This window comes from Microtus pennsylvanicus, chromosome 2, assembly GCF_037038515.1.
Source record: "Microtus pennsylvanicus isolate mMicPen1 chromosome 2, mMicPen1.hap1, whole genome shotgun sequence".
NCBI lineage: Eukaryota > Metazoa > Chordata > Mammalia > Rodentia > Cricetidae > Microtus > Microtus pennsylvanicus.
Genome location: NC_134580.1, coordinates 127,009,036 through 127,281,992, shown reverse-complemented (window position 1 = coordinate 127,281,992; position 272,957 = coordinate 127,009,036). Strand labels below are relative to the sequence as shown.

The following is a 272,957-nucleotide window of genomic DNA, read 5'->3' as shown; positions in this document are numbered from 1 at the left end:
GCCGGTCTCAGAGATTTCAGGGACTTATGGTCATACTACCAAGTAGGCTGTGGGAGTCGCTTCCATCAAACTGGCCTGTGAGCAAGTCTGTGGAGGATTTTCTTGGCTAATGATTGATATGGGGGGTCCAGTTTACTGTGGGTGGTGACAGCCCTGGGCAGGGTCCTTGGGAAGTGTAAGAAAGTGAACCGAAGCCGGGCAGTGGTGGCGCACGCCTTTAATCCCAGCACTCGGGAGGCAGAGGCAGGCGGATCTCTGTGAGTTCGAGGCCAGCCTGGTCTACAAGAGCTAGTTCTGGGACAGGAACCAAAAAAAGCTACAGAGAAACCCTATCTCCAAAGTCCAAAAAAAAAAAAAAAAGAAAAGAAAAAGAAAAAATAAAAGAAAGAAAGCAAGAAAGCGAACTGAGCAACCAATGGAGAGAAAGGTAGTAGTCAGTTTTCCTCCGCGGTTCCTGTCTCTGCTCCTGCTTGAGTTCCTGCTTTGGTTTTCACCAGTGATGGACCATGATTGTGCCGTATAAGCCCAATCACCCTTTGCTCCCTAAGTTGCTTTTGGTTACTGTGTTTATCACTAAAAAAGAGAAGTGAATGCAACGGGCATCTAGGCTGATTCTTAGCTTGGTTGTAGTGACGAGTCCCACAGTGCACATGGGTTGCAGCAGGTACCTCTGTGTTATACTTCGTTTCCTTCAGATATGGACATGGGAGTGATGTAGCGAGGTCAGGCAATGCCTTTGTGTTAGATTTTGAGGACCCTCCATACTAATTTTCATTGGTGGCTGTACGATCACACTATCAAAGACTAAGGAGGCTGCCCCAACATTCTCACAAGATTTTGTTATCATTCGGCGTCTTTCATTCATTGTTCACAAACAGTATGCATGTGTGCATGTAGGTATATATACATATATGAATTGTTGAGTGTACATATTGAGTGTATATGTGTGTCTGTGCCCGTCCTACAGCACACATGTGGAGATCAGAGAGCAACTAGTGGGGTCAGTTCTCGCCTCCTATCATATGGGTTCTGGGGATTGAACTCAGATCGTCAAGCTTGGCAGCAAGCCCCTTTACCCACAGAGGCATCTCATTGGCCTTTTTTTTTTTTTTTTTTTTTTTTTTTTTTTTTTTTGGTTTTTCGAGACAGGGTTTCTCTGTGGTTTTGGAGCCTGTCCTGGAACTAGCTCTTGTAGACCAGGCTGGTCTCGAACTCACAGAGATCCGCCTGCCTCTGCCTCCCGAGTGCTGGGATTAAAGGCGTGTGCCACCACCGCCCGGCTTCATTGGCCTTTATTTGTTTTCTTAATGATAGACACCTGGCTGAAGTGAGCCGGCATCTCAAAGTAGTTTAAATTTCCAACTCGCTGACTCCTAAGGATGTTGAACATTTTCCACACTGGTTGGCTATTTGTGCTTCTTCCTTTGAGAACCTTCCATCCTATCCACTCTCCATTTTTGGATTGGGTGTGGGTTTTTTTGTTTTGTTTTGTTTTCACTTTTAACGGTTTGAGTTCTCTGTATGTTCTGGTTAGAAATGCCCCCATCAGACCGGTAGCTACGGTGGGGTCCTGCCGTACTGTAGGCGGTTTCTCCACTCTGCTGCTTTCTTTGCCTACAGAAGCTTTTCAGTTTCACACAAACCCCAACCAATTCTTGCCCTTACTTCCTGGAGTCCTTTCCAGAAAGTCCTTGCCTGAGCCATGCTTGAGGTGTTTCCTAGCAGCTCCAGAATTTACATTGAGTCCTTTTGGTACTTTTGGTTTTGGGTACGCAGTTTGACTTGATTTTTGGTACAGCTGTAAGGATCTAGTCTCATCCTGACACGTGTGGAGAATCCAGTTTTCCACAAGCGTTTGTTAAAGAGGTGGTCTCCTCTATGGAAAAGCAGGCGTTTGTTAAAGAGGTGGTCTCCTCTGTGGAAAAGCAGGGGCTGACACTGCATAGGTTTCCATGTGGTTCTCTCGGTCCACACATTTGACCTTCCTCTCTTTGGGGTGGCGTGCCTCTTTGTTACCCCAATACTTCTCCATAGAGTCACTTACGGCAGTTTCTGCTCCTCACCTCACCCCGATATGCGTCTGGAAATGTCCTTATTTCAGATGTCATATGCAGGCTTCCTTCTGGAACTAGGAGGGGATTTTAGCTTAGTTGTAGCTGCTCTACCTCCCAGGTTTCCTCAGGTAATGGATGTTGATTGTTTTTCCTGCTGTAGATTTTTGTTAATCTTGTCTCCGGTGTCTTTACTCTCATAATTGTAGATGCTGCTTCTTGCCCTGTCAGCTCATTTGTAACAACGATCTCTCAAACTCTTGGGCCTTTCCCCGTCCATTACAATGGCCCTTTAAAAATAATTGTTTTCTTTGTACACTTGACCCGAGCCTCTGTTCTCCCTGAAAACAGTTCTGTGATATGCCGTCTTGTGTGATTTCCTTACAGACAAACATGTCTAATAGTTTAATAAGGGTGCTATTTCTGCTCTGAGTTCTGACTTTAGTATCTATTGAGTTTTGGGCAGAGAGTCAAGAAGCCCATGTCTTCTGCTGTGCTAAACACAGTCTCCTGCCTTTCAGGTTGCCCTGGAAGAGTCAAAATAAAGACCAAGAGATTCTTGACTTCCGCACAAGCCCCAGTCTTCTTCTCCCGTCACGCAGACTTTGACCAACAGGATAACTGCAGACATCACAGTGAGAAGCAGGGAAATGACTTCTACCTTTGGGTCTTTGCTTCCTTCAGCTCAGGGAAGCCTGGTGCCCACCCAAGGCTGGCAATGAGCCCAGGCTGGATTCCTGAAGGATAAGGCCCTGTGATAAGATCATCTCTGTTGCCTCAGTTGACATCAGCCAAGCGGGCCACTGTAGAGCCACTGTAGAGCATTTGAGGGAGGCCAAACAGAGCCATATGAAGTTAAGCTACATGTCTTAGGGTTTTATTGCTGTGAAGAGACACCATGACCTTGGCGATTCTTATAAAGAAAAATGTTGAACTGGAGTGGATGGCTTACATTTTGAAAAGTTTAGACCATTACCATCATGGAGACATGGTGGCCAGCAGGCCGACATGGGGCCAGAAAAATAGCTGAGGGTCCTAAATCTTGACTCCTGACGGCAACAGGATGTATTCTGAGATACTGGGCAGTATCTTGAGCATATACAAAACCTCAATGCCCACCTCCACAGTGACACACTTCTCCAGCAAAGCCACACCCACCCCAACAAAGCCACACCTCCTAATAGTGCCTCTCCCTTTGGGGGCCAATTTCTTTCAAACTACCACACTCTACTACAAACCAATCCATGGCGGTTTTGAGTCACTAAGTTTTAAGGCAACCCCTCTCTCTGGAAATTCTGAATTCAGTCCCTTTCTTATTCCTCCCCCTCTCCTTCCCTACTCCTTTTCTTCCTTTCCTATTCGCAGTCTAATGGCGTAGCCATTTAAAAACATTCCCACAGTTCTTTAGACACTCATCACCTTAGTGGGTGGAACTTCTGAGAGTGAGGTCAAATCCACCTTTCCTCCCTTAGGTTGCATCTGTACTGTGGTCACAGAAACGGGAGGGAGGGCAGAGGTATCCCTCACATTTTAGAACAAGATAGGCAGAGGGTCGGAGGCCTTCCCTATCCCTGGGCCTAGGGTACCTCCCTTGGGAGCCTCATTGGTCTCCCTTCCAGTGAGCTTCTCTTGCTGGTGGACTCAGAGTGGAGCCCTGGGTAGGCTGGGCAGGAGGGTTGGAGATCCAGGGCTCCCAAGTTCAGCCTTCCCCCACCCCAGCCTTTCCAGCACCTCCTCTGGTATCTGGCGCCTTTGGTCCTTGAGCCTTTCAGAAAAAGCGCCCAGTCCTCTTTGCAGCACCCAAGTAGCCAGCGCCAGGCCCACTAAGTGTCGTTCTCATACTCTCTCTCCCTTTACCTGTCTGCAGTTCAGTGCTCCAGACCTCTCCGTTCCCGAGTGTCTTTCTACTTCTTCTTATGTGCGTGTGTGTATGTGGGGATGGGGGGTTATAGCTATATTCTTATATAATTTATATAAGTTTGAGGCGGGGCCTCACTGTGTAGCCTTGACAGGCCTGGAACTCACTACATAAACCATGCTAGCCTCAAACTCACAGCGATCACCTGCCTCTGCCTCCTGGATGCTGGGATACCAGGCGTGCACCAGGGGTGGTTATTTTTTTTTAACAAGAGGAACAGCAATGTCTTTAGCCGACTACCATCCCAGGCCCTTCCGCCAGGGATCCAAGTGGAAAAATACCCTAGTACTGGGCAGAGCCTCAGCAAACCGGTTCATTAGTGTTTTAAATGGAAAAACACCGTTTTGAGGGGTAGAAGTGTGCCAATAATATGGGTTCTGAGCCCGTCACTGGACACTCCATGTCTCCCACGAAAGGGCTTGGCATTCTGGTTTTACAGATGCACTGGGCACGGTTAACAAAGCAACAAAGGATGTACTGAAGGAAGCATGGATAAGCCGCTGCAGACTGGGCAGTATGAAACCTTGGCCAGGAAATCTAGACTAAAAGATCAGGTGAGGGTGGGGTTCAGCCTGCTCCTTCCAAGGCGGAAATCTCACTGTCAAATACTTGGTCCCCTTTCTCTGTAGGCCTCTGCCCAGAGTCACTTCTCAGAGGGTCCCCTGCTCTCCTACGACTGCTCAGCCATGACCTGCCTATGTGCTTGTCTGTCAGCCTGGCAAGGAATGACAGACACACTGGTTGACACATTTTGGGGTACCTGCTGACCCCTGTATTCTATGGACCGTGGAGGGGCCTGGGTGCTTTTTTCCCCATTCTCTTGCCTAACACGGTGCCTGGAGCACAGTAAAAAGATGTGATGTAAACCAACATGTAAAGGGGTGGTTGCATGGATCCCCAGTTTTCTATGCCAGACACAGGTGGAGGCTGTGGGGGACTGATGGGGCCCCACTGCCCACAGAGCAAATACTCTGTAGATGCCTTCCATGATGGCTCTTGCTCTCCAGGAACCTCTTCAGTGTCTAGAATAATAACCCCCTCCTGGGAGGGAGGTCAGGGGGCGATAGGAACGGGAAGAACAACATAGTCCCCTTCATGGGAGTGGATTCTGTCTCAAGAAGGATTGTTAAATCCAAGGCCACCAGCTGACTTCCCACCATATATCCTCATGGTCTGTCTACCGGCCTAGCCTGGCCAGAAAGTGCCCTGGAAAGTAGTCTCCCCCTTAATTAACAGGGAGCATAAGCAGGCTAGGGAGTGGGGTGGGGTCAGGCTCATAAAGTCCCTGAAGGATCACAGCCTCATGTTTATTTTCCCCAACAATGTTCCCCTTTCCCCAGAACAGGGTGGGGGCCCAGCAGGCCGCAGGCAGGGAAAAAGCCTTAACCTCCACCGCCTGCTTCACTCAGCCTGTTGCAAATGACTTGCACTTTTCAATAATTACAAACTTAATGAAAAAATAATCTAACCCCCAAATAGGCCAGGGACTCATGGCTGGCACTGGCGGGGAACCCAAGCAGCTGCCAGGGCGAGGTGCAAGGAACAGAGGAGTGCCTGGAAGACAGTGGACACTTTTGGCCTGGAGATACCACCCCAGAACTCGTACTCCCCACTGCTGGATCTGGCTTAATTGTCGCAGTCTGTGTCTTAGAGCTGATTTTGTTCTGCCTTCCATGGAGCAATCCTCCCGTGCCTCCCCCAACACAAAGAGGCAAGGGAATCGTTCTGGTTGTGTGGAGCGGAAAGCTAGGTGAAGGTGAAGCTCAGAGGCAGAGCTGGGGAGGAGGGCAGGCGGCCTCAGTCTCTTCAGAGTCTCCCTGAGGATACTCAGCACACTCTCCGCAGCCCACTCAGGGAAGCAGGCGCACGTGCATCCGTCCTCCAGGCAGAGGATGGGACCCCAGTCCCGCCTCTCTTTCACTCTGCATGGAGGGCTCCAAAGGGAGCTGGGGGCAGGAAAGTAGATGGACCCTCCCGACAGCACAGATGTGCACTGCATACCCGTAGCACGCAGGCTGTGCCGAGTTGGTCCCCATTGCCATCTCTTTTCGTCCTCATCCTAGCTCTGAGTGGTAGATGGTGGTATTGGTCCACTTTTCAAAGTGAGCCCAAGGAGATAGAGTCCAAAGGTCTGGAGACTATAGCCGCAGGACAAATGCTGGGTCTTGAGAGGGGTCTGGAAGGAGCCGGGTCAGACTCCAGGGACCCAGCCTTCCATATTTACTTTTGCATCCTCAGAGCCCAGAACAACTGGTCACACAGACGTTTAATAAAATAGTTTGGATATGATTAAGAATGAACAAAGATACATAGTCCCAGGAGCAGCTTCCAAGGCTGAGTCCCCGTCTCCATTTCATAAACCCTCAACTTTAAAGTGGACGAGAGCTAAAGGGGTTTCAGAAGCCAGACTGAGAAGTAGCACGGGTTTGAAAAGCAAGTAGGAAGCCTCCGCAGGTTCTTAATCAAAGGAGTTCCACGCTCTGAGAGGGATGGTCTGCCTTTGTCTTCACGGATTGTAGGAGTTGGGGAAGGCCAATGAACCTTTGGCCAGAAGGTCAAGCTATCTCTAGATGTTTCTCAAGCTCCTTGTGTTTATTTGGTTGGTGGCTGAGAGTGCCAGGGTCGGGCTAGCCAGCCAGGCTCCTAGCTTGTGTGAGGCAAATACACAAGGTTATGGATCAAGGATCCCAGAACATGGTGTCTCCACTAGCGGCTTACAGAGTTGGAATGTCACAGAATCTCAAACAATAGGTCCTTTGATACTTGCAACTCTAGAGTCTTGGAACTATCCATCTTAAAGTGAGAATGGAGGAACATTCTTAGACTGGGGGTGTGTGTGTGACTGTGCTCCAGGCCCCATGTACAAATGTCAGCTCATCTAACCCCACAAAACGCTCTGAGTTAGTAGCTACTAGTATCCCTACGGATGGGAAACTGAGGCACCAGAAGGACATGCAGCTACCAAGGTCACCTAGCCAGTGGGGTAAGGGCTCATAGTGGACAAAGAGTGTTTTTTTATTTACATTTTTTTTTGCCATTGTCTTTTGAGATAATAGCTCATGCAGCCCAAGCAGGCCTCCAACTAGCTATCTAACCCATGATGACCTTGAACTTGTGACCCTCCTGCCTCTATCTTCCCACTCTTGCCATGGACCCAACTCAGGCCATGCACACCAGTGCTCTGGTCTGCTCTCTGCTGCTATGAGAAAACCCCCGCTGAAATCAGCTTGGAGAAGGGAGGATTTATTTGGCTTATACTTCCATGACGTTGTCCATCACTGAACTGAAGGCAAGGCAAGGGTTCAAGGCAGAAATCTGGAGGCAGGAAGCATGGAGGAAGGCTACTCACTGACATGTTATCTGACTTGTTCTCTGGGCTTGCTCTCTGGCCCAGCTTCTTACATAGGTCAGACCCACTTGCCTAGGGAGGGTGACACCCACAATGGGCTGGGCCCTCCTGCATCAGCCATCAATCTAGACAGTCTCTCATAGACATGGCCACGGGCCAAGCTGATAGGAAGTAATGCTTCCATCAAAGTCCCCCTTCCTAGCAGGCATCTCACCAGCTGAGCTACCTCTCCAGCTTACCAGGGTTTTAAAGCCCGAGATGTTTAGATTCTTGGCAGCAGTCCCAAGCCCTGTCTTCTATATGGTGGACGTGGGAACTGGGGTCTGTGGAGGTGAAGAGAGATTTCCCCAAATACTGACTTTAGGACTCAGTGTCAGTGTTTGGAGAGAGAAAATTAGAATGAACAAAGAAAGGGCCAGGTTGGCAGGTACCCGTCTGTGGTCTGTGGCAGAGAATGTGCCCTGGTTACCGGTTCCACCACCACCACGAGCTCTTACCTCTCCCTTTCCCTTCTTGTACCATCTTCCCAGGCTGTTCCCACCAGGTTAGAGGTCCTATTTATTCTGCCCACAAATTTTTAGAGTTTGGCTCAGAAAGCTGGCTTCCTGCGCTGCAAGCTTTCCTCTTAGATGTGAGATTTCTCTGTGGATGTATACTCCGCAGGAGCTCAACATAGCTACTCTTCTCTGCTCACTGGGATCTTAGGCCAAGAAGGAAGAGGGACAGGAACTGAGAGACAGGCAGCTGGGGCATGGGTAGGCAAGATCAGGGAAGTGGTGTTCATCATGCTCCATGCCTGGAGCTGAGCATCTGATACGGGGCTCTCAATCCTTCAACGGCATCATCACACGGTGCTTATCTTAGGGGGTGCTAGGTGGAGACCTGTAACCTGGGAAGGCTTAAGCCTGAGGCCCATGCATGACCTCTGCATTTTGGCCTTAGTTCATGAACCCTAAAGCCAGTGGTAGATGGAGTCCTAAGGGGCTAGCCGCAGACTGAAGGCAGAAGCATGAGGAAAAGTTTCCCGAATTCCAAACACAGCAGGTGATGCATCATCATGCTGAGAGAGGTTCAAAATACTGATGCCAAAAATTCCCTCACAAATAAAAATACCCAAGCCTCAATTAATTACATTAATTCAATCTACCTTGCACTCGTTCCCTTTTGTCTTATGGTTCAATGTGGATCATATTTTTAAGTATTGAAATATTTATCATAAAGACTGGAAATGTTTAAAGATTTATTTTTTATTTTTAATTATATCTCTACCCTTCCCCTGTGTGTGTGTGTGCATGTGTGTTTGCGTTGTATGTGTGGTGTATGTGTGCTATATGTGTTGTGAGTGTGTATGTGTTTGTGCTGTGTGTGTGTGTGTGTGTGCAGTGCCCAAGAAAACCAGAGGTGTTGGATCCCCTGGAGCTAAGGTTACAGTGGTTGTGAGCTGCTTGATACTGGTGCTGGGAATTGAACTCCTGTCCTCTACAAGATCAGTACACGCTCTTAACCACTGAGCCATCTCTCTAGCCCATGGCTGGGATTTCTGCTGCACTTAAATTTGACACTGTATTGAGAGCCTCTATCATTAGCCTTGCTCTACTCCTGTACCAGGATGAACTGAGCACAAGTAGAAGTAGACTCCAAGGGTCCTAACTGACTGAAGGGCAGGAAAGGGGTCACCAGATCAAAATGACAGAGGATTAACAAAAAAGTGGAGGGGCCTAGACTCCAAGGCTATAAGCCCTATCACAAGGGGTATAGCCAGGCTGAAGGAAAGAAGAGCTAAGTACCCAGACCTTCTACCCTTGGTATCTAAGTCAATGGGAAATTTTCCAACAGCTCTTTGTTTCACTCCAAGTAAAAGCCAAGCCTTCTCCTCACCTGCATGTCTTGTGGACCCTGATCTATCCCCATACCCTTGCCTCTGACTGGCATCCTTTCTTGTCACAGCAGCCTCTCCCAGTTTCTCTTCCTCACTTCATGCTTCTTGCACATGCTGGTCCCTCTGCCTGGGATTTCTTTTCTCCTACTGGCTATTCCCTTCCACCAACCTTCTATTTTTAAATCATTTTAAATATAATTTTAGCCAGGCATTGATGGCACATACCTTTAATCCCAGAACTCAGGAAGCAGAGGCAGGCGATCTCTGTGAGTTTGAGGCAAGCCTGGTCTACAAGAGCTAGTTCCAGGTCACTCATCAAAGCTACAGAGAAACCCTGTCTCAAAATCACTATGTAGACCAGGCTGGCCTAGAACTCAGAGAGGTACCTGATGTGGGATTCCCCTCTGCATGCCCTGAATATGTTTTATTACCATTGGTTAATAAAGAAGCTGCTTTAGCCTATGGCAGGGCAGAATAGAGCTAGGTGGGAAAGCAGGAAAACTAAACTGAGTACAGGGAGAAAGAAGGCATAGTCAGGAAGACACCATGTAGCTGCTGAAGGAGAAAGATGCTGGAACCTTACCAGTAAGCTGTAGACTCGTGGTATGACATAGATTAATACAAATGGGTTGATTTAAGATGTAAGAGCTACCTAGGAATATGCCTGAACCATTAGCCAAACAGTGTTGTAATTAATATCGCATCTGCGTGATTATTTGGGTCTGGGTGGCTGGGAAATGAACACGCAGTCCCCATTTACATGTGCCTGCCTCTGCCTCCCCAGTGCTGGGATTGCAGGTGTGCACTACTATACTCAGCTGACAATTTCTTAGTGGTGGAAACATCGAAAACCTCTCCTTGTAGTGTTTTGATCATGTAGTGCATCCGTCACCTTCCTGTGCAGCAGGGTCCCAGAGCTTCTTGCTTCTATCTAGCTGTAACTTAGCATCCATTGCTCTGCACTTCCTGAACCCCCTCCTCTCCTGTCCTCAGCCTTAGATGCCATCATTCTGCCCTCCACACCTAAGAAATCAACTTTCTCATGAATGACCTTTGAGAGGGAGAAAGAGAACCCTACCCAGGCAGCCAGATCAGCCTAATTAAGCTTGGCCACCAGCAGGGTAACAGGGGTCACAGCCAGATTGCCCTTACAGCCCTCAGTTCCTTTGTATAGATAGTACTCAGAGGTGAAGGGACTATCAGAGGCCTACAGTAGGCCAGGGAATGCACCAAGGTCAGCAACTGATAGCCCTGTGACAGTTCATGGGTACAGCTACAGAGGAAGGCTGGAACTAGAGCAGAGTGGCCAACACTGGCCTTGGCTGGCACCCTACCATTCTTCTGTTATGTCACCACCTCCTCCCCAAGTCCTCCTCTCCCATCTTCTCTGTGTGTATCTGTCTTAGTTAAGGTTTCTATTGCTGTGAAGAGACACCATGACCTCTGCAGCAACTCATATAACATTTAATGGGGTGGCTTACAGTTTCAGAGGTTTAGTCCATTATCATCATGGTGGGACATGGTGGTATGCAGGCAGACATGGTGCTGGAGAAGAAGCTGAGAGTTTTATATCTTGCGAGTAACTTGCAAGTGAGCTGAGACATTGGGTGTGGACTGAGAAATATGAGACCTCAAAGCCCGCCTCCACAGTGACACACTTCCTCCAACAAGACCACAGCCACTTCAACAAGGCCACACCTCCACTAGTGTTACTCCCGTTGAGGTACATTTTCTTTCAAACCATTGTGGTATCTCTCTGTCCCTTCTATCTTCCGTCAATGCAGGAATAAGAATCTGAGAGGTAAAAACAGGTTGCAAAGCTGGCTGGGCCAAGTGCCTTGTGATGACTTGGTGAGGAGTAAGGATGACATGCTGGGAATGGGGACACTGGGGCATGCCTCCAAAAATCACAGCAGGAGCTAAGGTGGCCTTCAGAGTTGTCATGGCTTCGATGTGAATGGCATCCATGGGCCATGTGCACAAGGTTTGGTTCCCATCTGGTGGTGCATGGGCCATGCCAGTCTTTGAGAGCATGTGTTTGAAGGTATACCCATGGCCTCCCTGCTGCTCTCTTCTCCCTGGTTGCCAGAGGTGAGAGCCTTTGCTTTGGCATGCCTTCTGTACCTTGATGGTCTTCCTCACTGCTGGCACAGAGTAGGGACAAGTGACCATGGACTGGATCCTCAGAAACTGTGAGCTTCTCTTAAGTTGTTTCTTTCAGGTATTTTGTAATAGTGGCAGAATGAAGGGACCTGTATATAACCTAGCCAGTGGCCATGGACCATCCCTGGTAGGGACTGTGTCTTTCTGCAAGGCCAGGGCAATTCCCAGCCAGGACTCACCTGCAACCATGGGTCCAGTGCTGTGGGACAAGGGTCTACACTCTGTCACTTGTATTTTAAATGAACACTGATTGACCAGTAGCCAGTCAAGAAGTAGAGGTGGGGCAATGAGAACAGGAGAATTCTGGGAAGAGGAAAGCTCAGTCTGCAGTTGTCATCCAGACGCAGAGGAAGCAAGATGAGACTGCCTCATCGAAAAAGATACCAAGCCTAAGAATTATGGGCTAATTTAAGTTATAAGAGTTAATAAGAAGCCTGAGCTAATAGGCCAGCCAGTTTATGATTAACATGTGTTTCTTTGGGACTGAACAGCTGCGAGACCAGGAGGGACAGAAATCTTGGTCAACAGTGAGGGGCAGTGAATGTGGCTGTGAGAGGTGACTTGAAGTGCTGGCAGGCCACCAGGCAAGGCACAGATGTGGAGTTCAGCCTCAGTGGATGGCAGCTGAGGAGAACGTTCTGGAAGGGATAGAGTAGGTGTGATTCTAAAGTGAAGACACAGGTGTGAAGACAGTTTGAAAGAGCAAGCCCCATTAGGGATGGAAAGTGGTTTGCTGGGACAGGACAAGGTGGGGTGGGGAGATAGAAAGGTCCCAGCTCCATTGCTCTGTCCCCATTGGTATTTTCTGAATGAATGAATGAATGAAAGAATACATGGAATTTTATAAATGGGGGTGGATAGGAAAGCTAGAAGAAGGTCAGAGTGACTGTCCAGGTGAGAAAGTAGTGACCTTACCACTTGGGAACCATAGAGATGGAGAAGGAAAGAAGAGGGGGAGAGGGAGATAAAAGGGAGGAACGGAGGGAGGGAGGGAGGGAGGGAGGGAGGGAGGGAGGGAGGGAGGGAGAGAGGGAGGGAGGGAGAGAGGGAGGGAAGAGAGAGAGAGAGAGAGCATAGTGCATATACACCCCCATGGGATTCAAGCACATCTCAAAATCTACATTGTGCCCTACATGGTACCACACCTTGGGTACTGTATCCCCTGCCCAGCACTTCTTCTCCCTTGGCTTCTCCAAGACTTGGTTAAACTCTGTGTCATTGGGCAGTTTGCTCCTCTCCCTTCCCCTCCTGTCTCAGATGAACCTGAGATTTCCATCCAGAGCATCAGTGTTCAAAGCGCAGCACTCCACAGCTCTTGAGCGTGTGTCTGGGGAGGCAGCCTGCTGGATGTACTGGGGTTGGCTATGATAGGCCACACAAGGCTGCATTCTCAGCAGAAGTAGGATCTCTCCCCAGCCCAGCCACTGCCCACTCCCTCACCCTTTCCAGGCAGCATCTGGTTGGAACTGGGGCTTAACGTTTGGATAATTGGAAACAGAATGACATCTCTGAGGACAGTCCCTAAATTCTCACAGAGCAGACAGCACAATTCTTCACAGAGGGGCTTGAAAGCCCTTAATTAAAGTTGCCATCGAACAAAGACTCTGATGTAAGCGTTTGGACCCCACTGAAGCTCTGGATCCAGGGAACCAAGCTGCCCCCAATGTGCTGCACAAAAGCCCAGACGTCCCTGGGGAAGAAGAGGCTCTGGCCCTCATGAAGGATGAGCAGGCACTCATCAGCTTTGTATCTGATGACTTCTTGAAGAGAGGACTGGCCCTCATACAGGGGGCTTAGGATGGGAAGGCTCTTATTGGAACTCCAGGGACACTAGCCTTCAGGAGGCTCCAGTGTGTTGTTGGAGTGGACTCTGCCTCCATTTCTCTTCTCAGCATCCTTCAGAGTAAGCTCTGTTCTGAGTCTCTAAGGAAGCCGGATTGGCGGCATCACGAAGTAGCCACCACAATCAAGTAATGTTACAGCCTGAACAGCTACCCTTAGGTTATTCTATCCAAGAGCAGAAGGGGTTCCACAAACAGAAGAGTTGAGGGGGGCTGGAGTCAAGGGCAGGATGCCATCAAGTTTCCCATGAAGGCACATCTGCTTGGCAGCCCTTGTCTTAGTCATTACCGATGAGGCATGAGCCACTCTCACCATCAGGAAGAGGCCGAGGCAAGCAAGCACAGAGCCCAAGGCATGCCTGGCATCCCAGTTCACTCTCCAAGTGCTCTGCCATCCTGTCTGCCAGGCCACATCTGTTTGAACTTGGGGCATGGCACTGGGTAATTAGAAGGATGACATTGCCAAGAGGCCTTCCCTGACACCCTGTCTGATGGCCTGACACCCAGTGACAGTGATGTGAATTACAGCCACACTCTGAGGAGACAGAGGAGCTGGGGGAGGGGCAGCCACAGTGGATGTGGAGGACCTCCAAGCAAACAGGGCCTGCAGGAGGAAAATGCTCCATCTTCCCTGGGCTTCGGGGAGCTATTCTGAAATCATGATAAGTAACTTTTCCTCATGATGTGACATAGTGGGGTATAGTCTATGTCTTTTGTGCACCTTAGCCTTAGTCTTTTCAATAGCATCAGGACGATGGTGTTATTATTGATCCCTGCTGTCACGCGGTACCAGATAGCCTCCTCTTAGTTCAGAGTTCAAATAAACTCTGTGTTATTCAACTTTCCAATGCTGTGACAAAATACCGAGAAAATCAGCTTAAAATGCAGATATTCTTAGTTTGAATTCTAATTCCCTCTTGTTAGTTTGAGCTTATTATGGACAGTGTAGCTGATGGATGCACAGAGAGAAGGGTGGACATTGAAGTAGTAAGATGATGGTTCAGTAGGTGGAAGGACAGATGAAGATGCAGAAGGATGGATGAAGAGGTGGAAGGCTGGCTAGGCACATTTTATCTACGTTTACTGGCCTGTTGGATGGTAACTTGGCAAATGGTTAGGAGGAAGGATGGACGTGTGGATAGGTGGTAGATAGGTTGGGGAGGCGGTACGTGAACAGCCAGGTGGGAGGCCAGGAAGAAGGCTGAGCTGATACACAGCTAGAGGATGGACAGAATGGTGCTGAGAGAAACACAGATGATTGTCTCTGGCCTCTTGGCCACCTTTTCCCAGCAGCCTTTTCCAGTGGAAAAATTGAAAATCATGGGCCCTGGGAAGACATTCCCCTGTGTGGTCTGTTAATAGAGGCCCAGAAAGGCCAGCCGAGGTTGTCAGCTCACCCTATACCAGGACCCTGTCATTAGCCACATTCCCCCTACCCTGCCCTGGAGTATAAGTATGAGCTGGTGGCCACTCAGGGGCTAGGCCCCTCATTAAGCCTTATTAAGACCACAGAGGGAGAGCAGACCAGGAGGGAAACTTTCTCCAAAGGTCAGCAGTTGGAAAAAGAAGGCACTGCCATGCTCTGGGGAGGCCATCTACCCTTGGCACACTGTGAAGAATGTGGAGTGTTGCCTGGCCTATTCTGAACTACCCTCATCTTGCAGGCTGGGAAACCAAGGCCAACAGAAGACAAAAGAGGGATCCACACAGAAGCCAGAGCAGAGCCAACCCCGTCCCCAGGATTCTTATTCAGACACTAGGCTTACCTTTCTGAGACTTACAGCCTCTTGATCAGCAATGAGAAAGGAGTCTGCATGTGTAGGTTTCATATTCTAAAGCAATTTTTGATCATGAAGCCACTGGGCCCCCTGTGGGCTGTTGTAGTCTGGGTTGGCAGTCAGAAGCATATCAACTTCACAAGATGAACTGGAACATATTTTTTCCTCCTCTAGTACCTGGATAATAGTAACTTAAAAAATACCCATTACACAGAAGCAATTGGCAGAACCCTGATCTAGATGCTAGGAATGTGGCATAGAGTGGCCAAATTCTCCACCCTCACACAGTTTACCTTCCAGAAGGGTTACAGACAGACACATAGATGAAAAATGGTGGAGAAAATTAAGTAATGGCAGGAGAAGTGTAGTGACATAAGGTCCTTTCTTTCTCTCTTCCTTTCTTCCTTTCTCTTTTTTCCTTCCTTCCTTCATTCCTTTCTTTCTTTCCTTCCTTCTTTTCTCCCTTCCTTCCTTCCTTCCATCCATCTTTCTTTCCTTTCTTTCTTTCTTTCTTTCTTTCTTTCTTTCTTTCTTTCTTTCTTTCTTTCTTTCTTTCTTTTGAGAAGGTCTAAGAAAGGTATGTCTGAGAAGGTGACCATGGCCTGGGTAGTTAACTGTGCTCCCCGTCACTATACTTGATCATGGACTCTCTATAACCAGGTGTGACTCCATGACCTGTTCTTGCTATCTTGATGGCAGCAGACTTGGATTTTGCAAACTGGGCAAACTTCCTCCATGTTCTCTTGTATTTCCCTTGACTGAATGTAAAGACGTGGCCCTGGGATGGAATAGCCACAGCGGAAGGGAGCCTGGGTCCCTGCATTACCCCCAAGAGGAGGGCCGCTCATTGCGCTAGCTCGTCTAGTACATGGCTCACAAATGCGCTCCACGGCTGGGTGAGCCTGTGAACATTCCAGGACTTTCTATCACGATGCTTGAAAGACATGTGGTAAACTGAGTCAGAACAGAACTGAGCTCAGCATGTTATAGAGATAGAGAATATGAAGGGAACAGGGAGCATGGCAAAAAATAACCACACACATACAAACAAAACAACAACAACAAAAGAACCAACCAAACAAACAAACAAGAACGAAACAGAACAAAATGAGAAAAAAAAAGCCCAACAACAACAATAACCCCACCAGACATAATGGCATAAGTAGGAAGGTATGGTAGGAGTGACCCCAGTCAAAAGTCTTGCTTTTGGAGAAATGTCAAGGGGGAGGAGGACACAGGCAGAGTGGAAATGGAAGAATATCTTGCAGTTTATATTTTGAAAAGGTCCTCTGGCTGCTGGGGAGCTGAGCTGGAGAGATGCGGTCGCATGCAAGCATGGCTGACACAGCACACAGCAGCATGGGGATGGGAACACCAGAGGTGAAGGAATGCATTCTGGATCAGCATCAGAGGCGGGGCTGGTGGGTAGCCTGCAGGGGGCAAGGGGAACTACATACCCCACAAACCAAACTAATGCACAAGCCACTATATGCTAATGGACACTTGCGACATATCCTTCTAGTTACTAGCTTCTCTTCCCAAAGAACCCCACAACCATGCTTGCCTAACAACTTATGGTTATCCGAGGACCTAGCCCATCCCTGTCCTAGCTGACTGGACCAGCGTAGGGTCCTTTGCTGACATCCTAGCTGTCAGAGGACAGAGTTTGCTTCACTCCTGTGGGAAGAGAACTGAGTCTCAAGTTCTTTCTCCTCAGTGAAAACCCAAGGAGAATGGGCAAGCCTAGAAACTGAGGAAGAATGTGCTCCCGGTGGCTGTCCATTCATCCCACAGGAGCATGTAGATGGGGTCAACACACAGATGGGGCCATCCTCCCTTGTCCATAGCAAGTATTCATTAAATACAAATCTTCTCCCTGCTTTCCCAACCAACCTCTTCATCCTGCAAGCTCCAGGAAGCCCTTCCATACTTGACGGTGTGGATCTGCTGAGGGTCTCAGCCACCCCAGCGTAAGTTCCTGTTTAGTGTATGACTTTTCCTGAGAAGATGTAAATATATCTCTTCACCTCAGATATGGCACCGACAGTGAACTGAACAAGCAATTCCACTCAAAGTCAGGGTGTTTGTTGGGGTCACTTACAGAGTAAGGATGAGGGAGTTAATTTATAGAATCACGGAGACGTCCGGCAACTGCCACTGAAAAGCACATCCAAGCGTGGATGAGAACTACATCCCTGGAACTCCATCAGGCTGTGGCACTGTTCAGACTCCTCTCAGCAGCAATTACTGCTGCCTATATAACCCTGGGGAGACCTGGTGTGAATCCTGTTAAGTTTCAGGAGCTTCCTAAGACTTGTGAGTTTATTGACTGCCTGAGTCTTAGCATCCCTCCAGGAAGGTATATTTCAGCTAGAATAACTAGACAGCATCAGAGAAAAACCACTATATAACAAGCAACAGCCGCATTCCCCACCTCTTATTCTGTCCTTCATGTGAAGCAAGGCTCACTTTGTTCCAAGTGTCCATCCTGGAAATGGCCCTGCTTCAAGTTAGAGAGCAGAACCAGTCCAGAGAAGCCCTGCTTCTGTGCCCACAATGCCATATGCGCACTTGCCCCTAGAGGCTACAGACATTTTCCAGTTGCCAGAGTCCCACTGCTGATGCCTGGAGATGCTCCCCTCAACCCCAAAGGGGTCAGGGCCTGCCTTTCTTTGTGAGTCTAACATCTGTAACACTTTCTCCGCATCCCAGGGCCCTCCCCTCCAAATTCCTCCTGCTTCGTTACTAGTGTACACACAACATGAAAAAATTCAGCTGTCTTCATCATTTTCCGTATTAGCTGACAGCCGGCTCCCACATGCCTGGGGGACACCATACTTCCTATGTGCCCCCTGCCATTCCAAAGTAACTACCTCAAATGAAGTCCAGTTGTTGAAAACCTTTGGTTTTGGGGACTCCACAGCCCTGTCCCCTTGGCCCTGCCTGACTTACTGGAGGTTGACTCATGCCTTAGCAGACACGGGGCTCAGGGCAGGACCCTACTAAATCTGGACCCAATCTTAGCACTATCACACATGCGTGGGAGGCCTCCATTTCCCCATGCACTGTCCAGAAAAGGAAAGAATGCCCATCCTAGAGGAGATGGATCCAATCCAAACGCCAGCTCTGCAGCTCTGAGTGAGTCACCTAACCTGTCTGAGCCTCAGCTTCTCTTTTGTGACGAGGCAGAAACGATGCAACCAACAGCTCAGCACTGTGACCAGGAGTCAAGAACACCATGACAATGAGGACAACTGACCCCCAACAATCCTGCTTGTGTCTGCACACCCTGCCCATTTCATATCTCCACTTGCTCTTAAATGTGGGTATCAGAGACTTGCAATTTTGCAGTGTCCCAGCCCCAGTGTTCAAGTGATGGGCATCAAGAGGGTAGGGAAGGCACCACCAGCCATATCTAAAGCAGATCCCAAATAAGAAGTTCCAAGCTGGAGAGAGATACACTGTTTCTTGAAAGCTGGTTTTTGTTTGTTTGTTTATTTGTTTGGTTTGGTTTGGTTTTTTGTTGTTGCTTTTTACTCAACTGCAAACCAAACTGGCTTTTTTTTTTTGAGACAGTGTTTCTCTGTGTAGCCCTGGTTATCCTGGAACTCACTCTGTAGATGAAGCTGGCCCCAAACTCATAGAGATCTATCTGCTGAGTGCTGGGATTAAAGGCATGCATCATCACCACCTGGCCTCCAAATTGACTTTCTGCTCAAAGGAAAGGCAGGACAAACCAGTTTCTAATAGAAAATTCCAATGCGTTTGCACAATTTACTGTAGTTAGTAGGTTGTTTTTACTCTTTACTCTTTGGGGTCCCACTGCCCAGCTCCCAAATAAATACACAGGGACTTATTCTTTCTTATGAATAAGGCTTTAGATTGGCTTGTTTCTACCCAGCTTTTCTAACTTAAATTAATACATTTCCCTTCTACATTTTGCCCCTGGGCTTTTTGCCTTTCTCTATTCTATATACCTTTCTTTACTTCTTGCTCTATAGCTGGTTGTGTGCCTGGGTGGCTGACCACTGATGTCCTCCTCTCCTTCTCCTTTTCTAACTTCTGTCTCTTTGCACTTCTATGTATTCTCTGTGCTTGGCAGCCCCACCTATTTCTCTCTCCTGCTTTGCTATTGGCTGTTCAGCTCTTTACTAGACCAACCAGTTTTATATATTTTTTTCTATTTCTTTTTTTCTTTTATTTATTTATTTATTAAAGATTTCTGTCTCTTCCCCGCCACCGCCTCCCATTTCCCTCCCCCTCCCCCAATCAAGTCCCCCTCCCTCATCAGCCCAAAGAGCAATCAGGATTCCCTGCCCTGTGGGAAGTCCGAGGACCATCCACCTCCATCCAGGTCTAGTAAGGTGAGCATCCAAACTGCCTAGGCTCCCACAAAGCCCCGTGCAGTAGGATCAAAAACCCATTGCCATTGTTCTTGAGTTCTCAGTAGTCCTCATTGTCCGCTATGACCAACCAGTTTTAGATAGGCAAACCAACATAGCTTCACAGAGTTGAGCAAATGCAACATAAAAGAATGCAACACATCTTTGCATCATTAAACAAATATTCCACAGCCTAAACGAGTGCAACACATCTTCAATTAATATTCCACAACAATTTAGCCCAAATAGAACTTGATCAAACTAGCCATAGTGCCTTGAAATATTTATATTTATAAATATTTATGTTTGTAAAAACCTCTAGTATTTAGATCAACCTTAATATTTGATCCAAATCCCTGTTGGTTATATTGATGCATTCATTCTGGGCCTTATGCTTTGAGTGGTAAAATTTTATCCTTTGCATGGCCATTTGAGGGGCATATCATTTATTTCCATCTTACAGATGAGGAGGTTGACACAGGAGGTTAGATGACCTGTAAGAATAGGAAGTGAGGATTGAACCCAGACCCCTGCTCTCGTTTGGTTCTGTAGATGTGCCTTCACGTGACTCTAGGCGACTGCTGGCCTGTAGTGGAACAGCCATGAACCTCCCCTTCTGGCCAGAGTGGCTTCCATCCTAGAGGCTACCATCACAGGCTGGTGCTTGGCATAGGCACAGCTGAGCCATTCAATTACCATGACAACTCTGGAAAGTCCGTTGCCTCCTGTACACTAAGACAGAATACACAGCATCTTCTGGGATTCTTCTGGGGACGAAAGCATGATGAGCCTGAAGAAGAGATGGCCAGGGGCTAGAATTCTTTTACTCCTATGAAAACACCTCCAACACAGTGTGAAGTGAGGAGGACATAGCAGGAGCTCACAGATTGTTCACTGGTGTCAAAGGAAAGCCTAAACAATATGAAAGCAATGGGGAAGTGCAATAATATCAAAGAGTTCCACAATAGCCCGGAATGGAGTATAACAAAGGTTTGTTTATTTGGGGATAAACTCACAGTAAGGGTAGCGATCCACAGTCCTCTGCATGTGCAGGGGACTAGAACCAAATCCAGCAGAGAAAAGGGGCCGCACAGGCTTTTTGTCTGCACTTATAGTACATAAGACCATGTCCAAAGTGGGCTGGTATCTTAAAGGCCATTGGCTGAATGAGCTCCCACAACAGGAAAGGATTCTGGCAACACACTGCTGATGAATGACTATGGGAGTGGGATGTTGGTGAAATTTGTGGTGCTGTGTTTTCTGGCTGTATGAAGCCCTGATCTGGGAGCAGAACCACTGAAGCGTATCTGGGAGAGAGGCAAACCTACCCACACTGCTTTTAGAAAGTTAAACTCTGTATGAGCAGAGAAAGGAGGGTTCTTAGAGCTGAGGAGCTCGATCTCCAGTTGCACCGTCAAGATCATGGTCTAGAAGGCTGTAGTGGTGGATGCCTGTAATCCCAGCACTTAGATTTTGGAGACTGAAGCAGGAGGTAGGAGTTCAAGATCATCCTTAGCTACATATATTATTATTATTATTATTATTAGGATCGTGACTACCCTGGGCTATAGCAACAGTCTCAAGAGAGAGAGAGAGAGAGAGAGAGAGAGAGAGAGAGAGAGAGAGAGAGAGAGAGAGAGAGAGAGAACAGGAGAATGAGGAGGAAGGAGGAAGCAAAGGAGAAAATCAAATCAAAAAAGATAAGGTAGAGGTCAAGTAGATAGGAAGCTAGTAACATTTTTGTGTGCTTCTTTGAAGTATTGGGAATGAACACTGTGCTTACTAGGTCAATGCTCTACCACTGAGCCACACCACCAACTTCCAACTGTATTTCTCGAGAGGACAAGGATACGAACACCCTTCATTGTCCTAAGAATCCAGGACATCGTCTGAATCCTGCCTGCTCACCTGTCCCACCTGGAATACTTTAAAATAATTATAGATGTTCAGGCCTGTGTGAGGAGTCTTTGTCTCTGGCTTGGGACTCGGGAGTCTGCTGAAGGTAGAGATCTCCATTCTGATTCCTGTCCCTCTCCATTTCCTGTCCTTTCTGGCCCTATATTACAAATGAGAAATAGGAGAGGCTAGAGGGTGAGGTCATCAGGACCTTCCTGCCAGATAGGGGTGGGAAAGCCATCTCCTTCTCTGCTCCCCAGCATACTTTCAGCCTGCCTACCTTATCCCAGCCCTCTCCCCCTCCCTGCTGGCCAGATTTCTTTCTATGCTTTCTCCCTAAGTTCTGAGTGCCCTGTTCCTCATTAACAAGACTTTGGGTAGTTTTGTCTCTCTGAGTACTGTATTCTAGTGCCAGCAAATAACTTTAAATAGAAAAAATATGCCCAAAATTAGACTGGAAAACAAAAAATAAATAGAAAGGGGTTGGGCTGAATGGCAACCTGCTCCCTGGACAGAGAGGGGAATGCAATTAAACCACCTCAGAGCACCTGGCTTCCAATCAGGGGAAACAGGGAGTGGACATGCAATTCAGGGACCACGGGGCAGGCCCACGTGGCTGGCAGACATGGTGGGAGGAAGGCAAAGGAAGACGGAATTTGGAGGGCTTCGTGGAGCCTGTCCTGGAGGGCTATCCAGCTAAAGGTATTAGGGCTGGGGAGTCAGGGAAGGTCACACTTCAGCTGTGACAATCATTGTTGTGCCCACCTCCTGGAGTGCCGCAGGATTCTGTAGAGATGGCAATGCCCTGCTTAGATGATCTAAGTGCTCATTGCTGAGTGAATCACAGGCCACCCACTCAGACCTGGAGATACTGTACAGGGAGTGGAGGCTCTCTGAGTCCCCAGCTGACCATTCTCATTCAAGATTCATTTAATAACCTGTATTCGTGCCATTTTCTGTGAGCACGGTTTTAAGAGATTCTGTCTATCTTTCCTTCTACTCTGGATCCAGCTGTTCACAGCTCCAGTGTGACTTTGATGAAGGCCTAACTTAGACCACAGGATTCCCAGCTCCAAAGCTTCCCCACAATCCCTTGCCTGAGTCCTGGGCTAGGCTCTCCTGGACAGCATCTATGAAGGCTCCCAAATTCCATCATCCATCTTCCTGTGGTAGTTCTTCTTGGATGTCAGCTTGACTAGGTCTGGAATCAACTAAGAGATTTGCCTCTGGGTGAGTCTGCCAAGGTGTTTTCTAAAAGCATTAACTAAGGATGAAGACCCTCTCCTGAATGGGCATCCATCTCTGGCCTAGATATAAAGAGATTCCATGGAAAAGCTCTTGCATTTGCCCGCCTACATCTACTTTCTGCTGGCGAGTGTATACACTCTGTTGCTGCCACTGATACTGCCCTCCTTTGTGACGTCAGAACCTAGCTTCTGCTTTCCAGCATGCACTGAAGACCATTGGCTTTCCAAGAATCCTTCAAGCCTTCAACACCAGACTGGAACTGCTAAGGCTTCCAGCCTTGTAGACGAAGCACCTGCCAGGCTTTTAGCCTTTCCTGTGAGAAAACAATCATTATTGTACTACCCACTCCATACTATATAAACCAAATGAATAAGTCCCCTTTAATATAGCTTGCTTCTATTGGCTCTTTTCCTGTAGCGTACTAGTCAACTTCCTTTCATCCCTGATTACCAGCTACATACTCCTTCTCCCTTGGTCCCTAAATGGCACCATCCTCTTTCAGGCTACCCATCACTGGCAGCCAGTGAGAGGAAGTGGCTCGTCTTACTGTTCTATAATAATTTGCCTCCTATATATCTCCCTAGATCACCCCTTGGCTACTTTCATCCTGCCCAACCCAGCACCCACCCAACACATGCACAGCTCCTTGGAGAACATGCGCAGGTGTTTTCTGTGTGTATAATTTAAATTTGCAGACATGCTTCTTGGTGAAGATCCTGGGATTACCCTTGTCGTGCTTAGCTGATAAATTGTAGTAGTTTTTTGCTTTTTTTTGACTCTAAAAGTCAAAATCTAAACCAGAGAAGGCAGACTAAGTGTGGAGGCTTTTGTTGAATGTGAAACAGATGATGAAATCAGATAGCCTTGGAGAGAAACAACGGGGCACAGATAATGTGAAAGTATTCAGGTCAAACACCATTGAAGCAGATTGGGTGTTGAAGCACACAGCTCCAAATAGTCATGATATGACCAATGACCCTTTGCACAGCTTAGAGGACTCCCCTCTGGATGTAGCAAGCAAGAAATTGTTCAGTCCTTCTCAGGGCTGGAAATTGTGCCAAACAGAATAACTTTGCAGGTAGACTTCCAGAGGGTGAGTGTAGGGGAGCCTTCCTGCCATTTGTTTCCCTGAAAAGGCTCTAAAGATACACGAGGAAAGAATATGGCATTGGCATATTGAAATATTTAAGAGCAGTGAAGTTAGAGCTCACTATGATTCACTATGAGAAGGCATGACCATGCTGCAGTCAGGCCCCCTGTGACAGACCAGAGGGTACAACAGAACTGGCAGAGGAGCTGTGTTGAAATAAGAGCTGCGGGCTGCGTCCCCGGCACCCGGCCGCCCCCACGGCTAACTTTATCTGAAATAATTACAAGGAAACTGTATTCTTTTAAACACCGCTTGGTCCATTTCTATTTAGCCTCTTCTAGGCTAGCTCTCGCACCTGGACTAGCCCATTTCTTATAATCTATGTAGCCCACGAGCTGGCTTACCAGGAATGATCTTAACCTGTATCTGCCTGGAGTAGCAGAATCATGGCGACTCCTTCACTCAGTTTCTTTTTCCCAGAATTCTGTTCTGTTTGCTCCTCCCACCTATGTTTTCACCTATCAGGGCCAAAGCAGTTTCTTTATTGCTTAACCAATGAAATCAACAGATTGATATATGACACTCCCACATCAGAGCTGGCTTTGAGAAATGAGGTGTTGTGTTTGTGGTGGAGGTTATAGAGGCTATGTTGAGTATAATAACTATAATGATAGCTATGGGTTTGTTTCAGACAGATTTGGAAGGGACCTCAATTATTGTTTGTCATGAATGTTGGACCACAGATATGGGGATGGAGGCTCTGTTTTCCAGAGCACAACACTAGACACTGTGTACACATACATACCTTGCAAAGAGCCACTGAAAATGACATTTGTCTTTGTCCACCACTCAAGCCTGGGATAGAACACACTGAGATTGGACCTGATAGCCGATTCACCAGTGAAGCTGCTGTCGAGTTTGCAAGTGATGAAGATGCCGTGCGGCTGTGTAAAGACAAAGCAAATACACAGCGCAGATATGTAGACCTCTTCTTGAGTTCTACAGCAGGATCAAGCAGTGGTGCTTACAGTAGCCAAACGCTAGGAGGCAAGGGTTCATCAAACAGTCCAGTTACAGTGGCCCAGCCAGCCAGCGGCAGAATAGTATGGAGGTGGCTAAGGCAGTGAATACGACCAAGTTTACAGGAAAACGCCAGTGACTTTCATTAAAACTTTGCATAAGTAACCAAGGAGCAGTGCACAGCACTACTACACTAGGAAGCTGTGCATCTATGTTCAGGGATGGAATGAGAGGGGTGTCTAGCATGTCAGTGTGAGTGGTAGGGAGGTGGGGAATGTAATTGCTTTTGATCATTGACTCTCAGTAGATTTTTTTTTTAAAGAAAAGAAATGCTTGACTTACTTTAACAATTTCTGCAATCCAGCCCTGTGATTTGTGTCTACTCTCTTAAATGAACATTAGGGTCACTTGAAGGACTAAGGTTCAATATTGTCAAGCATAGCTGACACCTAGGATGATGAAGCAGTGAAGTTGAGTGAGCTATAAATGTTAAACAACTCCTCCAAAGAAGACAGATGGGCACAGAACAACATCCATCCACAGTTTGCTTCAGGTAAAAGTACTAACCACTGGACAGAACTGTCTTTTATCCAAACTACTAACGACGAAGGAGAAGAGGAATCAATCGCTTAGCTGCTCAGGGTAAGGCAGGCCTGTCTTCCTACAGCTTCCCAGCCCTCAGGATCTTCGGAAGCCTGGTAGGTCCTACATCAACAGCAAAAGGCAATTACAGTCCTGAAGCCCCTTGTTGCGGGAGATCCTCCCGCTCCTCCAACCTATAGCTGCTGAGATACCAGCCCATTGGGGCGTGGTCTCTCTTCCTTTAAAAAAGCGGCCACTTCCCTCTCCTCTCTCTCTTCACTTCCTGCTCCGCCGGCGACTAGACTCCCTTCCTGGTTGCGTAGAGGGCTGTTGCCTGGGACAGTGATCTGTAAGTTTTTTCCCCTTTAAATAAATACCACCCTATTAATCATAATTCCAAACTGGTGTGGCATTGTTTGTGACTTACGCCTTCAGCCCCTGCCTTCAATGACCATGGAGGACCCTGAGGAGTGGCTCTAGGTAGCCAATCAAGTAGATTTTTTTTATTGAAAAAAAAATTTCCGCCTCCTCCCAGCCTCCCATTTCCCTCCCCCTCCTCCCACTCCTCTCCCTCTCCCCCCACTCCTCTCCCCCTCCCTCTCCAGTCTGAAGAGCAGTCAGGGTTCCCTTCCCTGTGGAAAGTCCAAAGTCCTCACCCCTCCATCCTGGTCTAGGAAGGTGAACATCCAAACTGGCTAGGCTCCCACAAAGCCAGAACATGAAGTAGGATCAAAACCTAGTGCCATTGTCCTTGGCTTCTCAGCAGCCCTCATTGTCCGCCATATTCAGAGAGTTCAGTTTTATCCCATGCTTTTTCGGTAACAGTCCAGCTGGCCTTGGTGAGCTCCCAATAGATCAGCCCCACTGTCTCCGTAGGTGGATGCACCCCTTGTGGTCCTGACTTCTTTGCTCATGTTCTCCCTCCTTCTGCTCCTCATTGGGACATTGGGAGCTCAGTCCGGTGCTCCAGTGTGGGTCTCTGTCTCTATCTCCATCCATCACCAGATGAAGGTTCTATGGTGATATGCAAGATATTCATCAGTATGGCTATAGGATAGGGTCATTTCAGGTTCCCTATCCTCAGCTGCCCCAGGAACTAACTGGGGACATCGCCCTGGGCACCTGGGAGCCCCTCTAGGTCCAAATCTCTTGCCAACCCTAAGATGGCTCCCTTAATTAAGATATGTGCTTCCCTGCTCCCCTATCCAACCTTCCTTTATCCCAATCATCCCGTTTCCTCAAGTTCCCCCCATCCTCCCCTTCTCACTTTTCTCTCCCCATCTCCCCTTACCCCCCTCCCACCTCACCCCCAAGATCCCAATTTTTTGCCCGGCAATCTTGTCTACTTCCTATAACCAGGAGGATAACTATATGGTTTTCTTTGGGTTCACCTTCTTATTTAGCTTCTTTAGGATATCAAATTATAGACTCAATGACCTTTATTTATGGCTAGAAACCAATTATGAGTGAGTACATCCCATGTTCATCTTTTTGGGTCTGGGTTATCTCACTCAGGATAGTGTTTTCTATTTCCATCCATTTGCATGCAAAATTCGAGAAGTCATTGTTTTTGTTTTTTTTTTAACTACAAAAATGAAGTCATTGTTTTTTATCACTGAGTAGTACTCTAATGTGTATATATTCCACACTTTCTTCATCCATTCTTCCATTGAAGGACATCTAGATTGTTTTCCAGGTTCTGGCTATTACAAATAATGCTGTAGATTTTTGACATTTCCTAAAATCATTAACTCAAATAAAATTTTATCCTTCTCAGAGGTCTTTGATACAGTTTGATGGCTGAGAGGTTTTGTCAGTTTAAAAAGGACCACCTCACAAAACAGATTTCAGCATAACCTCTTACCATGTTTAAATAAAAGGCATTTTAAGATGCAAAGCTCAAACCAAGAAGGTGTTTTAAGGTATACAAATGCAAGTTATAAAGGTCCGAGATCAAATGCAAATTATCTTTTTCTCTCCCATCATACTACCATTCATAGTCTTAACATTATCAATAAAATGCTGATAAGCAGTTAATCTAACTCTGGTGGAGTGCTACCACTACTATATTACAAGATCAAGATTTTAAATTCTCCTCGGTCATTTTCTAAGGATACTTTTCATTGTGCAAAAACATCTGTTACAATTATTCTGGTATGGATATGCTGCTATTTATACAATGCATGTGTCTAAAACTTTGTGTTTACAAACTCAAAAAAACTTCTTGTGAGTTCCAGAGAGCCAAATTGAAGGATTCACCTTAAACAGGTCAGATACTCTCTTCTCTCAATTCTCTGGTCTGACACCCTCCTCCTCAATTACCAGGACTTAAAGAATTTTTCTTTCTTCCTAAAGTTAACCTTGTCCTCTGCTCTACCAACACCTTGCCAGGTTTGAGAGACACCAGACAGTTCCACACCACAAATCCTGGACAGGAGTGAAGCAACCAGCTACCGCAGGATGTGGCTAACATCCCAACTTTCTCAGGTCCCCCAAGAATTTGACACCCACAAATCATCAGGAAGTAGTCTTGAGAATGTGGTGCCTTCATCCCCTTAATCTGCCATACCGAACTCCTCACCTTGTTATTATAAAAAGAAGATGGGAATGTTATAATTATAATTATCCTGGCCTGCCCTGTCACCTGGGTAGCCTGTCCGTTTAGGAGACAAGCTCCGACACTCCCAATCTCCCCTTTCCCTTCCTGTGGAGGCAAGCTGATCTCATGCCTTCACTCTTCCTTTCTCTCTCCCTGTCTGTTTTTCTTCTGAAGCCGTAGCCTCTGCTTCCCTCCCCCCCTCCTCCTCCTCCTCATCTTCTTCTTCTTCTTCCTCTCTCTCTCTCTCTCTCTCTCTCTCTCTCTCTCTCTCTCTCTCTCTGTCTTTCCCCCACACCCCTTTACTCTTATATCCTCCCAATAGTCACTAAATAAACTCTCCATATCCAAGCTTTCTCAGCATGTCTGTCTCCCGCCTACCATGGGACCTGCCAGGGTCACTCGCATCATAAATCATAACACTGTTGCCTTTGGATCAAAATGTATAATTCCCAACTCCTTCTCCAGCACTATATCTGCCTGCATGCTTCCATACTCCCAGCCACCATGCTCCCTGCCATGATAATAATGGACTAAACCTCTGAAACTGTAAGCTGCCACCTCAATTCATAAGAGTTGCTATGGTTATGGTGTGTCTTCACAGCAATAGAAACTCTAACTGAGACAGAAGTTGGTACCAAATATGGGTATATTGCTGTGATAGGCCTGTCCATGTTTTTATTTGGAGAGATTTGGACTTTGGTACTTTGGGTTAGGAGAGTAGGAGATTGCTAATGGACCATAGTAGTAGGTAAATGAAAGACAATGGTGCTGAGAATGATTAGAAATGGGGGGCGGGTGGCTTAAGAGGTTTCACAGGAGAAGAATTTTAGTATGTTGCCTAGAGATCATTCTTTTGATATTTTGGTGAAGAATGTGGCTGTTTCTTGCCCTTGTCCGAAGAGTCTGTCTGAGGTTGAAGTGAAGAGATTTGAATTGATTATGATGGCAGAGTGAATTTCAAAACAGTCTCATATGGACTCTCTGCTATGTGGTTATTAGTGGCAACACTAATGAAGATTTATAATGAAAGGGGGCAAACTGAACAAGGAAAAATACAAAATGTACAATTTGAGGAAAAAGGAACATCAGAAAGTGGGATGGAGCTGAAGTGTGTGTTCAAGGAGATAAACAGATTAAGAAATGGAAGAAAGGGAACGGTAACCTTAGGGCAAGATCCTACCCAGCTAAAATTTCAATTTGTGAAAAGAAATTAAATAAAAGCTTAAAGCAAAGTGTGATGGTGCACGTCTTTAATCTCAGCACCCCCAGCACTTGGACGCAGAGGCTGGTGAATCTCTGAATTTGAGGCCAGCCTGGTCTACAGATCAAGTTCAAGGACAGCTAATCTTAGGCCATGATGGAAAACAGAAAGCTTTTGAAGATGTAATTGAATGAGGGGGCCTTGTTTCATGGACACATTCCCCAGCAAGCAACAGAACTTGGCAACTTTGGCCAAGTGGTTCTGGAGTCAAGGATAGAAGAAAGGGTTTGTGGAATTTGCCTCCTCGACTAAGAAAAGCCTCTGATGCCAGGCCTGTGTCTGGAGTGTCCCTGAATGAAGCCCTGGACAGTCTGCTGTGTGGAACTGTGAAGTTGAAGGAAGCCTTGATTGCCTTGGAGACCCTAAGATATTGAAGATGCTAGAGCCATGGGATAGCTGCTTTGAGAACTGCTAAGAGGAAGCGGAATCAGCCCAAGAGAGAGAAGTCATTTGCAGTCAACAAAGTTGAAAGGAGTTGGAGATCTGAAGGGAATTTTGACATGGAGATATAGACTTTAGAGTTTGCCAGGCTGATTTTCCATCTTGCTTTGGGCCAGTATTTCCTCACTCTGCTCCCTCCCTACAGTTTGGAATGGTGATGTATATCCTGTGCCATTATATATTGAAAGTACGTGATCTGTTTTTAATTTTGATTTTATAGGGGATTACAGTTAAGAGATTGCATGAATCTCAGAAGACACTTTGAACTTTTGACTTTTAAACATTGTTGAGACTGTCATAGACTATGGGGACTTATGAAGTTGGACTAAATGCATTTTGTACTATGATACTGTTACAAGCCTATGGGGGCCAGGGAGTAGAATGTGGCAGTTTGAATGAATTGGCCCCCCATAATCTCATAGGGAGTGGCACTATTAGGAGGTATGACTTTGTTGGAGTGGGTATGACCTTGTTGAAGGAAATGTGTCACTGTGGGGGTGGGCTCTGAAATCTCATATGCACTCAGTCACTCCCAGTGTCTCAGTTCATTTCCTGTTGCCTTTGGATCAAGATGTAGACTTCTCAGCTCCTTCAACACTATGTCTGCCTGCATGCTGCCATACTCCCAGCCACCATGCCCATGCCGTAATGATAAGGGACTAACCTCTGAAACTGCAAGCTGCCAATTCAATTAAATACTTTCCTTTCTAAGAGTGAGAGATCAGCTCCTGGTCCCATTGGCCACAGATACCCTCCCTCACTCTGCCATGCCTATGAACAGGGGACATGCTGTGTCTGAAAGTATGTACGCATCCCTTAGACACTTCATTCTATCATAGAGATGGTGCTGCCACAGCCTCCAAGTCCTCCTTTGTCTCTTGTGAAGGACACAGGCCTAGAAGTCCCCGGAGTGAAGAGTGGAGAGAGCCGTGTGTGGCAAACCTGCATTGATCTTGGAGTCTAGCCTAGGTCAACGGAGCCCTGGCTTACTGAGCCTCATGAGGGACTATGGGGAATGGACAAAGTCCTGTATATGGGGAATGGATGCAGTAGATGTGTAGGGTTGGCATGAGCACGGCCATGTCAAGGATTCCAATGCCTCTGACCTATGGGAATAGCTAGCGTGCTGCTTCATGGTTGCAAGGTAACTGTCACAGCCCTGAGCATTACATCCGTCCTCAAAGATACAAAGAAGGGGAAGCCAGTACCAACTTGTGAACACATAGGTTGGCTGCATCTTGTCTACGCAGCGTCTAATTCTGTAGGTGTCAAGTGAAACCTAATAAACTCCAGGTGCTGGTCATGCTATTGATCTGGGGACCCAGCCCTCAGACATCTGGATATCAACCTACCTTGAGCAGTGTTCAGAGACTGCCAATAATGTTTTACTCACAATGCTGGTGCTTGGATCCACCCGAGCCCACTGCTAAGCATTCTGTGTTACATCCTGTGCACACAGAACCTGGTGATCCTCACAGGTCACCACAACCAAGAATTACTGGGTCCTCATTTACTTCCCCTCCCCACATTTGTCCTCTGAGTTCAAGCTGGACAGCTGTCAATCATCCAGTATCTTCACTTGCCTGTTCATATGTGTTTAACGCACAGTGTTCCTGTCGATATGTGCAAAAGCGTGTGCTAAAGCCTGCATGTGTGTGTGCTAGTGCATTTGTGTGTGGATGCATGTACACTGTGCATATGGATATCTGTGCAGGTATGTGAGTATGTGTGCAGGTGTGTACAAGTGTGTTTGCATGTGCACGATGCACAAATGGAGACCAGAGATTGATATCAGGGGTCTTCCTCCCTTGATCTCCACCTTACTCTTTTTAACTATTAGTTTATGTGTATGGATGTTTTGGCTGCACGTGTGTCTGTGCACCATGTGTGCGCCCACAAACGGCCAGAAGAGGGCGTGGGAGTCTCTGGAACTGGAGTGGTGGACGGTTGTTAGCTACTCTGCCAGTGCTGGGAATCAAGCCTCGGTCTTCAAAAAGAGCAGCCAGTGCCTCAGCCACTTCTACGTTAGTTTTTGAGTGAGGGTCTGTCACTGAACCTGGAGCTCCCTGAATGATCTCTAGGGATCTGCCTGTCCCAGTTCCTGGGGGCTGGGGTTACAGACACCCCTGGGGCCTCATTCTTAGGCAGTGACTCTTTACAGATGGAGCCATCCCTCAGTTCCACATCTGGCCCTTTATTTCCAAACACACCACGTCTGTCTTCTTCATCTCAGACAACAGCAGCTTGGCCCTCGGGTATCTCTGATAACACCCTTGCATTTGGCCATGGTGCCCTTGTCCCTCCACTGCTCCAGATTCTTAGGTGTATTCTGCCCACACTGCCTCCAGCACATCCTCCAGTCTCCTCTTTTTCCCACGGTCACTGCTACACCTGGGTCGCAACTCTGTGCGCTCTTCCCTGTCACTCAAAGAGTCCTACCCCTTCCTTGACTCTCCCACTCAACCCTTGCCAAGAAATCCTTCACACAGCCAGACCAGACCTCTACAAAGTCCTACAAACCTTCTCCATGTCCAGTATGCAGGTCCCGGTGTGACCCACAGCCGGGGATCCCTTCTCAACCATCTCTAACTCCCTCCTTCCCTGGCTCAGGAGAGCCACCATGCTGACTTGCCCTCTCCTGACACAGGGATGGCTACTTCCCCTTCCAGCTTCCCAGTGGTCTGGTTCTTCTTCTCCAGGCTCTGCTGGCCAGCCGCTACTTATCACATCACTTCTAGCAAGCATGTCCCTGAGCTACCTATTATTCCTTGTCATATATCTGTGCCCTTTTAGCTCCTCCCAGGGTCTGCCACTGTCTGCTTTTCTCTCTAGACTGCGAGCTTCATGAGACAAGTTGGAAAATACTCAAGTGAGGGACAAGGGGAAGGAAAAGACCAGAAAACGGAAGTGAAGAAGAGAAAGAACCAGAAGAAGAGAGGAGGGGAAGAGAAGGAAGAAATAAAATAAAGATGGAAGGGAGTGGGAGGGAGGGGAAACGGAGAGGGGGAGGAGGGACGGGGGAAGAAGAAAGGCCCAACAATGCTCAGGGCCATCCTCACTCCCAGAACTTGCTTCTGCCCTTGAAGTGGTTCAGGTTTGAAGTTGATTTCAAGTGTCCAGACTGGGTGTCCTGAATTGCTGATTGGAGACAGAACATTTGGGCAGTGATGCCCCAGTGGGAAATGCCTCCAAGTCCCCTGAGCTTAGCAATCTTAGCTCTTTGGCTCTTTAACCTGGGCCTTTGCACAACTCCTGGCTTAAACTGGTTCAGTGTTTAGTGAGTTATTTGAATAGCCCGAAACTTAAATGACAATTCCTTTTGCCTTACTGACATCCAAGTAACCCTTGCCTCTGTTTCTGCATTAAGGGGGGTGAGGAGTACTGGCCTCCCTTTCCACGGATCTGCTGCCATCATCCTGAGAGAAGGACTGGCACCCCAGTGTCCCTGCGGGGAGTCTCCAGGAAGCTGCATACTCCACACATCAGAGCCCTGACCCCCGCGAGATGCCAGTGGCCCAGCCTACCCCGCTTTGCTTTTCGGGAGGATGTCTAGCCGCCCTGGCCAGCTCACAGCTAGCGGCGCAGGGGGCTTCCTCTAATCAAAAGCCAAACTGCAATTATAGCTGGGCCGAAGCTAGGCACATGGTGCCACTTAAAGGGGCAGATTTATAGGACATTAACAACTTCAGCGGCAAAGCACCAGGTGCTACAAATCACTAAAATTAGAACCAAACGAGTCTCTGAAGCTCCAGATACTGCACGCAGTGGGGCCTGATGGGTAATTCCCAGACCTGTATAAGGATCTCTTGAAATTCATAGCTATGCTTCTGCCATAGGGCCTCTGCACGAGCTGCTCCTTCTTCATGGTCCCTGATTCGGCATGGAATCTGCTCTTCACAGCTGGCTTCCCTGACCGGATCAACATCCTGGCTTCCTTTTCATCACGGCACTTACTGCTGTTAGTATTGAGACGGGACTCCGGGTCTCCTATAACCCAGGGTGCCCACAAAATCACTACGGAGCTGTTGATGCCATATAAATGCTGGCCTTTTTGCTCCCACCCACTGATGCTGGGACTCTAAACACACCCCACTACACCCAGTTTCTGCGATCTTAGGGATCAAAGCCAGAACTTCCTGAATGGTAGGCAACCCCTCTACTGGCTGAGCTACATCCACAGCCCCAAGCATCTTTTATCACCATCTGATAGTGTATACTTGTGTTCAGATTGACAGCCCTACTTGCACGAAAGTAAAACACATATCCAAACTTTAAAATAATTAATTCTCAGATATGTTTTCCCGTGCTGTATGCTCCCCACCCCACAGTCCCACGCTGCCTGTGACACTGTCATGTTCTCGAGGTCAGGCCACACTTCTGCTCTCTGGCAACCAGCCCGCATCTGTAGCTTCCTCAAATCTTAGACCTCTTTCCTCTTGTGCCTCATTGAGCAAAGGAAGGCTGGTGGGCTAACAGTCAGTCTTTAGAAACCTTTCATCACCACTTTGCCCTCATCTTTCTCTTTTCTTCCCTTCTCCTCATGTGTCCTGGACCCCTGCCATCTTTCCTCTCAACAAGAACTTCACTCCTACAACTCCCCCACCACACACACACACAGCAGGCCACTCAGATGACTCTGTCCCCTCAGTAAGTAGCACACCTCTGTGTCCCAGCTTAAAGCAGAGAGCAAACCTCTTCATTCAGTGTTCTCTGTCTTCACGTCTTTTCCTTCAACACCAGTCAGGTTTTCTTCCTCCAGTCCACCAAAGCCACTCCCATCGTGGTCAACAATGACTTCCCTATTGCCAAACCTGGGAAACACTCCGCAATCCTGATCCCTCCTGCGGGCTCATAAGCATTGGACATGATTCTTTTTGTAATTCCTTCCCCTTGTTTCACACTTCCAGGTGTTGGTGGCCCCAGAGTTCAGCCCCAAGAACCTTCCACTTCCTTTTCTCTACCCATGACTCTAAAGAACATGTCTGCTTTGGCAAATTTTGAATAGTTCTAGCTATTGAATAGTTTGAATATTTGATAGCTCTAACCTGATGGCCGTCTGCTTCCAGTCACCACACCACAAATGAAACGAAGATACATTCCATCGTCTTCACCCAGCAAAGGAAATGATTGGTTCTGGTGATACAGGCTCAGAAACCTCACCCAAGATGACATGGGGGGCACACAGTAAGCCTCAGAGAGAAGCCTAAGCCTTTGTAAATGCCCTTCCTTTCAGCAATAATGGTTCCTATTCACTGTGATTTCCCAGCATGCTGGGAAGTTCTCTAACGCATCTCCCAATTTCCTCCCCAACCTGTTAGAAGGTTGGAAAGTCTGCCTTGGCTGTGCCATGGAAATACACACTTCACTGGGTTAGGCTAAGCCAAACTGTTTCCCAGTGTGGCTCCTCCCCTCTGCAGTCCTCCCTGCTGGGGCCAGGGGCTCTTGCTGCCACATCCCCAACAACAATCAGCACTGCCAGCCTCCTAACGTTTGTCAGGTCAATAGACGCACAGCGGTGACTCGCTGGTGGCTTATTTACTCAAGTGTTCATGAACTGGAGCATCCCTTATTTATTATGCTGTTTTTCTTCATAAATCTTTAACCATTTGTCCTTGCCAGTTGTGTGTGTGGGCACACGAAGAGCACACACGCTCAATGCAGGTGCCACAGAGTCCAGGAGAGGGAGCAGGGTCCCCTGGAGCTGGAGTTACAGCCAGTTGTGAGCGGTCTGATGTGGGGGCTGGGAACCGTACTCTGGCCCCTGAAAGAGCAGTGTGCACTCAACTGCTGAGCCATCTCATCGGCCCCACGAGTGCATTCTTCAGTGCCAATTAAAGGACTCTTTTGGAATCACTCGTGCTTTGTCTGGTTTCAAAATTCTAGATCCTTCTCCTAATCTGCTGTCACCCAGTTATCTTTGTTTGTATGTCGTTTAAGAGAAACCCTTGACTTATGGGTTTTAAAACTTGTTAAATAAAAAGAGAAACAGAAAATCACACAGATTAGTAAATTTTTAGACACTGCTCCTTTGTAACTATCACACAGGTCAACATATATCTTTTCAAAATTAATGTTTTAGGTTAACAGATGTTTGTCCCCTCCCCCACTGCCTGTCCCCACCCTCCTCCAATGGTCCCCTTCCTTTCTTCAGTCACCCTTCTGATTTCTTATCCTGAGTACTGCGTTACCCTCTGGCCCTTTAAGATCTCTTCCCCTGCTCTCGTGATTCCCTTTCTACTTTCATGACCTACACACACAAACACAGGCACACTTACTTTTCCATCTGGCCATTTTGCTTACCATGATGATTTCCTCTTTCATCCATTTTTCTGCAAATGTGATGACTTTGTTTTGGGTTTTTTTTTCCAAGGATACATAAAATTCCATTGCACATCTGTCCCACTAGCTTAATCCTTTCGTCAGCTGGTGGACGTCTAGGCCGGCCCTGGTTCCTGTTGGTGAGTAATCAGCAATGCGCATGAATTGGTGAGTTTCTCTACAGTAAGGTGAAAGTCCTTTTGGCATACACCCAAGAGTGATACAGTTGGGTCCTATGGTAATTCTACTTTTAATTTTTTGAGGAAGCTCCGCAGTAGTTTTCATAGTGATTGTATATGTTTACAATCCCATCAACAGAGGATAAGCATTTTTCTTTCCCCACATCCTCGACAGTGTTTGCCACCATTTTTTTTTTGATGGCACCCATTCTGACAGAATGAGTTCTCAATGTGCTTTCAGTTTGCATTTTCCTGATGACTAGGGATATTCCAAGAAATTATTGGCTATGTGCAGTCTTTCTTTTGAAAACTGTCTGTCCAGTTCATGTGCCCATTCATTGATTGGAAGATTTCTTTTTCTATTTTTGTATTTAATTTTTGTAGTTCTTTATAGGTTCTATATATTGGCTCCTGTCTGAGCTATGGCTGGCAAGGGTTTTCTCCCCTTCTGTAGCCAGTCTGCCAACTGTACAGATAGTTTCCCTCATTGAGCAGAAGCGTTTAACTCTCATGTAATCGCATTTGTGTTCTTGGTGTGATTTCCAGTGCATTGGAGCCCTGTTTAGAAGCCTTTGCCTGTGTCTACATCTCCAGTGTTTTACCTGTTTCCCTCTACCCATTCCAAACTTTTAGGCCTTACATTAAGGTCTTCGATGGGTTTTGAACTGGATTTTGTGCAGGGTGAGAGACGTGGATCTTTCAGTCTTCCATGCATGGCAATACGGTTTACCCAGCACCCTTTTGTGTCTTAAATGTTCTGGTGGAGTCTCTAGGGTTCATTAAATGGAGATTACACTGTCTGCAGATAGGGCTAGATTTCTTTTGTTTTATTGTTCTGGCAAAGCCTTGCACACAGTATTGAATAAGAATAAAGAAAATAGGCACTCGTGTCTCATTTCAGAGTTTAGAGGAAATGTTCTCAGTTCCCCCATTCAGGATGGTGTTGGCTGCAGGTCTGCCATATGTAGCCTTTATTTTGTCAAGGCATGCCCCTTCTATTTCCCTTTTATTTGGGGGTTTTTATCATGAAAGAATGTTAAATTTTTCTCAAAGGCTTTTTCCTGCATTGATTAAGCTGACCATGTGATTTCTGTCAAGTCTATTTATGTACTATATTATACTCATTGATTGCATATGCTGCGCCAACTGGACCATCCTATAATAAGCCAACTTAGTAATGGTGTATTGTCTTCTTTATGTGATTTTTAGTATTTTTATAAGAATTTTATTCAGAAATTTTATGTCTATGTTCATCAGAGAAGTCAGGGTACAGTTTTCTTTTACTGAGGCACCCTTATCCTTTTTAGTATCAGGATAATGCCGGCTTCAAAGAATGAGTGTAGTAATGTGTCTTCCTTTCTATTCTGTGGAGCAGAAAGTATTTCCTTAAAGATTAGACAGACTCCATCAGTGAGTCCACCTACTCCTGGGCTTTTCTGTGAGGGGATATTTTTTTTTATATAACTGCTTCAGTCTTATTGATTTTTATGGGTCTGTTTAAGTTTTTCCATTATTTTAATTTAAATTTGATAGGTTTTATGTGTCTAGGAAGTTATTATCTTCCAGACTTTTCCATTTGGGGAGTATTTAGAGTTTCAAAACACCCTGGATTTATTAGATACTAGCAATCTCCTGTTTACCACTCTACTTGGTTTCATGGACCTGGGAGAGCGGGGCCTAAAAACGAGGCAGACTAAAGTCTCATGCAATAGCCAACTTTATTCAGAACAGCCAACAACTTATGCTCTGAGGGTTGAGAGTCACCTGAGGAAACTCTGCAATCACAGGACAAGCCACACGTGGAAAAACACGTTTTTCCATAGAGGCACATGAATAACACCAGCTGAAGAAAAGTCACTCCTATCTGCTATACCGAGGAGAAGCAAGAAAACACATTGCAAGAACTATTCTATGCTTTGAAGAAACTGAGGTCACAAGACTCTTGTTTTCTTGGAGTTTTCTCACAAGCACTCAGAATTCTCACACGACTCCATTCCAGGACTGTATTATGAAAACCTGTCCCTCTCCTCTCTAACTTTATTCATTAAGACCTTCTTTCTCATTCTTTTGGTTAGGGCTAGCTAGGAGTTTGTCAATCTTGTTCATTTTTCAAGGAATCAATCCTTTGTTTGACCAATCTATGCATTGCTGTTTCCGTCTCCAGTTTATTAATTTCTGCCCTGATCTTCATTGCTCCTCCTGCTTTGGAGTTTGGATGGTTCTTGTTTGCTTGGAGCTGCAGCTGCATCATTAGGTTATTCGTTTGCGATCTTTCTGGTTTCTTAACATTAGCACTCGGAGTAAATTGTGTTTTCATTTTCATTTGATTCTAGAAACTTTACATTTAACTCCTGGCTTTTAAGCAACCTACAGTCATTCAAGAGCGTGTTATTCAGTCTCCACGTATTTGGGTACTGCCATTTTCCCTGCTATAATTTCTCATTTTATCCCACTGTGCTCTTATAAGATACAAGAGATCATTTTAATTCTTTTGTATGTGTAAGACTTGATTTGTGGATTTGTGACTTATGATGTTGTCTGTCTTAGAGAAGATTTCATGGCTGCTGAGAATATATATAGTATATATTCGTTGGGTGAAATATACATGCACATATATGTATATATACACATACATATATATCTATTTTATTTATAATGTGGTTGAATACTGAAGTTTCTCTGTTTTTCATATTTATTTTAATTTTTAATTCTCTCTATACGGGACATATTTGCACGTGAGTGCAGGTGCTCATAGAGGCCAGAAACATCTCATCTCCTTGGAGCTTGAATTACAGGTGATTGTGAGTCACTTGGCATAGGTGCTGAGAACCAAATCCAGGTCCTTTTCAAGGGAAGTACATATCCTTAACTACTGAGCCATCTCAAATGGCTTTATTTCTTCTGGCTAATTTTGGCTTAAAGCTACTTTGCTACTTTATCAGATATCAAAACAGCTGCACCAGCTTATTTTTTTGTTATTCTTCACTTAATAGACTGTTTCGTATCAGTGCATATGTTTCTTGGAGATAACAAAAAGTTGAATCTAGTTTTTTAATCCATTCAACAGTCTGTAACTCTTTATTAGTGAGTTGAGGCCATGTACAGCTAAGGTTTTTATTTAAGATGTGTAAGCTGAATTTTCTGTCCCCTCAGTCAGCTCTCAAATAACCATACAGAAATTTATTATCAATTAGAAATGATCAGCCAATAGCTTAGGCTTGTTACTAACTAGCACTTACAACTCAAATTATCCCGTATTTCTTATCTAAGTTCTAGCATGTGGCTTGGTACCTTTCTTTAATACAGCATGTTCATCCTGCTTCTCTCTGCATCTCCTGGCAACTCCATCGTCCTTCCTCCCAAAGAGCTCTCTCTCTGTCCATAAGTGTCACCTAACCTCTTCCTGCCTAGCTATTAGCCATTTACCTCTTTATTAAATTGATGGGAGCAACACATCTTCACAGTGTATAAAAAAAAAGTTGTTTCAAAACATTTCCTCCTTTTTGTCTAATTAAAAAGGAAGGGTTTAACTTTAACATAGTAAAACTATATACAACAAAAAACAGTCACCGAATAAGAATTATATTTACAATATCCAGTTTATTTGTATTTGACAAATTTAGAAAAAAATACTCTATTATCTATGTTATCATTGTGAGTCTAAAGTTTTACACCTAATTTACTTTTTATCATAACTAAGGAAAACTTTTAAGTTTAACTATTTAATCTTTAATTCCATCAAAAACGCCAGAGAGATGTAATATTCCCTAATGACAGGGTCATCTGGCTACCAAAACAGCTACCCAAAGCTCCTCTGAAATGTTGGAGCATCCATCTTCAGCCTACAGGCCCAGAATATTTGACAGGCATTTCTGAGAAACAGAGAATTTTTGGGGACTGTCCTACCTTGTCTTGGCAAATTCAGCAGTTGCTTTATTTTGTGTTCTATTGCCACCACACTGTAAGCAACTGAGGCAAAAGCAGTTTCTTACCCAAATGGCTAGCTTTTGCCACAAGAAAGCAAACTCCATACAGAGGTTCTTTGATGTTCATCATCTCATCTGAAGTAGTTAGATTGGTGCTGCCAGGAGCAGATGTGTCTCACTGTCATGAAAAGCCCCAGGTTATTAATTAAATGTCATATGCTGTAAGTCTTTTAGGTGCTGGAAGACCATCTATCTATCTAAATCTATCTGTTTAACCTTGAATATATACCTAATATGATTACAAGTTTAATTCTTATAGATGACTACTAACCTGTATTTAACTATACATTGCATTTTTAAAGGAGCTGCTAAGCACAAATACCCCAAACAAGAGTAAAACCATACATACAGTATAACAAAAATAAATTTAAATTTGTACCAATAAACCAAAATCCATACCAATGTAAAATATTTTGAGATTAATGTTCTTTATTAAAGTAGATTCAACAATCTACACTTTTATCTCATCATTCCTATACTATAGCCCCCTTTTTTCTTTCAGAAAGATATCCTTGAATCCAACTCCTTTGTTTATCTTTTTACTGACCATGATTAAAAACAACTTGTAACCAACCCTTCCGAAATGATGACAAACATTCATAACCCATCTCAAGGGAATGTGGGCGTTGTTTTCTCTAGACAGCTACCTGTTATCTAGGGACACTGGCATCTTTGGGGAACCCTGAGAAAATCAGGACAATGGTCAAATCCTGACTGGAGCAGTCTGTTAAGCTGAACCATCTCAACCAGCAGCCTCAAAAGCTGTTCTGGATGCAGAAATCAACAACAGCAGATGTAATCTGAGATGTTGGATCACCTGGGCCGTCTATTTTCATTGGTGTTTGATCCCTTGCTCTGAAAACACGTAAACTTTTAAAGATAACGTGCATATCTGTGTTAGCACAAGTACGGGGTGTGAGGTGCACAAGTCAATTAAAGATGATTTTTTGTTTTAGACTTGAACAGGTAAAATATACATCACCTGTCCCATAGTGTTTTTTTTTAAGTTTATTTTCTTTATATCTGTAGCCAGAATTTTCAGGGGTTCTCCCCTGATCAAACCTGGTCTTCTTTAACCCCGAATGAATCCACAGCCTTTTGTTTTCTGTGGAAACAAAAGCATAACCTATTTCCCAAAGCAACACACCTTTTGACTTTTATTTTGAAGTCAAGACGCTTTTAAAATATATAGGTTGGCTTAATCCAGAAGCTTCCAATGTCATTTGTTCATCAGCAATCAAAATATTTAAAGTCAATACAATACCATACAGCTCTGGTCTGCAAGCAATCTCTGTATGCTGAGCCTATCCAAGAGACCTCAGTCACCAGGAAGCCACATTTGACTCTGTGTTCTGAACTTTTAAAAAAAATTTCTCAGGCTTTATGTGAATGTATGTGGTCCCACATAAGGTGCCACTTGTAGGCTGAATTTTTTGTCTTTCCAGCCAGCTCTCAAATAACCATACATAAACTTATTATTAATTACAAATGCTGGGCTGATAGCTTAGGCTTGTTACTAACTAGCTCTTACAACTTAAATTAACCCATATTTCTTATCTAAGTTCTAGCACGTGGCTCAGTACCTTTCTTTAATAGAGCATGTTCATCTTGCTTCTCCCTGTATCTCCTGACAACTCTGCCCTCCTCTGTGAATTCTCTCCCTGTCCACAAGTGCCACTGAACCTATTCCTGCCTAGCTGTTGGCCATTTAACTCTTTGTTAAACCAATGAGAGCAACATATCTTCACAGTATGCAAAAGGATTGTTCCACAACAAAGATGTTTATGAATGGCTATAATTCTGCTGGTTGTTTTCTGGCTTGTGAGCTTGTTGTTCTTTATTTTATCCCTGTATAAATTCTCTAGGGGAGTTTTCTAGGAGAACAGAAATGATCGCATATGAGACTTACTGGATTGGTTTACACAATTTGGTCTGGGTAGGTCAACAATAGCTGACTTCACCCTGCGGAGGCTGAAACCCAGCAGCTGTTCAGGCTCTGGTGCTAGATACCTCAACAGTTCCAGTCAGGCATGGATGGCCTGGAGGATTCCTGGAGAACCATGTTGGAGGGCAAATGAAGCTGAGTCCTGATGCCATCAAAGATGGTGTCGGCGGCAGCAACAGAGTAGATAAACTCACAGAAATGTGAAGACAAGCATGCAAAAGAGAAAATGTTTTCCCTTGGACCCCCTTATTTCTGAGCTGCCATTGTAACGTGCCACCCGCATTTAGGGTAGATTGTCTCCCTTTAGTTAACTTAATCAAGAAAACAGCTCATGGTGTGCCCAGAGGCTTGTCTCGGAGTCAAGCTGAAAACTAAGATCACCCATTGTCCTTGCCTATTGGTATCAGGGTTTTGCTGGTTACTGTGTGGGACATGATGGACTCTTGGCTCTCCTGGGTTTCCCTATTCCTCTCATGAAATTGTGACTGACATGGTCTTCCTTCCTCTTCTACCTGTAGTGTCCCTCTAGTAACTCTACAGGGTGAGCTTGGTCACAATCTGCCTTAGTTAGTACTTGTCTTGTCTTTTAAAATGAGACAGTTTTAAAAGACAGTCTCTATGGATTTAGCAGCCTTGGTTAGCCATTATCTATCTATTGTCAGAGCTTGAAATGTATCCTTCAGCACTCCCGGCATTCAGGGTTGCAGACAAGAGGTCTTACCTTGGTCTCTGTTTCTGCCTCTGGGGGTGGGTCAGCATCTTCCCTTGACAATATTGTTCCTTTGCTTTGTAGGATTTTCCCCCCTTCTTGACAGTAGTTTGTCGTATCTGTTTGGGGTTCTAAGCGCTTCTTACGTTTGGTTGCCCATGTCTTTCTCTGGATTTGGGGACACTTCTTCCACATTTTCATTGAGTAGATCCTCTGGGTCTCTAGTGTTTGTCTCTGTTCTTTCTTTTGTCCCATGAATGCATAGACTGGGTCTCTTGATGGGACCCCAGAATTCATCAACATGGTGGTCATGCTTGTTCATTTATATTTTCCTTATTGATGCTTGAATATTTATGTTGTCAAGATCATCCTCTATTCCTGATGTTCTTGCTGCTTCTGCTTCCCATTGTGTTTTTTTCTAAAATTTCTTCAGAATACAGACTTTCTTACTGAATTTTTTATGCATTTATTTTTCACCCATACTTCTGGTTTTCTCATCTGTTTTACTGACATTTTCCTCTGTGTTGCTGACTTTCCTCCTCAGACTCTGACTGAATCCATCTACTTGTTGATATCCTCTTTCAAATCTTTGATTATTTTTCCAGAAAAATGTGAAATGAAGGTGACACCAGAAATTTTTTCTGATTGTCCAGAAAACCTTCCTCTCCACATTCACACAAGGGCATGTGAGAACACAGAGAAAAGGTGGTCGATTTCAAGTCAGTAAGAAATTTCACAGAGACCTAATTCTAAACACCATGATCTTGTGTTTCCAGGATCCTGAACCATGAGGAATGTATTTCTGCTGGTTAAGCCATCCAGCCTGTGGTATTTTGTTATGGCATCTTGAGCAAACTAAGTTACCAGCGGTAAAACTTATACACACAGGGGATGAAGGTTACTGTTTGATCCGCTCTCTTTATTTACCAAATTCCGGGACAATTAATTTGTTGCTATCATCCTCCAAAGGTCATCCCATTGTGTAGATTCTTTCCTCATTGTTGAATCACAGGTTTAAGGATAGTTTATAAATTTTAATCCATCACATTCCTATTCTAACACTCCAACTATTTCATCTTCGGCCAGCAGGGAGCCACTTCATGTTGGCACCAGCGTCCTTTGCCTTGTCAGTCTTTGAAACCTCCGTATGGGGTATGGTTGAACATTCCAGGTTTTTCTGGCCCTAGTATCTTGCCTCAGATGGAAGATAAGCTATATCTCCGAGAAGCCAGGGTTCCCACAAATGAGAAGAGGTATTTCAAGGAAACGAACTAAAGGCTAAGGAGAATTGTTGCTTGCTCCTGGGATGGTTGTTATTTCTAGGCCAAGGTTGATATAAACACACATAACACAGCTCACAAGTTCAGGAATACTTGCCTGCCATGTGCACAGCCCCAGGTTTAGTCCCCAGTGCTAGAAAAACAAAAATTCTAGATACTTCCCTCCCTCTCTCTTGTGTATGTGTGTGTGTGTGTGTTTATGTATGTATACATGCATGTCTGTCTCTGTGTGCATGTGTGTTTATATATGTGTGTATCTGTGTGTATGTATGCATCTCTCTCTCTCTCTCTCTCTCTCTCTCTCTCTCTCTCTCTCTCTCTCTCGGTTTCTCTCTCTGTGAGTGTGATAGATTCTGACAATCCTGGATTCCAGTGTCACAGAGATGATAGAACTAGACTAGTCCATTGCTAGTCATCTGCTTTATTCTGGTGACACACAACAGTTTCAGAATATTACGAATATTCCCAATCGTACTTATAATCACTGAGAATCACTCTAAAGGTTTGTACATGGACTGGGAGGTTGGTTCCATAGCTTAGAGTGCTTACTATGAAATGATGCAAATCTGAGTTTGAATCTCTAGAACGTTCATGAGAAAGCCAGGCACAGTGCGCACACACGCACACACACACACACACACACACACACACACACACATACACACACACACGTTTGCATGCTCAAGTCCATGCCTGGTCCCAGTCAATCTTGTCCTGTTTCTTTCTCCCCTTGTTAAGTGGTATTTTTTCTAGGGACACAAATGTTTATTCACCCCAAATAAAGAAACAATGACAGACCACAGTAATTACACCACCCGAGTCCAATTTGGAGAACCAATGAGTTTATTAGGGCTTACTTACAGGAATATGAGCGAGAGGTTAGTTACAAAATCAGGAGCCACTCACAGGCAGCCAGATGCTGAAAGCCCACCCAGTATGGGTGAGAGCTTGTGAAAGCCAGAAGCCTGAACCTCATGGCAACACTTGCGGGCAGCTCAGCAGGCCGGCTTGGCTGACCTCTGTCTCCTCAGTTGGCCTTATTGTTTATATAAACTTGGGGAGGGAGGGGATTTGGGCGTTTGGTCCATTTTAGAGACTTCCTGAGACTTCTGAGTTGGTTGCTTCCTGAGTCTTAAGGAGCTTTTCTCCCCGATGGAATGTTTTAACTCAGGGAAAGCTGCTACACAAACCCCTCAGCCAATCTTGTTCTACAAGTAAGTATGCATTACAGCCTTACCTTCAATCTTCTCTTAATGTTTTATTATTTTATGTGAATGAGTGTTTTGCCTGCAAGTATGAGTGTGTACCATATACATGCCTGGTGCCCATAGACATCAGAAGATGGCATCAGATCCCTGGAACTGCAGTTAAAGACAGTTGGGAGCCACTGTGTGGGTAATGGGAATTCAACCCGGCTCCTCTCAAGAGCAACCAGTGTTCTTAATGGCTACACCAACTCTCCAGTCTTTCTCCTTCAGTCTTTATGCTGACATTGCCCATTGGTTCCATTGTCTGTAGTTCAGTTTCTAGGCAATCCCTTAAGAAAGACTCACTGGATTCTCATGGATTCTAATAGTATATATACTTTCTATATATTTAATTTTTGTATAAATGAGGTCTATCCATGTGTGCACATGTGTGTAAAAACCATGTTTTGTGCACATACGTGCATGTGTGTGTGGAAGTCAGAAGCTGATACTGAGCATCTTCTATTTCTTGCCACCTTGTTCTTCTGAGACGGGGTCTCTCACTGAACCCAGGGCTCACCAATTGACTAGACTGACTGGCAGTGAGCTCCAGGGATCTGTATGGCTCCATAACATGCCCACGGAACTAGAATTATAGGTGTGTACCATTATACACAATTATAATCGTGCACGCTGGGGATCTGAACTCAGGTCTTCATACTCAGGCAGCAGGGACTCTACAGACTGAGCCATCTCCTCAGCCCTCTGATATTTGAAAGTCAGCACTGATTAATTAAAACTCATTTCTTATCTTCAATATGTTACTCATTTTTTGGAGACAGGATCTCTTTATGTAACCCTGGCTGTCCTGGAACTCACTATGTAGACTAGGCTGACCTCAAATTTACAAGATCCGCCTGCCTCTGCTTCTCAGGTGCTGGAATTAAAGGTGCGATGTTCCACTATGCCTAAGCTTGTCGCTCCATTTTCTTTTTTCTTTTTTTTTTCTGTTGATTTTATTGAGCTCTACATTTTTCTCTGCTCCCTTCCCTATCACTCCCCTCCCCTCCAACTCTCTTCCATGGTCCGCATGCTCCCGATTTACTCAGGAGATCTTGTCTTTTTCTACTTCCCATGTAGATTAGATACACTTTTGTCTCTCTTAGGGTCCTCATTGTTGTCTAGGTTCTCTGGGATTGTGATTTGTAGGTTGCTTTTCTTTGCTTTGTGTTTAAAAACCACTTATGAGTGAGTACATATGATAATTGTCTTTCTGGGTCTGAGTTACCTCACTCAATATAATGTTTTATTTGCCTGAAAATTTCAAGATGTTTTTTCTTCTGCTGTATAGTACTCCATTGTGTGAATGTACCACATTTTCCTTATCCATCTTTGGTCAGGGAGCATTTAGGTTGTTTCCAGGTTCTGGCTACGACAAACAAAGATGCTATGAACATAGATGACCACATGTCCTTGTGGCACGATTGAGCATCCTTTGGATATATACCCAAAAGTGGTATTACTGGGTCTTGAGAAAGGTTGTTTCCTAATTTTTCTGAGAAATCACCATACCCATTTCCAAAGCAGGTTTACCAGCTTACACTCCCACCAGCAATTCAGAAGTGTTCCCTTTACCCCACAACCTCTCCAGCATAAGTTGTCATCAGTGTTTTTGATCTTGGCCATTCTTACAGGTGTAAGATGGAATCACAGAGTTGTTTTGATTTGCATTTCTCTGATGACTAAGGATGTTGAGCATTTCCTTAAGTGTCTTTCAGCCATTTTAGATTCCTCTGTTGACAGTTCTCTGTTTAGGTTTGTACTCCATTGGATTATGTGTTCTATTGATGACAAATTTCTTGAGTTCTTTGTATATTTTGGAGATCAGACCTCTGTCTGATGTGGGATTAGTGAAGATCTTTTCTCATTCTGTAGGCTGTCATTTTGACTTGTTGACCATGTCCTTTGTTTTACAGAAGCTTTTCAGTTTCAGGAGGTACCATTTATTGATTGTTTCTCTCAGTGTCTATGTTGCTGGGGTTCTATTTAGGAAGTGGTCTCCTGTGCCAATGCGTTCAAGTATACTTCCCACTTTCTCTTCTATAAGGTTCAGTGTGGCTGGCTTTATGTTGAGGTCTTTGATCCATTTGGACTTGAGTTTTGTGCATGGTGATAGATATGGATCTATTGTCATTCTTCTACTGTTGATATCCAATTATGCCAGCACCATTTGTTAAATATGCTTTCCTTTTTTCATTTTATATTTTTTGCTTCTTTGTCAAAAATCAGGTGTTTGAAGGGGTGTGGATTAATATCTGGGTCTTCGATTCAGTTCCATTGGTCCTCTTATTTGTTTTTATGCCAATACCAGGCTATTTTCAGAAATGCACATATAACAAAATTGACCTTTAATTTGTATCAATAAACCAGTAAATCTCTATAGCATATCCCCCTTTAAACATAAACAAACTTTTATAAACAATATTTGGGAATTTGGGCGTAGTTCTCCCCAAACTGCTTTCTGCTTTTTTTTTTTTGCAAAGTAGATTTTGGGGGTGTTCATGGTGACCTTTCTGCAGGTCTTGATTCATCAAACAAAATTGTCTGGAAGGATTCCACAGGTTCTCATCCTCTGTGGAAACATTAGAAGAACCTCTTTTCCAAAGCAACATAGCCTTTGACTCAAATTCGGAAGTCAGGATACCTTTATGTTAGTTTAACTTAGCAGTCGATACAATGAAATGTCTCTCTGTACTTAGCTCCTTCACAGTCAAAAAATTCAAAGAAAACACAATAATATACATAATCCAGAGTATCTGTGTATATTATATCTTTACATTGCTTATTTGCTTTTAATCTATTACTTCTTAATATTTATTATATTATCTTTACTCTTTTAATCTATGACTGTATGTGCTCTGTCTCTTTAAAGACTTTGTTTCATTTTTTTAATAAACCATTTACTTCTTTTTATAACTCTCAATACTCTTTTTCTTCTCTCTCTAAAGCCTACATAAATTTTTAAACACACTGTATTATGTGTATATTTCTGCTCTTGATTAAGGTATTGTGTTTGTGCAACTCATTTAAAAATGTAATGTATAACTAAGATATACAGGTTAACAGAGTTATCTATAATAGTCAAGTTTATAGTCATACTAGTTAGGTTTTCTAGATATATAAAAATATATTTTAGTTAGATAGTTATTCTTCAAATCTTTCAGAGACCTTTAGAATATGGCATTTAAAATGTTTTAAGAACTTAGAACTTTTCATGACAATGAGACAAATCTGCTCCTGGCAGCACCAATTACTTCAAGAGGATGATGGGCATTGAAGAGGCTCCTTATGGAGTTGGTTAGCCATCGGGCAAAAAGACTGCTCTTGTCTAGACTGCTTGATGGTATGTTGTATGAACTAGACTTGCAGGGCCCACAGAAAAATGACTGCTGAAGCTGTCTAAAGGTCAGATGGTCCTTCAGGGTTCCTGCTTCATGAAAGAGCCTGCCAGACAATCTGCAGGACACAGAAGAAAGTGACTGACAAACTGTCAGTATAGGCAGAACTGTTTTTGAAATTTCTTGCTTCATGGAAAAGTCTGCCAGATACTATGGGCCAGTAGGCTGAAGATGGATGCTTCAATGTTACAGAACTTTGGGTGACTGTCCAGGCAGTGAAAGGTCTCCGTCAGTTCTAGATTTTTTGAAGTTGCTTACAATGCACTCCCCATTTACTCAGGTAATATTATATCTATCTGGAATCTTGGATGGAGTTGAAAAATAGATTGTTATAGTTATAGTTTTCCTTAGTTATGATAAAAGATAAAGTAGATATAAATATTGTAACTGTAATTCTTGCTTGATAGCTGTTTTATTACATATAATTTTTCTATGTTAAAGTTAAAACCTTCCTTTTTATTTAAACAGAAAAGGTGAGGTGATGTAGGATTCCCCTCTGTATGCTGTGAATACCATTGGTTAATAAAGAAATTGTCTTGGCCTCTGATAGGGCAAAAGAGAAGAGCTAGACAGGGAAAACTAAACTGAATGCTGGGAAAAGGAAGGCAGAGTTTAGAAAAGCCATGTAGCCCCGCCAGAGACAGATGCTGGAACTTTACCCCGTGGCAATACACAGACTAATGGAGATGAGTTAATTTAAGTTATGAGTTAGCCAGAAATACACTTAAAGTATTGGCCAAACATTATTGCAAATAATATGGTTTCTGTGTGATTATTTCGGGGCTGAGCAACCAGGAACAAACAAACGACCTCCTCCAACACCATCCCTCTTTTTAGTCTTGATTTTGAGATAGAGATAGTCATCCAGCCTGGCCTTGAACTCATGCTATAGCCCAGGTACAACTTGGACTTCACTGCTTCAGATTCCCCAGTAGGTGAGATTATATCTAGTCTACTTTACCAAGCCCAACTGAGATATGTTGGCTTTTCAGCTCCACTCTCTGTGAGCACCTACAATTTATCTTAGGTAATTCTAAGTCCCCATAACACTGCCATGTATGCCAAAGATGGGGGAGTTGCTGGTCTTGGGGCTCTGCACTAATCATTCTGACAGATCTAGTCAAACCATAAGGACTCTGACATGCACAGGCTGAGCCTGAGCACTCGGAATCACTTCACAGTGCAGCTCAGCTTTGGGGGATAATTAGAAAGATGATTACCAGGAAATTGTTTGCAGAGCAAGCACGATCCAGGCACAGCCATCACTACCCCCAAACCCTACCTGATCCTTATTTCTCATGAGCAATTATCAAAGCACAGAAGGGTGATCCTAGACACTTCTAGGCTAAGTGCCACTAGGGTGTGAAGGGGAACACCCGCAGAGATCAGGGATGCCAAAGTGAGCAAGAATACATGGTTCTGAGAACTTGATGCCCACTGAGGAAACTGGATGACTCTGGCCTATGTTCATATAGCCACATACTCTTGGGGACCAGGCAAGTGACTTAACAGCTAGACAGGAGTCAGACAGACAGTTTCGCTATCTCCCTCTTTAAGGAGATTGCTTTGAGCAGATCTTGCCAAAAAGGAATACAGGCTCAATATGACCAGGTTTTCTGGTTTCTCACTGAAAACCAGAAATCCAAATGTGTCTATGAAGTCTCCCAATTTTAAACTTTGTCAACAGAATGAAAAGTTTTAGAAACGCTGTTTTCCAGCTAACATTTCCATGTAACAAACCACCCTGGATCTGGTGACGTGAAGCAACTGTTCTGTTTTGCCCACAAACTCTCTGTGACAGTAGTTTGGACAGCATGAGTGGAGATGGTTTGACTCAGCTCCATGGCGTCTGGGGGCTTCAGCTGGGAAGACTCAGGCACTGGCGCTGAAACCATCTGGAGGCTTCTCTACTCACATAGCTGGTGCTCGTGCTGGAATGACTCAGGCCGTGACGCGGCTAGGACAGTCCACTAAAGCCCCTACACATGGCTTCCCATGTGGCCTGAGCCTCTCATGCATGGCTCTGGGTTCTGAGGCTGTGTGCCCCCGGAGTGGGCTCTGCAGGAGAACCAAGCGGAAGCTGCCTGGCCTTTTACCATCTGGCTTCCAGCCTCACGGGATCACTTCCACTGTGTTCTACCAGCCAAGGCAGCCAGCCCTCCCCCTGAACTCAAGAGAAGAGGAACCCAGCTGCCATGCATGGAAGGGCATCAACAATTTTGCAAGCTCCACATGCTGGGTGGGCCAGGCCTGAAGGGTGTGCAGGCCAGACTGGCAAGAGCATTGCTGACAGTATGCCTGCATGGCATGAAGGGATGCGGATCCAACCAGACCACTGATGATCGGCGGGGACAGTCCCAGAGCACAGACCTGGAAGTGGGGCCGCAAGGAGACCCGGATAGTGCCTGCACACAGTCATCCACTGGCACCACACACTCAGGCCAGTCCCAGCCACAGCACAACCCCAGAAGACATCCTCAAATATTATGCTTTGGGTCTGAAATATCCCTCAAAGGCTATGTGGTATGGTTTATAGAAGACAGGGGGGTGTAGTTGGAGAAAGTGCACCTCTGGACACCCGTGCTTGAGGGGTGGACGTGTTCCCAGGCCCTTCCCCTTCCCAGTATCTCCTGCCTCTCCTGCTCTCCCCTGCTTCCTGGCCGTCATGTGGGAGCAGCTTTGCTCATGCATCTCACCACGGTGCCTCACCACAGGCCCAGAAACAATGGAGCCAAATGACTAGGGTCTGGACCTCCGTGACAAAGTGAACCTTTCCACTATAAACTGATCTCCCCACGTGTTTTGTCACAGTGATAGAAAGGTGACGAACACATCAGCTACCACCAAGGCGTCCTCTTCCATACAGACCTAGAGCCCCAGCCATGTCCCTTCATCTTCTTCTCCCCAGAGACTTTGTTTTTCAACCCTTAGCCCAAAAGGGTCAAGCCCATACTTATTCCAGGTGCCACAGACTGAACAAGGTCCCTGCAAATCAGCATGTTGAAATCTAACCCTGAATGCGGTGATGTTCAGGGTTTGGAAAGGGGATTGGGGCCCTTACAAAATGGGCCCCACAGCTTCCCTTGCCCTTTGCACCACGTGGGGACATATCAGAAACCCTTTTGGCTAGGAAGAGGGCCCTCACCAGGGCCAGCCTGGGAAACTTCTAGTGCAAATGGGGCAGTCAGGGCCCCAGCGCTCCTGGCATGTAGCTCCCTCCCCTCTCACCACAAACCGGCCTCATGCGAACTCCAGGGACACAGCCTGACCTGTCAGGTTTGGATCTGAAGTGTTCCTCCTAGGCCAGGCTCCCCGCGTCCAGGATGGTAAGAATCCTTATTTCTAAGCCACTCAGTCTACGACTGTGTTAGAACAGACCAAGACTCTGGACCCCATCCGAAAGAAGTGCTTCTGGAGGGCAGAGCTGTCCTCTAGTGCCAAATATCTTCCTCACGATCTCTGAAGAAGTGTAAAAGTAAGGGCACATGGGGAAGCAGCCATGGCTTAGACAAAGTGTGGGTGCAGGGCCAGGCCATGCGTTGCTTTGCTTCTATTTTGGGGGGGACTACAGTGACCCTGTGGAGCAATATTTTCCCACTTAAGAGATAAACAAACCAAGTTTCACAGCAACTGTGTAGGCTCCTGCTAGGTGGACTCACAACGTTACCTAGGGGGGAAGAGTAAGGGAGACCTGAGATTGACAGGTGGGGTGGACAAACTGTGAAGAGCCTGGCAGGCTCTGCAGTCATGAACTTGAGGAATCAGGTTCCAGGGAGCCATCCAAGGCTTTGCAGCTGAGGGTGACTCCACTAATTAAAACCAGTGAAGATAAAGTGATTACTTCCAACGCTTTTGTTTACACGTCCTCCTTTCCATGGGCTTCTCATTTACAGTTGCCATGCAAGCGGAGTAGAGTTCCAGGAGACACAGTGTCCAAAGTACCGATAGCAAAACCACGACAGAAGGTGATCCTCCTGAGTCCACACCCTGGTCGGCGAGGGTCAGTTTGACCCCCATAACATAGTGTACACCTTCTCCTCATTGGAGCCACCTAACATACTCTCTCACCCCATCTTTCTGTCATCTCTTACTCCCAGCGATTCTAACGGACCTGTTAATCACTGGTCCTATATGGGCAGCATGAGGTCCAGCTGGCTAAGCTGAGGGATTGTCTGGGACTTTAAGAATGCTGAAGGAGAGGCAGCCTTGGGCTTTCTTGGGGTTGCTCGTGATCCTCAGGCCCTGGCTACCACATCTACTGTCATGTGGAGAATCTCTTCCTGAGGGTGAGCCCCAGAGGTGATACCTCAGGCTTCTCCAGAAGGAAACCAAGAGCCCCAGATTCATTAGTCCCTGGACTGCATTTGCAGGCCACTCTTACACTTGCCACTTGTTCCGGAAGCAGCCTAGCAACTCCGTCTTGATTAGCTGTAACAATGCAGGTTTCCCCTCAAGTCTCAATATCTTCATCTGTGTAAGGAGAATAATCAAAATGACAAACTTAGGGAGTTTTTAGAGTTTTGAAGGCGTGTCAGGACTGCAAGGTGGCAAGACAAGGAAAGGGGAGGAAAACATAAAGGAAAGTATCATGGGAAGGAATAAAAATTACATGCAATTATATGCAAATGTTTACAATGTGTACTATATGTTTATATTTATAATTGCATTCACATGTCACAATCATTTTCAAATTACAGACTGTCCAAGTTTGCTTCTTATTGCTGTGATAAACAGCATGACCAAAAACAACTTGAAGAAGAAAGGGTTGGTTTCATCTTCAGCGTATAGTCCATCATGAAATGGAATCAGGGCAGGAACCTGGAGGCAGAAACTGAAATAAAGGTCATGGAGGTGTGCTGCTTACTGCCTTGCTCAGCTTGATATTTTATACAACCCAAGACCACTCGCCTAGGGATGGCACCACCTGCAGTGGGCTGGTGCTGGGCCCTCCCATATCAACCATTAGTTTTTTCAAAGCCTTATAGACTTGCCTACAGGCCAGTCTGATGGAAGTAATTCCAGCGCTGCTATTCCCACTTCCCGGACTCCAGTTCAGGTCAGTAAAGTTGACCAAAGAAAACCTAACCAGCACACAGACATGGTATTAGAATTCTGAAGAGTTCAGTAGTTACTGAATAGATAACCAATAATCAAATATCAATTATGTTCCTATATACCAATGACAAATCAGAATAAAGAATTCTTTGAAAAAGGAACCTTGCTGGACAGTGGTGGCACATGCTTTTAATCCCAGAATGCAGGAGACAAAAGCAGGTGGATCTCTGAGTTTGAGGTCAACCTGGTCTACAGAGCGAGTTTCAGAACAGCCAAGGCTACACAGAGAAACCCTGTCTTGAAGAAGACCCCTCAAAAAAAGGTAAAAAAGAAAAAAAAGAAACCTCATTTACTCTAGACACAAAATCTAACAGTCCCAGAAACAACCTTGTGTGTGATACATGTGTCTACATGCATGTGTGGATCTATGAGATGTGTATTGTGTGATAGTTGTCTGTACATGTATGTGAGGATATACAAGATGTGTATTGTGTGGTACTTGTGTGTACATGTATGTGTGGATATACAAGATGTGTATTGTGTGATAGTTGTCTGTACATGTATGTGAGGATATACAAGATGTGTATTGTGTGGTACTTGTGTGTACATGTATGTGTGGATATACAAGATGTGTATTGTGTGGTACTTGTGTGTACATGTATGTGTGGATATATGAGATGTGTATTGTGTGGTACTTGTGTGTACATGTATGTGTGGATCTATGAGATGTGTATTGTGTGATAGTTGTCTTACATGTATGTGTGGATCTATGAGATGTGTATTGTGTGGTACTTGTGTGTACATGTATGTGTGGATCTATGAGATGTGTATTGTGTGATAGTTGTCTGTACATGTATATGTGGATCTATGAGATGTGTATTGTGTGATAGTTGTCTGTACATGTATGTGAGGATATACAAGATGTGTATTGTGTGATAGTTGTCTGTACATGTATGTGAGGATATACAAGATGTGTATTGTGTGGTACTTGTGTGTACATGTATGTGTGGATATACAAGATGTGTATTGTGTGATAGTTGTCTGTACATGTATGTGAGGATATACAAGATGTGTATTGTGTGGTACTTGTGTGTACATGTATGTGTGGATATACAAGATGTGTATTGTGTGGTACTTGTGTGTACATGTATGTGTGGATATACAAGATGTGTATTGTGTGGTACTTGTGTGTACATGTATGTGTGGATATACAAGATGTGTATTGTGTGGTACTTGTGTGTACATGTATGTGTGGATCTATGAGATGTGTATTGTGTGATAGTTGTCTTACATGTATGTGAGGATATATGAGATGTGTATTGTGTGGTACTTGTGTGTACATGTATGTGTGGATCTATGAGATGTGTATTGTGTGATAGTTGTCTGTACATGTATATGTGGATCTATGAGATGTGTATTGTGTGATAGTTGTCTGTACATGTATGTGAGGATATACAAGATGTGTATTGTGTGGTACTTGTGTGTACATGTATGTGTGGATATATGAGATGTGTATTGTGTGGTACTTGTGTGTACATGTATGTGTGGATCTATGAAATGTGTATTGTGTGGTACTTGTGTGTACATGTATGTGTGGATCTATGAGATGTGTATTGTGTGATAGTTGTCTTACATGTATGTGAGGATATATGAGATGTGTATTGTGTGGTACTTGTGTGTACATGTATGTGTGGATCTACGAGATGTGTATTGTGTGATAGTTGTCTGTACATGTATGTGAGGATATACAAGATGTGTATTGTGTGGTACTTGTGTGTACATGTATGTGAGGATATACAAGATGTGTATTGTGTGGTACTTGTGTGTACATGTATGTGAGGATATACAAGATGTGTATTGTGTGGTACTTGTGTGTACATGTATGTGTGGATATACAAGATGTGTATTGTGTGGTACTTGTGTGTACATGTATGTGTGGATCTATGAGATGTGTATTGTGTGATAGTTGTCTTACATGTATGTGAGGATATACAAGATGTGTATTGTGTGGTACTTGTGTGTACATGTATGTGTGGATATACAAGATGTGTATTGTGTGGTACTTGTGTGTACATGTATGTGTGGATATACAAGATGTGTATTGTGTGGTACTTGTGTGTACATGCATGTGTGGATCTATGAGATGTGTATTGTGTGATAGTTGTCTGTACATGTATGTGAGGATATACAAGATGTGTATTGTGTGGTACTTGTGTGTACATGTATGTGTGGATATACAAGATGTGTATTGTGTGGTACTTGTGTGTACATGTATGTGTGGATCTATGAGATGTGTATTGTGTGATAGTTGTACATGTATGTGAGGATATACAAGATGTGTATTGTGTGGTACTTGTGTGTACATGTATGTGTGGATATATGAGATGTGTGTATAGGAAGAAGACAACTCACAGGGGTCTGTTCTGTCCTTCCACCACGGGTTCTGGGGGTCAAAGCCAGCTCGTAGAGCATACACGACAAGCTCTTTTACCTGATGAGCCATTTGTTACTTCTCAAACCTGGCACAAATGACCAGGGTGACAATTTAACATATCAGAGAGGACCTGGCCTCCAGGTTCTTCCAGTATCTCTCAGTTCCTACTTGTTACAGGGTCCTCCTGGCTGGCATACCCCACTCCCTGCCCTAAACTTCTCCAGTCCAGAGACTGGGCTGCGCTGCCCTTCCCCCAGCTCCTCTTCCCTATATAACCCAATCATTTTGGCTACTCTGGCCCTTTTTACCCCTTTGGCCTCTTGTCCTCTTGGCCACTGTTCTTAGTTCCCCTCTCTCGCTCTCCCCCTCCTCCTCACTTGGCCTGGCTCAATCAGCCAATCACGTTCACTATGGACTCTTCCAGATGTCTCTGCCTCTGCCTGTGTTCTCCCTTATATCTATAAGAGAAACCTAAAGCTCAACCGCTTGGGAGCATTATGTCCTCCTTTCCTCTCTCCCTCCGTCCCTAGCTCCCTCTCTTCCTCCCTACCTTCCTTCCTGCCTTCCTTTTTTCTTCTATTCACTATCTTGATTTCCCCAGAGTTTTTATTTTATTATTTTTATCTTTTGTCTTTTGGTGGTTTTGAGACAGGGTCTCTCTATGCAACCCTGGCTGTCCTGGTACTCAATATATAGAGTAAACTGGCCTTGAACTCATAGAGATCTGCCTGCCTCCGCCTCCCAAGTGCTAGGATTCCAGGCATGTGCCACTACTTCCAGCCAAGGTTCTTATTTTAATAAGAGGAAGGAAGGTAATTTATTGTGTTTTTCAAATATTTGTATCATATTTGAGTATGCATGTGTATGTGTGTCTGTGTATGGGATGTGCAGATGGCCGTAGGTCCTTGGAAGGTCAGAGGCCTTGGATGCCCTGGAGCTGCAGTTACAGGCAGTTGTTTAGGTGCTGGGGCCTGAACTTGACTCCTCTGAAGAAGCAGTACATGCTCTTAACCACTGAGACACCACTCCAGCCTGAAGCTAGTGTTTCCAAGCCCTCTCTCCTTGGAGGAGGATTGTACTTCGTGAGCCATGGACATCAGTCCTGGCTTTGGGACTGACTTTGACCAGTGATCACAAACGTGAGTAAAGTAATGGTGCCGTGAGCAGAACCAGCAGCTATGCCCGGTCCCCACCTTCTCCCCACCTCCCATCAGAGTATCATAGCGAGTCGCCCCTCGCTGGTGCCAGAAGGAAGCCGGTTAAGCCAGAGCCCCAGCCAACCGGGAATGTAGGGTGAGCAGGAAAGACACATGTGGCATCAGTCAGTGAGAGCTGAGGATTTGTCTGCTGTGTTGGCATAGCTCGGGGAATCTGATTAACAGAAGTATTACCTACTGAACTGATAAGATGCTGGCATTTGGATTCATTTAGGCAAGCAATGGCATTTTATAACACTACATTGATGTCCCCAACTGGCTCTCCACTCCTCAGCTAAGCATGAGCCTCCCCAAGATATTTGCAGTGATTTCTGTTTGTTTTTTGCAATAGTGTCTCACTCTGTAGCCCACTCTGCGCTTGAACTCACCGCAATCCTCCTGCCACTGTCTCCAAAGTGTTGGGATTACAGGCATGCGCCAGTGCACACAAGACTTTTATTTACAAGAAATCTTTTGAGAAATGAGTTTGGGGGAATGCAGGCCTTTTGCAAGCGATCCAGCCTCCACATTAGTATTGTAAAGACTGCCAAGCCCCGCAAAGAAGGGACCTTTATTAGATCAGCATTTCCTGACACCACTTGAAGACAGGCCCCATAGCCTGCTTGAGAATGTCTAATGAAAGTTTGCTTCACAGGTTTTTCTCAAACGATTTTTTTCCTTGAAATGACAGACCATGAAGAATTAGTGGGCTGGTTTCAAAAGCAAAACTGAATTCTCTTGTTAGCACACCAGTCATTCCTGCATCCACAAGCATGGTCCTCGGGTCCTCAGTCTGAAAGAAGAGCCTTGGAGAACAAGACGCTCCCCAAGTCCCTTATCAGGAGAATAAAAGCAGCTCGGGTAGAAAAGGCCACGACTGACCCCCACCCCAGGATGGAGGTGGTCAGCACCCCTAGCTGCCCTCCATGCTTCCTGACATTGTGCTTTAATCAAGTCCCACTCATCCCTCCCAGTTTCAAAGCCCAGTGAGGAACCACAAACTCCCACAGCCTCTGGCGGGAAAGCCAAGGGAACTCTTTGAAAGGTAATTAGCGTCCTTTGAATCCTAGACCCTTTGATTCTGCTTCCTGGGCTTAAACAGTCACAGGAGATTTTGCAAAGAAAAAAAATGGGAGGAAAACAAGGCATGAAGCAGAGCCCCTTCCAATGGTGCTTTTCAAGTTGAGCCGAGCCTGAGAGAGGACACTTGTCACTGTGGGGGTGGGGGTAGCAGCAGAAGTTGTAGTGATGTTCCCCCAAACCACTCATTCATTCCGTTAGTCAGTCTGTCAGCCAGTCAGTCAGTCAGTGTGCCAGGCACAATGCCAAGCGTCGAGCACACAGTTTTAGTTACCATTCCTTCATTCGTTCACTCAGCCCGACGTCTCTGCGCAGACACAGAGCTGGACTCCAGGGCTGTAAGCGTACACTAGAGGGCTAGGCAGACAGTAAACAAGCGACTGAATAAAGTTGTGACTGTTAAGAATGGCTCCGTCAGTGAAGGGTTTGCCACAAAAGCCTGAAGGACTGAGTTCAGATCCCCTCGGACGTGTGAAAGACCTAGAGGTGGCTCTCAGACATGTGACCACAATGCTGGGAGGAGCACTCCCAGACTGGTGGATCCCTGGAGCTACTATCTAACCTATCTATTAGCTCTAGGTTCAGAAAGGGACTCTGCATCAAATGATGAGGTAGGGTATGGCCTGGTGTCACATGCCTTTCTTCTCAGCACTCAGGAGGCAGAAGTAGATGGATCTCCATGAGTTCTAGACCAGCCTGATCTGATCTAAACTCTCATGAAAGTCTCCTGACATTGACCTCCGACACACACACACACACACAATTAAGTCCCAGGGACTACTGTTGTTGCTGTTTTGGAAGGCCAGGGCATTGACCCTTTAATGAGTTCATCTGCACAAGGTATCTTGGGGGACATCTACAGGAAGGTCATATCTTATCCTCGTCTTCTTCTTCCTTCTCCTCCTCCTCCTCTTCCTCCTGCTCCTTCCTTCCTCCCTCTGCTTCTTGGCTGTCATGAGGAAATTTTGCACAAGGACACTGGGTGATCTGAAGTCCGAATTAGAAGCTACTGGAAGATGAGCATTGACGAGCAATGGTTCCAAGCAAAGATGGGACAAGACTTAAGAATGGAGATGTTTGAGTCCACATGATAACCAAGAGGCTTTTTATGCTCCCTGTGGGTTAACACAAGGATGATGTCCAGGCCATGATGGACATCTTTTTTTTTTTTACCTCTCCCTTGAACCATGTACATCCGCTCTTCAACAGTCCTATAATGAGCAGGTGGAAAAGAGAAAAAAGGCTTTCCCATGGTGGGGTTGCAAACTGCATGCAGAGCTGACATTGGCCAGTTCCTAAGGTGGTGTGACAAGGCCACTGATGTCACTGCATGCAGAGCTGACATTGGTCAGCTCCTAAGGTGGTGTGACAAGGCTCAACTAAGTCAAGAGCTCAGACAGCACTACGCCGTGGGAAGGGTTCTGGGAGCACTGCCTCCTACCTGGTCCCTCCACCTCTCCACACACTGTTTGCTTCCTGTTCTTCCTGCTTCTGCCAGGCCAGTGCACAGCCTGGAAAAGAGCTGAGTTAAGAGACATGGTCCACCATGGACAGAGTACACACAGCTCATCTCTGCCAGGAGGTGGGAGGAGAGGGGGAAGGAACAGGAAAGAGGAGGAAGAGCACACGATGGCTCCAGTCTCGCTCCTCAGCCTGGACAACTGTTCTCCAAGGACCTGGTGCCTCCAGCCTCTGAATCCGAAAGTTACAGCAATCAGGGAGAATCTTCTGATCACCTCAGCAGCAGTTTTGGGAGTTCCTTAGTGGTTTTCAGTCCCTGTGCCCGGAGAAGGATGGTCCAGAGTCTGTAATTCTAATTGCTTTATGCCCTGTGCTCCCCCTTTTCCCAGATGGAAAGAAAGATGGTAAGGGCTGGAGTTACCTGGTTTTACTTCAGTGATTAAGAGCACTGGCTGCTCTTCCAGAGGACCTGGGTTCGATTCCCAGTTCCCATGCAGCAATTCACAACCGTGTGTAACTATAGTCCCAGAGGGCTCAACGCCCTTTTCTGACTTCCTCAGGCACCAGACATGCACATGGTAAACAGACATACATGTAGGCACTCACCTGTACTCATAAAATAAAAAATAAATAAATTTATTTAAAAAGAAAGAAGGACTGGGTGGTGGTGGCACACACCTTTAATCCCCATTTAGGGAATTAAATCCTGCACTCAGGAGACAGAGGCAGGTGGATCTCTGTGAGTTCAAGTTCGAGGTCAGCCTGATCTACAAGAGATAGTTCCAGGACAGGCACCAAAAGCTACACATAGAAACCCTGTCTCGAAAAACAAAAACAAAAAAAAAAAGGAAAAAGAAAAGAAGGAAAGAAGGAAGGAACATGAATCATGAATACTCCCCCTAAAGTCAGGGCTTTGTAAGAAGGAAAGGAAATGTATGCTGAACAAGCAGACATTGCAAGCCATAAATAATCCCTTAAAGGGCTTCCTGGGCCTGGACCAGCCCCAGATAGGTCAAACAATCGCAAGTGGTCAGCCCCAAACACATACATTAGTGCAACACTAAATATTGGCTCAGTAGGGTGTGTGTGTGTGTGTGTGTGTGTAACAGTAATGATTATAGACGAGATCATGGACTTGAGAAGGAGTGGCAGGGGTCATGGGAGGATATGGGGGAGGAAGAGGGGTGGAAATGATGTAAATACAGTAATCATGTATGAAATCCCCAAAGTGAATTTTTTTAATCTCTGGGAAGATGATTGGCAAGCAAGCATCTTCCGTCTGACTCAAGCCCAGGAGGCTGCAAGTGATTATTTGACACCCACATTGAGAGCTGGGGAGGCCTGATGAAATGGATGAAAATTCCCTCTTCTCTCCCTTCCTCTGAACAGTCCAGGGAGGGAGGCTGCACCCACCCACCCGCATCTAGCCTCAGGCTTCTAAGCCTGCTGCTCTCTGGCAATGTCTCTGGGGCAAGACCGTAGTAACCAGACCCAAATGGAGTCGATATGGGCTCTGAAATCCCCAGGGAAGGTTGCTAGTGAGTGTGGGAGAAGGAAGAGGAGCTGATCTCTGAGCAACAGTCTGAGGGTGACAGTATGTCCGTCTGGAGGAAGACAGGCTTCCCCTGTGTCACATTTGCCGATCTGTAAGGGAATGAGGCCGAGGGGGATGAGCGTAACCTGGGTGCTGCAGAGAAAAATAGGTTCTGCACACAGACTTTCGACCAGTCATGGAGGCTGTCTGGTAGTGGTGATGTCTGAGTTGGAATTTAAAGCATAAATACAGGTAGAAATAGTGGAAAGTCTTCGCTATGATGGAGATGGAGCATACACAAACTCCCGATAAGCTGTTAGAAAAGCACATGGCTCACCATGAGTGGACGTGCCAGTGGTAAGGGTCAAATATTATGCTTTCAGTGTTCCCACCAAAATCATATTGAAATTCAATCTTTGGGGCCTGGGAAGAGCCATAAGAAAGTGCTTGCCTTGTAAACATGTGGACCAGGTATGAGCCTATGAAACTATGTCCAAAAAAGAAAGGAAGGAAGAAAAAAGGAAGGGAGAGAGAAAGGAACGAAGGAAGGAAGGAGGGAGGGAGGGAGGGAGGGAGGGAGGAAGGAAGGAAGGAAGGAAGGAAGGAAGGAAGGAAGGAAGGAAGGAAGGAACCAAACATGGTGGAACATTCTTGTAATCTAGCATGGGACAGGTGCTGACCTAGGCTACTTAGATGTTTCTAGGCTAATGGGAGAATCTGTCTCAAAAAAAAAAGTGGATGCTCCCGAGGAAGGACATCTAGGGTTGTCTCCTGGCCTCTACACATGTATACACATGCACATACACAAAAGAAATTTAATATTCTTTATGTATTAAGAGGTGGGACCAGATAGGACCTTGAAGAGTGATTAGGTGGCCAGGGCTTTGTCCTCCTAATGGACTATTTCATTCGTAAATTAAGGAAGTGATGGGTTCTCTTAGAATTGGGTGTCTTTTAAAAAGCAACTTAGTTCTAGCTTTGCTACATACCCCTCACTTCCCTTTCTAAGCATGGACATGTGATGACCTGAGCCGCTAGCAAAAGGTCTTCATCAGGTCTGACTCTTCGGTGTGGGGTCTCCCATGCTCCGGAACTATGAGTTGGTTCAACCTCTATTGCTTACAGCCTATTCAGTCTTTGGCACTTGGTTATAGCAATAGCAAGTGGACCAACACGACCATGACGCTTTGGTTGTCTGTAGGCCTCGTGCCCCTGTCCTGCTGCTGAGTGACGGTTATCTCAGCACTGGAGGATTCCAGGATGGGCGACACCATATGCAAATATGCAGTGACCCTAGTCTTGCCACAGCTGGAGAGGGTGTTAGATGTACGGATCAGCATCCCCCGCTGGGAAGGGATGGAAGGCAACCAGCTCTAGGGATGATGGCCCAAAGCACAGTCCAGACAGGATCCTGTGGTAACTTGTCATCACTGCAAGCTGTGTGAAACATCTGGAAAGAGGTGACAGCGTGACTTGGTATTTTCTTTCTGGGAGGCAATGGGCCAGATGAGTAAATGTTTGAATAATCTTCTACCTGGAAAGTTCTCTTTGAGGAATTTACCCAAAGGAAATCATTAAAGATGAGGAAAAGACTTTACCTCAGCGATGCTTCCTACTTAGGGAATAACAGGAAACAGTGTGAATGACCAATCTGCCCCCCACCTCAGGTCTCCTAATGACTAGCAGCCTGCTGTTGGGTGCTCTCTAGCGACTGCAGTCACTGCTAGAGTAAAAATGGAAAATTCCCACAGATGTTGTTTGTCCATGGGCAAAGTTGCTGTTTGAAACATTTTGCTAGCTCATGGAAGACTCGGAGAAACAACAACAGAAGATGCTCATCATGTCTCTGCTCCAGTTCTTTGGCTTCTCGGTGATAAGGGATGTATATTATTTCTTCTAGAAAGGAAAAGACCCAGTTTAATTGTGGCCTAAACACAAAACTAAAGCTGGAGGCAGCAAGGACTTGGGGAGAGCCAGTGTTCACCAAGGGCGAGCCTGGGAGGTTCTGTCAGTCTTTTACCATTTCCCTCAAGGTTCTAAGGCATGGAGCTGCTCTTATCACAGTTCTCTCATTTAAAGCAGGAAGACGGGCATGAGAAGATGCCAGTGACATTTCCTCACTACTAGAAAGCAACAGCTGACACCCTAGTCTCCAGCAGATTGCTTATATTTCACAGCTTCAGTGAATTCACAGGGACATAGCAGCAAGGGAGGCAGCAAGGGAGTCAGTCCCGGAAATGCAGACTCCAGCAAAGGCTATGGGATTAGCATAGCAGGTTTTCTGATGATGACTCAGGACAAGGTACACCAGTCCTTTGAACAAAATCCAGAAATGGAACGACAGAGCAGTAAAAAATGACTATTCAGAGAGCAGCCAAGCCTGCCACACCTTAGGGAAAGAAGGGGGCAATCCCAGATCAGTGCCCCTGATTTTTGAAAAGCCTATGGAGGACTGAAGACTTGGAGCTATTAGAATAACTGATTTAAACCCAGATTTCTGCGTCATCCTGCTATTTTAGGGACTGCTACTGGAGTGAGAGGGAAGGAGGAAAGGGTGTGGGTCCAGGGTCTCAGTCTTCAACACAAACACCTTCCTTTTGTCTGAACATTAACCTGAGTGTACACATAAAATTCTGCTAAATTTTATATGTGTGTATTTATCTGCATATATGTGTTTTACATGTATATATTTATTTAATATATATATATACATATATGAAAATTATCTAGACGTCTACCTAATAGGGATTTTAAAGTGGTGGTTTCTGAAACTTAAGTCTATACTTAAAATATTTTTAAGGGGCTGAGTATGGTGACACTCGCCTTTAATCCCAGCACCGGGGAAGCAGAGGCAGGTGGATTTCTATGAGTTCCAGCCCAGCTTGGTCTACACAGCATATTCATGCTAGCTTCTATACATAAGACTCTGTCTCAAAAGGAAATTCTTTTTCTCTTGCCAGGTATGGTGACACACACCTTCAATTCTAACACAGGAAGCAGAGGCAGAGGCAGGCCAGCAGGTTCAAGGCTAGTCAGGGTTTCATAGTAAGACCCTATTTAAAAATAAAGCAAAACACCACCTACATAATCTATATTACAGACTACCCTAGTAACTTGCAGTAGTCATGAGTGGACTCACGATGATAATAGTACAGTCGCCAGAATATATCTGTCAACAGCCCTCCCTGGTCAGAGCAAACATGTGTGATAGTTCTAATGTCACAGTTCACTCATTTATCATAATTTTCACGTGAACTAATTCACTCTATGTATATATACATGCTAATAAATGGGTTCCTGTTCAGGTAAACGCGCATAAGCATATGAGTATGTGTACATGCATGTGCTGTGGAAGCTAAGGCGACAGCCTCAGTTCTATCCTTTGGGGCCATCTACTTTATATTTTGAGGGAGACTCTCTCACTGCTCTGGAGATCACCAATTGGGCTAGATTGACTGGCCAGTAAGCCCAGGATTGCACCTGTCTCTGACTCCCCAGTGCTGGGATCCCAAGTAAGTTACCACCATGCCTGAGTTTTTTGCATGGGTCCCAGGGCTTGAACTCAGTGTCTCATGCTTGCATGCAAGCACTGTACTGACTGCACTTCCCCAGTTCCCTGGTATTAAGTTTAACACCCATTGCACATTTACATTAACAGTCTGGCCCCACGGGCATTCAGTTCATGACTCCCGGATGTACGTGGGTGTTAACAGCTCTCTGTGGGTCATGGGTCGTTTTTAATTTTTCTTTTTCCTGGTCTGTCTTTTCTAATTTTGATAAAATAAACAGACATGGCTTTTGTAATAAGGGGGAAAGACGCCGTTTTAATTAAAAAGTAATAACCATGTGGCCTGTGACCTTGTGGGCTCCCACAGTCCCCACTGAGCCTGGCTCTTCTGGGCCTCTGCTCTTCCTGCCTCCCCAGCGTGCCTCAAATGTGCAGCCAAGTGAGTAGCGGGGTCCCTGCCCTGCCTCATCCTGTCCTATGAGTGGAGCCAGGGCTAGACACTTCTGAGGAGCAGGGCCCTCCTGGAAAGGCTCTGAAGCCCAGCTGGGGTCTGAGGGTTTCCAAACGCCAAGATCAAATGTGGGGATGCTGTGCCTGGCAGCGCAATGGCTGCGCTCTGTCCGGAGCTGTTGATAGATATACGGCTTCACACTAATGCGCTGTTATCACGGTGCATCCACCCTCGGCTACTGCAACTCAGCAGCACATCTGGCTTAAATCTTTCCTTATTATGACCTAAAAAAAAAAGTAAGAACTGAAGTCCCAGTCACCCCTTAACACCTCGTGTCCCTCCCTCCTTCTTCTCCCTTCCCTTCCTTTCTTGCCTCTGCCCCCACCCTGCCTTTTCTCTAGCACGCCAGAAACTTCAAGAAACTTTGAGGGAGGACTTTAGAAACTACCCAGAGTCCTCTTGTCCCCACTTTACAGATGATGGCACCGAGGTCCAGGAAGAGCCAGCCCTGGCTTGTCATATCCATTCTTACTGAGCAGCTAGGTGACGTGGAGTAAGCAGCCAGACCCCTTAGGTTCCTGATCTAAGGACAGAAAGGTGCTGCCAGGCTGTATTAGTCGCTTTTCTATTGTGTGATAAACACCGTGATAGGGCGCACAACTTACAGAAGGAAGAGTTTACCTGGGCCTTACGGTTGTAGGGGATAAGAGTACATCACCATCATGGTGGGGAGGGGATGAGGATGGGGGCAGCAGCAGGTGGACAGGATGATGCTGGAGCAACAGCTGAGAGCTCACATCCCAGCTCACAAACAGGAAGCAGAATGTACACTAGGGATGGTGGCAGAATTTTGAAGCCTCAGAGTCTGCCCCCATGCCATCCAACAGGCCACACCTGATCCTTCCCAAACAATTCCATCAACTGGGGACCAAGCAGTCAAACATGGGGGGCATTCTCATCCAAACCACACCATGTGTGTCTTGGATTAGCATCTTCCTAAAAGTCCCTGTGTTGAAGGCTTGGTCCCCAGAATGGTACTGCTGCTGCCAGTGTGGGGTGGGCTAGTGAGGGGTCTTTAGATCCCTGGGGTGTGTACCGCTCTCTTAGTCTTTCTTCTGCTTCCTGGCTCAAAGCCTATGCAGTTTGCTTTGACATGGCTGCCCCCATGATGTCCCATCGCTTGATCAGGGGCCCTAAGCAACAGGACCATAAAGCTAGGCTGCAATCCCCAAAACCATGAGCAGGAAGGCATCTTTCTTTTTATAAATTCATTAGCACCAGATACTTCATTTCAGTAGCAAAAGCTGACTAACCCAGGTTCCCTACAACCAGCATCACAGCCCTCAAGACGGCCAGGAAAAACTAGGCGGAGAGTGATGGAGGAAGGTCATTGGTTAAATAAAAAGAAACTACTTGGCTCTCATTGGTTAGGAGATAGGTGGGAGGAGTAAACAGAACAAAACGCTGGGAGGAAGAGGAAGTGAGGTCAGACTCTCCTCTAGGGAGCAGACACCTCAGCAGAGATGCCATGCTTCGCTCCCCGGGCAGATGCAAGCAATGAAGCTCCGACCTAGAATCTTCCCGGTAAGACCGGTGCTCACAGATTATTAGAGATGGGTTGATCGGGATATCAGAATTAGCCAGTAAGGGCTAGAGCAGAATGGCCAAGCAGTGATTAAATGAATACAGTTTGTGTGTTGTTATTTCGGGGCAAAAGCTAGCCGAGCAGGCGGCTGGGGTGTTGGGGGTGCAGCCCCGCCGCTCATATTACTACAGGAGAGAGACCAGGGAGGCAGACGTTAGGATCTGGAGTTATTGCACAAGGGTTCCTAGCTCACTGGAAGATCTGTTAAATCTTCCCAGAATCAAGTCCTCTTACTTCTAATCATGGTTTATTATGCATTTGGGAAGAAGCTCTGGGGACACAATAGTGGCTTTTAACAGCCTTTGTGCTGCACTGGATGCTTTATGAATACCTCATGAGGCTTTCCTCGGGGGACATCCCATGGCTCTGGCCTCTCCAACATCCTGGGTCTCCTCTGCACCCGAAGGTTTCACCTGCCCAGCTTCATACTAGGGTCTCTCAGGGCCTCCTTCAGAGACACACATTGGCTAGCCATGCAGTGATGCTCTGAAGCTATGGAGGGAGACACAGTGATCCTCCCAGCCTTGCATCTTTCATGCCTGTGAAACCATCGCCATGTGGACAATGCTGTCCAGTTCTGCTGTCAGCCTGGCCACCCCTGAACCACAGTGCAGCGGTCCCTGTGTGTCGACCCTAGGGAAACACCTCCCAGGCACTCGCTTTCCAGGAGCAGGGACCCTTTAGGCATTCTGAGCTTAGACTCCTTTCAAACTATTTTGGTTTTTCACATGTTGGAGCCTTTGATGGGCAGGGTCTTGCCCTGGGCTCCTTTCTTACTGCCCCAGTGCAGAACACTCTAACAGTTATTATGCGCCTTGGCTGTTTTTTTTTTTTTTGGAACAACTACACTTTTAAAATGTGTTTCTGCCCTGCTTTCTGCTCTTCTTCGTCACTGTAGGCCTGGATATGTGCAGTAATAGTAGCCATGCCTCAGCCTGAACCTTCTATTATCTTGAAATTACCCCCACCTATTAGCCTGTTGCTTCTCACTTCATTCAGGCCCAGTTAAGCTCTCAAGCCGTAGATCAAATGCAGTCAGGTTCTTTGTCAGAATATAATTTGAATAGACTCCAGCCCTGTTTGTGATAGAGTCCTTCCTGTTCCCCATCTGAAACCTCGTGAACTGCACCACCCACTAGCTTTCCAAACTCCCACCAGAATGACCTTTTAAACTCTGCTTACAACATTCAAAAGTTTTTTTTTTCTTTCCCTATCCGAGAATTTCAGATTCTTCTACATTCCTCTTGCAAACCAGATCTAAAGGCCTAAGAACCACATGGTCAGGGTTACCATAGCAACAGCCTCACTTCTCAGCACCAATTTTCTGTATTAATTACGTTTCCTATTGTAATAAAACACTCTGACTAAAGAGACTTAAGGGAGAACGGGCTTATTCTGGCCCACAGTTCTGAGAATCGTTCAGTCATTGTGGGGAATACATCTGTCTTTGTTGTTGTTGTTGTTTTGAGACAGGATTTCTCTATGTGACAGTCTTGGCTGACTTGGAACCCACTTTGAAGACCAATCTGGCCTCGAACTCAGAGATCTGCCTGTCTCTGCCTCCCAAGAGCTGGGATTAAAGGTGTGCACCACTATCACCCAGAGACATCGTTATTTTTTTTTTTTTGGAATTTTTGAGACAGGGTTTCTCCGTAGCTTTTTTTGGTTCCTGTCCTGGAACTAGCTCTTGTAGACCAGGCTGGCCTCGAACTCACAGAGATCCGCCTGCCTCTGCCTCCCGAGTGCTGGGATTAAAGGCGTGTATCACCACCGCCTGGCTGACATCATTATTCTTTTTCCTCACTTTTTAATATATCCATCCTAGTATGTGTGAAGTGACACCTGACTGTGGTTCTGATTAATATTACCTTACTTATTAATGATGCTAAACATTTTCAAGTGTATATTAGACACTTCTGTATTTTCTTTGAAATATTATGTACTAAAATTCTATTCCCGTTTTGAATTGGTTTACCTATTTTTTGTCATTGGTGTTGAGCTGTAAAAGTTCTGTATATATTCTAGGCATTATACCGTTATCAAATACAATGGTAAAATATTTTCTCTTTGTGTGTTTTCTTTTTATTTACTTTGTGGTATACTTTGAATTTAAAATGTTTACAGTTTTCTTCAATTGGTTGGATGTATTTGGTGTTGTATTTATTGCATAGTGATAAGACATACTCCCCAGCATTATTTTGAGAGTTTTATTGTGTTAGTTTTCAGAGTGAAGATCTGCATCCTGTGTGTGCATGTGTGCATATGTGTGTGAGCATACATGCATCTGTGTATGTATATGTGTGTGTTGAGCTAAAGAGAGACCCACCTTCAATCCTTCCCACCTGGTTTTTCCAGCACTATTTACCTAAAAGACTGTCCTTTCTCCACTGAATTATGTTGATGTCTTCATCAAAATTCAATTGCTCATAAAAGTACAAGCTGTCTATTGTATTTCAATGATTTCTGTCCTTAAGCCAGCGACATACAGTCTCTGAAAACTTTGTAACAGATTTTGAAATACAGAATAAAGAATCTTCCAATGCTATCTCTTAAAGATTATGTTGGCCATTCTAGGTCTTGTGCATTTTCATATAAATTTTAGAATTGGCTTATCAGTATGTAAAATTTTTCAGCTGGGATTTCGACAGAAGTTGTATTGAAACTGTAGTCTGAGAATACAAATACCTTCACATGTACTCAGAATTCCTTTAGATGATATTTTGTATTTTTCAGTGTGCATGTCCTATTTCCTTAACTTTATTCCTAGGCATTTCATTCTAATTGTGTTCTTTTTAAATTTTTGGATCGCTCATTATTGGTACAAAGAAATATAATTGATTTTCGGGGCTGGAGAGATGGCTCAGTGGTTGGGAGAACTGATTGTTTTCCTAGAGAACCTGAGTTCAATTCCCAGCACCCACATGGGAGCTCGCGACTGTTTATTACTCCAAGATCTGACACCCTCATATAGACATACATCCACACCAATGCACATAAAATAAAAATAAATAAATAAATATAATTATTTTCATACTGATTTTGTATATTATACCTTGCCGAACTCTTACTTCTTTCATTTGTAAAGAGATTAATTTTTTCATATATATGAGTGTTCTGTCTGCATATCTGTCTGTGTACCATGTGCATATCTGGTGCCCGTGTAGACCAGAAGAAGGCTTCAAATCCCCTAGAACTGGAGTTACAGATCATTATAAGTCACGTGTAGGTTCTGAAAACTGAATGAGCAACAAGTGCTCTTAACCACTGAGCCAACTCTCCAGTCTCTAAACTCCTCTCTCTCTCTCTCTCTCTCTCTCTCTCTCTCTCTCTCTCTCTCTCTCTCTCTCTCTCTCTCCCTCCCTCCCTCTTTCTCTCTTCTCTATGTGTGTATTTATCTTTATCTCTCTGTCTGTCTGTCTGTCTGTCTCTATGTCTCTTTCTCCTGTAGGGTGTCTGTGTGTGTGTGTGATCCTTGGAATTGTCTACAAGATCATGACGATGTTATCTACAAATAGAAATACTTTTATTTATTCCTTTCCAATCTGGGTGCTTTTTATTTCTTTTATGCTGCTATTGTTGTACAAGTTGTTTCTTTATAGATTATATGCTGCCAGCAGAGACTTACAATCAGTTCTTTACATAATAATCTAGGATATATATATATATATAAGATAAAGGTACACAGGATATATATATACATATATATATGTATATATATATCCTGTGTACCTAATATGTATATATATATGTATATATATATATCCTGTGTACCTTTATCTTTGAAATGGAGTTAAGATAGTTTTGTGTCCTTTCATTTAATCAAAGAATTCTCTAGGTTTTTGTTTTGTTTGTCTGTTTGTTTTTGTTTTGTTTTTGCTTGGTTTCCGCCTGCTTGTTTGTACTGGGACCGGGGAATGAAACCATAGTCCTCCACATGCTACATAAGTTCTCTCCCATGGAACCACACCCCAGCCCTGTTTGATTGGTTTGGTTTGGTTTGGTTTGGCTTGTGACATGGTCTCACCATGTAGCTCAGGCTGGCCTTGAACTTGTGATCCTGATGCTTCAGCACCTCAAGTGTTGGGATTATAGCCACAAACTTAACACACCACACACGTGAAATAGGTATTTGTTTGTTTGTTTTGGTGTTCAGCATTGAACCAGGGTGATGGACCAACCTGTACAAGCCGTCTATTACTGAGTTACGACTCCAGCTCTTTGATGCTAACCACATTTTCTCTCCATGCTTTTGTTCCTCTAGAAATTTCTTCATTTTTCTTGCTTTCTAAATATACCATGTTTTTTACATTTTATTTATTTATTTTGTATCCATGTATAAGAGGCAGTATGTGCATGCCATGGCACCCGTGTGGAGGACAGATAGTGAGGGTGATTTTTCTCGTCGTGTGAGTCCCAGAGAAGGAGCTCAGGTCATCAGCCTTGGTGACAAGTGCCTTTACCTGTTGAGCCATCTTTCTGGCCCTGGATACATAATTCTTGATTGGCAATCTTTGTCTTTCAGTGCTTTGGGAATGTCACCGCTGACTTCTAGCCTGCTTGATTTCAGGAGGGAACTCAGCTGTTGAGCTTGTTAGACCCGTACTACTAGATGAACCACATCTTACTTTTTATTTTCAACAATTTCACTGTGATGTGTCCAGATAGGGAGCTCGGAATGTACTATTTAGACCCATTTATTTTTATTTTTCTTCAAATATTCTTTCTCTCCTAGGAAGGCCATGGTGTGTGTGATTATGTCCCGCAGATCTTCACAGTTCTGTTCATTTTGTCGTTGTTGTTTTCTCTCTGATGCTCAGACATGGAAATCTCATTTGGCCTACTCAAGCTCCCCAATTTCCCCTTTTGCCAGTTTCAGTTTGCTGTTGCCCCCTTTTAGTGAACTTTTTATTAAATTACATTTTTCAAGTCCCAAATTATCACCTACTCCTTTTTAAAGCACCTTGCAACCCTTTATTATTATTGCCTCTTTAATGAGACATCATTCTACTTTACCTTGGCTCTTCATAAGTAATTTCTTTGGTTCTCTGACTGTATTTTAAATATATTACTTTAAGTATTTGTCTGGGAAAGTCTGACACCTATGCTTCCCCAGAGACGCTTTCTGTTGATTGCTTCCCCCACTGCGAGTCTTCTGCAGTTTGTTGTTTCTTCTTATGCTTGCTCATTTTTTTGTTGTTGTTGTTGAAACCTGGAGTTTTTATATAACATAGTGTAGATACCCTAGGTGCTAGCTGGGTTCCCCTCCCCTGCATGTGTTGCTTGCCGCAGTGACTTCTTGGGACATATTCGGAAAGGGTTGCATCCTTCTGTGAGTATGGTACTGAGATTTCTACTCAGCTACTTTAGTGGTCAACCAATGACTGGGCAGAGATTTCCTAAAATACTCGAAACTTGTAAATCATCCTATCTATGAAGAGAGGTTCTTTGTGGATGCAGATTTGCTCTCAAAACTCAGCCAGGGACTTGGTTACCTGTTGGGCTATCATTTCAATGCTTGTTTAGAGAGGAAATGAGCCCTTTGCTGGGCCTATGCATGATTGTGGGTACTGCACAGTCCTGCAAGCATATAGTCTTGTAGATTCCCAGTAACTGGTCTGAGCTTTCTGAAGCCCCCATGAAGTTTCTCATTCTCTAGTTATTCAATTTAAGTTTTTTGGTTAGTCTATTGTTCTCCCCAAATTTTATCTTCTACCAAAGTCATTCAAAAGTTGCACAATTGCTTACAAATGCTTTAGCAAACATTGCCCAGAGAAAAAGACATGAAAAAAGCCTTCTGTGCTGGGTAAGTTGGAAGTCAGGTAAAAAAAAAAAAAAAAAAAAAAAAAAACCAGTCTTGCAAAGTGGGGTCTTCCAGAGACTCACCAGGAAAAAATGCCTAATTACAATTCTTAGGCCCTGAAGGAACTTTTGCCCCCATCTGTCCGCCCCTTCTGGTGGCTGTCGGGATGATGTTTCATCATGGATGTGGTGTCGTTATCCAGAGCTATCACAACACTGGAAATGAGTTAAGGTCCACCAAGGCCACTGCCTCAGCTCACACTTAGCCTTCTTTCCTCGTGTATGTGTGTTCATATGTGTGTATGTATGTAGGTATATGAGTGTGCACATGTGGAGGCCAGAGGTCAACATCAGCTATCTTTTTCCATCACTCTTACTTTTTGGGACAGGGTCTCTCGCTGAACCTAGAGCTCATCTATAGACTGGCTGGTCCCAAAAGCCAAGGGATCTTTCTGACTCTGCCTTTCCATTTCTGGAGTTAGAGGCATCTGCCCTGTGCCCAACTTCTCACACGGGCGCTGGAGAGTCAAACTTAGGTCTTCAGTCTTACAAAACGAGCATTTTTTTAAACCAACTGAGCCATCTCCCTAGCCCCTTCACCTTCTTCTAGAAGTCCATCCCACCTGGGCAAATTCTGCTCTTCTCAGCTTTTCTGGGTCTTGGTTTCCTCCTCTGTAGAATGGGGCTACTAACTGATTTTCCTCCAGAGTTGCAAACCAAGACCCAGACAAGCTGAAAAGAGCAGAATTTGCCCAGGATAAGAAGCTGGAATCTCCAAGCCTGTAAGCCTGTCCCTAATGCTTGATGCCCAGCCCCCTACTCCTGTAAATTATAGATAACTATAGCTGTATAAGCTTTGTCTTGTCTGGTAGAATCTTTTTATTTCCCTGTGTGGAAAAACAGACGTGGCTTTTATAATTCAATCCCTTTAACAAGTTGTAACATCTGTGTGGGTCCCCCCGAGGTTTAACAGTGAGCTAAAATCTTACGATGTGGTTGTTTTCATAGCTCTGCAAGAGTTATGATCTTAGTTCCTTTTCCTGACAACTGTCTTTTAACAGGGCCGTAGAAACCAATGGCTGATTCTTACTAAAGTGGCCAAGGAAAGCGGCACCTCTATGCCTCCGGTTCCCCTTCACTGACGGGATTCTGGGAAGGGTGTACTTCCAGGATCAGAACATCAGAATTCCCTGAGGACTGCCTCTCCTGAAGTCAAATGAAGTGCAGAGCTGAAGGTCGTGGTGTGGACACAGCTTCGTGGGGTCTTGGGCCGAGGGCTCCCTGGAAAACTGAAAAAAACAAAGTAGTGTAATGATGTATGCCCCGCCCCCTCCCTGGGCATTTGGATGGATACTGGTGCCCTCTAGTGGCCTCCCTCACCTCTGCATGGGCCATTCTAAATCCCTGCAGGTGGAGGGGCTTTTCTTGCTTTTATTATTCCTCTGTTCCAGGTTGGTCTCTCTTCCCGATTCCTAGCCCTTCCTGGCCCCAACTGACGCCTTTAAAATAGCACTTTTTAAAGTGCTCCTTCTCGTTTTTCCTGCGTTGACCTCAGAATTCAGGCATGGGTTCCCGCAGGACGGGAGAGGCACTGGTAGAGGGACAGGCTTGCAGTGTGTGGTAGTTATTAACGCTGCTCTTTTTTGCCATGAGATAGCAACCCAACAGAAAGCCGCTTGAGGAGGTGAGTTTACTTTGTTTCGCTGTTTCCTTGAGAAGGCATGGTGGTGGGGCTGGCTTCTGTCTCTGGCCACAGGAGAGGATAGCACAATTAGCTCACAACACGGTTGATAAGGAGGCAGAGAAACTGGGCTAGCTTTGGGATGGGCCTCCCAGAAGCCTCTCCTTCCAAAGACTCCAAAGGTCTCCCACAAAGCACCACTAGCTGCGGACTAATTTAAACAGACGAACCTCAGGGTGAGGTGGGAAAGGGGAGACTTTTATATCTAAGCCATAATAGCGTTCTTTTTTAAAAAATCTTTTTATTATTTTAAATTTTATATTATATATATATGGGAGGTACGTGTGCGGGTGATGAAAACCAGAGTGTAGATACCCCTGGAACTGGAGTGACGGATGGTTGTGAACCACCTGATGTGGGCGCTGGGAATTGAACTCAGGTCCTCTGGAAGAGCAGTTTGTGCTCTTAACCACAGAGCCATCTCTCCAGTCTAATAACAGAATTCTTTAATTGTTTATGGTCTCTTAAATAAGCTAAGGCATTGGAGGATGGGTTCATTTGACTCCTAGTTCGTGCTGTTGTTGTAACTGTCAACTCGACACGCTCTAGAATCACCTGGAAGAGTCTTAGTGGGGAATTAACTGGGTAAGTTAGCCTGTGGGCGTGTCCATGGCACTTGACTTGATTGTTAATTGACGCAAGAAGACCCAGAGCACACTCAGTGGCACCTTCCTCTGGTTTTGAACCCTGGGATATACAAGAGCAGAGAAAGCCAGCTGAGTACTAAGCAAGCAAAAGTCCCTGTGCTTATCGTATCTCTCCTCTTAGCTGGACATGACGCTTTACGTGTCCATCTTGACTTCCCCACGATAATGCCAATCCTGGAAGCCGTTCCTATCCAGGAGTGAGGTGCTGCCACAAACACAGTCCTCCATCCGCATTAAAGACTGGCATGGTTGGTGCAAATGCCTTTGCTGTCCCACTCCTAGTTTCGGCTATATAAGCAAGGGTTAGGCTCTCTTCTCCAGCCAGCTGGGAGACACCCGCCTGTGCTGCAACGTTAGGCCCGTTTAAAGGAGCCTCTTGAATACTTTGCTTTTGTTTTGTTTTGTTTTGTTTTGTTTTTATTTTTATGAGACAGGGTTTCTTTGTAGCTTTAGAGCCTGCCCTGGAACTAGCTCTTGTAGACCAGGCTGGCCTCAAACTCACAGAGATCCACCTGCCTCTGCCTCCTGAGTGCTGGGATTAAAGGCATGTGCCACCACCGCCCGGCTATTTTTAAAAACAGGTATCTTAGTTACTTTTCTATTGCTGTGAAGAAACACAGGCTACTTAATGGCCAAAATCTCTTTTAAAAAGAAAACGTTTAATTAAGCTCTTGCTTACAGTTTCAGACAGTGAGTTCATGACCGTCATGGTAGGGACCACAGTGACAGGCAGGCCGGCATGACACTGGAGAAGGAGCTAGAGTTAACATGTTGAGACAACAACTATGTGTGTGTGTGGAAAGAGAGAGAGAGAGAGAGAGAGAGAGAGAGAGAGAGAGAGACTGACTGAAAATAGATGGCTTGGGATTCTGAAACTTCCAAGCTTGTCCATCCCCAGTGACACTCCTCTTCCAATAAGGCCATGCCTTCTAATCCTTCCCAACTGGGAATCAAGCATTCAAATCTATGAGCCTATGGGGGGGGCATTCTAATTCAAACTGCCACACAGGGTCTCCCTGTGTAGACCAGGCTGGACTCTGAGAAAGCCCCCCACCCCCGCTGCTTTCCATGTGCTGGGATTGAAGGTACGCCACCACACTCCTGCCTACTTTTAATCTTTAGCATTAATAGAGCAGGATGAACTGATAACATGAAGGGGTGGGCACAGATGCAGAAATGGCAAGAGATGTGCTGGAGAGCTCCAGAGAGTGGCCGATGGTGGGGAGCAGGGGGAAGTGACATTGGCCATGAAACACGACTGTAAAATTCTGCCCTCCGTGGCATGGTCATCATACCTCAAAATCAGAGCAGCTCTAATACCCACATGACTCTTACTGCGGCAGGAGAGCACAAGAGGAATTGTGGAAGCAAGAGAGGGGACCACAGCCCCTCCTGCACGCCAGAGTCTCATGAAAGCCTCTCGCTAGCTGGGACGCCAGAATTCCAGCACAGGTGAACATTGTTATTAAGGTGGCCACAGAGAAATCACAGTCCTTTCATATGTAGATTAAAGTAACAAAGGTCCAGGCTTGTAGCCAGAATGTATATGTCCTTGATCTGGGACTGCTAACTTTGCTTACTTACAATAAAGGTAGCCCGTCTCCTGCCTCCTGGAAATCTCATCAAGGGCAATCCTCTCAGGCGTCCATCAGGAGCCACCCTTAAAGATAGTGTCTTATTAAGGTTTCTTTTGCTGTGATGGAACAGCACAGCCAACAGCAGCTGGTTGCGGAAAAGGTTTGCTTCCATTGTGCGTCCACATCACAGTGCACCATGAAAGGAAGCCCAGGCAGGAACCTGGAGGCAAGGACTGATACAGAAACCGTGAAACAGTGCTGCTTACTTCATGGCTTTCTCCTCACGGCTTGCTCAGCCTACTTTCTTATAACACCCAGGACCACCAGTCCGGAGTCATCACTGCCCACAGAAAGCTGGGCCCTCCCACATCAATCATCAATCGAAATGCCCTGCAGCCTTGCCCGTAGGCCAATCTGTGGAAACATCTTCTCCACTGAGGTGTTCTCTTCCCAAGTGACTCCACCAGAATCCAATATATACTTCTTTTAGAGAGGTGGGGCGAGCTCTTCAACTCATCTTGGAGAAGCCTACATCCATGCTCTTGCGTGTGCCTTACTGTCTTCTGAGAATCCCTTTAACCCTAGGGCTTAAGCGTATGCTAAAATATCTTTATTAAATCCTAACCCTGACTTGTAAACTGTCTAGTCCTGAAATTCTTTTCTGTTTGGGCCCACGATGAGATCCCTAGAGGTCTAGAGGAACTGCTCAGGCTGCCGAGGGTGACAGTGGGGAGCCGTGCTCCTGTGGCCATACCTCATGCTCTGACACCCCATTGGCATTCTGAACTGGAAGAGGGTTAGCAATCACTTGAGAATCCAGCACTCCCCCACACGTGCCTCCTCTCTCTCTCTTCTCTCTCTCTCTCTCTCTTCTCTCTCTCTCTCTCTCTCTCTCTCTCTCTCTCTCTCTCTCTCTCTCTCTCCTCTCTCTTTCCACATACTCTACCCCCCCCCCATGTACACTGAGCCCTACTCCAGCTGGACATGGCCTCAGAAGGTGTTGTAGCATGCAGGAAGTAGAAGGCTAACTGAAGAAAGATTTCATCTATGCAGTTTTGGGGAAGTCATCACCCATGCTAACACGGGACTTTTCAGTAAAACAGCTGGTTCTATCCTGTAAGTAACCTTAATAGACCCACTGATTCCCCCAACATGGGTTTGGGTGGAATCATGTCTTTGGTATGTTTGTTGCTGGTACTGTACCAGGGATGAATAGAAAGAGACTCCTCGGGAAGTGTTACACTATCCAGCTGTTTCATAAGCACATTCTTTATTAAATCCCTTCCTGCTGGATGTGAAGCAACAAGGACGCTCATTCAGTGCTGGGGGTGAGGGGATGGAGTGGCATAACCATTTCATAAATCCATTTGGCAGTGTCTGATAAACATGGGCCAGTATAACACAAAGCAATCTCACTCCAAGGAGTTCTCTCAAGACTAAAGGAAGCATATGCCCACACCAAGACTGGTACATGAATGTTCACAGCAGCGCGATCCATTTGGCCTATGGAAACAGTCCAGATGTCTATTAATAAAGAAATGGGTACATTGGGCTACATCAGTACAACAATGTTATTAATCAGAAATAAAAACAAAAATGAGATTAGCACCTCCATCAGCATGGGCAAATCTCAGACATGCTGATGAAGATAGGCACAAAGAACTATGTATTTCATTCAGCCATAGCATAAGGGCTTCAAGCGAAAACTTAAAAATATTTGTCAAAAGATGCTATCAACAGATATTGGGGATGTAGCTAGGTTGGTAAAGTGCCGCTGCACAAACTCGAGGACCCAGGTTTGATCCTTGGTGTCTGCATAAGAAATCAGGCATGGTGGTGTGTAGTTATAATCACAGCATGAGAAAGAGAGACAGGCAGATGCCTGGGAGTCGCTGGCCAGTCAGCCTACTGATTCAGCAAGGCCCAGCTCCCATTGAGAGGCCCTGTCTCAAAAAACAAGGCAAATAATAGCTCTTAAGATAAACATTAGAAGCTATCCTCTGACCCCCAACACACACACACACACACACACACACACACACACACTCACAGAGAGAGAGAGAGAGAGAATAAAAAAAGCAACCTAAAGAAGGGGAGGGAGTATTTGTAAATCACACAGCTGATAGGGAAATAACACTCAAAACATATGGGGAAAATCCTGAAAAGTAATTCGAAAACAAGCCAGGGCATTTCTCCAAATAAGGGCCACACCAGAGGCTGTTCAGCCAGAGGGAAATGGAAATCAAAACCACAACGAATGCCATAATGAAACTAACACTGTGTCTCCTGAGAAAAGAATATCACCTCATTCCCATTAGGGTGGCTCCTGTTGGCAAAAATGTTGGCCAGATGTGAGCAGAGTGGAACCTTTATGTGCTGCATATGGGAATAAGAAGTAGTATAGACGCTGGGTAAACAGTGTGTGGGGCCTCAGAAGCTTAAAAATGGGGCATAGGGATGTAGCTTCCTTGGTAGAACGTTTGTCTAGAATGCAGCAAGCCCTGGACCCCAGCATCACATCAGCTGGGGACGGTGGCACACACTTGTAATTTCAGCACTCAGGAGGTGAAGGCAGGAGGAGCAGAAGTTCAAGGTCATTCATAATGACTTTGGGGCCAGCCTGGGATACACAAAACCCTGTTTCAAAGTAATTAAAAATAGAAATGTGATACGATGCAGCAATTCCATTTCTAGGCTTGAACCCCTCAGGGATGAAAAGCAGACTTGAAGTCATATAAGTGTGTCCACCCTGGTTCGTAGCTGTGTTGTCCATAAGAGTCAAATTTATAGAGATAGAAAGTAGAACAGTGGCTGCCACCCACGGAAAGAAGGAGATGTGGGAAGTGACTGTTTAATGAGCACAGGGTTTCAGTCTGGCAAAATGAAAAGCTTGGAGTTGAAGGGTGGTGAGTCTTACACAATCCGACTGCCCTTAGTGTCACTAAATTGTGTGATTACAAATGATTAAGATGGCAAATGAGTTCTGTTCTGTGTGTTTGGAAACAATACAAAGTCTTTGAAAGACTAATAGTATTACATTAAAATTATATTTCAAAAGAAAGTTGTCTGCTCTTGGTGTCAATTATATTGTAACCCCAGTGGCAATGGGGATGGGAAGTCTTGGCTTCTGGTCAGCCATTTGGTGGAAGGACAATATCTATGACATAGATGCCTCTGGAGAAGGTGGGTGGCTGAGCTGAAGCTGAGGGAGAAGGATGCTGCTCGGATTCCTCATTGCTCCCATTGCATGCCCTGTAGCTCATCTCTTAATAGTTTCCAAGGGAGCACAAAGCTTGGAATGTACACATTGCTCTCACTTGGCAACCAGGAACTGGTGGCTGCAGCCACCACCAAGTCCTTCCTGTCACCTTGTGCCCTTATCTGGCATGGGTCCTTTTCCACCAAGATAAACAGGGCATACCTGGTGAGGAGGCATCTCCCACCTGCTCCCTGTCACACAGGCAGACTGGGGCTCTTGCTGATGTAGGTAAGTTCACAGGAAGATCTGGATGGACCAGGGAGGTGCAGAGAACTTCTAGTCTAGAGAATCTTCTCACTTGTTCTCCATGGGTGGAAGATGCAGGGGACGGGGTGAGTGGAACACAGTCAGGCCCTTGCAGGTTGGTGCGGGGAAACAGAGCTCAGCTCCATTCTTTCAATGCACTAATGCGTTTCCCAAATTGACTGCTAAGACACAGACTTTCTAAGGCACAGATCACCATTAGCTGGGGATAGGAGGACCACAATAGACACCGTGCCCTGACCATCTCAGCAGTCACCTGTAAGCACCAAAGCCACTTCCTTGGAATTCTGTAACTCTCACCTGAGGGTTCTCCGTAATGCTAGAAGTAGCTCTTTCTTGAATGAAACATTCCCAGTACCCCAGTCTTGAGTTGGGACATCTCTGAGATCTTTCATACTCTCTCCTCACTGGTCCCCAGCAAGTGTGAGCCCCAACTGCCCACAGAGGCTTGCTCAGGCACCTCCTTTAGCCCACCCCTCCTGAGAGGTACTGGAAACTGCTCCCAAATAAGCCATTCAGAACGTCTTTCCCCAACAGGATCTCCTGAAGCCCAGGATGGCCTTGAACTCTTTACCCTCTGCCCCTTCCTCCCAAATACTGGGATTACAGACACAGGCCCCCATACCTTCAGCATCGACTTTGGGAGAAGTCCTGCTAAGATAGCCCCTGGTGTATAAAAGAAAGGGGAGGTGTGTGGCTGCAACTCACAATGACTTGCAGTGCGGAACCAAAGGATAGGAGAGAACTGACTGCTCGTGAATTAAGAGGCTGCGTTAAAAACAAAAACAAAGACAAAAAACAAACCAAGACAACAGGGAAGAAAAAAACTTAAACGCATTAATAAAGCTGACCAAAAGTCTAGCCTGCCCTTTATTATCATCATGAGGCAGCAATTCTAACCTACCTCAGTGATAAAATTCTCCCCTTACTGGTGCCGATAGCTTTCTCTGCTGCATGCTACCCCCTTGGCATGCCGCCAACTTCTGGAGCAGAATGTAGTTAAGATGAGAAGGAGATGAGAGGGGCGGTGCTGATTCTCCGGTCTCACAGGAGGAGCTTCACTTCACATCGCTGCCTTTGCACATTCTGGTCCCTTTCACAAGGAATTTTTTCTTTATTCTCCCATGAGAGCTCTGTGCAGTCAGTCATCGCTTTCTCCAAGAAACCCATCCTGACCCTCACATGCATGGACCACATGATTCCTGGGGCCTTGTGTAGGCCTCTGAGCACTTCCAAAATGGCAGTTTCACACTGGATTGCTTTTGTCTGTTTTGTTTTTTAAAAACCACTAGACAGCTCTATTAGGACCTGACAATGGCTTGTTCACCTAGGCACAAGAGCTGAGGGAAGTCAAGCTCTTATAGGCAGGAGAGCAGGGGGTGAAAGGACACTTGGAGGTGACATCAGAAAGGCGTAGGGTCTGTGGAGTAAGAGGGTGGCAGACCTAGAGTGGACTTTTCTTCTCCTTTGTGGTGGGAGTTCCGGTGGTTTGGACTTAAGGAACGTGATCTTCCCTGTGTGTTAACAGAATTTCTTTGGTTGCAGGCTGAAAACAGAGTAGCAGAAAAGGCTGGTGCCAGGTACCCAAGTGAAAAACAGTAATGGCTTGGGTCATGGTACCAACCAAGATGGGGAAAGTGACTTTATTTGACTACCAAAAGGTACTGAACTTGAAGAAACTTGGAGAAATAATAGGTGGTAAAAATCTTGACGGAGACAGACTAACAAGTGACTGACATTTGACTATTGGCTCACGGGCTCCGACAATGCTCTGATCTGGTTTGTCACTTGCAAAGGGAAGGTGGGTAATAGAATAGACCCCATGAATTTGTTAAAAAGGGGTGTAAAGGTTTTGGCACAGGATTTGGCATGCGATCTGCAAGTACAAAAGCTATCCTAGAAGCCAACTTACCAGCTCCCAGGAGCATCTAAACCACTTACTGGCTGACTGTGACACGGCCTCCAAATCTACAAAGTGCTAGAGTGCTGTCGTTAATACCAATTGCATACGAGATAATCTGGGGAGTTCAATAAATGCATCCAAGTTTAGCATATAGAATAAGGTGCTACGAGGCAAGCACTACAGGCACGCTAATAAATTACTATAAAAAAACAAACAAAAAAAAAACACCTAAACCAGATGGTCTCAGTTCTTCCCCAGCCTAGTACACACTCCACTTCACAGATGAGACGGCTGCTGTAGTTGGCAGCAAGGTGGCCTCTCTCCAGGCATGAACTGCCTAACACTTTGCGGTTGGCCTGCTGTAGGCGGAAGCAGAATCTGGCTTTGAGAAACCGAGTCCCCGCCGGCGTGCTCCCTGGCGGAACCTTCCAGCGAGGCGCCGACAGTTCCAGCCCGGAGCGTATACAAAGCTAGGAGCTATTTCCGGCGCAGGTTTCTGTGTTTCTGCGCAGGTGCGTACGGAGCACGGAGCCGAAAGCGAAGGGAGTTTCTACCCCAGGCGTCGCCACTGCGCGCAGTCCGGCTCCTCCGAGGCGGAGCGGCTTGCCGCACTGCCAGCTCCTTTCCTTTCTTCCCCACAGAAGCCGCGAGCGTCCATGGCGGGCTTGGAGGTTCTCTTCGCTTCGGCCGCGCCTGCCATCAGCTGCCCGCAGGACGCCCTCGTCTGCTTCCTGCACTGGGAAGTGGTGACAAACGGCTACTATGGCTTGGGCACTGGCGACCAGGTACGCTGCGGAGCCGGCCTGGGTGGAGGGGAGTCCGAAATCAGAGGCCCAGAGGCCTCGCCTGACCCTGCCAAGCCAGGGCCCCGGGCTTCTGACGCCGCACTTTAGCGCGCCTGGAGCTGGTGCCAACAGCTGGCACAGTGTGTGTGTAAACCCGAGAACGGAAAGGCTTCCCGGCACAGCCCAGCCGTCGCTCAGGCCATGTTGTGTGGATCTGACACCGAGACAAGCTAATAGCTTCCTGAAAGTCCCCATCCATCTAATATCCACAAAGCATCATTATCATACAGTCCTGGCGTGGAATACTCAATGCTACACACCTCACTCAAGACACACACCGCCCCCCCCCCAAATCTGGTTCCAAGCACAGGTGTAGTGGTGAACTTTGACCTACTCAGCCATATTCTAGAACCCCCACTCAGCAGTGGGGATGGATGGACCAACCACCATCTACTCACTACTCTTCTTCCCGTTCTTCCCTTAGCTGTCTCCACCAGAATCCCATCTACTCTCCTATCTCCAGATTCTGCCACTTAACTGATGGGGCCTTGTTGACATCCGCATACAGGCCCAGTATACATGATGGATTCTCTGTCCTAGCCGCCTCCTTTTCTCTGCCCCTTCTTCATGACCGCTATGTCTACCTGTATGGCAGGTTTTTGGGTGAACTGGCCCTAGTCCCTTTACTGCTCCCTCAATACTCATCTGCTCCGTCAGAGGAAGTATCCTCCCGGCCACAGTCCCATGTACACATCCTTGGGGACTCAGGGACTCCAGGCCCCTCTGTCTCTATCTTGACAATCAAAATTCAGACCAGTTCTGGGAAGAAGGTCCTCTCACCCTCTGGATCTTACAGAGAGACTTCATCTTCGTCTCATTTCTAACTGCATCAGTTCCCAAGCCCCTACTTATTTTTAACTTCTTTGATATATATGTTAGTACGCTTTCCCTCCTAACACAACTTTATGAACTCCTCCTTTGACACACTTTGACCTGGCTGAACACTTAACCCCTGCTGGAGTTCCATCCTTGTCTGAACTAAGACCACTCTACTTTACCACCCATCAGAAGGAAGCAATACACAAAGATTTTTATTGATTTCTTTACTCTCTCTGTTCCTTACCAAACCTCAAGTAGTACCCAGAACTAGAAGATGCAGGATCCAGACATCTCCCAGAAGGACAAGGAGCCTGGAGGCTAGGGGTTTTGGAAAGCATTGCCTGCTGGCCCTTTGTCTACCTGCATGCCCTTAGAGGACATGTGGTGTGTTTGTTTCCTGCTGTCCCATCTCCGAGTCCTTGCGGGGCTCAGGTTGCACTTGTCCACTCGCTGCAGATGGGTGTACTCGTGTTCAGAGTAGAAGTCAAAAGGATTTGGGAGGCATCTTTGCTGTTAATTTATCTAGTTGAGAATTTTATTTTCCAGCTGGGGCCAGCAAACCAATAATGCTTGCCTGACTGGGAAGGCATTTGTATTGTCTCTCTAGCCGCCTCCTGCCACCCACCCTCCCTGGAGTGATAACAGGGGAACAAAGTCCTCAGAGTACACACTGGACTGTGTGACACCATCTGGGCGGCTAAACGGAAAGCTATCTTATCCACTTTCTCTTGGGCTTTGTGTCTAGCACTGTAGAGCTGTGCGTGTAATATTTGATTTGAAGACCAACAGATCCCTTGACTTGGAACAAAAATCTGACATTGGTTTGGCTTCCCTTTTGAGGTCAGGGCAAACAGCTCAGTAGCTGTGTGGATGACTTAAGTGGCGGGGGCATGGAGATGGCCATAGACATAGAATTTGGCTTTCTGTTGTGGGAGTCTGAAGATTATGAAGAAAGAGAAAATGACCTGTTTGTGTGGTTTTGGTGGTTGGTTGGTTGCACTCTAGTCTGTTGGCACTGGGAGAGCTCAGCGGCCATTAAAGGATGTTTCTAAAGTTCCCCTTAGCTTCTCAGGACCAGTCCGCTGGGGAAGCTCTCCAGCCTGCCCTGCACTGCCCGGTACTGCCCTGTACTGCACTGCCCTGCCCTTAAACAGGTCTCAGCTCCTCTCAGGCCGTTGAGTTCTCAAGTGAGAGAGTTAAATTATCCAAACACACATTGGTCACTTGCCAACCATCGCCTTCTGGGACACTTGATATTTATATCTAGGTGCCGAGGGCGGCCACATGAAGTGTTGGGCCTGTGCCACTGCTGTTTTCTGAGGAACACCAGTCTTATCACAGTGAGGCGTCAGCTTTACCTGACCCCAGCAGTTCTCTCTGGCTCTGGAATGAAGGTGTTGAGGTGGGGAGCAGAACAGGTTGTCTGTATGCCGAGAGCACATGCTGGTGGCACACACGTAGGAGGCAGGAGAAAGCCAAAGGCCTTGACAGAACATAGATAAGGTATGTCACCCTGGCTTCCAAAGTAACCCTTAAATCTACAGCACTGTGGGAGTCATCCAGTTTAGGCAAGAGAGTGGTTTCTCAGGGCCGTGGTTAGTTTCGCTTTCGTTTCCCCACGCTCTCCTCTTTGAGGCTTGTATGATTGTCACCTAGCCAAGTTTGACTGGGCCTCCTCTGCCAATGGATTTCCAAGCACCAGGGGTGGCTTCCCTTGTCCTTGTGTGTAAAATCCTTCACATCTGGACCTTTTCTTTATCAGTGTTCTCCATCTCTAGCCTCCTTCCCTTCCACATGTTCTCATGAACACAGCTTCTAGTCATGTTCTATGTTGGCAATGTAAATGTGTGGTTTTTAAGTTTTTTTTCATAAATGATATTGGACCTTAAACCATTTTCCAATTCCTTCCACTCCCCCTGTAAATCCCCACTTCAGATAGCGCCCCCCCCCCCCACATAGCCCTCCTTGTAAACCCCAATCCAGTTAATGCTTCCTGCTGGAATATTGCTGATCTTGTTGACTTGATCTTATGTAGGTAACTATGTCAGTGTGAGCTCATAAGTGCAGTGGCCATGTGCCCCGGAGGACAGTGATCCCTGGAGTTCCCCCTCGTCCTCTGGCTTCTACATTGTCTTTGCCAGCACACATACACACACATACAGAGTTTTCTCTAGAATGCTATGGTTAGATCTAGTGTGTCCTTTCTAATAGCCGTGTTATATCTGCTGTCAGTGCATTTTGCATTTTACCTCTGCTTTGGCTGCTCAAGCCCAGGCTGAGGTGAAGATCCCAGTTGCTTATCAGGTCCCATGTGTCTCCACAGGTTTCTTCTAGGAGGACATTTGAGTGTTGGCTTATAGGCTAGCCTAATAGTACTAAATACAGCTAGATGGTATCCCAAAGGGCCTGTGTAAGTTTAAATCCCCATAAGTAGTGTCTGAAAGTCACTCATGCCCAGTCAAATTCATAGTCATAGGCTGATGGATGGGTATAGCCTAGATCTCCTTATTTCAGCCGTGCTTCTCCAATAGCTAGTAAATTTGAGTAAAAGAAACTTTTATACTGTTAGCTGCTTTTTCTGTTGTTTGCTTTCCAAGTACCCCCTTATGTACTGGTTATTGATAATTGCCATTTGTGGATCATTTTGGCTGCAGTATCTATGACTGAAGAAAAGTTTTATGTTATGGTTGTCTCACAAGTGACATTGTGTTTCTATAGGGGTCCAGCTTAAGCCCTTTCTTCCCATCTGGAAATAATTGTGCTTATTTTTACTATAACTTGGGAACTAGTCTCATACTTCAATGTATAAAAGGGAATGTCCTAGTTGGTTGGGTTTTTGTTTTGTTAACTTAACACAAGCTAGAGTTATATGGGAAGGGGAATCTCAGTTGAGAAAATGCCTCCATAATATAGGTAAGTCTGTAGGTAGGCCATTTTCTTAACTAGTGATTGACATAGGAGAGGCAGCCCAGCTCACTTTTTAGTTGGTTCTAGGGTACATAAGAAAGCAACCTGAGCAAGCCAGTAGGCAGTGTTCCTCCATAGCTTCTGCTTCGGTTCCTGCCCTGTCTTCCTTCTATGATAGACTGTGATGTAGAAAACTAAAGAAAATAATAAAGTAAATAAAAATAAACCCCGGTTGCTTTTTTATTTATTTATTTATTTATTAAGGATTTATGCCTCCTCCCTGCCACCGCCTCCCATTTCCCTCCCCCACCCCCGATCAACTCCCTCTCCCTCATCAGCTCGAAGAGCAAACAGGATTCTCTGACCTGTGGGAAGTCCAAGGACCACCCACCTCCATCCAGGTTTAGTAAGGTGAGCATCCAAACTGCCTAGGCTCCCCCAAAGCCAGTACGTGCAGTAGGATCAAAAACCCATTGCCATTGTTCTTGAGTTCTCAGTAGTCCTCATTGTCCACTATGTTCAGCAAGTCCGGTTTTATCCCATGCTTATTCAGACCCAGGCCAGCTGGCCTTGGTGAATTCCCGATAGAACATCCCCATTGTCTCAGTGTGTGGGTGTACCCCTCGCGGTCCTGAGTTCCTTGCTCGTGCTCCCTCTCCTTCTGCTCCTGATTTGGACCTTGAGATTTCTGTGCGGTGCTCCAATGTGGGTCTCTGTCTCTGTCTCCTTTCATCGCCTGATGAAGGTTAATATTCAGGAGGATGCCTATATGTTTGTCTTTGGATTCACCTTCTTATTTAGCTTCTCTAGGATCGCGAATTATAAGCTCAATGTCCTTTATTTATGGCTAGAAACCAAATATGAATGAGTACATCCCATGTTCCTCTTTTTGGGTCTGGCTTACCTCACTCAGGATAGTGTTTTCTATTTCCATCCATTTGTACGCAGAATTCAAGAAGTCCTTGTTTTTTACTGCTGAGTAATACTCTAATATGTATATATTCCATACTTTCTTCATCCATTCTTCCATTGAAGGGCATCTAGGTTGTTTCCAGGTTCTGGCTATTACAAACAATGCTGCTATGAACATAGTTGAGCATATACTTTTGTTGTATGATAGGGCCTCTCTTGGGTATATTCCCAAGAGTGGTATTGCTGGGTCCGGGGTAGGTTGATCCCGAATTTCCTGAGAAACCACCACACTGCTTTCCAGAGTGGTTGCACAAGTTTGCATTCCCACCAGCAATGGGTGAGTGTACCCCTTTCTCCACAACCTCTCTAGCAAAGGCTATCATTGGTGTTTTTTATTTTAGCCATTCTGACAGGTATAAGGTGGTATCTTAAAGTTGTCTTGATTTGCATTTCCCTGATTGCTAAGGAAGTTGAGCATGACCTTAAGTGTCTTTTGGCCATTTGAAGTTCTTCTGTTGAGAATTCTCTGTTCAGCTCAGTGCCCCATTTTATAATTGGGTTGATTAGCCTTTTGCGGTCTAGTTTCTTGAGTTCTTTATATATTTTGGAGATCAGACCTTTGTCAGTTGCGGGGTTGGTGAAGATCTTCTCCCAGTCAGTGGGTTGCCTTTTTGTCTTAGTGACAGTGTCCTTTGCTTTACAGAAGCTTCTCAGTCTCAGGAGGTCCCATTTATTCAATGAGGCCATTAATGTCTGTGCTGCTGGGGTTATACATAGGAAGTGGTCTCCTGTGCCCATGTGCTGTAGAGTACTTCCCACTTTCTCTTCTATCAGGTTCAGTGTGTTCGGGCTGATATTGAGGTCTTTAATCCATTTGGACTTGAGTTTTGTGCATGGTGATAGATATGGATCTATTTTCATTCTTCTACAGATTGACATTCAGTTTTGCCAGCACAATTTGTTGAAGATGCTCTCTTTTTTCCATTGTATACTTTTAGCTCCTTTATCGAAAATCAGGTGTTCATAGGTTTGTGGGTTAAAGTCAGGGTCTTCTATTCGATTCCATTGGTCGACTTCTCTGTTTTTATGCCAATACCAAGCTGTTTTCAATACTGTAGCTCTGTAATAGAGTTTGAAGTCAGGGATGGTATTGCCTCCAGACAATCCTTTATTGTATAAGATTGTTTTGGCTATCCTAGGTTTTTTGTTTTTCCATATAAAGTTGATTATTGTCTTCTCCAGATCTGTGAAGAATTTTGATGGGGATTGCATTGAATTTATAGATTGCTTTTGGTAGAATTGCCATTTTTACTATGTTGATCCTCCCAATCCAAGAGCAAGGGAGGTCCTTCCATTTTCTGGTGTCCTCTTCAATTTCTTTCTTCAAAGACTTAAAGTTCTTGTCAAATAGATCTTTCCCTTCCTTGGTCAGAATTACCCCAAGATATTTTATGTTATTTGTGGCTATCGTGAAAGGTGATGTTTCTCTGATTTCCCTCTCTGCTTCCTTATCCTTAGTGTATAGGAAGGCAACTGATTTTTTGGAGTTGATCTTGTATCCTGCCACATTACTAAAGGTGTTTATCAGCTGTAGGAGTTCTTTGGTAGAGTTTTTGGGGTCGCTTATGTATACTATCATATCATCTGCAAATAACGAAAGCTTAACTTCTTCCTTTCCAATACGAATCCCCTTGATCCCCTTATGTTGTTTTATTGCTATTGCTAGAACTTCAAGCACTATATTGAAGAGGTATGGAGAGAGTGGACATCCTTGTCGTGTTCCTGATTTTAGTGGAATGGCTTTGAGTTTTTCTCCGTTTAATTTAATGTTAGCTGTCGGCTTGCTGTAAATAGCTTTTATTATATTTAGATATGACCCTTGTATCCCTAATCTCTCCAAGACCTTTATCATAAAGGGAAGGGGTGTTGAATTTTGTCGAATGCTTTTTCAGCATCTAATGAAATGATCATATGGTTTTTTTCTTTCAGTTTATTTATATGGTGGATTACATTGATAGATTTGCGTATGTTGAACCAGCCCTGCATCTCTGGGATGAAGCCTACTTGATCATATGGATAATTTTTCTAATGTGTTCTTGGATTCAGTTTGCCAGTATTTTATTGAGAATTTTTGCTTCGATATTCATGAGTGAGATAGGCCTGTAATTCTCTTTCTTGGTTGGGTCTTTGTGTGGTTTTGGTATCAGGGTAACTGTAGCTTCATAAAAGGAATTTGGCAATGACTCTTCTGTTTCTATATTGTGAAATACATTAAGGAGTATAGGTATTAGTTCTTCTTGGAAGTTCTGGTAGAATTCTGCATTGAAACCATCTGGTCCTGGGCTTTTTTTCCAAGGGAGATTATTGATAGCCATTTCTAATTCTTCGCGACTAACAGGTCTATTTAGATCATTCACCTGGTCTTGGTTTAGCTTTGGTATATGGTACTTATTTTAAAAAATGTCTGTTTCTTTTGTATTTTCCAGTTTGTGGCATACAGGCTTTTGTAGTAAGATCTAATGATTCTCTGAATTTCCTCTGTGTCTGTGGTTATGTCCCCCTTTTCATTTCTGATCTTATTTATTTGCACATTCTCTCTTCTGTCGTTTAATTAGTTTGGATAGGGGTTTGTCGATCTTGTTGATTTTCTCCAAGAACCAACTTTTTGTTTCATTGATTCTTTGGACTGTTTTCTGTGTTTCTATTTTGTTGATTTCCGCCCTCAGTTTTATTATTTCCAGTCTTCTACTTCTCCTGAGCGTGTCTGCTTCTTTTTTTTTCTAGAGCTTTCAGGTGTGTTGTTAAGTCCCCAATGTATGCATTCCCCGTTTTCTTTAAGTGGGCACTTAGTGCTATGAACTTTCCTCTTAGCACTGCTTTCATCGTGTCCCATAGGTTTGAGTATGTTGTCTCTTTATTTTCATTAAATTCAAGGAAGACTTTAATTTCTTTCTTAATTTCTTCCTTGACCCAGGTGTGGTTCAGTAGTTGACTATTCAGTTTCCATGAGTTTGTCGGCTTTCTGTGGGTAGTATTGTTGTTGTCTTCTAATTTTAGTCCGTGGTGATCAGATAAGACACAGGTGGACACTGATATTTTTTTGTATCTGTGGAGGTTTCGTTTGTTTCTGAGTATGTGGTCAATTTTCGAGAAGGTTCCATGAGCTGCAGAGAAGAAAGTATATTCTTTCCTATTTGGGTGGAATGTTCTATAGATGTCTGTTAAGTCCATTTGCTTCATTACCTCCAATAATTCTCTTAATTCTCTATTAAGTTTCTGTCTGATTGACCTGTCCCTTGGAGAGAGAGGTGTGTTGAAGTCTCCTACTACTAGTGTGTGTGGTTTGATGTCTGCCTTGAGTTCTAGTAATATTTCTTTTACATAAGTGGGTGCTTTTATATTAGGGGCGTAGATATTCAGGATTGAGACGTCATCCTGATGAATTGTTCCTGTTATGAGTATAAAGTGTCCATCTCGATCTCTTCTGATTGATTTTAGTTTGAAGTCAGTTTTGTTAGAAATTAGTATGGCCACACCTGCTTTTTTCTTAGGACCGTTTGCTTGAAACACCTTTTCCCAACCCTTTACCCTGAGTAGATGTCTGTCTTTGTGGTTGAGATGTGTTTCTTGCAAACAGCAGACTGTTGGATCCTGTTTTCGTATCCATTCTTTTAGCCTGTACCTTTTTATAGGTGAATTGAGCCCATTAATATTAAGTGATAATAATGACCAGTGGTTGTTGACTGAGTTTGTGTGTCTCCCTTCTTTGAGATGTGCTGGGGAAGGGTCACTAGATGCCTGAGTTATTGTAGGCAGTGTTGGCAATGTTGGACTCCTTGGGTTGCGATTTTCCTTCTATTACTTTCTGTAGGGCTGGGTTTGTGGCTACATATTGTTTAAATTTGTTCTTATCCTGGAATGTCTTATTTTCTCCATTGATAGTGAACGATAGCTTGGCTGGGTATAGTAGTTTGGGTTTGCATCCATGGTCTCTTAGCTTCTGCAGTACATCTATCCAGGACCTTCTGGCTTTCATGGTTTCCATAGAGAAGTCAGGTGTGAGTCTAACCTTTATAAGTTACTTGCCCTTTTTCCTTTGCAGCTCTTAATATTCTTTCTTTAACCTGTATATTTTGTGTTTTGATTATTATATGGCGAGGAGATGTTTTTCTTTGATCCAGTCTGTTTGGTGTTCTGTATGCTTCTTGAATATTTAAATGAATATCTTTCTTTATGTTGGGAAAGTTTTCTTCCATAATTTTGTTAAAAATATTTTTCTGGGCCTTTGAGCTGTGCCTCTTCTCCTTCTTCTATTCCTATTATTCTTAGGTTTGGTCTTTTTATAGTGTCCCATATTTCCTGAATGTTTTGTGTTGAGAATTTGTTGGCTTTGCCGTTTTCTTTGATCTGTGCGTTTATTTTCTCTATGGTGTCCTCAGAATCTGAGATTCTTTCTTCTATCTCTTGTATTCTATTGATTATGCTTGTTTCTGTAGACTCTGCTCGTTGACCTAGATTTTCCATAACCAGCTGGTCCTCAGTTTGTGTTTTCTTCCTTGCCTTCATTTCAGTTTTTAATTCTTGAACTGTTTCCATTACCTGTTTGATCGTTTTTTCTTGGTTTTCCAGGGTATCATGTACGTATTTACTCATTTCTTCAAACTTTTTGTTATACTTCTCATCCATTTCTATAAGGGCGTTTTTTACATGTTGTTTAAGGGACTCTATTGCTTTCATAAAGTCATTTTTTCCACTTCTTCTGTGTTAGGGTGTTCAAATACTTCTGTTGTAAGATCATTGGGTTCTGGTGTTTTCATGTTGTTTTTCAGATTATCGGGTGAATTCTTGCCTTGGCACCTTCCCATCTCTTCCTATTGATCCTATCTAATGTGTCTTTTAAAACCCGATCAGGTTTCCCTGCTGGCCAAGGGTTCCGCTTACCAAATGCCCTCGCTGTGTTTCCTGGTTCCTGCCGCAGGCCAAGAACCCTCTCACCCCTCCGAAGGGTCTTCAGGATGAGGACCAGGCTCCCCGTTTGCCAGTGACCTCGCCAACAAAAGGCCTACCTCTTTGATTTAATTGTAGTGGGGCGATCTGCTCTCGTTATTGTGCGCCCGTACCCACCTCGTGCGTCTGCTGGTCCCCCCTTGGGGTTTCTCTTTGATTTACTTGTAGTGGGGCGATCTGCTCTTGTTATTGGGAGCCCGTCCCCGCCGCTTGCGTCCGCCCTGCCGGTCCTCCAAAGCCTATTCCTGATTGCAGTGCCTCTCCGCAGGGACTGCGCGCGCCTCTCCGCCGCTACTGCCCTCCAGTTGCTTTTGATCATGGTGTTTAATTGTAGCAATAAAAGTCATAACTTAGCTTAGACAGGGAAATCTTAGAATTATTTTTTTAATTTATTTATTTATTAAAGATTTCTGTCTCTTCCCCACCGCCGCCTCCCATTTCCCTCCCCCTCCCCCAATCAAGTCCCCCTCCCTCGTCAGCCCAAAGAGTGATCAGGGTCCCCTGCCCTGTGAGAAGTCCAAGGACCACCCACCTCCATCCAGGTTTAGTAAGGTGAGCATCCAAACTGCCTAGGCTCCCCCAAAGCCAGTACGTGCAGTAGGATCAAAAACCCATTGCCATTGTTCTTGAGTTCTCAGTAGTCCTCATTGTCCGCTATGTTCAGCGAATCCGGTTTTATCCTAGGCTTTTTCAGACCCAGGCCAGCTGGCCTTGGTGAGTTCCCAAAATCTTGGAATTATTAAAAAGGGAAAGCAAGGAGACCATCACAACGAATACACAGAAAGATACATTTTACAATCCACGAGACTGGCAAAAACAAGCAAGTAGATAATAGCAATGCTGCAAACTGTGTGTAGCACCAGAAGCTCACTTATTGCAAATTGAGCACATTAGTACACAGTTTGCACTTATCTTATAAAAGTTCATCCCCTGGGCAAATCACATGTGTGCCAGATATGTACAACAGTGTATTCATAGCATCATTGTTTATAATGGAAAACGAAGTCAACTAGAAGCACTTCTAATGTCCATCAGACAGTGAATTTGTGGATCACAGCATATTCATTTAATGGAACACTGTATAATTGTATATGTAGACCAACTATAGAATACATCTACATGGATATCCTTCTTAAAACAACATTAAACAAACTGTGCAAGTGTTGGGTCAAGAAGATGACCCAGTCTGTGAAGTGCCTACCTTGTAAGCATGAGTTCCTGAGTTCTCATTCCTAGTACCCATATAAAAGCCAGGCACAGAGCTTAGCAGAGGAAGAGGCACATCCCTGGATCTCATTGACCAGCCTTCCTGAACCATTGAGTTCCAGGTTCAATGAGAGACTATACAGGTCTCAGAAAATAAAGGGGGAAAGCATTGAATTCCACAGCTTTTGAACACACACAAATTAGTGTATTTAGTGTATATGGGTGTCTTGTCTGCATGTGTGTTTTTCACCTTGTGCATGCCTGGTACCCACTAAGACAGAAGAAGATGCCAGATCCTTTGGGTCTGGAGTTACAGGTGTTTGAAAGCTTCTGTGTAGGTGCTGGGAATCAAACCAATTCTTCTGGAAGAACAGCCAGGCTGAACATCTCCAGCCCCTGACACAGTATGTTTTTATAACTGCACATGTAGTGATGCAACGTGAAGGAAAAGTGAAAAAATAATAATAATAAAAGTGCAGAGTGTTGGTTACTCTTGAGGACAGGGACACCCCTGAGATACACAGGCTTTAGTGATAATGTTTAGTGGCTGATGACACTGAATTTCCTGTGCTGGTGGTGACTACATAGGTTCTGTTTTATAACTTTTAAATCTAGTTTGTGTGCTACGTGTGGAGTATATGTTTATGGTTTTTATCAGACGACTACAGTTGGTTGGCGAGTCTCTGTTAGGACCTTGCTTTTGTGACCCTATTATAGATAACTCAACGTCTGAACCGTGGGAAGCACTACTTTGAATTTCACACTGGTATTATTTTTGTCATGATGATAAATGATTATTAAGCCAAGACTGTAGTTATTTTAATTCTAATTTTTGGTGATTCTGGGAATTAGCACGTGGTCCTCATACTTGCTAGGCAAGCGCTCTACTAATCTGTATCCTAGTCCAAGGCTGTTCCTCCTGAGCTGTGTTGCCAAGGCCACCAGGTAGCTGAGTGAGAGTGCTGGTTCCCAGACCTCTGATTTTCTGTGTATCCTTGAGCACATATCTGTGATGTGAGGGACAGGATTAGGTTATGGGTAAGGTGGTCCTTTATAGTTCTGTGTTCTGAGGCCAAGATCTTTCTTTTCTCAACCCTTCTGTCTTCTCAGCCAGGTCCCAGTGATAAGAAGTCAGAACTCCTGCCAGCTACCTGGAACAGCAATAAAGAACTGTATGTCCTCCGGTATGAGTCTAAGGACGGGGCCAAAAAACTCCTCCTGAAAGCTGTCCCTGTGGAAAACAGTATGATCATCAATGTGCTGGTGAGTCCGAGCCCAGGCCTGCCGACAGTGAGGGGCTGAGATGCCTGTCTAGAAACTTACTTCAGCAATGCGTTCGGAAATGTCCCCAAAGTTTAATCTAGTAATTCCCCTGAGGAGAGAAACCTTAGTAGATGTAGACGTGTATTTATTGCCTGTATTATACAGAAAAGGGATGTCCTGCTCACAGCAATGCTCACTCACTGACAGCACAAGAGATGAAGGCTAGTGTAGTCTCCGCAGCTCTTTAAGTTTCTAAAGGAAGTTTTTATGCCTTGGGCCCTTTGCATTTCATGTTTCTTGCTCTGCAGACTCTCTCCCACATCACATCATACACATATATACCCTCCACCATTCCATCATTTCTTTAGTGCCTCTCTCTCCTTCTCCCTCCCTCTCCTTCCCTCTCTGTCTCTGTGCCTCTGTGTGTGTGTGTTCATGTTCATCTATTCAAAAAGTTCAGTCCTGACTATCCACCTCCATCTGCCAGACAAGTCTAAATGATAGGTCTCAAGCCTGTTTATTTTCCAGTTGATACACATAACATCTTGTATTTCTGTACTTATATATACTCTTTTTTAATGCTGGTATTTTGCCCCTGAACTGTGAGCACCCTGAGGCAGATGACTTTCTTTCTGTTCCATTTTATGGTGGTGGTTTGTATGTGCTCTTGAAAGTATCTGGCTGTATTATTCGTATGTGGCTTTTTCCACTCAGTATGTTTTGGAGATCTTTACATAACACAGATAGATAGACAACATCCTCTTTCAGTATTATATATTATTGATGAACTGGGTTCTTAGTTGCAAACAATTCCTTCAGATTAATTTAAGTGGCTTAACAGAACTGAGATAGCTAACTGAAGTAGGTTCTAAGCTAAGCTTCCAAAAGTAGTATCCCAACCCCTAGAAACCACTGTTGATTGCCCCCTTCCAGGTTTGGGTATTGATTGGTACTGTCAGTGTGGAGTGCCCCGTACTGTGACTCCTGCAGCCTGGTTGCTCCCCTCATGAGCAAGATGTCTGCCCATAGCTGGGGCTGCTTTCCAGTGTTGCCCTAGGTTATGATTATGTATCCATTGGGTACCTCAATTCCTTGCTCACTTTCCCATGTATACCAATGAACTGAGAACTGTACCCCCATCTCTCATTTTCTGTTTTCACTTTTCTAGGAACATGGCACACAGCAGGTGGCAGACTTGACTCTGAACTTAGATGATTATATTGATGCAGAAGACCTGAGTGATTTCCACAGGTACTTCTAAAGGATGTCTTTTCTGTGAGAAAAGGCAGAGGGAGTCAGGAGCAAGAAATAAGGAATGGTATGGAAGTGCCCAGAGAACCAAGTCCTAGGCACAGTCAGTTCTCCATTCTCTTATTGTGTGTGTGTGTGCGTTTGCTTGTTTGTTTGTTTGTATGAAGATAAGACTCACATAGAAAATATCCCATGAAGTAAGGTGATGCATTCAAGAGTCCACAGATGCTACAGTTGCTACAGACTTGGGTCTAGGCCAACTCCAGCAAGTGCATCCATGGGTAGAAACACTTTGTGATAGAGGCTCTTGTGCACAGGCATGACAGCCTGAGTTCTGACCCTGAATCCCACAGGTGGCAGGAGAGAGCTATGAGAAAGTTGTTCTCTGATTGCTACACACGTGCCATGGTACACGCGCGCGCATGCACACACACACACACACACACATGCACAAATACATTCTAAAAAGGAGGAGCTTCCTTAGAGAAAGTATGCTTAATCAAGTCCACTCCACTCCCACCTTTTTTTTTTTTTAATAATTTTAGAGCCCAAAGTTAGTTCCCACCTGCCCACTGTTCCCATCATCATCTGGTACCAGAGTATCTGTTATAAGCCCTGTACCTACCTGACACCTCACCCCCATGTTGGGGTTCACTCTCAGTGTTGTGCCTTATGGAGTTTGGGCATACTCGGTGTTGTAGTGTCATGGGGCACTGTTTGACACTGGAAACGTCCTTTGTGTTCTACCTGTTCGTCCCCCCTCCCACACTGTCCCTGGGAAATGGTGATCCTGATACTGTCTCCGTAGTTTTACCTCTTGCAGGATGTTGTGGCTGGAAAAGGAGCCCACGTGAACTGTCTTCTGGTGTGGCTGTGCTGCTTGCAATCCTGCTGACAGCGACTAAAGAGAGTTTCCGCCGTCCCACACCCTTGTCAGCCTTTGGCAGTGCAATAGTGGTGTTTGCTTGTTTCAAGTGTAGCTCTTTGGAGATAGTATGTGGATCTTCTTTCTTAGGCTTATTTTTCCATGTAGTTCTTCTTTGATGAGTCTGTTCAGATCAGTTTTTCTCAGTTTTGACTTAGTTGTTCATTCTCTTACTGAGTTTTAAGAGTTTTATTTAATTTGGGTGATGGTGCTTTATCTGGTAAATGTTCTCCACATATTTTCTCCCAGCTTATGGTTTCTCATTCTGCTGACATCCTAAACTTTTAATGTTAAAAACTGTAAGCTACAGAAGAGAGACGGTTTACAAAAACACAGTGGATACCCACTTACCATTACCCAGATTAACCAGCTTTTAACATTTTGCTGCTTTTGCTCAATAAGACATTATGGCATTTTTTATTCTTGAACCATCTGAGAATTATTTGTAGGCTTTATGTAGTTTGATCCCTAAATACTGTAGCATGGAACAACAGAGAGAGTCTGGTGTGTGTGTGTGCGTGCATGTGTGTGTATGTGTGTTTGTGTGTGTATGGTGTATGTTCATGTGAGCATGCAGGTGTGCATGTTCTATACTATATGTTTGCAAGTCAGTGCAAGCCAGAGGACAGTCTCAGGTTTAAGCCATCACTTGTGACAGGGTCTCTGTTGTTTTGCAGCTATGTGCGCCAAGCTAGCTGGCCCACAGCTTCAGGGGCTCTTCTGCCTCTGCTTCGCCACAGGATCACTAGGATTGCAGGTGTATGCTACTGTGTATGGGTTCTGGGGATGTGAATTTGGGTCCTCACACTTGAGTGCTTTACCTGTCCTTTCCTTAAGACCCCAACTCAAGCCATCTCCTTAGACTAGCAATCTCATAAGGATGTCATCTTCCTTAACTTTAAAACAATTATCACACTTAGGAATGTAGCATTAGTATAATGTTTAATATGCACTCCGCATTCTGACTTCTACACCTATCCCAGCAGTGTTCTTCAGAGCTGTTCTTTTAGTTTTTTAAACCACCTAAAAAGTGCCTGTTGCATTAATTTTTATGTCTTTTTAATTCATTTTAATTAGCATAGTTCCTAGACTTTCATTTTTTTTATTTTCTTGTTTTATTAAGACTTGAAATGTGTAGTGTGTGTGTGTCTATGTGTATATTCCCCCTTGTTTTTGTGGTGCTGGGATCAAAGTCTTACTCATGTGCCGTGTTCCTGGTATTGCACAAAGGAAGAAATCATCTCATGAAAGCATAGGCTCTGAGAGCTGATTGTGATCACCTCTTCAACACTCGCCCTTCTCTCCCGCTGCTTCCACCTGCATTGTGGTGCTCCTAGCTACCTCCTTCCATCTGACTCTCCTTTAACAGGCATGAACACCACCTCTTCTAGGTAGGAGTTTGTGCCCCTTAGTAAGCTTGCTGGCTAGCTAAGAAGTGGAACCCTGGTTTATCCCTCTTTGCCTTGGCCTTTCTGTGTCAGACAGCGTAGTAGGCTGTCTTTTGCCACTACCAAAATGAAATGGCATTTGTTCTTCCAAAGAATACTCTTCTGGGAAATTCTTTAAGAAGTTCTGCGTTAGGAGTTAGTAGTTCTTGAAATCAGGACTCCTTTCTACAAGTGAAGCCTTAAAGGATAGATGCCTTCTCATATCACATCTGCGTAGGCGGAGAAACAAGAGTCTGTTGTGTTCTGTGTACTAAGTAGGAACATAATAGGTGTAAAGTTTAGTAGGCAATGGGCTCTCAGATCTTCTGACCTGTGGCAGCTGCTATGCCATTTGACTTTTTGTTTTGTTTTGTAGTATTTTGGTTTGGTTTTTATGAGACAGGGTCTCATTCTGTAGTCCTGACCGGCCTGGGACTCACTTTGTAAACCAGGATGGCTTTAAACTCACAGAGATCCACTTGCCTTTGCCTTCTGAGTGCTGTGATTAAAGCTAGAATGCTTGGCCCTTTGTTATCTTGGTGTGTGTGTGTGTGTGTGTGTGTGTGTGTGTGTGCGTGCGCGCGCGCGCATTTCATGCATGTGCGTGTGTGGGTGTGTCAGGATCTTGCTAAGTGGGCCAGGATGCCTCAGCCTTCCTGGCAATTTGTTCTCCATTTCTAGAATTTTATCATTTCAAACGTTTTATATAGATAGAATTCATATGTAATCTTGAGTTTGCCTTTTCCATTCAGCATAATCTTGTGATCCATCTAAACTATAGTGCACAGTAACTGTTTGTTACTCTTGTTTACTGGATATACTTTATGCTGTGCATACAACAATTGGTTTAACAACTCACTGACTAAAGGACAAATTAAATGACTAGACTCTGTCCAGTTGGTGCAGTTATGGATAAGGACACCATAGCATTTAAATACAGACTTGTGTGCAGTTAGTTGTGATTTTCATTTCTCTGTGGAAAATGCCCCAGAGTGCAATGATAAATTCATATTTGGTTTAGTTTTGCCGTGTCTACCGTTTTACATCCACTACCGTTACAAGTGAGCCCACTTCTGTTCATGTGTCCTAGCATTTGATTTTGTATTCTTTATGCAGTGTGCAGTCATGTGCAGGGATCTCTCATTGGGATCATTAATTTCCATTTCTCTAATACTGAATGACATTTTGAGGTGTTTCATTTTGTTGGAGGCAGACTTTCTTTGGAAATTTGTCATAGGAAAGTAGTTTCATTGTTCACTTTTTAATCTTTATGATTTTCTTCTTTTCCCTTATTATAATGCCCATAACTTCCAGTGTTATGTTAAATGAGGGTTGCCAGAAAGCACTTCTTTGCCTTATTCGCACAGTTAGGGGATAAAGGATTCTGCTTCCACTGTTAATTGTAGGGAATATAGCAGATGCTTTTTACTAAACTGAGGATGGGTTCCTTTGTTCTTCGTTCTTTGTTAGTGCTGAGTTTTTATCTTGAGTGGATTTCTCATATTGTTTTGGGAAATAGTTTTTCTTTATCAGTTGGTTTGATTTTCCGATTTTTTTTTCTTATTTGTTGGACTGGTGGGCCACACTGATTTGTGTCTACTAAGCCTTGCTTACCTAGAATAAATCCTGTTTGGTCAAATTGTATGGGTCTAATATATTTCGAGCTCAATTTTAATATTTTGTTGAGTTTTTTTTAATTGGTAAAGAAATTATTGAGTTTGTGCTTTCCCTAGTTTTGATATAGACTAGTGCCAGGGCCGGGCGGTGGTGGCGCACGCCTTTAATCCCAGCACTCGGGAGGCAGAGGCAGGCGGATCTCTGTGAGTTCGAGACCAGCCTGGTCTACAAGAGCTAGACTAGTGCCAGCTTCCTGAACTAACTGTGAAGCGTCCCCACCTGTGTTTCTGAAAGTGACTGTAAAGTTTTGTAACTAGACTTCACTGTGTTTCTGTCTGGAGTCTCTGGAGGAGGCTTGGGTTTCAGTCCCTTTTCTGTTGCTATGATAAACTGCCATGACCTGTAGAAGGGTTGATTTGGGCTTTTGATTCCAGAGGGACAGGTGTCCATCATGGAGAGAGAGCATGGCAGCAAGCAGGAATCAGGATAAATTGAGAATGATGCATGGCTTTTGAAACCCACCCAAGTGACACACTTCCTCCTGCAGGGCCACACCTCCTCAGTCTACCCAAACAGGGCTCCAACTGGGACCAAGTATTCAAACACCTGAGACTATGGAGGACATACACCTTCTAAGCCACTACAGTATGGGTCCCTACACTGTCTGGAAATGCTTGAGTTCCACAAGTTCAAAAACTTCTATTGTGGGTTCTAATGTGGTTCTATGTGACCAGGAACACTGCAGGCTCTCTGGTGTGCAGTTTGCTTTTTGAACCAGGGTGTGGCTCGTTTTTAAAATGCCAGTTTTAAGAAACACTAGAGTCCTGCCCACTTGCTGCTGCCTCATCTGACCACCGCACCCTCAGCCATAGCTCAAGTTGCTTATTTCTCACAGGCAAGGGGGGGACGGACACCTACCTGGTAGGGGCAGCCTTCCCAGGATCTGCCTGAACTGAGCCCAGGACCAGGAACCTGGTTCATCCTCCCACAGGGCCTTTGCCTTCCATGACCCTTGCCGTGACACGTGATGAACACACAATGAAGCTGAGGGAGGGGTGGCATGAGGATAAGGAGCAGCCAGTCCAAGCCCTGTGCCCCTACCTTCACCTCTTTCTAATGGGGTGGTAAATGAGGAGGGGCAACTCAGATGCCTAAGAAACTTAGGCCCAAATCTCGGAGACAGCGCCAGGCTGTTGCCCCCCTCACCCAGGTCCGCCGGACGGCCCGTTCCCACCGTAGAAAACAAACCAAGCGCAAGGCCAAAAGTTCTCAGGGCCGCCGCCCCCGCCACCAGAATACTGTACACAAGAATCGCAGCCAGCTGCAGGAACCTGACTCCTCGTCTCCTTCCTGTAGGACCTACAAGAACAGTGAGGAGCTTCGGTCTCGGATCAGATCTGGAATCATCACACCTATCCATGAGCAGTGGGAGAAGGCTCGCGCAAGCAGTCCCCACCGGGAGTTCCCACCTGCCATTGCCAGAGAGGTGGACCCACTCCGGATTCCTTCACACCACCCTCATTCTAGCCGCCAGCCTCTTTGGTGAGTATGGAGCCCCCAGTGGCCAGCCCAGGAGCCTATGGTAGGATCCCACTGTCCATCCCATCCTGCTGTTTGACCCCTCCCTGGCCTCCAAGTGTCTTCAGCAGAATTGTTGGAAGTCTTGCTGTGTGGAGGTAGATAACAAGCATTACTAGATCCGTGCATTCTGGTGCTGCTGCTGCCCAGGTGAATCAGTTACTCTTTGGGTGGGGCTGAGTGAGACTTTTGGGGAGAATGCATAGGGACAGAAGTGCCATCCTGGAGGCGAGGCAGCCTCTCATTGTGTACCTTCACACTGACAGCTTCAGAAGATGGCCAAAAGGCTGCTACGTGAATGAATCATCTTCAAGATCTTTGCAGAGTAGTTTAGCAGCAATAGTCCTAGAGACTATTATTCTGGTGAAGGGGACAAAGACAGGGGACTGTAGTCTATCTGAGACCACATGTCCTACAGTATAGTTGTATGCTTTTGGTTAGTTGACAACAGCTAATCAATTAAAATCTTATAATTAATAGTTAGCGAGTCAGTTTGGAGAACTCTGAGAGAATGGAGAACAAGAAGTACTTGGAAAGTCTAGGGACTGCTTATTCTGCAGCCTCCTTATTTCATGGAAGGGACTGGCAGCTGCCCTTCCTAAGGTCCCCAGCCACTAGTAAAGAGGCAGAGGAAAGGTTGGGGTCCAGGTGTGTTCCACTCCCACCCCAGTGCTCCAGCTATGGTCTCAGTGAATATGTTTGCAAGATCTAAGAACAAGTGCTGGGCAGTTTTCAAAGTGAGTGCTTTTTAGACCTGAAGCAGTGATGCCCATCACTGAAGAGCTTTACACAGAGCTAGGAGCCCTTCACACATGACACAGACCCATGTTTCACTTCTCACTCCTGGGTTTATTTTCCTAAGTGTGGAGTGGCATGTCTGGAGCTTGTGGGGGATACTGGGTGCGTCCACCCAAGAGCATAGCTGGAGAGTCAGTCTTGTATGGGGATGCCAGGTGGATAGGGCATGACTCCTGAACTCTCCAAATTACATGTGATACTCAGACTAGGGAACAGACTGGAGAATAGAAGTACCTCCAAATTTCCAAGCAGTGAATTAATTCACCACCATTTGCCTGAGGTTGTACAGTCTGAAATCAAGGAAGTCTGGGAGGACACTGGCCTGGACAGAGTGCTCCAGTTTAGCCCTGTGCTTCCAGCCTTTTCTCTACCTATTTGTACACCAGACTTCAGTCTCTAGACACCTACAACTGAGAAAGAAGAACCTTCTTTACAGTGGGAAGATTCAATGTCTCTAAAAGTGTAAGGCTGAGCCAGGTGTGGCCTGTAATTCCAGCACTTGGGAAACTGAGACAGAATTCAAATTCAACTCCAGCTGGTGCTACATAGTGACTGTCTCAAAATGCCACCTCCACCAAAGTGTGGTGTTTGCTCCCTTTGTCTTAGTGGCACTTGAGATGGACATTGACACAGTATGGGAAAATATATAGCAGAGCACTGTAACTAAAACCCAGTTTTCCAGCAAAGGACAAAAGTAGGGGCTTTCCCCACATGGAAATGGAATGTGCCAAAAAGACCATAGAGAGACGAGAACTCAAAGGCCCCCATAAGCAGTTGATGGGTTTCTGGCTTCAGCTGCAGACTACACAGATATATTCAACTTTAAAGAGTATTTCCAACATTCAAGAGCAGAACAGGAGAGCCTACCATCCAGGTAGACAGGCTGCTGGAGACCACACGTGTAGTATGGAGCTTAGTGGTATTGGAAAAGCTCTAGGAACAAATGGACCTGGTTTGTTGGGTTTGTTTTAAGGTGGTGTCTCCCTGTACAATCGAGGCTGGTCTCAGACAGCTCAAGATTTTTCTGCCTCTGCTTCCTGAATGTTGGGATTCTAGGAGTGTACCACCATGTCCAGCTCCGCACCGATACTGGAGCCAGAATTTAAACCAACTGCATTGGTTGCCCTTTAAAATACAAATAAGACAATTTTCCCTCAAGACTTAGAACAAAATATTCAAACTGTCTGAGGTAAAGTCCAAAGTTATTGTACCTTAAAGAACCAAAAACCCTTAGCTCTCAGAAAGATAGTCAACAGATGTCCGTACCAAGAGGTAGTACAGATACTGGGATTATCTGACTAAGACTTTAAAAGAGCCCTTGTAAAAATGCTATGGGGAGTGAGGGAAGCCATCTTGAATGCAATGATAGGAAGTCTTAGCAAATAAAACAGAAGATACCAAGAAGGACTAAATGGAAATTTTAGAAGTGAAAAATTGAACAAAGTTTACTAACAAGGTTTGCCTCATTGGATAGATTAGTAGTAGAATTAAATCGATTAAAGAGTTTGTTAACTTATAATCAAAGGAAATTACCCACCTAAAAAAAAAAAAAACAGAGGAAAAGATGTTTTCTTTTACATATCTGAGCATTTTGGCTGAGTGTGTGGGTGTGCACTACATGGTGCAGTGCCTACAAAAGCTAAAAGAGGTCACTAGATCCCCTAGAACTGGGGTCTCACAGCAGGTAGTTGTGAGCTGTCACTTGGGTACTGGGTACTGAACCCAAGTCCTCTGCAGGAAAAGCAAGTGCTCTTAATCACCAAGCCATCTCTCCAGCCCCAAAGTTTTAAAAATGAAATTTTCCGAACCTGTGGAGCAATTATAGAAGACCTAAGAAGATGACTGCGGGAGTCTTAGGAGAGGAGAGATTGCGGCAGAGGTATACTGGATAAAATGGTGATGGGGGTTACTTGATTTGGCAAATTCTAAACAATGGGAACCCGATGAACTCAGTGCTTGGACATATAAACTGCTAAAATTTAAATACAGATAAAAACATCTGAAAGCAACGAAAGAAAATGCATTGCTTGTGCAGAATAAGAATGTGAGTGAGTGTTTCTCATCAGAAATTGTGGAGACCAGAAAACTAAATCCATATTTTAGTATGGGGAAAGAATTATCAATCAGTAAGTCAAGCAAAAGACCTTGGAGAAAGCCTCACAGATAGAATAAATCAATGAGAGAACAGAATGTCAGGGTCTGAGTATAGGGTAGAGTAGTGGTTCTCAACCTTCCTAAGGCCACAACCCTTTAATACAGTTCCTTGTGTTTGGTGACCCCAACCATAAAATTATCTTTGTTGTTACTTCATAACTGTAATTTTGCTACTGCTATGAATTATAATGCAAATATCTGTTTTTCCAGTAGTCTCAGGCAGCCCCTGAAAGGAGCATTCAACACCCCCACCCCTCTCAAAGGGGTCACAACCCATAGATTGAGACCACTGGGGTAGAGGAATTAGAACATTCAGACAGTGGCAAAGATAAACTAATAATAATAGCCATGAAAGTCTGAGCACATGGGTTGTTGAGCGGGCCTTGCAGCTCCCCTCCTTCATTCTGTTTCTTTCCTTCTCACACTGGTCCAGAAAGGCAAACGGAGATGCTGGTTACTTAGGAACCTTTAATTATGCTCTTTATTCGTTCTCATTTTTGCTCCAGAGCTTTCTCAGAGAAGGAAGGACTTGATCCTTTGTAGGGAAAGGAGAAAATATTAGAGATTGCAGAGGTTTATGGCTAATGGCCGTCCAGCAGGCTATGGTGCGAAGGTCACAGTAGCCAGTGGGACTAAAAGTATCCAAGGGCCGTGATGAGCAGGTCAGGAAGCCCATGAAGCTACACCCTCAGGCTCTCATGTCTCTATCTCGCCCCACCTGAGAAGCTTCTTTATTTTAGCTGTCAGGTTTTGGTTTTAAAGTAATATTTCATGTATGGTGGAAGTTCTTGAATCTTAGGTAAAAATACAAGAACTTTGACAAAGTATGAATAAAATAGAATGTATCTGGGGTTATTTTATCTTGATTCATACTCAGCTCTTCATTATTTTAACTTTTTAAAGATTAATTAATTTTATGTATATGTGCCTATGTAAATTTATGTATAGTTCATGCATGCAGATGACCATAGAACCAGAAGAGGATGTCAAATCCCCAGGAACTGGGTTATAGGTTATAGGTGGTTGTGTATGTGGTTATTGAGGAGGTTGCTGGGAGCCAAGCAGAGTTTCCTGTAAGAGCACTGTGTTCTAGCTGCTGAGCCATCTCTGCTGCGTTGGTTTTAACTTTTTATTCTTTTATTTATTTTATGTACTATGAGTATTTGGGCTGCATGTTTGTGTGCCATGTATATGCCTTGTGCCCATGAAGGTCAGACAAGGGCATCACATCTCCTGAAACTGTAGTGACAGATGGTTGTGAGCCATCATGTAGTTCTGGGAATTGATCCCAGGTCCTCTGAAAAAGCAGCCAGTGCTTTATCCACTGAACCATCCTCTCAGGCCCTCCCATCCACCCACCCAGTCTTAACTTTTGTTCAGCTCTTTTTCACATGATTTCCAGTTTAATATGATCAGTGTTAACCACTGCTAAGGACCACTTTGAAGTATTCCTTATGTTGTGGTCTTATGAAAGGTTCGGCCTTGTCTGGTGTTCACTGTGCCCCCACTGGCATCAGCTTTAAGCCTGGGAGCCTAGGTGTTTGGCTGCTCTGGGAATTGTGGTAATTGTTCTTGTTTGTTTCAGGCGTGATCCCCTGAGCCCATTTGCTGTCGGGGGAGAAGACCTAGACCCCTTTGGGTGAGTATTTCTGGGGAAGTGGCAGCAATGTAACTTGCTTAGTGACTTACAGCCCTGCTCATCTAATTTTAGAGTTTTCGTCAGCCTCCCTTTGGAGTGAAGGAGGTAGCTGCCGAGTGGCTGAGGAATCATGCTACTCTCTGTGCTCTGCCATACATAGAGGACCATGGGAGGACCATCTCCATCCCCTCTACATAGAAGGATCTCAGCCCTTCCCTGGATAAGAGTCATGAGAATTCACCAGATGAGGAATGAAGACCCACAGTGGGCCACAGTCTGTAGAGTGTGCTCGGGCATATTTGGTGGTTACCTCTCTCCACAGAGGGAGTCTCTAAGCCCTGCTGTGTCCTCTGGTTCTCATCCTACATCCAGCAGATTCATTCTGCAGTGCAGCTGTGCACTCTACTCTCTGAGCGAGTCAGGTGACCTTTAACTCCTGCTGAAGAGTGACCCCACTTTGATCATCTCATTTTGATAGTAGGACTCACTCGGCTCTGCAGGGCTGCTCAAACAGTGCTCAGCATGGGCAGAGCATTAGCCCATCCCAGTTGGAGCCTATGAAGTCAGGTCCACGGTTGTTAGCAACTGTACTGACACCCTTAAGGAAATAGCAAAACCACAACATGAGCGGTCACGATGTCATTACTCCTAGGTTTAGAGTAATACTCTGCAATTGATCCTGGCCAATTCTAGCTCCAGTTCTTGACCAGTTGACCCCACTGGGTGTAAGACATGGCAGAGATCTCAACCCTGTGGGCTCAAGAAATCCTACAGAACTTCTTGCATCAGCAGCACACACTCTTGTGTTCTTGCTCACTTGTTTGATCTTGTGTCTGCCTGGACCACTACAGTAGCCCCGGTCAATTTTTACTTCACTCTACCTGTCCCGCATCTTCAAGGGCAGTAAGTCCCTGCTGCAGCTGCTTACCCAGCTTTCTTTCTGTCTCAGGTATCAGAGAGGTGGCATGATTGTGGATCCCTTGAGATCTGGCTTCCCAAGAGCACTTATTGACCCATCCTCGGGCCTCCCGAACCGGCTTCCCCCTGGTGCTGTGCCCCCAGGAGCTCGCTTTGACCCCTTTGGACCCATTGGGACCAGCCCATCTGGGTAGGTATTCATTCAGGTATGCTGAAACATGGGATTTGATGGCAGCTCAGCTTGGCTTCGTTCAGCATTGCAGCCCAGGTATCTGACTCCAGGCTCAGTTACCACTGCTGCCTCCCTAGAGCCTTCCAGGAGTCCTCTCCTCACCTCCTTCCCTTGTCTTAAAGTTATCATTGCTGTGATAACACACAATGAATGAAAGCAACGTGGGGTGTAAAGGGTTTATTCTGCTTACAGCTCCACATCAGTGTTCACCATCAACGGGAGTCAAGACAGGAACTCAAAGAGAGCAGGAACCTGGAGGCAGGAGCCAAGGCCATGGAGTGCTGGTTACCAGCTTATTCCCCTTGGCTTGCTCAGCTTGCTTTCTTGCAGAACCCAGGACCAGCAGCCCAGGGATGGTCCCACTCACAATGGGCTGGTCTCTCTCCCATCAGTCACTAATTAAGAAAATGCTGTACAGGCTTGTGGAGGCATTTTTTTTTCTCTCAATCAAGGTTCTCTCCTCTCAGATGACTATAACTTGTATCAAGTTGACATAAAACTAGCCAGCACACTTGGTGACCCACCAGGGAGGACTCTGAGGAAGAGGTGCCTGTGCCCATAGTCCTTTTACAGATGAGAAGGGCAAGGTCCAGAGACTGGGCATTTGAGCCAAAGTAAGACTTAGACCCAGGCCATCTGGCCCTAGAGCTTATGATCTTAAACTCCATGTCACTCTGTAGGCCTCCTCTATACCGGGCATGGTTCCTGTGCACTCCGCCCTTATCCCTCCAACTCACTAGACCCTCTTTCCGTTGCAGACCTAATCCAGACCATCTCCCCCCACCGGGCTACGATGACATGTACCTGTGAAGGCCTCAAGAATGTAACCTCTCAGCCTCCCTTTCACTCTCCTGGAGCTGCCACCACTAGCCCCATCAGTGTCTGTGTTCTTGTGGGCTCAGGGCAGAGGATTCTGCCAATGTGTTTGCAGGCCCGCTGGGGTTGCATCCCCAGCCCTTGTCAAAACCAAGGTACCTGCTGCAGCACCCCACCCAGCTGCAAATAGGTCTCAAGGAGAAATCAGTGTGTCTCTATCATCACCAGCTCCTCCCCACTTCTAAGGGAGACTCCGGCAACATAAACCCTCCACCCGATGCAGTCCCGGTCACAGCGCTATAAGAACAGAACGCATTTTGGATGTTATTATTAAGAACCAAATGTCAATACAGAATTCATGTTGCCGGTCTTCCACTTTCCTTTTTATGCTGATGCACAAACTCTTAAGAGTTTGATCCTTCATAGGACTAACTGATTCCTAGAAGTGCCCATTCTTATCAAGCATGCCCCCTTTTCCTAAGTTACTCTTGCTCCTGACATCACTAAGATAAGCCCCACTCAGACTTTATGCCTAGAAGTGTGACTGGAACCCCATGAACCACAAGGATGATTTCACCAAAGCCAGGCACACTAGAAAACCTGCCATCTCCTTCCAAGGGCAATCCTTTTCCAGTTGCTCCTGTCTGTGCAGCCCTGTTGGCTGTCTCCCTGGGCTGCTGCGTCCAGTAAGTAGAGGAATAAACAGAACAGACCTGTAGGCTAATCTCATTTTCTCCCCATAGTGACCCTAAAGAATTCCTTTCTCTTAGAGCCTAGTGAAAGCAGAGGCTCCTTTGCTGAGGCTTTGTGATGCGTCTTTATGTGACCGGGAATAGCCCTAAGGACTGGAGAAGTGGGAAGAAGGAAGGATGCTGCTTGTCCCCTTGGGGCTGACAAGAGAACAGGAACATGGGTCCAGCCAAGTGTGGTATTAAACTTCAGAAAGGAAAAGGACGCCCAAGCTTTGGAAGCCTGTGTCCAGGCCTGCCCAATCTGTAGAATTCTCTGGATCCCTTGATGCCTCAGCTGACAGGCATTGGCAGTGTTCAACCCTGTGCTTTAGTGATGGAAGGAACCAGGCTAGGAGACACCAAATCAAGATATCCACAGCCAGCGTTCAACCATGCGGCTCTTCAACATCTCAGCTCCTTGCATTTCTTCCCCCAGATTAGGATTTACCCTTTTTACCTGTAAGCGGCAAGAAGCAACTGTAGGTTTTCTGGAGTATATTCTAGGAGGGCGTCCTATATGCCCAGCCCAAAAATGGGTAGGTAAACTGAGCTGACAGAACCCTGGCCAGTCTCGGCAGGAGGCTGGGCCTTAGAGTAAGCTCCCTAGTTCTTGAAGAGGGTCACATGGGTCAGGCACTGACAAAAGTCAGGGAGTTAAGGTGCTGACCACCTTGAAGCTCTAGAACATCCTGTGGTCTGTGGGGGTAAAGACGACCATTCATTGTGTATCACCTCATCCTTGAGTGCCGGCATATGGAATGTTTGGGTTTGGTTTTAGAATCGATCATACGTGCTCAAGAGCTTGGGGTACTTTGCTCATTAAAGCATCCCTTCTTATTCAAGGGCGCACTTGAAGGAACAGCTGGCTGAATTCTTAAGATAGGTTGGGAAAGGTAGATAACTCCAGGCCCTGATTTGAGGAAAGGTAAAATGGAAACATTCTTCAATTAGGCTTTTTAATAACAAAGATGAAAAATAAAAAAGATAAATGTACCTTAGTTCTATTTTCTGGAAACAAAAGTTATGGTGGTTCTGTAGAAAGGGCTGTTTTTATTGTTACTGTTTTACCTGTGATCTTCCTTATAATATCCTTGAGAAACGCAGTATCACAGATGCGGGTAAGCTGTTGGTGCTTGTTTGGATCTCTGTCACTTCTCTCCTTCCAACTGAGTTGCCAACAGCAAGAGTTGGAATATTTCAAACATATGTCCTATAGAACCCCAAAATCAGAGCCTTCACAATAAACAGATAACACTTTGTAATTTGGTTTTTTTTATTAACAACTTTATTAAGAGAATTTACATACCCAGGAAATTCACCTTCTTAAAGTACACAACTCAGTGAGTCGTAGGGTATTCACAGTGCTGCGTGTGCGCCCACCCCAGATCTAATTCCTCCAAAACAACAAAAACCAAAACCCGCTATCCCCATTAGCAATTACTCTCAGTTCCCTCCCCCAGCCCAGGCATCCCCCAGTCAGTTGTCTACAGTTTGCCTATTCTGGACAGTTCTCATAAATGAAGTCACTCACTATATGGCCTTTGAGTGTCGCGCATCTTCCACACCTTGCTTTCACTGCTCATGCGATCGTAGCAGCAACACTTTATCGTGTGACTGCACAGCCACGGGATGGCTGCATCACATCTGTCCTTTTGCAGTTGTTGGATACTTGGATCGTTTGTCCCTTTCCTTGTTATGTTGAATGACGTTAACATTCGTGTACAACTTTTTTGTGTGGGCAGATGTTTTCAAGTCGTTGAATAAGTCTGGGATGGATTTGCAGGGTCCCATGGTAATGCTTTAACTTTTTGAGGAACTGCCAGTATTTTCCAAAACAGCCACACTCTTCTTACTTCACCAAACACTTGCTTGAGGCCAAACTAAGGGTGTCAAGTCATATCTTGTTTATATTCTTGTCCTGTATTTTGTATTCTTTAATGGAAAATTTTGAGCAAGACCATGCAGGGCAGAGACCAGAGCAGCTTGCTTTTGAGGAAGAGGACTTGTGGCTTTGATAATGGCCACCGTGTGGGGTGGCTGTGGCCAGTCATAGAGTTGGGTTTGACTTTGGGGGTGTTCTGGGCTGGATGTGATACACGATGGTCTTTTCTCTGGGGGAAATTCCTGAAACCTTTGGACATGTAATGAGATGCAGAGCATCATTCTCACTTGGTTTGAAATTTCATAGCTCACCCAGTGGCTTACAAATAGAAGCAAGGTCTACTTCTAAATCCATTGTCTTTTGGTGCTAAATAGACCACTTATACTATTTCTAGGATGCACCGGCCCACATCCCACCTTCTCTTCTTGGCTTGCATTCTTTTCTATTCTTAGAGCTGGCTAGGTTTTGCATTACATTTATCTCCTTAGTCATGAGCTTCAGCCAACCTCCAGTCTAAGGCATGAGTCTCCTAAGACCCTGACCCCAGGAATGTATCAAGTACTAAATGGGGCTGCATTCCTGTGCTAGAGTTAGCACCTATTGACACACAGGTGAAGCACAGGTAACAAGTCTGTACAACCTCTCTCTGGAACCTAGCTTTCTCGTGATTTCTCTTGTCATTGCTGACATTTTGTCATTGATCCATGGCTGTCGTCACAGAGGGAAAACAAATTCATGGATCCCTTCATACTCTCTTACCACCTGATCTTGTACACTTGGTAAAGTTCTAGCAAAGACAGGTTCCACCAACAGGCATAGTCCCAGCTTTACCTGTCAGTGACATTTGTTTGCTCACTGATCATTGTGCATCTCTAGATGCTCACGGCAGGCACCTGGCCACCAGGCCTAGGCCTTATTTGTCCTTGGAATGCCACATTCTCAATCACTTCAGCTGGGCTTGACCCAGAATTTGCTTCCGAGAACAGGTCAAAAGGAAAGTGTGGCCAAGAGTGAGGGTATGGGCAGTAAGAACCAGCAAGGCCCTGATCACTGGACGGATCCTAGGACGCATCAGTCAGTCTGAGCACCTCACTAAGGCAGTGCTTGTGGCAGTGAAAGGCCCATCTCCTACTCACAGTAAAGGACCTGGGTAACCACTGAACCGTGACAGTGGTTATGAGCTACATAAAGCAAGTGCTGGGAAATTCACAGTGTAATGATTTACAGGGACAACTGAATGGGACGGGCCAGTCTGGAAGTTCAGTGCAGTAAATATTCATTTAACCTAAGGGCCAGTTAGCTCGTCACCATGGTCTGAGAAGTGGGAACTGTAAGACAGCAGCTGCCCAGATCTGCCTCAGAAAGTGAATGTCTTTCACTGTCACCTTGTGCCCACTCAGCTCAGTTCCAAGTTCAAGCCTCAATGGACTGAGTACACCTGGGTGTGATAACCTGCATCACCTCTCAGACTAGCAGCCAGAGGTCCAGGAATGCCCTTATGCTCATCCCCATCTCAGCCATTGGGAAGGGGCATTGGCACAGGTCTGCTGAGCCTTCTGTGATTGTGTCCTATGATGTAGATGGGTACCACACTCTTGCTTGCCACAGCCTCCTGTCTCCTAAATGTCGACAGTACATCCTGAGCCCCAATCCACAGCTCTCAGGAAAGGCCTTCAAGTCCCTTGTTGGCAAGGGCCCGTTGTAACTTGTGAATCATGCAGGTTGGAGAACTGCAAAAGGAAGTCTTTCCACATAGCACCAACAGCAGTGCTCCCTGGAGTCTTGATAAAAATGAACACTCTTGGAGCCGCCTCAGACTTACTATATGTGAACTTGAATTTTAATTCTTTTTGTGTATATGGGTGTTTTGCTTGCATGTATGTATGTGCACTGGTTGCATAGCTGGTGCACACATGGGCCAAAAATGGCATCAGAACCCCTGGAATTGGAGTTACTGATAGTTGTGAGCTGTCATGCGGACGCTGCAAATTGAACCCAGGTCCTCTGGAAGAACAGCCACTGTTCTTAACCATTGAGCCATCTCTCTAGCCCCAGTGAACTTGCCTTTTGACAAGTTCCCTGCATTCCATGTGTACACTGAATTGGGTTGTTCAAGTGAACAGATAGCCCTTTACCTTCACCTGGATATCGGGAACAGAGAACTAAGTCAGCCAGTCTCGGTTGATGGCATACATAATTAATGCATGCATATTTACATTTTACCTGGTTGTACCCCTAGTAGCCACTCCATTCCCTTAACCCTATGGCTCATTCAAGCATATTTCATAAACGTCTTTAAATAAATGGGTGCCCTTATGAGATAGCCACCCTGAGGTTATTAGTCATTGAGCCTCACTTCTAAAGCAGAGAGGGTTAGAAAGGTCTGCTAGGTTGACAGAAACCAAGTGTGGGAATGACTCCAGCACATGACTGGTAACAGCCTTCCTCATATGTGAAATGGGTGTTACACCTGCCTGCAGATTGCTGGGAAGTACCACTAAATGTGTCTTATTAAAGGGAGTGGGGGTCCAGTGGGTGTCGGCAGCTGTCATTACTAAAGGCATATGGGTAAGTGAGAATGGAGCTCAGACACAAAGGAGAGGAACTCTGGGCCAAACCAGTGAGGAGACAAGTGTTTATCTACTGCCCATAGTATGCGCAGCTTCTTATCCCAGACTGTACTTGCTACAACCCGAGATGAAGACTGGAGGCTTTAGTCAAGGTATTGGACACAGCCCTGAGAGGTGGCAGAACTAAACCAGCCTGATTCTAAAACTCCTAAGTTCTTTTCAGTAGAACCAGATCTCACCTGGCCATGACCCACAGGCAAAACCCATCCCAGGATCTGGGAAAGAGGAGCTATCTGAGAAAGGAGAAGTTATGCGTAATCCCAGGGATGGACGTAGACTCCGAAACGAGCCTGCTGGCTGGGCGTACATGTTCCTGAGCACTCAACAGCTACCTCACTAGCAGCACCCAGGTTAGAAGGGGCATCTGATACCATGTGACACCACCTCCACTCTGCAGGAGATAGCCCCGTTAAACCCCTCTGAGGGTGAGTTAAGGGGCTCCTCTAGGCCCCAAAGCTGGGCTTGGGCTCTGTGCTGGATCTTTCCACTAGGTCCCAGCTGCTGCTGCTCTCCTTGGCCCTCTGGGGTTGGTAGGATGGAAGATACTCTGCACTAAACAAAGGAAAAAGCCAATCAAAGGAAACAACAGATGCATGAGAAAGATTTCCCCAGGGCCACACAAACCACAGAAATTTTGTCTTCACATCCAAGCTTTCACTGCTCAGTGTGGACCAAAACAGTCACAGGGGTCCTTAGTAAAAAGAACACACTAGCTCTCCTTCCTCCTCACTCAGTTACCCTGTTAGGAATTACCATGACAATTCAGCACCCTGGTCAGCACCCAGCCTCCCTGGTCCAGAGCAGAACTCTACATTCAGCTTGGCTGCTCTCCAAGCCAGGATAGCCCATTTCTGGAGGTAGGCAGACATCTCTGAGAGGACAGGACCTGCCCTTCTTCCTGATCCCTGACACCATCATCCCTCCAAGCCTCCATAGGTCCCTCTGTCAGTACTCCGTGGGTTTTTGTCTCTTAAATGCTAAAACTAAAACGGAACATAGCAACTACACAAACCTCTGCTGAAAGGATGACTAAGAATGCTTGAGTGGGTCCGAGCAGACACTGCCTTTAATCTTGCCTCCACTGCCATGGCCAACTACTATGTTCGTTGATATACCTGCAAAACTCTGGTGTTTGGACTCCTGCCTTAATCTCTGATGGAAAGAATCATGATCAGCAATGGTGACAGCTCGCTCATGAGTAGCTTCAATGATAGATGTGGGTACACAAAGGAATCAAGTAGGGAAGAAGAGGAAAGAAGAGAAGACAGGTTTGGTGAATGTCATTGGCCCCAGAGTCAATACTGACCCAGATGCCACACCTCCCAGGAAGAGGTTGGCATGGCAGCTGCCTCCTTTCCCTGTCCTTGTTCCCTTGGGCCAGAACTGATTAGTGAGTCTCCTCTTACTTGCTGCTTTTCCTTAGACCCAGGAGACCATCAGCCGCCACCCTGACCTTGGAGACTGAGAAGTGAAATATGAAAAGGCTGCCAAGTTGAGGCATGGAGTCAAGGCCATGTCCTCTAGCTGTAGTTCTTACCCTAAAGGAGGGTCGGAGGATGCTACAGTATTGCTCCCACAGTGCATCTGACATAGAAGTCTTCCTTCCAGGAAAATCTGAAAGTATAGGGAGGACAGGCCCTGTCACCACAATGCCACATTCATGCCTTGCAGCCTTCTCGTGGTATCCTGCACCTGTCCCCCTTCTCCAGGTGATGAAGCCCAGGCACCCACCACGGGTCCCACTACTCACTCCTCAGTCACCTGTGTACCCCCTATCTCCTTCATCTCACTAGCTGCTGAGACCTAAGCCTCTGATCACATGTTTCTCTCTGCCTGGAACCCTCCCAATTCTCCACATCAATACTTCCTAATTGTTTAAGATTCTTATTAAGCACTCCCTTTCCAAAACAACCTAACCTCCAACTCACACAGATCTTCCTCCTCCTCTTCCTCCTCCTCTCTCTCCCCTCCACTCTCTCCCTCTCTCTTCTCCCTCTGCACCCCATATCACAGCAAAGTCTTGCCATCCCGCACAAGACAGCCTGGGTGCAGCCCAGCCAGGACTGTGCTTATCTGTCAAACCACGGCAGGATACCATGGATGAATGAGAGAACATGAATAGCAGTTTAGGGCTATTAGAAAATGCAGGGCACTGTGCTAAGTGCTTTAAAGACACATTTACCCGTCACCATAGTCTCACGGGGTAGGCATTGCAACTAGCACAGCTGCTTTCCAGAAGAAACAGGCCAGGGAACACGAACGATTGCCAAGCACACGAGCAGTCATCCTTTACACTGAAGAACCTCTGTCCCTCTGATTCACGTGCAGGCAATGCCCCAACACTGCGCCCCCCTCTGCACTATGCAGGTGTCTTGCTGTCCATCTGCTCAGGACAAACGAGGACGGGGAATGATGTAGGAAAGAGGATGCACACGGGCTCGAGAACAAGAAGCTAGAGCAGGACAAAACTCAGGCTCTGGCCCCAAAGACTCTGGTTCTTCTCAAAGGAACAATTTGGAAGCTTAGGGGAGTCTCAGCTAAATCCAACTAATTCCATTATGCTCCATGTCTGAAGATACCTAACTCCTGGCAGTGTTAACATACCTCCACTGGTGGGCACTCCCTGCCACTCTGGTTCAGCCATGACCCCAGCAAGCTACCTCCACTGATGGGCACTCCCTGCCACTCTGGTTCAGCTATGACCCCAGCAAGCTTTCTCCACTGATGGGCACTCCCTGCCACTCCAGTTCAGCAAAGACTCCAGCAAGCTTCCCTCTCAGATCAATCTAACCCTGGAGAAATTAGAGAGAAAACCAACAAACTAAATGGGAGACATCTCCCCACCAATGTCCATACCACTGACATCCTACTTATAATCTCACCTCTGGCTTCTTGCCCTTCTTTTCCTGCCCCGTGCTTGCTGTCATCCACCGGATTGTGGTAACCAGCATGACCTGGTTCCCCCAGTTCTCAGCTCAGTCCCCTCCCCGAGTGCCAGGGTTCTGGAATCCCCCAGAACTCTCTTTTCCCAATAAGGAAACAGGAGGAACTAAAGAGGACACTGGACTGTTGTTAGGAGGATGGCAAGCTTAAAACCATGGGGTCTGTGGCAGACAGAGGAAGAAACCATCATCAGCTTCCAGAGGATGCCCTGGCTTAGAGCTCTGCAGCCAGAGGCTGAGTCCTTGGCTCCCAAGCAAGGTCAAATGAGAAAGCTGCAGAGGTATAGACAGGGTGCAGTGTGTGTGAGTGTGTGTGTGTGTGTGTGTGTGTGTGTGTGTGTGTGTGTGTGTGTCCTCGTGCACAGAACTGTGTATGCAGGGAGGAGGACATTTGAAAGAAAATCCCTAGGAAGGTGATGCTATTCCCAAGAAAAGGAACAATGGTGGTTGAATCAGCCAGCAACCCCTGTTGGCTGGGAGACTCAGACAGTACCTGTAAGGAAGCGGAGATGGTGATGACAGGCCTGGGCCTCAGATGAGCAAGAGTCAGGATCACAGATTCCTCTGCCTCAGCAAGTGTCTCCTGGGTCCAGTTATCACTGGATTATGTCATACCAGGGCCGGGAAGAGAACCTTTCTCCCTCAGGGAAACCCCTGAAACAAAGCTAAACCAAGGCCCAGAGAGGACGTTCCAGCTGCAGACCCACTGACAAGCCATGCCCACACTGCTAGTCATGGGATCTTCTGACCCTAAGACAGTATTCCAGCAAGGCTCCAGGGAGCTGGGCAGGTACTGTGGGGCTCCAGGACATTGCACAGGGCACCGCCTGCCCTGTCAGGAATAGGATGTTTTTGTTTCATCCTCTCATTCAAACATGAACACCTACTACATATGCCAACCATGTTTCTCACCCTAGGAATGTGGTATGACCCAGTTAGCCCACTTAAACAGAGAGGTGGGGTAACTTGCCCAAGCTCACACAGCCAGTAAGTGGCAGAGCTCATATTCAAACCCAGATCTTACCAGTTCTGAAAGCTCTGTCTATTCAGATACAATGAGGAAAGCAATATTGGGAACCTAATGGGGTGACAGAGGCAGTTCTTAGAAGGGGGGCAGGCATGTTCCAGTGCCCACAAAGACAACTCCACATCTAATCCCAAAGAGACCCACAGAAGGTTCTCAGCATTCCTCATCCTTCCCTGGCTCCTTCCTAAGCCTCAGTCCATGGGCTGTGGGATCTCGGCTGCATCTTGGGGAAATACTGTCAGCACCTCTCAAGTCGTCTAATTGGCGGACCAGGTAATGCCTGTCTTGATCCATTTGCATGTGGTTTCTAAAGAAGTTTCCCATCGGAATGCAAAGCAGGTTCCGCTGGCTTGGAAAAAGAAAATCTGCCATTCCTATATTCTCCAGCAGATTTAGCCCCTAAGTACATTTCATTGTGCTTAAACTGACCCAAATGGATAGTGGTAGGCAGAGGCTCTCAGAAGGAACTGTAGCCTAGCATGCCTCCTCTACTGCCACCAGAATCCAAACTGCTCCGATTGATACATTTATTACCATCACGGTTGGGGAAGCTGGAGCCCGTCACTGGCAATGTCCTACCTCACTGTGATTCATCTAGCGTGGTTCCTGCCACCTTGTCCAGTATTTCCCTGCTCTAGCAGGGGAAAAATCAACATATTTGAAGAAGCCCTGGGATCGGGACCTTTTGCTCTCGTGACCTTTGTCCTAGTTCAGCCACACTAGCAGAACCTCCGAAGCCAAGCTGCACAATTTTGTCCCCCTCAGCCCTCCCCCAGCTCTCTGCTCTAGGCAAAAACCGCCAATGAGCAGTCATTTGATCTGTCTCAGAAGCTGTGATATTATACTGCCCAGATGTTCAAGCTGCCTGAGCTGAAGGCTCATGTTCCACACAGTCAGGACCTCTCCAGCCTACAGACCCTGTGCCACCCCGGATTCTTACCCCCACCAACAGCTAGGATCTCAGCTTATACAGGCAGCTAAGATGGAGGGCGAGGGACCTGCCTGGAGCAGGGGGCTCAGGGAAATGACCCTTTTAGAGTCTTCCCATAGCCTAGACAGTATGTGCTCTGGAAGTCCTCTGGGGCCTTTTGGCCTGGACAGTGCTCCCCAAATGTCTGCCACCATCTCCTTGTCCCCTAATGCCTACTTCTATTGTCAGAAGTTTAAATAAAGTTTGGAGGGATCCCGGAAATACTTCGCTGAAGACAGAATGCCAACAGCGATCCATGCGGCTGGAGTCTCCAGGCCACTTAAGTGTACCTTATATGTCCCCAGATGACTGGCAACTGAAATCCACTGAGAAGGAAAGGCAGACATTACTAATTCAGCATTAAGGAAAACTGTTTTCTGCTACCAGGATGAGATCAGGCCTAAGTAACAGCTCACTAAGGGGGAGGGGAAGGTGATAAACCCCCAACATGCCCATAGAAATACAACCAAGTCCTCACACCCAGGTGCCCAGTGCGCCTTTGAAAGGAACCACTGCAGAAAATTAGCCACCATAGGAAACCAAATTCCAAGACCAATTCACACTGGGTCAAATTCTGGATTGAACCAAACCCATTCACCCAGGCTCTGTAGCAGGACCATGAGAACCACTGCTCCTGGCACTGGGAGTCACCAATGCAGGCCAGAAGATGGCACTGACAATGGTCAGTCCCTGTCAAAAACCTTCATCCCTCTTTGTAGGTTGGCCAGAAGCAGACTGGCTTCCTCTTCCCAGGGCAGATGTGGCTCATGGTGGCGCACCCAGTCCCACTCCTCACTAGAGAGACTGAGCAACCGAGGCCTGGAGAGGGAAGGGTTATGGTTCAGTCAGTTGGGTACTGCAGGGGGTCAACTCAGAACCGACTTCTCCCATCACCATGAAGCCACGCTCTATTCCAGATGATCACCCAACACTCTTCAATTGGCTAGTGAAGACAGTGGGGTCTCAGAGTTCCCAAGGCATGAGGAACGGGGGTCACCCTTTCGCATGAGTCCCAACCCTGAGAAATGCCAAGCAACCTCATCTTCTAAGAGCAGTGGTTTCCAAAAATGTATTTTTAGCAGCAGAAGCCATCCTCCAAACAAAGCCTTATGCAAAAACTTCAAGCTGCAAAACACATCAGCAGTGCTTGCCTGAGTAGGGCCTAAGCCAGAACCCAGGCTGCTCCCACCCCAGCACCAAAACTCCCTCCACAGGACCCTCTGTGGATCTCACTTTGAAGCCCCAAGTTTTGGGGGACTTCCAAGCTCTTCAGCTAAAGCAGCAAGATAGGGTGGGCTCTTACTTAAGAGCCCTGTGTGGTATAGCTGGTCTCTGAGACTTGGACAACCTCATTCTCCACTAGGACCTGGCCCCCATCCCCAGCAAGCTGCCTCATACGCAGGTTGATGGAGCCATAGGTCTTCCTGGATCCCCTGCCAGGGACAAAGGTCTGCCTGCGGTACAGCTCACCCTTGCACAAAGAGACCATGAGCAACACAGACAGAAGCATGCCACCCACTGTGAGCAGCCCCAGGCCCGCGATGATGCACTTGTCCAGATGTGAGCCCAAGCGGGCGTAGTACATCTCCAGGCGCTCCATCTCCCTTGCTGTCACTGTGTCAGGGTTGACTCGGGCCTCTCGAGGGATGGCATATGCTGTTACCACCAGGAGGATTCCGCTCACCAAGAAAACCAGAGCAGAAACAAAGCCATAGTCCACTGGGCGGCTCACAGGTTCCAGGCCTGGCCCTTCCTCTGAATGCAAAGAAAGATCATCCCGCTGGGACCGGGGCAGTGAGGGGACACCTCCAGGGGGACTGGGGGAGCTACCCAGTCTGGCATCCCCAGGGTTCTGGAAATGAGTCTCATGCTCCTCAGAGAAGAAGCAGGCATTCTCCACACCCATCCTGGATGGCGCCACTGGGCCCAGCGGGGCTGGTCTCCTTGGAACCTGGGGACCATTGCTCAATGTCTTCAGTTCCAGACCAGGGGGAGATGCCATTGGGAAGAACGACCCCAGCTCATGCCTTGGCCCCTTGGCAGCTAGAAGAGAAAATATAATGCCAGTTGAAATTGCCTGCTGAAGCTCAGTATCCCACTTGTCCCTGGCACAACTGTGGGGAGCTATGGACAGCAGAGCGATGTGGCCCGTGCTAGGGCACCACTCCACCGTGGCGGGTGCAATTAGCCTCTGCAGGCCTCAGTTTTCTCATTGAAAAAAAAATTTCCCAGTGACAATACTGATACTACTCCCTCCTGCACTGTGCTAATGCAGAGGCTGCAGTAGCCCACGTGTAAAGTGTTTGGTAGAGTACCTGGTAAGTATTAATAATGGGTGTTTTCATGATGGAGGAATTTAGAGGAAGCTGGAGAATGGAAAACCTTAACTGAGCTCAAAGCCAAACACCTCTGTGTAAGCAGGCAGGGACTGGGGGTGGGGGCAAAGAGGAAACACTACCAAATCCCTGGACACATACCAGACAGACTCGGTGCACACATGCTCTTGTGTCAAAAGGCCACCAACCTACAGCCACGGGCTGGACTGAGTTCGCTGGAGTTCTGTTTATTTCACTCCCGATTCTATTCAGTGAGTTTTGGTGCATTAGTTGCCAAGATATTTAAAAAAAACAAAACAAAACAAAGATTTCACCTCTTAAGCTTCGAGTTCCTGTAGGAAGCAGGTGAAGTTCTCAGAGAAGGTACTGTTGGCATGGGCACGGCCATCTCAAGGACTGGTCCCACAGAAGTGGCAAAGCCTTCCCCACATGAGGCTCAGAGGGAGGGCAAAGCCTTCCCCAGGTCCAAATGCAAATACAGACAGTGTGTGCAGAAAGTGTCTGCTTTAGCCTCTCCGTCCCCCACAAGTCTATGGCCTGGTGACTTCCCCTACAGAGACTGCCCCTACCAAGTTAGCTAAACTTGATCAGCAGTACATCAAAACCCTGCCCTCTTGTCTATCTGTAATATCCCTGCCTCTTGCTTTAGCCATATACAATAACCCTGCCTCCCTGTTCAGCTGCATATAATAAACCTGCTGACCAGGGTTGCTGTGGTTTCTCACTATAGAGCCCAGACCACCTGATCCCAGCTTTTCTGCATGCCCATGTGTCTGTCTTTTCTCCTTTCCCTTACTGCCCCAGTCAGGCCAATCCTTAGAGCCATGCGGACGCAACAGGTTCTCATTCCCACCTTCTCCTGCAAATCTGACTGCCTTGGGCCACCATCCCCTCACAACATACACCTGGCATTGGTAACTGGACGGGTTGTACTCTTCTCCACAGGCACACCTCCCCGATGTGTCACTTCTGATCTCACAGCAGACGCACAATGTCCCATACATACACTGACGTCCTTCGGGTACATACATCCACAGCCCAGGCACTAAATGCCCAGGTAACAGAGACCCTTGTGCCGATGTGTTTACACACCTGAACGCTGGTTCTCTGTGTTCTCAGGTCATTCTCCAGTGCTCTGTGGGCGCCCGTATTTCTGTGCAAACAGGAGCAAATACATAAAGCGATGGTAAATGAGAGGAATAAATGAGCAAAACTCCAACGGGTTGAATGCGAGTCTCTCTGACCTTCCCATGTGGACTTGTTCTCTTAGCAAGCATATGGTCTTTCATCTCAGTTCAAAGGCTGGTCCTGCTTACAACTCCTTTCCATAGCCGCGTCCCTCTTCTACGTGTCTGTTTAATACACGCTTGTTGAGCTTTGACTCCCTGTTAGACTCTCACCTTAGCCACTCACTCAGGAATAGCTCAGCTCTATCACCATCTTAGAAAACGAGAGCAAGACCTCACGGTATGTATGGGGACTAGGGACTAATAGTTGAAAATGGGCACCCCAATAATCTCTATTCCCTAAACACTTGCAAACCCACATGTTCCACCTTCCTTCCCTGGCTCTTTCAGCCCTCACTTGAGACATCAACCTTGGGCATCCTAAGGGCAGAGATCCCTCTGAATCTCACTGGGTTCCCGTCTCCTGCTCAATCTCCTCTCAGTTCACAGAGGAGAAATTGGAAGGAGGGAGGTGCTGGTTGACTTTTTGCTCTTGGCACTAAAAGCTAAGACCCTGAAAGTAGGTGCCACTTGTGGCCCCCACCCATCAAGCTCTCAGCAGGCCTGAAGAACTTGGGAGTGTCCCGTAACCCCTATCCTAGACTGGTACATTAGAGCCTCCATATCCAAGAAGATAGCTGGAGGCACCCAAATTCTTAGAGCAAGACTCTCTTTTACCCAAAACTTTTTCCCTAGGATGCCTGAGTGAAGGAGCAGACACAAGGAGGTCGTCTCTCTGATAGCTTTAGAATGTGTTTAGTCTTTAGACACTTGGTAAGTTACTCAAGGGCATGCTCATCAATTACCCAGACATAAGCAGAGTCACACAAATGTTGGTGCCCACGGATCAAACCCAAAACAGTCCCAGCAATTGTATCTGCTGTCCTATAGTTCCTAAAAGGCAAGCACTCCCGAACCCCCCACTCCCGTTCCCGTTCCACACTCACAGCCTTCGGGACTGTTCCCACAGCAATACCCACAAACCCGGGAAATAAGTGTGACTCACAGATCCACGGGTCACTCTGGTGGTACCCACAAGAGGGTAAAATTGAGGGAGATAGGGAAGGATGAGAGAAGGAAGGAGACAGAGAGAAAGGAAATAAAGGCTACCTCTAGCACTGCTAAGATCTAAGCCGGATCCACCCAGACCTGCCAGAGTCCAGCACCCCCACCCATGGCGCACGCTGACACCCACCAGGGAGCTCGACACACTGCGAGGCTGGGTGAAGCTTCGCAAACCCAATCGATAGACACACGCACTCGTAGTACACAAAGCCTCGGGCGCGCAGATGCACACACGCAGGTCCACGCTGTTATACCCAAAGTTCCGCGCGGAAAGCCCCAGAGCCCCGGCCTCCCGCCTCCCCCGCGCCCGCCGGCCCGCAGTTCACACCCCCTGCTCCTGCCCTTGACCATCAACGCCACCGGCCAGACCAGGCCGGACCCGGCCGGTCAGCGATTGCAGCGGGATGGTCCAGGGAGCCTGAGCTCGGCTGGGCCGGCGTGCGCTAGTGTGCCCGGGTCGCGTGTCCTTCGACCGGCCGCGAGGTCAGGAGAGCTGTCCTTCGCTGCCACTCCCCGCCTCGGGCCCTGCGCCGGCGGCTCACGGTTGGCGTGTGGAGCCGTGCCGGGCCTCCCAGTCTCCGCACGCGGGATCACAGGGCTCCCGGCGGCCGAGGGTGTGCGCGGATATCGGCCCGGTCGCCGCTTCGCCCTCCCCGGCTCCCGCCCCCTTTCCCTGCCCGCCCGCAGCGGCTGCCCGGGCGCACGTACCTGCTAGCTCCGGGCCGGGCTGCACCGCGTCGTCCGCTGGGGGGCTCCGAGAAGGAAGGGACAGGGCAGGGTGGGAGCGGGGATCATGGAGCGCCGCCGTTCCAGCTCCGCCCGCGGCGGGCGAGGGCGCCCGGAGAGTTAGCGTGGGGAGGGAGAGGGAGGTGGCTGCTGGTGCCCGGCCCCTGCCGTCCCTAGGGCCACCTCTGTCTAGCCCGCACGCGCTGGCGAGGGAAACCTGAGGCTAAGAGCCCGCGGCGCTGGGCGCAGGAGCGGGGCGGGGCGAGGCGTTGGAGAGGCGGAGGAGAAGACCCCTCCCCCGCCACTGGGGAGACCCCGCTGCACCGGGGGATGCCTTTCCCACCCCAGGTAAAACCCAGGATCCTCTTCAAGGCCTGCAGGTCCAGCTTCTCATCACTCCGTGAGACTCAATGGCTCACGGGCGCCACGTGAAGGCTGAAACGAAGCCTCTGCCCACCTCCGTTTCTGATGGGTGTCTTCCTGGGGTATTGTCCATGGCCACGCACACCTTTACCCTCCAAAGCCACCTACATGGCCCCTTCGCGGTCAGCCTGTCTGGCTTACACACACACACACACACACACACACACACACACACACACACACACACCCTCACCCTGAGGGGTTCCTGCATCTGGCCACTCCCTTGCCCTGGATTGCCCCCTACACAGGTTTCTGTTTTAAGGGGAGCTTCTTTTGCTTGGGATCCCAGGCCAAGCCCAGAAAGGGGACTTACTGTAAGGAACGTAAGGTTATGATTTCTGGGAAGACTTGATGGCTAGCTCACATAGGTCTTACCATCTCTCTGAACATCAGTGTCCACCTTTGTCCAAGGGAATCATGACCATATAACTAGGACTCCACCTGTGTGATCAGATGCCATCCAGAAGATAAGAGAAGGTGAGAAAGCCCTGCCCTGACTCCTTAGCTGTCTCACTGGCAAAGGCTCGTGGGTCCTCCTCCAAAGGCATTTAGTCCTCACCCACCAGGAGTGCAAAGGTTGTCTTGGAAGTCTTGTGGGCCAACACTGCCAGGTCCTGTGCTGAGCCACCAGAGCTGAACAGGCCCGTCTCCCCCATCATTCCGGAGGCCTGGCCTGTTAGGATTTCTACAGGGAAGCTGGCCCTGGCACCAGGTCCTGTGCAGTCCCATTTCCACTGCTCACGGGTATATGACATGGTGCAAAGATCCCTCTTGAAGCTCAAGTCTTCCGTCCTGTAAACAGACTCAGGACTTATGCAATGCCACGAGATCCCAGCCATTAGCGTGGCCGTAATCCCTCCCCTGTCCTGTGCCTTCCTGCCCCACAGCGTGTCCTCAGAGGTCACTCTGCTCCCTCACTTCACTCAAGTCTTTGCTCACACGTCACCTTCTCAGGGACACCTGCCCAGGCCATCCTAAAAAGAGGAGATGTGGCGCATGCCTTTAATCCCAGTACCCAGAAGGCAGAGACAGGTGGGTCTCTGCTATTGTGGTCAGTTTGGTCTACAGAGGGCATTCCAAGACAGCCAGGGCTACACAGAGAAACACTGTCTCCAAAACCAAAACACCAACCACACAAACAAAGAGTATAGTAGAGGCTTTGTCTGCTTCTCTCCCTGGTGACTCCAGAGACTTTCAAAGGAGCCAACACCTAGGAGGTTCTCGATAAATTCTCTTTGAATAAAGATTGAGACATGCAGACTTCTCAGTTTTGGAACTCCTGTTGTATACTAGCAACTAGGCAGAGCCCATCCCTGTCTTTAAGAAATTCCTGTGGGATTCCAGAAGAAAGGGATACCAACAGGTCACACTGCAGCTGAGTAAGGGCTGCCGAGCACATACAATGTGTTCTACGTGTCTCAGGCAGGATGCTGGCCCAGTCTTGGGGATGGGACAGCTTTCCAGCAGAAGTGAGGACTGAGCCAAGATGGGCAGGTTATAGATGACAACTGGATAAAGAGCAGGGAAGAGAGATTCAGCAGAGAACTAGTGTGGGCAGACACCCTGGGGTGGGTGAAAGGGAGGGCAGGGAGCATGGGAAGGAAGGGGCATGGTCACAGTGGGAGACCCAGGTAGGAACATGGTAGGAGATGGGGCTGTGCTAGACAAGAGCCAGGACTCAGCAAAGCCTTCGAGGCTGAAAAATTTGTTCTTTGTTCTCAGAACAGTGGGGAGCACTGGAAGAGACTGGACAGAAAGCTAGCCAACATGGCCTTCCCCTTTTACATGTGAATTTGACTTTTGGTTACTTGTTAAACGCAGACATTTTTTCGGTGTTTTTGTTTTTGTTTTGTTTTGTTTGTTTTCGGGAACAGAGACATATATGACAAGTTACTGAGCTACACTCTTTAGATAAATATGACTCCTGGGGAGGGAACTAGCATGAATGGGAGTAGGAGATACCAAATGAACTCACATTCAGCATAATTTAGAGGTGAGTGATTACATATATAACTGTTTACAGAGAAGTCCTAGGCACTTCTGGACCATGGTTACCATGCAGACATCGCAAAGTCCAGAAACCATACCACACACAGCCAATTCCAAAAATGGCACAGAAAAGGCATCAAGAAACCCCGGTCACAAAGATACAAATTTCTTAAGGGGGCCAACTCCAAATATTCCTGCAGAACATACGCTTTGCCAAGAAGCACAAGAAAGGCCTGAAGAAGATGCAGGCAAGCAATGCAAAGGCAAAGCGCTCACATGCAGAAGCTATCAAGGCCCTTGGGAAGCCTAAGGCAACCAGTTAAGCCCAAGATACCAAAGCCCCAACTCCAAACTCAACTGCCTTGCTTTCATCACTTCCCACAAGCCTGGGAAGCAGATTCCGGGCTACATGGCCAAGGGTTGCAGGCTATGCCAAGTATAGCCCAAGCTTAAACCAAGGCTGAAGCTGCAGCTCCAGTTCAGGCTCTCAAAGGTGTGAAGGCTTCTCTCTGCTAATGTGAAGACAGATGAACTCGTGGGATGGACACTCCCACGCACTGTTTGCAGGTGGTCAGTTCCAGTGCTGTTTCACAAATAAACTTGAGGCAAGATCTGTTTTAAAGTATTTACAAAAACATGCACATATGCATGGGTTCAAACACATATGTATTTCTTTGCTAGAAACAATCATACTCCATAGCAAAGAGCTCACCCAGTGTAGCGATCTTGGTGTCTTGTGTGTGCATGCTTGCGTGCGTGCGTGCGTGTGTGGGTGCGTGCGTGCGTGTGTGGGTGTGTCTGTGTACCTACAGGAGTCAATTCTCTTCTTCCACCTTGTGGATCCTTAGTATCTAATTCAGGTTATCAGGTTTGGCAGCAAGCACCTTACTAGCTAAGCCTGAGATCTTGGTTCCTAATACCATTCTTCAGTAAAAGAAGCCAGGGCTCCTTGGAGAAATGAGGCAGAAAATAAACAAGATGAACCAGAAAAATAAAGAAATACTATGCATAGGGCTGGAGAGACGGCTCAGCAGTTAAGAGCATTGGATGCTTCCAGAGGACGCAGTTTTGATTCCCAGTACCCACATGGCAGCCAACAAACAGCCATCTATAATTCCAGTTCCCCGGGATTCAGGAACCGTTTCTGGCTTCCATAGGAACCGAGCATGCATGTGGTACATGGATATGCATGCAGGTAAGACACCCATACACATAAAGAAAGAAAAATAAATCCTTTAAAGTGTTTAATTAAAAAGAAAAAAATCGACCAAGGGTGATGGCACATGCCTTTAATCCCAGCACTCAGAAGGGAGAAGCAGGTGGATCTCTGAGTCTGAGGCCAGTCTGGTCTACAGATTAAGTTCTCAGACAGCCAGGGCTACACGGAGAAACTTTGTCTTAACACTCCCACAAAAAGCAAAGAAAAAAACAACTACACACACATGCACACAATCACATACACTGATGGCATCATACCGAAAGACGCAGGTCAACTTAAAGTGTTCCCAGACAATGCTGGAGGAAAAAATTAAGCAACAGAATAATATAGCAATACTGGGTTGTAGCTGAAAGTATGACATAAATATTCCCAATTCCATCCTGATAGAAGCAGCTGAATGAATCAATGAAAAGATAAACCAGCACAGTATTTCAGCTGTGTGCCCCCACAGTCCTCAAAGCATGGAGCATAATGCCCATCCTGAGGTGCTGACTGCATCTGATAGTAGCCTTTCCAAGAGTGTGTGTGGAGATGTCTAAGTACCTGAGAAACTGGTGCACTTACCCCAGCCAGATGACCATGTCCACATTAGCGGTCAGATTATGGTACCAGTGTGTACCCTTGTGATGAGGCCAAGCAAAAGATACTTTAGCTGGACATGCTGGTGCACACCTGTAGTGTAGTACTCAGAGGACTGAGGACTAAGTCAGGAGGATTGCTATGAGTTTAAGGTTTGCCTCAGATATTTTGATAGGCCCTCCTTAAAAGATGGCGGGGCTGGAATGATGGCTCAGTGGTTAAGAGCGCTTTCTACTCTTCCAGAGGACCCAGGTTGGGTTCCCACCACCCACATGGTGGCCACAACTGATTATAATCCCAGTTCCAGAGGGATCAGATGTCCCCTTCTGTTTTCCTCAGGCACCAAACACTGCATGTACACAGTACACATACACCCATGCAGGCAAAACACTTACACACACAAATATTTGGGGGGAAAAAAAGAACTCCATCACAATTAACATTTTTATATTTTTAGTTGTGAGCCTAGCCTTTAACAGCTGAGTCATCCCTCCAAGCCCACAATTAACCTTTTTAATTGTCCTTTTACCTTTGTGGCCTCACAACTCACAACCTCAACCAAATTATGACATCGCATGAATCCCAAGCCCTGACTAAGGGACATGCTATGAGATGCTTGAGCAATTCCCCTCCAAACTGTGGAAGCTGCCCCCAAACAACGGCAATCTGAGAAACTTCCACAGTCCAGAGGAGCTTAAAGGGGAAGTAGTAACTATATGCATGCGTCCTGGGGTAGGAAAGGGTTAGCATCAGAACAGGGAGATTGGAGAAAGTATGGACTTTATAATGCTAGCATCTGGGATTGGTCCTTAAACTGAAACTCACACAAAACTCTAATTTAGTGACACTTTGGGTGAGATCCATGGGAACTCTGTACTATCTACCTCCCCTTTTATAAATCTAAAAAAGTTAAAGTTGTTACCGGGCATGGTAGCACACAGCTATAATTCTAGTGCTTTGGGATGCTGCGGCAGCAGGATAGAAAAGCCTTGTCTAATGAGTGAGTTAGTTAATTAATTAATTATCATTTTCAACAACAGCTGGTAAAAACTGTAACTACCTAATGAGAAGTTATACTTTGGGCTTCCTGAACACGGGGATTATATACCTGGAGACAGGCCTTAAGGGATGTGAAGCCTTTAAGCCAAGAGTGGACTTGTGCCCACCCTCGGGGATTCTATATTGCACCTAAGAAGTACTTCCCTGCCAGACACAGCAAGGATTTCCACTCACAGGAAGGCACAGGGGTCCCTGTCCAACATCTTCCTGAGCAGGCTGATGTGAGTGTGGCCTAGTGACTTCTGACAGTGGGGAGAACCTGGGAATGATGTGCGCAGATTTATATGGAGAAAAGTTTTCACTCCTTCAATGTAAAAGTGACAAGATCAAGAAGACAGGTCACGTGGGCAGTCTTTGTGGCCATGTTGACATATGAGCAGTTAATGGTCAATAAATTAGCTATGATTCTGTGCGATGTGATTTGTGAAACAGAGTGAGGTCCTTCTAGAGAACATTAGAGCACCACCTGGTGGTCCAGAGCTTTCCAGAGGCGTGGAGAGGTGATAGGATACATAGGTGTTTGATTTTTCTCCTGCTGCGTTACCAACTGCCTCAACACTTACTGGCTCACGGTTATGTGGCACGACACAGTTCCATTGTGTTCTGTGTGGTGTCAGCCGGGTGGCACAGAGATCCGGGACCTTGCTTAAACAGTCAGACTTCACTGTGTATCTGTGATTTGGTTTTCACTGACATCCAGGGGTTTCCATTCTCTTCCACACAGACCCTCAGTGTGGACAGCTTGGGCTTTCTTACCTGGTGGTGGTATTGGGGGTAGTCAGAAACATTATACAGCACTCAGATTAATGACTGATCTATCGCAACATATTAATAATGTATATATAATATATACTAACATGTATTTAATATATATATAAATGCAAATAACAGGAGCTAGAGAAATGGCTTGGTGGTTGAAGCACGAGCTGCTCTTCCAGAGGACATGAGTTCTATTCCCAGCACCTACACGATGCCTTACCACCTCTAAAACTCTGGTTCCAAAGGCTCTCAAGCCATCTTATAGCCCGCATGGGTGCTATCTGCAAGTGATGGATAGACATATATGCAGGAAAATATCTCATACACACAAAACAAAATAATAAACTTTTAAAATACAAGTGATGATGCTTAGCGTACAGGCAGAGGCTCTCATGCTTTCTCAGTTGAGTCTTAGCACATTAAGGACTTTTTCGCTGAACCAGGCCCAAAGAAATGCCCAACCATGATTTATTACACAGTCAGATTCAAGTGTTTAATAATGACTGTCTGCACAGTATCTTATAGACAACATTGCACCTCCCCCCGAGCTTTTAAGTGTTCTGCACTATACAAGTTTTCTGCAGTTTTGGGGGATGCCTTAGCATACAGTTTAGGGTCTGCTGTCTATACAGATTTAAAAATGGAGTAAGGCTGCCTATGTTTGTCAAGGACCCAGAGCAGAACACCAATAAATGGTTGTAGTCTCACCTGAGGTCACCTCCCATGTCTCCCACTGCCACCACACCACTGTACTCCCTGCCTCTAGCTCCTCCCACCTCGTGGTTTCTTCCCATCATCTTCTTCATGGCCCTTCTAAGCCGACTGTCCTGTTCTTTTCCACTCTGCAGCACAGTGTTTCCCTGAGATCTCTTTGTAGGTGGGTGTGCATCTTCGCTCTCAGCTTGGACTTGGTTGTGTAGCTCACCTTGCCCAAAGCTGTGAGCAGAGTGGCAATGTGCCAGCTCCGAGCTTAGGTCTTCAAGGAACTTCCTGTACTCTCCTGTTCTTTTATTGAGACAGGGTCTCAAATAACCTAACTGGCCTCCAGTTCTCCATGAAGCTGAGAATGATCTTAAACTTCTGCTCCTCCTGCCTCTGCCTCCCAGCTGCTGGGTTTAGACACATGCTATGGGGATTTCTGGTGCTTGGGGATGGAATCCAGGGCTTCGTGCCTGCTGAGCAAGCTTTCTACTACCCACTGAGCTGAATCCCCAGACATTTTTTAAAGCCAAGATTTTCACTACCAAGAGCACATGCCCAGAGATCTCAGAGAATGGTCAGAGACCTGTGGAGCAGCCTCAGACCTGCAGGTGTGTGGCTGGCAGCAACTCACTATCCACCCACCCACTAACTTCTCTGTTAAAATAAATGGTTGCTATGGTGTGGGTAAGGGTCCTCCAAGACCCATGGGTAAAGTCCTCTCCAGCCTGAGGTTCTATAGCAGGTAGGGGATCCTTGAACATGTTAGGCCTACTGGAAAAGTTTGTCGGTCATACGAAAGGAATATTGGGACCCTGGTGTTCTTTCCCAAGATGTTTCTTACATGGCTGTTGTAAGATGAAAAGCTTGTGGTTTCCCCCCCCCCCCATACATGGTGAAAGGAGGATTTCCAGCCTCTCCTTTTCTTGGCTGTCACCTTATGACTGCTAGATGGTTACTGTAGCTCCGGGCATCACGTCTACATTTCAGGCAGGTGGGAGGGACAGAAAGCAGAAGTAAGGAAGCAGCAGTCACATTTCCTGGTTTTAGGAAAGTGAAGATTTCCCCGTGTGAAAACACATTTCTGCTGTGGTTTTCCTGGTGGAGAACTGGGCACATGAGCACCCCAGAAGTTCAGGGGCGTGGAAAGTCAGCGTTCCTTCATCAGGACTCCACAGATGAGGGGGGTAGGGGTGGGAGACGGGGACCACAGAAGGGGTTTCAGACCCAGAGGACATTGCAAACTGCCCACTTTACACAGAAAGCATGAAGAATCCCTAATAGGACTTGTTGTGCCTGTTACCATCACTAGCCTCACTCAGCTACACAGTCCTGGTACGCCTGTTGGCATCAGATTCTCTAAGCTCCTGGGACATGAGGCATGAAGATATCCATACCCCTGGTGTCTCCCCTTCTTCCTTGCTTTTTTCAAATCACTCAAGCTTTAAAAAAAAATATCACAAACTGTGTTTTCCAACGAGAACAGCGTTCTACTCTCATTCATTCCACTCTTGGTGACTTAGCTGACAGTCTGAAGGAAGCTGGTACAAGCCGAAGGTCCCGCAGGCTGGTAACCAAGTCATTGCCAAGGACTCTGTCCAGGACGCTGAGATGGAAATACCACGAGAGACAGCAGCGAATCTTGGGCAGACCCTGGAATGGCTGAGGAAGGAGCTGGTAAGCCTTTTCTTTTTGCCTTGTCGTCTCCCCTCGTATTTTCCGAGTCTTCTGCACACACGCACACACACACACACACACACACACACACACACACACACACACACACACCCTTCCTAGGACCTCACTGGCTGCAACAGGGGCTTCAGGCTGAAGTCTGAACCCTGCAGGCACCCCTCCTTGGGGCAGCCACACAGAGTACAATGGAGTTCTTAGGTACTAAGAAACTGGGTCATGACCTACATAGGAGACAGTGGGTGCTGCCCAGACCGGTTTTAGCATTATGCTGGGGCTGTCCCCAGCTCTGTTGCTGTGTGACCTCTAGTTAGTGCCTTTACCTCCCCAAGCCTCAGTTTCTTTAATCACAAGATGAAGGTGACAATGCCAACATGATGGGGGTTGTCAAAAGGCTTCAGTGAGCGGTGTCTGACATTTATCTTATTAGTACTTGGCACCAAGGGTAAAACACGACCCCCGGGGAGCACAGAGGACACCCAGCACATTAGCTGGGAAAGCAGAGGCACCAATAAGAACTGAGACCAAGGATCTATATGGAGGAACAAACTCAGGGAGATGAGATGGAGGAAGTCCAGTAGAGGCAAGAACAGTGTTCGGCTGGGCCGGGCCAGGAGTACTGACACCAGTTCTCACTGCAGAATGGGTTAAAAAGAGTCAGTGGCCTGTGGGACTTCTGCTCAAGTGCTGAAGATCATGCAGGAAGGCGTTGACTTATTCAGTTTGCTCATGCCTTCTGTTTCCAGTAAAGACTTGTCCCCACAGGTCACTAATTCTCCTGAGTATATATGCCATGTTACCTGGGAAGCCAAGCACCATGACTTTCATTGTGTTGTTTTCTCCATGTCCCAAAAGAAAGAGGTGTCTCCAAATAAGTGTGCACAGCAGTCAAGAGAGAGGAGGAGACTGTGCAGGAACACCAGAGGAGAGAGGAACAGATAAGATCATCCCAGTAGACCTTTGGGGGTTGCTAGGCAACAGACCTGCTGGGAGGCAACCCTGACAGGGTTTCTCATGGGGTTGGGGTCACAGCTGCTGCTGAAGCTGCTTACGAGCCACAGGTACCCCAGTTGCACAACTGACCCTCCCAGTGCACAGACTGGGTGGTCAGGTTAGCACACACAAAATAAAAATCACTTTTTTTTTTGCACTGCTAAGCCTGAACCCCTGGATCTTGCACACAGAATATTCTACTATTGAACCACACTCCAGCCCTCTTACACACTATTGGTAGTGGGAAAATAACTTTAATTATTGTCTCTTGTAAAGAGAGACAAGTCTGAAAACCTCTCACCTACTCCCTGGTGGTGCTAGAGGTCAATCCTAGGATGCAGTTGTTACATCCTCATCCCTTGAACACTTACATCTCTGAGCCTGTGTCCTCCTGTGTGGCCAGAAAGCCACATCTACTGATTATTTCCTCTGTGGAAAAGCTGAGTTGGGTTGTGTGATAGCTTGGGTTGGAGTGGGGCAAAGTTTTAACTAGAGTTGACTCTGCTTTTTTGTAAGGAAGTTTTAGATTACATTTCGTGCTGGCTAGTTTTATGCTCACTTGACACAAACCAGAGTCTTCTGAAAGGAGGGAACCTCATTTGAGAAAACGCCCCAATAAGATTCAGCTGTAGATCATTTTCTTGATTAGTGATGGATGCGGGAGGGCCCAGCCCATTGTGAATGGTGCTGCCCCTGAGCTGGTGGTCCTGGGGTCTATAAATAAGAAAGTAGGCTGAAAAGGTTATGCTGAGCAAGCCAGTAAGCAGCACCCCTCCACAACCTCTGCATCAGCTCCTGCCTCCAGGTTCCAGCCCTGCTTGAGTTCCTGTCCTGACTTCCTTTGATGATGAACAGTGATGTGGAAGTAATAAGGCGGACCCATTCCTCCTCAGGTTACTTTAGTCCTGGTGTTTCATCACACCAATAATAATCCTAAGTAGGACAGAAATGGTGCCAGGAGCATGGGGCATTGTGGTGACAACAGACCTGACCATGTTGTTTGGGGAGGATTGAAGAAGGACTTTGAAGCCTTGGGCTAGAAAATCCATTGAGTATTCAAAGCTTGGTGAGCTTTTCTGTGGTATCTTGGAAAATAGGAATGTTGAGAGCAATGCAGACAATGGAGGCCTGGCTTATGAAGTTCCAGAAAGTTCCTTAAAGACTCTAACAGGGCCATTTGCTATTTTGAGTTGAGAACTTGTTGTTCTGGTTAGTTGGGGCACAAGAGTGATTGACAAGCGAGCAGAAGCACTGAAGTAAAACCTTGGCTTTACTGGGACAATTGAGGCTGGTTAGCTGGGGCTGAAACATTAGTGGTGATTAAGAAGAGACCAGCATCACTGAGGTGAAATCTCCTGGGAAGTGTTTCCTCAGAGACAGCATGAGAAGCTGGGTGCCAGAAGCAGCCAGGATTGCACCTCCAGCTGGTAGCAAAGGGTCAGCATATGTCTGGAAGACATCATCATGGGCCATTGCTATCCTCCTTAGATAATAATTGCCCGGAACTAATAACTGAGCTTTACCTAATCTTTCCAATTATGATATAGGATATGTAGTTTTGTATTTTAATACTATAATCTTATGACTGTGGTTTTTTTTTTCTTTATAAACCCCTTACAATAGTAGACAGGGTTCTTCTCCTTCCCATCTGCTGTATCAGACTGTGAGGCAGAGGGCCCGTGCTAGCCCGCACTTAATAAATGAAACCTTGCTTTTGCATTTGGAAGTGTGGCTCTGTGGTGATGTGATCTTCTTGGGGTCCTAGGACTCAGGCACAACAGCAGTGAGTGCCTTTATCTGCAGTGCCATCTTGCCAGCCCCACAGTTGACACTCCAACATACTAAAGATTTATTATGTGTATGTGGGTTTGTGCACATGCATGCAGGTGCCCATGGAGGCCAGAAGGGGGCATCAGATCCGTGTAGTTGGAACTATGGCTGTGACAAGCATGGTCTTTATTAGAGCAATAGAAACCTAATTAAGGGGCTGGAGAGATGGCTCAGTGGTTAAGAGCATTGCCTGCTCTTCCAAAGGTCATGAGTTCAATTCCCGGCAACCACATGGTGGCTCACAACCATCTGTAACGAGGTCTGCTGTCCTCTTCTGGTCTGCAAACACACACAGATTGAATATTGTATACATAATAAATAAATATTTAAAAAAAAGAAACCTAATTAAGACAGAGGCCATCTAGCAATGACCTTAAGCACACCAGGAGACTCACACAGGCCATGTGCAAACATAGTTCCATTTTCTGTAAGTGCTTGGATGCCCTTAAATCTTGGTGTTCACAGGGATGGATCCTGGAGCCATCCTCCTTGAATACCGAGGGACAGTTGCCTTTTTGAAGCTTTTCAATGTGTGTTGCAAAAATTACTTCAGCACAAAATAAAATTTAACATTTTAAAATAGCGTACAAAATGGACAAAATGTATAGGAAAAGCGTTCTGGAAAGAGATGTGAGGTTTGGAGTTGTGTGACAGTGATGTTCTAGCATAGCAGCTTCGAATTCTTTCTTAGGTTCCCTTTTTGTTGGCAAAACTAGCAAGGACACTAAATAAAAACATCCTTTATATGTGTTACAAGCCAATGCCGAATGCTTTAAACTATTCATCAATGCATTTGAACAAATAAACTCAACAATATGTTAATAAAATATTATTTAAATAACTGGTTTTTCAAAGCAAAGAGAAGAGTCGACTCTTCTTTACATTGTTGCAAATTACTTTACCATATGGATTAGTGTACCGTTCATACTACTACATGTACTATGGTACTACACCTGTAGTGTGGAGCCTGCACTACAGGACCATTCACAAGCCGGGCAAGGGCCTGGAGATTTAAACACACAAAGACATACAGACAGAGACACGGGTCATCCTTGAAACAAGAATGTCCCCCTTTATTGTGTACCAGAGCTGCTTATATATGGATCCTTGTCTGATAACCATGCTCCAGCCAAACCCACCAGAAACCACTCCCCTGCCATCAGGAACTCCAGAGGGTCTCGTGCTCAGAGCAGCTGCAAACATAACAAGTTGTTTACAGGAAATTCAGGGTCTGGGTCCACAGCCCCCAACAGATTAGTAGAAAACAACTGAGGTCTCCTTTCTATTACTGTATTCCATCTACTGAGGTATCAAATGTCATTGGCTTTGAGAAAACCCCACTGTGTGCTAATAAGAAAATAAAAGCATGCTCAACTATGTTCATAGTAGCATTGTTTGTCATAGCCAGAACCTGGAACAACCTGAATGCCCCTTGACCAAACAATGGATAAGGAAAATGTGGTACATTTATGCAATGGAGTACTACACAGAAGAAAAAAATAATGACATCTTGGAATTTGTAGGCAAATGGATAGATCTAGAAAATATCATAATGAGTGAGGTAACCCAGATCCAGAAAGACTAATATCATATGTACTCACTCATAAGTGGCTTTTAGACATAAAGCAAAGAAAAAACAGTGTATAATTCAAAATCCCAGAGAATCTAGACAACAATGAGGACCCTAAGAGAGACATACATGGATCTAATCTGCATGGGAAGCAGAAAAAGACAAGATCTCCTGAGTAAATTGAAAGCACTGGGACTATGGGAGAGGGTAGAAGGGGAGGGGAAAGGAAGTGAGGGGAGCAGAGAAAAATACAGCTCAATAAAATCAATAGAAATAAAATAAAAGCAAAAAGGGAACTAGCTTTGGCAGTATGTACAAAGGACATGGAAAAAGGAAGCTTGCTCTCTTTGTCTGCTTGTTCTTACTATTGCTGTGAAATCCATTCCTTCACTGGCATTAGAGCCCTCTTCTTCAGTATTCTGGCATATACTGAAGACCAGGTGAGATGTCCAGATTCATGGGCTGAACAACTACTGGATTCTTGGACCTTCTGTTTGTAGACAGAGACTGCTGGACTAGTTGAACCACAGTGTGCAGACCATTCTGATGAATCCCCTTTCTATATATATATATATAGATATACTTATTCTGTAAGTTGTTTCTCTAGAGAACACTGATGGTTTATTTGTTAGCACGGAGATTAAAAGCTACGGTGGTGGTATCTGTGTCATGCTGCAGAGCATGTCTTCCCATTCATCAGTTCATCCTGTCCTCTAAGAGCCTCGGGAAGATGAGTAATTTGTTCCGACTTCCTAGACTCAAAACTGAGGCTTCAGGGGAATGCGGCATCTACGGCTTGTGTGAGGAGGTAGGGGCATGTCTCCACTGAGCAAGCAATGGGATGGGGCTCCACAAACACAGACAGTGCCTGTCTCATTCTCACGGATGCCTCTTCTCTCCTAGGCTGAGATGCAGATCCAAGACCAGCAGCTGTTGCTCACACTGAGGCATTTGCAGAGCCTCCTAGGGGAGCTTCAAGCCGAAAGCACCCACTGGGAGGACACAAGACCCAGCAGAAGCACATCACCTTTCCGAGCTAGACTGGGCTCAGAGGGCCGGGGCTACCAGCCTGTATCGAGGGAATTGGTCCAGCTGCTTCGAGGGGAAGAAAGCAGGCGAAGCTCCCTTCCTTAACCAGACAGAAAGGATACTACTCATCAAAACCCTCTTACCACGAGTATAAAAGTATAAAAGTCTGCTGTGTATCCTTGGATTTATCACTTCTTAACTGTCTTTGTCACTTACATATGTACATGCGTGCGTGTGTGTGTGTGTGTGTGTGTGTGTGATAAATTATTGGATGCATATCTGCTTCAAAAATACAACCCTGTACATAATTTCCAGCAAATTATCACCCTGGATGATAATCCTATTTTTAGGAATTTTTCATAGGGCAATTGTTAAAGTAAGATTATGATGTGCCAAGATGGCTAGTGTTGCCTTGGTGGAAAATCAGAACACCTGTAGTGACTTCCTGGCTATTTTCTGTGTTCCCAGCAGGTTTTCCTGGCCCCCTTTATCTGGCGACAACAGCCTCTGTTGCCACCACAGATCACAGAGAAGAGCAGGTTACCAGGCCTAGTCAACTATATAATTCATGTTGGACCTAACATCATGATTCGTGATTGGCTTAATTCAAGGGCATGTGACTCAACAAAGCCAACCACAACCTTTCCCAGGGGTTGCTATCCGGATCCTGCCAACCACACTTCCAGGGTGCAATTTGATTTCTCTTAGGCTGGGTTGACCTTTGCCAATAAGCAGTGTAGGGTTAGGCTCTAGGGCAAGAGGTGAAAAGAAGGACTGATCCTTTGCCCCCTCAGTAGCTCCTCAGCTTCTTGTAACTCTTGGTGTTGTCCACCAGCAATGTGCCACCTCAGAGCAGGCGGTACCAGCTCTGTCTAGGTCCAAAACCCAGCATGGAGGCACCCTCTAAGTTCAGAGCCCCCTTCTTAGATGTCTACAGGCCAGTGCTACAAGGCTCCTGTTTGTGTGGTTTAAATTTTAATCCTTCAGCTTGCTTCTTCCCCCAGCACTGGGGGTGGTAAGTTCTTTCTGTAATTGCTAGCTTGGAGTTCTTTTTATAACCTCTCATCCACTCAGTTAACTTTATACTTAGTTAACAATTCTTTGTGGAAGAAGAAGAAGAAGAAGAAGAAGAAGAAGAAGAAGAAGGAGGAGGAGGAGGAGGAGGAGGAGGAGGAGGAGGAGGAGGAGGAGGAGGAAAGAAAGAAAGAAAGAAAGAAAGAAAGAAAGAAAGAAAGAAAGAAAGAAAGAAAGAAAGAGAAGGTATAGGTGGTTTCCTACCTATCCCACTGACACCATTTTTGCTATTCTTGCCAAGGTGGCTCTAACTATTCTAATGTCTTCCAGTGCACAAGAATCCCTAGAATGTGTATGTCAGAGAGAAGAGCCAGAGAGATGGGGATGCTCTTGTTTATAAGCAGCTGTAGGGAAGGTGCTCACAAGGCCCCGCCCCTAACTGTGGAATTAGTGATAGCTGATGGCTGCTGTGGACAAGAATCAGTTTCCTTTAAGTGCACTGTCTCTGGTGTGTCAACTCACCACCAGTGGATGGCCCAATACCCATGAGTGCATGAGCAGTGCAAACTGGACTCTGTGGGTAATAAAATAAAACTAAAAGACATGAAGTTGGAAGGGGTGGGGTGGGTCTTAGAGGAGTTACATGAAAGAGTAGGGGTGAAAATGATCAAAATATATTGAGCAAGTGTATGAACTTTTCAAATAACTAATATAATATAATTTTAAAAAGAAAGAAAGAAACCTTAGCCCAAGATGGGAGTCTCAATTCACCCTGCAAGCACATGGGAAACTTGGTGCTCTGAATCTGACCAGCACTCAATGTTATCAAATGGAAATTTTGCCAGTATAGCCAGTGATGGCTGTAATCCCAACACTTGTGGAGAAAGAGGCAGAAGGAGTGTATGAGTTCTAGGCTAGCCCTGAGCTACATAGTAAGAATTGAGGCCAGCTTGGGATGGAGATGTAGCTCAGTGGTTTAGCAAGTGTCTAGTTTGTACGAGACTGAATTTGACCCTTAACATCACAAAAGGGAAAAGAAAGGATTTTTCACATGCTTGACCCTGATTACAGAGATTATTGCTTCATTGATTTTTAATTTAATTTCAACCCTATCTTTGTGTGTGTGTGTGTGTGTGTGTGTGTGTGTGTGTGTGTGTGTGTGTGTGTGTTTCTGTTGATCGAAGGAGTTTGTGGGTATTCAGGTACCCACAGAGGGAGTCAGATCCCTGCTATGTCTCCCCTGTTGGGGAGACACCATACAGACGTCTATTCACCCCATGGGGACCTCATGATAAACCAAAGTATGGAAACCATCAAAGTCCAATCTGGTCATCAAATGATTTTTATTGGAGTAACTCACAGGAGCAGAAATGACTCAAAGACAGCTGCATCACTGAAAAACAATCCAGGAAGGGCGACAGCTCACAAAGCTGGGAACCCGGAGCCCACTGCACAGCCTGTAGTCAGCTCATCAGATTGGATCATGTCTTTTCCAGGTGTCATGGTCTAAACCTCTTCCAGGCAGCTTAACTGATTTCTGCTTTTCCAAGAAGCTGGTCTGGTGTCAGAGACTTTGCAGCTCAGTTGCCTTCTGTCTCAGGGACATTCTCAGCTTTTACTTTTTACTCTTACAGGAAGGGGACTAGTGAATCTGGTTAGCTTCAGGGACATCCTGAAGCTATTTTCCTTTGTTTATCTTCCTGTTTAAGGAGCTTCCTGCAGGATGGAAAGTTTTGATCTGGAGGAAAACTGTTACACAGCAATGCCCTAAAGCTGGAGCCACAGGTAGCTGTTAGGTGCTTGACCTGGGTGCTGGGAAGCAAACTTGGGTCTTCTGGAATAGCAAGCAAACATCCTTAACCACTGAGACATCTCACCGGCTCCTCTCCTGGCTTTTACACTGGTGCCTGGGATCAGAACTCAGGTTCTCATGCTGTGCAGCAAGTGCTTTATGGACAGAATCATCTCTGCAGTCTCTCATATTTCACACCTTGCTCTTACATGAGTTGGCCCAGGCTCTTTGAGCCTCATTCACCTTATCCCCCTTGTATGACAAGGTTATCATAATAGCACTTCTTATTTGTTACTGTAGATGAAGTGGGGACATTCACATAGCGCACTTCACACAGCGCTCTGCCCTGGAAAGACTAATAATTGACAACTTGTTCTTCTTGCTGTGGGGTGCATACTAACTTGTGAAACTGCGACAATGACAAATGGACAAGCTTGTTAACAACCATCATCAAAAGACACACCTGCCTGGCCATGCAAAGGAGAAAGGACCGTGGTCTTAGTGACACCGCTACTACCCTCTGCCTCTTTCAGCTTCCCACAGCTGACCCACAGACCAAAACACCCCACCACCCCCCACTTCCATGTTATTCTTAGAAGTAGACCCAGAGTCCTTCAGCTGCTCCTCTGTGAGAGAGATTTTCCCTGCTCCAGGAATCTCCACCTAGAACCGGTTTCAGTTCTGATGCTAGGCCAGAACAAACTGAGATTGCATTCAGGTGCTGGAAACAATATCCAGCTGGGATACTGAATCCACCCAGGACTACCAGTGAGCACCAGGGGGAGCACAAAGATCATGCTTTTCGAAAGGAAAAGCCAAGGCCTTTGTCCACTGAAGAGAGGCGGGAACAGAGCTGGCAAACAGCTGCTTTGGTCTGGTCTGATGCTAACCACTCAGGTGCAGGAAGGACATGGGGTCAGCACACGAAACTCAGAGTGCTTGAGACAGCAGGGCAGGGCTCATGCTAGGCTGATGCTAAATGAACAGGTTGGGTCCAGGTCTTGCATTCATTCCTGACACGTGACCGAGCATGTATCAGTGTGTACAAACTGCCCCAAACGTCAAATGACAACAATCGTCTTATGCACAGCCACTGTTGACTGGTGTAAACCATCTCACCTGGGTCCGGGAGTTGCCTGGACTCTGCCCAAGCGGATCTCCCTTTGGGTTTCTCATGGGTTGCAGTCAGAAAAGCCGTCAGCTCCACACATTTCAAAGGCAGATTCATTCATAGGTTTAGCAGGTGACAGTGGCTGTATCCTGGGGCCTTATCTGAAGCTGTTGTACATGACACTCACATGGCCTGGGTTTCCTCACAGCATAGGGTTGAGTTCCCTTAGTCCATAACTGGGATGTGCTATCTAGCTTTTCTGCGTTTTTTCAGTTCTAGTTCCACTGGTAATGAATTCCACTGTCCTGCTCTATGGGGTTACAGGTGGTTGTGAGCTACCTAATGTGAAGTCTAGGACTTGGACTCAGGTGCTCTGGAAGAGTGGTATGTGGTCTTTTACTTTTTAAATGTGTTTTGCCTGCATGTATGTCTGTGCACTGTATGTATACCTGGTGCCTTTGGAAGTCTTGAGAGTGAATTCCTTGAGCTGGAATTACAGGTGGTTGTGAGCCACCATGTGCAAGCTAGGGATAAACCTCAGGTCCTCTGCAAGAGCTACAAGTGCTCTTCTCCACTAGGCCAGACTATCTCCAGCCCAAGTAATATGATTTTTCTGTGCTTCTTTTTGCGCCTCTGTAAAGTGAGGATAATAAAAGAAATGGCCTCATAGGGCTCCTGAGCAAATGCAGTGTCAGCGCCTTCCCGGCATAGAAGAACTCAGTATATCTTTGGCATTATTAATAAAAATGGGGGCTGAGGAGATGACTCAGTCTATTCAGTGCTTTCCATGCATGAGGACCTGAATCTAATCCCCAGCACCCACATAAAAAGTTAGGCGCTAGCTCACACCTGCATCCTGATGAGGTGGAGAAAGAGGATATCCGAGGCTCCCTGGTCAGTCAGTCTAGCTGCATCAGCAAGCTCCAGGTTCAGTGAGAGACCCTGCCTCAAAACATAAAGTGGAGAGCAACTGAAGGAGACACCAGATGTTAACCTCTGGCTTTCACACCAAGTGTACACAAATGAGAACATGTACACATATACACAAAATAATGACGGTTAGCATTTTTTCTATTTATTTTCCTTATTGGGGGCAAGGCACATGTGTGTCACAACTCTCATGTGGAGGTCAGAGGTAACTTGCAGGAGTTGATTCTCTTCTTTCATCATGTGGGTTCTAGGGATTGAACTCCGGTTTTCAGGCCTCATGGCTATGGCTTGTATCCACTGAGCCCTCTCACTGACCCTGACAGCTACAGTTTCTAAGTCAGGATGATGTGGTAGTTGTAGGTACAGCCTTCCTGTCTGTCACCCACTCCCAGCTCTGTCATTTACTCACTGTGTGCCCTTAGGGAAGCCATTAAGCACTCTGTGCCTCGGTTTAGCCATCTGTAGAACAAGGCTCGCACTGCCTGTCTTCTGGGCTTGCCGTGAGTTAGTACACAACAAGTGTTCACACCAGGGCCCTGCACCTAATCAGGACAACCTAAGTGTCATACAAGCTACTCATTGCCATCTCCAGTCGTCCACTCTAACCTCAGGTCCCATGGACAGCACCAGAATGTGGAACGATCTCACTGAGCAGAACCCAATCAACGTCTCTGCAAGAGTGGTTTTACAGCCTCATTTCATGGGTGAAGGAACTGAAGGGTGACTCTGAGTCTCAGCCTCATGTCCTGTCTAAACAGAGCTCTTTGTCACGCTTCTGAGGCTCTTATCAGTCTCTGTGGAGAGGGAAAGAGGAGGCCGGGCTGTCAGGAAAGCCTGGCTCCTGTCCCTTCCTTCTACTAGTGCCTGGAGCAAAGTGGTCTTTGGCAATTGTAAATAGAACTCTAGGATGACAATGCCGAGAGCCGAAGCTGGGATCCCCAACCACACACGCCCTTCCTGAGCTCAGCAATCTCAAGCCCTAGCTCCTGGGTGGCACTTCTGCCCTCTCTCCTCTGTCCTGTTTCCACTCCACAGCCCAAGGTTCAGGCCTTTCACTGAGTAAAAGCCAGTTTTCCTAACCCAAGATCAAAGTGTTGGCCAGGCTAAATCCCTCTGCAGGCTCACTGGAAAACTGTCCCTTGCCTCTGGCTGTTCCTGGACCTGAGACTGCACAACTCCGGTTTCTGCCTGTCTACCTCACCTGTGTGCCACAGCAACGCGGAATAAAACTGCGAGCCAAAGCAAAACTTTCTTTCTTTTTAAGTAGATCGTCTCAAGCCTTTTGTCACAACATTGAAAAAGCAGCACAGACTTTTAATAATCAACTGGATGATATGGCTCTGTATTAATTTCTCTCTACTTTTTTGCTGATTAATAATCATGACGATGCTTTTGTTGTATTATTTCCTATAAAGAGCCTGGGGAAATAATTCTGTCCTACAAGGGTAACTTTTTATGTGTGGATAATTTAACACTTTCATGTTGCAAAGCTTGATGACATGGAAATCCCTAGGATTGTTGTAAATTCAGGGAAATTGCTAAGCTTCTTTCATATTGGAACTCTTAAGTCTCACTGTATGGTGACTAATCTAAATATTCTCTGAGCTGACAGCACATTAACCAGCTTATTGTTGATGTCCCCATTGTGGTGGTATATTATGAGCTGTCTATTTCTTCATTCATGCCAGCATTTCATGTCAAGAAACAGAAAAGCTTAAATCTTTCTTGGTCCATTTATGATTCACCCCCTTTTTTGAGACAGTCTCACTATGCGTTCCTCATTGACACAAACTCCTGTGTAGGTCAGACTGACCCCATACTAACAAAGACCCACTTCCCTCCGCCTCCTGGGTGATGGGATCATACTCAATCCATTTTATTTATTTAATTAATTTATTTTCTTTTTGAGATGGGGGTCTCTCTATGTAGCTCTGGATGTCCTGAACTCTCTACGTAGCTCAGTCTGGCCTTGAACTCACAAACGTCTGCCTGCCTCTTCTCCCAAGTGCTGGGATGCCGCTCTACCATGCCAGGCCTTTCTTTAAATTAATTAGATTATTAAATGAGCAATGATGTGATCATCATTTTTGAACTGGAAGGTGTCTACTTCTCTTAATGAATTACTAGTTCGCTGTGTTCTGCAGGACATCTCTGTAGGCATCGGATATTGCCATGGCAGATACTCCACAGAAGATGTGACCTGCTACAATGAGATCATACAACAAACACTCAAACTGGCTGCTTATAGTGTTGCTACACACCTGTGCTCAAAAAAAAAACACAAGTCTGTGCATCTGGGGGTTTGTTGTTTTAATTAGAAAAGAGGAAAAACATATACTGCACCAGTGACTGTATAGGGTGCATTACCAAACGGTTTCTGTTGTGTGTGTACATGCACATTTTATATGCATAGTCCTGAATGTGACTATGGGCATGTTCCTACCATGACAAGTGTTTGAAGACCAAAGGACAGTTTCAGGAGTGAGTTTGCTGTTTTTCATGATAGCTGGTCTGAGAGCTTTGGGTAAATTTACCTGTCTCCACCTTCCACTTCCGTGTAGGAGCACTGGAGTTACAGACATTGAACTCTTAACTCTATGTGTTCCGTTTTTACATGGGTTCTGGGGATTCGAACTCAGATCCTTATACTTCAAGGCAAGTACTTTTACATACTGAGCCCTGGGTTTCTGCTTTAACTGACCTGTGTGAGAGCCAAATCTTCTGCTTAAGTTATTGTGTCTGACAATGAGAAGCCTTTTCCATGGACTAGCTTCCAACCGTAGTGCTATTTTGTTTATGATTTAACAAATAAAGCTTACCTGAAAATCAGAGTGCAGAGCTAAGCCACTAGAGGCCAGGCAGTGGTGGCACACACCTTTAATATCAGGACTTGGGGGACAGACGGATCTCCTTTAGTTCAAGGCCACACAGGGCCACACAAAATTGATCCTGTCTCAAAGAGAAACAGAGCTTAAACACCTTTAATCCCAGCACTAGGGAAGTGGAGACAGGACTGATATGGTTGGGTGGAGAGAGGAGAATGAGGTGGGAGGAGACAGGAGCTCAATGCAGTCTGAGGCAGTCAGTCTGAGCTTGCAGTCTGAGAACAGGACGCCCCTTTGGTGTGAGCACTGGTAGAGGTAAGAACTCTACTGGCTGCCACTCCGCTTCTCTGGTCCTTCAGCTTTCCCCTCCTGATAGCTGACTCTGAGTTTTATTATTAAGACTAATGAGAATTGATGCAACATCCAGCCTTGTTTCCTGCCCTGTGTACACATTCCTGATGTATTATCACAGTTTTTGTTTCACCAACATCGTGTGACAGGGAGTTGGAGTGGAAAAGACATTGATCTTAATGGATTACACTTCCATATGACTCCCGCAAAGCTTGCCGAAACACCTGGCCATGATGGTGGAGACAGCATCAACGATGTCCCCCAGCTATTTGCTTGAGTGATGGCTCTAACATCAACCCCAAGGTAGGAAATAAGAGCCACACTTGAATGTGAACCCTGTTTGCACCATTCCTAATGACGTGACCTTAGACGAGTTGTGTTTCCTCGCTTACAGATTTCCTTATTTCACAAAAAGGAAAACTCGTAACTTCTGTGTGGTTGTTTATAAACGAGGCAGCCTGCTCCTCCAGGAAGGAGCCTGGACTGTATTTATAACCTAATACTGGATATCACTGTTTCAAGATATATTGTTGATACTTATTATGAAGCTCAAGAGATTTAAATTAGCCTTAGGTCATTATGTTCTGACATGATTTTCCTTGGATTCAAGCAACTGGCTTTAGCTATTAAAAGTTATAATTCAGGCTGAAAAATGTTTACTGCCAACAAAATTGGGGAGAGGGTGAGTCAATGTGAATGACCCTTTAGATTATAATAGTAATAATCGCCAGTGTGCATTAAGTACTTATGACTGTGGATCCTTTACACACACCATCCCAATTTTGTTTTGCAATATTGTTTGGTGTAGGTACTTTTCCATTTTACAGATGAGAAAAACTGAGAAGCAAAAGGATGATGTCACTTTCTGCAGGGACCTCGAGTGTGACAGGAGTGGCAAGTTGACTGTGCTGACTCCATTTTGTTACCTCAGATGGCCTTGGTCTTGCTGAGTAGAGTGCCAATAACTAACTGTAAGAGACATCTTAAGAAAAACAATTCCGGGAAGAAAAACAAGGCAAAGATGTGGTCTCTTTGCAATGGTCAGCCCGACCTCACTATTTTTGCTAATCACATATTTTAGTTTTTGAAATTGCTTGCAGGTGCAGGAAGGGAACCTTAAGGGTTTTCCAGCTAAAATGTGGTTTCCTTGCTTAAATATGGACCCCGGAAAGGATCAGGGTTGCCCTTGGGTCCCGAATACCGAGGTGCGGCCACTAACAGGCTGGAATAAAGATTTTGAATTGGCTCATAGATCGTGTTTGAGTGGTCTTCTCTAGAGAGAACCCTGCAGCACGAGCTTGTGAGTGGAAGCAATGAGCCCACAGCCTAAGGAAGTTCAGAGACATCTTACCTTTCTCAGTAAGGCCAAGGGCCCCAAACCTGTCTCTGCTCGCTCTATCTACCCTTGGACTTTTGAGAGATCTGGTTGGTTTTTGTTTGTTTGTTGTTTTTTGAGACAGAGTATCTGCATGTAGTCCTGGTTGTACTGGAGCTAATGCAGATCAGGCTGGCCACAAACTCACAGATCCTGGGCAGGTGGGCTAGGTCGGATGCCCACTCCTGATGCCTCCGCTCAGCCCTCCATCCACCCTGTAGACCTGAGTCTCTTAGCATTTCTTGACCTACCCCTGCAGTCTCCACCTCTCTTACTCCATCATCCGTTTTCTCACGCCTGGCCTCCTGACACCACTACCCCTCCACACCGCGCCCTCTCAAGCCCCGCCCCCTCCAGCCTTTCCCCACACGCCCCGCCCCCCGCTTTTCCCCCCTCACGCCCTACACCTACGTCGCTCACGTCCCGCCCTCTCTGAACCGCGCCCCCACGCCCCGCCCCCTAAACCCATCCCTCCTCACACCACGCCCCCTAAACCCAGCCCCCTCACTCCCCGCCCTTTTCCTCTCACGCCCCGCCCCTCCCACCTCCTACAGTCACAAGCCTCACTCAGCTCCGCCCCCTCGCGCCTCAAGGAGCCTCAACCTCTCAGGCTCCATCTCACATCACTTTACGCCCATCCACATCACGCTCCTCACGCCTTGCCCCGCCCCCGTTCCTGTCCCGCCCACCTCCCCTTGCACGGTCCAGTACTCAGCCCCGCCCGCCCTCCACGCCCCGCCCCGTCCTCCACGCCCCCGACCCGCCCTTCACGCCCCCTCCCTCTCACGTGCTGAGCCCCTTGTAGCCTTTGCCCGCCCGGCAGCCGCCAGCCGCTGGAGATCAGCGCCTGGGATCCTCCGCGTGTCGTGCGGGGCTTTGCCGCCCTCGGACACCGCACTGACAGTAGGGCTGGGCCTGTGATGCGGGGCATGCTGGGGGCGGTGGGCGAGTTGGGTGATGGCGGGGATGCGCCAGCCTGGCAACTCTGCGTTCTCTTCAGCACCGAGCCCTGAGGCCCGCCTGAGGAGCGACCTGGTCCTGCCGCTTCACGCGCGCTCCGGGAGCCTGTGACGGCCGGGACCTCTCAGCGGTCCCAGCTCCCCCGGCAGCGGCTTGGCCCTCAGTCTCTCCAGCCCTGACCGCTGCCCTCAACCCAGTGCCCTCCCACGGGGCCTCGCCCTCCCCTTGACCTCGCGCTCTCCACCACCCCTCAGTCCCTTGTCCTCCTCCTGGCCTCAGGCCCCTACCCACCGGGCTTGCTAGCAAGGCCCCTAGACACCTGCCCCGGCCACACCTCCTGGCCTTCCCTTCCCTCTCTTCCCTTTGCAGGGTGGGTTTCCAGGAATGGTCCCCTGCTCCCCCTTCCTTGAGTGAGGAAGTAATCTGTGAAGAACGGAGGGGTATTGGAGGAGCACGCGCGGGTGGGGTGGGGAGACATGCTCAGGAAAGCAGGGGCTCCGGAATGTAAAATCCCAGCGTTTGGCTCTTTTTCTTATTATTTTAATCTATTGCTGGGGGGGGGGGCATTTTAATTGTCTCGCACTCGAGAGCATTTTTTATTTTTCATTATTTTTATATGTATGTATGTATGAATGTATGTATGTATGTATATCAGGTTCAAGACAAAGTTTCTCTGTTTCGCCTCAGCTGTCCTGAAACTTGCTTTGTAAACCAGGCTGGGAACATTTTTGTTAAAAAAAAAAATCATTAACTCAGGTTTGGAATTAATTCCAAGACAAAGGCAATAGAGCCATGGCAGGGCAGAAGCCATAACCATATCGAAGTGTCTCCGTAGGGATTGCGTGTGGTTTAGTACATAGTGTAACCTTTAGTTTGATTCTTGCGGTGGAAATGGGCATTGATCAAAGCTGACCTAAGATATTAATTCTGTGGCTGACATTATGTTTGCCTTCATCTTGGCTCAGTGTTCGCTTTTACCAAAACTTCGGGTAGGAAAAAAAACTTGTATGGTGGCAGTTTCAGATGACATATGAAAGCAGATGTCTAAGTGATATGACATCTCTCCTCATTTTTTACTGTGAAATAGAGCCTGTGCTGTAATTAGTAGTGCAGGCGGGAGAAATATCTATTTGTTTCCTGTCTTTTTGTTAAGCAAAAATTATATTAGCCTTATTTCAAAATACTAAAATTCAGTGGGGGTTTCTTTTCTGACTTCTGATTCATTTTCCGTAGTTTCTTTTTTTAAAATTTTTTATAGCCCTTTGGAATTCTGTTGTTTTAGCTTCAACATTATTATATTTAAAGCCAGGCATGGGGTACGTATGTGTAATTCTAGCGCTTGGAAGAAACAGCAGCAAGTTCGGGAGTTCCAAATTACCTTTGTCTATTAGCAAGGCCCTTTTTCAAATAATAATAAAGGTTAATAATATTTAGCATCCTAAAGAGAAAAATGAGGTTACATACCTAGATAAAAATTAGTGATCCAACATCAAATTTTTAATTGTTAGAAATCAGATGACCTGTTTCTTACTTTTGTTCACTACTTTCTTTTCTTTCTTTTCTGTTTTTCCTTTTTCCCTCCAGAAACCTTCATGTACCTGTTTTGTTATATTACTAAGAAGAAAAATTAAATTCTATGAAGAATAAGAGAAAAATTGAGACCATTGATTAGAATACATTTAAACTGGGTGTGATTCACAAGTTTCTAGACAAGTTTTTGCCCTTAGATTTAATCATATTCTAAATAAGATTTTCTTTTTTTCCTCCTTCCTTTCTTCTTTCTTTCTTTCTTTCTTTCTTTCTTTTTTTGTTGTTGTTTTTGTTTTTTCATGACAGGGTTTCTTTATGTAGGCTTGGCTATACTTGAAACAAATTTTTAAATCAGGCTGCCCTCAAACTCACAGAGATCTGCCTCTGGCTCCTGAGTGCTGAAATAAAAGGTATGCACCACCATTACCTGGCTAAATGAGAAATTTTTGTTTTGTTTTGTTTTTCGAGACAAGGTTTCTCTGTGGTTTTGGAGCTTGTTCTGGAATTCCCTCTGTAGACCAGGCTTGCCTTGAACTTACAGAAATCTGCCTGTCTCTGCCTCCTGAATGCTGGGATTAAAGGTGTGTGCCACTACCTCCTGGTTTTTAATTTTTTTAAATAGTGATATTTCTTTTTATTACACTTATTTATTTGCTTGATTTATTTTTTTGAATATTAATACTTAGCTTGCATGTATGTATGTGTACTATATGTATTCTTGGTGCCTACAGAGGTTACCATAAAAGTTAGAAGAAGGCACTGAATTTGAACCTAGATCCTCTGCAGGAACAGCCAGTGGTTTTAACCATCTCTCCATCTCTCTATTTCTTTAATAAGAAAATTAATAACATTGGATTAGGAGATAATTTGAGTATTGTTTTGTAGAATTAATAATAAGTTTTGCTCACAGTAAAAGAATACCAAAAAAGCTTTCTCAACAAATTTAAGACATTTGTTTTTGTTCTCTCTAGTTTGTTGAATATAATTAAGGAATATAGGCAACATGTTTTACACTCATGTGCTTATGAGTAAACGAGGGCCATTGGCCAAAATATGGCTTGCAGCTCACTGGGAGAAGAAACTCACAAAGGCGCATGTGTTTGAGTGTAATCTGGAGATAACCATTCAAAAAATTCTCTCCCCCAAGGTATGTAACTGATTAACATTCGTATTAGCCATGGCTTCTGCAGAAGAATTAAAATACTTTCCGAGACAGTTTTGCTTTTCAAATTACCTCTTTTAATTCTCCCCCAGATTATTGTCTGCACAAAGACACTCTAATAACTAATACAGCATTTAAGTGAAGTATGGCTTTGCTGAATAAGCAAAAACTAAAGTCAATCATTCTATATGGTGAGGTTAAAAGGTGGTTTACTTAAATAAGAATATAACATTTGTTTTTCAAAGAGAAGTTATGATTTCGTTAACTTTCAAATAACAACATTTACAAACCTAATATTTATTATTCTAACATTTTTTAAAAATTATTCAAAGGTGAAAATTGCACTCCGAACTTCAGGGCACCTTCTTTTGGGAGTTGTTCGAATCTATAATAGGAAGGCAAAATATCTTTTGGCAGATTGCAGTGAAGCATTTCTTAAGATGAAGATGACATTTCGCCCAGGTACATATACAACGTTAATTTGTGTCACTGCTGACTTCTCTTGGCATTTTTGTGTTGGGTAGTCTCTTTTTATTAGTAGCATGCTGTATACAATGAACATAAACTTCATTTTGACTGAATCTTAAGTTTCCATAAAGCTAATTTTCCAAAACTTGTTTTGTTTTATTATTAATATAAGAAATACACTTAAAATCATCATGATTGTGTAAGAAATCAATACACTTATTTTTACTGGATCATTTAATTTGCCATACCTGTTTTTGCCTTTATGAGAGTAAAATTATATATTGACAAAATATAAATACTGATAATTATAATTGTTTTTAGAATTCTTGAAACTCCTAAATTATTGGCAGTTACGAAGTATTATCAAAATTCCTAGACATTCTGCAATACTATATTTATATATGTTAAAAGTACAATTCCTAACATTTTTTAATTTACATAAAATCTGTTCTGCTTTTAAGATATACATCATTTTCTTTTCTGTTTCCCCCCTTTTGTTTTTGTTTTTTCAAAACAACACAGCTTCTCTGTGTAGCTTTGGAGCCTGTCCTAGAACTCACTCTGTAGACCAGGCTGGTCTTGAACTCACAGAGATCCGCCTGCCTCTACCTCCTGAGTGCTGGCATTAAAGGCGTGTGCCACCACCACCCAGCTCCAAAGAAACTATCTTTATTATATATATTTTCCTAACTTTTACAGTATCTACGTTAGTTCCTTTCTTATGCCATCCCTCCATCAACATTTGTGGATTCTGACTGAAAGCTCTTTTTTTTTATCTTTCTCATTTAAAATAGTTTTAGAGTCTTTGAATAGATTGATATGCATATCGACTTTATTTTACTTGCTCATTTATTATTTATGTATCCTGCAAATATTTATTGATTCATGCTTTGTGACTAACATGATGTTAAGCTTTAGAAAATACAAGGACAAGCAAGATAAATAGTTCCTTTTCAGTCTGATGAAGAACTCAGATAATGAAAATGTTTTAAAAACAATATAATAATTACAGATTGTGGTCATGCTGGGATTAAAGGCATGTGTTACTGCACCTATTAGTGGTCATGTTACAAAGGAAACTAAACTAAGATCTACAACAGAAAATAACAGAGAAGTTCATTTTACAGGTTAATTAGGGAAAACCGTTGTGAGGGGATAGAAGTTAAACTCACACTTGAAAAATGAGACATACTCGGTACATAAGTAGTGACCGAAGGAATGGTTGTACAGGCAAATGGAACTACAAGTATAATGTCTTGAGGTAAAAAAAAAAATGCTTGCCTTTTTCAGGGAACAAAAAGACTAGTGTATCTGTGGAGTATAGTGGTGGAGGAGAATTCTATAGATGATGTATGATAAGAGTGTAGGGCCATGGAAGCTCCAGTCAGAAATTTGAATTTTATTGTAGTGAGGAAGGTGCTTTATTCATGCTTAGGTCTCTAAGCACGAGAACTATCTGATTTGATTGCTTCTGGAAACTGTTATTCTGTCTGCTTCATAAAAAATGTACTGCTGAGGGGCTATAGAGAAGCCCATGAGAGATGATAAAGATTTAATTGAAAGTTTAATGTTTCATAAAGGATCACTGCTTATTGTGTCTCTTTTTCATTATTTTTAGGACTGGTTGATCTCCCAAAAGAGAATTTTGAAGCAGCTTACAACACTATCACATTACCGGAAGAATTTCATGATTTTGACATCTATAATATAAAGTAAATCATTTTGTTTTCTTGTTTTCACATTCAGATCTAGTGGCGGCAACTTCAACTAGATAACAATTGAACAAGTACAGTTGACAAAAGCTTAAATTGTGTAAAATTTGAAAATACAAAACAAAAATGTCTAATATTTATTGAATGTTAGTATTGACAGTATATTCATCTAATAAATATGTATTAAATAAATGTCTTACCTATGCCAGACATGGTTCTAGGCATTGAAGAGATAGCAATGAATAAAACAGTTTCTAGCCTAATGGATCTTATATTTTAGTTAGTATAGATTGATGATAAATAAAAATGCAATGTGAAGATAAATAAATATTAAAACAAGCAATAGGATTATCAGGAAAAGATTTTCTGATCAAGTAAGAACACAAGCCTAAAGGAGCTAAGGAGACAAACCTACAGTAACATATAAGAATGTTCCAGTGGAAATACCCAGAGAAGTAAAAAAAAAATCTCTGTGGAAATGGCAAAATAAGGCAGATAAAATACAAGTGGAAAGGCTGTAAGACAGAGTGCAGCGGATATGCTCAGGAACAGCAAGAAAGCAAGCGAGATGAAGTAAGATGAAAGGACTGGGTAGTAAAGAAATGAGGTCAGAGAAGGAGCAGAAGATGCAGGTGACAGGATGTGTAGGCTACAGTAGAGATTTTATATTGATGGGAGAAAAAACACAGTCAAGTTTTGAACAAAGAGTAGAGGAGTGACTAGATCTAACTTGGTCTCAGCATGCTCCCTCTGGCTACTTCACAATTATGGGGAAAGAAGGAAAAGAAAACCTGAGAGATTATTGTAGTAAGTCCATATGAAGTAGTATGGAATCAATTCTCAGACTGCACTTTATTAAGATGCTAGCAATCAATGTAAACATGATATATTCATGAATTGGATATGGCCCTAAAGAAGTAAAGAATGACTATTTGATTTGGGGCATATCTTAGGATTTCTATTACTGTGAAGAGACACCATGACCATGACAACTTACAAAGGAAAGTATTTAATTGGGGCTGGCTTACAGTTTCAAAGGTTTAGTCCATTATGGCCATGGCGGGAAGCTTGAGCATCTGAGACATCAGATCCCGCCCCCAGTGGCACACTTCTTCAACAAGGCCACACCTGCTCCAGCAAGGCCACAAGTCCTAATAGTGCATTCCCTGTGGGCCTATAGGGGACATTTTTATTTAAGCCACCACAGGGCATAAAATGGAGCTACCACTTTCTGAAATCAGGATAACTAAAGAATGATAGGTTGAAGAAAGAGAAAAAAGGAAGTAAGTTAGGTTTTGGACAACATATAATTTGGGTCTGAATTCATGTGTGTATTTCTCTAAGTACACATATAGAAACTTAATCCTCATGGTGGTTGTATAAAAGGTGGGAGCCTTTAAATGTGATGAGGTTTTGAAAGCAGAGAGCCCTCCTTAATGAGGTCTGTGACATTATAAAAGAGCCCAAGGGAGCTTTCTTGTACTTCTAGCATCTGAGGATACGGAGGTGAAGAATAGGCCCATATTAGACACTAAATCCGTGGTACCTTGATCTTGGCTTCCTAAACTCTAGAACGGTGTTTAATGAATATCTGTTTAAAAACTACCCAGTTCTTGTCAGAATTGACAAAGGAAGACCAAAGTCAAGATACAGTAATTCAGAGGCTTTGCTTCCTGGTCTTCCTACACCCTCATGTGGTATAAGGATCAAGATGGTAGTTTGGGGCCACACAAGCTCTGCTCGTGAAAACAGAACCCTTATGACCTGGTTACTTCCTAAAGGCCTCATCTCCTAATAGCATCAAACTGGGAAGTAGATTTCAGTATTTAGACTTGGAAGGAACACAAGCATTCAAGCCATAGCAAGAATGATCATCTGTTCAAATGCTCAAGTAAATTAGCAACTAAAAACCACCACTGGATTGAATAACCTGAAAATTATTTGTGTAAACATGTGCCTAAAAATTCATGTGCATAAACATACTATTGATAAAGTAAAAATCCTTTTATGATAAGCTGATTTTGATTTTTTTTCCCAATATTTTATACAACCATAGTGTTCTACTCATGTTTCTCTATAGTGATATTGATGTTTCAGAGCCCCTTGCTCAGAACCAAAGCAAACCAGAGGAAATCACACTTAGAGAAGAATATAGCAATGATCTGCTTTTCCAAGCTGAGAGTTTTGGTGAGAATATTTGAGAAATCAAAATTATAAGACAACATCAATTATATTTGCAATTTGTATGAAAATAGTCACAATAGAGATATCTGTAGAATGGATGTTTTTATGTATAAATATAGTCTCCAATTTTTTTCTGGTCTAGATGCTAATACCCTCTATTATGGAATATTTCTTTATAATTTTTTAAATCCAAGCATATTTTGAATTTCTATATCAGGTGCTCTCATAGAATAGAACAGTACTAATTGGGAGCATGGGGAGCATGGGAGAGGGCTGAAGGGGAGGGGAGATGAAGGGAGAGGAGCAGAGAAAAATGTCTAGCTCAATAAAATCAATAAAAAAATTAAAAAGAATAGAACAGTACTAAAATTTAAAGATGTAGGTTCTGTGGCTGATATGGTGACACATGCCTGTAATCCTAGCTAGGGCTTTATAGTAAGACCCTGTCTCCCTTTCTTTCTCCCCTGCCCCCCAAAAGTAAAGTAGTTTCTGCCCTCAAAGCAGAGATATCCAGATTAACATCTGGTATAGTTTATATATATTGGGGCATTATATTTTACTGCATAAAATTCTTTCAAATATATTTTGTCCCATGTATGATTATTAGTTATAGTGTACAGCTTGATTATGAAACATACAGTGATTTTTGAGATGTTAAAATACGTTTGGAAAAGGCATTTGTTTTTTGTTTGTTTTTTTTTTTTTCAAGACAGGGTTCTTTGTATAGCCATGGCTGTCCTAGAATTCGCCTTGTAGACCAGGCTGGCCACAAACTCACAGAGATCCGCCTCCCTCTGCCTCCCTTACTGGGATTAAAGGCATGCACCGCCACACCCAGCTACTGATTGATTTTTTAAAGACATCTGAATTGTCTTCCATATCTTCTGTCTGCTTTATTAGTTGCAGTATTATACTACCTTCCTTAAAATCTTCCTCCATTTTCTTCCCATATTTTACACATTTCTGCAAGAGTAATTGTCTTTAAGTACATTTTTGTCCACCTATCATTCCTCTACCTAAGCACCTTGTGTTCCTGTGACTGTATCAAACCCCTGATATTCCTCTCCTCAGTGCCTTCTACCAACTCATCATTTTTATCAGTTTATCAGCCTCACTATAGGCATTTTCCCCTACTAAAGTGTATGCCTTACCATCTAATCAATTCAACTTAGTTGTTCACAGTTCTGTATCTTGCATAATTCAGAAAAGTGGAGCATCATGTCAGTCTGTAGTTCTAGGTTTGAATCTGGACTTTTTCCTGTATATTTGCTATGTATAAACAAATGACTTAACTGAGTCTGTAAAGTAGAGATCCTCCCAGCAACATCAAAGGTTATTTTCTTTATTCTTGCCTTTTGTCCTCTCCACCAATACGTGATTTTCTCCCTCAAACTTTAAGAAATGTTTATATTAATCCATCCTATTCTTGATTACAGTATAAATTTTAAGGTCATGATTATTTCACCCTGAAATCTCAAGATAGATAGATAGATAGATAGATAGATAGATAGATAGATAGATAGATAGATAGATAGATAGACAGACAGACAAATGACAGCCTCACTACTTAAGCCAGCCTTGTGTGAAACTCAGATTGACTTGTTGTAGCCTATTGAGTGCTGGAATTATAAGTGTGCAGAACAATAACCAATTTATTCTCAGACTTTTGAAATGCCCAACACTTAGAATGTAGTGTCTGTTCTAGAGTGTTATTCTCTGATTGAGCAAGGCTGCTTTTTCTTTTTGGAAAAAGCTGACCCTGAATGATATTAAACATGTTCTTAGTTCTTTCTCAAAAAGTCATTAAGACCATTTAGCAAGTTTTTAATCCATTGTGACATAGGTCTAGAGACAAATGTACAATATGGGTGATAACTTCATGACTTCTTTACTGTATAATAACTGACATGGGTCATTAGGAGAGAAGACCAACCTCTTATCTTCAGGGTTCAGAATCCTAAACATAATGACTTTAAAATCCAAAGCTGGACAGAACGTGCCAGAGCTGACTTTGGATCTTCTGTAACTGTCAATATAACCTAATGACTAAGTGTTCAGTTAATGTTAGCTGGCTGTGCTTTGTTTAGTGTCCTATCTCCCACTCTTGGTATATTCTATAACTATTTACTGAATGATTATTATAAGCTCATTCTTTACTATTTTAACATACCTTTTGGGGGGTTCTCTCTGTTGCTCTGGCTTTCCTACAACCTGCTCTGTAGACCAGGCTGGCTTCGAACTCCCAAAGATCTGCCTCTCTCTGCCTCCTGAGTGCTAGGGTTAAAGGTCTGTGCCACCGCCACCAGTCGTTTTTGTTGTTACTGTTTCAGAGGCAGGGTTTCTTTATGTAGCTCTAGGCAGATTTTCCAAATTCTTCTTAGGCATAAACTATTCTATATAAAATGATATGAAATAATACTTGGTCAAATAGAATGTGATCTACATAATGCATAGGGAATCAGTCTACTCCCACAGCGTTTTGACCTTCCAGGACATGACTAAATTATATCATAACTACAAGCTCTACTGAGTGCTCTGGCATTTTTTCCTGTTGTATTGGGAGAGTATTAAACTTGGAATCTAGTCTATGTTGATTAACTGGGTGTCTTCAATTGGATAATTCAATAATTTTAAAACTTTTATTTTCCACATAGAATGAGGATGAATTATACTAGATGATTTAAGTTTCTTCCAATTCTAAAAGTTTATGTTTCTATGATTAGCTTGCCACTGACGATATACATTTATATAGGAAATGAACCTGAAATCCTCAGAAGACAGAGCTTATTTGATGTCAGCGTATTAATGAACTCCAGTGGTCTTGTAGTTGAACATAGTTCTGGAAGCCTCATTGAGGAAAAATCTTTGTTCTTTGACAATGGAGATGGATTTGGAGATGAAGGAGCTGCAGGAGAAATGATTGGTATGCTTTCTGGTCATAAAATATCAAATATTGAAATTGAATTTTCAGATATATATCTGTACTTATAGGTCAGATTATTTTTCACATATGTTTTCAAAGTCTATAATATTTTAATCTAGGCCTAGTTAATAGGTATCTGTTTAAACACATTTCTATAGAAGCTATTAACACCTATCTGTTTTTATTTGTGTCCTTAAACTTCGGAAAAAAGTGAGGTTAGTATACTCTTCAAAAATGTACTAGATTATATGCTGGTAACATTGTCTTCTTTAATACAAATTGTAAAATATTCTTCAAGGTCAGTATAGCATTTTATATTTAAATTACAATATTAGTATAAAATAGACATTTTGGAGTGACACTGGGAAAACAAAAGTATGTATTTTCAAGATTATTAGTTATATGAAATACATTTACAGGTTTTTTTTCAGTTTTCATTAAAAGTCTAGTTATCAGCCAGGCATGACAGCTCATATCTGTAATCTTAGTACTGGGGAAGCTGAGGTAGAAGAATCATGAGTTTAAGGCCAGCCTGAATTATAAGGAGTTCTAGGCCACTTTACTACCTAATGAACCCCTATCTCAAAAGAGAAAAGGGAGTCGGGAGAGGAGAGAAGAGAGATGTGGGAAAAAAGAAGTGTGGTTTATCCCTTGTATAAACCAGGGCTTCTTAAACTTTTTCTATCCACAACCCACTTTTGCCCAAGAAATTCTTATGTGGTCCTTGGTATACAGATATGCAAAATATGCATACAAGGGGTTGGAGAGATAGCTCAGCAGTTAAGAGCACTGATCGCTCTTCTAGACAGACTGGGTTTGGATCCAGTACCCACATTAAGGCTCACAACCATCTGTAACTCCAGACCCAAGGAATCCAAGACCCTCATCTGTCTTCTGTGGGTACTGCACACATGTGGCACACAGATATACATACAAGCAAACACCCAGTACACATAAAATTTAAAAATATATTTTAAAAATTAAAAAATAAAATGTATATACAAACCAAGTGTTTACCAATAATGAATGAAATAAATTTATTCTAACATAATTATTTGGTATATTATATAATTTTATCATTTATTAAGATAAATATTCATGAAATTGAGATAATATGCTTACTTTTACATTAAAATACTAAATCTTGGGGCTGGAGAGATGGCTCAGAGGTTAAGAGCATTGCCTGCTCTTCCAAAAGTTCTGAGTTCAATTCCCAGCAACCACATGGTGGCTCACAACCATCTGTAATGGGGTCTGGTGTGCTCTCTGGCCTTCAGGCATACACACAGACAGAATATTGTAACATAATAAATAAATAAATATTAAAATATTAAAAAAAACTAAATCTTTGCTAAGGTTTTGATACTCCAGGGTGTAGAGCATTTTCAATGTTTTTCAGAGTTGATCAATATTTCAATTTTAGAATTTGCAGTAATGAAAACACTGATTTAAATAGTTATACAATATTAAATGTCTTTATTTGCTATAATTAAGTCATGTTTCTTTTAGAACAGGAAATGTTGTACATATAGTAAAAACAATGCAATTCATAACATAGAGTAATCTTTCATCTGTGCCAGGACATTTTAAGGCCATGTGTTTGGCATTGTATGGTACACGATAGCATACACAATGCAAAGTGCACGTTGTTTATTTAGAACCAAGGCTACAGTGAAGTGGCAGAGTGAAGCATGGGTGAGCACTGCCAGAAATAATTTTGATTTTTAATTGGTTTTCCTTCTTGCCAAAATTTTCATAACACCCAACCCCTTCTAATTGAGTTATGTGACCCCATATGGAGTAAAAACAATTCAAGAAGTAAGAGTATAATGTCTTATATAAACTAATGCTAGAAAATGTTTAGCTAATAAGTATTTATTTATGTTTTTAAAGACAATTTGTTGCAAGATGAGAATACCCTTTTAGAAGACATAAATTCAAACAAGGAAACTTCTCTGCCTCCTGAGCTTCCCAGTAGTATAATAGGTATGTTGAAGTCTTTTGCATAGAAAATGTATAGATTCCGATGTTTGGAACTTCTAAGTTTCAGCAGAAGAATATTGTCCTTCAGATTCTCTTAATCCAACCCTAGATAATGTAGAACAGGAAGTTAGAGTCTGAAAAAGTAATTAACCAGGATTGGCTTTAGTAGAGTATATTTATTATTCTCAAGCAGTATACTTTCAAATCCTAAAAAATAATACGTTATATGGGAAGAAAAATTATCACACTGTATGACTTGACCATCGGTGTACCGCTTGAGAGAAGTTATAAGTTATCAACTGAGCTTATTTTTCTTTAATTGAAATTCTTACCAAAATTCCTCAGATGAGTTGATGCCTTAAAGATAGACTTTTCCTTAAGTATTAAAAATGTAATCAAAACGTTGTTTTATTTATTATTTCCTTAAGTATTAAAAACAAAATATAAAAACATTGTTTTCACAATGTTTGATGTTGCATTTGTTTTGTGACACAATAATCAAAATTAAAAACAAAAAGTTTTGGGCATTCAAAACTTAGCTGTGGTTCTTTATGGGTCAATTGGCGGTTCAACAGAACATAGATACTTTAGTTGTCGTAGCAAATTTTTATCAGTCACTTTTTTGTTTTGTTTTAACTTCTATGTGACTGTAGCCCAGCCTGAGCTATCTCATGTGTAAATGAGGGTGATGCTATTTGACTCACTCAAAAGTTGAGGGTCCCAGACCATTTATTCCTGAACTTCTTTGCCTCTGTTACGGTTCATTATTCTAAGAATTAATGTATCATCCCAGCTAGCAGTATTTCCACAATTATTTTTCTACTTTATTTCTCCTATTGTCTTCTAATGTGTGGCATAGTCATATGCTTCTGTTTTTGCTTTTATTAGTAGAACCAGGTAATTCAGATGACCAGTGCCTACCTGAAGATGAAAAAGTAGATGAAACAACATCATCAGATGAAGAAGAAGGGCTTACTCTTGACCCAATTGATGGTTTAGTAAGAGGTCTCATGTTTTTATTTTTATCTTTGGTACCCTGGTATCTTAATTGCTTTGAGATATGCAAACATCCATAGAATGTTACAGAAGACTGCCAGCATGATAATAGCACTGGGCATTAAATAAGAAACGAGTATGAAAGCTATTAGAGATAATTCTTTCAACACATCTAGTCCTGTTCAAATCATATGTTCAGTTTGGAAAACTGGAAATTTAAAAACCGAGTTCAATTCAAAACATTTTCAGCTTTACTAAAGACAAGCTTGACATCTGCCTTCTGCATGGTGTGGAATTAGCTGCCTACTTAGAATTCATATATGAATTTCAGTGCAGGAGGTGAAATACGCTGGAGAGATACACATTAATGTTTTGAAACATTATCGTATTCCACATTTTAAAAAGAAAAGCTCCAGATTCTTTAACTGCCCACTCCCTGTTTGCCATTTTTCTGCAGTTGCCCATTTAACAAGTGAACAGGGACCCTCTTAAGCACCTTCAAACAATACTTTGAAAAATGTATCAGCTTTTGACTGCTCAGGTACTCTAACTTTGCAAAAACTTTACAAAGCTTTTTTTTTTCAAAGAACAGAAGGATTTTCTTCCCAGTGCAACTCTGCAGGTTATTTGTGATATCCTTTCCTTAGATATACAGTAGCCTAGAATATCATTTTACAAAACTTTCTAAGTCCATTTATGCCTGTTTCCCTCTAGACATTGCTGAGAGAAGGAAAAACAAAAAGAGGAGGTTGCTCATAGATCCAGTCAAGGAGATAAGTAGCAAGACTATGCATAAGCAGCTTACTTCCTTTGTTGACACCCTCATGGTTCTGGACCTTGCACCCCCCACACAAAGATTGATGATGTGGAAGAAGAGGGGAGGAGTGGATACACTTCTATCAACTGCTACCCAGGATCTGATTCATGATGAACTGAAAAAGGTAATTGTTTTCATCCTTTTGCATGGATATGATGTTTGTTTCTAAATAAATATGTTTATTTACAATGTAATTGGACATGTGGGGAAAAGAAACCATTATTTTAAAACTTAATTTGTTTAATAATTGTGTATAAATGGCTTTCCCTCCCAAGACAGGGACAGGATCTCATTATGTAACTCACTACATAGATCAGCCTGGCCTTGAATTTACAGAGATACACCTGCCTTTTTCTCCAAGGTGTGCACCACTCTGCCAAGCTTGGAAAATTGTGTATGAATGGCTTTTACTTTTTAGCATATGTGCTTGTGCTTTATTGAATTGCTTTATTAATATAAAATCAAGAATATAAATGTGTTTTTACAGTTGTTTGCAAGATGCTTCCTGTCCTCTGACTTAAAACTTATACAGAAGGAGTCAGTAAGGAAAGAAGTGGGAACCAAAAACATTTTAGGTAAGATTTCCTAATTCTGTTAATGTCAAGGAGAATGTTGTGTAAACAAAAATTGAACTCTACGTCTCAGAATGAAAACTAGGCTCAAATCTGTATTGTCAAATATAACCACTATCTATAGAATAGTATTTTAAACTTAAAATATTACCTTAGTATAGCATTTTTCTGCTTTTCACATTAATATCTGTTCCAAGATGTCACTGAAAAGATAAAATATAGGCCAGTTCTTGTGTCACAGGCCTGTAATAACCACGCACTCAGGCAGGATTGCAAGTTCAAGGCCTGCCTGGGTTACAGAGCAAGTTCAGAGCCAGCTAGGTCAAGTTAGTTAGATGTTGTCTCAAGCTAAAACACACTAAAAGGACCAGGTGATGTAGTTCAGTGGGAGAGTACTTGCCTAGAATGTGTAAGGCCCTAGGTTTAATACCCAGTATCCTCTCTACACACATACAGAAGATGTTATTTATGTGTGTGTATATTTAGATATTCTCTTTCTCTAACCTCCTCCACCCTGAAGGCAGTATTCACCAACTCTTAGAAAAATCTTTGTTTCTAGCAGAATAATGTTTCATTTTAAAACAACCTAAAACTCAGATAGTGATAAGAATGTACTTAAATATTACAACTATCCTAAGGCCAATATCACCCTCAGCCTAGAATGAAGTTGACAGAATGTTAATAATAGCTAATTATTGCTGTGACAGTTATAAAGTAGTGTAACCATTACATTATGTGATGAATAAACTTCCTTTCCCAGTGACCATTTCTGAAGTCATTAAAATTTACAAAATAGTACACCACAGTGAACTTAAACTATTCCTGTTGTCCTGTGAGTGAGTGTGTGAGTGAGGATGAACGGAGGATGATGGGAGGATGATGTGAGTGGAAATGATAAAGAAGCAGAGGAGGGGAAAGGGAAGATATAAATTATGTGAGACTCGGTAGAGTTGGGAAAGTTGGACACTCCTCAATTAAATAATAGATTCCAAGTTACTGGCCAGAAGTTTTCTTTTTGAATAGTCATATGCCAGTTCAGGTCTGAAATGCACTTGGATAACACTCTCTTCACTTAAGAGCCCTCAGTGACAGAAGAGCCGAGTTCCCACGGAGACTTAGATCAGCTCCAGGTTTGGAATGATGTGACTGATGGATCTACGGGTAGCTTTCAGCAGGATATCACTATGAATATTAACTCTGAGGTAAGTTAACCAGAGATAATCACTGAAATATTTTTATGCAACTCTAGTGAAGTAATATTGAGAGGCTAATACATATTCTTACAGATGCAGTTCATATTTCATCTCATGTTGTTCAACAGTTTCTCTAAGTGTCATTACTATAAGATAAAACATAATTTTAATCTGCAAGACAATATTCCTCTGAAGTTTTACAAGATAAGGTAGTTTCATGCTGAAGCAGTATTTTATATGACATAGCAAATGAGTGATTGTGCTTGAATCTGGTTGTATATTGTATATATTGCATGAGTTATGGGGTCTCCTACAACTCTAACCGGACATTTGTGTATTGTTTCTCATCATAAATTCACCCATATTTTTCTTCTAAGAACAACATTTTAAACTTCTCAACTATCTTTACCTTAATTTTGAAAGACTTTCTAAAAGTATATGACCAAAACAAAATACTTTTGTCACTCTGAAGGAACAGGAAAACAAAAATTTTCTTTGAAGACAGTTTTGTTTGAAAACTTAGGAAAATTTATAATATTTGGGCATGGAGGTGCTCACCTTTAATCCTAGCACTCAGGAGTCAGAGGTAGATAGATGTTTGACTTTGAGGCTAACCTAGTCTACAGAGTTTCAGGACAGCTAGGGCAGAGAAACCCTATTTTGAAAAAATAATATAAAATACCTTCTCATTTGTTACTTAAATATTAGGGTCTTATTGATAAAAATAAAAACAATGTTTCTCAGGTATGTTCTATCATCGTTGTTAATTTTTTTCTGATGAAGAAAGGTTTTTCTTAGGAGTGAGGAAACACATAGGAAGCACAGAGAGAAAGACTCTTTGTAAAGCAGGGAAGGGGGAGCTTGGGAAGCAGATGCCCTCCTCATTGTATTTTGAAAACCATTCAGAAAATTCACTTAATCCACATCAGAACTGTATTAACTGGGAGGGAAGACAATTTCAGAATACATTAAAACAGAGCATGTTTGACTAAATGCTTGATAATATACTGCACACTGACACTGTGAGTTACCATGCTAGCTGCCTTTTGGGGGCTTGGACATTTCCTAGAATGTTTTGGATTAATTGCATTCGCAGAGGAAATCTCAAAACAACCTAATATGGACTCTGTTAGTGTTCACTCTTATGCAGATATATAATAAAAAAGAGTAAGGTGATCAAGGAAAAATATAAAAATGTACCATTTATGGAGAAAAGGAGTACCAGGAAATGTAAACAGATTAAAGAAAGGCCAGATACTAAGTGGAATAAAAGGAGTGGTGACTTCAGAGTAAGGCCCCACCCAGCTAAGCTTCTAATTTGTGAAAAGAGTTAAAGAAAAGCACAAGGCCAGGCAGAGTGGTGCCCACTTTAATTCTAGCCCTCGAGAAGCAAATGCAGGCAAGTCTCTGAATCTGAGGCCAGGCTGGTCTACAGAGAAAGTACCAAGCATATGTCACAAGTGTCCAGGCAATGAGGCCTAGAGAAGCCATTGTGTGAAGCTGTGAAGTTGAAGCTTGGATTACCTTGGAGATCCCAAAATGTTGGAGATACCAGAGCTGTAGGATACCTGCCAAGAAAAGCTGCTAACAGGGAGTGGAACCAACCCAAAAGGAAGAAGTGTGTTGCAGTCAACAAAGCTGAAAGAGTTGGAGATCTGAAAAGTATTTTTATATCAGACATGGAGATGCAGAGTTTGGAGTTTTCCCAGCTATTTTTTAGTCTTGTTTTAGTCTTTCCTCACTGTGCTCCCTTTTGGAATTGTAAGGTACATCCTGTGCCATTATATGTTGAAAATACATGCTATGCTTTTTCATTTTGATTTTGCATGGACTTACTGTTAAGAGATCGCATGGGTCTCAGAAGAAACTTTGAATTTTAGACTTTTAAACAAGTTTGAGACTGTTATAGACTATGGGGACATTGAAATTGGACTAAATGCATTTTGCATTATATTACGGCTACAAGCCTATAAGGACTATAAGTGGAATGAGGTGGTTTGAATAAAAATGACCCCCATAGGTCCATAGGGAGTGGGACTATTATGAGGCCTTATTGGAGGAAGTGTGTCACACTCTGTTCCTGCTGCCTGCAGATCAAGTTGTAGAACTCTTGGCTGCTTCTCCAGCACCATGTCTGCCTGCATGCTACCATGCTTCCTGTCTTCATGGTAATAGACTGTAAGCCAGCCCCAATTAAATGTTTTCCTATTTATAAAGGTTGCTGTGGTCGTGGTGTCTCTTCACAGCAATAGAAACCCTAACTAAGACAATAGGTTAAATTAGTTTGCAAAATCATTGTTTATATTAATAAATCATTTAATAAAATTGAGAGTTGTTCATATTATAACCACTAGCAGAATTACCTGTAACTTCTGAATTTTCTTTGGCAGGATATCTTTGATATGGCTTCTCCAGCTGCTAAGACATTATCTTCAATGAATGCTTCCTTGGCCCAAGAAAATTGTCCAGTTGAATTGGTAAATATATTATAGTCTTTGGACAATTTTCTTCATATTTAATTATTTTTAGATTTAACTTAATTTTGGAAATTTCATACATATACAGAATGTACATGGTAATCGTATTTACTCTCCATTATTCTAGCATATCTCCCACCAACTCTAGGAATCCTTACTTATACTCAGTGTATTGAAAAAAAAGGTCATGGAAGTAGGAGGAGTGACTAATAGGGAAGAAAGAAACATTCTTAAAAGTTGTCTTCCTAAATGTTATTTAATTTATTTAATTAAAATTTATTTATTTGGCTTGCAGAATTTCCATGTTTATTTATAAGTTTATAATTTAAATTTATGATCTCAAGAAATACATTTAGCTGGGCTCTGTGGCCCTTACCAGACAACAGAATCATGAGTTTGAAGCAAGCTTATACTACATAACCCCAGCTACTATGACTCACACAACAGCTGAGATATCTGTGAATCATTTGGTGAACTTTTTCTTATACATAAATTATTTTGAGAGTCTAAATAAAGGAAAGTGTACAATTTTTATTCTTATCAAAAGTAGGGGCATGTTTTAAAATGCTGAGAATCACTGTTTTAAATCATTCTTATCTTTGGAAATTATACTATATTAGGATATAACCTAGGACATAAGTTTTATTTTTTAAAAAATAGTGTGAGCATCTCTTCATCAGTATCATTGGCGCAAAACTTGTATCTGTACGAAAGTTTTAAAATCAGAAAATGAAAATGCTTAAAATCAGAAAATGGTCTGCTTAAAAAGTCACATTTTGATAGTAAATGCACAAATTTTATTCACTGGCTCCCTATGCATTACTACCAGGTTTCTTTCTTTCTCTCTTTCCTTCTTACTTTCATTTTTCAAGATGGGTTTCTTTTTGTAGTCCTGACTGTACTGGAACTAGCTCTGTATACCAGGCTGGCCTTGAACTCAGAGATCTGCCTCCTGAGTACTAGGATTAAAGGTGTTTGCCACCACAGCCTAGTTTCCTTTTTTTAAAAAAGATATACACATGCATACATACACATAAAATAAAAATCTTTTTATGGTTTTAAAATTTTTATATGTTCAAGTGTTTTATCTGTATGAAAGTACACCATATATGTTCTGGTACCTAGGAAGCCAGAAGAAGGTGCTTGGGTCTCTTGAAACTGCAGTTACAAGTGGTTGTAAGGCACCATGTCGGTACTGGGAATCGAACCCAGGTTTTCTGCAAGAACAGCCAGTGCCATTTCTCCGGCCCCCAAATTACTTCTTTGAACCTTATCCCAGAGTACTGAGGGCATTTTTTAATTTAAAGGTATTTTATCAAAAGTTGTTCAGTAAACAACTATCAAATCACCTATTAGGTCCTGGTGTTAAATTTTTAGATTTATTATTTTTATTTATGTGCATATATGTGTGCCTACATGAATTTATGTGCAAACAGGTGATTGAAGAGGCCATAAGAGGCCATTGGATCCTCGGGAACTGGAGTTATAATACTTGTCAGTTACCTGATGTGGTGCTAGGAACCTAATCCAGGTCCTCTTCAGGGACAGTAAGCACTTTTAACTACTGTGTGATCTCTATAGCCTCTTTGTTTGTTTCAGTGCTTTGTTTGCTGTTGCACACTATGGTCAGAACTAGTGCAGAAAAACTGATAAAATAGGTCAGAACTGCTACTTCTCACCCATAGTCCTTTGCAGCCTGTTCTGTTTTCTTTGTTGTTATTGTTACTGTTGTTTTTATCAGATAGATCAATACCTTTCCTGAGCCAAGACCCCATTCTCACGGCTCATGAGTTGTTAGTTTATAAGAGATTCTACTAAATATCAAACCGTCTATGGAAGTGATTCAGCTTTAAAATACAAAAAAAGAGTAAACCAATCAGATGACAGACAGCGAGTTAGCCTTATGTAGACAAAGTACCTCAAAAATCTGAAATTTCTCTTAAACCATTTTTAAGGGTGTTTATGTCATCAGCTAGTTCATATAAAGGCCTTGCAACAACAGATTTTCTGTAATTTTTCTGTGTACTCCTGTCACTGGAGTTCAGATTGGCCAAACTGAAAATCCTAACCAAAAGTGGGTGACTTTGCTAACTTTACTTTTCAAAGTACATAAGGGCACAAGCTCTGAGCTGCATCACCAGTTAAAACTGCAGTCTCCTGCTTTGGATCTCTTTATCAGAAGGCATGCCTGGAGGCAAGGTACAACCCTGTACAGGTTTCGTTTCGTTGTGTGACAAAACTTTTGCTGGGGATACACACTACACATGTCTACTCACCCCAGACAGGAAACCCACAATAGACCAATGTACATATACAAAGTCCATCTTGGTGAGCCAGTGAGTTTTATTGGGGTTATTTATAGGAGTATACATGCTGGGTTACTTAGCTTTCCTGTAGGATGGAATGTTTTAATCTTGAGGACTCTATTGCACAATAATTGTCTCGTGTTTGTGCCATTCTCTTCTTTATCAAACCAGACGTTTTTTAGGCAGGACTGTGTTACAGTTATGTTTCTGTAGAAGCTAATGCAGTGCATGGTGAATAGTAAACAGTCAATAAAAATTGCTTAAATGAAATATTTATTAATCATTCAAACAGGAGTCATCAGTTAGCAAACAAAATACTGAGGCAGAGAAATGGAATCAACGATTATTTCAGACATTAAATGAATTACGGGTAAGATGGTATTTTTATTTTACTTACTTTGTGTGTGTTTATGCACATGTAGTGTATGTGCACATGTATATGCATGTTCTTGTATGGGGATGCATGTATATGCTGGTGCTTGTATATTGTGGGCCACAACCGGCTTCCTCAGTCTCTCTCCACTTTGTTTCCTGAGACAAGGCCTCTCACTGACCCCAGAATTTACTGATTCAAGCCAGTCTAGCTAATGAGCTTGCCCTGGAGATCCCTTGCCTCTGAGCAGATGTGAACTCTAGTCCTTATAAATGCATAGCAAGCACTTCATCCACTGAACTATTTCCCTAGACCTTGATTTTGATACTAAAAAATAAATAATATATTGATTTGAGCATCCAGATATTTATGAAAACAAGATTTTTTTTTATATTTTGTTGTTGACAACAAAAGTCCACTGAAGTGAAACGGTTTTGAGTGATATACCTAGGGCTAAATATAGAAGAGAAAAGTTGATAAGGATGACTGTCAGTTTCTGTTTCAAAGGTTATATAAATAATAAGTTTTCACTGAGGCTTCATAGTGTGATTATAATTATTTTCATGTAAATTTTATGGTTGTGTTATATGGTTAGTTATCTCTTTTTTTAAAAAAAAAAAAGATTTGTACATATCTAGGATTCTCTGTTGTTGTTGAAACCATGCACTGTCTTACTTTAAGATCTTTTGTGGTGATTTTTATTTTCTCTCTGGAGACGTTTAGAACTTTTATTTGTCTCCAATGCTCTGAATTTCATGATGATGCACTCTGAGGGTTTTTTTGTTTGTTTGTTTCAAGTTTATTGTATTGATTTATTGGGTAGTTTTAATCAGAGATAGCTCAGTGGTTAAGAGCACTTGCTCTTGCAGAGAACCCAGATTTGATTTCCACTATCCACATGGTGGCTTACAACTATCTTAACTCCAGTTTCAGGGGATCTGACAGCCTCTTCTGACTTCCATAGGCGCACATGGGTTATACAACATACATTCAGGCAAAACACTCAAACACAAAATATTTATTAATTAGACTTCTCTATTGTTGCTTGTTGTACAATAAAGTATTTTTACCCATTAATTTATAAGTATTTTAGACTGTCAAAACCTAGTATTGACATTCCTAAAAGTGCTTTACAATCACCCAAAGATAAGTATAAGACACTGGCGTATAAGATAGGTATAAAACACTGGCAAGTATTTGGTCCAGTATTTCTGGGTAAATAAAAACTATGCTTTTGTAAGAATCTAATTCCAAATCCTAGTATCCATTGAAAGTGCTATGTTCCTCCACAATTTAATACTATATTGTATCTCACTTATTTAGTAGGTGTACAGGCACCGTGTGATAACTCCAGCCAGGAGATGTTTACATAGCTACATTACCCAGCCACTGAAACCAACAGGTGCACTTCTACATGTACTGCAAAGGTTATTTTACAGGCTTCTCTAATGCCTTTAAGGCGAAGACCCACAATGGACTTATTATTTATTATATGTGAAACCTCGCAAAGTCCTGTGGGTTTTTCCTGTTTTTAAGATGAAACTAATTGCACTTTCCATAAGAAATATTGATGTTAATATCACTTTTTAAAAACTAACATTTATATAACACATAAATTTGTATAAACCTTAGTAGTTTTGATGCATTTTCTCAGTAAAACAGGTTTGGTCTCGGTGATCTATGTTTTTACACACTTATTAGAGCCATTCTGTTACTCTTTTTAAAGATATCATAGCTTATCAAGAATTGCAGTATTTGTTCATTGTACATCTGCAGACTGCTTTACTTCTAATATTTTTTCCCTTTTCTTTTCTCTTTTCTGATTATTTTCCAAGGAACACAAGAAGATGGGGATGCAGTCTTTTAGTCTGATAAAGCTATGCAGAAATTGTGACCGGAAACAGACAGCTGCCAAATTTTATACCTTTCTTATCCTAAAAAAACATCGAGTTATTGAACTGAGCCAGAGTGTTCCCTATGCCGATATTATAGTTACAGTGGGACCAATGTTCCATAAGATGTGAGAGAGATCCAGAGCATGCAGGTGTGTGCCATCACTGCCACTGCGGCATAGACTGTTCAGTTTGCTGGAGAAGCTGTCTGGAAGCAGCAGGTGTCTGGCCACTTCACAGGCAGGCTGGCCTCCCATTTTCTATCTAGGGACAGAGCAATCACAACCAGAATTGGAAACCTATGTGGGGACAGTTAGGTCATTTTTAACTTAACTGCTTTGAATGTATACATTTATCATTGCCCTCATCTGAGTGTTGCATTTAGATTGTGTTTAGGAAACATTCAAGATTGTTTTGTAAAGACTGTTTTACATTGGATTATTAAAGTTTGTGGAGTTAGTGAATAGTTAATATTTTCTTATTTGATCTGCTTTGTAACATCATTGATAGTACCTAATTCCCTGGATTTTAATCTAATATCTTAGTTAAAGAACTATAAAACTTGTTTTAAATTACCTGAGTTACTTAAAATCTGGTTTTGGGCCATTTAACTTTTTCATTTAATATTTAATAACTTTTATGGTCACCGTTAATGTTCTAGCAAAACCAAATCTGCTTATGTTAAAAAACAAAACAAAAAACTGGCAGACACTTGTTAATGTTTTATCTGCACATTCACTCTTAGTAAAGACAACTGCAAAAGATGCTCTTTTAATTCGTGTGTATGGAACATTTTAGACAGCAAAAGCATTTGTTTTCTTAGTAGAAGTTTGAGTCAAAATTTTTCATATGCTCTAAGAACTTCAAAATACTCTATAAAAACTGGCCTATGGCACTGTAAATAATGGTGCTGGGTTACACTGTAAAACAGTTCAATTCTAAAGATTCTTTGAGTATATTTAAGATACAAATAACAGAGTTGTCTTAAATATTTTTACTTTCAAATTAATGCAGAAATTAATTGGCTTGATTTTTGGTGTACAGGCCTATAATTTATATATTTATGTAAGTGTGAGTGATATATATCTCCATCACCACAGTCTAGACATAGTCAGATCACCTTTATAAAAATCCTTTTCAGGGAACTGGAGAGATGGCTCAGCAGTTAAGAACACTGACTGCTCTTCCAGAGGATCCAGGTTCAATTCACAGCATCCACATGGCAGCTCATAACTGTCTGTAACTCCAGTTCCAGGGGATCTGACACCTTCACATCAATGCATATAAATAAATAAGTTTTTAAAAATCCTTTCCAGGTTATCCCCTTGTGGTAGTCCCTCTATTCTAATAGCTGGCCACCATTCTCCATGATTACACTTTTGTCTCTTTGGAAATGTTATATAAACGGAATTATGTAGCAGGTAACCTTCTGAGCGTGGTTTCTTTCACTCAGTGTAGTACCCTTGAGATTCATCCAAGTGCTTTCATGTATCCGCATTTTGTTCCTTTTAGAAGCCAAGTAGTATTCTGTTGCCTAGATATATCAGCTCATTTATACTCTTACCCATTAAAAGACAGTTATTTCCAATTTTGATAATTTTATAGCTATAAGCATATATAGTTTTATACAATTAAAAGTGTTTATTTCTCTGAGTAGCATTTCTAAGTCATGTAAATGCATATTTAAATTTATAATAAATTATTTGCCAGAAGTTATACCATTTTGCATTTATAATAAAATATGAGAGCTTCAGTTTATTTGTTTTTGGTTTTTTTGGGGGGCGGGGGAGACAGGGTCTCACTATGTAGCTATAGCTGATCTGAAACTCTATTGTAGACCAGGCTGACCTTGAACTCACAGAGATCTTCTGCCTTTGCTTCTTAATTTCTGTGTAAAGGAGTTGCCACCACACTTGTAGGTTTGATAATATTTTTGTTGAATATTTTTTATCTATGTTCCTTTTTTACAACCAAAATTTTTATGTGAAATATAAAGATACAATCTAATTTCTAAGATGAAATTAAATATATATATAGTTTTACTTATAAGTATGCTAAATCAAAAGCTACACAATAATAAGAAATATCATTGGGGCAAATGTGGGCACAGACGAAAACATCTTTGAATCCCCTGTGTCACTGAGCACCAAAACCCATCAATCAGGTGCACAGGGGTTAAGAGCACTGACTGAACTTCCAGAGGACCCAAGTTTAATTCCCAGCACCCTCCTGGAGGCTCACAACTATCTATAACTACCCTTTTCTAGGGATATCCTACACCCTCTTCTAGTCTCCTCAAACACACAGTACACAAACATATGCACAGGCAAATACTCGTACAAATAAAATTAATTTTTAAGAAACAAACTCTTAATCTCCAAGCAGTCACTGAAGGGGAAGGAACTGTGCAGGGGTGGAGGGGACTGAAGGTCTGAATGGCACTTTTAAAAGGACGTGAGTTTCTGAGTTTGGTGAATGTGGAATTAACTTGACTTCCCAGCTTAAATCTGGGGAGTTGGAACTTAGTAGCAATATAATTTCCACTTGGAAGCTGTGACAGAGAAATGTCTAAACCTTACCTACCTCAGTCTCAGTGAAAACAAAATCAAAGATCTCAGTACAGTAGTAGCTTTGCAAAATCTTAAAAGAATTGAAGTTTTGACTTGTTTAACTGTAAGGTCACAAACCTGGAGGATTACAGAGAAAGTACTTTTAAATTGCTGAAGTAAATCACATGCGTAGGTGTTTTGGGCAGGAAGGTAATGAAACACCAGACTTGAAGTATAGAAAAGTATTTCAGATGGATAGGGATTCTTCAATTCTTTTTTTAAAAAATATTTTTTATTGTTTATTGGTGTGAAGGTGTCAGATCCCCTGCAACTGGATCTTCAGACAGTTGTGTGCTGCCATGTGGAATTGAACCCGGGTCCTCTGGAAGAGCAGTCAGTACTCTTAACCACTGAGCCATCTCTCCAGCCCCAGATTCTTCAATTCTTTCAGAAACCTTTAGAGTATGGCATTTAAAATGTTTAAGAATTTAGGACTTTTCATGACAATGAGACACATTTGCTCCTGGCAGCACCAATCTACTTCAAGAGGAAGATGGGCATCAAAGAGGCTCCTTATGAAGTTGGTTAGCCATTTGGGCAAGAAACTGTTGCATAAACTGGACATACAGGACCCACAGAGCAATGAGTGTTAAACTTGCCTAAAGATGAGAGGATCCTTCGGGGTTCCTGCTTCACAAAAGAGTCTGCAAGACATTCTGCAGGATATAGAAAAATGTGTCAGACAAACTGCCAATATAGGTGGAACTGTCTTTAAATTTTCCTGCTTCGTGGAAAAGGCTGCTGGATACTATGGGCCTGTAGGCTAAAGATGGATTCCCCAACGGTACAAAAGAACTTTGCGTGACTGTCCAGGCAGCGAGATGTCTCTTTCAATTCTAAAATTTTGGAAGTGGCTTACAATGCACTTCCTGTTTACTTAGGTAATATTATATCCTTCTGAGGTCTTTGATAGAGTTAAAGAATTCACAGTTGTTATAGTTCTCCTTAGTTATGATAAAAGATAAAGTAGACATAAATATTGTAACTGTAATTTTATTTGATACCTGTTTATTATATGTAATTTTACTATGTTAAAGTTAAAGCCTTCCTTATTGTTTAAAAGGAAAAGGAGAAATGGTGTGGGAGGTCCTTCTGTTTGTGTGTTGCTTTCATTGGTTAATGAATAAAAAAACTGCTTTGTCCTAGTTGATAGGGTAGAACTTAGGTAGGCAGGGAAGACAGAACTGAATGCTGGGAAGAAGAAAGCAGAATCAGAGAGACACCACGGAGCCACCAGAGACAGACATGCCGAATCTTTCCTGGTAAGCCACCGCCACGTGGCAATACACAGATTAATAGAAATGGGTTAAACTGAGATGTAATTGTTAGCCAATAAGAAGCTAGAATTAATGGGCCAAGCAGTGATTTAATTAATACAATTTCTGTGTGGTTATTTTGGGGCTAAGCTAGCCGGGCAGCCAGGACAAACAAGCCGGCCCTCCTTGCAACACTAAGGCAGTGGTTCTCAACCTTCCTAATGCTATGACCCTAATGGTGACCCCCAACCATAAAATTATTTTAGTTGCTACCTCATTACTGTAATTTTGTTACTTTTACAATTGTAACCTGATATGCAGGATATCTGATACGCGACCCTGTGAAAGGGTTACAACCCAGAGATTGAAAGCCAGTGCCCTAAGGGGCATAGTAGATGCCTCTCTTTAGATTTAAAAATCTTTGGGGCTTGGTTCATTGTCTGTCATGTCAGATCCATCTTGGTTCCCAGATGTTGAAGCAGAGACTCAAAGTCTCTGGAATGCCTCCAACATTGTGGGAAGCTTGGTGGTCCTGGGAGGCCAAGGGCTCCAGAGATGGCCCCGGGCTGTCCTGCTCACCCAGTACTATAGATCTCTTAGCAAGGACTCCTTGGGGTTTAGGGAAGGGAGCCTGACCTAACAGCTTTCAGAATGGCAGCAGCAGGTGCCATGGCATTGACAGACTAGGAGGCTGCTTGGGCTGAGGTGGAACACAAAGGCCCACAGTCCCTCCTACTCCTCCTCACGCCTGTGCTGGATGAACCAAGTCTCAACCCCTTCCTCCTTCAGATCAAATCCGGCAGCCAGGAACTTGCAAATTTCCACGTCAGAGCCAGGGTCCATCTCAAACTGTGTCTCTAGTCCCAATTCTTGTGGCCCTGGGGACTCAGGAACTATAGGAACTCCAAGATTCTCCCATCCTGACTATTGCGGAGTTTCAGAAATTTGGGCTAAAATGAACCTTTTAAACTTCTAAACATTGTTTGTCTTTTGATTCACAACATGTAGCTCATGACAAGGGGAAGTGTTTCCTTTTCCTTTGGAAGTGTAGCAAACGTGGGTGGAGCTGTTTTAGATTGCAGTAATGTTTGGTAACAAAAACCTCACCAGGCAGATATAATGTTGCTGTCAACAGTCATAACTTCCACAGCTTTGTAAAGATCATTAAGAGAAGGGTGGTCTCCAGTTACTTGGAGAGATGCCATTTCCCTCCTGTGCCTTTTGTCTAAAGAACTGTCTTCAGGTTTTTTGTTGTTGTTGTTGTTTTGGTTTTTTTTTTTTATGTGCATTGGTGTTTGGCCTGCATGTACGCCTGCATGAGGGGAGGGTGTTAGATTCCCTGAAACTGCAGTCATGAGCTGCCATGTCGTTGCTAGGAACTGAAGCTGGGTGCTGTTAAGCCATCTCTCTAGCTCCTGTCTTCAGTTCTTAACAGCAAGGCCACCGGTGGTGTTCTTAACTTCCCTTTCTTTCGGAATGTCTTTGTTTTACTTTCATTCTTAAAAGATATGTTAGCTAGGTATTACAGTCTGGTTGACGATTCTTTTAACCATTCATTAGGTTTGTTTATTTTCTTTTGCCTTCCATTGTTTATGATACGAAATCACAATTATTCAAAACATTAACTCCATAAAGTCAATGTATCTTTTTCTCTGCCTTTTCAAGATCATCTTCTTGGCTTGGTTTATTAGTAACAGAAAGGTACTGTTTATATCATGACCATTATTAGAGATTCATCAGAAAACTGCAGCTGAGAGCTGTATTTGCTCTGTTCTGCCCTGGGCCAGCTTCCCACATATGCGCCTGCATCTGGAGCTAAGGGGAAGAAGAGCACTAAGGGACAAAAGCCAGCAGCTGCTCACCTCCTGCAGGGCCACGCCTACTCTGTCGGAGTGACTTCTCCTCCCAGGAGTTTTAGCCACCTGCAGTTTCCTGCTGTTCCAAAGGCCAGGACAGGATTGTCTAAGAACTGAGTTTTGAGAAAATGAAGAAAAATCTGAAAAGAGAAAACAACTTCCCCTATTCATACTGAGCATCAGATGTCTCCTTCCCAGAATTTCCAGGCAGAGCCAGCTGAAGGGGCTGCAGGCAGAGCCAGCTGAAGGGGCCGCAGGCAAAGCCAGCTGAAGTGGCCGCTGTCTTGTTCTGGTTCCCAGCTTCAGGGTTTGTTGTCTAGAGACCAGGCTGGAAGATATACAAGGAAACAAAAATGCTAAATTCCTGCCACTCCAGTGACTTACCGCCCTGTGGCTGCCTTCTCCAGTTAGCCCTGCTGGTGACTCCCTTAAGAAGCCTCACACAGCTCCCATGTGTGCGTATTTTGTTCCGATTTTATTGCTGCATTCAGTGGGAGCAGGATGCTCACCCAGAACGGGAATGAAAATTGCTTTTGAAATGGAAAGAAATTTAAATATTTCCTAATTAGTACAAAACAAAATTACTGATTTCTTTGGAATAATTTTATCATGTTTTATGTTTCTAATCCTCATTTCTTGCAATTTACATTATAACTAAACACTGATTCTCTTCTCAATTACCTGCTTTCAGAGGCTCTGGAGAATTCTTTACTGGCTGACACCATTCCAGATGGGAGTAGTGTGGGTGGAAGAGCTCTCTTGCTTTGGGGGACATTGCTAGTGGAGACTTCTGGGAAATGTAGTCTTCTAAGTACGAACGTGGGGGTAACAACAGGAAAGGAGACATAGAAATAGATGACATCTCAGAATTTTTCTTCCCACAAGCACGCAATGATTACATGGTGTTCTTTTGTTTTGCTTTAAGTATGAAAAAGTCACTTGTTTGATTTAGGTGGTCATTAAGATAGATAAAACATGTCCTCAATTAGCTCTAGAGAGCAGCACTAGAATTTTTCAGACATTTCCCATGACCTTTTCAACTTCAGTGTATTGTTCTTTCTATAATCACTCTTTTGTGTTTTTCCAAAATGAATATATAATGATGGCAATTTGTTGGGAGAATTCAATTTTAACTGGATATTTAATAGAGAAAAAATGAAACAAATGCCCCCAAATAGGAATTTATTGCTAAAGAAAGAAAAAAAGAAAGAAAGAAAAACCCTGGTAGATTTATTGTAAATATGAACTACAGAAAAGATTTTACTTTATAAGGAATAGGGAAATTAAAATAATGATTTCTTCATAAGTATTATGACTCTTTACAAAGCTACTTTGGAACAGCCGCTCAGTACTGCAGAGCCTTCATGTGAATCAGTGAAGTTCCCAATTCTGTTGGAAATCTCAGCTTGGACAGAGAGTAGAAGGCTCCAAGCTCAGCTTCGCACTCCCTGTCAGCCAGTATCCACCGCCTGCTACCACGTGTTAGAGTCTGTTCTGGGCACTGGGGCTATAGCAAGAAAAAAAAAGTTCTTTCCCCCATGGTGTGTACAGTCTAGTGGGGAATAGTAAATAGACTGTCTTTTCAATTACAGATAATTAAATACAGCGAAACTCGGACATAAGTGCATGGGGTAGGGGGATGCCGGGGAGATGGCTCAGCCACTAAAGTGCTGGCCAACAAACATGAGGACCTGAGCATCCACGGAAAAACCAAACATGGCAGCACTAGTCAGTGAGCTGCATGCATGTTCACTGAGTGACTGGCTCCATAAAATGGAGAGTGGTTAAAAACCCCTCTGATCTACACACACACACAACCGTACACACACATGCACAAGCACACACACAACCAGGCACACACATGCACAAGCACACGCACACAACCGTGCAAACACACGCACAAGCACGCACACACACAACCGTGCAAACACGTGCACAAGCATGCACACACACACAACCGTGTACCCACATGCACAACACACACAACCCTGCACGTGCACACACAGTAAGATAAAAGTGAAGGAGGAAGGAGTGCTTTGTAGGTTGATCCAGGAGGGTATATTACTTTTCTCAACACTGTGACCAAATAGCTGGCAGAAGGCAGCTTGATGAAGGGAGGGTTTATTCTTGGCTGTGGCTTGAGGGGAGGATAGTCCATCATGACAAGAAGACATGGCAGAAAATGGATGTCCCCAGTCAGGAAGCAAAGAGTTGAATGTTCACACCGAACGAACTTTCTCTTTTTCCCTTTTTCCTTCAGCCTAGACCCCAGCCCACACCTAAAGCGGTGCCATCCTTAAGTCCCTCTGGAAGCACCCTCACAAACACACTTCCTAGGTGACTCTAAAGCCAGTCAGGTTGACAGTGAGGATTAACCATGGCGGAAGGGCTCCCTGAGATAGCGCCGTCTGCACGGAGACTTTGCGGAAGGAGCGAACTGGAAGTCTGGGCTGTTCCAAGCCCACGAAACAGCCAATAAAGGCTGGGTGTGGAGGCCCAGCAAGGAACAGTTTGCCGACAGTAAAATGAGGGATGGGCACTTGAGAGGACACCAGAGCGTTGGGGGTAGAGTAAGAGCAGGTGGCAAGGTGATCGAGAAAATTCCCTGCAGGCTGTGAGCAGGAGCACAGCTGATCAGACAGGAGCCCCTTCCCACTCCACCAGTGGGGCAGGTGAGAAATCAGCCAACGAGTGAACACAGTCAGAAATGGGTGGGCAAGAAATGGACCCTTGAAATCCAGTTTCCCGGACTTTGTAGCCCCTGGGTCCCTGTGATGCCTGGTAGAAGGCAGGGGAAAAACCCACAACAAGGATCTTGGGTTGCGATATCTTAGCTTATCACTTATATTTCCCATCCTTCCAGCTTACTATTTCAACACTGCCAAGGATAACGTTTCTTAAGTGTCTTCGGGTATTTAAGATTCCTATTAATACCACTTATTTAGAAAGTCAAGAGCTGTTCACATTAAATAACTCTGGCATTCACTACTTCAGGTGAGGTGTCTGTGTGTCAAGGAGGGAGACTGGCGTGAGAACACTGAGGCCCAGAAGGTGAAGGGGCATTCCCAGGTTCACATCGCAAGTCAGCGGATTGAAACCCTTTGTACCCCTCCCCGTCCTCTAGCTCAGCGCAACAGCTAGTTGTGATAATAAAGGACCCTATGCCAGCGTGCGACTGTCCTGGCTCCTGGACTCCAGAGCGAGACCAACTATCTCTTTAAGAAGGAAAGTGAAGACGAGCGGCTTACGCAGCTGCCTGCGAGCTGCCGACTGGCTCATCCCCTCCATCCACCTCTCCTCCCCCGCCCTCCACCTCTCACTCCCGGCAGCCCCAGCCCTAGCAAGCACCCAGCTAGCCACCTCCAGCTGGGGCTCCGGAGAGCAATCCGGCTGCCCTCCTGGGGCAGCCCAAACCATGGGAGCCTTCGCAGGTGATGACAAGGACCCCGGGGACCTCCGGGCCCACCGCCCAGCCGCGCCCGCCGCACCCAGGAGTGCAAGTGCGGGGGTGCGGGGCGCCGGCCCAGCACAGGAGCTGCCCTAGCCCGTGGCGGGCAGCGAGTCCTCCGAGCTTTGCAGGCTGCGGCCACCCGCGCTCACCAGCCCCTGTCTCTCTCTTCCCTACCGCCGCAGGTTGCTGATCACCGCCAGGCGGCTGCTGCAGCGACTGCAGAGGCGCTGCGCCAAGCGGCGCGGGAGTCGTGCGAGCCGGCGGGACTGCGGAGGGCGAGTGGACCCAGGTGAGAGGCCGCGGCGGAGCGGGAGGGGATCCGTGCAGCTCCGTGGCCACCGGGGGCGGCTTGAGACTGCTTGCTGCGGCGCAATCCGGAAGGGGCACCAGCCGAGGAGGGGATTAATCGTGACTCATTCCTACCCTCCCTCCATTCCCCTGCATCCTCCTGAGCGCTCCTCTCCCTCACGTGAAATTTACTAATGAGAGGATGCTGATTTCAGTAGGGAAGACGCCCAAGGTCTTCCTTGACGCGTAGTAGGTGGGTTTTAGGGAACAATTCCTTCGCCCTTCCTATTTGTCTTCCTCTTTTGGCATTTCGCAAACACGTGAGCTTCTCTTTGGAACTGCACACCCACCCCAAGGTCAAGTGTCTACGACTGCTTCCATCCTTTCTTGCCCGCTGAGAAGCTTCAGAGCTCTGCAGAAGAGCTGGCAAAATTTCCCATGATCCCTAGGGTGGGAAATTTGCCTCAGTCTCCCTGGAGCTTCCGCGGTTTATGCTGTTTTCTCTTTCCACTCCCTAGCGGGGAGCCAGACGACCTGCAACACCTGCCAGCCTAAAAGTCCACATTCCGTGCCTCAACTCTGCAGGGGTGGGAAGGCTGGTCACGTGCTGCCCGTGCTGCCCGCTTCCTTGCCCTTCTCTGCCCACCTGGGGTTGTAGGCCCTCGCTGGGGTGCTGGAGTTTCCCAGACAATGCTGGTCTCTGCAAATCGAGGGGTGTAAAGGAGAACCAGAGCCTCCTGAGGTTCTGGGCCCTAACTTGCTGGTTGGCCCCAAGTAGCCATCTTACTATTTTGGGGGTGTTGGTGTCTGCTTGTCTGTTCAGTGCAGCTGAGCTAGGTGATCCGTACAGTTCAGTATACCACTTGAGCGTGGGTGGCTTCGGCAACTCTGGAGACTCATCCATTAAAACAATTTAAGTTTAGGTTCTCGAAATATTTGGGGTCCCCTTGGTTAGTCTCTTTCAACTCTGGACTTCTCAAGTGAAATGTTGACCTTGTGGGCCTTACAGCCTGGAGGCATCAGTCGGTTCTATGGGGGACATCCCTGCGGCGCTGATAAGTTACTTATCCTCCCCTAAACTTCCTTATTTGTAAACCTGGGGAGAAGGATGCTTGCCTTAGAGGGTTGTCCTAAGATGAGAGTCACGTGGGAGCTCTTGAGACAGTGCCAGCTTGACTGACACACACAGTAGGTTCTCAGGGATCCAGAACTGGAGGTAAATTAGGAGAGGGTTCTTTGCCCTACAGTCTCCTCCACATCCCAGTAGAAAGAGTCACTGCAGGGGGTGGTGGGAGGAGGGAGGGCTGGTAATGGCAGCAACCAGGAGATGCAAACATTGCCGACCGGAGAGCTGCAACAGTTCTAATAAATAATGGGTCACCTGCAGGCATATATAACCCAGCCATGGGCTTGGAGTACCCTGGCATCCAGGGGTGTCATCCCTCTGGGAACAGGAGCACCTGGGTCTTGAGTGCTGGCAGGAGCCGGAACCAGACTTGCAGATCTCACACCAATCCTTGCCTTCCACGGAATCTCTTCTGAGACTGAAGCAAGGGCGAAGTCGTGGTAGCCTACATCACCTCGTCTCTAGCTTCTTCTCGCTGTCATTTTCAGTCTACCGTCCCTCCTGTCTGGGTTTAGTTTATTCCAGATAGATGCCTTTTGCCTTTTGACAGCAGCATAAAGGAGGTTCCCAACAGGGTGGGGTGGAGCTTCTGCTGCAGCACCAGTTAGGTCAAAAGAAAGTATGATGAACCCCCACCCACCTGCTTCTGCCCTAAATCTCTGCTAGACCATGGGCTCCTCCTGGCAGAGGCCCCGTGCTTTGCTTCTCTGTCTCCAGCCTCTGACCCATGACAAGGCATAAAGTAGGTGCTTAATAAGTGTTGAGTTAAATACATTTGAGAGGATGATGCTTTCAAACCAACTGTATGGGGGAGATGTAATGAATTGACTTTCAAAGGCTGTGCATTGCACAGGTGTTGGTTGTCATAGAGATTACTAATATTCATTATTGCCGTCAGCTGTGCCTACCAGACATTTTACCTGCATTTCTATGTCCTCATTAGGGGCAAAGGGACCAGGTGGGCCTGGGAACCTGAGGTTGGCAGTCAGGGTCCAGATGGCACTGGTTAGTGGGACATTGCTGGGGGGGGGGGGGGCTGCACAGAACTAATCGAGCTCAGAAAGACAGCAGTCGAAGGTCAGAAGACCCAGGAACCGGATGCCAGTCCACTGCCGCCTCAGTGTGTGACCTTGGGCTTAACCCTTCAGTGTTTGTTCATCCGCATCTGTACACTGAGGAGACACTAGGTGGTCCCTGAGATCTGCCTACCTCTGCCTCCCCAATGCTGGGATTACAGGCGTGTGCCACCACTGCCTAGCTGAGAGGACTTTTAAAAGTAAAAATGGTGGTTATTTATTATTCCTAATATCGTGTATGGAATGCCAGAGCATTGTAGGTGGTCCTTATATCAGTCGTATCTGTTAGGAAGGAAGAAGGCTGAGAATTCGAGAGATTAGGGATGAGCCAGAAGGGAGTGGTGGTCTATCTGGCTCAGAAGCCCCGCCCGTTTCACTGGTCCTGCTGTCTCCCACATGTACCTTGCATGTATGTGTGCGTGTGTGTGTGTACATGCGGACGTGCATGCATGTGTGTGTGCGTGTGTGTGTGCGTGTGTACATGCGGACGTGCATGCATGTGTGTGTGCGTGTGTGTGTGCGTGTGTACATGCGGACGTGCATGCATGTGTGTGTGCGTGTGTGTGTGCGTGTGTACATGCGGACATGCATGCATGTGTGTGTGTGTGTACATGCGGACGTGCATGCATGTGTGTGTGTGCGTGTGTACATACGGACGTGCATGCATGTGTGTGTGCGTGTGTGTGTGCATGTGTACATGCGGACGTGCATGCATGTGTATGTGTGTTACACACAGGCATGGAGTTAGAGCCAGGAAAGCCATGAAGGACCATGAGGGCCCAGCAGGCCTCTCTCCCCAGAATGACTGCTGCAGAGGACATGCTGGGCTGAACTGAAGAGTGTGTGAGTCAGGGCTGCGGAGCTCTTCCCAGGCTGCTTAGCAGATGGCTGGAGGGTTCCCCGTTCTCAAGGAGAATTCCGGCGGTCTGAATGACAGTCCTGACAAATGGGCTTCCTGAGTGCTCCCCGTGTGCGACTTTAGCAGGTTTCAATTATTTCCTCCTCAGACCATCCTAATAGGGAGACTCCGTACACTATTATGTCCGGTTTGCAGTGAGGAAGCCCAGCAGACAGGCTGAGAGTGTTATCCAGAGCTGGGCAGTATAGAGCTGGGGATACGCTGGCTTGGGAGTCAAGGAGGTGATTTAGCATCTCCTTAGACTGGGTCACCTTGAATAAGCCAGCCTCCCTTTGAGAGTCTGTGTCCCCACTGCTCAAACAGGCTGAATGCACTGGCTGGCCCTAAAAGTCTAGCCGTGACCGTGTTCCAGCATAGAGTGGAGGGATTCCTGGTCCCTTTGAACAGGGCTCAGTGTTATCATTCATTAGCTAGGCTCTGGGCCAGCTGCATGGCTATGGGAAAGAGCCGGAGCCAATCCGGAGGTTCGAGAAGCCCAGTATGCAGGCGTGAAATGGTGTCTAGGGGACATACTGACACTGGGAGGGCAGAGAAAGAGTAGATGGTCCTTCTGCCCAGTGAGTCCGGAAGACCCAGAGGGCTGATGCCATTGGCATGTTTTCCTCTGCTGGATGTGGGAATAATAATAAAAGCTTCTTCCCAGCCCCAGTGTTAGAGGCCTGTGAGTTCTTTTCCCCAGCCGCTTAGAAGGTAGCTACAGAATCTGGGGGACCCCCTATGATCACTTGGTGACACTGTTCAGTTGAACTATACAATGGTCTCAGGTGGACCTGACCTTTCCTGTCCTTAGAGGCCTCTAGAAGCAGGATCTGCTAAGTGTGTTTTTGGTATTTTTGAGACAGGATCTCAAGCTGACCTTGAACTCATGACTCTCTGCCTCCAGAGTCCTGGGATTATAGGTGTGTGCCACCATACTTGGCAGAAGTGTGACTTTTCTATGTTGTTACAAAGTCTATCTGGTGCCCGTGACTACCCGGAAGTTTCAGAAGCTTTTCCTCCAGACGCCAACTTTTCCTCCGCATCTTATCCACAAAGAAGAACCGTTTACCCTGAAAAGTGAGCCATTGCTCAAGGTTTCTCAAAAGGGCAGGGGCCAGAACCATTCCCTAGGAACTGCATCTCTGAGTCATATGGGCTCATTCTGTGTCCAGGCCACCCAGGCCCTAGGGGTGGGCATCTGGTGCTCGGTGCTGGGAACGCTGAGCCAAAAGCCCTTGCAGAGGCCGCCTGTGTTCCAGGCTGCTCTACATCTTTAGTGGATGGATATTTATGAAGTGTTTGTCACATGCCCAGCACAGCCCTCTGAACTGAGGTGCTGAGCCAACCCTAAAGGAGTGTCTGGGAGGGAGTGGAAAGAGCCAGCATGAGAAGTCTGAGGCTGGGCCGTCCCTGAACCCTGCTGACCACTCACAGCGGGGCCTGAGGTCGGGCCTCTCACACCTGCAGAGTAGGAGGCAGAGGTGGCATGGATGAGGGTCTTTTAAGCTCCCGTAGGCTAAGGACGTCACAGCTGTTTTCTTCTGTGTCCATTTTGTGGGAGCTGGGGTTGGATAGGGAGCCGGTACCCGTAACTCGAGGAAGATCCAGATAACGTAACGAGAGGCAGGAACAAACGCTCCGTGATTTGCTAGAGGGATAATGTTTGGGAATAGCTCCATTCAAAGCCTCCTCTTGAAAGATAGAATGCTGCAGATATGGATCGATGGATTCCTGTGTGTTCAGGTTTGGATCGGGAGCAGTAGGAGCCTGCTGTCATATGGGGACAGGTTGGCTGTGTAGCAAGGACATTGAGTTCACGGAGGTCCGTACCCTTGGGAGTCTGGCGTAGCTTGGCCTGCTTTATATTTTGCCAGATCAGGGCCTTGCAGATGACGCTCAGAGTCCTGTTCACTATGACATCGTAAGAGAAGAGCCCCGAATACCTCAAGGCTTCGATACCAGAAAGAAAGATACCACGCAAACTGAGTGCGTTGGCTTTCTAAACCACTCACTATAGGCTGGGGCATAGCTCAGAGATACAGCCCTTGCCCACCGTGCACCAATCTCTGGAGTCCTTCCTCAGCACCACAGATGACAACGATGATGATGATGGTGACGACGATGATGATGATGATGATGATGATGATGATACATCTGATAATAATTTTAGTTTTGTATGGATGTGTTGCCTGCCTGTGTGCACCATGTGAATGCCCAGTGTCCACAGAAGCCGGAAAGGGCATTAGATCCTCTGAAATTGGAGTTACAGATGGTCGTGAGCCACCATGTGGGTTCAGAGAATCAAACCTGGATCCTTTGCAAAAGCAACCAACGCTCTTAACCACTGAGTCATCTCTCTGGCCCCCAGAATGATACATTTAAAAGCTCTAACTCACTGCCCATATTTGACTTAGTTTGCTCAGACTTTTTTGTTTGTTTGTTTGTTTGTTTTTCCAACTCCTTGTGTTGTTGGCTGGAGTCAGGCTGCTTGGATTTTAATCTTAATTCCCCCACCCCTGTCTGTTTCCCTCTTCTGTGAAATGGCAATAATGTTCTCTGTTTGCTGAGGTCATTAGGAGGTTTATTCACAGAAATAGAAGCCAGGAGCCAGGGACCTCCTCCCTTGCAGTTCCCTGTGAAGGCAAAGCGGACTGGCTGGGCTGTAGCAGCTCCATGTTCTCTCTGGCAAGAGGCAGTTGCTACCCTGCTCTGCCACTCTGGACTGCAAGAATGCCAGCCCAGTCTTCTCAGATCTGCTGATCTGTGCGACAGAAGCCTGGATAACTGTTAGGACGATGCTCGGCTTTAAAAATGGAACCCGTGGCGCAATATTCCCAATGCAGATATTGAACTAGGTTTGTGTTAGGTCATTGGTAACCCCTGGTGTAGATTTTCAGTGTGAGGCCCTCAGTGCTTAGAAGTTGCTGGCTGGTCTATATAGAGCATGAAAACAGTCTGGCAGGTGCAGGCGAGGGTAGGCCCGTTCTGTGAGGCTGGGAGTTTGCCTTGCTTTGGCAGCTTGTACTTATTGGTTCTGCCTGCCTGCTTCCTGCCCCCTCCAATTTCCAAAGCCCTAGTTATGCCCCTCACATTCAGCAGCAGCCCTGGCACGACTGCCTGGGGACTGAGGCCTGCAGCACCTCTGTGCCCACTTGAAACTGGCCCTAGCCAAGCTTTCCACCATGGCAGCTCCAAAACCTTGGTTGGCAGCCTTAGTGGCGGGTCACATTGAGTGGCCTGTGATGCCTGATACAACCGCTTTTGAAGGGGCTCTAGCAGGCCCGAGCACGGCAAACATGGCTGGCAGGCCTTGCCCTTCCCCCATTCCTTCTCCCTTGCTAAAACCCTTTAGATTACGACCTAAAGCTAGCTACCAAGGTCTATTCCCTTATTTGGTCACTTCCTCCTGAGGCTGACTGCCAAGGTCCACCTATCAAAGTACTGAAGTCCAGCAATCAAAAACCCCCTTTTGGCCACACAACATGCCCAATCAAAACTAACCAACTCATTCTAATACAGGGTTTTCCGTTCTCTCTTTATAAACTGTCATTTACCCATGGCCATGTCTATCTCCTCTCTATCCAGAGGTAGTCCTTTGACCCTCTGGGGCAAATATCCCTTCCCCTTGTCCCTTGTTCCCTCCCCCCTTCTCCCTCATCCTCTGTCCCCTGTCTTGTCTTTCATTCCCTGCCCTCTGTTCCTCTGGGGCAAATAAATCTCCTTTGTGCTGAGAACTTGGTCTTCAGGTGTCTTGTGCTGAGTTGGGGTCCTTTCAACTTTGAGATATGAGAACAGGCCCCTGATGAGTTTCTGTCTTTGGAAGCTGAGGTCCTGCTGTCTGCTTCAGTGGAATATGACCTGACCAGCAAGTAGGCAGTCTGCCTGCTGTCCTGTGACACGGTCACTCAGAGAAAGTGGGCTCTGGTTGCAGGGGAAGCCTAGAGGGCTCTAGAAGAAGGGCCTCTGAGGAACTTAGAATTAGTAGGAAGAACCCCACAAGCGTGGATTCAGACGAAAGCCATTGATGGCAGTTTGCACTTGTGGCCCCAGTTAATCAAATATTCATCAAGCAACTTAATCTGATAAGGCTCTGTTCTGAATGTGCCAGGGGAGGCAAGGCACAACTACTCATTTACATCCATTCTACCGAGTGTCTGTCTCAGGTCCAAGGTGTGCTCCCTGCCCTGAGGGAGCTTTCTAACCTGGCTAAAGATGAATGGACGGATAGTATGTAGGGCCTGGCACACAGAAATCCTACTAACAGCCATCACTGGGCTCTGCCTTTTGAGTATTGGGTACTGGCCACAAGGAGGCAAGTTTTAAAGCACATGGAATCTGCATGGCATCCCTACCATGTCCGCCACTCAGTGAAGTAGCCGTGTTACAGTTGCCCTGGAAGATTTGGCAGACCCAGAAAAAAAGACAGAGTATGGGTTGGCTGGAAGAAAAGGAAGCAGCCGAGCTTTCCAAGGGCCCAGGAGCATGGGTCTGAGGTGCTTTTGTGTTTAGCAGACCATGTCCAGACCCAGTTTTCAGGACCCATCTCCCCAAAAACACCGAATGAGGCCCCTTATAGGTTATCCATACTTTATAAAGGAAAGCATGGAGGCTCTGAGCAGGGAAGCAACTTGTTCCCTGTTATGCAACAGAACCCACACAGTTTGGGCAAGGAAACTGTATTTTCCCTCTACCCCTGGATAACGATTCGTTGGATGACCACATGGTCACCAAGTGCTACTACTTCATGGATGAACAAGTTGTCATAGTTTAGAAAACTGGGTCTCCTAGAGAGAAGAGCTGGCCCAGGGTTTTATACCCATAGTGTCAGGGTCAGGACTCGGACCTCCTGGCTTCCTACACTGTAGAGACAGATGAGCACTTGGCAGGGTCAAAGCACTCTGCAGGTATTCAAACCCCAGCCACAGGAGGCAGCCTGCACAGGCAAGCCCTCGCCTAGCACTTTCTAAGAGCCATCTAGGGAGGCAAATCCTCGCATAGACCAGAGCATGTTCATCTAGCAATAACCATATGGCGCATTTGGGGCTGGGGCAAAGACTCAGCAGTTAGGAGCGTTGCTGATCTTTGAGAGTTCGGTTCCCAGCTCCCACATCTGGAGGCTCACAACTGCCTGTAACTGTCTCCAGGGGTTCCAACACATCTGACCTCTCTGCACACAGCTCCATGTTACTAAAAATCTACAGGAAAAAAGATACAATGTATCTTCAGAGCTAGCTTCTGGCATCAGGGCTGCCCGCAGAGGCCAGGATGTCCTAGGGGCACTCCAGAGATGGCGTGGCAGTGAGTGGCAGCTGTGCGTGACTCGTCCCACGGTGCAGAGGGTCTGGAATTCCAGGACAGGGCACGGTGACATAAGCAGTCAGCACCACTCACGGTCCCAAAAGCTGGTATGTCCAGGAAGGCTTTCTGGAGGAGGAGGACCCAGAATTTTGGCAGAGTACAAGTTGAGGGAAAGAAGAGGAAAAGGACAGTAAAGCTGATGATCCCCAGCTTGGTGCTAAGGGCACATCCCTGCTCCCTCTGAAAGTGGAGGCGCAGGAAATGCTAGGTCTGTCCCAAAGCCGCACAGGAAACCAGCTTGATGCCATTCCTCATTCCCTCACATCCCTCTCTTCCCTGTGCTGTATTCTCTCTCTCTCTCTCTCTCTCTCTCTCTCTCTCTCTCTCTCTCTCTCTCTCTCTCTCTCTCTCTCTCTCTCTCTCACACACACACACACACACACACACACACACACACACACACACACCCCACCTTCCCTTTCGGAAGTGACAGACTTTAGACACTGAGCTAAGTGTGAGAGAGGCCGGTTGAACATCACCTCTATAGTGAGACACAAGACATGTGACAGAGGTCACCTCCTTCATCTTTGGGGTCCTGAGCCTGTGGAGAGGAGCCTCAGATCCATCCTCTGAGGTGGCTCTGGCTCCTCTGAGCTTCTCACTGTTCAGGGCACGCACTGGCTTCAGAGTTGGGTCTAGCATCCTTCCAAGTCTGTTGACTGTTAGCCTGGAACTTGAAACACACCGTGTGACCCCACCCTTAGCCAGGTTCTCAGCTACCAAAGAAGGACAATTGTTTGTTCCAGAGAGCAGATGGGACACTCTCCTGAGAGCCTATGTGTGCAGCAGGTAACCCCCCAGAGCTGCCTCTGGTCATCTCCCTTCCCTGTACCTTAGTCCCTCCCCCTCCTCAAAGCCCCCAAGTAACAAAGAACACTATTATCCATACAGGCCCAGGTATGCGGGACCTTCCAGCCCTGTCCTGAGAGTCCACCAGGGACAGCATTGTTCTCTAAAGGGGATGCTAAGTTACAAGGAATTTAACCAGCTGCTCCTGAGTCCCACACTACCACATGGAAGCTGCATCTCCAAACACCTCAGTCCAACTCAGTTCTCCCCTCTTTTACTTTTTCTTGTTCTCTCCCTCACTCTGTTCTCAGAGGAGACTTCTGCACATCCATTCCTCATTCCTCAGCTCTCACCCAGGGTCTTCAAAGTAGGAGCATGACCAGGGTGAGCTAAGAGCTAAGGAAGGACCCTTCGTGGTGTGTGACTCCAGAAAAGTCCCCAAGTGATCCTGGACTTGATCTTTTCCAGATCAGCCATCTCCCCTGTACCCCTCCTTCCCACTGCTATTATTTTAGTCACCTGGTTCCTCTCTATGTAACTTTCTTCCTGTTACTACTGATGTGGGCTTGTGTTCAAGGCCCAGCCCAAATGCTCTTTTAGGAATCCCCCTCCAAGCCAAGCAGCTCCTCCTTAAAACCCCACAGGTCCTCCTTAGAACCCAGGCCCTTTGCCATTATGCCAGGTTCTGCATGGTCAGAGGTGGGATGGCCCTTTGCTACCTCCAAGAAAAGATATTCCTTTGTGGAGCTCCAATACTGAGGGGACAATGGCCTCTGGGTTCCTTAGGACCAAGAGGTGGAGGGTACTATAAGGGTCCCAAAGATGAGCTGTCACATTGAGAGGAGGGCTCAAGTTGAGGCTGTGTGGGTCCTTTCACTCTGCGCTCTGAGTGGACAGCCATGGAAATCGCCAATAGTCTTCTGGTCAATCCCTTTATCCTCTACTGTGAAAAAGCACTTAATTTGTCTGGCCTTGTTACCTCATTGATAACTGGTCAATGTAATTAAATTTAGCCTCTGAGGAGCAAAATCGGAGCGAAATTAAACTAGATTGGAAACTCCATTTGTGCGACTCCAGGGTTCAGCCCGTAGTAGATGCACAATAAATTCCGGGGGAAAGTTTGTCAGTCCTGTTTTCTCATGTCTCTTCACTTGGCTAGCAAGCTTGCTCCTCACCACAGGGGTTTAAACAGGCCAGGTGCCTGCAGCACACGATGGTCACTTAGCGAAAAGGTCACTCTGAGAAGCAGTCCTTCAGAGACAATCACTCCGGATGGTGGGCTTGGGGACCCTCAGGTCCTCTCCTGCTCTGAACTTCTGTGATTCTGTGAAGACTTGATTCCTATTGGTTGATTATTGGAGGTCATTGGGGTTCGGCCCAAATGTCTGTTTAGCCACGAAAGAAGGCAGAATTCTGTAACACTCATGCGCTGTTGAAGGTTTTCTTCCAAAAGGTATTAACTCCCTACCAAGAAGAGCTTCGATGGAGCCTAGGAAGAAAACTCAGATGAGTGGTTAGGGCGCGTGTCTGTTTCCGTTAGATTTGGGAAGGCGTGCCCCATGGCTGCTCGGATGGGTTTCCTGGGGTAAGAGTAACTTACTAGGAAATACTACGCCTAACACGAGCATAGCACACGGGAAGTACTCAGAGGAATTGCTGAGTAAATAAATGTCAAGCAGCCTTGGCATCTCTATCAGGAGAAATATTTGGCCAGCAGGATTTCCGGGCTACACCAGAGGCCACGTGGCAGCTTCATCCTCAGTAAGTGTACACGTGTGTTGTGTGTGTGCTTCCTAAGTCTCCTCCTGCCCGCCACAGTTCCTCCTTCCACCTCTCCCACCCTCTCCCCCTCCTAGCTCGAGTCAAGTATATCCAGTAAACAGCGAGCTGTGTGTATTTACAGCACAAAGGTCATTTTCGCGAACCACCTCATAATTAAGACAATGACCACCTGCCTCATCCCCAGAAGTTTCCTCTTGCCCCTGGTAACGTGTCACTCTCTGGTCTCATCCCCTCTGCCTATGCAACCGCCTACCTGCTTCCCACCACTAGTATTTTCAGAAGTTTCCATAAATGTAATCCTAAGTGTACATTCCGGAGACCGGGCTGCTGAGGACTCCATCTTCTGGGTCCAATTCTCCCCCATTGCAAATCTCACAGGTGTGTGCAACCTTTGGACACTGCGGCACAATGCTGTCCTTTCTGTCTTCAGTTCTGCAAAGTTCACCCTCATCACCACACAATCCATTTACCAACAACGATTTCTCCCAAACCTCACAGTACATATGCCATTTTGTGTTGGGCCATCTTCATCTCTATCCTGGGCCTGATGCAGCTCAGGGATGCACCTGATAGTCGTCACAGATCAACACCTGGACATATCTGCAGAGCGCAGGTCCTTGGAGCCTCGCTGTGCAAACAGGGACCCTATGGAAGCTTAGTCCGAGCCCATTTGTGACTGACTTTTCAAGAAAGAAGGCCAGAGCCGTTCCTGGAGACTGTAGGAGAGTCTGGTGACTTTTCTGCCTCCTTTCTCTCTGAGATGGGGACAGCAGAGCCCTGCTGAGATGAGAGGCAGGGGCTGAGCTCTCCGGCTAGCCCTCTCCATCTGGGGATGAGGGATGCATGTCTGCACCATTGCTATTCTAAGGCTGCTGGGCGGGAAGCAGATGAGGGCCCTGTGCTCACTCAGAAGAGTCTGCAGAGCTTGGCTTGGGCCTGGGTGGTTCAGAACGGTGTAAGACAGCTTTCTCTGCTGTGGTCTGGCTCTCTCAACAGTAGCAGCGGGCACCCTTCTTCTGCGGATGCCCTTCCACATCCCTGTGGCGTTGTCTAGACTCAGAAGCCAGCCACAGGTGGGGCTGTACTCTAAGGGGCCACAATTGGAGCTGTGAATCTGACCTACTGTGGAGCCATCCACAGGCCTCCCTGCCTGGATGACCTTAGCAGACGAACAGGCTTGACAGGCTCCCGAGAGCCTTTTAGAGGGCACCGCATGGGCAAAGCTATGACTCCACGTGAACTCAGGGCAGTTGAGAAGTAGGCATGGAGGTGAGGCTGGGATGTCACAACAGCTCTGAGAGGCAAGGAGTGTAACCTTCACTTTGTAGATGGAGATACCAGTGCATCAAGAAGCCAGAGATGTGTGGCCATAGGCAGAGGTAGATGCCCAGGTTCTACCCCTAGGAGAACAGAGGGAATTCCAAGAGTCCCCTCCCTGGTGCCCAGAGTAGCTTTTTGAGGAATCTCGGGATGCCAGGGTCTTCTGACTCCTGCAGGAACAATCACTTGTGTGCCAAGCCCCTCTCCAGCCTGTGTCTTCATACTTTGGGCTATTGGCATAGGAAGCCAAGACACATCAGACACAGATGCTCAATAAGTCCTGGGACACCAGGAAGTGCTGTGGCTGGGGGTGAGGAGACCACGGTGGCAGGTTTGCCTTTAGAGGTCAATTTTTAACTTGGCCATAATTTTCCTTCTTGATACACGGATGTGAAAACACTGGCTACAAGGGAAAACAGAGAGCAAATTTATATTGAATGACTCTTGTGTTTGAGCTTGAATTTGCCCTTTAAGACTTTGGTCAAGTCCAGTGGCCACATGGAAAATCTATCCATTGTGCAGATGTTATGGGTGGGAGGAGTAAGCTGGCAACCTATCCTTCAAGAAAGCAGTTTGGCGGATCATTCAGACTTGTTGATCCTGGAATCCGCCCAGGAATCCACCCTGAGGAAATAACACTAAATGTAGACCCATAGCTATGGACAAAGATAGCCATTATTGCCCTGGCTTTGGTAACGAGAACGTGCTAGTGTTCAGGAGAAGGGGAAAGGTAACCATCAAGGACCAGTGATGGAAGATTATGCGGCCATAAAACACTGTGCGTGTGTGCTTGTGTGTGTGCACATGTCTTTGTTCATGTGGGTGCAGGTGGGTGACGCATGTTCACGTGTGTGAATATGGAAGCAGCTGTGGCCCAGCACTTATGTGGGGGGCAGAGGACAGCCTTGGGGGTCAGTCCTCACCCTCGCTGCAGCTGCGCTTGCCAGGACTCTCCTGCCTCCGCTCCCTTCTCGCCCAGAGCGCTGGGGTTGCAGATACGCATTTGCAGGGGCTCTGGAGATTCCAACAGCTCTGCACACTGGCACAACAAGTACTTTCCCCGCTGAGTCACTTCCCCAGCCCCCACAAAACACGTTTCATAAAGACTGCGCCATATGGACAATTCTTAAACCATGTTAAAATTTTAAAAGATGCAAAGTAGTGCGTATACTATGGTTAGAGCCATGCAGAAGCAATACCAACACCCCCCTCTCACAAAAATACTCCATGCTAGCCTGGTGGTGATGACACATGCCTTTTATCCCAGCACTCAGGAGGCAGAGACAGGAGGATCTCTGAGTTCAAAGCCAGCCTGGATTGGTCTACATCGTGAGTTCCAGGACAGCCAGAATTATACAAGAGAAACCCTGTCTCAAATAAAAGGAAAAAAAAATATTTTCTGCTTAGTGGGGGATGGGGATGGTAAGGGGGTTGGAGTTTTATAAAGCTATATTAGCTTGAAAGTGATCATGGTGGCTCACCTCTATAGTCCCTGCACTTAGGAGGTGAAGGCAGGATTAAGAGTCCAAGGCTTGCCTCAGTTTTAATTGAGTTTGAAGCTAGTCTGGGTTACACAACACCCTGCCTCAAAAAGACAAAAGTTGACCCAGTCCAAGTGAAGGAAGGCTGTGCAGCGTGGGACCTTCCTGGTATGTGCTGCCCGGTGCCTTGGTCTGTAACTCCGTCCTCAATCAGAGCCGCCGCTCCTTGCAGGCATCACTAAATGGGTCATTGGAGCTGACCCTCACTTGGCAGGGAGGGACAGCTGAGGTTCATACCCAGTCCTCTGCTGAAAGTTAGGTTCCTGGCTCGGCCCTGTGCAAGAGAGTTCACTTTCTCTTCCTGCCATACCAGAGTCCCTGTGACAAGGTCTCTGTGTGCCTTTAGGAAAGGCGGGTGAGGGGATGTGCTGGAGCCCAGTGCCAAAAGAACCAGCGAAGGGCAAACAAACCACAAGTGTAAGCTCCAAATCCTAGCTTTACCACTGATGGCCTTGGGACCTGGGACAGGTGTCACCCTGCACCCCAAGCTCAGCTCCTTTGCCTATAGACTAGCTCTAGAAGAAATTCTTACCCTGTCAGGCAGCTAACAAAGCAACCAGACCAATTAGAAGAGTTCTCGTAAGAGTCCTGGGAGGGTCATCTCACAGCCTTGGCCTCTGTTGCTTTTCTGAAATATGCACACAGCACTGTAGGGTCTGTGATTTGTTCAAAATAAGCCAGAAATAATGGATTTTCAACTAAATGGGAAATCTCTTAATTTATCAATGTTCCTTATGTACAGACACAAGGCAGAGGGGAGTGGCCTGTAACGTGACACTGCTCGCAGTGTAGGCTGTGCCTGCTGTGAGTGCCAATATCTGAACACCTCTGATTGACCCTCAAGCCATAGACTCTCATTGGACAGTCACTGCGAGAGCCAGTGCATGGCAGAGCCTAGGAGGAGAGATGGAAGGTTTGGTTCTGTTTGACCTTCGTGCTTGCTCAGGGCAAATACGTAGTCTTCAAAGGCTCTCTGGCCACCTGCTGGAAGTCCTACCCCAGCTGTGACATGCTCTGTGTGCTAAGGGCTTCTGTGCGGGCACTGCCCTTCATTGTCATGACAGTGGTTTCACCTCAGGAACATTTGCGGAAACTGGCCCTGAGAGGGACTGGCCTGAGGGCCCACAGCTACCCTGACTGAGATTGAATCCCATAGAGTCTGATGTATCATCTGAACTCTTGCACTACAAGGAACCTGCTGGTGCTGGTGCTAAGGGCATCGTTTTGTACCAATGCTGGAACATAGGAACTTCAGCTCGACCCATCTAATAAACTGATTGTCGGACCCATGCTATTGTGTTTTACGAAGATACAGCAAACTCTAAACTGCCCAGTACTGAGCCACTAAAGGCATCACAGGGTTGGCTTTCTACAGGCCTCAGCCACACATAGCCTTACCTCGTGTGCGTTTCTGTTTATATCATACTTAATATATGTTGGTTCACATCCATGGACATGCCTCAGGGAAGTGTTTCTGACCAGTGTGTTTCTCAGTGAGAGAGCCTTCCTGTGCAGAGAAACACCAGATAGTGTTTTAGCATGAGGCGTGGGGCAATCATTTCAACCATGAAATCACAAGCAAAAATGTTGAAAATCTCTATGTGTAGACCTCGACTAGGTCCTATGCTTACAGTAGAAGAGGTCGGCCAAGAAGCTACCTTGTTGATGTGGAGAGATGGATCAGGTGTTAAGAGCCCTGGCTGCTATTCCAGACCACCAGGTTCAATTCCCAGCACCCACAGCTCACGACCATCTCCTGCAGTTCCAGGAGATCCAGTGCCATCTTCTGGCCCCCGCACTCATGGTGAGCAGACATCCATGCAGGCAAAATACTCACAGTAGATAAATCCTTTTACAAAACATTAAGAAGATGCCTTGTGGTCCACTGAGAACATGGGCATCTAGGAACTTTCTGTTACCCGTGCCTGTCTGTGAAATGACCTCAGAAGAGTTGAGAGTATTAATTCTGAGACTACAAATATCAGCAAATGGATGACTTTACAAATATAAAATCCATGAATAATGAAGAGCAAGCATAATCGTTAGGTGTTGATCTTTCTCTGAGAGCTGCTGTCAGGCTTTGGGATTGCCGCTAGACCTGATTGGATTCCACAAGGGCAGAGAAGGAAATTGCAGGGGCAGCCGGGGTGAGTTCTGAGTTCCAGACAATCCCTGTACCGCAGAGGGTGGGAGGGGAACAGAGAGAATGCTTACAGGGCACGCACTCCTCGTGAGTAAACACCGGCTCTGTTATAAAGATGCTGCTCTCATTCTGGTCCCCAAGATCCAGCTGTTAGTTCTGCGCTCAGGTCTCTGCCAAGGAGTAGAATCAGCCGAGAAGGAAAGATGACCCACTACCCAATGCGCTGTGCGAGAAAGGGACTGTGATTGGATGAGCAAAGCACCCCCAGCTGTCTCCACTGCTAAGAAGCTCATAACACCCCAACCAAGTGCAGACTCGCCTATCCCTCAGCAAGTCTGCATCGGAGACTGGGCAGGTCGTAGGTACAAGTCAAGGACAAAGTGGGCACACGTCTTTACTTCCCTGGTACTTACAAAGGTGATAGACAGATAAGTGCATAATACATTTAGTGGTTGGTAAGGATGATGGAGAACATTGAAGCGTGAGAGGAGAGAGAGGGATGCTGGGAGGTGGGAGCCTATATCATATTAAATGAGGTGCACCGCAAAGATACCCTTGGAACAAAGACCTGAGTGAATGAGAAAATGCTGAACAGAGGTGCGGGAGAGGAGCATTCCAGGCAGGAGAATTGACACGTGCAAAGGCCCTGAGGTGGGAATGTCTGAGGAGGTGAGTGGGTGCGGGGAGCAGTAGCAGAGGTCAAAGACAGTAAATGGTGGGAAGAAAAGGATGTAAAGGACTTTAGATCCACCAGAGTGAGGGCTTGGCTTCTGACCCAAGACAGGAGGGATTGACTGGAGGGGGGGCCACAGTCCAGTCTCTGTTCTGAAGGGACCCCTCACTATGAGATTGCAGGGGTAGGGGGATTGCTGTGCCAGACAGTGGTGGCTGAGTCTGTGGATGGGCACTGGCCACTCTGACAAGCATCAGGTTCTATGCTGAGCAGGGAAGGAAGGCCGGTGTGCTCTTCTGAAGTACGACAGAGCATCGTGCGATGGCTGGAGCAGTGGGGTTGCCGTGAGTAGTAAAACAGAGGGAAAGCCTCAGGGAAACAGACTAGAAACAGACCGAGGAAAGCTAGAAAGGTGTGCTTTCGGGAATGTGACTCTTGGCCTGCTGTCTTACTCCCAATGGCATTGGTGAATGGTGAAGACTGAAGTGCCATTGTTGGCTCGACAGTTATTGGCTTTTTTTTTTCTAGAACTAAGGCAGAGAGAGAGAGTTGTTTGGAGGGAGCTAGACTGAGAGATCACTCAGCCATTAAAGTGCTCGCTGTGGAAGCATGAGTTTGAGCCTTGGTAAAAAGCCGTGCATGGTGACACACATTTATCCTAGTTCTGGGGAGTTGGAAACAGCGGTCATTGGCTGGCCTAGCCTAACCTGTGAGCTCCGAGTCCCGTGCCTCAGAAAACAAGCTAAATGACTCCTAAGGATTGCCACCTAAGGTTGACCTCATGTGTGCATGTCTTGTGCACACATGTGTGCACATGAGCACACTTGCATGTATACACACACACACACACACAATGCTTCTCAAGGACACATTGTTCTAACTTTTCACATTAAGGTTTTGAATTGAGAAATCTGGGAAAATGGCTTAGTCAGTAAAATAAGTGTTATGCAAGCTGAGCCTGTGGCCCCAGCACAGCGGAAGAAGCGAGTGCAGTGGTGTGGTCTGCAGTCCCAGTGCTGGGTAGACAGAGGCAGCTGCGTCCCTGGAACTCCTTGGCCAGCCTGCATAAACTCATTGTGTGTTCTAAGGCCAGTGAGAGATCCTGTCTCAAAAAACAAGGTAGAGTATGATTGAAGAAGAAACCTTTGTCTCCACACATACATGTGTGCAAACGTGTACAAACCCACATGACATATGTGTCCATCACACATACAAATGCACACACAGAAGATAAAATACATGAGCTACACTAAAGTGGAGTTGGAGAGATGGCTCCAGTTAAGAATAGTGGCTGCTTTCCCAGAGGATCTGGGTTTGGCTCCCAGCACCCACATGGCAGCTCACAAGTATCTGTAACTACAAGTCTAGGTGATCCAGTGCCCTCTTCTGGCCTCCTTGGGCACTGCATGCACTTGGTACCCTGCATATAAAACAAGAAAGGTTTTTAAGAAGAGGGTAGCTGGGGAGATGGCACAGTCAGGAAAACATGAGGGTCTGGGTTCAGATCCCTAGCACCCAGGACCAAATCCAGCCATGGTGGCACACTTTGTAACCCCAGCACTGGGGAACAGGGGTAGGTGGATCACCAAAGCTGAGTGGCCAGGCAGACTAAATAATTGGTGAGCTCCAGATTTTAGTGAGAGACCCTGTCTCCAAAAGCAAGATGGAGCATGCTAGAGACCTGTGATACCAACCTCCGGCCTCTGTGTACACACAGCTATACACATACTCACATGTGTCTCACACACACACACACACACAGTCAAATAGTGCCAGTGTGATAGCTCAACAAATAAAGACATTTGTTCTGTGAGCCTGACAACCTGAAACCTATCCACGGATCCCATGGTAGAAAGAGAACCCACTTCTGTGTATTTGTGCATGCGCCCCCCCCTACACTAATAATAATGATAATAATAATAAATTTGAAATAATTACGAAGAGAATAGACTCAGGCAGACGAGTGACCCCCTACGGCTCTTGGCGAGTGTCCTCTGTCAGGGCTCTGGCAGCATGGAGCGGGCGTGACTGTTGATGTTCACCGTGGCTGTTCCATGTACAGCTGTAGTCAGCCCCATTTACAGAAAAGGTTCTTGAGTCTCAGACATACAGTGGCATTAGGAGCCCAAACCCAGGTGCGTTTGATCCCAGGACCACACTGTTTCTGTTATGTTAGTTGGTTTCTCCGTGAATAAAAACTTCCCAAGACAAAGACTTTCAAGTGGGGACTGGGTGTCAGGAGACTCCCCCACTTAAAGCATTTTTAAATTCTTGTTTTTGACTAAATCAAGAGGCAGGACAGCTTCTCTGGAGAGGGGTTGGTTAATCCCTGGCCCTCATCCAGCAAGCAGGAGCAAGGCTGGATCTTGCTGAAAGCCAGGAATCTTCCTGAAGGTAAAAGGTTTCGGCATGATGTGGGAAATGCCACCAGCAATCAGCTGGACGGGGACCGGCTGCAGAGCAGGCAAGGCAGCTGTAAAAGAACAAGAGCAGAGGGAGGAGGATGCTGCAGTGAGGGGCATGGCTCGTGGGCATGCTTGGGTGAGCCATGCTGTATCTCTGAACTCAGCCCGCATGCCTCGGGGATGCAGACACGACTTGGCTCCCAGCAGAAGCGGCGTGGCATGAGAGCTGGTGGCATCAGGACGAGCTACATCATGCCTTCTGACACTGTTGCTCATGCTGTGGGCTTCACCAGTCTTTAGTTTTCTGCTAGGACCATTGGACCAGAGCAGTTCAACCTATGGGGTTGAACAAACCTTTCACAGATGTTACCTATCAGATATCCTGCATATCAGATATTTACATTACTATTCACGACAGTAGCAAAATCATAGTTACAACGTAACAATGAAAATAATATCATGGTGGGGGGTGGTCACCACAAGGTGAAGAACTGTATTAAAGGGCCACAGTGTTCGAAATGTTGAGACCCACTGGACTAGAGTGTCTTGAGATGCTGGTGGTGCCAGGGAGATTGGTTGTTGGAGTATGTCGGGCCTGGTTTGGTCTCCCTAGGTGGTAGAGGCTCTCTGATCACTGTTTGGTGGAGGGTTGTCTCCATGGAAAGGGCTGTGTTCCCAGGCAGACGTGCTGACATCTCCACGTCCCTTCTGTCCCTGTTACACAGGCCCTGTGAACAAAACACAGCGTTTGAAGGTTGGCTCGGGTGTGTGTACCGCCTTTCCTTTCTCTCGGGTTCCTCCCTGCAGACTCCCAAGGAGTGGATTCCTTCCGCTGCAGCAAATCCTATGCAGAAATTCTTCCTTTAACACTCACTTCAGGGATGTCTTTATTTTTCCCAAAGCATGAGCCTGCTCCCTGGTCCTCATGGACCATAAGAAGACTGATCGTGGGTTTAAATCAGTGGGCAGGAAGCTTGGGATGAGACCAATCTGTTTGGACTTGTGGTGCTGCATAGCGGCCTCTTCTTCCTTGGGTCTCAGCCTCACCTTCTAGTCCTGTGTGACCTGTCTTAACGTTGGTAGAGCACTTGTCTTCCCACCTCCCCAGCTCTTTCTTCCTTTGGAAAAATCTCTCCTTTGTTCTTATTGAACTCAGGCTGGCTTTCAAGTGGGGATGGTGGGGGGATGGGCAGATGGGTAGATTTGCTGGAATCCAGCTGCCAGCCCAGATTCTGACTCCCATTTGCTGGGCAACTGCAAGAAATTACCTGCCCTTCCTGGATTTTAACTTCTCTGTGGATAAAATGGTGACAAATTCTCCCCGAGTTATTTTCTGTCCTAAGCTTCTAAGACCACATTAGCCGCTGCTGGTCCTTGGGATAGGTGCTGGCAAAAGTAGCAGTGAGACCCAGGATCCTAAGAAACAAGGCCCAAAGAGTAGAGAGAAGCCACCGAGATGGAGGTCCACCGTCATCCTCTTCTGTGCTGCTTAAGACGAGGAGGGGCAGGGGAGAAGCTGCAGAGATTGACAGCTCTATCAGTGAGGAGAGGCCCAGGGAAAGCACACGCTGTGGCCAGGGCTGCTGGGGGCCTCCATCTGCCAGGAGTCATTTGCCATATTGGCTACCAAGCTGAAGTTGGCACCGTGACCTCTCTGTTCCCACACCTCTCCCTGGTGCCTGCAGAGGGTCTATCCTGGAGCAACTTACATTGGAAGGAGTGGACCCAGGGTTCCCCTATTGCTCCTTGCCCCTGGGAGATGCCCTTTGGCGGTCAGCCTGGAAGAGGGTGCCTGTGACTTCAACCTCAGCTCATGCCTTCTTAGACTCTTGAGGTATACAGATTATCCGTAGAGAACAGATCCCTTTAAGAGGCAATGAAGGGATGAAGCTTTCTGATTTCCCACAAATTGTCTATCTCCCCCTTTATCATCTTGATTGGGTCCCAAAGACACTGGTACAGACAAGAGGTTACCACGTATGCTTGAAATAGCTGTATTTGAGAGAGGAGAGGCCCCAGCTGACCACCGGTGAGCGTGCAATGTGACTCTGAGCTATTGGGGGTTCAGGGCGCTGCTTGCATGGCACCTAGGCTGTGGAAAGAAAGGACAACTTGGGGAGGAAAAGCAGATGCCTCTGGGTGGGGCTTCTGCTCTGTTTACAGGAGCAGGGGTGGTTCTGCTCGGGCCAGAGAGAAGGCTCAGGAAGGATGCCTTGGGAGCAGTCTAGGTGCCCTGCTTGCCTCTGGTCTCAGGTGAGGGCGGAGGATTGGCTTTCTGTCTTGCCCTGTTTCCACTGCTGAGCAATCTGGACCATGTCCTCCCTCTGGACCATACCTAACCTTTATTGATTGTGCGGATTTGTTTTGACTGGGTTTTTTCTTTTAATTGAGATGCAGTTCACAGACTGTAACATTTTCCCTTTGAAAATGTACCATCCCCAGTACAAAATTGTGAAACCAACTCCATTATCTAATCCCCAAGCATCTGCAGAATCCCTCTTAAGAAGCCCCGTTCCTGTCGACAGCTGCCTCTCTGTTTCTTCCTCCCTTCATCTTGACAGCCCCTAAGTGGCTCCTGTCCCTGTGGATTTGCCCATGGTGGTATTTGTGTAAACAGAGTCATCCGTCACTTGGGGTTTGTATCTGACTTCTTTCGCTTAACTCGGCGTCTTCATGGCTCATCCCTGTTGTAGCACATGTTACTGCCTCGTTTCTGCTATAGTTGAAGTCCTGGTGTGATGTGAGATCTCCTGCCGTATATGTGTTGCTTTTATTGGTTGATGAATAAAGCTGTTTTGGCCAATGGACAGGCAGAATATAGCTAGGTGGGAAATCCGAACAAAGACAGAAGGAAGACAGAGTGAGGATATGCCATGTAGCCACACTAGTAAGACGTGGACCAGGACTTGGGACCAGGGCTGAGGCGTCTGAGACTTGTCACTGGAGGCTTCTTGTGGTGCTGTCCCAGCCCGCAAGCCTTTTCTGTTTGCCTTGGGAACCCCTGCAGCATTTGGCCAATTGTGAAACAGCCCTGCCTCTGTACTGGGGTTGCCACAGTGAGAACGCAGAATTCAATGGCTCTGTTGAGCGGTTTGAGTTCAGGGAGTGGCTTGTGCCATAGACAGGAAGTGAGCTGGAGAAGTCCCCCCCCCTCCACAAGGGCAGGAAGGCTGGACTTGAGTCTGCTGATGGGGGAGGATGAGGCCGTCGGAAGCCTGCCGAGCTTCGCCCATCGCCTCAGTGGAGTCGCCCTGGTGTTCTAAGGTTGGAGGGTGTCTCCTTGGCAAACGTCCAGGCCCGTTTCCATTCCCCTCTCTGCATTAGTATTCAAGGAGCACAAGTTTCTGTGCTTGCCTAGGAAGAATGTTCCAGGTTCTGCTGCTGCCTTGGCAGAGCCGGGCTCCCTCCCAAACTCTGGTCACCATGCTCTGCTCTGCACAGCTGCTGGGGGCTGAGTCATCGGCTCAGCCTGTTCTGTTCTCTGGGATTTCAGGGTTTTTCTTTTGTTGATGGTTAATGCTTTGAAAAAGACCTTCAAAGGTATATTCTGGAACGTTCCCTTAGGACACTAGGTTGACCCAAGCACCTGGCTGCTCCGCTATTGAATAAGGTGCCAGTTTCTCCCGAGAGATGCAGCTTCCTAATCTTAAAGCCGAGGAATCTGCTACCCAGGAGTCTAGTCACTGAAGAAGCAAGCATCATTTGCCAAGACCCTTGTTTCGTAAACAGCCCTAGAATCAGAATGTGGGACCAGGGTTCCTCGGAGACCATCTAGTCTAACTCTATGATCTAGCACAGGTTTTAAACCATTGTATAATGACCCTGATGTGTTAATTGTGTTTGTGTCTATGAAATATACCAGGAAGCTTCAGCTAAGGGGTTAAGACAAGAAGAAATGGGGCCTTCATCCCGAATACACACAGTCCTGGGGAAGGATGCTGTAGGCTGACAGATAGCTCAAGCAGAGAGATGGTGGCGCTTTGACAAGCAGAGCTCTCATTGCATATGTACAAGTGCACACACATATACCCGTGTGCACACATGCACTGCATGCAGAAGTGGGGGAGAATAAAAGGAGGAGGAGGAGACCATTATAAGTGGAAAGGACTTGATCACCAAGATTAAGTGTTTTCTCCTTATTTTCACATAACCACGAGTTTCTGATGGCTTCCAAACAGGGTCCAGGTCCTTTCTCTGTTATTCCTGATACTGCCCAGACCCATGCCCTCCTAAATTCACCCCTGGAAGATTTTAGCAGTCTGCAATCTGGTCTCCTCCCCAGTCCTGTCCTTTCCTGACACACGCTAGAGGGCTCCCCACCCGGGGTTTTCTCACGCGCATATCCCATGTGCCCCCTCTCCTTTGTGGGATAGCCCCACGCCTCCCTGTGGCCCACTGGACAAAGACCCTGGCTCATCTGGCTGTGTGTAGCCTGGCCTCACTGCCCCTCACCGCCTCACTCCCATTGTTCCCCACCAGGCACCCCAGCTTCCGAGCAACGATGTTGTTGAGTTAATTACCGCCTTTGGCCATGCTGCCCCTGCCTTCCCATGCATGGTGGACACCTACTCATTCTTCCAGGCACAACACAAGTTTCTGGCTGGAAGAAGCATTTTTCTGGAGGCCATCAGAATGTCGTGGATGTGGTTTGTTTTTTGTTTTTTCTGAAGGTCATATTACATGTTAGTTGTCTAGTTCCAGACCACTGTCTCCTCCTGTGTGTGCCGTGTCTCTTATGTGACCCCTCCGTGCCACACGCATGCACTGCTGCATGTTCCTTTCACAGTAGTTAGAGAGGAGGTGCAGCGTCATGGTAGACGGAAGGACGAAGCCCAGCAGTAGCCAGGCGCGCCGAGGCATGCAGCCCAAGTACAAGAACCAGCATTCAATCCCATATCTGTTTGAGCCTATTTCTGCAGCTTTTCAGCTCTTCCTTCCCATTTTAGGCCCTTAGGCAGCACTGGGGCTGGGGATGGCCAATCAAAGAGGCAGATGTGTGTGTGGTTCCTATGGAGCCTGCACAATGGGGAAGCAGGAACACTGATGAGAAAGGGGAGGGTTTCCTTGGGGTTGAAGGAATGAGAGATTGTTGACCCTGCTCCCATGGCTTAGAAGCTTTCCTTTCAGCTTCCATTCCAAGTGGCTGCCTCTGGCTGCCTGGGGACAGGTCTGTGGGGCTCCAGGCTGAGCAGGCGGCATGGTGATAAATGCCATGGCAACATGCCTCCTCTCTAGGCTGTGGTGAGAGGGAGGAGCCAAGAAGACACAGGACACACACTGGAGCCTCTGAGCAGGATCCTGAGGAGGAGGTGCCCTATGGGCCCTGGGTGGCTTCTGCCTTCCCAAGAGGGCCCCTGCCTGTGAGGTCCCATCCCAGTAGGGGAAATGCCACTTCCACTTCTGTCCTGAATTAATGGCTGGTTCTGGTCTCCCAGGAGACTGTCAACTGTGTCCGGGTACAAATGCCACCCCATTCCCACCCGCGGCCAGGGAGAAAGAAAAAGAGAATGCAAGAGGGGGGAGAAGGGGGGAGAAGGGGGTTGCCAAGCAAGGTGGTAGAAGAGACAGCTGGGACAAAGCTCGTATTGTACCAGGGCCACACGCGGTTCCCATCCACCCTTTCTCACCTGCCTCCCAAGATCTGGGCCTGGAGCTCCACCTGGACTCCGTCAGCTCTTAATCCCGCTCACCCAAGCTGGCTGTGGTAGAGAAGCCACCTGAGAGGTGAGGCCTGCCGGAGGTGCTGCCTCCTCCCTGTAGCCAGCCTAAAGCCAGGAGGCTAACAGTGGTGGGAACATGGCCAGTCAGGCTGGCGTGACATGGACTAGCAAGGGCCCAAAGGAAAGAAAACTGCCAGCAGGTCACCTGACCTTAGAGGGATTCACCCTGTAGCAGGTAGTCCCCCAAGCTTGGTCTGCGCATGAGCAAAGGCCATTGCCCTCTGCCTCCCCTATTCCAGCTGCTCCCAGAAGATCCTCCTGTGTCCAGGAGGCAGGGACCCCTTGTATACATCTCTAGACAGATATGCAACCCACTGATGCCCCACCCTGCCCCTGATCATGGCCTCTTCTGATCTGTTTCCAGAGGTTCTGCTTGGGTGACTGAGACTGAGGGATGGGAAGTGGTGCCAAGCTAGGTGGGCAGCTCAGGTGACGGGCATGGTGTCAGCGGCTCCTACACCCGACACCTCTGGGCAAACAATGCCGGCTGTGTCCAGGCCCTCTAGGGGAACGGACCGTGTTCTGTGTCACAGCCAGGAAGCTGGCCATCTGAGTAGTGCATTTGTCCACTCGGGAGTTGGCCACACTACTGTGCAGGAGAAGCAAGTTCCTGGGGACCCCGATGTAGGAAGGAGGTAGTCCCTGGGTCAGGAACTCTGGGGTTTGAGATCTCAGTATCTGATGCTGGTCTGGTTCAAATGCTGCTCCTGCCGCATAACTGGGGTGTGACTTGGGCAAGTCCTGTTGCTCATGGTGGCCCTGATTCCTTATCTGTAAGAGGGGACTAATCTCAGCACTTCCTCATAGGGTTGTTGGGAGAAGTCAATGGCGTAATGTACGTAACACGTGTAGCACAGGCTGGCGTGCAGTGGGGCTTGGCTTGGCGGCTGCGTCTCCCCAGCATGGGCAGAAGTCCAGGGCATGGTGCTCTCGGCTAAGCTTTCCCAGGGTATTGTCTATAGTCCCTTCTCCAAACGTGAAGTCCCGGGCTACGACCTCTAGCGCTGCCTCAAAACCAGTTACTGACTGTAGAAAGCCTAGGTTTCTCTGCTTTGACCCAAGGGAGTTCTGGGCTGATGCCTAGTGTAGCCCTGGTCCCGACAGCTACCCCTCCGCATGGGGCCTCTCCCTCCCCAGTGTTCCTGAAGACATCCCTGCAGAGCTGTCCTTGACACTAAAATCCCAACTCAGGAGAACATCCTAAAGACCCAGCACAGGACCCAGAGGGCCTGAGTCTACCCACCCCGCTTCTCAAGTCTCCTGGGCATTGTGAACTCCTGAGCATGAGGCTTGCTAGACACACCCACAGAGGAACACTCAGCAGCTAGGGAGGACCTTGGCCTCTTGCGCATCAAGCCTACGCTCAGTGTCCTGGGATGTGCTAAAATAAACGTGCATGTTTATGTGACCGAGGCTAGCCTGCATGCACGCAGCATGGGAGTCAGAGGGCCTGGCTGCTGTCCTGCCTGGGGGGGCAGGCGCCTGAGCATGTACGTGGCCATGTGTGTGACACATCTTGGAATGACCTATTTTGTCTGTATCCATTTATCTCTCTACCCGTGTGCTGGTATGTCCATCTGTCTTGTCTCCTTTGTAGCCAGGAAGCCCCGAACCACGTGCCAACTGGGAAGGTGATGGTCAGCGAGACCAGCCCGGCCTAATCTGGGGCTCCCAGTCCTGCACCAGGAGTCCTCCGACCTGCAGCCCCTGCCACAGAGGGAGGACTGGATGTGGGAGGCGGGGTCTGAGGGGCAGGGACCTGGGGAGAAGCAGGCTTTGCTAGCAGAGTAGAAGATCCTTTCGCTGCACAGGTGGACAGGAGGCCCTTTTGTCCTACTGTCCCCGTGACTGTGGTGGGGTCGTCGTCCCTCTGGGTGCCTTCACTGACCTGGAAGATCTGGGGTTGGACTGATGACTTCTAGCCATCCCTGAGGCTCTGAGAACTGAGACTTTAAACTGGGGGTAGCAGTCTCTGCCAAGCCCCACTGAATTCACTGGCGAAGGCAGCCACCTACGGCTTAGCCTGCAGGTCCTCGCTTGATTCTGGGGTGTCGTGCCGAAGGGCAAGAGGAGAAGCCATGCCAGGCAGTGGCCCCAGTGAGAGGATGACATGGCCCGGCCCTGCCCTCCCTACGCCCCCCACAACCCGCCCTCTCTCCTCAGCCCCGGGAACACCGTCCATCCCACCGCTAACCAGGACCCGCAGTCTCATGGCCATGTCCCTGCCAGGAAGTAGACGCGCCTCTGCCGGATCTCGCAGGTGAGTCTCTCCCTTGTTTAGAGCCTGAGCTTCTGAGGCAGGAGGGCTTGAGCTTTGTCCTCATCTGCAGCAGGCTTGCAGTGTGCCTTTAAGCAAATTGTGCCCTCGGTTTCCCCATCCTTAAATAGGCTGGCTGATCCATGCCACCTCCAGGAACTATTTAAGGACCTAAATGACATGGTGGATATAGCAGTTGTATGAAGGTTCCCATTAGCATCGGCCCTGCCATTACGAGTTCTCTTTTGACTGTCACCCTGTGGGTCCCTCTCCAGTCCCCTCCTGTCTGCCCCATTCTAATCCCCTCTGTTTCCGTTCATGCCTGGATGTCCTTCCCTGGGCTAAGAGACCCTGGGGCCCGCCCTTTGTCCACAGCCCTGTCTAGCCTCCGTACTTGACCCTGGGGAACTAAGAGGGTTAGCCACCTTCTGGTTTCTATCTTGATTACCACTGTCTGTTCTGTCACCCTTGTCTCTGTGTGTGTGTGTGTCCCACCCCACTGCCTTTCTTCCCTGTGATGAACCCGAAGCGGGGGCACTTTAGGCCGTAGCGGCCTGGCAGTGTTCGCCCAGTGCCCACAGCTGCCCGCCAGCCAGAATGAGCAGCTGCCTCTTCTCCCCGCCTCCAGGCGCACTTCTCCACCTGTGAGTGTGCGGGACGCCTACGGCACCTCTTCCCTCAGCAGCAGCAGCAACTCTGGCTCCTGCAAGGGCAGTGACAGCAGCCCCACACCGAGGTAACAGCTCCTCCTTCCAGCCAGGCCCGGCTGCCTGGGAACCTGGTGCCCGGGAGATGGGGGGACAGCAGCGCCATGATCTGCCCATCCCGACTCGGGCATTCTTACTAGATCCCAGAACTTGTCACGTCTCCCCTCTGTGGTTCCTGTCTGTAAAAGGGACATGAGCCCATGCGATAAGCTGTCAGGGACAGAGACAGGCGACTCCTGGAACTCTCAGGTCTCACCCATTCCTGTCACCATCCATGTGAACACCACTTGTCCTAATTGTCCTAAGATGGCCCCTGTGCCACCACCCGTCAGGTAGGTCTGCGAGGAAGAAGATAGCCCCCTCGTGTTGACATTTTCCCTGTGAAATTTTGCTTAGACTTCATTGGTTAGAACTGGGTCACGTGGCTTCCTAGCAACCTATCCAGTTAATTCAGAGAGGATTAGTGTTTTCCTCTCAGTGGTGCTATCCCAAACACAGAGGAAAGGGCATTTGTCTCGGGCACTGCGAGTGGCAGAGGTGGTGACATGCTACAGGTGTGACACATGCTAAGCTCTGGTCTAGGTACAGTAGACAGAGACCTGGGATAGAGAGTCACACTGGGGGGGGGGGGCAGGTAAAGAGGTGCTGTCTGTCCTTGAAGACCAGGATGTTAGTTAGAATCGGGGTGCTGGAAACCGTGGGCACCAAGGGGTTGTGGGGAGCTGCAGGCTTCCTGTCTCCAAGGCTCAACTTTTTCTCTTCCATAAAATGGAGCTGATAATGCAGGGATGTCTGTGAGTTGATCTGTGCATTCCCTGTATGTCCTGGGCCATAGTGAGGCTTGAAGGTTATGGACACGCGAGAATGGGGGTGAATCCTGACTGCAGAGCCACAGCCGGGCTCCTCCCTGCAAGCCATGCCCTGCTCCTCTCAGCAGAGAGATGTCTTCTGTGTTCAGTGATGTGCAGAGCCGTTAAAGCCACAGATCTCAGATTTTTCCACCGAGGTGTGGGCGGTGGGTAACAGTCATATGCAGGACCTGTGCACGTGTTGGAAGCTAGCATCTGGCTCCTATCCGATTTCTGTCTTGAAAAGCATGGCATTGGAAGGGTCCAGACTTTTCCATTAGTGACAGTTTTGTAACAGATCTCCCATCTGAAGCCCCTGGCACTGTCCCAAACCACAGGTTGCACACCTGTGGAGAGAGATGTCCCGTTGCCCCAAAGGAGCCCTGCCACCCCTGAAGAGGGGGCAGAACAGTATTACCTAAGGGCCTCACTGCAGTCAGGCTTTCTCTGCTAAGATGCACGTGATCACGTTTCTCTTTTTTAATACATCACACACACGGGGGCTGGGCAGCTACTAGTGACTGTCAGCGTGCATTAAATATTATCTTGGAAAAAAAATGCCCATGAAAGCAAATGAGAACGTTCAAAGCTCACTTCCCTCTGACCCCACAGTCCTACTAGTTTAGCACCTGCTTTTCCACCCTTGCCTCATGCCAAGCTGAGAACTCTTTCCTCACCCGCACAAATCCCTTGCAGGGCAGGACGGTTACAGATCTGAGTGAAGGATGCTGGACGGCTTCTTCTCTTTTGGGGAGATCTTAGAGCAGGGTGTGAAAGTCCAGGCACCCACCATGCCACCCTTGCCCCTTGCCAGGTGGAAGAGCAGCTCTGTGACCTGGCTTCCCTTCCTGCTGCCACCTTCTAACACTTCACAGTCTACCTTAAATATCACACAGCTTCTGTGAAACTTTAAATCTGCCTTGAACCTGGCTACTTCCACAATGGGCCTCCACAGGACCTATCTTTTCCAGCCCTAGGAAGTGTCTATACTGAGGCTAAGTGTCCCCAGCCCCTGGAGCAGCGGGGTGATGTAGCTACAGGCCCTGGTCTCCCTTGTGTGGGAACACTCCCAGGATTTGAAACCAAGATCCAAGCAAGGTTCTTAAGAACAGATCCTGCAGCCAGGAAGCTGTGGGTGGAACCATCTGAACCAAAGTCTGTTGTGGAATCAGGGAGTTCTCCTTCCTAGGAAAGCCTTGGCCAGCCCTCCGTCCTGCCCCCAGTGGCCCTCTGGGTGGAGGCTCCTCCTCACTGATATGGTATGACACACTGGATCAGTTGCAGGAGGTGTTGAGCCAGCTGCTACTCAGGGCCCTGCTAACTGTCCACACCTAGCAAGGGTCCACATACGTGCTCACACATGTCCCAGAGCGTGGGCGCATACACATGGCTGGTGTCCAGGACCAGGCATTTACCTATGAAGGCAGCATGAATGTGGCATATGGACAACCATGGGGTTATACAGGGGCACATGACTGGAGACACCATGAATTTCCTGAGAGCAAGGAGTGGCCAGGCCTCCCCGTGTGTACATGTAATATAAACCTGTGTGTTCCCAAAGGTGGGTAAAGAGAGCACATGGTAGTTATCTGCAGAGACAGCTATGACGTCACCCCTGTGTCTATGCCCACATCCCTGTCCCTAGGCTAGCTCCCTCCCAGGATGATGTCACCTCTGCAGGTGAGTCCTTCATCCTCCAGGCAGGCTCACTTGGAACCTGCCCTTGCTCCCCGTTCTCACATCCTCCACTGAAGACAGGCAGCCCGGGCTCAGGAAGCACACTGACTGCATGGAGCCTGCTTGAGCTACCGTCTCTGAAGTGAGTGTATGTTCGTAGGACAAAGGCTCCCGTGCACCCAGTGCTGCAGTGAGGGTCTACACAGGGTGTCAGGAGGCACTGAGCACACACGTGCCTCACGAGAGGTCCCTCTTCCCTGGGCAGATGTGTCTTATGTCCCCCACCCAACTCTTCTCTTAGAAGAGCTTCGCTAAAACTCACCTCACAGAAGGCTGGGCTCTCGGTGTGCCACGCCCACAAAGCCTGCTCAGAAGGGCCGGTGGCACAGGCTGAGCTGAAGATAGTTAGGCTGCTCCCTGGTCTGGCTCTGTGCTCCACCTGTCCTCTCCATCCCCCACCTCTGATGGACGGTCCCTTGCAGGCGCTCCATGAAGTATACACTATGCAGCGACAACCATGGCATCAAGCCCCCCACCCCAGAGCAGTATCTGACTCCGTTGCAGCAGAAGGAAGTTTGCATCAGGCACCTGAGGGCCCGGCTCAAGGACACACAGGACCGGCTTCAGGACCGGTGAGTAGCAGCCAGGGGAAGCCTTGGGAACACCAACCAGCTCCAATCTCAGCAGAGCCAGGGTCTTGGGGTATTTATCCCCTGAGAAGAAGAAAGAATGGCCCTTGCTGCCATCGACCTGAACTCTCCTCTTGGCAAAGCCTCATTTGGGCCCATTTATAGAGGTGCCAGCCCCTGACACCCCTTGACTATTTTAAGCAGGTGCTTGGGGCCAGTGGGAAGGGTCCTCCCTGTAAGGACTGTCACTTCCTGCTGCGGTCTTCTTCTGACCATAGCCCTGCACCTCCTCTGGATGGCGGCTTCTCCCCTGGATCCTGTCTTCCCAGGGATCTGAACCAGAGTCTCCCGGCTTCCTAATCCCTGGGGGTGAGAAATAGACCTTTAACCCTCCCCTGCCTCTCCACAATGAGAAACAGGGGTCTCAGCCCACAGACCAAGCCCAGAAGCCTTCCTCCATGTCTCTGTCCTCCCTATAGACGGCACAAGATCAGGGGATGCTATGGCTGAGATCCTGCTCAGCCTGGGGGTCTCCCAGGAGCTCCGGTTCAGCTGTGCTCACTCTCGGGTCCTTGCGAAGGCTTGGTGCTACCCCTCCTGGTGGCTTCATCTCTAAGAGTCACACTTCAAAGGGTTGAACACTACGGCAAATTGTGTCACCTCAGTCCATAGGCTGAGGAAAGATTGTAATTTTGAGGACAATCTGGTATACATAGTTAAGTCTCGTCACAACAAACATCTTGTATTAGGGCGGGATCCCCACCTCTGATGGCCTTCACCAGCCCCCTCTGCACTGTGTTCTGAGCTGGACCAAGCTGTGCGGGGCACTAGAGCTCAGAGCAGGCATCCCCACTGTGCCTGTTCTTTGCTCCTGCAGCAGCTTTTATACCTGCCCGGAGTTGTTCTACAGGCCGTAGAATTGGTGTGTAGACAGTTTCCCCTCCCTCCTGTGAGCCCCTCCCCCACCTCCCCTCCTACTTTCTACTCCTAATCCTGTTTCTCTTCAGAAAAGGGCAGGCCTGGGGCTGGAGAGATGGCTCAGTGGTTAAGAGCACCACCTGCTCTTCCAAAGGTCCTGAGTTCAATTCCCAGCAACCACATAGTGGCTCACAACCATCTGTAATAAGATCTGTGCCCTCTTCTGGCCTGTAGGAAGAATACTGAGAATACTGTATACATAATAAATAAATCTTTAAAAAAAAAAAGAAAAGAAAAGAAAAGGGCAGGCCTCCCATGGATATCAGCCAGCCATGTGATATCAAGCTGCGGTGAGACTAGGCACTTCCTCTTCTGTTAAGGCTAGGTGAGGTCCCCAGTAGGAGGAACGGGTCCCAACTGCTCCCACTGTTAGGGGTCCTACCAAAAGACCAAGTTACACACCCGTAACAGCGGTGGGCCTCTGAATAGAGGGCCAAGGTCAGTCCCATGCAGGCTCCCTGGTTGTCAGTTCAGTCCCTGTGAGTCCCTCTGAGCCCAGGTTAGTAGGTTCTGCGGGTTTTCTTGTGGTGCCCTTGACCCCACCGGCTCCTCCAATCCTTCCTCCCCCTCTTCTGCAGGATTTCCCAAGTTCTTCCTAATGTTTGGCTGTGGATCTCTCCGTCTGTTTCCATCAGTTGCGAGCGCAGCCTCTCTGATGGCGGTTGGGCTGGGCACTGATATATGAGTACAGTAGAGTATCCTTAGGCATCATGTCATTTACTTCCCCAGTCATGTTTGGTTCTATCCTAAGTCTCTGGGTCCTGGCCCTCAGGGGTGAGCTCCCTGTCATAGATGAAGCACAATTAATAAAAACTCAGAGATAGAAATTGGGGTTCGACCTTAAGACCAGAAAAGCAAAGCAGCCAGCCACGTCTACCTCAGTCCAAAATGGCAATCCTGCCTCCAGGAATTTCAGAATGAGACTGCCTTTCTGAGCTGTCTCCTCCTGTTTTATATTCCTCTCTAGGGCTGAGATTAAAGGCATGCACCACTGGGAATAGAGGCGCACACCTCCCAGTTTCTATGGCAAACTAGTGTGGCTGCTGGGATTAAAGGTGTGTGTCACCACTGTCTGGTCTGTAAGGATGACCAGTGGGGCTCTTTTACTCTCTGATCTTCAGACACATTTTATTTATTAAAATACAAATGAAATATCACTATACAAAGTATGGGTCTCAACCTGGGCCAGTTATTGATTGGCCAGTCCCACAATTTCTGTGCTCGGATAACTCTTTTTACCACCCTGTTCCCATTAGCAGTCATTCCCCATCCTCTCCAGTCATCCTGGCACCCACCAGACTTCCTGTCCTTATCAATCACTGGGCAGGATATAGTACAGCATGCATGACCAGCCTCTACCAGTCCAGTCAGGCTTGGTTGTGGTATCAGAGGTTGGGTTGGTCTACAGGCTCCACCATCCTTGAACTAAGGTTCCCTTTTCGGGTTCCTGCCCTCTTCCCAGTGATGCCCAGGGTCTGATTGCCCTTTTGTACTGATGTCCATGAGGAGCCAGAAGCCCCGCCCCTAGCTTCTTCTCTGGACCAGCCAGCAGTGGCATATAGGCCATCTACCTGTGTTTGGCAGAATGTCCCCAGCCACTCTGTTACCCTTGAAAGGTCCCACAGCAGGCCTGTCCTTGGCATACGGCCTTTCTCCGCACACCCTCCAGGTATTAGTTAATAGCCAGACATACTTTCTGTGCTAACCTCCCTTTGACAGCCGCCTCCGTGTTTGTGGACGCTGTTCCCCACAGTTTGAGGTGCCGTTTCTTCTGTCTTGCATCCTCGCTGGCCCCTTCTTTTAAGGTGCGGTTCAAATATTATTCCTATAGCCTCAGTCCAGCTCAGGACTGGGGAGCCATTGTCCCCGAGGTCTAGCTGGCTCCAGGAAGAGAAGCACAGGGGTGGCTAAGCTGAGCATGCCCAATTCCTCCCAGGGCAGGCACAAGTAGGAAGCAGATATTCCACGCTGAGGAAGAGAAGGGAGATCAAGGACCCCATGCTTGTTACCTGCCTGCTCTTGCCACTCAGGTAGCTCCAGTTCACTGCCCTCCCCTAGCCCACTGCTGAATTACACTATGTGGAGTGGTCAGACCCTCCTAGAGGATATTGCTTGACCCTTGGAGCCTATTCCCGAATGGGACTGCTAGTCTAACTTTGGAAAATCTGTGGTTCCCTGTGTGGTACAGTCACTCTGCTAGGCTCACAGCCCCCCAGTGGTAGCATTGGTAGTTTGTTCATTAAACCAGGCTTCTGGGAGAGATGTGGAGCTCATGGTGAAGAAGGTCCTGGTAAGGAATGAGTGGTAAGCCCCCCTCCCCGTGAGTGTCCTGCTTCCGAGTGTCACCCTGGTTTCCCCTTAGCCACTGTGGCAGGTTTCACTAATCACCTCCCTCTTCAGCACCCCCAGATCCAGCTGTAACTTGGGACTTGAAAGGCCTTAGCCTCTCTGGGTGGGAGTCTTGCTGCTGTTCCGCTCGCTGGCACGGCTCTTCTCCTGGTATCTGCATTTCTCATCCATCTCTTCAGCCTCCACTCTTGACAGTAAAATATAAGAAGCTTCTAGCATGCAAACAGGAGAGCCACCCAGTCCTCCCCCTCCTCCAACTCTTTTCACTTCTGGGCATTCTGCAAGAGGAAACTGTAAAATCATGGGCTCCCCCACCAACACCAAAGGTGGTCATTTCTCTCACGTCACCACCCCCTCCCTGGGAGTCTGGGGACAAACGTCTGTCCTCTTAAAACACTCACAAGCTGCTTCACTAGGAAACCACATCCCTCTCTTGTGTTTGCCGCTTCGCATTAAGGGTTTATTACATTTTTATAGCAGTGGGCTCGTAATTAAGGATCTGTGTAGTCTCTCCTGGAGGCGATGATGTGAAGGCTAGACTTAGTGCTGAGATAGGGATGTGTCTCCTCCTGCCATTTCTCCTCGCTCTCAAGGGAGTCTCTCCTGCCTCGGCCCCTGGCTCTACCCACCCTTCCTCCTCCCAGTAGGATAAAAGGAAGAAGAGGCATTACATCTTCCCACTTTTGTCTCTAGCTTTGAGCCACCCCACTCGAAGGCCATCTGTGTGTGGTGACATCCCCTTGTCTCTCTATGGCAGCAATGACAGGTCAGGAGGCCAGGCTATAGAGCTAGCGTGTTTCCTTTGCTCACAGGGACACGGAGATCGATGACCTGAAGACTCAGCTGTCTCGCATGCAGGAGGACTGGATTGAGGAGGAGTGCCACCGTGTGGAAGCCCAGTTGGCTCTGAAAGAGGCCCGCAAGGAGATCCGGCAGCTCAAGCAGGTCATCGACACCGTCAAGAACAACCTGATTGACAAGGACAAAGGGCTACAGAAATACTTCGTGGATATCAATATCCAGAACAAGAAGCTAGAGACGCTGCTGCACAGCATGGAAGTAGCCCAGAATGGAATAGCCAAGGAGGAAGGAACAGGGGAGTCGGCTGGTGGGTCCCCGGCACGCTCCCTCACCCGCAGTTCCACCTACACCAAGCTGAGTGACCCAGCTGTCTGTGGTGACCGCCAGCCAGGGGATCCCTCCAGCACCTCTGCTGAGGATGGAGCTGACAGTGGATTTGTGGCTGCTGACGACACACTGAGTCGGACGGATGCCCTGGAGGCCAGCAGCCTGCTGTCGTCAGGAGTGGACTGTGGCCTTGAGGAAGCCTCGCTGCAGAGCTCCTTCAACCTGGGCCCTCGCTTCCCTGCCAGCAACACCTACGAGAAGCTCCTGTGCGGCATGGAGGCCGGTGTGCAAGCCAGCTGCATGCAGGAGCGGGCCATCCAGACAGACTTCGTGCAGTACCAGCCTGACCTGGACACCATCCTGGAGAAAGTAGGCCAGGCTCAGGTGTGTGGGACAGTCCCCAAGGACAGGCACTCAGAGCTGGATCCCCACCCCTCAGGGCCCAGAGACCCCAACTCAGCAGTGGTGGTGACAGTGGGTGACGAGCCTGAGGCCCCAGAGCCCATCACCTGTGGGCCAACTACACACCGGCCTGCAGCCAACTCCAACCCGGGACTACCAGTGAGTGTGGTGTGTCCCGTGGAAGAGGAGGAGGAGGCAGCTGCCACTGAAAAGGAACCCAAGAGTTACTGGAGCCGCCACTACATTGTGGATCTGCTGGCTGTGGTAGTGCCGGCTGTGCCGACGGTGGCCTGGCTCTGCCGCTCCCAGCGGCGCCAGGGCCAGCCCATTTACAACATCAGCTCCTTGCTGCGGGGCTGCTGCACAGTGGCCTTGCACTCCATCCGTAGGATCAGCTGCCGCTCACTCAGCCAGCCAAGCCCCAGCTCAGCGGGCGGCTCCCAGCTCTGAGGTGGCTGCCAGCCCTCCGCTTTTGGCAGCCTGACCACTGATTGTAGGATGCCATTTGCTGCCCTCACGCCCCCATGGGCATCCTCTTAATTTACTTTCAGGTCTGGAATAGCGCCCCCACCCCAGATGTTCATAGTGTCAGGGCCTCAGGAAGGCAATCCCAAAGCCTGAGAGAAGAGGTAAAGGTGGCCAGTTGAAGAGGGAGATACTGGTAAGAGCTCCCCTCTGGCCCCTCTGTCCACCCAGACTTCAGACAAGGCAGGCCCTGCTCAGAAAGTCTTGGGCTGTGTTGATCTGGGGACCTGCCTTTCCCTTGCACCATCCTTTCCAGCACCCAGCCCAGTCTGTGTCTTCTCTCCCAGGCCACCCCTTGCCCTCTCCTCTGGCTCCTGGACCAGTATTAGCTCCTCAAATGGAGGCAGCCAGGACTCAAAATGCAGAGAACCACTCCAAGCAGGGTCCCACTGAAGCTCCAGCCTCTCCTCCCTTGTCCTGGGATGCAAAAGTACGATCCAGCTGGAAGGACCAGCTCAGGCAGGAGGGGGAGAGGGCAGGGTAGGTTCTGTGTCTGTCTGTCTGTCCTCCAGGCCTTTCCCCCACAGTCCGTTTTCCTCTTGGCTCCTGGGTGTGTTTGATCTTCATGAGCTGTCCAATGCCCATTGCTACCCCTGACACACTAATTATGGATTGGAGAGAGCGCTTCCCCAAGCCCCAGCTTCCATTGGGTGAATCCGTCAGCACAGAGAAGGCAAGGCGAGCAGCTCTAGGGCCCTTTACCTTCTGAGATGAGTCATCTCATCTGTAGCCTAGAGGTACCTCAGCGATTTGGAAAAGTCAGGGGCCCCTTGCCCCAGGCCCCTTTGGCCTGGCCCTACCTATGTTTGCACTTGGTTCCCTTAGGGTCTTGGTTTCCTGCTCAACCCAGAACCCCCAAATGGTTTGCTTTCTGGGATGAGGGTTTCTGAATCTGACCCAGCTGTCTCCAGAGGAAGGTGGCCATCTGGAGGAATCTGAAGGGTGTTCTGAAGTCACAGCATCTGCCTATCCATGCCAAAGCAGGGTCCCCTGGGCATGTTTCCTAATCAGGGGCGTGGCCAGGCAGTGGGAGCCTGCCTGGGCTGCTCCTGGTCCAGGCCCAGTCAGCCTGGGAAGATGCCCTGATCCTCACTTCCCTCTTCTTCCCAGAGAGGTCAGACCTGACTGGCCCACACCGGGGAGTTGGTAGAAGCCTGCATCTCACTCTCTGACCTAGAAGCCTCTCTGGTTCTCTGCTAAGGTCGCTTGCCCTCACCGTTGCCCCAGTGGCCACTACTTGACTCATGAGTTCTGCCCCTCCTCTCTGTGCCCTCCCCCGAGGGCACCTGCATGCACTGGGAGTGGGCAGCCAGCCTAGCCATCAGGGCAAGAGCCCTCTGCCACGCGCTTTGTGCCTCCAAAACTCCCCCACCTTGGCTGAGGCCTCAGACCAGCCGTCCTTGGTGGAGCACCCCTACCCCAGCTGAACCAAACCCAAATGCCTGAGGCCTCGCTGGGGCTGCCCCATAGGACACTGGGGTGGTGCCATGGAGAGACGGGATAAAACTGATCCAAAGCCAAGCCAGGACTGGCTACGGACCCAGCCTCCTGCGCCGTGCACTCCTGGAGCTCCATATGTCTCCTTAGCAACAGTCGAAGCTCTGCTGAGAAAATAAATGTATGAACTATATTTGACAACATAAATCCATATATTTTTCACCACTGGCATTTAGTCCAACTTCACAGCCCCTCTCTGTTCCATGTCTTGCTGTCTGGGCCTTCTTGTCGTGTCTCGTGTTTTTGGTGAACTTGGGCAGGGTTAGAACTGCGGTCCACTCTGTTCCTGCTGCTGGAGAAGCCATTGCAAAGTGCCCGGGTCTGTAGAGGCAGTAAGTGAAACTGACCGTCCTCGCTCCTGCTCCTGCTCCGGCTCCTGCTCCGACCCTAGCCCCGCCTCGCAGGGGTCCTCTTCTGGGAGTTCTGCCTATCAGAAGGGCTCTGCTCCTTGCCAGTGGAGTGAGCAGATTATTACCCAGTCCTTGGGTGAGCTTGGATCCCTGCAGGCTGGGGTACAGGCCCTGCTCCTAAGTGTATATAAGCTCAGAGTCACGTATCTGCAAAAAGGGGCTGCGATGCCAGGAGGTGGGCTTGGAGGTAGACACTTCAGCAGCCTGCTGGTTCCAGTCGTGGAGAAGGGGGCTGAGAGCAAGTTGGGACTGGGCCAGGCTCCCTCGTAGATGCTCATTCCCAAAGCTCCCCCCTTTCCTTCCAGTTGGCCACCCCCATAGGCTGCAATTTGCCCTCTTGCCCTTGGCTCCTGGAGCAGAAATGTTTAGGGTGCTCCTGTCCCCTGCCTCCAGTCAGAGCTGACAAGGTCTTGAGGAAGTGTACCCAGGAACTACCTTCTCTACTGAGCCCTCGGAGCGGAGTGGCTTGAAATTGTGGCTCCTTAGTTCTGGAGCCCTCTGTCAGGGCTCAGTGAGGACTTCTGAATAGAGGCAGCCTTGAGCAGAGTTCGTGACCAATGTCTTCAAGCAGGTAGCATCCATAGCTTTTCACTGAGACCCCTTCCCACCTGCGCAGCAGCAGATCCCAGGCTCTAGGGCCAAAGGAGATTGAGGGGCCTCCACCAGGGAACTCAGTCCCCTCTGAACTAGACGACAACACAAACAGGCCACCGTGCACTCTCACAGGGGACACAGGAGGGGGGCTGTGGGGTGGGGTCCTGACTCTCAGTCTCCTTTGTCTTTTTGTTCAGACAGAGTTGTGCCTGTAGCAGACAGCTCTGAATTAAAGCATGAAGACACACACAGCCCCTCAGCCTGGTGTCTTTGTACTGTGTCATTTCTCTAAGTGGGCTAGGGTGGGTGAGAAGCTCACCATGGCACCCAACACAGATGGAACCAGCTATTGGCTGGCTCAGCCCCACCAGGCCCTGATGTGTAGGACTCAGGCCTCTCTGCCCATCTGGGGTTAGGTACAGGATCTAGAATTTCCACCCTGATCCCAGGTCACATCCTGCCCAGCACTGGGACAATATTTCAGTTCTGCCCAGCAGTCCTGAAATGGCTTCTTTGGCCCATTCTGTAGCTACAAAAACAACCATGCCCATTCAAACAGGGTCCCAAAGTCAGCCTGTCCCTGCCATTCCATAGCCACCTGACCCTCAGCGCCAACATCCTATGACAGACTGGCAAGCATGCCACAACACACAGACTGCTACTCTCAGAGACACAGATAATGCCATGGCCTGGTCACTGTCCAAAAGGAAAAGCAGCCTTCTCATGTCCCATGTCATGGGACCTGGGATTCTGGAATTTCCAGGAACTTTAATGGAAGTTGTTGTGTTTAAATCCAGTCTTTATGCAAAAGACAGTCAAGGGTCACAACTAACCTACAGACAGACAGTCAAGGGTCACAACTAATCTACAGACAGTCAAGGGTCACAACTAACCTACAGATATACAGTCAAGAGTCACACCTAACCTACAGATAGTCAAGGGTTACACAAGTGATCTATACACATCTGTGATAAAGATCAATGAAGGCAACACACAAGGAATTCCTCTGTCAAGTGACTGACTTCTAGAAGAGGCAAAATTCTGCAAAGGGACCCAGCAGCACTCGGTGACATTCTGCTGTTCTGCCTAAGTGCCCAGCATCTGGAGCACAGAGAACCAAGTGCCTGCGTCACACCTGTGCCGCAGCATAGCTAGGAATCAGGATCCAAGGAGTCAGGAAACAGCAATGACAGACTCATCCACTATGTATCCCCCTGGGACATGCCCCTGAAACGCCCAGACCCGAGCAGCAAACCATCTGCAACTGTTGCCATCTTTGCTGCAGAGTGGTGGGAGGCCTGGGCTGCCCTGTGACTTCAGATGTCTGGAATGGAGTGGTCCATGGTGTGCTGCAGCAGCAACGGGGACAACCTAGACAGGGCGAAGATGACAGCGGCTGAAACTGGCAGCTGTCCTTCACCCCCACCCCAGCCTGTCCGCCCCACTCATCCCCCACTTCTAAGGATCTCAAGTCATGAGAAGCCACTCGCCACCATGAACTGAGGAAGAGTCAGAGACAGAACAAAGCGGACAGAGCTCCGGGTCAGCACCGAGGCTGCCAGGGCATAGGAGATGGAGAGAGAGCAGAGGGCAGAGGTGGGTTAACAGCCTTACTTTTTGACCATGTGCTCATAGATCACAGTAGGAATGAGGGTCAGTGTGATGACGTTTCCAGCTGTGGTCAGGATCTCTGTAATCTTTTTGTCCTGAAGAGGAGGAAAATGATTGGTCATCGTGGGGAGCAAGAATAGCACTGCTACCTGACTGGTAGGTAGCTCAGCATGGCTGTCCCTAGAGGACACCATCTACACCTCACACCTGCCTGCAGCAGCTGGCTGCCCGGGACCCTGGACATCTCAGGGAAGCTACTGTTCCTCTCATTTGAGAATTGGCAGGGTCACAGGACCATGGCACTGGCCTCCCATTCTTGGCCTTACCCCCCAAATGTGATTCTCCAGCTTCGGCCACAGTTACATGTGGGCTTCTGTGGGGGACACTAGGTCCACCTACGTGTGTCCTCGGGTTCCTGCTGGCTCACCAGTCCGAGCCAGCCACATGGGTCCTCACTTATACCTCCTGACTAGTAAGACCATGAAGAAAACAACAGTCTTTATGCAAACCGTGTTCACCAGACAAATGACTACAATTACGGTAACAAGCCTCTGGTCCCTGATCAGGTCCTAGTGACCATCATTTTGCTTTGCTGACATGTGGGCTCCTGTGGGAGACACGGGGCCCACCTGTGTGTGTCTGCAGGTGTGAGATGCCACCACCTGCCCCACGAGCACTATGGGATGGAGAGGCACTCCCACCGTAGTGGCGTGAGTCAGGACTGAGTTGCCCTTACTTGTTCAAGTCTCAAACCACAGCTCATCACTGCCCATTCCCAGAAGACACCTCTCTTCCCACATCTACAGCAAGGGTCTACAGCCGTGTGAATCTTCTTGCTCTGTAAAGATAGAATTCACCTACCCTCCCTGAATAAGTCAAGGCCAGAAACGGATTTCCAAATCACAGTTTTCTAAAGGAAACCCCATTACTGAACGTGATCAGCATCCAAACAGAAGCACCGCACAGAGGAGGAGGTGTCCTTGTGGCCAGCAGCCACCTGCGAGCCCACGTCCTCACACATGACAATACCCCCCCACACCGGCACATCTTATCTTGCATGCTAGTAACTAGAGTGAATTCTTCCGGGCTCATTCTGATTGACACTGCTCAGAGCGCCACGCACACAGCATACTGAAGTCCCCATCTACCTTAGGATGGGGATGTTGAGACGTTGGCAGGTTCTACAGCCCTCGCAGACAGGAGCCGTCCCAACCCCACCATCTCCACAGTGCCTGCATTTCACGACAGAGCTACGCCACTGCCTACCTTCAGCCCAATCACGTTCTGTCCGTTCACCTCACACACATAGTGGTTGGTGAGAAGTCCATTACGGGCTGCGGAGCTTCCCTTTACCACAGATACAATCTTCCCCTTCTTGATGAAAAAGCCAACTTGGCCTGAGCTGTCCTTGTGCATCGTGACAGTCCGCTGGAATGGCCTGGTAGAGAGTAACAGTAAGCTGGGCCTGTGGGTGTGGCCGGAATCAGGCAGGGAGGATGCTGGGACCTGGCTACTGACCTGTCCCGCACAATCATGACGATCTTCTCGGCCGATGCCTTCTTCAAGGCTTTGTGAGCTTTGTGTGTACTCCACCCCGCACAGTCACACCCATCAATCTGCAGGATCTGGTCCCCAAAGCGCAACCCCACGAGGGATGCGGGGGTATTGGCCTGAACCAGCTGCACAAAGAGCCCCTGGGAAGCAAGACTCCAGAGTCAGCATCCCTGGCCCCTCTAAGATGTTCTTTTCCCCTTACCCTGTGAGCTTACAGTGTAGTGGGATCTAAGATCTGCAGGGGAATATGCAGGTTACCCCTGTTTTCCTGGAGGAAAAAACACACCAGAACCCACAGAGTACGCCGAATTGGGATTTCAGCATTACACTCAATTCTCCTGTAGCACCCTTCCCAAAGGCATCTGGCTGGCTTTCTCTGCAGTCATCAGGAAGCCAGACCCATGGGAGTTGGGGTGTAGGAAATGGGGGCTCTGAGAAAAAGGAACCTAGTATGGGACTTACAGAGGATTCGTGCTGCAATTAGGCTCAGCCTTGAGGCCTCCGATATTAAGGTGCCCGCTTTCAACCTTCCTTACTGTGGGGCTCTCTAAGCTCTGGGAGGGCAGGCCCCTGTACACTACGCCATCTCAGACTGCCTGGAAACTGTCCCAAAGGGAAGCTTGTATCCCTGGGGCTGTGACAAGTGCTATTTAGCACCAGAGGGGCACACCGCCCTCCATGGAGCTCCTCCGCAGACCTGGATTACCTTGTCAACAGTCTGCAGGCGCAGTCCAGTCTTGCCACGCTCATCCTTGCACAGATGGATCTCACGCACTCCGGGCTTGATCTCTGCACGCAACACACCCAGGTTGTTCCCAGAGACTGGTGCTACCACCTGGCCAGGCCCAGGGCTAGTGACCATCATCTACAGACATAGTAATGGGGAGTTAGCCAGGCACCTGGGGCCCGTGCCTCAAGGGTCTCTGGGTTCCAGGAAAGATGAGTAAGATATTGAAACAGTCCAAGTTACACACACGCATGCACACACGCATCCACACACACACACACATACACACACACATGCACACACACACACCCACACACACACACACACTTTGCAGAGGCTGAAAAGGAACTGAGCTTGATGCTGCCACTAGAGGGCATCAAATCCATACTCCTAAACATGAGAGGAAAGGGAAAGGAAACTGGGTTCAGGAAGAGAGAAAATAAAGGTTCCTTTATTTTCCTTTTTTTTTTTTTTTTTTGGCTTCAATACACATATATTTAAAGTGAGACATCTGAAGAACAAATAATTCTTAAATTGTGATTCAGGTTGAAACAATTTCATAAAAATATGCTGAGACCAGGCACATCCACAGATCTCAACCACAAGATCACTTCTTTGCCCACAAAGGAAATGAATATCAAGAAGAGATCCACTTACAATTCACTTAAAACAAGGACATTTTCACAGCAAATGATGCGCCATGAAAATGAAAGACTAGGTTTGACTTTGTCTTGAACCAAGAATAAAAATTAGTGAATGGCTCCTTCTAGGAGACAGAAAAGCCATTAGGAAAATTTAAGTGAAGACTCGTCATAACTAGTGATGACACCGAGTGCTGGTGAGGATGCAAAGACAGCAGGCATTTGGCACCACTGGCAGGAGAAGAGAATGCACAGCCCCTCCAGAAAATAGCCTGACAGCTGCCTGTGAACATACACTTATCACATTGTTCAGCAATTGCAGATTCCAGCCTGTTATGCCAAAAAAGGAAACTTGTATCTATAAGACAGTCTTTATATAACAGCTCTGTGTGTAATTGTAAGAGACTATAAAATTGTCCTTGTCAGGTAAGAAGCGGCAGCTATGCACACATGAGAACCTGAATTCAGATTCTCAGAATCCACATCAAAAGCTAGGCACACGACCATGCATCTATCACTCGGTGCAAGGGAGCTGGGGAGACAGAGACAGGAGGATCCCTGCCATTCATTACCCAGCCTGGCTGAATCGATGAGCTTCAGGTTTAGTGTGAGACCCTGTCTCAAAAAACAAAGGTGAAAAGGGCTAGAGCAAGACATCAACCCTAGTCTGCATGTGTGCGCGCACACACACACACATTCACAGACACACAACTAACACATACATAGAACACCCCCAAAGAGTCATAGTTTCTGGTTTTCACTTATATAGCATTCTGAAATGATAAAATTATAGACAGAAAACAAGGCTGGGAGTGTGGCACAGAGGTAGAGCATCCTTACACGAGGTACCCAGTACTGCCAAAGAAATAAAAAGTCAGGGAGGAGGAAGAGTAAAGAATGGAAGAAAGGAAAGGAAGAGAAGGTTGCCTAGAGTTCTAGAGGGTTGGCAGAAGGAGGAAGTGTGACCACAAAGGGATAGAAGATCTTCCTGAGGAGAGATGGTCCTACCCAGACCTATAGACACACTTTCCTAGTGTAAATTATTGGACTTGCTATTATACTGCGGTTACGACAGCAACACTTGGTGAAGCAGAGTTGCAAGTTATCAGGAACCTACTATTTAAAAAAACAAAAAGTTGAAAACATTGAAAGTAAGTACAATAATAAAAATTCTGAGTCTGGAACTGGAGAGATGGCTCAGCAGTTAGGAGAACTTGCTGCTCTTGCAGTTCCCAGCACCACAGGATGGCTCACAACCTTCTAGAACTCCAGTTCTAGGGGTCTGCCACCCCCTTCAGGCTTCCTCGGGTACCAACCACACATGTAGTACACATATATGCAGGCAAAATAATCATATACATAAAAATATAATAAAACAAATCTTTTTCAAAAACATCCAGGAAGAGCCGGGCGGTGGTGGCGCACGCCTTTAATCCCAGCACTCGGGAGGCAGAGGCAGGCGGATCTCTGTGAGTTCGAGACCAGCCTGGTCTACAAGAGCTAGTTCCAGGACAGGCTCCAAATCCACAGAGAAACCCTGTCTCGAAAAAAAAAAAAAAACATCCAGGAAGCCAGGTGGTGGTGGTTCATGCTTTTAATCATGGCACCTGGGAAGCAGAGGCAGCCTGATCTACAGAACAAGTTCCAGGATAGCCAGAGCGACACAGAGAAAGCCTGTCTCCAACAACAACAACAACAAAATCTAGAAGAAGTGGTGCATGACTTTAATTTCAGCACTTGGAAGGTAGAGGCAGGTATTTCTATGACTTTGAAGCTATGGTCTACATAGCTGGTTCCAAGTCAGCCAAGGCTACACAGTAAGACCTCATCTCAAAAAAAAAAAATCATAAGTCAGGGTCAGTGCATCTGGGTTATAAAGAATGGCTGGGTTGACACACCTGAACATGCATGCATACACACACACACACACACACACACACCTTCTTAAATGGTAAGATCTAGATGTTTAGTGATCATCTGAGACAGGAGACAAATACCTACATTGTCACCATCTGGAATCTGAGGCAGGCTCTTCTGGACTTCTTGGCTAGAGAGGGACAACCCCATGTAACTCTCCAGTTCTGCCAAATTTGGGTACAACTCTGGTGGGAAGGAGGAGACAAGGTGTCACTCAGCAGCTTGTGCAGAGCCGGCTTTGGTTGGCCAGGGTCATTCATTTTCAGTGAATCTGGAATACTTCAAGAGCACCCTGATCCCCTGGAGCATGTAGCGTGTCCCAGGGATGCTTGCCAGTGGCACGGGCCAGCTCTGCCAAAGACCTAAAGCACCCTTGTCTAGGAGCAGCCTCAGGCATCACTGAGGTACTCAGTTCAACTGATTCGTCATTGGCTGGACAGGGGACACAAAGCCAGAGCAGGTGCCGGACTACCAGGGACCACAGGCCATGACAAAGGGCAGCTCAGAGACACAGCAGAGCACAGAAAAGGCGAACCATGGGCTCCAGTTTCTCTCGTGGGGCTGACCCAAGACCGCTATGGGCTTCTATAAGGGCTACCTCAAAAATCCGCTCTTCCCAGATGGTCTGCCTATGGTCGCACCAAATCAGGCAATTTCTGCCTCAGTGTCAGTTTCTCCAATGTTTCCTCAAAGGGTAAAGGTTAATTTTACACGAGCCCCACCAAGTGACAGGTGAGAAATGGCCAGAATACCGGGCCACATCCTTAGGGTCAGGACAGGGCACACACCCAGAAGAGGGGGGCCTGCCCAGGAATAGGAGCCTCAAGTTGCCTTCCATGCCTAGTGAGAAGCCCGGCAGTGCTGGGGTGTGTGATGGAGTTGGAGCTGTCATGACCCTGGGGTCAGACTCCCTCACCTGAAAGCGGGGGTGCAGAAGCCATGGAGGTCGACGGTGTGGGCATCCTGGGTATGGCACTGGCTTGGGCCTGAAAAGGACGTGGAGAGTTGCTAGCTGTTCTGAGCATTGAGTAAGATTGTAGACAGGTGGTGGCAGGGTGCTCGATGCTCCAGACCACATGGAAATGTAGTGTGCAAGCCAGGTATACAAAGTCAAATCCTGCCTGTGCTCACTCACACCAAAGCTAAAGGGATCGTGCTCTGTAGCTCAGTGGAGCAACTACGATGCACAGCCAGCAATTGCTAATATTCCGAAATAGCTCGGAGGAGGTTGAGTATTCCAAGCCCAAAGAACTGACATAAGCCTGGAATGATCGATGTGCCAGCCCCCCACACCCTATCTGACCAGTACAGTGTACTGTACACAGGTGGAAATGTCACACGCACCCAGCAAATATGCATAGCCACAAAGTGTCAATTAAAAATAAAAATAGTATGTTTCTGGCTTATGAGAAATGGGGCTCAGCAGCCAAGAGTACTTGCTGCTCTTGCAGAGGACCTGGGTTCAGTTCCCAACACCCACATCACAACTCACAACCGTCTATAACTTCAGTTGCGGCGGATCTGACACCCTCTTCCGGCCTCTGTGGGTACCAGGCATGCACATGGTACATATACATTCATGCAGGGAAAACACGTATAAAAAGTATAAAAGTAAATAAATCTTTCTTCATGTGCCCTCTTTGGACATGCATCTTTCTGGCATGCATTTCTCTGGGGCCTGTAGCCAACTATTTTCTTCCCATGGCAGCCAAAGCATGAAAGCCCAACTCCCCACCGAGTTCTCAAGGGGAAAGGCTGAAATTCCCAGAGACTTCTAGGAACTCAGAGGGGCTGGAAGAGGCTGTCTAGGGTTGAACACACTGAACCCTGCATTTCCTGGGGAAACTGGCTGGCACCTGGGGTGCTCCTTCAGAGGATGCGGAAGTGCCAGAACCCACATGACTGTGGCTGCTTTTTCTTCCTCTTAATGGGCCTTGACTCCTGGACTCTCCCCTCTACCCATCAACCCAGTGGTTCCCATCATTCCTTGTGCTGTGACCCATTAATACAGTTCCTCATGTGTGGTGACCCCCCAACCATAAAATTATTTTTTTTGTTACTTCATAACTGTCATTTTTGCTACAGTTATGGATAGTAATGTAAACATCTGTGTTTTGCGATGGTCTTAGATGACCCCGGTGAAAGGGTCATTCAGCTCCTAAAGGTGTCTCGACTCACAGGTTGAGAGCCACTGCATCAGCCTCTACACTGGTCCCAGGGCTTCCAAGGACTTCCCAAGGGCTCCCAGTACCCAGCATCCCCCAAGACAAGCTTTAGTTACTGGGCTAATTCCCAAAGTCACCATAAAGGACTCTAGATGAATGGAGCCTGTTTCCTTACCTGGATGACTTGGCCCACCTTCAGGTCCTCCAGAGATGGGTACAGGACAGACATACCTGCTCCTTGAAACACCCTGTAGAGCAGAGAGAGTGAGGAAGGTTGAGGATGCGGCTCCCAACCTTCTGAAAAAAAATGCAGGACAGCTGGCTCCTGCCTCCTGTACCCCACAGCGCTCTAAGACCACCACCAGGAGTTGCTGTCCCAATTTAAGGAACAGCAGTCTGTTTCTCAAGCTCATAATCTCCACCCACAAAATCCCACATCTGACTGATCCTGAACCTTAGAAACCAAACCTAGTGGATCATTCAAGATGTAGCCAGAAGAGGCAGGGTCAAGGGCCATGTGTCAAAGGTCAGGTGAACCAGTGAGTTTTCCTCATCCACATCCAATTCAGCAGGTGCACATGGAGCAGCTGTTGCACACCAGGTGGGGCTGCCAGCTGGCACAGCACCACTCACAACCAGAAGCAGGTTGGGACTTAGCATTGAAACAGAAAGGCGGGAGACTCTAGGCACTCCCAGCCCTTCCTTCCATCATTAGTGTTTCAGCTCCACAGTGTACCACCGTCTTGGGCAGGGCTCTTGCTGCTGTGATGGAGCATCATTGATGACCTAAGTCACAAAACAATCCCTCACCAGTTCAGAATTATGAATAACAAAGGGGTTATTTATTCAAGGGGAAAACTTACAGATCACTGTCCTAGACAACAGTTCTCTGTGCCAACAGGAACAGAGTCTAGCACCCAGAAGTGGGAGCCAGAAGCAAGAGAGCAAGCACATGTTTACCGCTGCTTTTACAGTATAAGAGACCACACCCAAGTGGGCTGGTATCTTAAAGGCTATTGGCTGAAGGAGTGGAATGTGCTCCCACAGCACCTCCCCCTTTTGTTTAAATAAGAGAATTCCAAACCCAATACAAAACCATATACACTAGGAACAGATATCAAGTATAATTAGAATTACAACCAGCATAAACAATATTAAGTAAGGAACTTATGCTAAATGTTTTAATAAACATTCTATCCTATGGAGCCTAAGTGATCTATAAGTTTTCCCCTTAAATAAATAACCCTTTTATTACTCATAATTCTGATCTGGTGAGGGACTGTTTTGTGACTTACGTCATCATCTGGCACCCCTGACTCTGTCATACTTCCTGCCCTCTGCCAAGCAAGCCACTCACTCCAGCTGGATACCACACCCTACCTCCCTGTCACCTCCCTCTTGCTGGACCTACCTCCTAGGTAAAGGTCACTGCCCTGCACACTGGGCCCTATCATCAGGATAGGCTCTGAGCTATAAACCCACCTCGAATTCAGCTATCCTGTGCCTTCCCAGTTCATGGCCACTATTCATGGTCAAGGTATGTCCTTCTGGCCCACATGTAACAGGAATGCCAGGAAGTGGCATAGGGAACTGATTAGGCTGCACCGTGATGTGTGAAACCAGCCCCATGACCCTGCATGACCCACAGGGCACTGAGGCCATTCTCATGAGTCACTTCTCCCTCTGTACCTGCTGTCTCAAGCCATGTCCACCTTAGCTACCCTCCCCCCACCCTTCCCATGTAGTATCAAGTCCCTCCCACCCACGTCTCTGCCATACAGACCTCCTTCACTGTTCTGTCGCTCATCAATGCCACAGCATTCCCTAAATAGGCCATGGCTTCCTCTTTCTCTGCTCCCCAGACAGTAGGCAGCAGGCCTTTTAAAGCATGAAGCCAGGATATCGTGGCTTTGCTTGAAGCTCCGGGCCTCTTAGGAGGCAGGAGCTGATGCAGAGGCCTTGGAAGAGTGCTGCTTGCCAGCGTTGGCTGAGTCTAGAACACAGCTTCTGTGTGCTGATCTCAGGAAACGCTTCCCAGATCTCACCTGACTAACGCAGGTCTCTTAATCCCCTCTGATTCTCAGTTCCAGCTGGCCAGCATCTACTGACCGAGGAAGTATTGGTTATTTACTTCAGTGGCGCTGGTCTCTTACTATTTACAGCTGAGTCTTTAGTCCCAGCTGGCCAGAACCACATTCTTAATTCAAAATATCAAACGGCCCCACTAGGGCCTTTGCTTCTCTTGGAAACTTCGCAAGCCGGGTCTCCGCCATCTTCACTGCTTTTGGCACTATCCTCTAACCTTCAAGTTCTCTCAGTAGCTCACCAAACTCTGAACACTCGATGGTTTTTCCAGCCCGAAGTGCCAAAGCCTTTCCACAATCCTCCCCAAAATATGGTAAACCACAGCAATAGCCCACAATCCTGCTATCAAGTTCTGCCTTAGATTTATTAATTATGTCATGAAACACAGCAACTTATGACCAAAAGAAACTTGGGGAGGAGAGGGTTTCTCTTACTTTCATATTTGGAATCACAGTCTATTGAGGGACACCAAGGTAGCAATTCAAAATGAACAGGATCCTGGAGGCAGGAGCTGATGCAGAGGCCATGGAGGAGTGCTGCTTACTGGCTTGCTCAGCCTGCTTTCTTATAGAGCCCAGGACCACCAGCCCAGGAGTGGACCTACCCACCAATGGGCTGAGCCCTCCCAAACCACCCACTAATCAAGAAAATGCTCTACAGGCTTGCCTACAGCAGATCTTATGGAGGCATTTTCTCACAGAGGTTCCCTCCTCTCAGACAACCCTAGCTTGTGTCAAGTTGACATGGAAATAGCCAGCACACACACACACACACACACACACACACACACACACACACACACACACCATTAGCTTCCCTGGAACATAGCCTGTATTTCCTAAAATGGCCCCAAGGGCTTCCTAAATCTTCTCTGGAATGGAACTGGTGGTCCAAGGGCCACATGTAAGGAAATTGTACTTGACCTTGCAGAATATTTAACAATTTGCTGCTTAAATGCAGAATTGTAGATGCTACCCTTCTCATTGGTCCCGGAAAAGCAGGAAGCTTTGGCAACTGAAGCTTCAGCTGAACATCCCCAGACTCCAGTGTGCGCGGCCACCACTCTCCATCGCCTCTTATACCCAAGCCACTTTATTCACTGGCGTTGAGTTCCAGTAGATTTTTGTTTGCCATTTCGACTTCACTCCCCAGTTCCACATCTTTCTGCTCCCCCAACCCCTACTCTCAACTGCTGCAACAATGAAATATTTTCAGATACCGGCATGGATGTCACTCTCTCCCTTGTCCCTCAGCCTTAGAGTGGTAGTCCCTCTGTCTGACAGGGACTGTCTGAATCGCAACCTCTGGTCCTTGTCCAGCTCATTCCTAACAATTCTCAAGTCTAAAACCATTGGATCCTTCACATAGGAAGCCTGCTTTGATTGGTCCATGCGTAGTGCTCCCCCTGTGTCCTTATCCTGTTTATTAACCAGTCTTGTAGTTGACTCTACTTGTTCCGCGGTTTGTTAGACTGGGAGTCCCAAGAGAGCCTTCTCATTGGCTGCAGAACACCTCAAACCCTGTGCATGGAGGATAATGCAATGATATGGCAGAGGCAATACATCTGAACTTCCACTCTTCCCCTTGTAAAGCAAAGTTCTGTTGTTTCAAGGCCATGCCCTTCTTAAGAATGGAACCAAGAACCAGAGGTCTAAATGCACCTTGTGAGGCTTTTTTGTTTTTAAAATATGCATTGGTGTTTTGCCTGCATGTATGTCTGTATGAGGGTGTCGAGTGCCCTGGAACTGGAGTGACAGACAGTTGTGAGCTGCCATGTGAGTGGTGGGAATTGAACCTGGGTCCTCTGGAAAAATGGCCAGTGCTCTTGACTGCTGAGCCATCTCCCCAGCCCCCACCTTGTGTGTCTTAATCCTGTGTAGTTCCTTAAATATGAATTGTCAGATTATGGGCCTGCCCCTTTAAGATGATCACTCTAGGGGACCAGATCCTTCAGCCTGATTTATGATCCTACCCAGAACCCAGCTCCTCTGTGCTCCTTGTCACATGGTCTCTCCAAGACTGAATCATGTGGTGTGGCACTTTCTGCCACTCTCTGAAAGGACATAAAACTCAAATAGTTTCCCACAGCTCTCGCCTCCCTGATCTGTCCATGACAGTTTCTCTCTGCCTCTGCCTCTGCCTCTGTCTCTCTCGTTCCCTCTCCAGGTTTTGAAGGGAAGCCCTAATCATGTTGTTTTTAGTAAAAGACGCCATCCTTCCGAATGCTCTCCCTTGTCAAGGCCTGGCCATGGCTCCTGTGATCTCAAGGCTTTCCCCCAACAAAGTTCATTCCTGAAGGGTACTTTTGTGTCGGCTTCTTTCCAACACCGTGCCCAACTTACCCAACTGCTTGCAGCCCCTCTTCTCTGACATGAACCTGTGTCAGAGAATCTGAAAATAGGAAGTTCATTGCTAATCTGTACTGAAAAATAAAAATAGCTGACCAGGGAAGTAACATCGCCAGGACTCCTTGGCTGCTGGAGGAGACAGCTGCTGTCCTCAGTCCTAAGCTAGTCTTTGGGGGCAAGAATGACTATCCTAAGACAAGAATTCCCAGGAGAATGGGCCAGCATGACTCTAACCTTTTAGATCTGCTAAGGGAAAACTTCTTCTGGAACCTGCCCTATAGAGCACCCTCCAGGTGGCTTTTAACCTTGAAATAACGCCCAGCAGTTACCATATACCAAATTTGCTTTGCCACCAGGAGTATGCACTGCACAAATACGAACCTAAGAGACCACCCTGTCTACCTTTTTCTGTTGTTCTGTTGTTGTTGTTGTTGTTTTTCGAGCCAGGGCTTCTCTGTGTAGCTTTGGAGCCTGTCCTGGAACTCACTTTGTAGACCAGGCTGGCCTCGAAATCAGAGATCCGCCTGCCTCTGCCTTACGAGGCTGGGATTAAAGCTGTGCACCCCTCCCCCAACTATGTCTACCTTTTTTTAACAGTACAGCAATAGAGCAGGCGCATTTTGCAGCTGGCCTCTGAGAGAAAAGAGGTCCAGAGTCCCCTAGAAGGGGCGGTGCAGTCTTTTATTGCAGGCTGCCTGGTGCATAGTCTTCTATTGCAGGCTGTTTGGTGGGTATTCTTTTATTGCAAGTTGCTGTTCTTCCCCTCACTACAAGGCGTCCTTGCCTGTAACTCAAAGACGAACCCTGTGACCCGTCCCTTCTCTCTAGAAATGGAAGTGAGTAGGCACAGACTCTGCACACTTCACGCATTAAGGATCCGGGAGCGTTCCGACTGTCCAGGGACCATCCTCCGTACGCACCTACGTCACACGGTTCCATGACCACCCACCCCACAAGCGGCCTACACTTCGCAATCCCAAAACTCAGAGCCCAGCCGGAAACCGCGTCATCTGTGTGGGCTACAACAGAAATCCCGCTCGCTTGCGTGCGGTGCCAATGGCGCATGCGTGCCCGGCCCTCTCGCTGGGGGCTCCCAGGATACCCCGCGGCTGCAGAGCCACCATAGCAACCTATTGCTGCTGAGTTGTGGAAGGTGCTAGTAGAATCCACCCAGCCTCTGATCTCCTTCTGGCGTCAGTATCCAGAGTCCAGCAACACAGCAGAGTACCGGACGCGAAGACCAGTCAGGCTCTGCAGCCCTTCCTCCTCGTGCGTACCCAAAGAGACTCAGAGCCGGTGCTTCTCCCGAGAGCCCCTTGTTGGTCGTAGCTGGTCACCCCGCTTGACTTACTGGGCACTAAGGCAGCAGTGGATGGGAAAGGAGAACAGAGTTCACACCGGGCCCCGCTGCTCGTTCTGAAAAGGAGAGTCCCTCTCCCTTTTAGTTTAGAAGCGCCTTCAAATCCCTAGGTGTTGCCTCTGATGTTGCCCTCTCTCCCACGCTCTCAGGATTCCGGCCTGACCCTGACTCTTGACCTGCCCTGCACACACACCTACAGGCACCAACCACCAGTGATGAAACTATTGGCTGCCTGCTGCCCAGGGAAGTGGAGTTGGCTGAGGGATCACTTTCCACAGACAGTCAGATTGATCACCCTTCATAAGGGACTCAGGCAATGGACTCCAGGGGGTGCAGGGGAATAGCTGGAAACGCAAGGAAGGCCATCTCCGAGGGAGAAGACCCGCCTATACCCATGAAGGATGGGGAGTTTAGGCCAGTGAAGGGAGGTGGAGTATTCCTGACTAGGGAGTTCCACCTGCTGTTTGGATATTTATTACCTTCAAGAGACTTTCTGGAAGTTTCCCCAAATCTTGACAGCAGCCCCACCAAATACACCCACGGGCTGCGCCAGAAATCTGGGAGTTACCGTCAGCCCCAGCCTTTACCTTCTGGGAGAAGCGACCCCTAGCTCTTGACATCAGAATTAATATCAGACTTCAAAAATGCCCTGAGTGGCTCCTGGCGGGCGAGTCTCTGTCGCTCACTGCATTTCGTTCATTTCACACGGCTTGCTGCTCTAGAACTCAGCCTGCTCCCCTTGCCCATTCCCGGTGCCCGCTCCCCCGTGCCCGCTCCCTGTGCGTGCATGCTCTGCAGTGCTGTTCCCTGTCTTGAATGCCATCCATAGTTCATGTGGAGAACCATTCTGTTCTAAGCCTCCCTCTAAAATATCCTACCCCACACAGCCCCCAAGGTTCTTCAAAGCTCTTCCCCCTAGAACACAGCATCTCATGTATTCCCTATTCACTCGACAGATGTTTGGGAAGCACTGAGCCAGGCTTTTTTTCCCTGGGACTGAAATCCCACCACGTTGTTGAGTTTGCCTGTCATCCTCACTGGCCAAGCCCAGAGTCTTCCTAAAGTTAGAGGAGGAGAAAAGCAGGCACTGGGAAGAGAATTCTGACACCTAGTGAGCCACTATTTCCTCCCAACTGAAACAACAGCCCCAACCCGGAAGGGAGTGGGAAACCTAAGGAAACACAGGAGACTCTGAGAGGCTCGGAAAGGTGTGACCCACAAAGCCCTCCCCGAAGTTATATAAGCAAGTGAGCGATTGTTAGGGAAGAGATGGCTCTTCTGAGGAGCAGGCTCTTCTGAGGAGTGGTCTGCAGTCGCTACCCTTGCTGGAGTGGGCTCTTCTGTGACGTAGCTGCCTTCGAGCCACCCAGGCTCTTTCAACCCCACTAAACTCCGTGGTTTTGCCACTGTTGACATGGGGTCTTTTATTTGGTCTGTCATTGGTTCTGAGGTGAACAGATGTTTGTTCACATCTCCCTAGGAATGTCACTTGACACCTAGTCGCGATGTGTAGAAATTCCTTGGAAGAATAACCGGGCGTAGAAAGGGAAGCGACAGCCCTAATGAGGGACACAGAAAGTCCTGTGACAGGGAGTTTGTTCAGTTCCCACAAGTTGTTAGCTTCTTCTTCCTTGCACCTGGAGGGACTTTCCAATTCCATCCCAGAGCTTTCTATAGCTCTCCATATCGTAAGCAACAATAACACCTACAGTGTATCAGCAGTCAGACCCTGTGGAATCAGAAGGGCTGGAAGGGGGCCCATCAGCCCCCGTCTTTGAATTTGGAGAACACTTTGTTCCAAGCTGCTGGAGCTCTGGGACTCCCACTTGTTCCTGCGGACAGCTCATCCATCCTTCAGAACACAGAAGCGTGGGTTACTGCAGCGGAGTAAATAGCTCCTGTAAGGCCAGATTAGCCCAGGGATCTGGTGAATCTGCGAGGAGGAGGCTGTTGCTAAGCCACAAGCATGTGCCCTCTCTGTTCAGGGCTGCGTTGTGCCAGAGGGAACCGGACTCGGGAAATGATGTTCCCCCAGTGAAGGGCCAGGGGAGGCAGAGCAAGCTGGGATGTTAGAGAGAGGCCTAACCTACTGCCTTTGTCTGTGAGAGCAGAGTCCAGGCAAGGCTCTATGGCATTTCTTTTGTAATAACACTTTCACCGCGGAGTTATCCGGGCATTAGAAGATTAGCTAATAAATAAATAAATAAATAAATAAACAAATAAATAAATAAATAAAATTAGCTAAATGCGATGCACATAGAGACCACCTAGCGCAGTGCCCAGTACAGGTGGGCAACTCCATACCAGCTGTCTGCTCAGCGCACATGCGTTCTTAGTACCCCTAAGTCCAGGTACTATTTGAGACAGCAGCAGTAAGAAGGGAGCAAAACTGTCACTCTTTGAAGCAGGGACTTTGTACTGAAGAGCTGAATTTAAAAGCTCTAAGACTCTGTAGGCTGTGCCAGGCCGGGGGAAGAACTGGAGAGGAATATGAAGCAGGACGGAGAGCAGAGAGAGGCAGTAGGACCAGGGGAGGCTTGCTGTGGGGCGAGAGGCATTTGAGCAAAAAGCTTAAAGGGCAGGGTGGGCAAGAGCAGTCCAGGGAGGCAGGGCCACTGCACACACCCTGAGCTGAGAGTGTCCTCTGTGTGGAGGGACCCCTGACCTGAGACTGAAGTTAGCTGTTCAAAGGACTCCGAGGGAGGAAACCTGCGAAGACGGGAGACCTCCAGAGAGAGGTCCTGGAGGGCTTGAAGGTCTCGGTGAGAACTGGGCCTTTCTTGAGTGAGCGAGAGCCACAGCCTTTGCGGCCTCTTGGCTAGGGGCAGTGGAACAGACTTGAGGCCGGGGTAGAAGTATAGAGAAGGGCAGAAAATCATTCACTTCAGACACTGCCTGCGCCTGGGGTCAGAAGAGGAAGGCTATGCACCCATTGCATTCCAAGGGCGAAGCACGTTTAGAAAGGAACTGCCCAGGAAGTCCTAGACCACAGGACGAGGGAGGAAAGAAGTGGCCTTTGACCAGGTCTTGCTTAGCTCCTCGGTCCCAACCAACACAGATTCTGTTCTTACCTGCTGGCCAGATGCTGTGTATCCGTCTCTGGCCACTTCAGAGTCTCTCGGGATGTGCTGGTGGCCTGTGTTCCAGTTGGATCCCTGCTCCGGGAAGGGTGGTGCCCGCCCCTTGTTCAGCTGACTCACAGTGAACTGGGATGGGCCCAGGTTAGGCTGTGGCTAGGTAAACAGAGCTGTCACCAGGCCCACAGGAGGCCTCTGCCTTACTCCAGACACAGAGGTGGGCTTAGGGACACACAGCTGATAGGAGTAGATGTGCCAACCAGGGCTACTCGGCCCTGTGAGGAAGGCAGCCCTGGCTGTGGAGGCCTCGCTCTGCTGAGGGGGAAGTCAGCTGACTGGAGAGCGGTGGGATAAACAGCCTGGGTTTTTTAGGGTGGCCATATTTTGTAACCTAGCGTACTTCTTAGAAAGGGTCTCTGAACCTAGGGCTCACCATTTTGGGCAGGCTGACTGTCCAGCAAGCCCCTGGGATCTGTCTCTACACCCCCTGTGCTGGAGTGCTGGAGTTACAGATGTGTGCGGCTGTTCACAGCTCTCACATGGGTGGTGGGGTCCTCATTACCCACGGAACCATCCAGCCATGCTTATCAATTTCCCAAGAGAGCAGTAAACATGGATCTTTCAAAAATTAACTGATTGTCTCCTGGAAGAATTAAGGAACTGTGTTGCGATAGTGTTGGTGCAGGAAAACTTTTTTTCCTTTATTTCTTTTTGTTATTTTTTTAAAGATTTATTTCTTTATTTAGCATACAATGTACTGCTGGCAAGGAAGGCACCAGGTCTTATTACTGATGGTTGTGAGCCACCATGCGGTTGCTGGGAACTCCGGACCTCTGGGGCTTATCCTCTGAGCCATCTCTCCAGCCTTTGTCTTTTTTTTTTTTTTTTTTTTTTTTTTTTTTTACACAGGGCCTCTCTATGTGATCTTGGCTGGCCTGGAGCTGACTTTGTAGACCAGTCTGACTTTGAAGTCACAGAGATCTGCCTGCCTCTGCCTCCCAAGTGCTATGTTTAAGGTTCGTGCCACCATGTCCAGCTCCTTTGTGCGTTTTAAATTTTTAAATGTATATTTATCCCACTAAATAATCATATGAGTGTCAAGTTAAACAGAGGAGGAGGAATTCCTGGTGGGTACAATTGGATGACGTTGTCTAGGGAGGAGGAACCTAGGAGTCATGTGCTGGGCAATCCCCTAAGGAATGACGGAGTGCACCTGCCTACTCAAGGTGGGGCGAGTATCAGGGATGGTTGCCAGGCAGGCTCACCTCACAGTTCCCATGATGAGTCTGGCAGGATTGTACTAACAGCAGATCCAGAGCCATTGCCTGCCTCTGAGGAGCCTACAGCCCAGAGCGCTGCACACGGAACACATCCCAGGAATGGCTGACACCCCGTTTCACGTGGCCTTTCGCCTCTGACTCTGAGAATTATCATCTTGTATCGCTTATGTTCCCAAAGGCTGGAAACTCAACCTATTGTTCCTTGAGTGCAAGGCCTACGTGTTAGATCTACAAAGGATGTTCTCAAAAATAAATATCACAACCAGGGCTGTGACCGGGATTTAGTTCTGTTTTTTTATAGACTTGCAAGAATAATATTAATAGGTTTCAAACACTGGAGGCTAAATGTGCAGCGTTCCTTCAGAAGCTCCTTGACAGTGCTGCGGCAGACCCTAGCAACCAGCCACGGCACCTTCGCTCTGAGCTCAAGAATCCTCCAGGCACGCAGAATGCTAGGGTGCTGGTGGTGCACACCTTTGATCCCAGCACTCGGGAGACAGAGGCAGGTGGATCTCTGTAAGTTCGAGGACAGCCAGTGCTATATAGAGAAACTCTGTTTTGGGAAGGAATAAAAAAGAATCCTCAGCTCACCTGGAGGCTGCAGGCTGCAACTGTCACCTCAAGTTGACCTATAAGGTAACAATCCTGTGCCTCCACGTTGGCAGGGTGTTGTCTGTGAGCTTCTTAACCCTGAGGCCTAGCATCATGCCTGCCACATGGAAGACTCTAAGTACTTACTCAAAGGACACATATCCCTCCTAGAAAAGACAAAAACAGTTACAGAACTTAAATATTCACCCGTACTTAAAGGGAGGGTTGGTTGGGTTATCGGAGGTGAATCCCAGACTCTGACATCACACTGGTTTCTAAATCTCTGAGCTGGGTTTTCCACAGCCAGCTGTTCCACAGGCTTGTCCCCAGCCCGACATGCATTAGTCACAGTGTGACATGTAAAAAGGGAGGTCACTGCCACAGTCCCATCTCTATGACTTAAGATGGACTTAGACCGGTATGGCTGTGTGACAAGGGAGGAATGGACCACAACGTTGAGAGTTGTGGCCGCCAGGGCAATCTGGGGAACTCAGTGTGGCAGGTGAGTAACAAGAGGCTTTGAAGATGTCTGAGTCGCAGGAGGCAGGTGTCCTAAGGAGAGCACAAAGCCAGGCAAGGTGTTACACGTCTTTAATCGCAGCACTCGGGAGACAGCGGCATATGGATCACCGAGTTTGAGGCCAGCCTGGAGGTTGATGCCTAGAGAAGATCATTGCATTGACACACATGTGCTAGCCAAACCACTTGAGTTGTACACGTGTCCTGCAGGCAGAGCGTCAGTGGAAAGAACATTGGAGATACCTCTAGGAAGAGGCAATGGAGAAAATGGAGTTGGGGACAACTGCCTATCACTATTCTGAAGTAGCAACAGCAAGATGAATAGTTTCCTTGAATCAGGATGGCTATTTCTCTACTTGCCGGGTTAGTCACAAGCTTTACAGAGTTGTATCATATAAAGCTAATTTTGGAAGCATTCCTAAAGCTGATCACGGTAGTACATGCATTTGGTACAATAAAGTACAATGATTTCCTTGGGTTGGAGACCATCTTGCATCTTGGGCTATACAGTGAATCCCAGGCCAGCCAGATACAAAGCAAGACTGTCTCAAAATAAGTAAACATGGAGGATGGGAGGGGTGCTGTGAAATGCTGTTCTCTGGATAGCACATGGCTGTTACACACATAAATCCACGGTATCTATGGTTGCCTGTACGCATTCAAGCCAGTTCCAGTTCCAGTATGGATCATGGCGTGACCTACCTGAGGCCCTACCATAGCTGAGGAGCTTTTGGCAATTGTTGCAAGGTAACTCCTCTCCCACCTCTGCTCCTTCTTCCCTCTTTGCATCCCTCCCTGACAGGGCATCACTATGTAGCCCTGGCTAGCCTGGAACTCATTATGTAGACGAGAATAGCTAGCATAGGACTCATAGAGATCCACCTGCCTCTGGCTTCCAAGTGCTGGGATTAAAGGTGTGCACCACCATGCCCAGTCTGAGAGCCACTTTTACTTGGAAAAAGCCTTTTAGCAAACTTGAGACCCTTCTAAAATGAACGGTATGTGGACATCTTTCTAAACTTTAAGCTTTTAAACTCAAGACATGGTCGGGGTTGGGGAGTATATTATGAACATCTACAGACAGCTGAAGATTGACATTTTTAGCTGATATTGGAATTTCCAATGAAGATCTAGGTTCTTCAGCTGGAGTCTGAAGGATGTAGGAAGGTTAAACTTGGTAGGGTTTATTCTTATGGACTGGTGGGCTGGTGGCTCATGGGGTGGTGGAGTTTTCACTCTCGAGTATGAAGTATGTGACTAGTGCTTAAGAGACCATGTGGTCACTGTGGCCATGGTTTCCCGACACTGACCGCTCTATGTGTCAGCCTGCTTCTTTCAGTTTGAGACGATACCTTCAAGTGAGATATTTGGTGATCAAGTGAAGGCGGTGTGTCTAATGGTGGCCTCCAAGCCTTCTTTCTCAAGATTTTACAGACGAAGAAATTGAAGACAGAGTTTAAGTTTCATGCCCAAGGTAAGAAATGAAAGTCAGATTAGAAGCCAGGCAGTCTAGTTCGAGTCTATGCCCTTAACTGCTAGTGTGTGTGTGTGTGTGTGTGTGTGTGTGTGTGTGTGTGTGTGAGAGAGAGAGAGAGAGAGAGAGAGAGAGAGAGAGAGAGAGAGAGAGAGAGAGAGAGAGAGAGAGATCGCGGCTGGGGAAGGAGGGAGGGAGGGGGAAGGGGGCAGCTCCTCTTTCCCTCTGTGGTAGCTGTCCCAGTTTTCTCCTCTCTGATTCCAAGAGGAAGGAGGGACCAGGTCGAGCCACAGACCCTGCATTTCACTCCGGAAGCTGGCATATCAAGCAGTTTTGGGACTGCCCAGCTACAGAGAAGTCTAAAAAAAGCTTTCAACCAGAGGGCCTGAGGCTCCACTGAGAGCTAGGCCCCTGCAGCACAGGGGTGGAGTGCCTTAATGCAGAGCCATCCAAGTGTCTTGTGCAAAACTGCAGGGCTCTGGGTTGCATCCCGAACAATGATTCAAGAACACCCAGTTGAATTTTAAATAAAATATCAAATCTGCTTACTAATAGTGTCTTTAAATTTTAAAGCAAATCTGATGCGCCCATTTAAAAAGTTGATCACTTTTGCTTATAAAATTGCATTTCATTGTTCCCTTAGTGAGGTGACCAAAATTCTTCATATCTAAACTTCACTTAGCAATTTTTGCTATAATCACAAACTATAGAAATGAGCCCTGAAAGCAGTCTAGCAGTTTGTACTTCTAAGGGTATTGCCTGGCTGTGGAAATCAGCCTTAGGCACACTTGGCAAGCTCTCTTTCCTCGTGACATCATTTCAGATAATGAGGTTCTGAGGGATCCAGTCTGGTGAAATGCTGGTTTCCTGACTGGCACCCAAACTGGAGCGCTGACAGGGATGACGCCTAACTCACCCTCCACCTGCTGGCTGGCATGTTCCCGAGATATCAGTCATCTAATACATCCTCATTCCAGAAATATTGTAAGACAGTGGGGGTATGCAGTGTCTAAGAACTACTCAGGACCCAGTAGTTCACTTTCCAGGAGACAGCAAGTGAGCCCAACAGGACAGAAACGTAACAATAGGCAGGAGACAACACTGATTTTTTGAAAATAATTTATTCAAAGTTATTTGATGTGCACTGAAGGTGTCAGATTTCCTGAAACTGGAGCTGCCATTCGGGTGCTAGGAAATGAACCGGGGTCCTCTGAAAGCACTGCCAGCGCTCTTACCATCTGAGCCGTCTCTCCAGCCCCAACATCATTGCTTTCTAACAGAACTTCAACGTGACTTCTTTCTGAAGTTAAGAAGTCCAGAGGAATCACAAGGCCCAGTGAGGGAAGACTGTCCAGGCACATGACCAACAGGGACAGGGGCAGAACAGCAGCCCCGCCCCCACTCATTATGGCTCTTACACTTTATTTTTTTACATTTTTTTATTGATATTCTCCCCCAAGGTCCCCATGCTCCCAATTTACTCAGGAGATCTTGTCTTTTTCTACTTTCTACTTCCCATGTAGATTAGATCTATGTAAGTCTTAGTGTCCGCATTGTTGTCTAAGTTCTCTGGGGTTGTGGTTTGTAGCCTGGATTTTTCTTTCTTTCTTTTTTTTTTGAGACAGGGTTTCTCTGTGGTTTTGGTTCCTGGAACTAGCTCTTGTAGACCAGGCTGGTCTCGAACTCACAGAGATCCACCTGCCTCTGCCTCCCAAGTGCTGGGATTAAAGGCGTGTGCCACCACCGCCCGGCCCCTGGATTTCTTTATGTTTAAAAACAGTCAGATGTTTTTTTGTGGGTCTGAGTCACTTACCTACGTTAAGAACCTCTTTTAACATTCCTGATTAGTTTAGCTAGGCATTTGTTAATGTTTTTTCTGCCTTTGTTTTCTTTTTTTTTTTAATTTATTTATGTATACAGTATTCTGCCTGCATATATGCTTGCAGGCCAGAAGAGGGCACCAGATCTCATTACTGATGGTTGTGAGCCACCACGTGGTTGCTGGGAATTGAACTCAGGACCTTGGAAGAGCAGGCAGTGCTCTTTACCACTGAGCCATCTCTCCAGCCCCATTTTCTTTCTTTCAAAGAACTCAATTGATTTTGTATATTCAGTCTCCTATTCATTAATTTCTGCATGTTCTTTACTATTTAAGCTGTGCTTTCATCTCCACTTTATTCATTTAATTTTCCTTTCACTTGACTCTTCTGGTTTCCTGGCTTCAAACTAGAACAAAATTTATTTATGGTCAAGAAAAGCATGAGAATCCTTTAATTGTATTATATCTAGGTACTGCCCTACCTGGAGTGTCAGTAGCCCATACGGGGCTGTAAGGACCCGTCCCTTTGGGAGAGATATTGAAAGCTGTTATTGAGAATTCTGTGGGGAGCTGAAGATATTTGGGACCTCCATTTTTTGCCACTAGGTCTCTGTCCAATTAAGATGAAAGACATCCAGTCATTACCAGAAGTGTTAGGAAAGAATACAATATTCCAGAAAGCATTAAGGTAGAAGGAATCATTTGGCCATTGGAGTCTTGCTGATGCCCATAATCCAAGAGTTGGAGAGCAATTGTCTAGAATACGAGTTAAAAATAGAATAGAAAGCCGGGCGATGGTGGCGCACGCCTTTAATCCCAGCACTCGGGAGGGAGAGGCAGGCGGATCTCTGTGAGTTCGAGACCAGCCTGGTCTACAGAGCTAGTTCCAGGACAGGCTCCAAAGCCACAGAGAAACCCTGTCTCGAAAAACCAAAAAAAAAAAAAAAAAAAAAAAAAAAGAATAGAAAGCCCCACTAACAAGGAGAAAAGTACTGGTCCTGCTGGGTGCTGCAAGATTTACCCAAAGCTCTGTAATATTGGATATGATCAATGTCAAAGGCCAACTGGGGCCAAAGGTTTTCTCATTTTAGAGACAACATTTGGATCTGGTCCACAAGTCCATCAGTCTTTGGGAGCAGTAAGCCCTTCAGTGTCCCGTTTTGTCACACTGAGGGTAAGAGGTCTTAGAGGGTATCTGGGTCGTTTCTTTTCTGGTGACCAATCTGACATAGCATTTGTCAGCTTATTCCTCCTAGTGGAGGAGCTGGCAGATCTCAGTGAGTCCTCACACCCTTGTTCTCTCTCCCCAGCTGTGGGCTCTCTGCACTCCCTCTTCCTCTCTAAATTCCAGCTGCATAAAGCAGAACTTGTATATAGCAGATGGTCCTGGGCACCAATAATTTTTATAATTTTCTTATAATCTCAGGAGTAGAGTAAGAAAGTAATCTGTCCTGGAGATACTTCTGCAGAGTCTCTCAAAGGCACCCTAGGAAAAGACGGGTTTTCATTAGGTCCTGGGTCAACAGTTGCCACCTTGATTCCTGGGTTTCACTGATCATTAGTCCCTCAAGAACAGACAATCAAGTGTCACCACTGCTGTGTGACAATCCCACTCTGGAGAACCCACCATAGATGTTTCCAGTCCTGTAAGGAAGTTAGAATTATTTTGTGTAATTCATAAGCATATCATATAGGCCCTAGGGTTTATTCTAGTCCTCTCAGTTCAGATCTGTCCATCAGAATGCTGACATTCCAATGAAGCCCATTATTTTGGGTGAGATGCTGAAAACACTCTACTTCAGTACCATTCAATGAAACTTCTGCCAGGCATGCCACACCCTTTAATCCCAGCACTCAGGAGACAGGGGCAGGTGGATCTCTTTTGAGTTCGAGACCAGCCTGATCTACAGAGCAAATTCGAGGACAGCTAGGAGCACGTAAGTCTCACTGCTGCCACCAGCCTTTAGGGCCTTCATTCTTACTGTTCCACTAGCCACTCCCTGCGCTTTGCTGCTCTCCTGGCATCTGCCACCATTTACTCACCTGCTGGTTCCCTTCACTGGATGTTAAAAGCCTGCAGCGGTACTGCCCTTTCTCAGGCTGCATTCACTCCTTGTACCCAGCATGCACTGGGTCACAGGACTGGCATAATAATTACAGGACACTCTGCAATTAACCAGATTTACTTTCCATAATAAACCTTGGACGAGCATTGTTTTTGAGTATTAGAAATTGATGCTAAAATAGGAAGAGTGTCCACCACTAGGCAGATCTGACCCTGTATCAGCCACATATACCATCAGCATGCTCTTCTACCTTTCCAAAAACCACAGTGGTGCACGACGTAGCTCACAGTTATGGCAAACCCAGCCTTTGATGAGTACAATACCCATCTGCCTAGGGCACACATCTGGAATTTAAGCAACTTGGATGATCTCATCACACACTCTGGGCAGAAGACAGGAGTGCTACCTTTGGTACTTTAATTTTAGCACTCTTTTTTTTAAATCTTTAGGTGTTTTATCTATGCATGTCTATACACCACTTGGTGCCTGGTCCCTATGTAGGCCAGAAGAGGACACTGGGATGGCCAGAATTGGAGTTATAGACAGATGTGTGCCACCACATTGGTGCTGGAAATCAACCTGGGGTCTCTGCAAGAGTAGTCAGTACTTTTAACCAACCTGTCACTATAATCTATGGGATCCAAGACCCTCCTCTGGCTTCCAGGACATCTGCATACATTCTGTACACACTCGCACACATACAGTTAAAAAAAAATTTTCTGGGGGACGGTAGGACCTGAGTGGGAAATGGCATGACACTCTGGGACGATAGTGATCTTGATGGGACACAAAAATGTAAACAAAATACTGCCCTCTATATTTATTAGGGGAACTGAAGTGAAATGTAACAGAGAAGAAGGTATGTATCCAACATCAACAGTTTTTAAATAAATAGGCAGTCACCAAAACTATCATTTTGACAAATCTGATAAAATAACTTTTGAGAAAAATTAAAATGTAACTCTAGGCTATTACTCTAGAAATCTAAATTAAAATAATTTAAGGAAAGTATTTTTAAAAACCATTATTCAGACTAGCAAGACAGGTGAAGGTGCTGCATCCCCATGACCCAGATAGCAGGAAAACTGGCTTTTGTAAGTGGTCCTTTGACCTCCACAAGAATGCTAAAAAAATAGAAAACCAACCATTATTCCAATGTTTGACAACCTCTGTATTTAAAATGACTAAGCACAACAATTTTTTTCTTTTCCTTTTTATTTTTTTTTGTTTTAACGCTTCGTGAATTTGAGTGTCATCCTTCCACGGGGGCCAATGCCAATCTTCTCTGTATTGTTCCAATTTTAGTATATGTGCTGCTGAAGCGAGCACTTTCTTTTCTTTTTTAAAGATACAGGGTCTCAATATGTAGACCAGGTTAGCCCAGAACTCAGAGATCCACCTGCCTCTGCCTTCTGAGTGCTGGGATTAAAGGTGTCTGTCACTACGTCCAACTCCAGAGCAATTATAAAGGATTTGTCAGGGTATTATGGGGCATCTTGGTGACCAGCGTTAATTCTCAGTAAGAGAAACATTACTGGCACCTACAGGATGAAGGGGAACGGAGAGGATAGGACAGAAAAAAAAGGCAGTCTTTCCACTCTATCTCATGAAGGACACACATTTAAATTCCTACATCCTCTCCATATTCATTCACACAATTGTTTATAAAACTCCAGCTAGACTCCGCTGAAAGCAGGTTGGATCCTCTACTTCTCTGTGACAGTTAAAGGCTGTGAGAGACAGGAGGGCAGGACCCATGACTGCCCTAGCAGGTCCCAGGTAGGCTTTTGAGTTAGCCTACCATCCCCACCCACCCACCAACACAGCCAAGGGCTATGCTGGCTGTCAAGATATAACCCTAGACCCTACATACCTACCAATCTGTGCTAAATGGGGCATGAGGCACCGTGCAAGCAACCACCATGACACAGAGCTGAGAAAAGCCAGCATAAAGCACTTTTATTGCAATAATAAAACTTGAAACGCATATGTGGTGCAGAGGGCAAGGGACAAAAGCGTACTTTCTCTCACCAAATCACTACACAGGACAGCAGAGGGTGAGAAGGAACTGAGGGAGGAAAAGCCAGGAAGCCGAGATTAGCAGAGAGAGCCAAGCATCAGAACCCAGGAGATGCTGAAGCTGTGATGACCAGCATCATCTTCTTAGAGAACACTCAAGGATTTGTAGTGACGACTGGGCGTCCATTGGGTGGTGAGTCTACAAACAGCACCTTCAATTTAAACTTTCCATTAAAGTTCTTAAAATTTAGGAAGTGGAGCTTGGATAGTTACAAGATTACAAAAGTCCTGAAAATCCATTAGAAAAACCATAGGATGAAAAACAAATTAAGCCAGGTCACAAAGAAGGCTTCAAAGGTCCCTGCCGACCCAGGGACAGGGACTGTAGTGTCTAACACAGCAGTAAAGGGACCTGCTTTACAAGGCAGACGGTTTCAGAAGGTGGGAGGGCTGTCAAAGGCTCGCTCCCTCCCTTCCCACTTCAGTTTGGGTAGGGCTTTCAATTTAACAGGACTTCCCGTACTGGAGAAAAATCCAGCCCTCAACAGCATCTCGAATCTGCTATGGCTTTGCAGCACAGCAGCAAGAATGTCTTAATATATAATAGATAATTTTTCATCCAAAAAATTAAAATAAAATAAAATAAAAATTCTTGCAAATCCCACCCCCAACACCAATTCCTATTCTAAAGTTAACCCATCGCTTGTGCTGTTAATACTTGACAATATACTTCATTGGAAACCTAGATCTGAAAGACTGAAATTGAATCTTCACCCCAAAACAAAATAACTTGAGGTTTATGGCATATAGTTTAGGTCAACACACATACAGAGAAGGAAGAGGACATGGAGGTGTCCGAAGCAAAGCCGAGTGACGGAACACATTCAGTCGGGTAGGTGTCTATACAAAGAGTGGTGGGCATCAGGAAAAGCTCCACATGGATTCATGTGCACCCGTCTGGAGGTACCAGATCCCTCCATGGCAGATCTGTTGGGGGACAGAAAATCTGTGAGTTCCAGTAACTCATTGTTCTATGCGTGGACAGTCACAATATTATCTATCATGTCAAGTCCCGTCCCGAGCAGCTGAGAGGTCTTGAACCAGGCAACTTCTTAAAGCTGGAAAAAGCTGATGAATTGACTCAGTTTCCCGGCAAGTAACTTTCTTGTGTCGACTTGCCATGAGTGGTTCATATGGCTTTTCTCCTGGTAACCTAACATTAAGTTTAGCTTGCTAAAAACAGAAGGAGGCCGCCCCTCCCACTCCCGATGATGCTGACAACACAATGAGGTTCCAAAAAGCATCCTCACTCAGTCCCTGGCTGTGGCCTCTGGGTTCTAGGGGTAGAACAAACAGGAAAGTCTAGGTCAGCTGGAAGGGTGACATTCATGTGTAAAGAGATCCTAAAAGTCACAAGAAAAATGCCATACTACTAGTATGCTGAGTTTAATGTTCTAATAATGAAAAAGGGGACAGGAAAACAACTTGGGACCCTAAGGTCTCTCCCTAGGACTGACTGCCTGATCTCAAGGCTGCTTCCTGGAGGTTGTTCAAGCTAACGCTATTCCTACAGAAGTGTTTTTCTTACTAGCTTCTAGAAGAAAAGGACAGAACAAGGCCAGAAAGAATTTTACTTCTAAATGTCTAAAATGCTAGCACTAGAACGTAATTCAAAGAGCTACATATAAACAGTTGCCATCCCCACAAGCTCCTCAGCAACACATGCCGTCCTGTTCTTAGAATGGCTAGCTTTTACAATGACGGGCTGTCCCAGAGAGGGGAGAGGGGCTCTATAGTCTTTTCTGTCCTCACTTCTACCAAACACTGGGCCTAACAACAGAGCAGCAGTTAAGTACTCTTACCCATGTGCAAGGAGCTAAGGGAGGAGGCCACTTCTGTCATTCCAGTTTTAGAAGCTCCACATCGAAGACCAGAGTGGCATGTGGTGGGATGATGCCTGGGTGCCCAGTGGCTCCGTAGGCATAATCTGGGGAGATTGTCAGTTTGGCTCTCTGACCCACACTCATCTGTGAGAAAAAAAACAAGGATTAAACTCAGATGGACAAACTCCCAATCCTTCCACAAGCCAAGCTGGTTCCTGGGTGTCCCTGGCATGAACAGTGTTGACCAAGACACTCAAGTGACTACAGCTGCCATCCAGCAGGCAGCACCCATACTGTGAAAAACTTGGGAGGCTGGCAGTTAACACTAGATGGGACCCAATGGCAATTAAAAACCTCTCTTGACTTTTTAGAACTTACTGATGTTATACAAATAGTTCTCATGCTGTGTTATTTGGACAATTAAGAAAGGAGGAAAGGGGCTGGAGAGATGGCTTAGTGGTTAAGAGCATTGCCTGTTCTTCCAAAGGTCCTGAGTTCAATTCCTGGCAACCACATGGTGGCTCATAACCATCTGTAATGAGGTCTGGTGCCCTCTTCTGGCCTACAGGAATACACGCAGACAGAATATTGTATATATAATAAATAAATAAATTTTTTTAAAAAAAAAAAGGTGGGAAAGGCATGTGTTTGTACAGATGCAACTTTTTCATTTAATCCAAGGATGTGGCAACTCTGTACAAAGAAGGCTGACTGTACTTGGATTTAAAAAAAAAAGCTTAAACAAAAACAGCACAGATTCGACTCTGAGGACAGTCTACCATTCTGTACTATATTTAATCTTTTTATGGTGGATAGGGGCAGAATCTCACTCTGTAACCTAGTATAGTATAAGATGACTTCAAAATAACAATAATACTGTTGCCCTAAGTTAAGATTATAGGTGTTCACTACCACATTTATACATACATTCTTATAGTGAGAGACTTAAAAAAAGATTGATTTTTATGGGAAACAAGGCAACGTAACATATAATATGCTATTATTTGTAAAAATATTTATATATTTATACTAATTAACAGCAGATATCTTTAAAAGGATTATCTCAACAATATTACTTTCTAGGATATTCTAACAACCCATATATGCCCATGACAAAGGATAATGACCTCATACACATTCCCATACAATGGATTAGTCATCAGAAAGATCCCAGTGGGCTTAAGATACAACATGGAAACGTGACCATGATACTCTTAGACGAAAATGGAATCTTCCGAAATTGCATCTGTAGCAGGACCTTGTACCTGGAAACATGGAGCCAAACCAGCATCAAGAAATGGAGAGGGGCCATCTGCCTCCTCCACCCCATCCCTTTTTCCCTCCACCCCTTCTCTGTTATACACAAATGACCTAAAGACTGATGACACCTTCACCACCTGATGAATAACTAACCCTACAAAGGCTGTAACTGAGCCTACTTTCTAGAACTTGCCCTTCAGTAATACCTGCACACATGTTAAGATGAAGACTGCAAGACAGGTATGCCGTATTGCTTATCAAAATACTGGGAAAGACTCAACTGGCCTTCATTAGGGTTTTGGTTAACTGAACTATAGCACCCATGCCCCGCAGAGAGCATTCAGCTGTATGGGTCTGCTCATGTTCAGTTATGGTCAAAGTTAATGAAAGAAAGTAAACTCCAGGCCATTTTGTGCAGGTAAAGGCAATAAAATGTGCTAAACTACAAGAAACCCCATGGGCCTGGAGAGATGGCTCAACAGTAAGAGCACAAGCTGCTCTTGCAGAGGACCTACCTGGGTTCAGTTCCCAACACCCACATGGCAGCTCACAACCATCTCTAATTCTAGTTCCAATATCCTCTTCTGACTTCTGAGAGTACAAGACACAGATGTAATATATATGTATACATACATGCAGGCAAACATTCCTCATTCAGTAATAAACCTTTACAAAGAAAGCAAGAATGACCCTCCCAGAGAGTTACATGTGTGTGTTAGGCAGATGCTAGGAAACAAGGCACACGAGAGCCTACCTGGGCTACCCCTTCTTCCCAGCCTCGGATCACCTCCTGCTTGCCTAGCATAAACTTAAAAGGCTTGTTTCTGTCCCGAGAGGAATCAAATTTCTTTCCATCTTCAAGCATCCCTGTAAAAAAAGTACAGTTTTAACATGAGCGACCAAGAGAAACGACATAAAACAGTTCAAATAGCAGCAGCGCAGGTCCCATCCTCACAGCAGCGCCAGTGCTAGGGGTCGGGTTCTAGCCTGGAGAACTATGTTATCTCTGGAGGATTTCCTGTGGCCTCAATGGGCAGCTATGCAGTTGGCCTGAAGCCATATAGTCTGTTACCTCACTCTGAGGCACAGCTATTACCCTGCTCTGGAATTAGAGTACCATGGACTTTCTCAATTGGTAATGTGGTTTCCTTTGCCCTGTAAGGGCCTCCAATGCAAGAGGAAGTGGTCCCCAGTTTTGTCACAGTACATATGTAACAAGTACACAGCATCTTCCAACGCTGCTCTCATGGCTGGATAAGACTACACTGCTGCTCTCCACGGCAGGTGAATGAGCATTCGTCTAGAGAGGAAAATTCTCTCCGTACCATAGGGAAAGAAAAAGAGGACAGCTTTCTCCAGCACTCTAGTACTGTTTTATCAAAAACAAACAAACAACAAAACCAGGAACCTGAGCACAGGCTAGCTCTTGAGTTGCCAGTCATCCTGAGAAAGTAGCAAATAACCTGGATAACTAGGGGAACTGAAACACGCTAGCATTCAGCCCGCTGCTGAAGTTCGTGTCTTCACAGCACACCCCATTTTAAAGAAGAACCTCTGGCAGAAAGTGAGGTAATTTGCTCAAGAGGCAAACTAGACAAAACCCTCACACCACGTTCCTTTTACTAGACTGCTTTCCTAAGGGTCAGGCAAACACAATGAAAGGGGAATCCCAGCAACAGAGAACAGAGTGAGCACCGTGAGAACAGAGGAGTAGACATCTGCGGCAGACATCTACAGCTCCCTTTTCAATAACATCCCTGCATGGTCTCTCCGGAAGCCAGGATCAGTTAGCTGGGATAGCTGGCCCTGAGCTCCTGAGGCTCTCACAATGCAACTCCGGGCTGGAGGGAACTAGTTGTGGAACTAGAACTGATACACAACGCAATAAGGGTTCAAAGATCCATTATAAAAGAATTCTCCTGTGCATGTGTTTATAGGGGTAAAAACCCTGATAAAAATCCCAACCTGAAAAACAATGTCAGCCCTGGCCATAGACTGAGGAAACAAGAGATGAACTGAAAGCGTTATCACAATCACCAGACTTCTAGACTTTAACCAAATAGGAAACAGGGTGGAGGCTGCTGTCCTGAACAGGAGTCCAGGCGGATGTCCTGGGAAGGGCCTCACTCTGCCTGAAGACTGGGTGAAGGACACAGAGGAAAACAGGACCACCCCTTTTCTAAGCCTGTAGAGAAACAGGAGGTGGCACCTTAAGACTACATTTAGCTTACTCTTTTACCAGAATACCACTTGATAGAAGAACCAACGAGCAACTAACGAACAAGTCTATGAATCAGTAACGAGGAGATCAGCTTCCACACACATGCCCACTGCTAGCTCAAGCTCAGTCACAGGAATCACCCAACTGGGCCTGAAGTTAGGGAAAGAAACGCCAAGATTCTCAGAATCCTTTCTCTGGACATGAGCGAGCCTTTCCATTCTGCTTATGAGACTGCTTTAACAGAAATAAGGAAACACCAAGACTCTGTAGCTTACCTAAGGGCAGAGCCAATGAACTGGGTGTGTGGGGGGGGGATAGGGAGGTGGGGGATGGGGTTAGGGTGGGGGGAGGGGGGAACAGACCTGGCTCTAGCAAAAAGCTTTATTTAGTCCAGCAAGAACTGTGAACCATGAAAGATAACTGATAACCAGAAACAACCTCTTCCTGGCCTGGGCTCCTCTGGGCAGACCTTGAAGTAGGGCCTAAGACAAAAGAAAGAGTAGTCCCTAGTTTTTAGGCTTAAATGTAAGAACCTGCTGAGGAAGATATTGTTCGATAGTTAAGAGCACTGGCTGTTCTTCCAAAGGACCTGGGTTTTGTTCCCGGCACCCACATAGTGGCTTACAACAGCCTTTGACTCTATTTCCAAGGATCTGAAGCCCTCTTCTGGTCTCTATATATATTTAGGCAAAACACCCATACATGAAACATTATTTATTCTTAAGAAGCAGAGGCAGGCAGAACTCAGTTCAAGGACAGCCTGGTGTACAGAGCAAGTTCCACGGCAGTCAAGGCTACACAGAAAGACCCTGTCTCAAAAACAAAAAAGTTCAGTTAAATATTTTGAGAAAAACAAGACCAAAGGAGTGCCTGAACCAAGGCTATGAAATAGTTCAGACCCAGAGCCTCGCTCGCTCTCGTTGCAGCATCAACTTTCTAGGAGTGGTTCAGTCCCAAAGACAGACTGAACCACTCTAAGCCTTTCTCTACACCAGTCCTAGACATACAGGGCAGTATGAGTCTTAGACTTATGTACTATTTCCTTTGTCTATCAGAGTTTCCTAGAAAAGTCACACATTATGAGTAAACAGAAAAAGACCCAAGAAAAAAGCTCCTGGGTGGGAGATAGTTCAGTTGGGAAAGCATAAAGTTCAATCCCCCAGAACCTCACTTATGGATGGACGGATGGACGGACAGACGGATAGATGTAAAAAGCCTGGGAAGGATGGCACACGTGGGCATTCCCAGACTGGGGAGCAAAAACAGGATTCCTAGGGCTTTCTAACCACCAGTGTAGCCTATCAGCTCCAGGGTCAACGAGAGACCCTATCTCAAAAAATAAGGTAAAGAACTGAGGAAGACAACCAACTTAACCCTTAACAAATATTGTGTAAGGATGTAATGGTGACCTCGAGAAGGTCAGAAACACAATTCCATCACCAATACTCTGACCTAGTCCCAAACTATCTCTCTCAAGGATTTTGCTTCGGGATGATTAAATCTTATGCTATGAAGGTGTTAATTATAGAAACAGTAAAAAACAAAACAACAACAAAATATAGCAGCTGCCAAGACCTGAGGGATAATTAGAGCACAGAGGATCTCTAGTAAAATATAAATAATCTTTCTGATACTAATACATGGTATACATGTCACTGTACACTTGTCTGGTCCCTCCAAATTTCAGAATGTATACCAGGAGCTGTCCTTATACTATGGATCTTGTGTGATTATAGCACAGGTTCACCACTATAAAAGAAAAAAAATTTTTATGCACACACAAAGTCATTCCTTAAACACATTCATTTTGTTTGAGAGTCTCACTGGAACTTTACCAAGTAGAGTAGGTTAGCTCACCGGGGAGTGTCACAGATCTGCTTACCTCTATCTTTTCATCTGGCCATTGGTGGGATCGCAGGCATATGTCATAGCATCATTTAAATTTTAGATGGGGCCCAAACTTAGGTTCTCATGCTTGAAAGTCGAGTGCTTTACCAACTAAGCCATCTCCTCATTCTCAGGTTCAACCTTTTTCTTGTTTGTTTTGAGACAAGGTTTCTCTGTGTAGCTTTGGACCGTCCTAGAACTTGCTCTGTAGACTAGGCTGCAGTATGGTCTTGAACTCAGAGATGCAACTGCCTCTACCTCCTGAGTGCTGGATTAAAGGCGCGCGCAACCACCACCCAGCACAGGTTCATAACTTTTTAAAAATTTACCTGACAGGAGACACTCCTAATGGAAAAGGCTATGTCTATATGGGGCCAACTACAAAAGGGAGATTTCTGTTTCTCTGTAGAGCAGCTACAGATGCTCCAAAGTGGGGGAGTGGGATGCGGGGGGTGGGGGGTGGGCATGCTTTGCATTCTTACTTAGTAGGATTTCTGGATACTTATGACAACCTGTGAGACGAAGCTTCCTTTAATTTACTCAGCACGTTCCAATGTAATGCTGCCATGAGGAGAAGACCCACCACGCTTCCCTGACTGTGATAAGAGGACCAGCGTCTATGTTGGGGTCCAACACCTACACAGTATGTGCATTACTATAACCTTTTCAAAAGAACTTAGTACTGCTTTGCCTGAGTTGCCTCAACTGACTAGTAGCATGCAGGAAGCTCAGAGGGACGCAGCTTCTCTCTGCCACTGAGGCCATTAGCAGCTGTCTTCAGTGAGGGATGTCTAACTCCCTTATCTTAAATGTATGTGGGACAGAGGGGCAAAGGCCTTATTATTAGCTCAGGAAGCAGGATCAATGTCTTATTCTCTTATGTTATTTCACACGAGCTGCTGTCTAAGGAAGGGGAACTATGCCAGCGCACAGTCATTTCCTGTCAAGCTTATCTATTTTATTTTCACGAGAAGAAGTGAGGGTAAGAGGTATTCTTTGGGGCTGAAAGATTGTTTCCCCAAAAGTGAATTCTTAAAAAAAAAAGGGTATATTTTATGTATAATGGTGCTTTGACTACATGTATGTATATAAACCAGAAGAGGGTATCAGATTCCATAATAGACAGTTGTGAGCTGCCATGTGGTTACTGGGAACTGTGGTACTAAGGATCTCTGGAAAAGCAGCTGAACCACCGAACCATCTCTCCAGCTCAATAATTAAATTCTAAAGGCTACATAAATATCCCTAGAGCTAAGGGATGAGTGAGTGTCATAATGGGCCCAAGCTAAAGGACAAAGAGGTTCTTGAAGGAAGAGACACAGAGGAGCAGAAACGTCAGAAGGCATGAGTGTGCACGCAGCTTTCTGAGAATTATGCTGCTCAGCTTTGAGAGCAGATGGAAAACAGCTAGCAGATTTCACTTTCCACCAAGTACTGTCTCTGAACAGTCATCCGACCAGCTACCCTCCTCTCCACAATACCTAAGAAACAACTGACTTAAGACATCAGACACAGTAATCTCTGAAAGTAGGGAGATAAGCAAGGCCTGCCTCCAGTGGCTCCAGCTCACATCCTTGGGAATTTTCTGAGGTGGGAACAGGGATTGTCTTCAAGGCAGTAAGAGTCAATAGAACACACCACCTCTAATCAACTCCCAGCTCCACACATACAAGTCAGAAAATTGGGATACGTACCCACACTCTATCAAATATTACTTCAACTTGTGTATGTTTGGGGGGGGGATTGTGCATGTCTGTGTGTGTTCATGTGTTTGTGCCATAGAACACAAACGGAGGTCAAAGGACTACCTTAGATGTTAGTCCTCACCATACACCTTGTCTGAGACAGTCTCTTGTTCACTGTTTCACACTACAGGCTTGCTGACCTGCAAGTTTCCAAGGACTCTGCCTTGATCTCCCATCTAACTGCTGGAGCACTAGGATTATATACTATCATGTCCCACTTTACATGGGATCTGACACCAGTGATGTAAGAGGGGCTTCTGTTTTGTGTTGATTTCATTGGTTAATAAAGAAACTGCCTTGGCCATTTGACAGGCCAGCCCTTAGGTGGATGGAATAGACAGAACAGAATGCTGGGAAGAAGAGAGATGTGAGGCAATCACCATGTCTCTCCTCTCTGGGTGAGATGTAATGGAGCCAGCCGCCAGGTCAGACATGCTGACTCTTTCCCAATAAGCCACCACCTCGTGGTGCTACACAGATTATTAGAAATGGGTTAATCAAGATGTGAGAATTAGCCGGTAAGAGGCTGGAACTAATGGGCCAGGCAGCGTTTAAAAGAATACAATTTGTGTGTTGATATTTCGGGTATAAAGCTAGCCATGCAGGAGCCGAGCGGGACTAAAAGCAGGCCTGATCGTCTCACCATCTACACACCAGTACCTCTTTAAGTCGCAAGCTGTCTCTCTAGCCCTTTAGTAAAACTTCAAAATAGATCATGGCCCTAAATGCAAACACCAAGCCTACAAAATTTTTTAGAATACATGGGGCAAAGAAATCCTTACAATATGAGACTAGGCAAAGATTCCTTAGGTATATTATCAAAAAGCACATGTCATTAAAAAAGAAAAAAACAAACACTGAAATTCATTCAAAACTATTTCAGCCAGGCAATGGTGGCACATGCCTTTAATCTTAGCACTCAGGAGGCAGAGGCAAGAGAATCTGAGTTTGAGGCCAGCCAAGTCTACAGAGTGAGTTCTAAGACAGCCAGGGCTATGCAGAGAAACCCTGTCACGAAAAACAAACTGAGGCTGGAGAGATGGCTCAGAGGTTAAGAGCACTGGCTGTTCTTTCTGAGATCTTAAGTTCAATTCCCAGCAACCACATGGTGGTTCACAGCCGTCTATAAGATCTGGTGCCCTCTTCTGGCATGCAGGCACATGGAGACACAGAACACTGCATATGCAATCAACACTTTAAAAAGCCGGGCGGTGGTGGCGCACGCCTTTAATCCCAGCACTCGGGAGGCAGAGGCAGGCGGATCTCTGTGAGTTCAAGACCAGCCTGGTCTACAAGAGCTAGTTCCAGGACAGACTCCAAAACCACAGAGAAACCCTGTCTCGAAAAAACAAAACAACAAAAAAAACTCAACCTTTTTAGAAAAGACAAGCCAACTAGGGAGAAGGTTCTATATACCCAGAGTATTTAAATAATAGATGTGGTTCCTGTTACCAGGCCTGGCTGCTGTGGAGTGTAGTAATATGGGCCGCGGGGCTGCGTCCCCAACACCCCAGCCGCCTGCACGGCTTGCTTTTGCCCCGAAATAATTACACGGACACTGTATTCTTTTAATCACTGCTTGGCCCTTTAGCTCTAGCCCTTACTGGCTAATTCTCATATCCCGATCAACCCATCTCTAATAATCTGTGAGCACCGGTCTTACCGGGAAGATTCTAGCCTAAGTCCATCCTGGGTCGGAGCTGGGGCATGGCGTCTCTCTGAGGTGTCTGCTCCCGAGGAGAGCTGTGGAGTCTGAGCTCACTTCCTCTTCCTCCCGGCGTTCTGTTCTGTTTACTCCTCCCACCTATCTTCTAACCAATGAGGACCAAGCAGTTTCTTTTTATTTAACCAATGACCTTCCTCCATCAGTGGAGGACTGTGTCTAGGACCGTGGCCCCTGACACTAACTACCAAAGGCCATGTGGATGCTTGGGGTATGGCCAGCTACCCACGATCATGGTGACGTATGGGCCCAAGCTGCTGTCAAGGGCCATGCCTGAGTCTGTGGTCCTGCTGCAGCTGGGGTCTACGATGACATCTGTAGTCTTTGTTACCACAGGGGGCCCTTGGAACCATGCATGATGACATTTGAGGGCCACGGTTAGCCTGTCCCACCCTTCAATGCCTCCTCACACACTTGGGAGGACTGGCCCTGATGGCATGGGGATAGGAGAGCTGGCTGTTTCATCTGAGGGGACGGCCCCAATGGCCCAGACTAACCAGTTCAGCTACCACCCAGGGCCTTGGGTTGGCCCTCTGTAACATTTACTCCATCTATGACCTGTTGGCAGCACATGAAGGAACTGGTCCTGTGGAACAACACCCACAGGATTGCCATTACTCGGAGATATCCTAGAGGAGTTTCAGTGAAGGTCCAGTGATGATGGTGTACCAGATAGAACCAGAAGCCTTGAACCAGACCAATGACTCATTACAATGAACATTTGCAAATAAAGCTCCCAGTGCCACTAGAATGAATGAAAGTGTTGGTGAGGTGGGAAAGACTGTGGATCAAAGAGGGTTTTTCTTTTGGCCTTTAATTTTTTTTAAATTTTCTATTGGAGGGGGACACTGCATGGGTGAAGGGTGGATATGGGGGAACTGGAAAATGAGTGAAATTGGGATGCATGATGTGAATTCCCAAAGAATCAATAAAGAAATTATGTTAAAAAAAACTACCAAGAATGAGGAAGGATGATTGCCAAGTTCAAAGGCCAATTTCAACCATACAACAGATGATGAAACTAAGAAAACAAGCCAATTGAGACAAAGCTTTGAACCTATACTTCACTGAAACAGATGTACACAGATGGCAAGTGAGCATATGAAAAGATGTTCAATATTCTTAGTCATTACACAGTGCAATTAAAACCATCAGGAGGGATACTACTGATTAAAGTGAATAACTGAAAGACTGGCCGTATCAAGTTCACACTGCTGGTGGAATATAAAACAGAGCCAACTATTCTGTTAGGACCTGAGTGTGAACATTTGTGTTCCATATGGCCCAGCCATTCTGTATCAGTATTATCCTAGAAATATGACAATATACAAAGACGCTTACACAATCATTCAGAGCAATTTTTAACAGTCAAACCCTAAGAACCAACCCAAGCACCTCCCAAATGATGACTAAATATATAAACAGAAAACTACTCAGCAACAAAAAGGAACAAACTATCTATACACAGAAGACAGAAGAATCTTGAACACTTACACCAAGTAAAAGAAACCAGTACAAGACTAATAAACACTACATAGTACCATCTGTAAGGAATTTTTACATCCCAAACTAGCCAGATGTGATAGTGCACATCTTTAATCCCAGCACACCAGGATGGCAGAGAAAGGAGGATCTCTGTGAGTTCAAGGCCTGCCTGGTCTGCATGGAGTCTAGCGACCCTGGCTCAAAACAAAACAAAACTGTAAACTAAGTTCTGTGACAGAAAGCATATTAGCTGCTAGGGAAGGAGACAGAAAGGAACTTCAAAATGATTTTAGCAGGACTTAGACTGTACACTGTTGTGGTCTTTAGGACAGTGTTTCATTATATAGCATAGGCTGGCAATAACTCATAATCCTCCTGCCTCTAACTCCAGGTTGCTAAGATTTTAGGTATGAGCCATTACACCCAGCTAAAACTGGACACTTAAAACATCTGGCATTTACTGTATGACAACTGTGCCATAACAAAACTTTAACAAGGAAAGTAGGGTGCTGATGATGGAGGTGCACATCTATACTGAAGGCTGGGGGAATAGTATTCTGAGGTCAGCTAGATCAACAAAGTGCCTGCAAAGACAGAAGGGAAAAAAGTAGGCAGTGGGATTTATTAACCTCTGCATGTGCTCAGCTCCTGTTCCACACAGGGAATGGAAGTAGGGCAAAGAGAAGGGAACAGGTTGAGTCTCAGCAGTGTTCCATCCCTTTCAACTCTGGAGCCCCAGTCACTGGAACCTGGAACTCCTGAGCAGTGAAACCACCTGTCAAGTTAGTGCCAGAATTTCCTAGAGGAAAAGCAGGCTCAATAGGAATGAGACAACTGAGGCTACAGTTTACACACAGCAAGCTTTCTACTCTCAAGGCCACACGTATCTGCTGGCAGCAGTGGTCACTTTCACTTCTGATTGAACACAAACTCCACCTAAAGACAGAGTGGACTGAAGAGCTGCAGCTTCTCCGTTTCCAGTCTGAATTCACAGCACTCAGAGCTGACCTCAGCTAGAGGTTGCAGACCTGGACTCTTACATCGCGGTGGCATGTGGCTCAGCCCTTGGCTCCACTCGCCTCACTCAAGAACCAGCAGGACAGGACAAGCAGGAGGCTTCCATATTTAGCCCTTCTTCCCTATATGGCAACAGCAGCTAAGGGGTGCTTCTAAGAGTTTTACTTTCTAATCAGTGAGAAAAATGAGAAGAATTGGGGGTGTTCAATGTAAAGCACAAAACCACAGGAGGAATAAAGGCTTCCACTGCACAAAGCCCATGTCACTTCTATCCCATGCAGCTTCTCGTTGGGAGAAATCAGACTCAAATCCTTGAGGGAAAAAGGGTTTTAGGAAAAGAACAGTTTGGAGGAAGATGTAAATGTATTTTCCGCACGCAAGCAATCTGTCAGTCACACCCAACTCTGGAGTGTACATTTACAAGTAATTGGCAAAAGGAAAGACATGGGCAGCACCTACCAAGCAGAGTACCAAAGTGCCCTAGGCTGTGCTCTCAGTGCTTGGCTCAAGCCAACAGTGAAGACCCACAACCAAGACTCAAATCCACAAGGTCCATTGATTTTTGTTTCAGATTACTTTGCTTTGTGGGAGACAGAGTCCCAGGAAGTCTTCTACTGGGTGGGGAACAGGACAGAGACTCAAGAGACTCAATTCAGTACAGTACTTGTAATGACAGCTCATTCACAGCACTCAATAATCTTTGCATGAGGCTTTTACAGGTAGCATTTTACATTGACCAAAATAAAGGAAGTTATAAAGGGGAAACTTTAAATCCCTCTATTTAAAACACATAAAACCATCAAGTAACCCAAACTTCTCAAAACCTTCAAAACCAAAGCAAAGTTCTTGTCATTTGCCAATGGGAGAAGAAGGGCTTGCTAAGCCCAAAACAGGATGAGTTTCCAAAGCACAGCCAATACAGCTGTTGAATGGAAGGGGGAGCCATCCCAAGACAAATCAGTCTGCAGGTTTCCCAGATCAGAGTACTGACAGAGACCTGAGGACAGATCTGTTTCCCTTCCCTCTGTATAGACATAGAAACTTCCCAAACCTCTTTCTGCAATAATTTCTGTGTTAGAAAGACAACATTCCATGAGTTTTAAGTTCACCAAAGGGAACAAGGGAGCAGTCAGCTGTTTGTGTCCAAAGTCAGTCATGATGGTCATACTGATGATGTAAATGAACAACATGCAGATCAGTGAAGTGTGGGTACGACTAGATCAGTCTTGCTTGCAATGAGCAGCGCAGAAAAGACAGAAAGAATGCTGCCACTAGTGAGAGACTGGAAAAGCTTGACATTCAGACTTCTCACAATAGACCTTACTTTAGTGTAAGAAAACAAAGACAAAATTGGTGTTGGGAAAACTCCACCAGACTCAAAGGAAAAGCAACGGCTCTTCATCAGCAAGTATCTGAGCTGTTTTAGCCCACTTCTAGTCCCCAGGGACTGCTTCCCAGTATAACCTTCCTGCCCTGGGCTGCTTCTTACCACAGGTGAATGATATGGCCGGAGGTCTATCCCACCACTTGCATAGTCCACTAGGTCCAACTGTGAGGAAACACAGATTCAAAAGTCTTCAGAGTCAAGACCCACAGTGGGAGGAGCTGTGCAACACTCTGAAGAACACAGGTAGACGCGTCTCTCAATATAAACGTGGGACACTGGAGACATTGCATTGCTCTAGGGTGTACTTCTCCAGACGGACTGTGCCATTCCCACTTCCCTGCTGTTTTTGTTCTCCCTTAAGCATAAGCCTGACAAGCAGCTAGACACAGCCTTTGAAAATACAAAAAGACCTTATTTTCTCTTGTTTTCCAAAGTCCTCCCATGGCTCTGCATCTGAGAAAAGAATCTAAAATCCTTAGAGTAGCTCACAAGAGCTGCCATCTCTCTGATACTTCTCTGCTTCCTTACAGACTGCATTTACATCAGGTACACCCCTACTCCTTTGCACTTGCTGTTGTGCTCTGAATTCCTACTCAAATAGCCCTGTAGATTAATCCCCTAAATCCTTTAGTGATCTATTCAAAAGTCACTTTCTCACTGAGGTCTTTGCCATTTAAAATCTTGACCCTTTCCTGACCCTTTCCTTAGCATTAACGAGCAACACATCTTTGCATTAATTATACCTTTCCCACTACAGCTAAAAATCGACAACGGTAGGAATTATGTTTTCCTTCATTCTTAAATTCTTGATACCCAGTACAGTACCTGGCACACAGATACACTTAAATTCTTTCTTATTGCCTGCCTGAGGGAAGGACAACTAAGATAAGGTACCACTTCTTCCAGGCAGCTCTGGTTTACAGGTGTGGGCTGCCCTACAGGGATTTCAATGTCTGGCCACTTGCCCAAGACTCTCTCTCCCACCTTCAGACACCATCACAGATTAATAGAGGGAAGGCTGAGCTCTGGGAGTAGTGGTATAAGTACTTTCTCTTTCTAGCCTAAAAGAAACAGACACACCTACCACAGTAGTAGGAATGTGGGGAGTGGAGGCAAACGTGGTAGCACTTAAGCAGAGGAACAGATGGACCCCCATCCCTACCCCCAGGGAGAAACTTCTGAGTTCAAAAAAACAGGCTTGCCTGAGTGGTCAGAGCTCTTGGGACAGAAAGTGTAAATTTCAAGGCACACAGCTCATCCCACTGCAGGGAGTGACCCTCAGAAGAGCCAGAACAGCTGGGGTCACTTCACTGAGTTTGGTCTGGGATACCAGCAGATCACTGTACATTGTATTGGACGTCACAAGAAGGAAAATAAGGAGGATGCCCTCATTCTTAGCAGGGGCTCCTGCCTTTTGAGGTAAGGATATTTCAAGCTAAGCTGGGAACAGTGGTGTATAACTTTAATCCCAGCACTTGGGAGGCAGATCTGTGAGTTAAAGGCCAACCTGGTCTACACAGCGGAGTTCCAGGATAACCAGAGCTACATACTGAGGCCCTATCTTGGGCGGGGAAGGGAACAAAACAAAACAAGATGGCCCAGCTAAGCACTGGTTACAGAACTATGGATGTGTTCAGAGTGGACAGCAACAGCACATATAACAAAACGGCAACCCCTGTGCCACACAGGCAGCAGCTCTCGGACACATTATGGCTGTTTTCACTCTCCCTTCTTTGAAAGGCTCTCCATAATTAGTGGCACCCACACAGGAGAAACATGCTTTGGGGAAGACAAAGGAGCCTCTGCTGTCCTTACCTGTGGAAGGAAGGTATCAGTGCTTATGTAACTGACTTGGGGACTCACGACGCCCGAGGAAAGCAACGTTTCTAGAGCCGGGTCCATTTTCATTTGCTAACACCTTACCAAGCTAAGGAAATCTGCGAGAGAAGCAAACCCTAACCTGTCCACGTAGCTAAGGTAGCACAGGCCAGCTGCACCACTCTCACAACTACTACCACCAAACGGCTTCCTCATGCACACACCCTGGGAGGGTGGCTGTAGATGGACTTACTCCCCAACATCTCCTCTGCACACCCATTTCTCCACCTGGGAAACAGGAGGTCATCCTGGCTGGAGCCAACCACTTCCAACTTCTGTGTTTGAGACAGGGTTTCACCATGTAGTCTTGGTCAGCCTGGAACTTGCTAGGATAGACCAGATTGGCATTAAATTCCTAATGATCCACCTGCTCTGCCTCCTGAGTGCTGGTATTAAAGGTATGAGCCACCATGCTTCCAGCTCAGGGCTTCCAACTGCTTCAATTTTAAATGCATCTAAGTCTGACCACTCCAAGGAATTTTGGGGCCAAGACAACAGCTCAACCTTGCTCCTACTCTAGATACCACAAAGGTATCTGGTACATGGAGCATAAGAAATCTAAGCACAGTATGAACACTATCATAGCTGCCACATGCCTCTGCTCACAAGATGCTACTACTATGGTTTTACAGACAACATACAAAAGCCAAAAGAAAAACAACAATTTAATTAAGTTCCCAGAGCCCACTGATTGCAGAGACGAACACAAAGCCAGCAAAGGATTCCCATCCTTGAGAAGCAAGCCTAACAGCATTACTTCTATCAACGGGTTGGGCTAGAACACTCTCACACGTGAGATACAACCAGAGTACTATATATCCTCCAGAGGGAGAAGGTCAAAATCCATGTCAGCTCAAGACATGTTTACCTGACCCAGAGGAAGAGTGTTCGTACGGCAACATACCAAGTGCCCTTACTCCTATTGCCTACCACTCTTTCACACAATCCACTCCAGGCCCTGGGCCTTGCACAAGAACTCTTCCTCCAGATGGCCAGAGTCCACTACCAAATTTGCTGTGCGTGATGCTGGGGGCCGGGGGAGGGCACTCATATGGACTTTTCTATCCCCCCCCCCTTTTTTGAGACAGGGTTTCTCTGTAACTTTGGAGCCTGTTCTGGAACTAGCTCTTACAGACCAGGCTGGCCTCAAACTCAGAGATCCACCTGCCTCTGCCTGCGTGCTGAGATTAAAGGCGTGCGCCACCACTGCCCAGCCCTTTTCTAACTCTCTACATTAAAACTCCCCCATCCCTCTCTGGTTTACTCTCTCCACCGTGTCTCTGTCTACCTGACATGTCACAATGTCATCATACTGGTACCCCCTCTTGAGATCAAGTCTTTCACTGGCCACATCTTGTGCCTGCCTTGTTGCTGCAGAGGGGAAGGCATCCGGTCACAACTCTGCCCCAACAGCTCCAGACTGTTTTGTGACAGCCATGCTGCACACTAGAAGATAAACATGAGCTTCCCTCCAGACATCAGTTCACCAACTACAACAGCTTGTAGGGAGTGAGTAAAATATGCAGAAAAGAGGGAAGAAAGCTAAAGAAAAGTTAAAGGCAATGGGCCAGATCAGCCCTGGAAGATTTGACAGCCCCAGTCAGACCTGAGGTGATGCCAAGGAACTGTCTTCTCCACCAGACACCAGGATCCTAGGGATGGCTAAGCCTCATCCCAAGGACAGCATTTCTAGCTGAACTTTAGGAGGATAAAAGAATTCCTTCAATCCACTTGAGACTTCTCTCACAACGGCAAGCACGTTGCCTGCTGTGGCTGAGTAAAAAGGGATGTGCACTAAGATAAGCCTCACAGCAACCACGAAGCAGCTGCGGGAGACAGGGAGGGAGGGGTTGTGGAAATCTACTTGGCCTTTAAGGACTTAAATGTGTAGCTTACAATCCCACCTCCTCCCTCAGGTCGCAGCTCTCAGCAATCACTGAATTATCCTCAGAGGCACCACAGAGGCCTTCAAGGCCTCACTCATGCTGTGCTCTGGCAGAGGTCACGGAATGCTTAACATGGCACTAAGTCAGCCCTTATTGGCATTTATAACATCACTGAGGTTGAGGCTGGGGGTGCAGCCCAATAGTTGAAATGTTTGGCTACCTGCAAGGTCCTGGGGTTCATCTCTGGCATTCAAGACTGAGGGGTGAGGGGGGTTCTGGTCACCTTCCTTCCTGTCCTGTCTCTCTGGACCCATTCTAAACCAGCAGAAACGGATACCTGTGTTAAAACTTGCATCATCAGGAGTATTCACCCAGCTCACACCTGAGTCACTCACATCCTTCCTCTCAGTCACTCAGCCAAACGGTCTGAGCCAGACATTGAGAAGGAAAAAGAAAAACTGAGCATGGGCACAAAGACTTCCACCACCAGCAGCAAGAGAAAACCAGAGTTGAGAAATAGGGGCTTTCTCCTCTCGTCTTGGGACTCCATGGCTTTCCTGTCTTTGAAGATCCTCTTCCTCCAATCTTAAAAGGCAATCTCTTCTGTTCACCATTCCTTCAAAATGGATTCTATTCCCAGTGACTTAAAAGCCTCCATGCTACGGATGTGATCTCACACAGTACTTCTACCCCCCTCTCTCACGCCCCCACAGGTCTCAAACAGGTTCTTCCTGGGAGGCTGGTGGCAAAGCCTCTTGGGAACAAAGCCACCCGCCCTCAGGAGAACAGCCTATTCTGTGAGTGCGAGGCACAGCTGGCTTCTCACTAAGGCGTCTTTGTGGAGCTTATCAAAATGAAATAAAAAAGAAAGCTTTTGTTTTAATCCGCGCCAGGGTCCTGCTGTTGTTCTGGGAACATGTGGGTGGATGCCACCCGCATGGAGAACACAGACTCGAAGAGGCATTAGGAGCCCTGATGCTGTTCTGGGTCCCACAGCCATCTGTTCTTTTAGGAAGAGGCTACAGACACTCTATGGAGAGAGTTCACCAAGAGGCACAGCAAATCATTTCTGCCTATATGCTGGTACCTGATTTGCAGCAGCAGCAAAACATAGGCTAGGAAAGGATGAGGGTCAGTCTAAGAGACAGATGCAGTCAGGCATTATAGTGTGGCTACTGCAACCATGGGAATTCAGGGCATTGCCTACTCACCCACTTCCCTAACCCCTTAAACCAGTGTTTCTCAACCTGTGGGTCATGATCCCTTTGGGGGCCTAACAACCCTTCATAGGGGCTGCCTCAGACCATTAGAAACACAGATGTTTTACAATTCAAAAGAGTAGTTATAAAGTAGCAACAAAAATAATCTTATGGTTGGGGGTCACTACAACATAAGGAACTATGTTAAAGGGTCACAGCATTAGGAAAGTTGAGAACCACTGCTTTAAACACACGGTTTAAAAAAAAAGCAACAATATTAAAAAGAGCAACAATATTCTCTTTCAACTGGCTATCAAAGATGACTAAACTGACAAGAACTCCTCTGCTAGCCCTCCCAGACTAGGGTGCTGGCTGGAACCCTACCACAAGGGCTACGTTAATGCCCAAAACACCCCGCGGTTTTTGTTCATGACAAGAGTCGGTTCTACCCAAAGATGGAGTTCAATATTCCTTCCACTGGCAGTTTTTCAAAGGTTCTGATCCTTAACTCCTTCCATCTCCTGTCTACTTCTCTACTCAAGAAGTCACAGAAAAAATGCGGCAGAGAAAGGAAGATGTGCGTTGCCTTTCTCCCCTTCCCAGTAAGTCATTCCCCTCAGGAGAGGGATCCTCCCCTGATCAGGGAGAGAAGGCAACTTGAGCCTGAACAGCTTGGCCAGATCAGCCAGAAAAAACGGTGGGGGTGGTGACAGTGGAGGGGAGGAGGGAGAAGCAGAAGAAACAGAGGAAGGATGGGGGGGGGGGGGGACAAAGGAAAGGGTGGGAGAAGGGAAGGAGGGGGAGGGAAGTCGATTCATATCAGCTGTGGCTACACCACTCAGCCTAGCTATGAAGTCAGAGCCAGCGACCCTCCCCCTCCCCAACCCAGAAGGACCTTGTAAGGGCATGGAGGAAAAGATGGTCCCAGGGCCAACAATCCTAATGGTCTTGATACTTGAATTCTGACGGGTGTGCACGTCTTTAAAATTTTAGTTACTGTGTACTGCACTCGCGACCCCTCGGTTTCCTTTATTTTTAAAACGGGGGTGAGAAAAGTCTCTACTCCTAGAAAGGGGAGCGTGGGAATGCCATGGTGCATCCTTTAGTCTGGTAATCACTGCTACCCAGCTAAGATTTACAAATGGGTCAAAGAGCGAGAAAGAGATCCTGCATTATCTATTTCCTGAAGGGCACGTGAAACCACAATAATGACTTAGCAAGTGGGTCGTTTCCCACCCGTCCCAGAAAGGTGAATTCAAGGGTTTTCCCGGGAAGAGATGGCTGGGCAGACTAGGAATTACCTCCCCTTCTTCTACTGAAGGGAGGACCCCCCTCCCAAAAAAAGCACGGAGAAGGTATCCATCAGGCCTCGGAAACTCTTCAAATCGAAGGGAACCTTGCAGGGAGCATTTGACCTCCTCCAGGCGAAAAGCTCGCCCAGCTTCAGTTTCCTCGTCTGGGCAGCGGGGATCCTGTAGCCCCTGGGGGGGCGCGCACCGCTCAGGGGGTACCAGACTGCGCCTGCCCGAAGCCCCCGCTCGGCCCAGCGGGCCCAGCCAGTCCCTCGGGGCCCGGCCACCGCCCAGGCCTCGGCCGCCGGCCACGCGGCCGCCACGCCCCGACCTCCAGCCACCGCTTCTCCCCCCCCTCCCCCACCCCCCAGTGCCCGGCCCCACCCGACTCACCCGTGTAGTGCACCACGCAGGTCTGGCCGCGCTTCGGGAAGGTGCGCCCTGAGGAGAGACAGACGGCAGGTGAGCGGCTGCGCGTGGCGGCAGGGGAGCGGGCGGCGGGCGTCTACTCACCGTCTCCAGGAGAAATGGTCTCCACCTGCACTCCCATGGCGGCGGCGGCGGCGTTAGCGGAGGAGGAGGAGGAGGAGAAGGACGCGGGCGGCGGTGCGGCGGGCGGCGGTGCGGCGGGCGGCGTGCAGCCGGAGCAGACCTGGCGGCGATTCAGCGGCTCGGCTTCGTCCCACGGCGTGTCGCCTGCGCACGCGCGCGGCAGGGCACGGCACGCCCCGCCCTGCTTGCGCCGGGCGCTCACGTTTCGGAAGCTCCGGCTGCTGGGCGGAGGGACCGGAAGTCCGCGGCCACAGACCCCGGATGCAGCTGCGGCGGAAGGCTCTCTTGTGCTGCCTGCTGCCGGTTTTCCTCTGCGTTTTTGTGCTTCTGAGAATCGCAGTAATAACGGGTCACTTAGAGATGCTTTACACTAATTGTAAAGCATCCCTGTAAGGACCATAGCTGTGAGTAGGCTTTGTGTATGTGGAACCAAGTTAACGTTCGTAGGTGGCCCTAGGTTCCGACACCTTGTTGGAGAAGTCAGTGTTAACACTGCCCTGCATGAAAACCCCTTTTTGTCCATAAATATACACACACACACACACATATAATATGGAGATAGAGCCGGGCATGGCTGCGCACGCCTTTAATCCCAGCACTTAGGGCGGAGGCAAGCCTAGTCTGCCTAGTTCCGGGCTAGCCAGGGCTACACAGGCCCTAAAAATAAAAAAGTTCTCACATGTGTATGTGAAGATACATACGTATGTATGTATGTGTGTATGTCCACTTGAATGCGTGAATCCCCCTCCTCACACAATCTTCCAATGGGGTTCTGTGGGTTTTGTTTGAATACCTACAATGAACAGATCATGGTGTTTCTCACAACACTGAAAGCAAACTAGAAAAGGAAGTGAAGCCTTTTCTGCTTTTCCAAATAGATGACCCAGGGCTTAGTAAGACTCCTGACTTCTGCCTGGGGACAACAGAAAAGGGGAAACATGGCAGGCATTTTTTGAGGTTATCTGAGAATGGACGTTATAGAACCTCGATGCCTTCCATTTGAGAGCTGAAAGTGGGAGTTACATTTCCTGTGAACTCATAGAATTTACTAGCATGGGTCCTTTTCACCTAGGTTCTTTGTTTCTGTCTCAGGAATCTTCATTTCAGGAGTCAGCAATTTCATTTTAAGAGTGGGTTTTCCAAATGTGGTTTCCAGGCCAACAAGATTGCCATGGGTTGAAGAATTTGAGTATGAAATGTTCCCTACATGTTCATATTTTAGGTGGCATTTCCCAGCTGGTGATACTATTGTCGGAAGCTATGGACTCTTTAGGTTCTAGAGCTTACAGAAGGTCACCAGAAGTGGCCCTTAAAGATTCCATCCAGCCAGGCGGTGGTGGTGCACGCCTTTAATCCCAGCACTCGGGAGGCAGAAGCAGGCAGATCTCTGTGAGTTAGAGGCCAGCCTGGTCTACAAGAGCTAGTTCCAGGACAGGCACCAAAAACTACAGAGAAACCTTGTCTCGAAAATCAAAAAAAAAAAAAAAAAGATTCCATCCAGACCCTGGTTCCTGCTTGGTTCCCTGCTTCCTGGTCCATTGTTATGTGAACAGTCTGTGCCACATGTTCCTTCTCTGCCCTGGTGATTGAAATCCACTGCTACAGGCTGTATTAAGTGACCTCAGTTATGAGGTCCAGCTCAAGTCTCTTAGAATAGAAGATATTTTTATAAAAGTGTATCACCACAACTGCAAATTCTTTTTTGGCATATATTCATTGCATATAATGTTAGGTTTCATAAGGATAATTCCTTCAAGTTAATAATATACTTTGTATTCACCCTCCCCCTCCATAAATAATCTTACTCTCCATTCCTCCTTTCACTGGAGTCTTTCTCTAGCCTCTTTTCTAATTTCATATTACACACAAACACGTACACACACACACAGTGTGTGTTTTATGTATCTATATAAAATCTAGGATCCACAAATGAGAAAGAATGTGACACTTGTCATTCTGAATTTGACCGATTTGCTTAACATAGTGATCACCAGTCACATCTATTTTACAGCAAATATTTCATTATTTTTATGACTGAATAAAACTACATTTGCATATAAAAAGACATCCTCTGCTGCCACAAGCCCAAATAAAAATTTCCTCCTTTTGTGGCTACAATATTTACAGAGACCCAGAAAGCAACTAATATGAGTATTGTTTTGGAATTATTTAGAAATACAGATCCCCTAGTCACATTCCTCGGAGTATTTTCATCATTAGCTTTACCCATAAAAACAACAAAAATTCCTGTGCTCTGGACCCAATTGCATCTCTCAAATTCACATACTGGAGCCCTGTCCTCAAATGTGATGGTATGTGGAGATGGGGCCTTGGGAAGCAGCTAAGAAATAAATAAAAGCAGACCCTTCTGATGAGACTGGTCCTCTTAGGAAATACTAGAGTGTTCTCTCTCCCCTTCCCTATCCAGTGTGAGGAAACAGCAAGAAGATGGCCAGCAGTCTAGGACCCAGGGGATGGGCCCTCAGCAGTACGCAATTATGCAAGCATTCTGGCCCTAGACTTTCTGTCTTCAAAAATGTGATAGAAATCAATTTCTGAGAGAAAAAAAATGAAAAAATGAAAAAAAAAAAGAAATCAATTTCTGGGGGCTAGAGAGGTGGCTCAGTGGTTAAGAGCATTGCCAGCTCTTCCAAAGGTCCTGAGTTCAATTCCCAGCAACCACATGGTGGCTCACAACCATCTGTAATGAGGTCTGGTGCCCTCTTCTGGCCTGCAGACATACACACAGACAGAATATTGTATACATAATAAATAAATAAATATAAAAAAAGAAATCAATTTCTGCTATTTATGCCATCCAGTTTGGAGGCTTGTGGCTCAGTGGAAACACGCCCATAGCTCAACCCCCAGCTACACAGGGACAACAAAGCTCTCCATTTCTGGTCTTTGGTTACTACAGCCCAAAACTGCCTGAGGCATCCTTTCTGCATCACAGCTGCTTACAGCACACTTGTGCCCCTCCCCGAGACACACACTTCCGATGGTGCTGAGGACAGAGCTAGTGTGGATAGGGTTAGAAGCCAGAAGTTTCTCCTCCCTCCTCTCCTCCCATTTACTCCTTCTATCAACCCTCTGTGCCCCCTCCCCCCCTGCAACCCACTCCTCCGGTTTCTGTTCACAAAGGGGCAGGCCTCCCGTGGGTATCGACAAAGCATGGCATATCAAGTTGAGGTAGGAGTAAGCTCTTCCTTTTGTATTAGGCTGAGCAAGGCAACCCAGTATGGGGAATAGGTTCCCAAAAGACAGTTCAAGCTTTAGAGACAGGCCCTGATCCCACTGCTAGGAGTCCCACAAATAGACCAAGCTATACAACTGTCACACATATGCAGAGGGCAGCAACGTGCTTTGATGTGAAAGTGAGCTAATTGTGTGCAGTTAATCTGAGCAAAAAGGGAAAAAACAGGCCTTTAAGTGTCTATAGCCCTTGTTGGACAAATAGATCTAGTTATAAAGCATGTATTCTATATATCAAAATTATGTAGCTAAATGAAAAGTCATCTTCCTGACTACCCACAGATATATGTGCCCATAAAATTGAGATGTAATCATGAGATTACATATACACATCACATGAGATTACACACTACAGTGAAGGTATTGGGGAGACACCAAGCTGCTTTAGCAAAAGTGAACAGCAGTTTCCAGAGCTGATGGTCCTACAGGCCTTGCTTGGACAGGACTGATCTCCATCAGACAGTCACTCCTCTGCTGGGCTGACATCTGAATTATCAGCTGCCATATGCTGTATATTTCCACATTTTCCAGCACTCCCCTACACCAGTCATTCATTTCCTACAGGCCAATATGATGGAAGCATTCCTTCTTACAAGTAACTACTTGTGTCAAATTGACAAAAACCAGCTACCACACTCCTTCGTGCTCTTGATTCTGACATGCTGTCTCCACAGCTATGGAAGTCATATGTGCTGGAATTTCCTGGGTCATGCTAACAGGAAATGTTTTTTTCTGGTGTTCCCCTTGGCTCTTTAAATATCAGAAAATTTTGGTTCTGTGTAGCTCTAAATTATATTTCTCAGATGACGTTTAAGGCTGAAGAACAAACCTTAATACCCATGCACTCAGAGGACAGATTGGAAATTGTCTTCATTGTGGCCACAAACAGGGACTCATGGCTCCAAGGGAGTCACAAAGCTCTGTGACCACTGTGACCAAGAAACAAGATGAGAAACTCAACTGCTCTCAAAGTCAGGGAGGTCTTCAAGCTCCAACAAGACAAGAGGCAGTTGAGTATACAACAAGAAGTACAGTGAGGGCTGGGGGAGAATCTGAGTGGTAGAGAGCTTGGCTAATGTGTAGACATAAAGATAAATGCAGTGTTTGTGGTTTTAGATGTTTTGCATATGCAAATCCCTAATCCAGAGCCCAAATTCCATATTTAGTGTGAAAGGAACCAATTCCAGAGAGGCCTTTGTTTTGCTCTTTGGTGGGAATCTTGTAGCCCAGGCTATCCACTGTCTAGCAAGAATGACCTTGAAATTATAATCCTGCCTCCATCTCCCAAACGCTGGGATTACAGGCTTGTCTGGTTTTATATTGGTGCTGGTGACCAAATACAGAGCCTCATGCATACAAAGCAAGCAATCTACTAACAGCTCCATTGCCAGCCCATGGCCATGTTATTCTTGACAGTTTCTCGGAAAATACCACGGCGGAGGAGACACATTTGTTTCCTCATGATTCCAACAGAAGCCGTTTGTCCTTTAGCCAACTTCTTAGTGAGCACAGGGGAGTTTGTGGTGTGTGAAAGAAACATAAACCCAGAGAGCCTTCATGAAAGTGGGCTGTCTTATCCTTGAGAGTCCAGCGTCTGTGAAGGGGTTGGATCCGTCACAGATCATCTCCTTGCCCTGGACGAGGCTTTGTACAGTAGACTTGAGACTGTGATTTCTCTGAGTTTCACACCCTGATGCTAGCTAGCCATGTAGGTGGTAGGAACAAGACGTCGGCTTACTTGTGAGTTCCTGGTCCCTAGCATGCAATGGTCATGGGGTGAGTTTCAGCGTCTGACGGTGTCTTTGTAGTTCCCTTTGTAAGTTCTTGGACTGGGCTCTCTCCACTGTCAGTCACCTCCAAAGGTCTGGAGTCACCTTCATTCCAGCTTCTTAGTGGAGAATGGAGCTGAAAGCTCAGACTTTCATTGTTAGGGCTTCTTCTGTTTTCCAGAACTATTCCCTCCCAATGACTGGGAATTAAGGATGTCACACC

The 272,957-nt window shown here is 46.2% G+C and overlaps 7 protein-coding genes, 1 non-coding gene and 1 pseudogene across 20 annotated transcripts; 5 read left to right on the top strand and 4 right to left on the bottom strand.

Moving 5' to 3' along the window:
• Positions 1–24,204: 24,204 nt before the first annotated feature.
• On the top strand, positions 24,205–24,714 carry LOC142844399 (heterogeneous nuclear ribonucleoprotein H2-like; annotated as a pseudogene).
• Positions 24,715–82,530: 57,816 nt separating this feature from the next.
• On the top strand, positions 82,531–110,421 carry Psmf1 (proteasome inhibitor subunit 1). The gene is made up of 7 exons (XM_075962476.1): positions 82,531–82,899; positions 94,921–95,073; positions 96,242–96,324; positions 101,650–101,835; positions 106,409–106,462; positions 107,412–107,570; positions 108,371–110,421. The coding sequence occupies exons 1-7, from the start codon at positions 82,771–82,773 to the stop codon at positions 108,420–108,422; spliced, it is 816 nt and encodes a 271-aa protein (XP_075818591.1). The 5' UTR covers positions 82,531–82,770; the 3' UTR covers positions 108,423–110,421.
• Positions 110,422–110,432: 11 nt separating this feature from the next.
• Positions 110,433–124,316, bottom strand: Tmem74b (transmembrane protein 74B). 3 transcript variants are annotated; one of them, XR_012909722.1, is made up of 4 exons: positions 123,946–124,316; positions 122,039–122,099; positions 116,332–120,653; positions 110,433–116,275 (listed from the first exon to the last, which is right to left on the bottom strand). XR_012909722.1 is itself a non-coding variant. In XM_075962477.1 (3 exons), the coding sequence occupies exon 3, from the start codon at positions 120,610–120,612 to the stop codon at positions 119,914–119,916; it is 699 nt and encodes a 232-aa protein (XP_075818592.1). In that variant the 5' UTR covers positions 120,613–120,653; positions 122,039–122,099; positions 123,946–124,316; the 3' UTR covers positions 110,433–119,913. The 3 variants fall into 3 exon arrangements, 1 of the variants encoding a protein (XP_075818592.1); XR_012909723.1 differs by lacking the exon at positions 123,946–124,316 and adding an exon at positions 123,368–123,496; XM_075962477.1 differs by having other exon boundaries at positions 110,433–120,653.
• Positions 124,317–132,080: 7,764 nt separating this feature from the next.
• C2H20orf202 (chromosome 2 C20orf202 homolog) lies at positions 132,081–137,941 on the top strand. Its single transcript, XM_075963868.1, has 2 exons — positions 132,081–132,367; positions 137,679–137,941. Exons 1-2 carry the CDS (start codon positions 132,302–132,304, stop codon positions 137,907–137,909), a joined length of 297 nt encoding a protein of 98 aa, XP_075819983.1. The 5' UTR covers positions 132,081–132,301; the 3' UTR covers positions 137,910–137,941.
• A 10,028-nt stretch (positions 137,942–147,969) lies between these two features.
• Rad21l1 (RAD21 cohesin complex component like 1) lies at positions 147,970–172,479 on the top strand. 2 transcript variants are annotated; one of them, XM_075962473.1, is made up of 13 exons: positions 147,970–150,839; positions 151,187–151,316; positions 152,941–153,034; positions 155,115–155,221; positions 157,971–158,141; positions 160,035–160,127; positions 161,013–161,129; positions 161,835–162,061; positions 162,425–162,512; positions 163,587–163,711; positions 166,093–166,179; positions 168,778–168,855; positions 170,694–172,479. In XM_075962473.1, the coding sequence occupies exons 1-13, from the start codon at positions 150,696–150,698 to the stop codon at positions 170,880–170,882; spliced, it is 1,650 nt and encodes a 549-aa protein (XP_075818588.1). In that variant the 5' UTR covers positions 147,970–150,695; the 3' UTR covers positions 170,883–172,479. The 2 variants fall into 2 exon arrangements, with proteins under 2 accessions (XP_075818588.1, XP_075818587.1); XM_075962472.1 differs by lacking the exons at positions 147,970–150,839; positions 151,187–151,316; positions 155,115–155,221 and having other exon boundaries at positions 152,946–153,034.
• Positions 172,480–179,771: 7,292 nt separating this feature from the next.
• Snph (syntaphilin) lies at positions 179,772–219,293 on the top strand. Of its 8 annotated transcripts, none has more exons than XM_075962464.1 (7): positions 179,772–179,902; positions 180,105–180,211; positions 205,849–205,876; positions 206,639–207,301; positions 207,927–208,034; positions 211,013–211,162; positions 215,299–219,293. In XM_075962464.1, the coding sequence occupies exons 4-7, from the start codon at positions 207,120–207,122 to the stop codon at positions 216,464–216,466; spliced, it is 1,608 nt and encodes a 535-aa protein (XP_075818579.1). In that variant the 5' UTR covers positions 179,772–179,902; positions 180,105–180,211; positions 205,849–205,876; positions 206,639–207,119; the 3' UTR covers positions 216,467–219,293. The 8 variants fall into 8 exon arrangements, with proteins under 8 accessions (XP_075818579.1, XP_075818577.1, XP_075818580.1 ...); XM_075962462.1 differs by having other exon boundaries at positions 207,828–208,034; XM_075962465.1 differs by lacking the exon at positions 205,849–205,876.
• On the bottom strand, positions 219,288–236,806 carry Sdcbp2 (syndecan binding protein 2). The gene is made up of 9 exons (XM_075962470.1): positions 236,522–236,806; positions 227,833–227,905; positions 226,409–226,478; positions 225,577–225,677; positions 222,914–223,072; positions 222,172–222,347; positions 221,920–222,091; positions 220,657–220,748; positions 219,288–220,413 (listed from the first exon to the last, which is right to left on the bottom strand). The coding sequence occupies exons 2-9, from the start codon at positions 227,884–227,886 to the stop codon at positions 220,359–220,361; spliced, it is 879 nt and encodes a 292-aa protein (XP_075818585.1). The 5' UTR covers positions 227,887–227,905; positions 236,522–236,806; the 3' UTR covers positions 219,288–220,358.
• Positions 236,807–245,497: 8,691 nt separating this feature from the next.
• On the bottom strand, positions 245,498–245,605 carry LOC142845257 (U6 spliceosomal RNA). Its single transcript, XR_012909827.1, has one exon. It is a non-coding gene; the product is annotated as a U6 spliceosomal RNA (small nuclear RNA).
• Positions 245,606–246,210: 605 nt separating this feature from the next.
• Fkbp1a (FKBP prolyl isomerase 1A) lies at positions 246,211–267,856 on the bottom strand. 3 transcript variants are annotated; one of them, XM_075962455.1, is made up of 5 exons: positions 267,672–267,856; positions 267,552–267,599; positions 250,193–250,305; positions 248,158–248,322; positions 246,211–247,632 (listed from the first exon to the last, which is right to left on the bottom strand). In XM_075962455.1, exons 1-4 carry the CDS (start codon positions 267,706–267,708, stop codon positions 248,194–248,196), a joined length of 327 nt encoding a protein of 108 aa, XP_075818570.1. In that variant the 5' UTR covers positions 267,709–267,856; the 3' UTR covers positions 246,211–247,632; positions 248,158–248,193. The 3 variants fall into 3 exon arrangements, with proteins under 3 accessions (XP_075818570.1, XP_075818569.1, XP_075818571.1); XM_075962454.1 differs by having other exon boundaries at positions 246,211–247,282; XM_075962456.1 differs by lacking the exon at positions 250,193–250,305 and having other exon boundaries at positions 246,211–247,282.
• Positions 267,857–272,957: the final 5,101 nt, after the last annotated feature.

Coding starts and splice junctions, on each gene's coding strand:
- Sdcbp2 (XM_075962470.1), bottom strand. CDS start 227,886: ATGTCTGTCCTGTACCCATCTCTGGAGGACCTGAAGGTGGGCCAAGTC. Junction 226,479..227,832: donor AGGTGGGCCAAGTCATCCAG/GTAAGGAAACAG, acceptor CGTCCTTTTCAG/GCCCAAGCCAGTGCCATACC. Junction 225,678..226,408: donor TTCTGCACCCCCGCTTTCAG/GTGAGGGAGTCT, acceptor CCTTCCCACCAG/AGTTGTACCCAAATTTGGCA.
- Tmem74b (XM_075962477.1), bottom strand. CDS start 120,612: ATGGCATCTCCCCCTGGTCTGGAACTGAAGACATTGAGCAATGGTCCC.
- Psmf1 (XM_075962476.1), top strand. CDS start 82,771: ATGGCGGGCTTGGAGGTTCTCTTCGCTTCGGCCGCGCCTGCCATCAGC. Junction 82,900..94,920: donor GCTTGGGCACTGGCGACCAG/GTACGCTGCGGA, acceptor CTGTCTTCTCAG/CCAGGTCCCAGTGATAAGAA. Junction 96,325..101,649: donor GACCTGAGTGATTTCCACAG/GTACTTCTAAAG, acceptor TCCTTCCTGTAG/GACCTACAAGAACAGTGAGG.
- Snph (XM_075962463.1), top strand. CDS start 207,120: ATGCCAGGCAGTGGCCCCAGTGAGAGGATGACATGGCCCGGCCCTGCC. Junction 208,035..211,012: donor GACAGCAGCCCCACACCGAG/GTAACAGCTCCT, acceptor GGTCCCTTGCAG/GCGCTCCATGAAGTATACAC. Junction 211,163..215,298: donor CAGGACCGGCTTCAGGACCG/GTGAGTAGCAGC, acceptor CTTTGCTCACAG/GGACACGGAGATCGATGACC.
- Rad21l1 (XM_075962473.1), top strand. CDS start 150,696: ATGTTTTACACTCATGTGCTTATGAGTAAACGAGGGCCATTGGCCAAA. Junction 160,128..161,012: donor GCTTCCCAGTAGTATAATAG/GTATGTTGAAGT, acceptor TGCTTTTATTAG/TAGAACCAGGTAATTCAGAT. Junction 162,513..163,586: donor GGGAACCAAAAACATTTTAG/GTAAGATTTCCT, acceptor TCTTCACTTAAG/AGCCCTCAGTGACAGAAGAG.
- Fkbp1a (XM_075962455.1), bottom strand. CDS start 267,708: ATGGGAGTGCAGGTGGAGACCATTTCTCCTGGAGACG. Junction 250,306..267,551: donor CTGCGTGGTGCACTACACGG/GTGAGTCGGGTG, acceptor CTTTTTTTACAG/GGATGCTTGAAGATGGAAAG. Junction 248,323..250,192: donor GGGAAGAAGGGGTAGCCCAG/GTAGGCTCTCGT, acceptor TTTTTCTCACAG/ATGAGTGTGGGTCAGAGAGC.
- C2H20orf202 (XM_075963868.1), top strand. CDS start 132,302: ATGGAAATACCACGAGAGACAGCAGCGAATCTTGGGCAGACCCTGGAA. Junction 132,368..137,678: donor AATGGCTGAGGAAGGAGCTG/GTAAGCCTTTTC, acceptor CTTCTCTCCTAG/GCTGAGATGCAGATCCAAGA.